At 38.0% G+C, this 271844-nt stretch overlaps 3 protein-coding genes across 13 annotated transcripts; all 3 read left to right on the top strand.

Moving 5' to 3' along the window:
• Nucleotides 1-95401: 95401 nt before the first annotated feature.
• LOC117394180 (eomesodermin-like) lies at nt 95402-101301 on the top strand. Its single transcript, XM_033992228.3, has 6 exons — nt 95402-96371; nt 97752-97906; nt 98328-98446; nt 99217-99375; nt 99456-99517; nt 99756-101301. The coding sequence occupies exons 1-6, from the start codon at nt 95680-95682 to the stop codon at nt 100498-100500; spliced, it is 1932 nt and encodes a 643-aa protein (XP_033848119.3). The 5' UTR covers nt 95402-95679; the 3' UTR covers nt 100501-101301.
• Nucleotides 101302-140435: 39134 nt separating this feature from the next.
• Nucleotides 140436-245571, top strand: LOC117394353 (sodium bicarbonate cotransporter 3-like). Of its 9 annotated transcripts, none has more exons than XM_059012889.1 (27): nt 140436-140575; nt 184809-184890; nt 194877-195020; nt 197480-197618; nt 198126-198286; nt 202468-202656; nt 207337-207669; nt 213459-213574; nt 220125-220282; nt 221693-221780; nt 222081-222227; nt 222512-222615; nt 223095-223269; nt 223642-223775; nt 225010-225255; nt 227421-227526; nt 228595-228762; nt 229114-229227; nt 229590-229751; nt 231952-232203; nt 232319-232387; nt 232842-233015; nt 234825-234956; nt 235657-235677; nt 236642-236742; nt 239979-240086; nt 240831-245571. In XM_059012889.1, exons 1-27 carry the CDS (start codon nt 140528-140530, stop codon nt 240910-240912), a joined length of 3753 nt encoding a protein of 1250 aa, XP_058868872.1. In that variant the 5' UTR covers nt 140436-140527; the 3' UTR covers nt 240913-245571. The 9 variants fall into 9 exon arrangements, with proteins under 9 accessions (XP_058868872.1, XP_058868870.1, XP_058868876.1 ...); XM_059012887.1 differs by having other exon boundaries at nt 235648-235677; XM_059012893.1 differs by lacking the exon at nt 239979-240086 and adding an exon at nt 238642-238693 and having other exon boundaries at nt 235648-235677.
• Nucleotides 245572-248283: 2712 nt separating this feature from the next.
• On the top strand, nt 248284-264846 carry LOC117394923 (homocysteine-responsive endoplasmic reticulum-resident ubiquitin-like domain member 2 protein). 3 transcript variants are annotated; one of them, XR_004543434.3, is made up of 10 exons: nt 248284-248455; nt 253562-254018; nt 257747-257824; nt 258088-258201; nt 259615-259772; nt 260813-260938; nt 261661-261984; nt 262501-262606; nt 263065-263343; nt 264301-264846. XR_004543434.3 is itself a non-coding variant. In XM_033993664.3 (9 exons), exons 2-9 carry the CDS (start codon nt 253872-253874, stop codon nt 263224-263226), a joined length of 1215 nt encoding a protein of 404 aa, XP_033849555.1. In that variant the 5' UTR covers nt 248284-248455; nt 253562-253871; the 3' UTR covers nt 263227-264846. The 3 variants fall into 3 exon arrangements, 2 of the variants coding, with proteins under 2 accessions (XP_033849555.1, XP_033849556.1); XM_033993664.3 differs by having other exon boundaries at nt 263065-264846; XM_033993665.3 differs by lacking the exon at nt 253562-254018 and having other exon boundaries at nt 248285-248455; nt 263065-264846.
• The last annotated feature ends 6998 nt before the right edge of the window (nt 264847-271844 follow it).

Genomic DNA, 271844 nt, shown 5'->3' with positions numbered 1-271844 from the left:
CTGTGTGCCTGCCTACTCTCACAAACAGCGGCACTGAAAAGTATTCACATAGCTCCTGCAAATATCTTCAAATCTGTAGGAAACGTATTAACCTATTTTTAATTGAATACAATTATAAAAATCTATGCAAACCAGTTTAATGCTTTAGTTCCACATAGGTATTTACAGTTGTATAAAAAAGTAAATAAAAAATAATAATAATATTTTGTGTCTATGCACTACATGAATACAGCCTTCTGTGCATTCTGCTTAACCAGAAGGCCTTGCAAATTGTAGTTTGTTTACATTCCCCAAATAGTACATTTACATACATATTCAGTAGCAACCCTTGAGTGTTAGAGCTCACATGTGTTCTTTCTCAATATGAGAAACTATAACCTCGGCATACTTAAGTCAGCAAATTATTATTTCTGAATATGGCTGTTAAACGACATAAGTAAAACATTCTTTGCTTATAGGGAAATCTTCAATAAATATACCAAATATACCACTTCTATCTCTTTGATGGTTTTGCTTTGTGGCCAGTGTCTCGTGGAAAGCTAATAGAGGATATACAGACTAGATAGACAAGACAAGATTCTGCTGTATGTCTTTTAAAAAATGGGAGGACATTATTATTAGGTCTTCCTGGACTACTAGCTAACAGGGGGAGTAGGAGGGATTAAATCACAGATATATATACTGTGAACTTGATCTGGCCTCTGTGTCTTCACTCAACTGTTGGATGTGACTCCAACCACTGAAATTCTCACTCTAGCCATTATCTCTGTGAATCCAGGAGAGCAAAATTATGATTGTGTGTTACTTGAAGAAGAAACCAGAATAGGACAATTACTACATCCCAGCATTACCAGCAATAGATCCAGAACAAATGGGGCATGGCGGTTATGATGTTCTCACTCCAGTACTCATAATGGTACCATGATACTGCAATGGATTACCAGTGCATTATGATTCATACCACTGTTCACATTTTATAATTTGGAAAGATACTGAAAAATACACAGCACCATTCTCACAGATGGTACAGAACCATGGCCACATGGACCACTTAAATCTAATTCAATATCTGCACTACAATAATTTCATCAACTACTGTATATATATACTTGTAGCAATGTTGGGTTTTACTGATCATAAGTTTTCTTCTATGTCGTTCTTCACCTTTACAAAAACAACACCTCTAATGAAGGCCAAGCATGAAACCAGTGGAGAATAAAACTTGAATCCCCTCTGGAGGCCGTCAAACAGGCCCTGTCAGGCTGAGTGGATATTATGTTTTGCTACAAAGGGATCTCTGGGAATATTGAGGTTGCCTTGGCCCCATCCCTGTTGGAAATTAAATTGTATTGAGCAAAATGCTGAAACCATATTGTATTGTCAAAGGAGATAACGCCACTTACTCCAGCCGAACATTTAGTGCCGACATGCTGGCCTGACAGAGAATTGCACTAAGGCATCACAGCTGAGTTACTATTTTAATCATGGTAAATACACCAGTTTGTAGATATTAGCCAGCAGCAGCCAAGGACAGAACAGCACTGAGATTTCCAAAGAAGTATGTTGTTAAAATGAACATTTTGTGTCACATTTTTATGAGGACATAGTGATTGGTAACACTTTGTAATAAGTGTCAATAATTCAAATACAATTATGTACAAACACAATTTCCTATTGAATTTAGATTGGATTCATGGGAAGTAAATATCTGTTTATGACACATTTTACTGTACACTCTAACACATATTTTAAAGTGTGAACCTAACATCCCTCATACAGAACTAACACACCGCAGATACAATTTTAAGCACCTGAAAGCCATTTCACAGAGATAACATTTAAAGTTAAGTACTACATTTTACTTATGTTTTTATTTAGCATTTTTTTATACATACATACATTTAATTGAATTCTTGATTGTATTTCTTAGAAATACTTCAGATTTATACATAAATGCATGCATACTTTTCATTCAATTCAAAATGTTAAGAATACATTTGACATTCATTTTCCAGCCAGATCACAAAATTATGTTTTAAATTAACCAAACAAAAACCAACAACACCTCTGGTGAATCCATGTTCTTATGCAGCCATGACTGTGTTAACCTGAATGAATGTAAACCCTCAATACCCAGGATTTCACTTGCCATCTTGTCATTATCTGTTGTAGGATTAACAATTGAAAGGCTTTCTGTAAATTGATGTTGAGATGCATTGAAAAGGGAGGCAGCATATTAATGTGAGATTTTTCTGTTTGTAATTGACTTTGCATATTGGTTATTCTTCTTTATTGGGTTTTTATACAACTAGAACATTGACTGTTAAGTTGTAACCTATTTCCTAAACCTGTTTACACAGCACCCTACCTTACCCCTGGATCCCTTGAAAATTGCTTGGACACTGGAGCCTAACTCTTACCTCCCTGAACTAGTCAACCCAGCTTGCACATAACAGTACTTGCATTTCATGTTTATATTGACTGCCATCTTCAGATGTCACATTCAGAGGCAGTCTTCATCTTCCCTGGTCCATCACTATGATCAGAACGAGAGGAGACCCATCAGTGGTCGTCTGGTTCCTAATTGCTGATTGATCCCAAAACTGTCAAATCAGATCTTAAAGGATCCCAGGGATTCAGCAACAATGTGCCTCTGTAACCAGTCTCTTCAGACTGCATGTTCAGCAATTGGTGAGATGCCTATTATTTCTTAAAGACCCAGTACTTCTGTATTTCAGCATGGTATACAAATCAGGAAAGCCGGTATCATGCATCTTTCAAATCTTGATTAATTTTCACTGCTACCCATTTACAGTATGGGCAACTAGCAGTGTATTAACTGCTTATTTATGGCTTAACAGCAGAAAATATAATGCGCAGTAGATCCCATCACACACCACAAAATCCATCTCCTAAAAACGTCCTCTAATAAAGGGGCCACATCTTATTACCATATTTGAGACTCCTTCTGAATGCTTATCTTTTACAGATCATGACCCCTTTGTGATTATTCTAGGAAGCTACACCCATATATTTCAACAGAAATGCGAAAGTTAGGGTCTGTGTTTTTTGTTTTTTTTTCAATCCAAAGGTGTTGAATTAGCCCTCCCAGTTTCACCTAAGGGGAATCCCAAAAGTCAAGTGCTTGTCATACCAAAAACCACAGATTCGCAGACTGCAGCGTAACACCTGCCACAAGCTGTGGTGGTTCCTTTTTTTCATATTGTCTGACAGTAGCAGTTGGAATTCACCAGAGAGGAGCAGACTCTGGGGTAGAATCCCTGTGGCCACAAAGATGAATTTAATAATGCAAGGCTGGTATGGGAGGAAAGGCGCTCCCTCCCTAGCACTTATCTAGACACTGGTCACCCAGCAGGTCCTATATTGCAGCAGCAAGCTGAGGGAGGCTGCCAGAGCCCCTCGCCTACAAGTTCAATATAAATGAACAGTGGGAACCCACGGACCTGGCAGAAAAGCTTAGCAAAGTTAAAGCCTCTTACGCCATGCTTCAGTGGCCATGCCAACTGTAGCAGCTCGCCTGTCTGCAGTGATGACACAGGGCTGTTGTCACAGTGTGTTAAAGGGACAGCATTCAAAGGGCTCATTTTAAAGGTATTTAGCACATATACTGTACCGTGCACACCTTTTCACTGTTTTTCTTTTTTCCTCAATTAATTTTGTCATTATTGAAAGTTGCATTGTTTTGTTTTCAGACAAATCTATTTTCTTGTTATTTTTTATAATCATCAAAGAGATCAAATACCTTTTCTAAGGGTGGATGTGATTTGACAACCAACCTTAAAAATATATATCTATTCATTTATCTGTAAATCACACTAAATTGAGTACATTTCATCTTTTCCAAAACGAGCAACCCCTTTAGTCTTTTATGCATTGTTTCTGGGCTGGTAAGGCTGCTCCTCATGTGCTCTTCATGTGCTTTACTGCCCAAAACCAACTTCCATGATAATTCACACCAGAATTTGTATAAATGAACTAACCTACAATTCAGTCCAATATTTCAAGATGTCTGTATAGCGACTCCAGTAAACAAATCTAAAGAAGTAATTAACACATTAACTACTGGCTAATTATAGGCTAACAATGAGGGACAAATATGCCCATTATGTGTAAACAATGTTGCAATGTTGGGATACCAAAAATGTTAAACAAAATTGATTGTGGCATAGGGCAAGTAGATTTTTTTAATGAAACATTATGTAACAGTTTTTAGGAAACTATGTACTTTTGGGGTAATGAAACCTATGACTAGTGAATTCTCTGAAATAAGTTTTAAAAACTTCTTTAAATCAATCTATACATATTTACAGGGATAAATAAAAATAATTTAAAAAATGATGCCTGTTAAATGCAAGTAGCCATGAAAGTGCTCTATTTAATAAAGTGCTAATCAGCAGTTTTTAGTAAAGCAATGACCAATTCATTAAATGGTGAACATTAATTAATGGGAGGATTGTTTAATTATTGCTAATTAATTTAATTATGTTGAGTCTAAACTAACTGTGTGTCTGTAGGACTATAATACTGGTAAGCAGACAAGGCGTGTACAACTACAGGCCCCAGTGATAATATATTCAGACCCAGATGTTTTTCTATTTGTAATTTACTGTGAAACAAATGAGGTAACTTTAGTTAGTCATTTGTGTATATTTAGCTTTGCTTAATCATTTTCTCAGTATTTTATTCCTATATTTATTTGCTTTTTTTGTAAATTACATCAAGATTGTTCAATCATTATAATATAATCCATATACTGCTAGTAAATCCCTCCAGACAAATGAATGTCTATGCCTTAGTTTTACATACAGTATAAGGCAGATGCATTCACATATGTTTTGCTGTTGGTTTTGTAGAAAATAATAGAATTGCAGCAAAATGAGAATAATACTTTTGTTTCCTCCTTTTCATCTAGTCTACCAAGTAACAGGATCTGCTTAGTTGTCCCAGTAATTTCTATTCTAAGAGCTGTGAAAGCAATATTATCGTAACAGATGGGTTCTTAGAACTGGTTATGGAGAACGGTAGGGGTTTTTTCCCTTAGGGCAACCAAATCAAAATAACCACTGGCTGGGAGGTTTAAAGATTACTCCCCATCTTAAACAGTTTATTCTTTTCTAGAAATCAACGTGATGCAAATTGCAGCCAGTTTACCAAATCACAGAGCATGCAAACTCACCTTTGTGTTTTGAGTTTTTTTAGATGCCCCTATCTAACAATGCATAGGAGGCCGGGCACAGACAGGAGAAGCCAGGCTCATTTGCAGTAGCAGTTTTATAACTATTAACCTCATCTCACCAGCAGGGGTCAGAATCCCTAAACACAGTGCATCACACAAACTGGCCTAAGTACCTTCCAAATCATAACTACTAATTCATTATTAAAACAACCTTTGCAGCCATCCAATTTTAAAATAGGTAATAACAAAGCAATTGTCTTACCTCAAAACAGCGAAACAGCATTCTTTTTATTATTTTTATGGTGAGGTTTTTGTTTTCTAGTCTTTATCTGTGTGCATTTTTCACTTTGACTCAGGACTTTCAATAGCAATACGCTACTACTACTTGGTTTTCTTTCCCATTCATTTCTTATGTTACAGGTAACAAGGACCCCTCCTGACCCTTCATAGCATCCTTTGGGCAAAATAGAACATGTCCATAATGCTCAAGTGAGTTCCTATTATCTGTAACACAGGAAGTGTGCTTGTAGCGTGATGGCAGGAAAAATAGGCTTCACCTCATTCAAGGTGAAAATAAAGTGTAGAAAACAATATAATCAACAGTAAAACAATAAAGGAGTCGTTAGACTGTTATTAAGCTGAGTGTAAAAACCGGGCCTAATCCTACAGCATGACAGAGCATAGGCTCTGCACATGGGTGCGTGTGTGGGTGAAAGTTTGGTGGCTGACGGACATCTTGCTGAAGGGACAGCCTGCAATCAAGATGGCCACCATTTGCACAGCCACTTAGTTCAATGTTTGATTGTTTAATTAATTGTGTGATTGGAAAAGTGTGCAATGTGGCCAGCCACAAAACCTTCACCCACACACACACATACACGCAGAGTCTCTGCTGTGCCACAGTGACATTGGCAAACATAACCAAGAACCTTGTACCTCCAAAGACTGCTGCAATATTGGCCCTGGAGAAAGTTGTACTTTTGTAAGGTGTTCAATGTCATGTGCAAGGATCGGGTCGTCAGGAATAAACTCTATTCTTGATTTTGATTTCATGTTCTTTGTTGGTAATGCTTTAGGTAACAGTTTACATGAAGTGACTCTAACTACATAGTAATTACAATGCAGTAACACATATATGGTTGTGTAGTTACAATGTGATAAAGTACAAACTGAAAAATGTGCACAGTTTTACAGTTTATAAACACTGGCTGTATATTTGCAATGTAATTACTATGTAATCACTCATATAATTATTTTATTAGAAGTGTGCCCAATTTGCAAAGCTTTAATTGTTTCAAGTTGATTTTGCTAAAATAAATTAAATCTTATATTTATTAAACTGGTTTAAACTGCTGTTAATTTCTTTAACAGCAACATTTTCAACAATATCAAAACAGACTAAAACGATACATTCTTAAAACTCTTTGCAAATAGGGCATAATATTAGTGTGTGCTAAAAAATAATTGCTATGTATTTACATGATTAATAATGAAATACACTGTTGCTGATTCTTGGACCTGACTTATACACATATTCCTTGCATGACAAGTCTGAGACAAATAATTTTATGATACATTTAATAGTTACTCATATTTTAAAATGTGTGCGTTTTCATGGTTAATTAATATTAGTATAAGGGTTACATATGAATTATTGTTTCCTTCATCTTCATTTAATAGTAAATCATATACTTGTTCTTGTCTTATTACATTTATTTTATTATAGTCAATAAACACCAGAAAACACTGTGAAAACAGTAGAAATGGTTACTCAATTTAATGTCACCAGATCTCCTAAAATGTACCTGCAGTTTAAAAGTCTACAAGAGACAGCTTTGTAGTGGGGTTAAAATGTATTTGGTACCATGGATGGAAACAGCTAACCCCTGAATACACATTTTAAACAGAGAAGGTCTCATTATTTCAAGACCAGTGTCGTTTTGGGGGGTATTGGAGAGGTTCAGAGAAAACTTTCTTTTGTGATTTGTTCAAGAATTTAAAATATCTGACAGCCAGGGGTTTATCACACTAAAAACTAAATTGGCCGTTGGTTTTGCCTATAAACGTTTGCTGTGGTATGCCCATCATCAATTCTACAAAACAGCCACACACAATTCCCTCAGCTATCACCAAAAGTACCTCAGGTATTAATTGACCCAAACAGTAGTCTTGTTTTATTTTATTATCCTTGTGTGATTAAAATGTAATTTACAGGGGAGACAGATCCAGGAAGGCAAAAGTCCAAGATATAATCATAAAAAGCACAGCCATCAAAACACATTGGCAAGCAGGTCATACAAGTTAAAACAAATTGCATGAACCCTCTACTTTCATATTATGTCAGTAAGCAAAGTAAGAGCTGGATCATGAGAATGTATCGATATCTTAACTAAGGTATCACAGCTAACGCATATATTACATATAATAAAGAATAATCCATAGTTAAAACAAAACAACAAAGGAGGAATACAGTTTTTAAGCATCCCTAGTTTTCAGTTTATAAATAATCTTCAACTGGGGCCCAAAACAGCCCAAAATGATCTTGGTTTTTAATTCTAAAAGTCTATCTTTCCAATAGGTAGAATTTCAGCTATTTCATACAGCTATTCTCTTTGTGAGGGAGTTTTATCTGTTGTTCAGGATTACCTTTTTAGCTGCAAACTATGCAATATCAAGGATAGTGATATGTTTGGTTTTGTAATTCCTCAAGTCTTTTTTTTTTTTTATACAGTCCCAGCAACTGTATTACTGGACTATTAACTACTATGTCTCTTTTGCCCTTTTTCTGAAAAGAACACACCTTGGTTGGTTCAGCTGCAGTGAAACTACTGTACCCACGTTCTCACCGAGGGCTGGTTGTCACGACAGCATACCCTCACAACGAGAGCCCAGTAATTGCAGGTTTTGTTTATTTTGGCCTGGGCACCAGGATTGTCAGGATGCATTTCCTCTAACCAAGTGAGGGCTGCCACTGTGCTGCAATCTGTGCTCATTTCTCAAACAGCTAAACCCTTTGACACTGTGGTTTTTAATTAAAATTACATTATGATTAATCAGCTGGAAGGGGGATGCTGCATGAGGCAGGTTTGATTACAACCTGTGATGGGCGATCTGACTGCCAACTTGCTAAAGATGTGCTGGCAGATGCCAGGCAAGCCAGCTTGTAGAGTTTTCAGGGGCGTCTCCATGGAGGCCGCTGTACTGTACAGAAACGGATAATAGCCAGTATAAAGCAGAGATAGGTAGGTTGCTCTGGAGAATTTGTATCAGGAACAGCTATTGATTGGGGGTTGTTCTGCTCAGTGCCTTGCTCTTGCTTCGGAGGTTGTAAGAAAATGTGTTGAATGTCTTCTGGCTGAGAGAATTTTTATCCCATTGCAATCAAACAAGGTGTTTGAGATAGATTCGACATTTACCTTCTGCGCCCAAGTGCGTGTGTATCTGAGGCACTGCGCCTTGTATTTTATTCATGTAGTCAGGCTGAAGGAGTGTCTGTTGTAGACCTGTGTATATAAAACTAAGGGATAGGAAGCATTGTTGAGTATATGTCTACAAAATCTTCCTTACCGTAAACATCTACTGTTGCTATTGGCAATAAGGTTCTATGTTTCTACAATCAATACAATGCAATACAATACAAATGTATTTTTATATAGTGCCAGTCACAACAAGGCATCCCAGAACGCTGTACACAGTTAAAACAAAACTAAATAGCTCATGTCTACAATACCCTCCAGTTACAACCCATTATTTAAAAGCACATTAAAAAAAGTATGTTTGCAATTTAGATTTAAAAGAATCCAGTGTTTCAGCCTGCCTAATGGTAATCGGAATAGAGTTCCACAACCGAGGAGCACAACAGCAAAAAGCTTTGTTTTAAGATGACTTTTTGGAACAATTAAGAGTTCTGCATTTTCTGATCTCAAAGAATGGCTAGGAATATAGATAGTTAGTACTTCTTGGAGATAGGATGTCCCTAATCCACGAAGAGCTTTATAAGCTATTACAGCAACTTTAAAGTAAATTCGGTAGCTCACTGGTAATGCCAAACAAAGTACTACCCGCATTTCAAAGTACATAAGCAGATTAATAGTTACAAATAAACAGGTCAAAGTTGTATACAGTGATATTGTTTGACTAAGACCTACTACAAAGTGACATGCAAGACACTAGCATTATCACTGGCACCCATTTTATTGGGTGGAAGAACATGGTTCTTGGTCTTGTATTGTAATTCAGGATATGCAGATATTTGAAATACATCTCTAGGTTTAGAAGTTACTTCTGATTTCTGGTACCTAATCACGTTCTGTGCTGTAGGTTCCCTTACTTTTACTCAAGTGATCTAGCCACAATTTGACAATGTGGCCTACAGCACAGGGTATGACTAGCAGTTAGATTGTAAAATCAATCAAAACATAAATTATATTAAATTGATTATATTAGATTATATTAAAAGGAAAGATATTCTATTAAAATATGGTTTTATTTCCTAATTAATCCCAGTATGCCACTTATGGTCCAAAAAAACATAATAATAATAGCCTTGTGGACTTACCCTTTTAAATACAGGTCACCTCGGATGCTGTTTTAGCCAGATAAACTCCACCTTGGAAGTGATTCCATCGCAAAGGTTCTGGAGAGTCCTGTTGAGAGTGTTGTATATGCATTAGCATTTGTATTGCGCTTTGGGCTGTGATCAAAATTTGGCCCAAAATGTCCTCACAATATATCTATACAATTTAAGTGATAACTACAGTGCACACTGAGTGTATGACTAGATCACAGACAGAGTTCAGGCTTTTATTCTAGTGAGGGAGATAATTATCTCCCAGCAAAACAGTGCATTCTTTAGTTATAGCTGTTATGTGGCACATGCAATTGGACTTTATTTTTTAAGGAAGTTTTAATAAAATAGTCATGTGCTGCTTCAGCTCTGAATCTGACTCGCAGAATCAGTCATTCAGCAGCAGGCTGCACATTGCTGTGAGGGGGAGCCTTTATGTCGTTGGTTTATCCAAACTTTGTTGTCTCCTGATATCTCGTGGAAACATGATTTGGAATCCCAATGAAAGTGAATGGGTTCCACATTTCACACAATACAACTTATAATGCAAACCCCCCCACACACACGCTTTTTGATAACCAGTACTATCACTTCTTATTATTTAGTAAAACAGCATGTTTATTCATTCCCATATATAGTTTAATCAGTTGCAGGTAAAACAGTGTTGTTGTTAAATATCTTGTTTATCCAGTATTTTAGATATCTCTATTTCTACATCACCCTTATTGCCATTACTTTGGTGTAACAACACATTTAGGTTGCAGCAGTCCTCAAATGGAATGATTATGGTTATTGATTTTGAGAACACCTTTCTGAATTAAGACACCTACAGACACCCACTCCCACCAGACCTTCCCCTACACAAAAATATTCACACAGGCCCCGATCAACACACAAAACCACACATCCTCATACTCATACATAAGTCAGCCCCAACCCACACTTTCCTTCACACCGAGTGCAACCCCCTCCACCAAATGACTTGAATAAATCCAGTCTGAGGCGCCCTTTTGATCCTTTATTGAAAACAAACAAACAACAACAGAACCACACATACACATAGCATATACAAACTCCTAACTGTACCCTTTATATCACATTAATATTAAAGAAAATCCAAATAGGCCACCAGTGACAGGATATCAGCAACATTTCCATTACAGGTAATATCCTGTCATGTGTGCATCACTGTGATTTACAGTTGTTGTTTCTGCTTAGATCATTATTTCCCAGGCTTACTAACTATTCCAGCAACAATATCAACTTTTCAACTATGGCACCCCTAAAAACTGAATTCTGAAGAAATGTGGTCTGAAAAGGGAACAATTTCTATAAATATTTGGAGATTTTCCATTTGCCACAGCTGCAGAGGGAGCATAATGTAAAGCAATTCAAAGTTTAAGGCAGATAAAAAAAATAAAAAAAAATAGACCTGCAGGTGAGGCAAACAATTAATAAGATAACTCAAGCAGAGATTGGATCAAAATGTAAATTTAAACACTTCCTCTTCTGTGCCTTGTTTTCAGTTTACCACCTTCTCACTTTCGTCCTTGCCAAGCAAGGGGGGTTGTCAGTAGAACTGCCTCCCTTCTTACATATGCCTCTAAAGGCTAGTCCGAACACCAAACAAACAACAAACGATGTATTTTGAAAATATCAAATGTCTACCTGTTAATAAAATGTTTCCTGATTGAAACTACAACAGTGCACATCCCTGGTGGTCATTTCTAAAAACAAACCAAAAATTAAAAACCCAGCTTACTACAGAAATCCAGCCTTAAAAGTCTTTACAGAAGGTTCAAAAAGGACAATAGTTAGTAAGCCTGGCAAGTAACAATTTAAGCAGAAGCAGCAATAGAGAATTATACAAAACACACTCACTTGGAAATCAAAATGGTAATGATATGAAGCTTTAAATCGATTAAGTTAGGGTTTCAAAATAAGATCCTGCTCATGGTAAAATGTTGTGATTAATATGAACTAGTATGGGATGTATCAGGCTCTATTTCTTCATACATGAACTCTTATTACCCTGCACATTTAGAGGTTCCATAGACGTCTTGACGGCTAAGTATGGTTTCACCTATTTCAATAGGCAACATTATAGGGTGCCATCCAGTACATTAGGCATTACTGGTTCATTTGAAACAAAACAGGTTTAAAATATGTATTGATTTCCGATTATGATAAACTTATACTTTAAGCAGTACTTACATTTTTATATTAAATTAGACAGATGATTTGTTGATACATCTTTGTCAGTGGCTTTTGTGACATTCATACAACTCCAGTGCTGTCTTTATATATCCTTGATATGATCATGTTTAGTGATCTATAATTAACATGCTTAAATCAAGGAACATTGAAAGTGAAATGCTACCCTTTCTATAGTGTGGCTTTTATGAGTATAATTTTAAAAGGTATTGTCCAAAAGTTATTTTTGTATCCCTTTTTATTCAGATTAAAGTGGTTTATGATATACTTGGGAATGTCTTAAATTATGAAGATATATATTAATATTATATTATATAATAATAGGGAATATAACAGGGGTCTCTATGCTTGTTTTTGAAAAAAAAATGTTCATCCTATGACCAACACATGAAAATTGTTCAATCTAACAAAAACAGTAGAAAAAAATGGGGATGCTCTTGCTAACTTGAGATGTATGTCATTTTATACGTGTAGGGTGATTTGTGAAAAATGTAGCCGCAGGATAAATAACAAAAAACGGGTATAAGATCTAAAAACTTTTAGAAATAGCTTGTGGTTCATTAGACCCCAGTGCTTTTCTGGAGATATACTTGCTTCTTGATATTTAAACTCAGGGTTAGTCAATGCTGGTTCAGTGTGTGTTGTAATAGTAAAGTCAGTGAAAGGGTTAAGAACATGACCTCTCAAACATGTTACTTAGCATGCCAATACTCCTCATGCAAGTGCAACAACATGTGTGCTGATTAAAGGGGACCAGAGAAAAGGTCAAGCTCTACATATGACTGGGATCTCAATCACTGTGGAAATAAGACTAGAAACGGTTACCCCCAAGCCCATCTACTTTGAGCCCTTCACAAGCTGGCAGCTATCCCCACCAAGGCATCTTCTCCTATCCTATTGGGTCTGAATCAGGCTGGAGTTGGGGCATGCCTAATTAGATGCATTTGAGATGAAGAGTTGATTGAAATACTTAATTTGGTGTCTGTTGTATCTGCCGTTCAAGTATGGTTGTCATGTTGACAGTGTAATAAGCTGTGCAGAGCAATGGGGAAAAGGAACAAGGGGTGCAGAAAGCATGGAAAATGTCTTTCTTACCAAATAAAAGGGGAAAAAATTACCACAAAATAATTAAATATGTCAGTGTTATAGTGTAACATAAATGTTATTTGTATATGGGCCAGCACAAGATAAGTTCACTGTTCTGCTGTTTTAAGTGGTGTTATCTTTCAAGATCTCTATGGTGGTATGCAGTGTTAAAATATGTTTTATAAAAGAGAATGGATATACAATAAAGGGAATGCAGGGAGGTTTGAAACCATGTTAACAAGAACAAGGAATCACTTCCCTGAATACATGCGCAGCTTGTCTTTGCAGATGGGTTATCACATTATATGCATGATTAACTGGCATATAATATTCACAATGTCTTTTTATACATTTAAGAAAAAAAAAAATCAGTGCTGGGAAGTCCCTATATTGGTTTATTTGTTACTTCACAAAGACAGTATATAAAATAAAAAACAAGGATTTTTGTAGTTTTTATAATTTTAGGAGGATGCATGAAAAACATGATCTGTCTGAGGCCTGGAAACAAGTAATTTGTTAGACCCAATACCTTGAAGATATGCTCTGTCTATACATTAAAAAAAAAAAAAAAATATATATATATATATATATATATATATATATCTGTACTGGGAAGTCCCTGTATTGGTTCTTTGTTACTTACACAGTATTTTCCATTTTGTGGCTATGAATTAACTTGCAAATGCGTATGGCAATCACGTTACCACGCTTTTCCTTTGTGTTGCACCATAGTTAACCATGTAATTGTGAATTGTTTTTACAATTCATTACTCATATGTGACCATGCTTTTACTAGGATTTCACCACTATGTACTGCCATAAACACTAAAAAGGGAGGAATAAGTCCCAGGTGTGTGTATATATATATATATATATTCTCTCACATAGAATAGACGGTTTTAAATATAATAGCTGTTAAATGTTATGCAGTTGCCACATAGTAACGTCTCTGGCTAAAATGCATTTTATTCCAATGAAGTTTCCTAGGGCCATATTGACAGCTCGTATTAAAGCTCAGCTGGAGGTACAGTACCTCCCTGTCAAAACACATAAACCTTCATCTGAAAAAGCACTTTTAATAAGATGTACAGTGAAGTCTAATTAATGCAAGGACTACCTAGCCTTTGGAATGATGATCAAATGTGACTCAACAGGGGAAATAAAAACATTAAAAAACAGCTTTAAAAAAACACAAAGGCAAATATGTTCTTCTCAAGTTTCTGATAATAATTTGGATAGGGTGTATGTTTTTTTTTTTGTCTTTTTTTTTTAACATAACTTTAAACATTTTTAATACATTTTGACAAGAGGTATTGTAAACAAGGGTACACGGAAACATATGTACTGGTCCATTGGTCCATATATATATATATATATGTTTAACCTGAATACCTTTAATTTCTGTGGCAGTGCTGGAGTTTCCCCTTACTTTTTAATATTAATAAGCCTGCTAAACCAGGAAACATATAATAGATCTCAAGTGAACAGGTATCTGTCTTTTTAATTCAATTAATGTAATTCTGGTCTAATGTGTGTAGCTTTCCTATAAAACATCTGCAGTTAAACTATTAGTTTAGTTAGTTAAAACAAGGAAACTATTGTTACATTATCCGCAATAAAAGTAGGCCTCAACTGTAAAATGTAAGGTACTATGCCATTTTGTCTTTCCATAATTACTTACGTGCTGTTTATTATGCCTGTTAAATTAAGTACTTTCACTATAGCCTACATGTACAATAGAATAGCGGTGGGCCCAAAACCACATTTTTATTTTCATAAATGTGTGCTTTTTGCACACAGGCCAGGTTCAGGTTATTCGGCCATGGAGAAAATACTCTTGACTAACTGAGCCTCCCCAATGCAATATCAAAAAGCAACAAGAATTCATATAAATAAAATTGAATTATTCAATTTTAGTAAACCGCAGCACTAAACATATATTTTCAAAGATCACTGAAAAAATTATTAAGATAATTGAATTACTGTAATTACTTCTGTAGCTGTATTATAGCACGGTTAAAATCAGTAGATAATAAAATTGTAATTGTAATTGTAACTAGCGTTTGGTGTCACAGTACTGTAGGTGTCTTGTTCTGCACAGGTTTACATGTAAAGATTTAGAAATTGCTTTAGGTACCTGAACAGCTAACAGGAAAAGATAAAATAAAAAATTAACAAAAAAAGAAAAATCCATAAAGCCAATAAGAGATGATTGCTCCAAAGTCTTTATACATGTGCTTCTGTGAAGTGACAGGTGATAAAAGAATGGATTACATATACGTGTTCAGCAACTTCACAGACAGTAAGTGTAAGTAAAAATTGAGAATCAATTTGGTCTATAATGCCGACGTATACTTTGGCATCAGCTCAAAGCTCTGTGTAGTCTGACCCCGGCGTGAACCCTTTGCCATGCTATCTATACGTATCATTTACTTTGAGCACTAATTGGTTTATGGACTAACGCACAGAGGCGTGAAACACCTCGTAATGCTCAATCACAGCAGGGTATGTCCACAAGAAGGCATATGCAGTGACAGAAAAGTCAGAAGACATGGCAGCATGGGTGAAGTAGTAATGCATGTCCCTCTGGGGCACAGAGTGATTGCGGGGATCACGGGAGAAGAGAGAGGGTTGCCACTCTCCAGCCAGTCACTGTCACTAGAATGTTCAGCACCTTGCAGAAAAATGAACAGCAAAACTGTTTTAACGTTTTAGAGAGAGAAAGCTAGAGAGAGAGAGAGAGCGAGAGAGAGAGAGAGAGAGAGAGAGAGAGGAAATAAAAGAATAGGAAAGAAAGGCACCAATTGGTCGTCTGTCAATCCAAGAGCTAAATATAAAAAAAAGGAAAAAATTAGGGGAATGAATACCTTTTTGGCGTGGTGACTTAAGTATCTGCCACTGTCTAAAAAAACATGTTTTTATTTGAAGTATGTTGAGATTTTTAATAAAACCTTTTTTCACCAGTGCTTTGTCTAACTGTCCGTCATCTTTCTTACAAGCCTGTGTGGTTTGAAAGGTCACATCTCATGATTTTTCAAAACCAGGAACCAAACAAACAAAACAATACAGGTGTGCAAGCAACAAAGCAGTCAGCTGTATAGGACAATATGGAAACATGATTACATAAATCCCATATTGGAGCTTGCCTTCACAGTACTTATTATTATTATTTATTGCGTAGCAGACACCCTTATCCAGGGCGACTTACAATTGTTACAAGATATCACATTATTTATACATACAATTACCCATTTATACAGTTGGGTTTTTATTGGAGCAATCTAGGTAAAGTACTTTGCTCAAGGGTACAGCAGCAGTGTTCCGCACCTGGGATTGAACCCACGATCCTCTGGTCAAGAGTCCAGAGCCCTAACCACTACTCCACACTGCTGCCTGAAAAGCAAGTCCTACTTTTCCTATAACTGATATCTTCCAAAAGTCCACTGCGTTCGTTCATGCGACCGCATGAAATGGTACCATTGAAGTATCTGAATCTGGATTATCTGAAGTGATTTACTCATTTTCTTCACAAACATCATTAAAAAATATATAATTGACCATAATATGTGTGTCTTTCGTATAGGAGACCTACAACATCATGGCAATGAGGTAATGCCAGGAATTTCTGGAATTATTTTGTTAGCTCTATGCACTTTAAATAAGATCGTTATGTGTGCCTTGGGGTGTCATTATGTTTTTCATGTTTTCTTCTCATTACAACCTTTCCTGAGAAGACGAACACTGACACTGAAGCCCATCTGCCCAACGGGCCAGCAAACCCTCTGCTGCACTGTAGGGAAGCTTATGTCAGTCTCTGCTCCCCCTGGGCGAGATGCTTTCCTATGGAAGGGCACCCCAACCAGCACTTGAAAAGGGTCCTGACACATCACATTCATGCAAAGAACATTGGCCTGATTTCAGAACGCGATGAGACCCTCCTGACTGCAGGACAAAAGCTCTGCCACCATAGACTGTGCTTGACATCAGGGGCTCAGGTCGTGACAGCCATAAGCCAGGCGTCTGGAATTGTGTTGGAGAAGCCTGTTTTTTGCGTACAAAACTTGTCAGTGATTTTGTAAACCTAATTAAACCCAGTTATGCATTTTATAATATTTGGGGGAAAAAAGAGCTGTAACAAAACAAGTACCAAAAGAAAAAAGAATAACTGCAGATTATTCAAGCGGTATACAACTATGGGCTGTTTCTAAAGCTAGCATGCAAACCCAATGTGCAAAAGAGGATACAAAGTCTGTCTTTCACCAAATATTAGGGTGGTCAATACTTGATTTTAAAGCAATACCCTGTAACTAGATTACATTTTCACTACTTTTATTATGTCAAATGTGTATTTGATTTTTCATGGCATTTTTTCATAGCATTTGTAAACACTAAAACTGCTGAATGTATCTTGCAGTCTTTTCCAAGCTGTACTTCCCACTGAAGGAATGCATGTGACACACATGAGTTGTTTCTAGGAGTTTGAGTTCATTTAAAAAAATATATACCCCAGAAAAAAGAACATTCTAAATGTTTACCATTTATTTTCTATAAAAGAACCCAAACTCACAAAAGCTAGATGCATCGGTTTGCATTTGAGTGCCAGTTATTGATTTACCTATGCTATGACTGATGTGTTTTCAATGCTGACTTAATTCCTTCATGCAACTTTGACAGGAAGCACAGCATTGAAGTATCTGCAAGAGTGTATAAATATTCTTTTTCAACACAGCTTCAAATAAATTAACCATAAAAAGTATAATTCACCTTTACCATAATGTGAGTGTTTTTCATATAGGAAAATATTAGACCAACAAAAATTACAGTAATATATATTTGGTTTGATTTCCATTACACGAGAGTAGATGTTAAAACTTCATGCTGATTTGAACTCGGCTCTCGCCAAGATAAGCACCAACTAAGACATAGCTTTACAGTAAACTAATGTGATCCATATGTGTCTCCATCCATTTACGTTTCCTTCCATATGATGATGTAGATATCCTTCTGTCTGGTGTTAATGGCTGAAGTCTAATGCTGGCTCCAGGGATCAGATTATTAGAATAGATTAACTAGAATTACTTTGTTAGCACGATGTACATTAAAAGCTTGATTTTTTTTATTTTAACATAACTTGTTAAATATTGGGGACATTGCTTACAGGATGCAACTTGTGGTCATATACAATGCTATATAGGCTAGATTTATGAAAATGAGTTTATGGTGCACAATTATGTATTTGCAGTGTGTCTATGTATTTTGTTGTGGGGGTTGTACTGTTGCTTAAACTTATTCTTTTACCTCTACCGCCTCCCCCAGTTTAGAACGTTCAGTTATGTTCCATCACCGCAGCAACTCACCATTACATCTCAGGAGAACTAAATCAATATTCAATATTGATTTTATATAGCGCCTTTCATAGTGGACCACCATCACAAAGCGCTTTACAAGATAGTGAGGAACAATGCATAATACAGTGAAATACAGGGCTTAGTACATTAAATACAACATTAAAAAACAATGCAAACACATTAAATACAGGCATAATACATTAAATAAAAGGCTAGGATGTGAAATCTAAACACTGTGGATGTGTGTGTCAAGCAGAATCATACAGATAAGATGGAGTAAAAAACCTGAAATAAAGTTCAGTCGATGTCCTCCAATCCCGCTGCCAAGCCAATCGGCTCTTTACACCCAGTGACTTGACTGCAGATGCCAGCACGGGCCATGGTAGCATGGTGAGGAGAAACTGGAGATTTGTCCCTGGAGATTTCCCTTCCTAACCCACGGAAGTGCCAGAGCCAATGCGACTCTCCCTCTGGACTCACCTGCGAATATCATCAACTTTGCGCAGCCAGGACACAAAATTGTATTTCCTGTCCCACATCACGCAGTCGTGCCTTTACCAGGTGAGCCACTCAAGGATCCAACTAGAGATGCAACATTTGAATATTTCAAAAAACATGTCAGGTATGACATATTTGTAGTAAGTTAACCAGTCTGGGGAAAAACAGACATTACTACAAAAATGCATTCTATATAAATCAAAATAGTTTTTTCCCCTACAAGACTACAGTGCATCGCAGCAACATGATCAACAGCATTAAGTACACATGGTGTTCTGTAACTCGCTGAATGAGAAGCCCCCTCCTCTCATAATGTTATTTAATTAATAATGTTGCCTGCCTTTGTGGAGCTTGCACTTCAAGTAGCACTTGAGTAGTTATTTTACTCTGAGAATGTACAAGTGAAGGACTCGGCTTTCTTGAATGGTTTCTTTAAGAACATTTTGCACTCTCCCTCATTTACTTAAATTATGGATAAAATACTAATAGATCTTTCTGGCTGGCTTTTTACTTCAAGCAATGTCCTCATTATAAGGGGTCTGAAAGCCTTGTCCATACCCACAGAGCCTCTCTTTTGTGGCATATAACAAGCCTAAAGGAACTTTTTGTAATTAACCTTATTCAAGTGCAGAAAAAGCAGAAAGACTGAAAAGTATATTAAAAACTCTTGAACAAAAGATAAGATGTTCTTTGCAAAAGAGACCTTGCCTGTTTGGAGCATGTAACCCCTATATGAGACTCATTAAAACTGCTAGGCTTTATTCTTTTCCACTACTTTTACAAATTGAACTTAACTTTTACTACCTAATGAGCCAACTTTAATGATATTTATAGAATCCCTTGGACCATTTCTTTTACTTTATTTTGTTATAATGAATATAAAAACACAAGCAGAAAACTGGCCACACAGTCTCGCATAGACTCTAGATGTGCAGTGGAGAATGGCAACCTGCACTTTCAATCAACCACTAGAAGTCACTTAGTACAAAGCATTCAGAGCTCCTGCATTCACGGTGATGGTGGTAAGAAAAGTCATTACCCTATTATAGGTATTACTATTCTAAACTAATGATTTGTGCTCTCACACAAGCTTGAAAACATAAAATATGAATTTGTCATCTTAGAAGTCTTGAAAATACCCCCCCCCCCCCCCCCCCCCCAAATAAAACTAAGTCGAGCTAAAATGATTAATTTACTCATCACACCTCCATATGTTTTAAAACCTTTTCATTTCTGCTTTAGAAAGTCAGGTACTATACTGACACAAATTTGGTGAATAGGAAAATTGTGCGGTTCAGAATCTGAAAGTAGGGTTCCACAACCCCGTTCTTAAAAGTATCTATCTATCTATCTATCTATCTATCTATCTATCTATCTATCTATCTATCTTAGTCTGTTAAGGACTTGATAATACCATGACTTGATAATCCTTTCAGGCATATTCAGTGTTGTTGTTTTTGCACTTGACCGTGGCTTTGTTTTGGCTATCAGTTCTGTTTTATCCAACATTTGTTTTACATGTAATAAAAACATTGACTGTAGTGATCACACTTTGAGGAAAGCTTCTAAAATGGGATATTTTTGTCTTCTTTCAGAGCCGACCTTAAATCTCCTTGGTGTTCTCACATGTAGTTCAGGTGCACTTGCTCTGCTTTATGGTGCCTATGGCACCTATGGTAACGGCCCAGATAGACAGTTGGGGTGTGCTGTTACTCGTTACTCATACTCGGAATTGCTTTTTCGGCAAGTATTCAATAAATCGATTTGTTAACGTGATAGTTTCAAAACAAGAAAAGCTGGCCTTGCCTCGATTTCCAATTGAGTACCAGTCAATGTCAATTAAGTTCTGCATTCAGTGTTTTAAAAGCCGAATGGAAGGTTATTTTCCTCTTCTCCGGGACACTGACATTTTGACTGCCGTACTCATGTATGAAGGCCATACACTGAGTAATTTGACTGCCTCCGCACGCCAGTACGGCAGTCTGAATAATGAACAGGGACCCTAGGAATCCATTTGCTGCGGAATAACACGGAAAAACACAGATTTTTTATGCTGGCGGAGAATTTTTATTTTTACACTTGGGGCAGAGCAAAAAACATGCACAGCTTTTTTTGTTTGTTTGATAACCAAATCAATACACTATCATATATAATCATAAACACAGGCAATTTTGCTTTAAATTTACGTAAACATACTTGTTCAATAAAACTGCTTCTGGTGTACAGAGGTCAAGGTTGAACGAGGCGCACTGTCACATTCACGTTGAAACATAGCTGCAGTTTACTTCAGTATCCAGTGTGTTATTACTGTACTGAAGAAGGTGCATAAAGATGCCGAAAATGATAAACAAAATCACCCAAGATCTGGTCAATGAGTTTGGCAATAGCCATCCAGATGACAAAGACTAACTCACAGATAAACTAATATTATTATTATTTATTTCTTAGCAGACGCCCTTATCCAGGGCGAGTTACAATTGTTATAAGATATCACATTATTTTTACATACAATTACCCATGTACACAGTTGGGTTTTTACTGGAGCAATCTTGGTAAAGTACCTTGCTCAAGGGTACAGCAGCAGTGTCCTCCACCTGGGATTGAACCCACAACGGGCAAGAGTCCAAAGCCCTAACCACTACTCCACACTGCTGCCCAGTGAATGCTAGAAGTATTTGTAATGTTTAAAGTAAAATGGTAAGTTTGTTTATGTTATTGATTGATGACACTGTACCAATAAATACTTCCTGTGTTGTTATTTAATAGTACTGCTTGTGTATCTTATTATGTGACACATGGAATAACGCAGATTTGTATTGTTTTTTTATTGCGTAAAACTGGGATCCCTGGTAATGAGTAACAGCACATCCCTAATAGGCTCATGATTTGCAACAGGAGATTTTAAATATTCAAAGGATAACCGTTTATCACGGTAAATAACAGGTAGACATTTTATTTTTAATACAAGCCTTTGTTGACTAAAAAGTTGAAGTGTGTCGTGAGACAGCAGAGAGGGGGTTAAAACCTATCTGCAGTTAAAACATGTGCGGAATGCACATTTGCATTGTTTTATTAGTTCAATTATCACCCGCACCTGGTTAATTGTAAATTAGAGCCAGGTGCAGGGTTTAAATGAAAGACAGCCAGTCTGTTCGGGGCTGCCATGAAGTAAGAAGCCCGATTGTTGGTGTAGTCAATCGTATTGAGGGAAAAAAAAAGTAACGGTGTGTTCTTTTTGTGTTTGTGTTAGACTGTGTGTGTTTTGTTTTTAGCCGGTAAACAGCTTAGCTGTCCGGCTTATTAGTTAGGTTCCTGTTTGTTTAGTTAGCGCTCGTACAGAGCTAGGTGTTTGTTTTGTATTTTGTTTATTTGGTGTTTATTAAAAATAGCGCAACCGTGCTGTAAAAATCCATTTCTGCATGCCGGGTCAATTTTTAAAGGGGCAACGAACCCGAGTGGGTGAGTTTCGTTTACAGTGTGTATGTGAACATGCATGTGTAGGGTAAGGTATATATTATTTAATTGTATTGTTTAATATAATTTAGGTGTGGTCCATTATGATGTGACATCTCATTAATAAGGATGTCCTGAGATGGCAGCCTTTCCTATTCTGTGATGGTAGAATGTATTGTTAAGTGACATATTACTAAAGTACATTATTATTAGGCTTCCAAGCTGGCTTGAGAACCCTATTGTTATTGTAAAGATTTTTTATTTTTTATTTTTTAAATTTTTTTATTAGTGTTTTTCCTCCCAAAATTTTAAACTGGTCCTGTTCGCACAAGGTGTAACCGATCAACATAAAACTTGGCAGGTATCATCCTGTGTAGATTCCAGTTCAGATGCAAAAACAATCGCACTCCTGTGTCAACCAAGATGGCAGCCTGATGCATTTTTTGGAAAGACCTTTTAAAATCTTCTTGGGAACCAGCGAACTGATGATCTGAAACTTCACGTATGTCATCAGCAACCAAACCCGCTTCAAGTTTGTAAAGCAGAAGTTGCTGCAATAAATTTTACTATCAAAATGGCTGCCACCAAATTCGCCAAAACGCGCCCAAACATCAAACTGCTTCTGTTTGCAAACATTTAACCAACTAACTCCTAACTTGGTAGGCATCATCCTGGGGACAATGGAGTTCAAATAGGGAAAAATTGTGTTCTTTCATAAAACAAGATGGCGGCCAGACCTATATTTGGTTTTTAAATTTAAAACCGCTTCAGTTGAACACAGTTTAGTTGATTTAACTCCAAAGTTGACAAGCATCATCCCTGTGTCAATACAATTGACTTTTTCAAAAATGGTGTTTGTGCGTAAAGCAAGATGGTCGCCTGGCACATTTCCTTAAAAACTTTTCAAAATATTCTTCTTGGGAAGCGGTGAACCGATTGATCTGAAACTTTGCATACGTCATCAGCAACCAAACCTGCTTCAAGTTTGCGAAGCAAATCTGCCAAAACACGCCCCTATCATCAAACTGCTTCTGTTTGCAAACCGTTTAAAAACTAACCCTTAACTTGGTAGGCATCATCCTGGGGACAATGGAATTAAAATATGGAAAAATTGTGTTCTTCTGTAAAACAGGATGGCCACCAGACCTACATTTTCTTCTTAAATTTAAAACTGCTTCAGTTGAAAAATGGTTTATGTGATTAACTGGTTGACAAGCATCGTCCCTGTGTCAATACAATTGACTTTTTAAAAAATGGTGTTTGTGCGTAAACCAATATTGCCACCTGACACATTTCTTTAAAAACCTTTCAAAATCTTCAGTTAAATGTAAAACTAGCTTATAACTCCTTACAAAGTACAGATAGATTAATGGTTACTATGGATCACATATATGAAACCATATGTGCTCTATCTAAAATGACCTTGCCTGTGACCTTTGACCTCTCCTTAAGTTAAAATGTAAAATTAGCTTATAGCTCCTTACAGAGTTTATATAGATTAATGGTTACTATAGAACACAGATAGGAACCCATATATGCTCTATCCAAAAAGCACCTTGCCTGTGACCTTTGACCTCTCCTTAAAGTTAAATGTAAAATTAGCTTATAACTCCTTACAGTGTGTAGATAGGGTCATGGTTACTATGGTGTTTAAAGTTATAAAGCATTGTGAGATAATGAACTAATGCAGTATTTTGAATTGAAACTGCTCCATAAAACTGATCTGTTGCTGACACTTGTGCTGAAATGCTACAGCTTGCCAAAATGTCCAACTGATACTGAGCTTGGAAGCCGTTAAACTGCCTGGCAATTTTAGTTTATTTATTTATTTATTTATTTATTTATTTATTAGCGGATATCCAGGGCAACTTACAATTGCTACAAAGTATCACATTACAGATACGAGCAGTTATAAAATACAATACAATCAGTTGTAAGTAAGAGCAAATTCAAATGAGAGAATTTTAAAAAATACAGTAAATAATTACGTTTGAGAGTGATTGTGACTAAGAGCAGTTAAACTTAAAAATATTTGGTTATAATAGTAAATTCCATTGAGAGCAAGTAAGTACAATAAATGTGTGTGTATATATATATATATATATATATATATATATATATATATTAGAATTAGGTGGGAATATTAACCGCTTGTGCCAGCTAGTTACAATGTTGGGCCAAGCTTAGCTGAGCAGTCCCTTCAATTTACCAATATATATTACCAGATCCCTTCTTGTCAATGTCCCCAGGACCATATATCGAAGTTTGGTAAACATTTCTGTGGACTCCCTATTTTACTGCAGTAAAACAAGGTGATAGAAAAGCAAAGATGTCGTTAAGCATTATAAAGGCATAGTGTTAGCATACTAAAGCACAGTCAAGCATGATAAATCTCTGATGAGTTTTGGTAGAAACCATGCTTAATCATGGCAAATCACAGTAAATGGCAGGTATAACCATGGAAATAAAAAACCATGATCAACTGCAAAATAACCGTGAAAAGGGTTTTTTCACAAAACAGGGGCTTTTTCATAATTGTTTTTTTTTATCAGGGGTCATGTTCTGCAACAATAGCATTCTGTAAATATAATGTTTTGTTTTTGAGCATGTCACACTAATCTGCAGAACAAGACAGCGACGTGAATCATGATTGTGTGGTCTTTGTGGTCTGTTGTTTTCAAATGGCAGCAAATTCTATACGTGCTGCCTATGAGCTGGCAGTTTTCCATCTGTGATTCTTCACACTCACCCCATAGTAGTCAAATGATGATATTAACTGCCAACAGTGTTTTGTGGGCCTGAGCAAAATAGCAGGTGCAAAGAACCAGAATACGCGAAACAGCTATGTATCATCAAAAAGAAGGCTATGCAGTAAAGTCAATTAGTTGGTATTCATAACAAAGACAGTATCCAGTTTCATCAAAATGTTGAAAGAGTGCTATTCATGCTATTAAAATCTGTTCCCTCACCTCTTAATAACCATAGCAGTATTATCACTGGTTTTCCTTTTTTCTGCTGTTGATCATTTGGTATATTTCTTGTATTATATAATATTTCAATCAATCAATAAATCATTCATGATAGATCGCCGGAAAGCGCTTTACAGATACAAACATTAATAATATTACAAAAAGTAACAATAAGCAGTAAAAATTAACAACAGAATAAAAACAAATTAATAAAACAGTAAAACATGCCAGGGAGCTTTCCTTACAGGGCTAGGCAGGTCATTCCATAATTTAGGGGCTTTATAGCTAAATGCTCTACCACCTGTGTTTTTTTTTCTGAATTTTGGGAATAGTAAGTAACCCGGCATCCTGTGATAAGGGTGAGCATCTAGGAACATATGGGGTTAAAAGATAATTTAAGTAAGATTGGGCAAGGCCATTTAAAGCCTTATAGGTTAAAAGCAGCACCTTAAATCTATGCTAAAACAGACAGGAAGCCAGTGAGAAGATGCTAGCACAGGGGTAATGTATTCTTGTCTCTTAGTCCCTGTTAAAACTCTAGCAGCAGCATGTGTACAAGTTGCAGATGAGAAATAACATGACTAAAAGTACGAGTATTTAGAAGATGCTGATATTCATGCCATAGATGAAAAGTTGCAGCTGCTTCCTGGTACATAACCCAGTCAAATAAACTCACTCCAATAGATTAGAATGGGAGTGAATTGAGTTTAGTGGTCTCAACATAGCCCCCTGTGGACATTAGACAACATCACAAAAACCACATGCAGTCAGGGACAACTGGCAGGGGTGTGAGAGGCCCAAGACTGACTTGCAGGGGGTGTTCAGTTCAGGATGGAGGTGCGGTCCCAGAGCTCTGAAAAGAAGCTCCCATGACATTGGCTGCCACAAAACCTGACTTTAGCCAATGCCACAGTTCCTTTACTTTCATGATCTCTAAAAAATAGATATTATCAGTTATTTTAGCTCAGCCAGTAAACTGGAAGAAAGTACAACGTACAGTATGAAAATAACCACTGACTTTTGGCAGAACTAGCCACACCAGACATCAAAGACTCAAAGAACAAAGAACATAGCCCACAATGTGGTCACTCAGCACATAGATGCACTAACTGCCCCCATTCAGTGCATTGGAAAATCAGATATTAAGCCTCAATGTGCTACCAATAACGAAAGTGGTTATTTACAAACCGCTAACTAAGATCATGCAACAGTCTCTTGAGACAGGGGTTGTATGGACAGACTGGAGAATTGCAAACGTAATATTGATCCACAAAAAGGGAGACAAAACCGAACCAGGTAACTACAGACCAATAAGCCTGACTTCTATTATATGTAAACTTATGAAAACTATAGTATAGATAATTATCTATATGGCAACAGAATCCTGGGAGACAGTCAGCATGGTTTTAGGAAAGAGAGATTGTGTCTAACTAACCTGCTTGATTATTTTGAGGATGCAACATCGACAATGGATAATTGCAAAGCATATGGCACAGTTTATTTAGATTTCCAGAAAGCTTTTGACAAAGTCCAGCATAAAAGATTAATCCTCAAACTGAACACAGTAGGGATTCAAGGAAATGCATGCACATGGATTAGGGAGTGGTTAACTTGTAGAAAACAGAAAGTACTGTTTAGCGATGAAACCTCAAAATGGAGTGAGGTAACCAGTGGAGTACCACAGGGATCAGTATTAGGTCCTCTGCTCTTCAAAGTGGAAAGAAGAGTGACCAGAATTATTCCTGGTTTAAAAGGCATGTCATATGCAGACAGGCTAAAAGAATTGAATCTTTTCGGTCTTGAACAAAGAAGACTATGCGCCGATCTGATTCAAGCATTCAAAATTCTAAAAGGTATTGACAATGTCGACGCAGGGGACTTTTTCAACCTGAAAAAAGAAACAAGAACCAAGGGTTGCAAATGGAGATTAGGTAAAGGGGCATTCAGAACAGAAAATAGGAGGCACGATTTTACACAGAGAATCGTGGGAGTTTGGAACCAACTTCCCAGTAATGTTGTTGAAGCTGATACACTGGGATCCTTCAAGAAGCTGCTTGATGAGATTCTGGGATCAGTAAGCTACTAACAACCAAACGAGCAAGATGGGCTGAATGGCCTCCTCTCGTTAGTAAACTTTCTTATGTTCTTATGTTCTTATAAGAAAATCCACACAAAACCCACACAAAACCCACACTAAAGTTTCTTGTTGCTTAGTTTTCTGATTGGAGTCGCTGGCTGAAACATCAGAATAAATCAGTTACATTTAAAAAAAAAAAAAATCATTTTAAAAACAGTTGTGTTACTAGAACCCATAATTAAGAAATGTAACATACCAGGTTTCATTATCCCAGCGGTGGACGATGCCGCATCATGGGTATTTGCAATAGCCTAAATAATAACACAGTACTAAAAGAAATCTTCTACTAACATGAAGCTGTTCTTCAGTTCAAACACCTCGTGCACAAAAGCAATTGTTTTTATCTACCTCTTAAAAAATGTAAAAGGATAAAAGTGCCAGTAACTTTTTATTTTTATTAATTAGGATTTGAGTGCAGATTTGTATATTTGTGTATGTTTCAGTATTTAAGTTACTGTTAGGTACTAAAATGTATTCGAGAAAGTAAAAAAAAAAAAATCATAATTAAAAATATCTTGTAGCCTACACTGAACTGTTTGTTCAGTGACTTGTACACAGTGTATTAATTATTTGTATATGTTTATTTAGCAGATGTCTTTAACCAAGGCAATTTACAGAGACTAGGGTGGGTAATCTATGCATCAGATGCAGAATCACTTAACAATGTCTCACCCGAAAGACAGAGCACAAGGAGGTTGAGTGACTTGCTCAGGGTCACACAGTGAGTCAGTGAGTGAGGATTTGAACCAGGGACCTCCTGGTTACAAGCCCCTTTTCTTTAACCACTGGACCACACAGCCTCCTATTCAAAGTCTCTGGCTTTGTTAGAAAAGAGAGCACAGTGTCTGTGTTGTTATAATGTGAAAATAGAGTTGCTGAAAGTAATATGTCTGCATCCAGTTGTTTGATTTCTACAACTTGTCATTCAAACCGAAGCCTAGCTGCTATTGTGGTTACTGTATTGTCACTGACAGCAAACACTATTCTCTATTTTTTTCAGTTTTATTTGCTATATTAAATTTAAATATATAGATTGAACATATTGGACATGTGAGGAAGCAGACTTAGTCTACATTGACAGACCACATTTAGGGTGTGTGTACTAGAACATAATTTTTTTTCATTAAGTAGAAAAAGCATAAAATACATACATTAATACTATATTTATGTATTTCCTGGCAGATTGATTTAGAACAGAGATTAAACATAGTTTGAACTATAACATTCAAGGTCCATTGCAAGAGATTATGGACCTCATATTGACCAATCAGGTTAAAGGAAATTTGTATTTGATTATCTATTGCAATCCAATACTTCTTTTTTTTTTTTTTTGAATAACAACAAGTCCTTCTACTTACTCAGCCAAATCTGATGGCACCAAAATAATGTACTGCCCCCAATTGCAGCGACCAGTAAAATAATAATAAACAGTGATCAGTTTCCCAATCCTGTGCTTTTAGCTCACAAACAGGTTTCCACAGGTACATTAGGTCTCAGAGAGAGAGAGAGAGAGAGAGAGAGAACATAAGAACATAAAAGAAAATGTATAGTGCAATGGAGAAGAGGCCATTCAGTCCATCAGTGCTTGTCCAGTTCATAATAGCTTGTTGATCTTAAAGGATCCCAATGGCCTTTGTTTCAAACTAAGCAAAGCTTCTTGTCTTTAGTTTTTGTCCTCACTGTCCAATTATCTTAATTAATATAATAATAATAATAATAATAATAATAATAATAATAATAATAATAATAATGATAATAATAATAATTTGTGATACAGATGTGATAATAATCTTGCAATAACACCTTGGATTATGAATATCGTCCAGAAGTGTGTGCAAAAAAAGGCTTTTGTGCTTTCTTGTTTGATTATTAAATAATTTATAAGATACTGGAGGTTGGCACATTCACTATGACCTCTGAATGCTAGTTGTTGTCACAGAGATTCTCAAATGGCTAAAAGAAATCAGTGTTATATTTTATTTATTTATTTATTTTTTTCAGCTGGTCTGCTTCTGAACTTCTGCACCCTGCCTTCTCTGTGACCCTTTCCCAGCAACCCTCTTACTCCAACGCAGCCTCACACCCCTGCCTGGTCACCTTCCATCTAACCAAAGTGAGAAAATAACATGGCATTGTATCTATTAACACATTTACTCAAGTGTTATTGAGAGGCCAGAGCCAAGGCCTTGCTTTTTAGCTCATCTGATTGCCACAGGCTTTTGCACAGGCCCTGGACACCTGGATGAGAACCAGGCCGAGTGCAATTAACCGATGCTGCTCAGAAAGGAAGCAGCAGCAGCAGGAGTATGAAGAGAGATGTCCAGGCTTGTCCAAATAAACCCTTCTCCTTGTTAGCTGCCTGTGATATTTTGCCGATCAATATCTATATCTACTGCGCAAATAAAAAAGATATAACAAAGAAAGTGAAAGCAGGTGTTGTTTTGCTGTCAGGATTTGATACCACTCCTTTTTTCATTGTCATTTTTATATAGACATATCTATTTGTATATCTGATGATACATAAAGGTATGCATATATCCAAGGTGATTTTGAATAGCTGTAGACAGAATGTGCCATAAAAAGATTTTTACTCCATAAGAATTCAATAGGAAATAACATGTGATACATACTATAATTACTTTTTTCTTCTGTGACTAGGTGTTGAGGTGTTAATTCCATATTTTTAACACCTTCCTTCTCTGCGTAGCCTAGCCACAGAATTGCAGCACTACAAAGATTTACCTTTTCAATTGTATTTTCATTGTTCTCCCTGAAAATCATTTAGCTTGGAACCAGCTGTTCAAGTTCCAGCCTTAAACAAGGCATTTACAGGAGTTCTAATCTATATAAACAATGAGAAATTCTGCACCAAAAAAGCTCAGTCACAAAAGATCAGTTAAGTTCCTCTGAACAACATCAGTGCTCTCATCTTGGCTCTGTTTGTTAACAGGCACTGAGACAGAGCAGAACACAAGCCTTGGGAGATGTGATAAAATATACAGCGAGAAAAGCTTCCAAAGTGATAGAAAACTTGTAGGAGGAGAGGCAGGAGGGGCGGGGGAGAGTCAAAATCAAGAAGTAATTTGGTAATTAAATGGGTGTAATGGAATTGCCTTTGGAGGACAATATAATGAGATGGCAACTTTTAAAATGGGCGAATTAGATAGTATGAGGGTATCACCGCTGGGCTTTGTGAACTATGGTAACTTGGAAAATATAAATCAATACAATGCACACAAAAGTAGTGTGTACAGCAAATGATTGTTGCACACAGTGGTAAGGTTATATAATGGTTTACTGAGCCATGCTTTTGGTGCTGAATCACTGGGATCCATTAAGACCCAACTTGACAGAGTTTTGGGATCAATCAGCAACCTGCATTGATGGGCAGAATTGCCTCCTCTGTAATGTTTTTTAATGTTCTTATTTTCACTCTGCCTTTCACCTGTATATACACTGTCATAAGCATCAGTCTACAAGTGTCATGATGCCTAGAGCACCAACATGTTTGGATGCACCCCACAGCCGGGACACAGGCTTCCACATCTTCATCAACTCTGAACCTTCAGCCACCAAGAAGCTTCTTCTGTGGACCAAATAGATGAAGATCAATAAAGGCAAGAACTTGTTATCCATGTCCTGGGAAATGAACATCATCAGATGGGCTGCATATGATGTGCAACAGTAGTGCTTAAAAGGACTATGAAGTCAGACAAACGTTTGAATGAGAAGGCTTTGCCACAAGATATTGACAAAGACAAAGGGGATTTTCTAATGTTACTAACATTTTATTGGCCAATCAGGTAAATTAACATGGGGGAGAACATTGTCCTGTAGCAAAAACACACACTGCAATGGCTGAAGCCTCTTACAGCTACTGGCTGCAACATAAGTGATGGAAGGTCCACTCTCAGAGGATTTCATTGTGTGGGCAGGTACATAACTAGTTGACAATGAGATATGTTTTTTTACTAAAAGAAATTGAATCAAAACTGAAGTAATGTAATCAGATAACTTCCTGTGAGTAAGGATTTGGGCTGCTGAAATGACAACGATAAGAAAAGTAATCCTGCTATGTAACAATGACATATACCAACAGATTCTCTACAGAAGGGAGCTTTGTGCCGCAGATGAAACCAAGCAGTTTAGCACCTTGACCAGTTTGGTGCATTAAGAATGGGAGACATGGTTTTGTGAGAAAATCTACTCCTGGAACTGCTCAGGGAGATTGATGTGGTTTGGAAAATATGTAATTTGGTTTTGACTGTTCAAAAAGTGATAGACAGCCAAAAACAGTTCTAACACTGAGACATAATATGCAATATGGAAAGTTAGAGCTGTCAGGACAAAACTGACATAACCCCTAACTATAGGCACTTTAATATACCTGCAAAGGGATTTCAGCAGGCTTTGTATAATTGAGGGTAATTCCCTTTCTCTCAGTTACAAAATGTATGTGCTGTACTCTCAGTGCATCCATGACTTCAAAAACACTCCTAAATTATATTTCAAGTAGACAAACATATTGGTGAGTGCTTTATTTCATTGTCACGGATGAAGGCACTACCTAAAACATGTGCCCTTCTGACATTGCTGTCAATTTGATTAACCCTATACCCCACCAGGATAACCATAGCTGGATTTTATTGGCACACAAGGGAATCCCCCTAGATTGCATCAACCCCCTATGCTTGGTTGCCCCTAAAAACATAAATGTAGGGGATTCAACAGTGCTGTAAAACGCTCTAATAAAATTGAGGGATAGTTGATCAAATTAACCTCTTAGTTTCTTACTTTTAAAAAATAGGCTAATGATATTTCATTGCACTTCAATCTCATGATCGCCACACCTGATAAAACTTGTTTACACACTGGAGAACCCCTTCTAAATGGGAACAAGTGTCTGAGGGACCCTTGAAAGGAAACATAAAAGGTAAGGATATAATGTCTGAGTGTCTGGGCGACCAGCACTGAAGTAATCTAGAGAAGTGTTATTTTCAAAAAGAAATTCTTGTTTGCATTAGGATGCGTGATACAAGGTAGCTGTAAAACCATGTGGCAGCTTCACTTTGCTTTTGTGGACAAACATGTTCGGTGAAAAGAAAATAATGTGTTTTGTGATTTTTATGAAAACATTCCTCGAGACGAATAGTGGGCCTATCAATTAATAATCCACAGATTTAACAGGGCTGCTGCAAAGGAGGAGTTTGGGGAAAGACTGAAAATATACAGTACACAAATAAAGCTATGGAGCTGTGCTATTCACATTGAAACACATTGGAATTCACATGCATCTTCATAACCGACACATCCCTCCTGATGGACTCTTCATTTAAGAGTTATTTGATCTTAACTCACTAACCAGTTAAAGCCACCTGTATCAGATACAAACCTGTTGCTCTGTTTGTAGCCAACTAATGGACACTGGAATGCCAGTAAGTAATTTGTAAAATCAGGCAAATTAAGCCCCCTCTCCTTCCCCCTTTCCCAGGATTGGACTGCCAATGTTTTATAGGTGTTTGAAGTGCTGCTGTAGGTTGTTTATTATCCTAAATAAACCATTTTGTAAGTCTAATGAAGGAAAGAGTCCTGGTGAGTGTGAGAGGGCTGTGCATGATATTAACTGATCCCAGTGTTTCAAGCTGAGATGCTTAATCCAAATGACATACACATACATTGGCAACTTGTGTGCAAAGACTAACACCATATCACCTGTGACTGTAATGAAAACCCACCTTATTCACAGTGTTTGACTGTGTTTGTCCTTAACACACACATTGCTGTTTTTTGGGTGTTTTGTTCTATTCTCTGTTGGTAATGAAATTGTCGTGGCAGTTCTGGATGTGTGTTGTGCATTTGGTGTATGAATATAGCATGTTTTTTTTTAAAGGCAGCAATTTGTTTTTCTGAGTGATCTACACTTGTCACCCTTGAACCCCCCCAACCCCCTCTCCCCAACTATTTACTAACCGCAGTGTCATTTCAATTGGAAATATGCGAGTGCTGAGGTCTTAATTAATGTATGCAATCTCACAGCTCTCAACAGGCTTTACATCTCTGTTAATGAAGGGATTAACAGCAGCATCAAAATGTATTTAACCTGCAGCACTAGCTCTGTTTCAATAAGTATTAAACAGCCTATTAAATGAAGTGGGGGCTCAATTAACCCAGACAAAGGCCACTGTGCAGAATGTGGCAGGGAGGCCTACATTTAGCATCTGCCCAAACAGCTTGCTATGAGCTGGAAATAAAGGGGGTGACATGTCCTACCCTGGGGCTATGATATAAGTGAAATGGTAATTCTGCTTCCTCTGGGCCAGCTGAATAGGTGACAGCATTGAAACCCACCACCATCTCACCATATGACAGTTTGTAAAATCAGAGTGCACCCAACGGTCACCAGAGAATCCTTGTGTAGTATCAGAGCATTGTCTTCAAAGCTGCTGCCTGATTCAATGGGAAATCAAGCTAAACGCTGTAGGAAATTTCACCGCTGGAAACAAAAATCTGCTCACGACCATGTGGAGCGAGGCCCAACACATTTTTCCTTTGTCCGCTTGCTAGTTTATCCTGCCTGGCTCCTTTCGGGTTAGGCTGAAGACGAATAACGCGTTGTGATCCTTTCAAGTTTTTGTTTAACTGTGCCATCAAAACAATGGGTATTCCCCTTTGCTGACTAAATTAATAAAATAGAAGAATGTGGAAGTCTTACCTTTGGGTTGTTGGCTCTTACACATATCAAATTCCCTTACAGACACCTTCGTTAGTCCAGTAACAAAAAATCAAAAATAGTTTAACTCCTTCAGCACTAAGTAATTAGGCGAGGCGTTCTCAAACATTGTGAAAACTGAGAAACAAAGGTAATATGTAAATAATTCCAGATGCCTGCAGAGCTTGCAAGACCGCAGTTCTGCACACACAACACACTGAGGTCAGGGATCATTGCAGTTTCCAAGCCAAGTAAACCTGATTTCCAAATACTTTTTACCATATTTTCTACACTTGTGTTTAACTAGATTGCCTCTGTTGCTGCTTGGCGCTGTAGCATTTCTCTACATAATAAAAGTTGATGGTCAAGAGCTACTCCACTAAAAAGGAGGTCCTGCTCCAGGAACTGTCTCCCTGTCCCTTCCTCTAGACTGGGGTGGGATTAAAATATCTTAAACTAACCCTTATGTTATACACTATGATCCTGGTTAACACACACGGTGATCCTGGTTCTGATGATCCCGGTGTACACACGGTGACCATGCGGTTGCCTGGTTTTTGGTTCACTCAGCCTGGTTCAAACACTCAGTCGTGTGAGTTCTCCACCGATCCACCTCCAGGCGTGTAAAGAACAAAAAAGAACCCAGGACCGGTTTTTCTGTTTTGATAATCAATTAGTCAATCAACACCTGGCCACATGCTGCACATGAATTTCAATTAGGCAGGAAATTATAACCTCCCAGCCCTACCATATTTAACACAAACTTTATTTCCCACAAACTTTAAAAATAAACACATTTTCTTTACAAATCCAACAAAAACACATTATTTACATGTGCAGCGTCACAGCCCTGCCACACTCCACTAGCCAGCAGAGAAAAGAAAGCAGTACCCCATCATAGTTTATTCTAATAAACTTAACACAGTGTGTATGCACTGTATACAACATTAACATAGCATATGGATTTCAAGACCACTTCACTTTAACATACTTTTCATAAAATATTTTCTAAACAAAGTTGTTAAGACAGGAGAAAGGCAGACAAAAATCAGGCACATCCTATCAACTTAATTTGCTAAACTTAAATAAATTATAATAAACAAAATAATTATATACTGTTCTGTACAAATGAAACTTATCAATTTAATGAAAAGGAAGCAATTCAGCCAAACTTTAATTCAGGAGCAAGGTAGATTACAATTCAAAGAAACAAACAGAAACAGTACTTTTAATTATATATATATATATATATATATATATATATTAATGTATTACCATTTAAATGAATCAATCTATAGGCATTTGCTACATCATTCTACCTCGCTTTGTTCCTTTCACTCTCGTCAGTTTTAGCATCTGAGGTCATCAATGTGGGAGAGCACACGACCGGTGATTGGCTACAACAGGCAAAATGGGAGGGGAGGCATTTCACCCTTGGCTATTTTTTAGATGGCTTTACTCAGCGTTCCATGCAAGCCAGCTGCCCCTATGTTAAAGCTATGTATTTATTGGTGTATTACGTATTACATATAAATAAATAAATACATAAATAAATACCATTTTCGAGTAGGCCGTGTCTCCTCTGATGAGCCACCACTGTGCTTTTTTGTTTTCAGAGACCATTTACATGTCTATGTAATGTGTATTTCCTGTTGTATTATTCATGGATTACAAGATATTTTTTTTTACTACAACAAGGAATAAAATGTTTACATGCGTATGTGTGGCTGCTTTTGAGGATGGTGTTTGTTTCGTGAAGTTTTGGGGAATGTACTAGTTGTCTGTATCGTGAGTTTTTAGAGGGTTAATGCTTTCATTTACTTGGTTTTCACGTATTGGTTTTCTAACAGCATCTATTCTGTGAGGCTTGGTATTAAATCTTTCACAATGGGTTTAAAACAGAGATCAGCCTCTGGCACATGCATTTTAGCTCTAAGCTAAAAGTCTGTACGTTGCAGTGGCAGAGTGCTGCATCTTTAACGAAACAAGAGGTGGCACAGACAGGCACTGTGCCTCCCCTTGAACAGTTGAGAAGACTCCTATGGAGGCGTGCCTCACAGTTTGAGAACCCCTGAACCAGGCACAATGTCTGCCCTACCTAATTAATTGTTCCGGTGTCTAATACAGAAATAAATCACACAAAAATTCCACAGGGGCTTACCCAAGACTGAGACTAGTGATGTTATATTTCCTAGACTGCACTAGTAGTATGCCTTTGGAGTGAAGTGGATGTTTCACAGTTTTTTGTGTTGCGAAAAATATCTCTTGAACACAAATACTGTATGGTCTTGATTGGTAATACATTAAAATGTCATAAGATTTTTAACCAAATATCATAGAAAACCCATCTGAATATACATTATGTTAATTTTCTATTTATAATTAGGGCTTCTGTTTTTTGGTTTTTATTAATAAATTTTTCGGCGCTTATTTTTAGGCATTTTCGATTTATACGTAAATCTATTTTTTTTTTTCCGGGCTTTCGCTTTTTATATAATGTATGAATCTTTCAATTCGAAGATGACCACCAACCAATACTTTTGGGATATGTCTGCCACAGGTCAGGTATTCACTGGGCATTTTATATCAAAGCTGCCGATAGGCTACTCTGTGAAGTGACATCCTTGGTCCTGCCCGCCGAAGTATTAAATAGTCACTCCGCAGAGATTTCTATCGGCAGCTTTGATATAAATGCTCAATGAATACCTGACCTGTGGCAGGCATATCCCAAAAGTATTGGTTAGTGGTCGTCTTCTCTTTCAGGGAACCAGGGTTACATCCGTAACCTATAATTTTCAGTAACTTTTGTTTTTTTTCTTTTATAATATGTATAGTAACTCGACAATACTTGCACACATTTTCAATTGTTCCTTTGCTGTCTACCACAACAAAAATCTTATGGTCACAGCATATTCTTCTGGGGTTTTTGTATGTTTAGGCATTTTTTAAAATTTTGCCACAATTTGCAATTCTGTTTTAAATTCCATGAGCGTGTAAATACTCCCTCTCGAACTGGAATATATCTTAAAGTTTCGCTAGCAAGAACAATCCTCCGTTTTCCAACAAAAATGTAGGAATTTCCTGCCACTCAGTAGCTGGGGTGGGTTTAAGTATTCAGAAAGAATCAATGCAGGGTACAGGAAGGAGGGACATTGCCCAACTGCACTGCACAAAGTTATTTTGCAGGGAAAGCGGTCAAGTCAGCGTGAATTGAGTAGCCATTTCCAGTGTTCTTCCGGTGTTTATTAGATATAACCGATTTCCTTTTTTTTGTATCGGGGATATTTTATAGGTTTTCATTGGTTAAAAACGAAAATCAGTAGCCCTATTTATAATGTACAGATAATGTCAGGGTCTAATACTGTTAATTCTAGATAAGTATAAATTGTTATAATTATCTTTTTAACCCTTTGTCCACAGGGTTCGACCTGACCACCTGAAACAATAGTTTCAGTATATTCCCCTGGTCCTAAGAAAGGCCTAGAAATCTCAGTTTGTAGATCCTGTACTTAATCCAAGTCGCCACACACTGTCCCAGTAGAAACGCCAATAAGGGAGAGTATTAGTTGAAGTTGACCAACCCAAGAACCTACTAATCTGTTTGTTCATCCCGGTGTAAGGCTTGTATTTGGCTCCCTTCAGGCTCGATCCCCCCCTCTCCAGCACCACGACGCAGGATCCTGCACTGGAAGCATGAACAGCACTTGATCCCCACACTCCCTTGTGTCCCTCGTCTTTCACTACGTACACCCCGATCTCTTCCCTCCCTACTCTAATTTGGTCTTCCGACCCGACCACTGGTACTTAACTTAAGTAGGGTAGGACCTCGCGTCTCGGGTGTGTACAGGGAGCTGGCAGTCCGTCCCTTGGTTGGTGCCTGTTCGCTTCTCCAGGGCGTCAGTCATGGAGGAGGGTGCCTTGAAGGGAAGCAGTACACCTTGTCATAAACCACAATTAATATTGATAAATAAGTGTTTTTACTTCTGAATCATTTGTCAAACGCCACACGGTCCTCGGCTTGATATTAATAGTCTTCATTTTAATCAAAAGAGCACCGCTTTAAAAGCGTACTTCAAGGATGAATGCCTAGCTTTGCTATCGGTCGGATGGTCGGTCGGTCGTCAAGATGGCCAACTTCCTGTGTCCTCCATTCGATTCTCCCTGGAACCACATGCCCCTCCCTGTGCTTTCAGTTCTTCTTTATAGGGGACTATCAATGGCTGCATTTAGAAATTGGGGAATTTCTAAACCAAATTAACCAAAATAACTTAACGCAATAATACAAAATAAGCAACAACGTGCCTCCTTTTGGGTAATAAACAAAAACATAATGTGGAACGTAAAACCGAAATACTAATATACTATTAACAAAAGCAAACAAAACAAAACATAATGTGCACAACGCCAACTAATTATGTCACTCATAACAATAACAACCACTTATTTTTAATAAATTCATATTAATTTGTGGCCATTGTTTTGATGTCTTACAACACTGTTTAGGTTTCTGTTTCCTGACATTTGTGTGTGTCTTCTACAAGCCATTGTGTATTGATGATTAAGACCTATTATTTCCATTTTGTACAGAGCCTCTTTGTGTGATAAGATGACTATCCAGAAATGGAAACCTTGTGTGTAAATTCCCAATGAAAAAATATCTGCTTTGCATGTGACACTTTCTTTCCTTCTGAATTTATGTAAATGTACCTTAGTGACAGACTTGGTTACTTTCGCTTATTTTGTCAATATAAAAACTGTTATCTTTTTTTTTCAGAGAGTTATGAGTAGGCTTGTTCCTTTTCAACATTTATTTTTCAGGGGCTTTATTGAAGCATCATAAAACCTGTTAATTGTGCAAAGGGTTACAGGGGCTTTGTTACTTAATGCGACCATTTTCAATGCATTTTATTTCTGACCAGCAGTTGACCATATGCTTCCGGGGCAGATATTTCCAAAGGCAGGAAAATCACAGCCACTGAAACAGGTGTCAATCATACCTGACACTTTCCTATTGTTGACTTTGGATTATCACAGCGTGTCATCAGATCAGCTGGTCAGAAATGACTCATTAACTGAAAGTGGTAAAACCTGTTTGGTAATTATCAGGTTTCATGGTGTTCCAATGAAGAAACCCAGTAAAATACTGTATGTACTCTGAAAAATGAATGATTTATTATAGTATTTTGTGAGCCTCTTATAAATGTTGATTCAGAATACACAAATATTTCAAATTCAACCCTTTGAATAAACTTGTAGCAGGAAGCAGCAGCAACTTTTGATCTCTGTGTGTTGTATGTCTGCATATTTTACAGTTCAAACATAAAATTCAAGCAAAGTACAAAAATAGAAGAAAAGGATGACCAGAGAGAACATTCTTTTAATAAAAGGCAAGTTAATTCTCTTGAATTTATACTGCTAACTACTATTTTCATACAGTTTTGAGTTATATGAGGTTGTGAGTCTGTTAAGATGGCAATAACTAAGCAAACCACTTGTAAATCTACCAGTTGAAAAGCGCCCAGGAAACAGCTAGCAACTAAAGCTGCCCGAAAGAGGCGATGTGAAGAAGCCTCATTGGTACAGGCCCAGGTACTGTGTGTCAGAAATCTACTGAGCTGCTGATCTGCAAGCTGCCTTTCCAGCGTCTTGTCAGGGAAATTGCCCAGGATTTCAAGACTGATCTGCGCTTCCAGAGCTCCGCTGTTATGGCGCTGCAGGGTTCGCACAAAGCTTACCTGGTCGGTCTCTTCGGGGATACCAACCTGGGTGCTATTCATGCCAAGAGGGTTACCATCATGCCCAAAGACATCCAGCTGGCCTGCCGCATCCGTGGAGAACGCGCTTAACCCGGTTAAAGAAACTACAGTATTATTCAATTTAAAAAGCTTTCAGGCCTTTATAATCAAGTCCTCCAACAAAAACATTTGAACTTATATTATGAGAAGGGGTTGGTACTTGTGCTGAGGGATGCCCTGTGTGAACTCTGTTTCGTAGTTCAATACAAAGGAATTTATGGAAAAAATGTCCTCTATAGCTATCCACTTGTACTAGCTTGTATTCACCTTCCTGTTGGGAATGCTATTTCATAATAGGTTGTCTAAGGATTACCTACACATTTTACACTGAAAGCAAATATCCTATACTGACACAAACTATGTGCCAGGTCTGCAGAGCAGGGGACCATTAAGAAAAGGTTTATGTCTGCCTGCTTGGGGAGAGCTTTTTCTTTTTGAATCATGTGGTACAAACAGGGCTCGAATTAAAAAAAAAATGTAGGTATCATCCCATGTAGATTACAGTTCAGCTGTTCTAGTTTTAAGAGCATGTTTAGTTTTACCGCCGTAAGATTTACCACAAGGGCATTGGATCAAGTATATCTCTCCCTTTGTGGAGCAAATACCTTTAATAGGAATCTGGTATAGATGTTGAGAGTATTTGTTGAGGAGAGGGAGGCAAATCAGTTTTAACCAGACGATCCCTAAAATTCTCTTCTCTTTTAAAAACAAGGGGGATCCAAGAACAGATGTGTCAAATTGCTGTCCGATTTTAAAATGTGCCAAAATTTATGTAAAATTCCTTTCATTTGTTCAGAACATTTGGTATATTTAGTGGAAAATATTACAGGATTGTGCTTAGTTTTAATTTCAGCTTGTTCTTGATTTCTGATAATTTGTTTGGGCAGCAACACTGAGACATTTCTCCCTGTTTCCGAAATCTTTCTTTCATATCTATAAGGTTGGATGAAAAATCAGAGTCTCGTTGACAAATACGTTTAATTCTACAGAACTGGCTGTAGGGTAAACTATTTTTCAATGGAAGGGGATTGATGTTAATCTGATGTTAATAAAGTATTATGGTCAGTGGGCTTTTTGTACAAGTTTGTATATAATGTATTGTTTTCCTTAACAATCCATAAATCTAAGAAATTAATTTGCTCAAGATTGTATTGTATAGTAAATCGTAAATGTTCACAGCAAAAATTCAGAAATATTAGGCAAAAAATGTTAATTTGTGGATCAAAAGTGGATTGTTTCTCTAAATAGCCTACATACAAATTAGCATAATTTGGTGCCGTGGACGCACCCTGGCAGGTCAGAAGAAAAAAGTCTGATTGAAAAACAAAATAATTATGAGAAAGTACCAATTCAGCCAAACTCAAAATACATGAATTAGAAGGTAAAGGATCATCTCATTTTTGGAGGAAGTGTTCAAGATCACACAGTCCACCATCATAAGGAATATTTGTATACAAACTTTCAACATCAAATGTCACAAGAATAATTGTTTCTGTAACGGGATTAATAAGGGCTTTATGAATCTTTGGAAGCATATAAAACACTGGAATTCGAGGAAATTTGATCACCAAAAAATCATATTCTTTCTTAGTTATCTCTTCTTGATCTATGTAAGATTCAAGAATAAAAGTAATATTTTCTTTGAACTGATTAGTCGGGTCAAATTCTAGCATTTTATAAAAATTGCTGTCAAAAAGTTGTCTTTGACTCTCTCATATTTAGTCAACCTTATTTTGAACAGCGTTCCCTCCACCCTTGTCTGCTGGTTTAATAATAATGGAGGGGTCAGATTCAAGATCTTTCAAAGCATTTTTCTCTTCTTGAGTCAAATTGTTAAAAAAAATTATATTTGTTTTTATTTTTACACAATTTGTCGACATCATTTTCAACAAGTCTACAAAAAGTTTCAATAGAAGCATTGCGATTATTTGGAGACATAAAAAAGCTTTTGCTTTTGAAAGGTGTCTGCATATGAGAGAGTTGATCAATGTCAGCAATCATGATCTCAGGAGTTGACGTAGAGGGAGCAGGTAATGTTGATGTCAAGTTATGATTACCAAAAAATTCACGTATTCGAATATTTATAAAGAACTTAAATAAATCAACCTTAGTCTCAACGTTATTTATATTTGTAGTGGGGACAAATGTTAAACCCTTGTCCAACATATTAAATTGTAAAGATGTTAAGTTCTTACTTGAAAGGTTGAAGACATTTAGTCCTTGGTATAAGCCTGTGTCATGGGTCTCATCATGAGCGTCTCTTTGTTGGTGTCTTATTTCTGGCTCCTTCGTGTGTGTCGTTTCCCCTGTGACGTCCTTGTGCATTTTGTGTTCTTCTTCTGTATAAAAAATGGTCACTTTGAAGGATGATGAACTGTCTGATGAAAGATAATCAGAGGAGCTAGAGATGTAATTTCGTTTTTCTTTGTTCATTCTCCGTTCAGACTGAATATGGGATCTCTTTTGATCAGAGTTCCCGCCAGAAGTAAATTTTATTACTCTTTTTGTCAAGGAGATCACAATTACATTTTTTATTTTGTTTTCTTTAAGTTCACGAGCAAGTTTGTTTTGTACATCTGGGTTGGCAGACAACAATTCCTTAAATTTAGATTCATTTATCTCTTTTTGAATAGAAAGGCGAGTAGTTTCCAAAGAAGTTTGAATATCGATACTGTACCTTTTCAATTGCTCTATGATCAAGGTCATTAGATCAATTGAGCATTTATTAAACATAATTCTTCTGTTCTTTGGCCAAGTTTCTCTTAACAAGGGAGAATCTGACCTTTACATGAAAAGCTTCATATGCAATGGAGGCTCATGTGGGGAAGGTCTGCGTCCTGTTGGGTTGTCCGTTGCTGCATGGTGTCCTTGTCTTAACCAGGATGTTGCATACTTTTGCAGATGTGCCAGATGTAGTGGATGCCCATTCATTGATATGAACACTAGATCCCTCGCTGTTTTCAGACTAAGGCAGGCTCTGCTTATTGTCATCTGTGCATTCATCAAGCTAAATCCCCTCTCACACTCAGCAGAAGATAATGGCAAAGTCTTTATCTCAGTGTCAAAGCGTTCATTGCTGTTGGTTGGCTGGATGGTAGTATCTTCAGTTCCTTGAAAGAAGAAACCGTTTCCTGTATGGGTAGTCTCACAGTTTTTGCCAGCTGGAGAACCTCTGCATCGCCATACATTATCCTGGCCTCCTCTTCTTCTGGCCACTGTGCTTGGTGCAAAGCTCTTGAGGAGATCAATAGGTCTTCAGGGAATCTTTTTTTTAATATTGGTACTAAGTGCTTGCAGGAATTGCTTCTGTAAAAAGGCAAAACTCTCATCATCAGAGGTTTTTTTTGACAGTGGAATAATACTGCTGTTGCTGCCACAGTTGCTTATGAAATGAGACAGAGCAAACCCTGGTGTTTCCTTCATGGCTTCCAGAACCATACATGTTTTCAGGTAACTCTACATCCCTTTTCTTTAGAAACGTTGACAACTGACTCACTTCCTCCAAGGCATCTTTCAACAATGAGGTTTGTGCAACAAACATCTTCTGTGCCATACCATGGCATTTTGCTCTGTCTCTTCCTGGCCTTGTCTTGTCCTCAGACACCCCGCACAAGTGTTTGAACAATGCTGGCAGTTCACTTAATAGTGCAGACACAGCCCTCCAAGAAGAAAACACCCATCAAATGTCAAATACTCGAGTGATTTTTTTTCAGATGAACACCAACCTCTTTTGCTGCAGTATCTAGCTCATACTGGTTTCTTGGAGATTGGGAGGTAAAATGCATATAGTGAATCAATGAAAATCTGAAAGTGGCTGACTGGGCATTCAGCAATATTTCTTCCAGTGGCACATTTTCAAATGGGATTCTGATATATATGAGTGAGGATTTTACACTTACTGTTGTGGACTCATCCACCATCACAGAAAATGGGTGATCACACTGACTAATGTAACTTACAAGCTCCTTGGTCATTTCCAGATTGATGTGTTGCAAAGTGTTGCACATGTATAGTCTGATGCAAGAATTTGACTTCAATTTTTTTTATATTTGCCTCTTCAAACCTTGCTTCAGCAGTATGGGATGCTTTTCTGATCACTTCTTTTTACCGTTGCTCAAATATTCCCATACATATTTGATGTGACTTTGAAGCAAGATCATGCTTATCAATCATTTTCAGTAGTTTCTTTTGTGTCATGGTAGTTGTTCCACCTATGAAAGCATCATCAAGTCTAAGGGTCTTTCTCTTGTGAATGTCCAGGGTATTTGACTAAGGAGCTGTGACAGAAATAGAATGATTCTTGGTGGTAAATCTCCCTCCCGACCTGTGAGTGCGCTAAGTAACGGGAACAGATCACCCTGGACTGTTTGGCCTGACAATTCATTCCCAGGGTTAAAAGGAAGTCGTCATCTAGAAAGAGGTTTAAGCTAGGGTATTTGTATATGTTCAAATATATTAGGCTCGTAGCAAACAAATAAATACATAAAATACAACCCACAGCTAATAACTAATCCCCACAACAATCATGTAGAAAAGTTTTTGTTTTCAGTTGATTGACATTTGCAGTAGCCAATGAAATCATAGTATATACAAACTTAGAAACGTGATTGGCAGTTATGTTAAGTCCCAGAAATGCAAGAAAGCAAGCTAAGCGATCCGGGGAGGTGTGGGGGGGTGGGGGGGGTTGGTTGAGAAACGTGGTATTGTGTGTGATTTTTTTAAAATAATAGATGCTCAGTAATTGGATTACGCTAAGCAGTGAATGGCAAAATAGCGCAAAATACATTTCAATGTAGTTCTCAAACTTAACGGACCGATAATAACAAAAAAATAACATGTTTGCACAGTGGACTGGCTCAGCGAGAATGGAAATACCCAAATGGCAATGAACAATGAGTAAGCAAGATTCGCAAGAACCAGACTTTTGCTGTCCGGTCAGTGGTTCTGACCGTACACGGTACAAATTCCCTTAAAACCAGATGTCCAGTCCAAAACGTGACAGTTGGCAACCCTACCTGTAGCTGTACTTTCGGATACTGTTGTTTCAATAGTTTCATTAGGCTTCTTTTTTATGTGAAATCCAAAATCAAACAGTGATGGCCGTTTACTTTTTGGAGCCTGTGTCAGGGTGGCTGTGCGGTGACGTCAGGTCAGAAGCAGGAAGGGAAAAACACTGACAGCAGGCAAGTACTGCAGGTCCAAAAGAAAGATACGGCGGTGCCGTTTATTTAAATACAAAAATAAAATAAAAGGTTTAAACAAAAACACTGTGCTCACAGGGCAAAATAAAACAGTTAAACAAAACAAAATCACGAACACAAAATACCAAACAATACAGGTCAGGCTGGGCAGTAGCCTTTACTGATTCTATACGTTTTTACTTTTAAGTTTCGTTTCTCTCTCGCTCCTCTCGCTCTCTCCGCTCTCGCTTCTAACACACCCACCCTGAGTGCAGAGAGCTGCAGGCTTTTATATCGTGGCCGAGGGGTTTAACTGGCTAGTAATTATTCTATTACCCCTCGGCCACAATCTGCACGAGTTTATTAATTATTCCTGGCAGAGGACGAGCACCAGTCTCGCCTCTGCCAGACCACGTTTTAAATAAAACAAAACATACTGCTCCCCTCCGCGGGGCCCCGGCCACAATACCCCCCGCCGCCACACAGGACCGGCAGCGAGCCCAGAGTTGGCCGCGACCCCAGGAGAAGCAGGACCCTCAGTGACCCCAGGCGAAGCAGGGCCCTCGGCAACCCCAGGTGAAGCAGGGCCCTCGGCGACCCCAGGCGAACCAGGACCCTCGGCAACCTCAGGCGAAGCAGGACCCTCGGCGACCCCAGGCGAAGCAGGACCCTCGGCGACCCCAGGCACAGCAGGACTCCCGGGAGGCGACGGCAGCAGCAGACCCTCGGGGAACTTGGGAGGGGAGCCCCCGGCCATGGAGGCGGCAGCGGGAGCTCCACCTCTCCCTCGTACCCTGTAACTGGTGGCTCCACAGGCGATGCAGAGCAAAAGACAGCCCCAGGCGATGTGGAGCAGCAGGCAGCCCCAGGCAATGCGGAGCAACAGGCGGCCCCAGGCGATGCGGAGCAACAGGCAGCCCCAGGCGATGCGGAGCAACAGGCAGCCCCAGTCAGACAAATCAGCAAAAGAGAGAAAAGAACCTCAACGGGCACAAGCCTGGAGTTAAATGGCCAAGAGCTTGTGAGAAAATTGCGTGGGACACAGTAAACACTGATCTCTGTTTTGCGTTGGAAAGAAGCTGGATAAATTTGGGGACATCATCTATGCATATGGAAGCAAGGGGTTTGGAGTTGAAAAAAGAAAGGAGAAAGTACAAACTATTCCTGGAAAGTCTAGACGGCAGCAGGAGATTGAACACTTAGTTAGAGAAAGGAGACAGCTGAGGAAGCAATGGAGAAGAGCAGAACAAAGTCAGAAGGAGGGACTCAATCTGTTACAAAGGGTCATAAAAGATAAGCTTGCAACATTGCGCAGAGCTGACCGCCTACGGAAACACTACAAAAAGAAGGAGCGTGCGAGAACTAACTTTTATAAAGACCCATTCAAATTTGTAAAAAAGTTATTCACCAGTGAGAAAAATGGCACACTAAAAGTATCTAAGTTTGAGCTGAAGAGATATTTGGAGGAAACACATACAGATTCAAAAAGGCAGGCGCCTATGTCAATTCCTTCAGACATCCCACCTATCAATCCACCAGAATACCAAATGGAGGACTGTGCACCTAAGTGGAAAGAAGTAGAGCAAGCTGTGAAAAAAGCAAGGGCGTCATCATCTCCAGGGCTTAATGGAGTTCCATACAGAGTGTACAAGAGTGCTTCAGGAGTTCTACGAATCCTGTGGAAATTGATGAAAGTGGCATGGAATAAACAGGTTGTACCAAGAGCATGGTGCCAAGCAGGTGGAGTCTTTATAACAAAAGAAAAAGTTTCTACAAGAGTCAGTCAGTTTTGCCCTGTTACCCTATTAAATGTATAGAAAGCAAGATTTTCTTCAGTATTATTGCTCAGAGATTGTCAACTTACCTATTAAAGAACTGCTTCATTGACACTTCAGTACAAAAAGCAGGCATTCTAGGTTTCCTAGGATGCTTAGAACACATCAGTGTGATCTGGCTACAAATTAAATCGGCTAAAAGGAGAGGAAGGAGCTCCATGTGACATTCCTGGATTTGGCTAATGTATATGGTTCAGTGCCACATTAACTTCTTTGGGCAGCATTTGAGTTTTTCAGTGTACCGATGACAATAACAAATTTAATGAAAGCCTACTTTGGAGATTTGCAATTTAGTTTTTCAACTTCAGAATTCAGCACTACATGGCAATGCCTAGAAGTTGGAATAATGGCAGGATGCAACATTTCTCCACTGGCGCTTTTACCATGGCAATGGAAGTAATCATTAAGGCATCAAAATGGGTAGTGGGAGGAGAGCGCTTGGCTTTTGGAATGCAACTACCACCAATTCGAGCATACATGGATGACATGACAACCATCACTACAACAGTAGCCTGCACTAATCGGTTATTGGGCAGATTAACCAATAACACTGAATGGGCACGAATGCAATTCAAGCCAACTAAATCAAGGAGCATCTCTATAATTAAAGGTAAAGTAGTAGATAAAGGTTCTACATTAATGGAGAGGCAATACCAACAGTGTCTGAGAAGCCAGTGAAAAGTCTTGGGAGATGGTACGACGGGGATCTAAAGGACACAGTTTGTGTGGGAGAAGTTAGACAACAAGCAGTGTAAGAGCTGAAGATCATAGACAGCAGCGCTTTACCGGGCAAACTATAACTCTGGTGCTTTCAGTTTGGTCTACTGCCGAGGCTGCTGTGGCCACTGACTGTGTACGAGGTTTTTTTGACAACAGTAGAGAAGCTGGAAGCTTTAATCAGTTCATACGTCAGGAAATGGTTGGGAGTTCCACGCTGCCTCAGCAGAGTGGGACTTTATGGTAAAGGAATACTGCAGCTATCAGTCTCCGCTCTAACCAAGGAGTTTAAGTGCACCAAGGTCCGACTGGAAATTACATTAGTAGAGTCACGCAACAAATGCGTAAGGGAGGCAGCACCTGTGTTGAAAACTGGAGAAATGGTCGGTAAAGAAAGCCGTGGAAGATGCAAAGGCTGCCCTTCGAATTGGTGATATCATCTTCTTTCATGTAATGGAAATCGTACATGTACATATTAAACTTTCAAATTAAAACCTTTTATTATGAAAAATCTGTTTTATCCCACATTATTTGCACCTCGATTTCTTTTAACATTTGATATATTTAAAGGTTCTAGTTAAAGGTTCTGCCCCAATTGCTTTTGGAGGAATTTCCAGTTTAGTGATCCCTCAAAAACATACTCACAAAGTGAGCTTGTCATCTTTGTAGTGGCAGTGGCAGGCATCTCAGGTTCATTCTCCAGGTCACTGCCGATTCCTCCTTCTCCCGTGGGTGTTGTCATTAGGGCATGTTCATATGCACAAGGTGTAAAAACAACTGGCCGGGGCTCTAAATGTTGAAAGTGAACCATGGCAGGTCCTGGAGTGTCCAAAATCATTTTTCAAAGGTGAACCTTATCCCCTGTACAGTACTGCACAGTACATGGCAATACACACTGAGACTCCTGAAAGCTAAACAAACAATAAAAATTCATTATCATGAATCCTATGACAGTCAAATCCTAGGCCAGTCTGTTGCTGGCGTAATTGGTTGTAACTGGTCAAATTTCTCATCAAGTTGGATTTTTTTTTTAATAAATACATATTATGTTTTCAGTTAATGTATGGTTTATTTTCTTTAAAATTATAATAATAAAAAACAACTATATATGAAGTGCCTTAAAACATCAACTGACTCTCGTATGTGTGTGTAGCCTGTGTCAGGCATGAAGACAAGAATTTCAACTTTGTAAGCAAAGCTGCTAAGATGTTGCCCTAATAATCTAATCATCTTTAAATGAATTAACAGAAGCCATGCAGCATATAGTTTACTTGCACTTACCATATCAGAAAAGAGTGATAACCTTAGACATCCTCTTGGTGAACATGTTTACTTTCTATGCTGGGCACCTGACAATTGTTTCCTTTACTTTCTGGCTCAATCTTGTCAAATGAACCTGCAGATAATCTTTGTGAAATCAGCCTTTGTTTGTTTAAACCACAAATTAAATACCTGGATTTACATGATATGGAATTTAAGCAACACATTCTGCTATATAAAGATCCTGCAATTGAGCTATGCCAGGTGCTATCACATGGCTTGCAACAGAGAAGTACTCAAAGAAGTTGTGCTTTAAATGTTATCTACATTACTTTAGAATTTCTTGTCACCAATCCAGATGTGTTAAAACAAACCAATAGTTTTCACAATGTAAGGCTTTCTCTTTTTATAATAATAATAAAAAAATAAAAAAAAACAGCCATCACATGAATGAGGGGTGCAAATCTTTTTGAAAACCCGCCCTAATGAAGGCCGTCACAACGTCTCACACGACACAAACCTTCTCTCCTGTGTATGTGGATGAGTGTGGGTGGGTCATGTGAGTAGTCCAGAACCAATGAGAAACTATCATCATCTATGGTTCCTAAGGAATAAAAAAAAAAAGTTTTAAATAATAATAAACATGTCTACCGGCGCCAGAATTTAATGGTGCTGACGCAATATGAGGTACCCTGGCGTTAGAATCTTTTTTGCACCCCCCCATATGAATGTATCTCATTAATAGCAGCGAAACACAATGCAATTATTAGCAAGCAGGCCCAATGAGGTGATGAAGGTGAGACTGATTTGATTATCAATGGCATAGAGTGTCCAGGTCTCTGTCCTTCAATACGGTAGCTATGTTCTATTGGCCTTCAAGAGTGATGCAAACAGAACTGGAAACCAAATAACACAAGTGACACGTAGGTAAGAGAAGTTATTCATAGCACCTTCATTTGTTTCTGTGGTATGCTGTGGTATGATTGAAAACGTTTGGAGCGTAAGGCATATTTGAAACATTAGGAACAACCAGGTATGTGGCATGATTTACCAAACGGGTCTGTAATCTCTGCATTGTTGCCTTATTTAAACACTTTGAAGTTAGAATAAAAGTTGACATGTCAGAAAATAATACTGTACCATAAGGGTGGAGACAAACACCTATTTTTAAAGGATATGAGTTAAACAGTTTGATATTTTTGATGATTATGTTAACAGATTGTTTTCTTAAAAACACATTTAAAAAATCACCTATATTCCTTTCTTACAATTTAACTGTAGTATTTTTTAGCTTTTACATAATTTGTTATAACAATTGTATTTAACACAAAATAGCCAAAGGCATTGGGGCTTATATCATATAAATAAATGTATTCTTTATTTATGTGTATGCATAAATAATTAATACATTTATTTATATGATGTGTATAATTTTTTTTTAGAAAGTCACATTGCAATTGTGACCCTGGGAAGCCTTGGCATGAAGATCATTATATATGAGTACATTTATGGAGGTGGTACGATGGGGAATTGAAGGATGCAGCCTGAGTGGGAGCGGTGAGACAGCAGGCAGTGCAAGGGCTGAAGAGATTGACAGTAGTGCACTACTGGGCACGTTTAAAGTCTGGTGCTTTCAGTTTGGTCTTCTACCAAGGTTGCTGTGGCCGCTTACTGTGTATGAAGTTTCCTTGTCAATAGTAGAGAGACTGGAGGCCTTGATTAGCTCATACATTAGAAAATGGCTGGGAGTTCCACAATGCCTCAGCAGGATAGCACTCTGGTAAGGTGAAACTGCAGCTGCCAGTCTCAGCTCTAAATGAGACTTGAGTGCATCAAGGTTCAGCTGCAAGTGACACTGATGGAATCACATGATGAGTGTGTGAGGGAGGTAGCACCTGTAGTGAAAACTGGGAGAAAGTGGGCAGCAAAGGACACGGTGGTAGATGCAAAGGCTGGCCTTTGTATGAGTGATATCATGAGGTAAATACAACAGGGAAGAGGAGGCCTTGGTCTCATTTCGGCTCCCCCGAGAGGCACAAAGCAGCTCCCGCTACAAGGAGGAAGTTGGTAGTTACTGGAAGAGAGGATGAGGTGTGTCAAGGTGGTGTCCCAGGCTAAGTAGGGAGAATGGATGAGATGGGAGAATGTGAAACTGCATAATATTGGCTGGCGAAACCTGTCAACAATGGAACAGAATAGGATCAGCTTCCTAATCAGGTCCACATATGATGTTCTTCCATCACTGCAGAAAATGGCTCTGAGCCTGGGTCGCTTCACTTGGTGTCGTGACCAGGTGCTGCGATGCTTGGCATTAGCACTGTATAAACAATGTAATAGAATCAATAGCTTGCCACAAATATCAGCGACCAATAGAAAAAGGTTATTAGAACTAAGATTCGCCTGGGACAATTGGAGGCTGCTAGAGACTGAAGAATGCAGGCAGATGTTAGACAGTGCCTTTTTTCCCACCAGAAATTGTTACAACTACCCTTCGACCTGACATTGTCCTGTGGTCAGGCTCAGCACGCCTTGTTCTCCTGGTGGAGCTAACAGTGTCATGGGAGGATTCCATGGATGAGCAATACGAGAAGAATGTCTGGATTTATCCAGGAGAGGTGGGTTGTCTGGGATTTGTTGTGCACTCCATGACCTGGCGTCTCAGAGATACTGGATTCAGTGGACAGGAGTTGCAGTGTATAGTGAAGGCTCTATCTGAGGAGACAGAGAGAAGTAGTAACTGGGTCTGGTTGAGGAAGAAAGAGGCTGATTGGAGACCTCAAAAGAGAGGTGATGGAGGAAGTTAGCATTAATGAAAAGGAATGGATGGCTAAGTTAAGGTAAGTAAACGGGGTATATGAAAAGTATTATTATTATTTATTTCTTAGCAGACACCCTTATCCAGGGCAACTTACAATTGTTACAAGTTATCACATTATTTTTTACATACAATTACATTATTTTTTTACAAATAATTACCCATTTATACAGTTGAGTTTATACTGGAGCAATCTAGGTAAAGTACCTTGCTCAAGGGTACAGCAGCAATGTCCCCCACCTGGGATTGAACCCACAACCCTCCAGTCAAGAGTCCAGAGCAGAGCCCTAACCACTACTCAACACTGCTGCCCCTACACTGCCAACTATACTGCCAATACACTGTTAATATCTTTAAATTATACCCTTTGTAGTAGCATACTGTACTACATTGAGTACAACAGTACAACCGCAGCCAGCGCTCCAAATTCAGAATCAGTTAAATCAGTTATACACCCTTGTTTTTTTTTTAATGTATCCCATTATGATTTGGTTTGGCAAACAAGATAGATGAGGTTCAATTGTCACTTTTTTGTTTGTTTTATGTAAATAACTCTACGAGCCCCCTGCTCACAGCCCTGTGCCACCCGCAGCCAAGCCCTGCAGATGAACCATAGGAAATGCACAGTGACCTTAGCGAGAGAAGAGACAACACACTTCACTCATTGCACTCTGCAAAACAACCAGACCAGATCCCAGTGACATTCATCACAGCTGCTGGAGGCACCCTCTAATTCATCTGGTATTTAGCCAGTGAAATTCCCCCTCCAGCGCTATATCATGTTTGTTGGTGTTAGATGAACCCAACTTGTATTCTTTTCACCAAAGAGCAAGATTTCTTTACTTGGAAACAAAGCAAAAAAAAGGGAGGAAAGAGGAATGGGAAAAAGGAGGAAGGAGGAGTGAAGAAGGAGATGTCTTTTAGTTTTAAATGTTTTAGGCATGGCAGCAGTAGAAGGTTAATATTAAGAAGCATATGTGGTTTTAGCAATAGATTTGATGTCATCAATCTACTGCACGAAATGATGTACAGTATCATGGCTTGTATTAGTTGCTATAACCATTGTCTTCCTTAGCAATACAATAGCATATTATAGCAATAACATATTCGGTATATGAACTGTATATTACACTACGGTTCACTATGGTATATTACACTATGGCTAAATCAAGACATATTGGGGTCTATTTAATTTATCTAAAATATAATTAATGTACTATTTAACAGCACATGTCTTTTTAGTTTTTATAATTTTCATCATTTAAATGATGGTGTATTTTGATCCGCATCAGTTTATTTATATTGAACAGAGGACCCCCTTATGTTTGGAGAGCTGAAAGGGTAAAACATGCCCCACACTGCCCTAAAAACAGACAGGGGGGCGGGGGACAGGGGATGGGGGACGGGGGACGGGGGACGGACACTGGTGGTATTGGTCCTGAAAATCTTTTAACATATGAGGAATGTCCTGTAACCTGCTGCTGTCTGTATCAGTCTTTACATATTCTTTTTTTCAATAATGTAGTCAATTGTTGTGCTAACATCCAATTTAAAAGGTTAATTCATTCTACGGTAAAGACTTCTTTAAGTAGAAAATTGCTGAAAATAACTGATCTTGGTAATTACTTGAGGGTGGCTCACAGGTAACAATATATCAGTATTTAATTATATTTATGCAGATGAGATATAGATGTTTTATCAGCTGGTTAGCAAGTGCAGAGATCTGTGATTTTTTTTTTTTTCTCCAAAATTTTACCAGTAACTTCAGCATTATTTTGATCTTCGCTAGAAGTCTGCAGATGGATCTGCTCATTAGCTTGGAAAGCTGGTGTCATGTGAATGAATTATGCTAGCAAAGTCTAATTAGCAGATGCAAATAAGGGTTGTGAAAACTTTAAGGGAAGAAATAAGGAGAGCTACATGGAACAAGGGTAGTGTGATAGCTCACCAAGCGGCCCCATGCTGGGCACCAAATGTGATAGCTTGCTGCTGCTGCCCTATACTGAAATCTTCCAGGACGGAACCATAAACACAGACCCAGGGGGCAGGGAGCGAGGGGAGACTTGAAGTCATGACCTCTTGGTTTCAAGGCCGCATTGCTACTACAACTACCAAATAGTCAACAATGACTTCACATTTCTTTCTTTCTTCCATGGAGGGTTTCTGTTCTTCTACAATGCCAGCAGTGATGCTACCCAATTTGGCTCTATTCTGGCACAGATGTGAAGGGCCCACCAATCATGACCACCTACTGTACTGATCCTTTCCATTGTGACATCATCACAACACACTGAGGAAAACTGGCAGAATCAGACTCATTGCCTTATGGTCTCCATGCAGGAACTGGGTGAATGATATAGCACTGTGCGGGGTTCTGAGTGTTTCTTCCAATGTCTCTGCAGGGGTCTTGAATATCTCTGCAACAGAAATGTTATGGGTTCCTTAGGTGTGCTTAAAGAAACACAGGGACAGGTCCTTCCACAGCTGTTTTGGGTAATTCATTGGGTTTCAGTTTCAATTGTATTTTTTTTTTGGAGGTTGGCACAGCACATTAAAAGGCAGCATAAGAATGTTAGATGACAAAGGCACTACCACATCACCTCAGGTTTGTATTCAAGTCTTGTGAAGGTCACAATTTAAATTTGGTGTTATGTTTCTGCTCACTTTGGTACTAGAAGGGTAATCCACAAGCCCAAACTCCTAAACATTTCTGAATAAAAGGCATGAGCTCTTGCTCAGGTCGTGACTGAGAGTGGGTCTACATTGTGTTATCTGCTGTGGAAGTCCCAACGGTGCTGAACTAGACCAAGATCTGCAACCTGGCACCTGGGGTCTAAAAGCTTTATGCTCAATGAGATGGACTGTATAGTGGATTCCACATTCAGAGGATGAAACTGGTAAAACACAAACTGATCTTAGTCTTCATGTAACATGAAAGTGAAGCTTTTTAATTATTGAGTACCTTAATGATCTAACACAATCCATATTTGATCACATAAAACATTTTATCTTTCCATATAACCATCACCTGAGGCATTGTCTTTTTTATTGTCAGTGCTGTTGAGGGGGTAGTGCGGTTAAAGCAGGGTAAAAGTCAGAGTTACAATTTGCAAGTGTGTGTGGATAAGTGGGGTTGTGTAAAAACCATACTCAGACCCTGGAGATCTGCCTTCGATAGGAACAAATGAAAAAAAAACTTTAAAGTGTGAAGATGTTTCACAATCAGGATGTGCTGACGAATAGTGATGCTGAAAGTGTGAGGTTCTCATATTGATAGAAATACCTGGACATCCTGTGCCAGCCCTTGTTCTTGACAGGTGTGTGTGTGTGTGAATCGATGGGTCAGAAGTACCATCTTAAACAGAATGCATGAGCATGTCTTTACCTGCTTGGGGATGTGTGAAAAAATATGAATGAGTAAAAGAAAGCATTTCAAATATTATTAACCATATTTACACCCTCTTAACACCCCGCATGTATATAGTAAAAGGGTGACTTGAACCCTGTGATGTGAGTTTCCAAGAACCAATATGAAGTTTAAGTTATGTTTAAGTATATAACAACATAATAACATTTACGAACAAGAAAGAGGAGGCCATTTGGCCTTAAATGATCCTGGTGATTCATGTGGCACCCAGCCTATAGGGCTATTGATTTGAGTAATCCACCCCTCAATTATACCAGGAGTAAGGGGAGCTCCGAGTTACCAGATCTCCTATATTGTAATCCCTGCTTCAGTCCCTTCCAATTAAATGAAAGAATAAAGCAACAGAAACTGTACATATAGTTTAAACCTCACCCCACATAGGCAAGGTAATATTTATTTAAAATACAAAAATTGTCAAACAATAAAATAAATATTTGCTTTGTAGTACATGTATCTTCTTTGCTAACTAACAGTTGTTATATGCTACAGTAGGTCCAGCCTAATAGAAAGAGTAAGTTTGGTAAAGCACAGGGCAGCCCCTCTCAGATTGCACTGCGTCTGTAGGGAAAAGTGCTCAAAAAAGAAAGAAAACAAAGAAAATACAAAATAAATATTTCAAAATAAATAAACAGAAAATACAACCAAATCATAAAACAATACAAGTGCCAACAAATCTTAATTGTGCTCAAAACCCAAATTGTGAAATAACTGTAACCACCCAAGCAGCAGGAGGCAGTGTGATCTGAGGGAAGCTGAATACAGACTTCCTAAGCTTTGGTTTAGAGTTTCTTTACAAACACAATACTGTAGCGTCAGATAGTTGAAGCTTTTGTTTTTACCGCAAAGGGTTGCACTCAGATTTATTAGCATACAATGTATTAAACACTAGTAGGGAGTAGTATAGTCAAGTCAGGTGTTCTCCTTTTTTTTAGTGGCAAACATAAGAAAATACACAAGATGCAGTGTTTGAACACATGAATCAAAGCCAACAGTAAACACTAAAGCACAGGGGCCAAAAATCAACAAAAGCAAAATTACACAGAAACAAACAATAACCAAATTAAAGTAGAAACAAAACAGTGGCCAACATGTCTCTTATAAAAAAGAGAAACAAACATTATCGTGACCACAAACAAAAGAAACATAATTCAGACAGTTTACTTAAAAAAACAAAACTGCTATGCTCATTTAATTATACATTAAAAAAACAAGTCAACTGCCTAAAATAATTTAAAACAAAAGAAAACCAACCATACATTACCTTGGGTGAACCAAAATGACCAGCCTCCTTTCCCGACTGTCCACCCTACTAAATACCGATAAAACAAAGAAAGGATAAAGCATTTAGAAACAGGGGAGACCAGCACACAAATAAACAAAGCTGGAGAGAAAGAGAGAGATAGATCTTTATCTTACCATTCACAGTAGCAGCAGGGAGACCAAAAAGAGTAAACCGAAGCAACCACAGCAGTCTTAATTCACTAAATGAAACTGCCGTGGGTTATATAGCGATGCGCAAATTGTTAGGAGTGCCGCAACAATAATTAGATTATTGATAACAATTAATAAAATGGCCTCACCTGCTACATTCAGCATCAACAATATGACTAGGTAACCCAGTCCTAGTCTCTGAGCAGACGCTGAGGTACAGACAATGATGTCCTATGATAATTGATGGCTTTCCTAATCATTTTTGTAAAATAGTTACATAAAACAAAATCTTTAAAAGACTGAGAAGAATAAATGGTAACAATGTACATGAAGTGTCCACTGAACTCCACTGTAATGACAATGTAATAACAATGTAATTATGTACGTGTTTGTTTTTTAAAATGCAACAACATGCTTAATTACAAGATGAAAAATGGTTGTTTTCCATAATACACCATATTTACACGTGTGACTTTGCATGACTCTAATTACTATGTAATCACATGTGCAATTACAGTGTAATTACAGTACAGTTAGAGACACTTTGGATAAAGTATTACAGAATAAAATTGTATTTTTTATAAAACAAGCAAGAAAAAACTACAAAATGTGGCATCTACGTGTAACTAAGTTATTTCCTCCGTTATATTACATTGTGCCCAAATTGCAGCAGTTACTGGGTCAAAGGGTCTATAAGAAGCTGCTTAGTGAGATACTGTCCGGACTCGTCTCTTGGAAAAGCTGTTTGGTGAAAACAATCCCTGATTGCCCTATCTTATCCACTACCAGTTGGCCAAAAGTTTTAAAAAATGGGAGAAAGTTGTTTTTCTTTAACATTATTAATGTACTCTACATATTTATGTCCTTTACATAAATATTAACTCAGCTCAGTTAGAGACAAAAACTGACATGGTGGGCAGTTCTGCACCCAAAGTGATATTTGCATGAATTCGTCTGTTGGATCATACCAGCATATAAGTATTCATTTGGTAAAAAGGGGCCTCTTCCTACAGATGCCTATGACGATGATGGGGAATCCCATGTGTTATCTGACAAGAGAGTGTGCTATAGAATGGGGTTCCTGCCAACCAAGTCTGTGTGGGAGGTGTTATACAGGGGAACTCAAACTTTCGATTTCTCTCTGGGTGGGATCAATCAAGAACTACAGCGCCTCTTTAATTTCCATCTTCTGTTGTCACTATTAAATCAAACCTGCAGACATTTCTTTTTTCACACTGCGGACTCACCATGCAGCCACCCAAGAGCTACAGCGCCGGAGGACAACGCAGCTCTCGGGCAGCTTACAGGCAAGCCCGCAGGCGCCCAGCCAGACTACAGGGGTCACTGGTGCGCGGTGAGCCGAAGACACCCTGGCCGACCTAACCCTCCCTCCCCCCTGTGCGACGCTCGGCCAATTGTACACCGCCCCCTAGGAGCTCCCGTCCACGGTCGGCTGTGGACTAGCCTGGACTTGAACTTGCAACGTCCAGACTACAGAGCACATCCTGCAGTCCACGTGGAGCACCTTTACTGGATGCGCCACTCGGGAGCCCCTTTCTGCAGACATTTCTGATTGAATGTTGGCATACAGAATATCAAGTGGCTGTATTTATTTATTTATTTTATATAGTGTCTCATAATGCCTTACCAGTTACAGGTCTCTGGTTTGAAGTATCACTGGAAACAGTTGAGAAGTTACCGACTTTGAGAGATCCAAAATCAAAATGAAGTGGAGATTATTGTTTTGTTTCCTGTTGTAATAACTATGTGAACAATGGAGAGACAGGTTTTAAAACATACCCTGGTGTAATCTCAAAATGCAAGATAATGCCCAATTCATGGCATTACAATATTTCCTGAGCATCCCCCCTCTCTAGTTATTTCACAACAGCAATATCAAGATCAACTTTTTAATAATCATTTAACCTCTTAAAATACTTTTTTCACTGTAGTTTTTAGTCCGCTCATAGTACTTGCCTTGACCATTTATTTACAGCAGAACCCAGAGATATGCGGGCAATTTAGGTTGCTGAGAAATGTAGACGGAATATAGAATACCCAGCATGCTTATTTATATTACATAGTGCCTCCCTACTCGATTAATATTGCCCAGTTGCCATGGAGTTGAAAGCAGGGAACATACTTTCATTGTAAACTGTGTCTTCTCATCGCCCCAGAGTGTCCATACTGTAACTATAGCTGGGGTGGAAGTATCTATTCTGCAGACGTGCCAGTCGGAATGCAGCAGCCAGCGATAATTTAGCTGAAGTGAAGTACCTTGTGATACTGTGGTCCATAAACACGTGAGACATTCCTTAATGGCAGTTTTAGAAGAAGATCTTTCAAAGTAATGTATTTAACAAGCACTGACCAAGGGAAATGCCATATAGTATATCTTTTATAGCGTGGGGCTCACATTTCACCCAACTTCACAGCTACACGCAGCTGAAGAAAACCAGAGGTCAAACAAATATCTTTGTGGTAGCCAAATCAAAGATGGTAATGATTTGACTACCATTTGATATATTTATGTTTATGTTTAAACTTTACTAAATTTAAATTTGAACTAAATTTAATGTTTAAAGGCCAACTAAAAGGACCAAGAAGACAAAATGGAGTTCACAGCCAGTATCCCAGCCCTTGACTCCTGACAGCTAGGCCACACTACCATCTGGAGATTCCTTTGTTACCTGTTACAGGATCTCGCTATCTTTTTTTCCCCTAGTTGTCACTGAAGGGGATCCTTCTGGGAAATAAGAAGTAAGAGGATCTGTGGGACTGGGAAGGACACCAAATAGTTTTTCTGTACATTTTAGCCATACATAGAATTTCTTCCCTTCCCTTTATTTATTCTACTTATTTGTGTAATACTCGTGCCCCTGCTATGTTATTATTATTTTTTATTTCTTAGCAGACGTCCTTATCCAGGGCGACTTACAGTCGTAAGCAAAAATACATTTCAAGAATCACAGTACAAGTATTAATACAATTAAGAGCAAGATAAAATATAATCACTTCGGTTCTAGCAAGTACAAGTATATGACAAAATATGATTCAATAACCGAGCAGATAACAGTGTCAGTGATAGTTACATCAGGATATAATTAAATATAAAATACTACAGATTAAATGACACTTGACAGATTACAGTACTCTAAAGTACAGGGTTAAATGCAGTAAAATAGGGAGCAGATAAGAGCAAGTAAAGTGCATTTAAGGAAGAGTGATGTGTCCAGATGGAAAAGAGGAGTTTCTACAGGTGTTGTCTGAAGAGGTGAGTCTTGAGGAGGTGCCGGAAGATGGTCAGGGACTGGGCAGTCCTGACATCTGTAGGAAGGTCATTCCACCACTGCGGAGCAAGGGTGGAGAAGGAGCGGGCTCAGGAGGCAGGGGAGCATAGAGGAGGTAGAGCCAGTCTTCTAGTGCAGGAGGAGCGAAGAGGTCGAGTGGGGGTGTAGGGAGAGATCAGGGTCTGGAGGTAGCTGGGTGCAGTCTGGTCAAGGCATCTGTAGACGAGTACAAAAGTCTTGAACTGGATGCGAGAGGTGATCGGGAGCCAGTGGAGTGAGTGGAGCAGTGGAGTTGCGTGGGAGAAGCAAGGTAGAGAGAACACCAGGCGAGCAGCGGAGTTCTGGTTGAGCTGGAGCGGACGGTTGGTGGACGCAGGGAGGCCAGCCAGGAGGGAGTTGCAGTAGTCTAGACGGGAGATTACCAGGGCCTGGACCAGGAGGTGGGTGGTATAGTTGGTGAGGAAGGGTCGGATTCTTCGTATGTTGCTCAGGAAGAATCGGCAAGTGCGTGCCAGGGTGGAGATGTGCTGGGAAAAAGAGAGGCAGGGGTCCAGGGTGACTCCGAGGTTCTTAGCTGAGGAGGAGGGAGAGAGTGTGGTAGATTCCAGAGGAATGGAGATAGAGAGATCAGAGGAGGGGGAGGAGGAGGGAAAGAAAAGCAGGTCAGATTTAGAGAGGTTGAGTTTGAGGTGATGCGAGTGCATCCAGGAGGAGATAGCAGACAGACAGGTAGAGATACGGGAGGGATATGTGTTTTAAATTCCTTTATTAGTCCACCAACAGGAACATGTTTCAGCTATCACCTTGTAAAAAAAAAACAGCCTGAAATATGATGAGCACCATCTTGAAATGTGATCCAGATACCAGTGTTTATTGTTTCTACTAAAAACAAATTACTAAATTAGGCTATATTTATTTTCCCTGGGAGTTTCCAGTTTCTCAGTACAAACAGTTTATCACCAGGTCTTGGTCCAAGTTTAGCCCTGCTGTTGAATGGTAATCAGATAAAGGGGCACAGATAGACCTTTCTGGAAGCCCCTTAACAAGACAAGTAATTTAGGGTGGGAGAATGTGAATCGCGTGGATGCTCTTTCACTCGATTAAACAGAGGACCTGACTTACTATCTTAGTACTGAAGCCAACAGAATTCTTTCAGAACGAAGGAAGAACTGCCAGCATAGATGGATCCAGAGCAACTAGACTGTTATTAGGAGCTTGGGAGCTTGTTTGTGTAGGTGCTGTGTAGCCTGTATTGTTCTGTAGCACTAGCATTTCAGGGATATGCACAGACAGGATTGTTACTTTAGGAATATATGTGAGCTTGGGTACCAGAGTTTAAGTTGCTAGGAGACAGTAGAGGTGAGTGAATAGTGTATTGATGAGATTGTCTGGATACAGGCCAAAGCAAAGTAAAATCAGATACTGTAATTATACTGTAATGTCTGCTATTGAAAAGTGTATCCAACTCAGCTGTACCGTGTTCACCCAGAGAAAATAAACAGAATGCTGCTTGCAATAATTCATTGTACATACGTTTTCCAGCTAACAAGAACATTTTCAATAGGGTTATCATCACACTTTGTTTAAGGGAATGTAAAGAAATTTGTATTGTGGGACACAGTAGTTTTTAAAAACCTAAAATAATTAGTATGCTATAAAAGGAATATTGCATCCTTTTGTAATGTTTGTTCTCAATTCAGAAGAAAGGTATGCTATTTACTAAATTAAATGATTAATTCAAAATAACTATTTTAGTACTGGCAATACTGCATACAGTATACGACAGATGATCGTCTGTAATACCACATATCTAAAACATGATATTTCGTTCCTAGATTTGCTTTACATAACAATTCGTGGGAACCCAACAACTAAAAGAAAAGAGTCTTTTTGTTCTCATCTGCATGCTAATTTCAAGAGTACACCTGAGCAAGAGTACACACTGAAACCAAGACATCACCTGGATCGAAAGTCGAATTTGGCTGAGGTGTGATAGAGACCACATGACACTCAACGCCCTTGAGAAGGGATGTTTAGTGGATTGTCAGTGTTTTCAGAAATTCAATCAATTTTTACTTGGGAGGCAATGCCGTGCCGTTACAATAGGCTCTGCTGAGGGTAGAATTTAAATGTCAAATGTAAATGGCTTTATTACTGCAAGACAGCAGCCTTTCTCACAAGATGCTACAAGTACCACAATCATAATTGAGTGCATTGGAGGCTAATAAGGCTAAATTCTTGTTTTTTTGTTTTTTGTTTTTTTGGATAGCCGGTGTCCTTTCTTCTGACCCCTCTACTTTTATGTTTAAAACCGTTAAAAAAGAAAAATCTTGGGGCTCCCGAGTGGCGCATCCAGTAAAAGCACTCGCTAGAGTGCAGGATGCGCTCTATAGCCTGGATGTCATGAGTTCAAATCCAGGCTATTCCACAGCCGACCGTGGACAGGAGCTCCCAGGGGGCGGCACTCAATTGGCCGAGCGTCGCCTGGGGGGAGGGAGGGAGGGCTAGGTCGGCCAGGGTGTCCTCGGCTCACCGTGCACCAGCGACACCTGTAGTCTGGCCGGGCGCCTGCGGGCCTGCCTGTAAGCTGCCCAGAGCTGCGTTGTCCTCCGACGCTGTAGCTCTGAGGCGGCAGCACGGTGAGTCTGCAGAGTGTAAAGAAGCGGGCGGCTGACGGCACACGCTTCGGAGGACAGCGTGTGTTCATCTTCGCCCCTCCCGAGTCAGCGCAGGGGTGGTAGCGGTGAGCTGAGCCTAAAAATAATTGGGCATTTCAAATTGGGGAGAAAATAATAACAAATAATTGGCAACGACTAAATTTATAAAAAAAAAAAAAAAAAAAATCTTGAGGCCATTAATCTGCACTGTACCTGATAACACTGACTGTAGAAATAAAATTATAAAATAAACACCATATCCGTATCTGCTTTTTTAAGTCCCTATAGTAATAAACCCTAGAACTTGTTCCTATTTCCACTTTGTTGATTATTCAGGGAAATTATTCTGTGTAAGATCAGTTTGGCATGCTATCCTTTATTAACCTTTTATCCAAAAGTTAAAAAATAGGTTGTTTTAAAGCAGAAACTACCTTGTCCAGGGAATGATAAACTGGTATAGTTTGTTCTATGAAATGCAAACAAATAAATACACAATAAGAATGAAATACACAAACAAGAGTAACACACCCTGTAGGTGCATGCATGTGTTTCCCAGCACATCTACAACAACGATAACTACACTGTCTACATGCAGTACAGACGGGAGAGGATAACAAGCAATTATAGTACTCTTCTGCATTCTTAAATGGTTTATTCTGGGTGCCGGCGCTGATTGCAAGGTGTTAAAATCATAAATTCACACTTCTGAATCACTGATTTAACCACGTTGTGGAAGCAGCATAACATGTCCTTGGTAAATTTGTTTGTGATCCCTGCCCAAAGAGGGATAACAGCCCACCTTGTACAGGGCTGAATAGTGCATGTAGGATATGTACTGGGGTGTTCTCAGCCAGTGCATTATTATATTTAATACAATTGTAATAAAGTGTTTTTTTAAAAGTGTCTTGTTTTGCCATACCTCTCAACCACATTAACAAGTGTTCTTCCTCAGGCTCACACAGCAGCATAGGGAAACCCAGCTGAGAAGCTTAATACATTGAGGTCAGCTGGTTTGTAACTGTTTTATTTTCCAAGTTTTATTTTGGCCAATTTGGTCATGATTTCATTTTATTTGTTATATTTTATAGGAGATTGGGAAATCACAGATGGTAAAGGTAGTGTAATCCATTGTAAAATGTATTCTATTTCCTACAGGAATTTGATACGCATCCTCCGAGATCTCACAGCAACCTATGTGATCCTTTGTATGACCATATCTGTGACATGCAGCTCATTCCTACGGTCCTTATCTAAGTCATATTCTAGGTTGTTAAACTATTCTGAAATATTTGCTATGACATACTTAAATTTGGTTATAGTAAATGACTACTATACATTGTATTGAATACGGATATATACTATTTCTGCTGTATTATACATATACAGCTAAGAACTGCAGTATTTCACAGTATACAATTCACAGCTTTTTACAGCAAATACTACTGTAAATTGTAGCATTCACTGTAGAATACTGCAGAAAATGGATGTGACAGAAAAGTACAAACATAGGGACATAATTGGAAACTGTAAAACTGCTGTGTAGACCTTTATAATGGTAAACCTTTAAAAGGGATATAAAAGGAATACAAATATACCAGAAACAGAATATCACAGTTCATACAACTACAGGCAGGAGACAGCGTTATGCAGTACATAGTCAAGTAAAAAAGTATGGATAAAAAAAAAAAACTGGACTTTTAAAACCTTAGTGACTGTGTGGTAACCTGCCGTTTATGAACCCAGATAGTTTAGCTTGTTAGGATTATAGTCAGGGCTGGGAAACAAAATAATCCATGACACAACTCTCCAAGACAAAAGGCTGACATTCTAAGCTTTTTACAACCTTTCAAGTTACCAAACGAGAAATAAACAACCTAATTTACCCAAACATCCTTAAAGTAAATACCTACTGTGTTCATTTCTAGTTTTGCAACTTTTACCAGGTATTTGTCACCTTTTGAAAAATTGAATGATTTACTATTGGGATTCACGGGTCGTTCGCCGGGACTATAGGGTAGAACAGAGAAGGCAGAACGAACTGTTAGTGAGACAGTAGCAGCTGGAGAGAGACAGATTTAGAGAAGTGGGCTGCCAGCCCTGACTTTTGAACAGGCTGCGGCCTGGATAGAAAAGAGATCTCCAACTGGGGAGCCATCCTACGCGGAAGAGAGGGCTCGGTCTTGAAGGCCCAGAGGATGTGAAAAAACATAAGAAAGCTCTGACGCGGCAGAGTCATCTCGCGGGGTGAGAGAATAGATCTTGGTGCTGCTGAGACCTGAAAGAAAGTGATAGTATAGGGTTCCCTGACCGATATAGTGCTGCCCTCGAATGAGGTGAGGCGCCTCCGAAGCTGGGAGCAAAGGGGCGTCCCGCAGGGAACCTGTAAAGAAAATGAGTAGATGGGTTAGTTGGGACTCGAGCACTGAGAGATTAAAACGGGCCATGTCTCGAAATGTTAAATATAGGAGGGATGGATGGGCATAACTTTGAATGCGTCTGTGATGTCGGCTTTAGCCAGCCAGGAACCACGACCTGCTATTTGAATGAATTTTATGGCACCTGATATCTTGACATAATGTAGGGAGAATTGATTGTGTGGAATGAGAGAATTTATACTGCTTGTACCGATTCCTCGAGGAGCTGAAAGGTCGATGAGGCGACGTTTCTTCCTGAATATTTGCAAGCTGCAATGCCTAGAGGTTGGGAAGGGGGGGGGGGGGGGGGGGGGGGGGGGGCTATGAATGAACTGACAATAAAGCCTTTTTTGATTTCGGCTTGAATGAGAGATTTTGGCTCGATTAGGGTGGAACGCAGATTTTTGCATAGTGTAGCGTGCACGGGAGAAGGCAGCAGTAGGGTGGTAGATGATGTAATCACACACAAAGACATAAGCCCGATATACGCTCCTTGCAAGGGAGACGGCTCTTTTGTACAGCGGTATCGGCGCTATGCTTTAGTGCGAGAGGTCCCGGGTTCACGCCAGCCCTCCGCCTGTGTGTGATGCGCCTGCCTGCGGGAACAAAGATTGCTACAATATGTAAGATGATGATGGGATTTTGGAAAGTCCAGTGAAGAATAGACTGGATGAGGTTAAATCATTGAAGATACTCTGATGGATATGGAGAGTTGGGTCTCCGGATTGAATTTGAGAAGGCTCTGAGAAGTCAGGAGCGGTGTGCGAAACGGGTAGGGTATGTCCGCGGCTCTGCGGATATGGCTTCACAGTAAGAGTTGAAAAGAGCCAGGCAATCACTGCCGGTGGGAATGTTGATGCCTTTATCAAACAGGGCTTTTAGAAGTTTGGAGATGGGCCAATCTTTGTAGTGCAGTTGAAGTGGGGATTGAGTATGAGACCGGCGCTTTGAACGGCGTATCATAGTTGCCGGGTTGGCTGGTGAATATGTTGCTGAAGCCAGCGAAAAAAGGAAACTGTTGGCCAAGAACTAATTTCACTGCAGGAATGATCGAAAATTAGTTGTTTGAAATCATCCGAATCAGATGAGGAAGCAAGGTGATAATGTTTTGACATATCTGGAGCGAATACAATAGGTGAGTTGTTATTCTGTTTAAAGCAAAACGCTAAGCTGATGCACGTTTGAATAGGTAAGCCACTATTCATTCACAGTCTGAATGTTTTAAAACGAAAAACACTAGACAGGGAAGGTATGTGTGATTAGGGTTTAAATAGGAAATTAAGAGCCCTGGCTCATGCCCCTGAATCTCGCATAAAAGGTTAACACTTTGAAAATCTGCTCTAAAGTTTTTTTTTTTTTTTTTCAATTTACTGCAAACACATGAGTTCCTGTATTGAAGTCTGAAGGCAAAGTGACATTATGTGGAAGGGCTATAAATTACAGCGTTATATGATTAGGAAGAAGCAACTTGTTTACATGGGAAAGTTAGTTAGCTATTGCTCTGTGTAGTTTCTTGGTAGTTTATTTTTAAATGTATTATTAACCCTTTGAGGTCTATTTATTCAGCGCCTGTCAGGTGCATCAGGTCTAATTTATTTTCACACAAGCTGTTTATTTTACATGTGCTGTTTTAAAGTAATTTTATTCATAGTAAAACAGATTTAAAAGGCACTGCATATCAACAGGACACTCAGTACTGCATCTCCAGCCCCGCCCTACTCCTTGTTCGCTGTATTTATCACATATCTCTTCATAGTAGTGCATACTGATAAATCATCTCCTGATCACTCGATTTATCACCAAACTCCTCAATAACGCTATCCAAGTCATTATTTTATTACTATAACATCTCAAAAAGCTTGGCAAATGTCAGTGATTTTCTTTGAGCAATGGATGCAGTTATGTCTGTGGTGAAGGGACTATGTGTATTGCTCAGATCGGCTTCTCTTGGCCATTGAAAGCTTTTCACTGCTTTTTGTGGAGAAAAAACAACTAGGGACCTGTGATTGATGCCTTTTTGAAGATGTCGGACTGGAAAGAAAAAATTTTAACCTCAAAGTGGTTAACAGATGTTGTTAATGTGTTGTTAATGGTTAGTTAGTATATAATACTCTATTGATAAACTAATGAAAAGGGTTGAATACATATTATATATGATTGAAATGGGGTTTAAATTCCATTTTAAATATGTTACTGTTTTATATTATTATACCTTTTTTATTAGTTTAGATATGGGTTACTACTGTTACTATATTTATATTAACTAACTAAAAACACAATGTGTAACATTAGGGAATGTGTTAATAAGCTAGTTGTTAACAGTCAATGAAAGTGTCTCTTAAAATAAAGAGACACGTTGGCATTATTCTCACACTTTTTTATTATAAAACTGAACATGGCATTATATTGAAATTAGTGCCAAGGCACAGGTAGTGTTCAGAGAGGGAAAAAACAACTGTGATGGTAAAATAAAATAAAAATAGCAACTACCCCAGTTCAGGGTCTTGGTTTACCTAAAACTAAATGAATGTCCAATTATTAGTTCTCTCAAAGCTATTTCACACAATATGGATTCTGTCACCTTCTGAGGTGTGAAATTATAAAGTGTTACGTATTAATTTAGAGGTATGTTACTGTGGTAAAACACTGTTGTGATGGTCAATGTCTCCATGGCAAACTATATACAGGGGGAATAATATGCGTACAAAGGTACACTTATATAACATGCCATTTTCCAAATGAATAACTAACAGGGCTGGAATAATTCACTCCATTCAAATGACCCAAATATTCAGATATCCAATTATATTCTCTCATATATATATATATATATATATATATATATATATATATATATATATATAGTTGCAGAAAATGAGAAAAAAACACAAAGAAAGTGATTTCTATAATTGCAATTGTTCTGTTGAAGGATATATATTAAAGTAGAGATTCAGCTTTATAACAAAACAACAAATTATTACATAACATGCATAAAATGAAAAATAGCATGCAAAAACGAATTGCATACTTTGACAAAAGTATTTGGGCAATCAATATATTTGGTATGAAACCTGTTCGCTAATTATTGACAATTATAATGACTGAAAACCAACACCTGATGATAATTATAGAATAAATACATAATCATAATCGTCAAGTGCTGAGAAATACATTTTGTAACTAAGTAAGTAAGATTTACAGAGAAAAACAGATTCATCTCAGTTGTATAAGTATTTAACCCCTTTGCTACTGCAGCCCTAAATCAGCTCAGGTGCAAATGATTTGTTTGAAAGGTCACAAAATTAGTGAAATGGTTTCAGCCTGTGTGTACTCAAAGTGGTTTAACTTGTAGATAATTTCACCATCCTACTGTGCAAAACTACATATTCAACAAAATGTGACATTATTGGTAGGGGGTGAATACTTCTGCAATCCACTGTAGATTATATATATATATATATATATATATATATATATATATATATATATATATATATATACAAAATGAGGCGTTCAGGAATCAGTTGCTGCCTGTGTGAGACAGACGGGGAAGGTTACCAGTGTTGCCAAGTCTCACGAGAAAAAAAAAACACAGCACTGCCTTTCAGAACAAGCCCAGAACATGCCCAAAACAAGCGCAACCCATGTTAGAGTATGGGTGTTTATGCAAATTCGAACCAGCGACTAAAAAAACAAGCAAGATTTACCTCAGCCGCCAGTTTCAATTGGACAGCAGCGATCTGAGGAGGCTCGTGCTGTCAGAGATTCTGTCCTTTCTTTTAAGTTGTGTTCGATTTACTGTTGTGTTAAATATTAATGATGAAAACAAATAAAACACAATCAATACATTCATTTGCAACTGTATTTGGTCAGTTCTGAGAGCGCTGTTTTGGGCGATCGAAATGGCTCACATCCAGTTCACCAACTATATTTATTAACGTGGACGGCAGACACGTATGGAGCGACATTTGTGCCAAAACTATCCACCCGTTAGTTTGTCAATTTGTTTGTCAATTCGTGAATTTGTCAATTTGTATGTCAATTTGTTTGTCAATTCGTGAATTGGTAAATTTGTCCAGCAATTCGTCCAAAAATGTGTCAATTCATACAGAAATTCATAAATGAATTTGTTAATTCATCTAATAATTCATTAATTAATTTGTCAATTCATTAATATGAAAGGCTGTGCGGACCTGCAAATTTCCAATCAACCAGACTAACTTCCCAACAAACAGACAAACTTCCAAATGTCAATCTCGCACTGTGCCGAAAACACTGCAACCTTTCTAGCCAATGGGAGCACACACTAATATTTTAAAAAGGAAAATTCAGCCACACTCAAAACTGCTTCAGCCAATAATATTTAGAATGGCGTTTCAAAAGATATTCTATTTAACAAGATGCTCGACTTCGCTAATTTTCAATGGAGACTTCCGTCTCACTGTACGCAAAGCATTGTGGTATATAGAGAGTTAGGCAAAAAAATTCTATGGAGAGTTAATGCAGGCGTAAGAAATGTTGCTGGTTTTAACCATGTTAAAAAAAAATTGCTGGTAGTTTGTTTACTGTACTATATTGCTGTGTCTTGATAATATTTTATGTTGTTATGTATTTCTAAAGTAACCGGTGTTACCGGACTGTTAAATGATTTAATCAATACTCTTCTTTAGAGCGATGTTTCTGCACATGCGCCAACGAACGGGACTGTGCTCAGAAAATAGCATTTTTCATAATAACTACGTATTGTCATAATTTGCTAATGTTGCCGTTTTCTTCAAAAGGCCTTGGACAAATGTGAAATCTACTTCAAAAGTTTTATGCATTTTTTTAACATGGCGAAAACCAGCAACATTTCGTCTGCGTTGACTCGCCATAGAATTATTTTGCCTAACTCTCTATATACCACAATGCTTTGCGCGCAGTGAGACGGAAGTCTCCATTGAAAATCAGCGGAGTCGAGTATCTTGTTAAATAGAATATCTTTTGAAACGCCCTTCTAAATATTATTAGCTGAAGCAGTTTTGAGTGAGGCTGGATTTTCGTTGATTAAAATATTAGTGTGTGCTCCGATTGGCTAGAAAGGTTGCAGTGTTTTCGGCACAGTGCGAGATTGACAGTTGGAAGTTTGTCTACTTGTTGGCAAGTTTGTCTGGTTGATTGGAAATGTGCATATCCGTACAGCCTTTCGTATTTGTTTGTTTATTTAGCAGACGCCTTTATCCAAGGCGACTTACAGAGACTAGGGTGTGTGAACTATGCATCAGCTGAAGAGTCATTTACAATTATGTCTCACCCGAAAGACGGAGCACAAGGAGGTTAAGTGACTTGCTCAAGGTCACACAATGAGTCAGTGGGTGAGGGGGGATTTGAACCGGGGACCGCCTGGTTACAAGCCCGTTTCTTTAACCACTGGACCACACAGCCTCCTATCTATTAATGAATTGACAAATTAATTAATGAATTATTAGATTAATTAACAAATACGTTCATGAAATACTGTATGAATTGACAAATTTATGGACGAATTGCTGGACAAATTGACCAATTCACGAATTGACAAACAAATTAACAAATTGACAAACTAACGGCTGGATAGTTTTGGCACAAATGGCACTCCATAGACACACGTTGTTTCTGGACATAGCTGGGATCAAAAAAAGGACGGGAATTAATTCAGTTAGACATTTAAGCAGCTTAATACTATCACAAGGGCATAAAAACACAGTTTCTTTTTTTCTACTGTTTTGGAGAGGATGTATTGCTTTGTTCAAATTGTTCAAAGCACTACCTAACTTAAGAGAATGTTTATAAACACTTTAACAAAGCATATTTAAAAAAAAACATTACTTAAATCAGTCCTTGAAGTTTTGTGAATTGGGCAGTATTTAATAATTATTTACCACTGGTATTGCCTGTTCTCACTGTTACCTTCTGTAACTGTAGGTGGCTTACCTAATTATTTATATTACATTCCTATTTTGTTTAAATACCAGAAAAGCAATGAGGGCCCAATTCCACAAAGTATTAACTTGTGAGATATATAAGATATTTAAAGATATATATTTTTTAATAAACTGTTTTAAAGGAATAAATACAGTTTGATATTCATAAACTCTTAAATAATGTTTGTTACCAATTAAAAAGTAACCAACATTATTTTCAAAGCATTTGTATCCATCATTGTCACAAGGCTGGCTGAGTGGTGACACGTCAGACCCGGAAGAAACACACAGACAGACGGTGGTGATGAGTAATGCTGAGTGCAATGGTGGCACTCAGCGTTTATTAAACGAAATAAAAGGTTTAAACAGACAGAACACAAAACAGGACACGGCACTTACGCCAAAATAAATATATAAACAAAAAACGGACTAAACAGTAAACAGACAAACGAACAAACACGGTGAGCAGATACTTTAACTATTATTACTATTATTATTCTTATTCTTCTCTTTACCTCAGTCTCCAATCCCGTTCTCCACTCACCGAACACCCAACCTCGAGTGAATGAAACGTGCATCTATTTATACTGTTGTGCTGGGATTCAATTACTAATTAATTATTCACTTGAATCCCGGCACGTGAATTAATTAAGTGTACTCCCGTGACCACACATTACATTTTAACCAGCACGTGAAGTGATTTGTGCCATCCTCGTGCCTAAATACAAATCTACATTTTAAAATCACTCGTGTTACACAGACCCATTTATATCCCGTGTACCAATGACTATACACCAACATTTACACACGCAACATACAACATATAACACAAACTACGCACAAGGGCGTGGCCACATTGCCACTATCATACATAATTATTAACCAAAAATATACTATTTAATCATTCATACATAGTTGTGGTATAATTATGTACATTAGATCTTTCACAGTGGGTAAGAACATCCAAATGAGTCAGGATTAAAACACATTAGGAGTGTGATTTGCCAGTACTCCACTGTGGCAGGGTGACTGGGCGGTGACGTCAGACAGAAGCAGGAACTTAAAAATACTGACACCAAACTGCAGTTTCCAAATAATAAAGATGCGGTGTGCCGTTTTTATTAACAAAAACAAATAAAATATTCAAACAAAAACACTGTGCTCACAGAGCAAAAATAAAACAGTAAATAAAACAAATCACAAACACAAAGTAATAAATAAACTATACAGGTCAGGCTGGGCAGTCGCTGTCACTGTTCCTGTATGTTAGTTTCGTTTTCTTTCTCCTCGCTCTCTCCGCTCCTCTCTAACACCCACCCCGAGTGCAGCGAGCTGCATGCTTTTATGCAGGTGACCATCTCCCGATTAGCAACAAATTAAATCACCTAATTAATTCGGGAGATGGCCACCTTCTGCACGAGTTTATTAATTATTCCTGGCAGAGGACGAGCACCAATCTCGCCTCTGCCAGAACACGTTTTAAAATAAACAAAACCGCCCGACTACGCCGTCATCTATAAATAAACAAAACAATAACAAAACATACAGCGCTTCGCCGACAAATATAAAACCCAATAACACGGCGGTACGCCGTCACAAATACAATAAATAAATCATAACAAACAAATACAAAATAACACAGGGGCGGAGGGGGAAACCCCGTTCTATAAATAAACAAAATACAGTTATACAGCAGGGCTCTCCACCGCCCTGCTACATCCATTAAAATGATTTTCATTTCTCTTTCCTTTAGAGGTGAGTCTGCTTAACTTGATGCCAAAAAGGTTCCTAAAATGAGTGAGACTTTACAAATCTGAAAATGGAAAGAGCAAGAATAAATAATAACTATTTTAGAGAAAATCATGATCTACTTAACAATGTGCATAACCTAAAGGTTAAACTAACAAAATCACACGTCAGAATTAGGACAACAGTCAAACTATAAAACAGCAATATCACTTTAAGGGAAACTTTAAAACATTTCTCCTCACTGTTTGTAATATTTTTCAACTTGTATTTGCACTGAACACTGATGTACTTTATCCTGTTGATCATATATCTATCAATAAATATATAAATATACACCCCTCAAAAAATGAGAAGTCTTGGGTCTGACTCATGTGCTTGTTCATTGCGATTTTTCAACACTCCGTCTTGCAGAATGTGACAAGTTCCCTGCTACTTTCAATTCTTAAAATTGTTTCATCCTTTGACACTGTGGCCTTGTTGTGCATTGTGTGAAGCATCTTAATTATAATGGTAATCGCTAGAGAAGCACAGTTAAGGATCCTATGGCCTACTGGATAAACTCTTTCAACCCGCAGTCCCCACAAAGACCAGGGCTCAACAGTTAACACTTCATCTGCCTTCCACCTATTAGTGTATTGAGAGTTAATTAAGCTCTGAGATGGGATGCCTGCTGCATTAAGCCACTCATGTCTTTCTACCACGGAAGGAAAATATCCAGGAGAGAGGGGTCAAAAATTAAAGCAATGCCCAAGGGCCTGGTTTTTTAGATGTTTGAAGTTTTTCTGTAAGGACACAACCATAGTGTAGTGTAACTAATAATGAATGTAAAGAACAGCTTTTTGTTCATCAAAATCACAGCAAATTCTAGGGCTACCATTTTCTTAAAGGGAGTGTCAGTTACTCCTGATTTGCTAGCAGCTCCTGACTCCCACTTTTTCTTCAGTGGTCAGCACTAATGGAATTCTGGCAGCGTCCAGCTGTGGGAAGTCAGTTTTCACTGGGGATTGCTAAGGGAGCGTTGCATTGGCTCTGGCGCTCCTGTGGGTTAGGAGGCAAAACCGGCAGGGACTGTTTCTCCTCATAGCACTACAGTGGACCCTGCTGGCCAAGTGCCTATTGAGTTCAGGTGAACACTTGCAGGGCTGGCCTTTGTCCTCCAGAGGCCGGTAGCTCGCTGACATCCACTCTCGAGTTTCTGGGTGTAAAAGAGGAAGCTGCTTTGGTCAAGGGATTGGAGGATGCCCACTGAACCTTCGGTTCTACTGAGCTGTGGGGAGAATTTCTGTTGTTAGGGGAAAAAAAGAATTGGACATTCCAAATTGGGGAGAAAACTGGGGGTAAAATAATTGGACACACAAAAACATTCCAGCTGAGTCAAAATGCACATACTAACTAATGTTTACTAGCACTTAAAGTATTAAAAAAACATATACAAGGTGACACAGTTAAATGAGCTACTTTAATTATAATAATACATTTCCTGTTGTTTTGCACTAAACATTTTCCTCATAAAAAAATCAAAAGTTATAATTCAGTGTGTATCCAAAACCAAACGGTAGCCTCTTTTTAAAAGCTTCTACCATGTGTAAAATACAAATGCTCTCATTTGTAACATAACCTGAAAATACAGTACAGCATTTTTTTTTCAATGTATATTAAATAATGTGCTTTATGTACACCTGTGTTTGTGAAAGTCATTGTTAACACAACACAAAGCAATGAATTATGGGTCACAATCCCCATCAGCTGTGATTGGCTACTGCATAAAAAGGAGAAAACTGAAAGGTTAAACATTTCTCCACATTGTTGTATAAAAAACAAGGATGTGTGTCATGAATTACGTTGGTTTTCACAGCCTTTGGGTATTTCTATGTACAGGATATAAAAAAATAAAAACCCTACCAAACAGTCAAGCCTTTTGTTCGTTATATTGAGGTGTTTGTTATAGCGAAAGGACAATCAAAATGAACAATAAACTGTTGGAGTAAGTGAATGAGATGAGATTGTGAATAAAAGTAGAATTACATGGACCTGTTCATCTGTTCAAAACCTTTGCTTTATCCTATTCGTTAAAGAATTAAAACACAGTGCAAAAAGCAGAAATCCCGAATTTAAGATGAACTTTTATTCCAAACCAATTTGACATGAATTGTTACAATGTGCACCAAACATGCAAGAATCCCAAACTGAGATTTTATTCCAAATCAACCCGACATGAAAAGTTTGACATGAAAAGTTCATCAGATCCTCAAATTGTTTTTTTTTTTTGTTTGTTTGTTTTGTTTAATCAATTTTGCTTTGCCGCATGGTTGCTGAACAAGCCAAAAAACAGAGTGTATGCCTATGTAGATTCCAGCTTTGTTGCAACATAAAATTATTTTAGTTTCGGATGCATAGTTCCACAGCGCGTATTATTTATTAAGACAAAAGAGTTGACTTCACTGCGGAGGTGTCTGTGCGGTCAGACCGGGATGTTGACAGTGTGTGTTTATATTATCTTTTTCATTTTTTTAAAAATTTTATTTGGGGTCGAGGGGCCAGGTTCGTTTATAGCCGAATGTTCGTTATAATGAAGGCCGTTATAGCGAGGGTGTACTTATATGATTGCGATTGACAAAACATACTGTGGATCATAAAATGGTTAACCAAATGCACAGAGATCTGAGGAAATTAAAAGTTTGGTAACTTTGTATACTGCATACCTCGTTATAAATTCAGTTGTGTGCTAATCCAATGCATCATTTGAAAGGACAAACTTTTCACAGCATCACTAAAGTTTAGGAATCAATCACGTCTTTCCAATACAGCTTTTAGGACGTCTCCAAAGTGACACTGTACAGGCAGAATGATCCTACTGGCTTCATACATTTTATTGCTGCTCTGAAAAATTCAGACAAACAAAAGCCGTTTCCTTAAATAACATAAATTCCATACCTGTGTACAATAAAGTATTCCAGATGATGTATTTTTTAGGAGAATATTAATTTCAAAAGACACTACAAAGCTGGTGGTTACATGCATATTCAAATGTAAAACACTTTAGAATAAATTGCAGTGCACCCCCTTTATAAGGCTGCCCTTTATACTGCGGAACAGGTTATAAGGCGGTACGGTCATGGAACCCATTTGCCCCATAATGCCATTACACTAACACTAGTATTCTTGTTGGCTCCCGACTACAGCATTATAAAGGGGGAGCACTGTACTTCCACTCATTATAAAGTATGATATATATTTGTATTTTTTTTCTCCATTTAAATCTATATGGTAACACTTTAGTTTAGGGATCCAATATAAGTGATTATAAACAATGTATAAATATGTTATTAATGATTATTTATACGTCTGTCTCACCAATTGTATGGGGTTGCTTTGTTTTTGCAATACAGTTATTATACACTTTTGCCATTGTTTTGTTTTTGCTATTGTTTATAACCACTTATAACAGATCCCTAAACTAAAGTGTTACCATCTATATTTTTCAGAGCAGCCCTAAAGTTAATGAAGGCATGTTCCATATCACAGTTGACACCGCTATATATATATCCCCTTGCCTGTATAATTTGAAACGCGGTCACCCCATCTGTGTTGTCATCAAAATACCCCGAAAGTTATGCCGACCAATGACACTAATGCAGATGGAAAAGGGTGGCGCACCACTCTTTCTTCATTGGTCAGTGCTAACGGAATTCTGGAGCAATCAAGCTGAAATCTAAAGCACTTTGCCCTTACGTTTGCGTTTACCTGTGCATGTTAATATTGCTGAACAAATTAGCTGAGGCCAAAAACACTGCTTTAACCATGTGATATGCACATATAGGCCCCCTATGGTTAAAGTTAATGTTTTTATTTTTTTTGTTTTTTTTTGTCTTCCATATGGCTTATTCTCTGCCAAACGACTGCCAGCACTGTACATAGCCCAACTATGAGAATTCTGAATTTGATTTTAACTTAAATCTTTTTCATTTAATCTTGGAATCTTATTTTGTCCTAGAACAAATGGAAAGTTCTGATTTAGCCTAAAAACATTTGCGATTACTCCATATCTCTTTCCACCCAGTAAAAGTACTGTATATTAATGAGGTTCTTGGAATCTCCTCCTTTCATGTTTGTTAGTTAATTGCAGTTATTTAATTGCTGCTTTTTTGATAAAGGGCAGCTGGTGTCCAATTTGTAAAGTTAATTTGTGAATGTATTTACATTCACAGACATATTTAAAACAGGATAGGATTAGAACCGATCTAAACAGGAGCAGTTAACATGCAGTGACACATGCAGGTAACGTGAGTAATACCTCTGGTTTCACTTACATCCATAAAATTGATTAAAAGGCACTGTTTGCTTGTTTTATTGCATTGAGTTCTCACAGCAGTACAAGTTTACACACATGAAGCTTGTTGTCAGACAATTATTTCACCTGTGATTTACCCTGTAAAGATATAAAAACAACCAAATTAAACTAGAAGAGCTTAACAAAATGATAATGCTTATACTAGATCTATTAATTGCCAGTACATGTTTTGGATGAACCATATACATTTGTAACTGTGCCGTGTATTTCCCCTATCATTATGAAGTTGCATATACATTTTTATGTAGATACAGCTTTATAAGATAAAAAGCTTACAAGCTTTTATAATCAAATAAACATCAATACATCTAAACAATATATATTAACTCCATATCATCATTAGCACAAGAAAAATGCACCTAATTAAGTTAACAGACCAGAAAAAAACATCTCAGGCTTTTTATTTAGGGGCTTTTAAGTAGTGTTTTGTTGTTTCATTTTATAATTGAATTTGGAGTAAGTAGCTTTGGATTCTAGCCGTATGTGTCTTACGCATGCAGAAAACAGGGCATCATTTTCTCATACAAATGTACAGTTTATAAGGGAAGCAACTGCTAAGAAATAAAGAAATAAATAATAAAAGGTCAAGTTAGGCCCACTTGTATCTTGTTAAATATTGCCAATCTATACCACCAGCTTGGCCATTTCTCTACACATTAATTATTTTGGTCAGATTTGATTTACATGAAAACTAGTCTTGGTTTCATAAACCAGGTTTTAAATATTTCATACCCTCAGATTTAATCAATTACTTACAAATGATGTGAAATCATGGCTTATACATGCTATTTAAAAAAAAAAAAAAAATTGTACTCATATAGAATGCTACACTCTGGTCCTTTTACCAAATTGTACTCCTGTGTCTTAGATTACCTTGGTCAAAAACTCCAAGAAGTAGGGACTTCTCTTGCGCTCACATGATTGTTGTACTGCACTGAGGCGGCTGGTGAGAAATGTAAAACAACAACATGACAACAACATGACTGCACTTAAATAAAAAGGGAACCAATCTACTCTGAGAAAGAAAAAGGTTCAGAAGCATTTAAATTAGAAAGGAGAAATCACAAAAAAAGAGAAGGGAGACTACATCAAAACAAGGGCAACAACTCAGGTAAGACAGACATTAAATGTATTTATCTAAATGCTAGAAGTCTCAGAAACAAAATGTTAGAACTTGAAGCTACTGCACTAACAAGTAACTACGAAGTGATAGGTGTTACAGAAACTTGATTATCCGAGAGTGATGGAGACAAATATAATATTAGTTGGTATACACTGTATAGGAAAGACGGGCAGGACAGAAGAGGCGGAGGGGTAGCACTATACATCAAAAATAGTCTTGAAGCCCATGTGTTAAATCTGGAAGAAGAAAAAAACGCAGAATCAATATGGGTCAGAATAATGGACAAAAAATCAAAGGGCATAATAATAGGGGCATGCTATAGACCGCCAAATTCAGGCACCGAGCAAAATCTGTTATACAATGACATTAGAAATGTGTGCAGCAAAGAAGAAGCCATATTAATGGGGGATTTCAACTTCCTCTTATGCAAAGGTCAAACTATAAAAATAAGTCTTCAAGGTATATTTTTAAGGAGTTAACTTGAGTCCCTAATGTGTTTTGAAATTGAGTTCCAGAGTTTAGGCTTGTAGTTTAAAAAAACCCTGAGCCCCTTGGGTGGAATGCTCAACCAATAAACCAAGATCTGCAACAACAAGCCAAATGATCCAGGCTTGTGGTGATTGATCTAAACGGTGATGACAATACACTATCATGAGGCTATCATGCACTGTTAGAGATGTTGGGCTGAAGAACCTTGGCACAAAAGGTTCCCTATTTGAATGATCCAAATGGCTACAGGGTTCTAATCTGCTGTTAGTCACTTGAATAGACCCCCTCCTGGTCTTCAATTGTTTTAAACTTTGTTTAATCTGCTCTAACCTGTCATGCTGTATATTGCCTATACATTTGATGTCTGCTGCTAATGATTCTGTGAACGACATACTTGTATTGGTGAAGTTGGATTCAATGAGGGACAGTTCTAATGTCTGCGAAAAATCCCCAAATTGCTAAAAAAAAAAAAAAAAAAAAAAGGAAAAAACACCATATGCTGTGTGTAAGACATAATACCTCCACATTCTGTAATTAAGGCCCTATTCATGGGACTGTTCTCAATCGTTGTTGAGTCTTTTGGGTCCTTTAACAACAGTCTTCTAACAAAGCTGCTTGAATATCACACTACAAATGTGAATAAAAACAATAAAAGCTTGATTTAAGGATTTCAATCAATAAATAGCATCTGAATTATGTTACATTTAATTTATTATGTAAACTGCATTAAATGTATGTATAACATTCCTGTAGAGATGTTTACATTAATTAACCAGTTCGCTCTCACAATAGTAATTAATAGGAATAATGCAATTATGTTTATAATTAGTTCATTATCTGTAATGTTCTGTTCCCGGGTATAATTGCTGGTAATGATTAGGTTAAAGGAGTGTTAACAAATGGTTTAAAATCCATTTCCTTACCTCTTATTAGGACTAGCAAGATTATTATTAACTGGAGATTTTCAAGTCTACACTTCATTTTTCCTGGTACCATATCACTTCCTGTGGTGAATATCTTTCTGTGGTCTGGCCAAAGGGCCTCATTCTGGTAGACCTTGTGAGTGAGACACAGGATGTAAACAAGTACCAGGAAGAGCAGGGTCAGCTTATCAAAGCTTTAGAGTTGATCTTGAGTAGGATAGGGTAATAAACTGAAACAATAGAAAATGACATGGTAACATCTCTCAACAATCATTAGTTATTGCCTCAAAGCACTACGCACCAATTCTAGTTGTTTCAGGGAGAACACTGCATCAATAAAAATCACTAGAATAAAGATTATTATCTCTTCAGACTTCAGAATGGAGTATAACACCATATTCTACAATAAGCCTCTATTCTGATATATTAAGAATAAAACATAGACGGCGCCACAGATATATAAAACATGAATAATTTCAATTTAATCCATATACATAGGTGGGCTTACATGTGGAAATTCGGCTGTGCTTATTTACTTCTATATTCTGGCATTTACATAGCGAGCAAGTGAACCATCTGCAAAGGAAATATTACTGAGCATCTGATCTGACTGCAAGATGTACTCCAAGTAACCAGTCAATGCATGATATGAGGTTAGCTCTCTGAATGCAGTATATCACATTCTCATCTATTAAACCCTGCCTCTGGCTCAGTGATCATTTGTCATTCCAGTGTCTTCCAAAACCTGCTTTTTTATTTTGTATGTATGTATGTATGTATGTATGTATGTATGTATGTATGTATGTATGTATGTATATGTATGTATGTATGTACTGTATTTGTGTTTTAGAAAATATATATTTTTAAACCACCTTGTATACAGTATCATGATCATATTTCTACAACTTGCCTATGTTTTCTGCTTATGATTGCTATCAAATTAATATAAAAATGAATACTATTGGTGTCTGCTAAGAAATAAATAATAATAATAATAATAATAATAATAATAATAATAATAATAATAATAATAATAATAATAATAACAACATGGCAGCAGTGTGGAGTAGTACTTTGGGCTCTGGACTCTTGACTGGAAGGTTGTAGGTTCAATCCCAGGTGGGGGACACTGCTGCTGTACCCTTGAGCATGGTACTTCACCTAGATTGCTCCAATAAAAACCCAAGTGTATAAATGGGTAATTGTATGTAAAAATAATGTGATATCCTGTAACAATTGTAAGTTGCCCTGGATAAGGGCATCTGCTAAGAAACAAATAATAATAACTTGCTGGTGCCACATTCATAGTTTGGCTTTAGATAGCGGGTCTTTTCTTTTTATATTTTTCTGATAAAATGTTACATCTCTTTTTGGCATTTGTTTCTAATGTAACAACTTTTTGGTTTAAAATTCACAGTATTATCTACAGATTTTAACGTTCAAAGCCCTGACTGCCCATCCAGTAAAACATTCACTTATCTTAAAGAAAAAGTTCCATCTTCATAAAGTTTTACGAAGCATTGCTATACTATAGGAGATGATCTACATGCTTGATTAGCAGCGTTAGAGAGTGCTTTTAAATCAGGTTTGTTTTCAATCAACAGCTATTTTGTAAATGACATAATACAGAACACATGCCTGACGTCAGGCACTCCAGAACAATGTGGTGCTTTAATGAAACTTTTTCATGGGCCAGATTTCCGGCCTATATTATAATTACTGATTTTGTTATGGAGATATATATTGACCCCTTAAAAGCAACCATATTAAAAAATATATATATATATATATATATATATATATATATATATATATATATATATATATATATATATTATAGCCTTTAGATCTTTTTTTAACAATCCCTCTGTCATTCTAAGTTGCATGGAGTAGCAGGAGCACACATTTGCACCAGTGATGTTAGCATCTGTTTTTTATGAGGAAGTCGATTATTTATTAATCAATTTATTTATTATAAATGATCATAGAAATAGGTCTATTATTATTATTATTATTATTATTATTATTATTATTTAAATGAAATTCAGTTACTTCTTTTTTTCAATGATTTACCCAGTCTGAATAAATATTGGTGCCATTGTATCGCACAATGGGCTCTGTTCACATTAAGGTAAGGACTGTTTTAAGGACAGATTTTTTTTTTAAATCCAATTCCATTTTGATTAATTATATCAAGTCTGACATTCAAGAAACCTTTTTCAGCAGGTTTAGAGAGGGTTTATTTGTTAGATTCTTATTTTTCAAAGCACTAATTAATCCAAGGTCATGCTTGTGAACATTCTTGAAAACACAGTCCTTAAAAAAACATTGCTTTCAACAGTTGCAATTGTGTGAATAGAGGCCATTGCCACTGTAGAAGGGTAGCGTTGCCAACATGGCTGGCTAGCGGTAGGAATAGAGAATATGGAGGCAGACTTTTATTAAACAAAAAATTTAAACAAACAAACAAATCCAAATCAAAACCCACACCCAACCTGCTGCTCCCAATCCCTTCCCAAACTAACAAAAACCCCTGACCCAGCATCTGCCTCATTTTTTATACAGGTGGCCATCCCCAAATTGGCAATCAATTAACCAATTTGGAAATGGCCATATTCCACACTTATCCTATTATCAGAGAGGTGACGCTAGCCCCAGCCCTGCCATATTGAATCCAAACTTAAATCTGAACAAGCTTTATTTAAACAGAAACAAAAATGCACTATTTACACATGCAGGGCCTCAGCTCTTTGTGTCACACAGAGCTCCAGATAAGGTTTTGAGTCTGGGAGTAACTTACCCTCTTATTTGAACACTGAGAGAGTAAAATGTATTTTCAGGGTGTAAAATGCAACATTACCTTAAAGTCATGAGTAATCTCAATAAATACTGTACAATCTTTAATAGTAATGGGGTAGGCATTAAAAAAGAGCCTTCCATTTTAACTGCAATGTTATTTTGAACTACTGTACAACCACGTGTGTGTTCTACAAGGTTCTTTATCTGCTGTGCATTTTTTTTCACACTGACTGCAAATTAATTACGTTAAATTAATATAAAGCCATACAGCTAAATAGGCTGTGTGGTCCAGTGGTTAAAGAAAAGGGCTTGTAACCAGGAGGTCCCCAGTTCAAATCCCACCTCAGCCACTGACTCATTGTGTGATCCTGAGCAAGTCACTTAACCTCCTTGTGCTCTGTCTTTCAGGTGAGACGTAGTTGTAAGTGACACTGCAGCTGATGCATAGTTCACACACCCTAGCCTTTGTAAGTCACCTTGGATAAAGGTGTCTGCTAAATAAATAAAATAAGAAAATGCATTAATAAGTTATAAAACAGTCTATTTAATATTATAGGCACTTTTTTAGTGGTTGCAACTGATGATGGTTCCAGTTGGATTTGTAGCTGGACTGGGGTATTTATGCTTCAAGCGGTGTAGCTTCAAATTTTTCTTATTCTTACTGTGATTGGCTGCAGGGCTAGCCAGAGACTGGATAAATGTTTCTTAGGTTGGTTTTTCTTGTGCATAGTTTCCTAGTACCTGATGACATTGTATTCTGGGAGATGTAGTTGTTAGTGGAAGTTTTAGGGGAGACAGGAGGGGAGGCAGACAAGCTGTGCAGCAAAATTGCTATGGGTAAATATTGTGGTAATGTATGTTTTGGTGGTGGTTGGCAGGGATGGGGTTAATTCCTGTCCCTGCCAAAAACATATGAGACTGTGGCTGCTCCTAATTGAACAATTGGTGCTAATTGGGAGCAACCACATCCTATAAATGGAGAGCACAGGGCTCCATTAGAGGAGAGGAGTTTTGTGAGTGAACCTGTGTTGTAGTTGCATAGTGTAGTTTCCTCGCTTCTCAGTCTCGCTGCTATCCTGTCACAGTTATTTTAAGTATTAAATTTAGTGAGTATTTGTGATTTTTTTTTTTTCAATGCGTAAAAACGGCAGATACACAGCTTATCTGGACCCCTGTTGTCCGTGTAACTATACTTTCGTGTTTCACACACTAGGCCAAGTTTGAAACTCAGACATAAACGTCCATTTGTCCTGAATATGATTGATGTGGTATAAATGCAAAGGAACAGAAGGATTGTTTATACAGTGCATTGTTTAACAAGAAGCGGGCCTATAGGGTTTGGAAGAAATAGTTAGAAATGGACTTGCCCAATGAAGTAAGTGTGTGGTAATGATAAAAGCTGCTGTTTTTTTTTCAGGATATCCAGCTGAGTTTCTATGTAAAACACAAGCACAGGTTTACAGCAATTAAATTAACTTGTGAATTTACACTTGACTTCAGAATTTTAGATTAAGGGACTGACATGTTTTTGTTTTAAAATAGCATTATAGTCTATAGAATAAGCTTTAAAGACTGCCACCAGATAGTTGTAGCTCATTTTATTATCAAACTATGTAGGTGACTCATCATTTGATGGTTGAACTACAGGAAATGTAGTCAAGGAGGGAAACATATTGTCTAGTGCCTTGACACAAACATCTTAAAAGGTGCTATTTGCAAATTGTACTTTATAGTACCAGCTAAAATCATTTCCCTTTTTAGGTGTTTGTTTGTCTGTTTATTTGCTTACATCTACATATGTAACTTTCTGTGCAATGAAACACAGTTTGAAGTGCATAAGCAAGCAATAGTATGTAAGGGGTCAGCTACAGTGTTGGATACATTTAGATCTATCTGAAAGAACCATCTCTGGAATTTGAAACAGTAAACAATTGAAGTTTCAGCATGCATGTATTTGCAATATTTATAGATCATTTATACAACACTGTAGCAATATGAGTGCTTTTTTTTTACCTCTTGAGGCAGGGTGGCAGGGTGAAAGCACGGGTGTGTAGGGAATATTGGGTGGCAGGGAGGGGGTTAAATTCCTCCCTGCAAAAACATGTAGGAATGTGTGTATAAAAAGGGTGATCACGGGTGTTAGTGGAAGGATTGTGATAGTGATGGTGATGGTACTGTGTGTGTTTGTTTTGTGATTTGTAAATAAATGTGCAAGAGTGCTTAAAGTGCCTGTCTCTGAGTCTCCTTGCCGACGCGACCCATTCACACCTCTCTATATACAATGATATTATATGTTACTATGAAAATAGAATGCTTTCGTAAAGAAATCTATTCTTGTAAACTACATGTTCACACACAGGTAATAAATTAATTCCTCCATCAGACATTACCCTGTACTGGCTTCAGTTTAAAGCAATAAATATTCAACAGTTGTATACAGTATAGCGTGCTGCAGTATTTGTACCAGCACCAGTATTACCGAATACTAATAGAATATATTATGACACAATGATATATGTCTCTCATACGTTTTGGGCTGGTAATGCACTGGTACATGCTCCACTTATCCAATTTGACATATATTATTGTTTGATAATATATTTAGACAAATATATTATTGTAGTAATGTTCTATAATATGATAAGAAAAATACTGCAACATGCTATTGTGTGTAAAACACCATTAGCAATCAGTTTAACAAACCCATAGCTGATCCATGACCACTGGACTACTGAAATATGTTCCACCCCCCCGGCGAGCCTGTCTACACACGAATGACTGCACATTAACCTCTGCATTCACCACTTTGATGACAGAGGCATTTGTATTATATATTGCTTCCAGGTTTTCTCCACCGTACCTAGCAGAGAAAACAAAATGCCTTGCAAGAGTTGTTTGTGGAAAATGCTGTCTCTGGAAAGGGCTCATGGGGTGTGGATGGGCTGATGAAAGCGGCAATGGTTATGTGCTGCAGTTGGTTTATTTCCCAGCATCCCGCTCGCCAGGGGGGCTCGGGTCTAGGGCTCCACTAATGAGACAGTGTTATTAATCTTTGCAGTAGGGCTGATGAATTCACTCGCTAGCAAAGGCTGCTCCTGCCTGCTTTGGCCCATAAAACCTGGAATGTTTCCCTTTCATGTGCTCTGTTGCTTATCGGCTCTGACAACAATATGGTAAGACTTCCCTTCCCCTGTCGGACTGCCCCTGGCTTTGGGCCACTGAAGGTCATCCTAAACACACTGAGATTTTTATAGGTGGTCAAGAGACATGCTGACAGGTCAGAATCAGAGCTCCTTTACTGGAGGATATTAACTTCAGCCCTTTTCTTGCCATGAATTTCTGCACAGAAGCTTTATAAATCAATGTTATCCTATTTATGGCCTAAGAAATTGTTGACTGGCTAAACTGAGCACAAAATGATTCTCTCTCAATCAGCAGTGGTTTCTATTAGTACTGTATTATTACTATTTTTAAAAGAACCTCTGCTGGGTTGTGTGAAGTCATCTGTGAAATAGAGCTATACCATATAATGGTCAGTTGCACAATAAAAAACAGTTGGGATTACTCGTCTTCATTTCCAGGCCCTGTGACAAAGATCGTTTTAGTTTTAAACACATCTCACCTGTGTCATTCCCACCTTGAAAACAGTATGTATGTGAAATGTGCTGTTGATTTTTAATACAAGTTTGTTTTGTGTGTTAGCAGCATTGTGCAGAACATTGATTATCTTTGGTTTTATATCCAAGATTATTCATGAAAAATGGAGAAAGATCATTCAAGAAAACAGTTGTGGTGGCAAGTCATACCTTGATTCCACAACTAAGTTAAAGTACAGACCATGTTTTCCACAATAAACACTGAATAGCATTCCCATTAACACAGGGAAAATATGATGAGACTTTTTAACCCTCATAAGGACACATCGGAAAACTGACTTTCCTGGTAACCTGGGGTCCAGCTGGACCCCAGCAATAAAACAACATATAACTAACAACTGGAGTAAATGAATGAATGAAAATGTGTATATGAACACTTTATTTTGCTTTTCCTTTACTTCTAGCCATCGTTTGTTATAATGCGTTGTTTATGCTATGCAAAATGGATAAGATGCACAATGCTCACAGCTGTCTCCTAGCAAGTGAAGAAACCACTGTATTATGGACGCTGTGGAACACCCAGACAAGCCCCAGTCCTCCTCTTTCATTAGGTGTATTGACTGTGTTCCTAGCTCTTTCCATTTTTGAGTTACAGGAACTTGAACACACATACTGATCTGCTGCTCGTCACAGCACTGGAGCACTGAATGAGGGGATGGTAGAAAGTACGCACATGGGCATGCCTGACATCAGTGGAAAGTGCAAAGTATGTCCTTTTAAATGACGTTGAAACCAGAACGCTATCTGTTGAAGCGACCGAGTAATAAGCAACAAATGAAACTTAAGAGCTGACTCACGTCACATGACTCAAGCCTTAGTTTCGGTTTGCTGTAGTTTCGCTCAGGAACGTGTGTTCAGGACATACAATACATCATTGGAAAGCTCAAAATCTGTACTTTCAAACAACCAGGTAGCTAGCTATTAGGGTGCCTGAGATATTCACACGAGAAGGTTGGACCTGCCGATACACTATGCCTGGGGTCCATATGGACCCCAAACCTAAAACAATTTGGGAAATTCAACCAGGCTACCTGGACTAGAATTATCCTTTGCATAGTGTAACAGGATAGGTGCCTGACAATTACCTAAAAGGAAACAAAAATCAAGTCACTAGATACACATAATAACTGATACTAAAACACTGTTAATGAAAAGGGTTAATGAAAAGGATAACAGCTGTTCATTGAAAATATACCACCCTGCCTTTCTCAAACCATTTTAGCCTGGGGCAGCAAACGGTATGTTCCCCATTTCACAACTCCATGTGTGACCCTGAAAGGTATCATGTGCTTGAGACTTGGCCTTCACCCCACAGATATGATAGTCCCAATATACACGGAAACAGGCTGACGTCCCAATATACACGGAAACAGGCTGACGTCCCAATATACACGGAAACAGGCTGACGTCTCAATATACACGGAAACAGGCTGAAGTCCCAATATACATGGAAACAGGCTCAAGTGCCTGGGTTTAAGAGCCTGCTGCTCAGGGTGCAATGAAATGTTATTGTCACATCTCGTCTGACTGTAGCTGTCTGATGTGACAAGTCATGAACTGCCAGTCTGTGCAGGTCTAAAGCTTTGGTTTTGTCTTGCTTGCCAACACCTCCAAATGAATTATTTTCAATAGGAAGGATTTTTTTTTCTCTGAAATGTCACAGACCCCAGCTTTGTGCTTTAAAGGATTTGATAATACAGCTTCTTCTGAATGCTGGTGTAATATGGCTTTCAATTGACTTTAATCTAAGAATGCTTGTTGTAAGTAGTTCGTTGAAAAAAATGTTTGTTTTGTTTTTTCCAGTTCACCGATGTTTGTGTTTATGTTTTATATACTTTGGAATTGTGTATTTTAATGTTTGTATGGTGTTCAATGATTAAAATGAAGGGTCAGGGTTGTCAACAGATGGAGGTGGGGTATTTGTTCCCAGTCCTGTTCCCTCAACCATCTTCAAATATATACTTAAGGGTTGTTTTCACATAAGGAAAATATGTTTTCCAGATCGTTAATGCATGATCTAAAGATAGAAAGCAAATTTCTGCATAGTACTATCTAAAGTAATCTAGATTCACACGATTCAATATAATCAAGCTGATCACTGAACTTAAGTAAGGTGGTCCTGGTCAGTACTTGGATAGGTGACTTCCAAGGAAAACCACAAGCTGCAGGAAGTGGTGATGATGTCTCAGTAGCTTGGGTTCCAGCCAGAGCATTCTGTATATTAGTGAGCGGATCTCAACAGAGCAACGTTTGGCATCCAGGCTAATGGCACTGTAACATGCATTCAGGTTGATTGAGTCCTCTAAGCTACCGACCCCTGGAAGACAAAGGCCATTTTACAGGTGTATGCTTGAGCTCACCAAGAGCCTGGGCAGTATGGGCCCACTGTAGCGAGCTGAAGAGAACTAGTTCAAGATGAACTTGCGTCCCTAAACTGTGGAAGCACTAGAGCCAATGCAATACTCCCTGTATAAACCCCAGAGAAGACTGGCAAATTCTCACAGCCAAGACACAAACCTCTACTATGCTGACTGTATGACACCCTCCACCTCACATGGTCTTGCCTTTACCAGGGGAGCCACTCTTGGCCCCCAGTAGCATTCTCTTTTTACTACAACTCAACCAACACCCCAACAGTGTTAGAGGAGCTCTGTGATATTATTGAAACATCAAACCAAGGTCTGCTCTGTAAGTATTATAGATCCTGACTGATTTTCAATACAGGTAAGAAGTCTGACTTGACTAAATGCATGTCCTGCCTCAAGTTCTAATGATATTATATTTGTGTTGTATTATCTTTGTACTTTAGCATAACTGAGAACTGCCCATTTCCAGGAACTGCTTTGTTTAATTTAAAAGATCATATCATGGAACTATATAATTAGATTTGCTGGATATTTTGGAAGGGGAACATTTTGACACTGAACCCCAGCATCAACTGTCCTGTCGGTTTTCTGTGTGGCTTCTGGCTCACATTCAATTTCAGAAATTCTTTACAGAAATAGAACATATGCTTGTTACTGTTGTAAGTGGCTTGTTAGCTGAGGATGTACTAGCTGAATGTTATAATAGTCCTCTGAGAATGAAGTAAAGCAGTCAGTAAAGAGTGCCTCCCTCGTGGGTTCAGCTTACGAGTTTAAAAGCAAAGTATTGATTGTGAGTTACCCAGCTTCAACTCAGATTTAATCTCATTATATTTCTTTATTCCCTGGTAGGTTTCTTAGTCCATTTGTACGACAAATCACTGCCGAAGCTGTGTGCAGTGTCCTTGCAGCAGTTCCTTGGCTCAAAATGGACAATTACTCAGACAAAATGACATTGTATGAGAGTCCCAGGCCAGTAAAACCATAAATGACATCTAGCACTGTGCTCCAAAAGTGCCCAAACTACCCAGCATTCATTTTACAACATAGGGCAATCTGATCCCAGACTGTTTTATCTCCATATAGCTTTTAACAGATTTGTGTTTCGATTTCCCCAACCCCCCCTCACCCCACTTTTTAAAGTACTCTGAGAATCATTAAAGTGTCCCACATACAGGATAGTAAAGGTGCTTATCCTGATTTTCAAGTAAGCTGGAATGGTGTTGCTATTATCCTACTATTAAGGTCTGTGCTGAAATCCATTATAGTCATGCATTAATTAGTTATGATGGTTTTTCTCTACTTGAAAGTGTTTTTTTGTTTTATTGTATATCAGTAAGTTTGACTGGGAGATAAAAAATAGTACAAATAAGTAAAGCTGAACCATCTACAATAAGCAAACAATTTGAATATGGCAGTGGTGCAGCTGAGAGGTGTCCTCTTACACAATTCTGTAAAATTACAGAAAAATGCCACTCTGTTTTCTGTAATTGTACAGTGTATGTGTAGAAGTTTGAATGAATAGTGCCAAAAAATAAAGACATGCAGAACATAAAGTGCCACTATATTTTGTGATTGAATCTACCCATGTACAATATGTGCAGATAAGAAGCTGGTCCACCCATCAAATAGAAAATGTTCTATTATATTAAATAAAACAGCATGTACAGTACATATGCGTTCAGCAGCCCTACACTTGCAAAATGTCAACATCTTGCACAGGACAAGCCAATATACATCTACTCCTAAAGAAGACCCTGATAAGCTGCCAAAAACCTCATTACCAGAAATAGGATACAAAATCTCCAACACACCACAAGGATAACAAAGAGAGAAAGGGTACTACTTTCCCCAAAAAGCATCAAAATTGCTGTTTAAAATGGTCAATAATATCTATGTGTCAAGTATTACTGCCTAATTGAATGGTTGTAGTTATTATTATTTATTTCTTAGCACACACCCTTATCCAGGGCGACTTACAATTGTTACAATATATCACGTTATTTTTACATACAATTACATTATTTTATTTACACATTAGTTTTACATACAATTACCCATTTATACAGTTGGGTTTTTACTGAAGTAGTCTAGGTAAAGTACCTTGCTCAAGGGTACAGCAGCAGTGTCCCCCACCTGGGATTGAACCCACAACCCTCCAGTCAAGAGTCCAGAGCCCTAACCATTACTCCACACTGCTGCCTGTATTTCATACCACAAAAAATACCTTAACCTGGTATGCTTGTGCTAATTCCAGAAAGACCTGTAGAAAATTGATCTTAATTTTTTTTATTCAGATTACGCTTCAAAAGCAGTGAACACACGCACACAACACGGGTGTAAAATTATTGTCACAACATATGATTTTATATATAAAAATGGTAGGTGGCAAGCTTAAGGAAACGTTTATCAACTGCATTTTGTCCAAAAACTAATCTTATGCATCAAAACTAATCTTATGCATCAATCTTATGTAAGCCTTTCTATATCCACTGCCCAAAGAGAGAATCTTGCAAATGACCTGACCAGATCTCTCTTGAAAAATAGATTGTAATCTCAGTGGGGCTTTCCTGGTTAAATAGAGGTTAAATAAATGGATGCACAGAATTTGCAATCATCATTACTACTTTTAACTTTTTTGAACATGACCAATGCGTCTTCTACACACCAGAGAGCGCTGTTAATAAGCGTCCCTTGTAGCTTTCAGATGCGGTACTGCCCTTGATTATGCGTGTTTAGTGATTCTTTCACATAAGACGGAAAACAGATTTCGATGGCCACCAAATTAGTTTATCTGGCCACAGTATCCCTCTGAGGGCTCAAGAGAAACATTGCTTGGGGATAGACAGATACGGCTCTTGTTTTCTATTTTAGCACTATCCATTACATGAATTAAATCCACCCTTCAGATTTCTCCAGAATATTTAATACATTTACCGTTTTGTTTTTTTTTGTTTGTTTTTTAGAATTGTTTGTGCATTGTTTAATTGTAATAAAGGATCACCTATATGAAGTTTAGGCTTTTGCATTGGTAAGTATATTCATCCTTTTTCAATAAAAGTGCAAATGCACATAAGTTAGTAGTAATTATTTTGTAATACATTTGTATAGTCCTTTGTATTATTATTATTATTATTATTATTATTATTATTATTATTATTAATAATAATAATAATAATAATAATAATAATAATAATAATAATAATAATAATAATAATAATAATAGAATATAATTATTTAAATATATATATTCATACATAGATCAACTAGAGAATTTGGTCAATATGTTGTATTATTAAGTAAGATTATGAATATTACATAACCTTTTTTTTAAAACGCAGACTGCGAAATCGACACATTATCAACCTGTTTTGGGCAATATCTTTATCCAATTCTTCTTAGCTGCACCGTACCTATGTGTCTTCTGTTTGCGATATCAGCGGCAGCGTGAGTAGTAGATGTTTTAATGATGGTGTGTCTCCTCGCCGAGCTGTCACTCCTAGCCTCATCACCGACTCCTTCAGACAGAAAAATAATTGGCCGTTTCCTTCTGCTTGAAGACTGGCGATCCACTGGGATTTGCACCCGCCTCTTTTTTTAATATAAATCTGGGGCGATTATCCAGTCACACAGTACCACTGTGATTCGGATGCGATATTTACATTGTCAGATCACCCGTCCTACTGTAGTTTCCTCTCGTTTGACGTGTGTATAGCCTAGATCTTAAAACCTATAATACAATCACAAACTGCAACCGACTAAATGATCTTCATAAATTTTAGTTTGGATTATTTTATGCTATGTATTGACAAGACGTGAAAAAAATAATTATATTAATTATAAAAACAGAAAGAAAGAAAGGAGAAAGAAAGAAAGAAAGAAAGAAAGAAAGAAAGAAAGAAAGAAAGAAAGAAAGAAATGACATATTACATGTATATGTAACCAAAATGTAATGTTTTGTTTTACTATAATATGGTACATTATACTATAGCCTGCGTTGTTTCAAGTTATTTAAAATTTAAATTAAATAGTACAGCAAGCCCCTGTGAAACCTGTTTTAAATTAATTCAGTAGTGATATTTACTTCAGCAGAGTTTAACACTGAAATGAATATCCATCCCTCTTATGCCGCTCACTTTTCGTGAAACAGGCTATGTGTTTATAAAAGCAAGCAGATACTGTTCACAGTAAACTCAAGATTAAGCACTTGAAAGGTGAGATCGTGACACCTTTTTCTCGGTTAAGAAAACCCCGCGGCAGCTAAATTTCCAATGTCTTCACGCCTGCATCTTAAAACCTACTCAGTCCGTGTATTTGTTATAAACAAATCATTACAGTTAATCATCTGATTTACAAGAAAAGAAACACTATGAATATGAATAACAAAAACTAATAATAATCTGTTTTCTTTGGTATTCGAATCTTTAGTGTTCAGTGGGTTTAAAAAAAAAAAAAAAAAAACACTATGATCAGCATTTCAACCTTCGTTTCCAAGTCCCGCTGATAGCCTCTGTGCTCCTCAAAATCTTTACTGTATTTACTGATGTCGAGTGATTGATGTGTTCAGTATAGGCTACTGTCTGTATTTCTATTTAATATCGCTATTTAAAATATATCTGGAATTTTTTTTAAGGGGGGGGGGGGGGGGGGGGTTGACAAATGTAGCTGTCTTTAAATATGTTTTATGCCGACTATTTTTTATTAAAAAGTTAAACGAGCCGATTAAGTCACACTTTTTTCTACTCCAGCGAATAACGGGCGGAATGAATGTGGCGGAATAAAAAAAAATTGCTCTGCATTTTAAGTAGTGCTCTTGCAATGCAAACACATAACAAATCATTATTAATTTTATTTGATTTTAGCAAAGGTTTGGTCTTTGTTTTATGAAAGTTAGTGTTGTAGCTACAACCTCCAAGCAGCGAGGGTAAAGCGATCATCACTGTGGTTTTAGGAATGTATAGGTAGAAAAATAAAATCTTATTTTCTCATTATCATTTTTCCATGATTAAATTAAGAAACTGAGATGGTTTAATGACACTAATTACAACATTAAAGTCAGGCAGAGCGCTCAGAAGTAAAACCCGAAAACCAGAACCCATAAATATCAGTTCTGGTGTATTTAGAAGCATTTGACTTTTGCACTTGAAGTAAGTGTGATATTTCAAGGTTTATTTCAGACAGTGTGTGATTGACACTGATAGTTGAGCTGGGGGTTGTGTCGAGTTCATCGGGCTGCGGTTTGCAAGGAGCCTTACAGCTGGCCAATCACATTAATGTAAATCAAAAGCATATTCATGAGTATAAGTCAGAACACAGCCAAACAGCCAATCAAATCGAGTAGTTAGCCGAAAAAGCTCGAGCTTCAACCCTCTGAACTACGCATTGATTATTTATGATGTGCTTACAATTCACGCAGCTAAACTCTCTCCATCTTGTCAACCCGCTTAAGCTGAAACTTTATGTATGCACTCTTGTCTTCTTGGTATTTGGATAATGACATCACTGTTAAAATTCAAGTTTGATAGATTAGGATTTAAAACTAAAACAGGGTCTACAACAAATACTCTGGCATGGCTACATTTCTTATTTTCTTTTAGTTTGAATTTGAATGTTGCAAAGAAAAAGCTGCTACAGATTTGCACTGCACAAAACCACACAGGTCCTGCAAATTTAGAACCTCAGGTACTCAAAATTCTGTAATAGTATCTTATTTAAATAAACAACAACAACACACACACACACACACACACACACACACACACACACACACACACACACACACACACACACACACACACATATATATATATATATATATATATATATATATATATATATATATATTAAACAATTGATTCTTGTATATATTCATTATTATTATTGTGTTTGTTTTATTGTTTACGTGTGTGTGGTTTATTAAGCTTTAGAGATTATAATTAGTAGCCTATTTATTTATTAACTGCACAGTATATGATTGTTCTTATGCCGAATCTACAATGTAGAACTATTATGGGTATATATATATATATATATATATATATATATATATATATATATATATATATATATATATATATATACGAGATCTGTGAATTAAAATATGTGTAGGCCTGTATAATATTAACTAACTGTTTTATTTTTATTTGTTTTTTTTAAAGATAATTTTTAGCAAAAATGAAATACATAAATAAATAGTATTTTGTTGTGATCTTATAAATTTGAGTTTCAGAGTTCATTAGCAGGCCGCCAAATAAAGATCCACAGCGGAGTTTGTCTGTTGGAAAGCATTTGTCTCGGCTAAAGACTCTGTAACTGACTGCTAATGAGAAATCAGTTAGTTGTTAATGTGCTGTAGATTGGCTGAGGAGATTGTAACAGGTCATAAAAAAAAAAAAATGTCTGGTGTGAATACACAGAACTGCAAAGCGGAGGCAACGGGCTATTATTTTGCCTTTAAAAACACACACACACACACACAGATATATATATATATATATATATATATATATATATATATATATATATATATATATATATATATATATATATATATATAAAGCAATTATAATGTTAAACTGGAAGATGTAGATATATCCTTTGGCATTAATTTATTAGGCTACATTAAATTGTTTACTTTGAAACATTTATCCTTAATTTGGAGAGAGAGAGAGAGAGAGAGAGAGAGAGAGAGAGAGAGAGAGAGAGAGAGAGAGAGAGAGGATAAAGTTTACTTTAACCAGAACCTCAGCCGTGAATTTTAAACGACGTTAAAGTACAGGGTTGTTTTTTAAGAGCTAGCGCTAAAAGTTGAAGAAGGTGCAAAAGGTTCAATTTGTGTAACATTATAGAATATAATGCGCGCGTTTCCCTGAGTATCTCTGATCTTCCTAAAGGGTCTCGGGTGACTTGTGTTAATTACTAGATGTCTAATTAAATTAATGTCAGACGAGTCGGCCAATGGGACAGGGGGAGGCTGAGGACTCAAGGCTATGTATATCCAAACGCCCCTCCCCTTAAAGCCTGCAGCAAATGGAAGCGCGAAGAAGGCGATCATATATAAGTGGCTTGAACCGGCTATGTTACTTGCAGATTATAAACCTGATTTGTGAAAAACTGGAGGTGTGTTGCGAGGGCTAAAGTAGTGTAGTAGGGAGACGAGCAGACAAGTCTTTTGCATTGCTATATATTTGTATTGGTACTTTCTTTTAACTGTATTGTACAAATGCATTTTAAACTGGATACCTTTATTTTTTTACCGTGCTGATTTCTTATTTATTTCAAAAGGATGCAGTTAGGAGAGTCGGTTTTGCCCAGCACAGCACTCGGTATACCCAAGACTTTTTATAATCTGTCTCCGTCTGAAAGTAACAATAATATTCCCGGATCCTCGCAGCTAGAGTTCCAGGACGTAGGTAGGACTGAATCTGACCAAGGGAACGGGCCAAAGAAGTTTATGAACGGCGGCAGCATGCTGAGCGAAGAGGCAAGCGAACATTTCCCTAGGACCAAAGCAGCTCAAGACGGGTGCAAAAGTTCTCCCGTGGTGGGCGAGGAAGACCTATCCAGCAGCGGTCGTTACAATTTAGATGGACTGGTTTCAGAAAGGTATTTTCTTTCGTCTCAGCAGACCACAGACGTTGGTAACCCGTGCTCCCTCTTCCCCTACACTGGGCAGCCCGTATACGCTAGTTCTAACAGTAGATACCCCGCCTCTCTACACTATGGATCTATGTTGCCCCCGACCGGGTTTACCTCTGCTGTCTGTGCCGGGAGGAGTCAGTTTAGTCCGGGTTATCAGTTTGCACAAGGGCCGGGGTCTCGATATCCATCATATCCAGGATCGGGCTCTGCTATCGGCTCCATTTCGATCGCTGGGACAGGGACCGGGGTGCGGGCTCAAGTCTACCTCTGTAACCGGCCCCTGTGGCTAAAGTTTCACAGGCATCAGACTGAAATGATTATCACCAAACAGGGCAGGTAAGAAACGAACCATGTCACTGTTATAATGTAATATAATTACAAATGGTCTAATATTACATGCGCTCCATAAACAGCGCACTAAGTTCAGCAGTCGCATTATAGCTTCATTAAGTAGATTTAGTTAAGGACTGTGTAGTGTTATATCTATATATATATATATATATATATATATATATATATATATATATATATATATATATATATATATATATATATATATATATCTCACACTAATGATATTTGTAGGTTGAATGAAGTATGTAGAAGGCACTATCATCATCTCTACGGTATTATAGGCCATATTGGAATCAACGTAATTAAACAAACTATGATCTGGAACAATTATTGACAGACAATACGCATATAGGCCTACTATTAAAAATATACATGGTTTGCATCGTTAAATTTGAGGTGCTTAAATGAAGGGGCGACCCATACAAAACATTTCTAGGATTTGTTTAGGTTTTGTTAATCTGAGTTATTTCCTTGTATTAACACAGGGTGTAATGTTGTTTTTCTCACCTGAAGAGTGGAGAATTTTATTTAATTCCGGTATTACACAAACTAAATAAAATCTCTGGCGCATGCAACTACCTATACCAATTTGAACACTGTTCAATTTAACACGATAAATTGGTTTTGGACAGTAATTACTTATTAAATTAACAATACGGTTTCATGTAAACAATTTAGATATTGGGTACATCCGTCTAAAAAGTACGAAACACTTTCGTTAAATACTATTTTGGAGATGCTTGTTTTAAGATGGGTAAATAAAGTAAATGTGTGAAGTCGCTACAAAGTTTTTAATTTAACATCTCTACGGTATGAAAATATGCTGCTTAAGGAGCAGACTTTTTTTTATGATCGTTCCTGTACAGCGTAAAACATGCATTTGGAGATTAATTCTGTAGCAGTACACTAGAAGTGTGAATAATATTGTCTACTTGTCTTGCGCATTGTTAACGTTAATGAAGAGTTACTATTTTTGCTACCATGACAAACATTAATTGATCATTAATTCGTGAGATGATTGACTCGTTGATCCAAACTCAAGATGCCCGTGTGGGATAATTAATGTGACAAGTTCTGAAAGTCTAGAAATAAAACTATGAAATCTGTTAATGTCCACAGGTGTTCATAATTAACTCGTTTGTATGAAATTTGATTTCTTTTTCAGGGTGGTTTTTAAATTAACGAACACTACTTTTGAAGAACGAATTTAAAGCAAAATCTCAAAGCCGTCTAAAACTGTTAGTCTCTGGTCATCATGACTGCCTTGTAATTGTAAATACAACACGGAATAAATGTGCCTTTCCTCTTTGCTCAATGTATAGTATGTTCACATATAATATATATAATTTTTTTTTTTTTTAGACGTATGTTCCCTTTCCTAAGTTTCAACATCACCGGTCTGAACCTCACAGCTCATTATAACGTGTTTGTTGAAGTTGTCCTCGCTGATCCAAATCATTGGCGGTTCCAAGGAGGGAAATGGGTGACCTGCGGGAAAGCGGACAATAATATGCAAGGTAGGTATTGTTTAAACTGTTTCGCGCACACTGGAACGAATTGTTTCAAGTACAACGTTCACAAAACATCTTAAATGAGAACACGATATAATTTGCACGGATTGTAGCGTGTCATGCTTTTATCACGTTAAGGTGCATTCTAGTCTAATCTCTTTTTGGCAAACTGAACTTGCTTTGACTTTCCGTCTTGCACCTTTTAACGTCTAGTTTGCTCGCAGTCAGTAACCGCAGTTCAACACCGGGTGTTGTGCAAAATGTGCACATGCACAAAATTAAATAAAAATAACATACTACAGAACGGGTTTTGTCTAGCCACACTTCTCTGCACAATGTCTGGATTTTATTTTCTTTAAAGCGATTCAATCGGCTGCGATTGTATTGAAGTGTTTGTTTCTTCATCTCTGCTTTGCGAATTTTCCAGGTAACAAAATGTACGTGCACCCAGAGTCCCCCAACACTGGAGCACACTGGATGAGACAGGAGATCTCGTTTGGTAAACTGAAGCTAACGAATAACAAAGGCGCCAACAACAGTACTCAGGTAAGTTGTAAATACCATGGACAGCTCCTCACGCACTTTTAGACTAGTCTTTACGTGTCAGCAGATCAATGCAGTTGATTGTTGACGATACCATAATGGGGGGGGGATTGTTAGTTTGTGTAAACCAATAGTGAAAAGCTTACTTATGGAGTGTAGCCAAGTTTTTAAAACCCTGGAAAGGGTTATTTTGGTTTGTGATCCCATTGTTATGACACATGTAATGTGGTTTTCTTGCAGCAAAAGGCTTTTCTACATTGTTTTAGAATTAAATTTGACCTTGTGCAATGCATTTTTTACTTCTACACTGCAATAATTAGTTATTTAAATTCATAAGATTATTAAATCCTACTAGTGTAGGCTATTTATGGAAATTGTTTTTTTTCTTGCATTTAAACTATTTTGAGAAACTAATGTGCTATATATTAGTTTGAGTGGTGGTAATGAACAATTTAGGAAATATTTCTGTGTAATTTGCTTAATCATGAAGAAAGTATTTTGCCAGTTTAATTAGGGTGGATTTAATGAGGTTCCTTTAGCAGCACAATGTAATGGCCAATTGACTAATCTCCATCCTGTTGGGTGGAAAATCTGATGTTTATTTTGATACCTCTTTTACCCATCAACTCCACCTCCTCCCAAAACAAATCTGCTCATGCCTTCATGATGTCACTGGCAAGCAAATAAACTGACATGTATCTGGTTTAGGGTCATGCTTGGTATTTTCTCCTCCCAAATGTGAGTGGGTTATTTTTATATATATTTCTTTGTAGATGATAGTCCTACAGTCTCTACACAAATATCAGCCACGCCTTCATATTGTTGAGGTTACTGAAGATGGTGTTGAAGATATGAGCAGCGAGTCCAAGACGCAGATGTTTACCTTTCCAGAAAACCAATTCATAGCGGTGACTGCTTACCAGAATACAGATGTAAGTCTTAAATAATCTGAAAAAGCACACATTTCTGTTACTTGACCAATCAAGTTAGACTTTCTCTTTCCCTCTTGCAGATCACACAGCTGAAAATTGATCACAACCCCTTTGCAAAAGGTTTCAGGGACAATTATGATTCGTAAGTATTGTAATTTTATTCATGCCCTCTGTGCTATTATGTAACCTACAGTATAGCGTATCTATTCCAGTCAGTAGTAGTTGGTTGTCTTGTCAGTGCTGGAATGCAGCTTCAGTGATTCTTTCGATTTTACTCTAACTTTTAATGAAATCCTCCCCCAACTGTCATTGGTATATATGAGTAAGTCTGTAGGGTTATTTAATACAGGTACAATTTTTTTTTTTTTTTTCTCCCCCAGAATGTACACTGCTCCTGAAAGTGACAGACTTACCCCCTCCCCAACCGATTCCCCTCGATCTCACCAGATTGTACCTGGTGCTCGCTATGCAGTCCAGCCTTTCTTCCAGGACCAACTTGTGAACAACCTGCCACCGAGCAGGTTCTACAATGGTGAGCGAACAGTGCCCCAGACAAATGGCATCCAGTCCCCACATACAGAAGATCTTGGCACCCCTTCAACACAGAGGTGGTTTGTTACTCCGGTTCAACAGACTGGCTCCAATAAACTGGACCTTCCCTCTTACGAGAGTGATTACTCCCCCAGCACCCTGCTGCCCTACAGTATCAAATCCTTGCCCATCCAGAGTTCCCATACTCTCGGCTATTACCCAGACTCTACCTTTGCTTCAATGGCAGCAGGGTGGGGCACAAGAGGCACTTACCAGCGGAAAATTACCACTGGGCTGCCCTGGTCCCCAAGACCCAGCCCTCCTGGCTTTCCAGAAGATCACCTGTCCAGCAAAGACAAGCCCAGGGAAGAGACCAACTCCACTTCCTGGATAGACACCTCTCCTTCCATTAAGGCCCTGGATTCTTCAGATTTTGGGGTTTACTCTGCTGTCTGTAAAAGGAGACGCATCTCCCCCAGCTGCTCAAGCACTGAGAACTCCCCTACCATTAAATGTGAGGACATTAGTTCTGATGAATATGGGAAAGAGAGTTCAAAATCCATGGGTTACTATGCTTTCTACACAAGCCCTTAACTGTTAGTTTACTCCTTCCCCCCCCCCCCAATGCTTAAATGGTTGGAGAACTTTCTCCTATGGTTCCAGGCTTTTCCATTAGTGTGCCAAAATGAATACTATTTGCCTTCCATCTTGATGTATGCTATTGTGTGTAATTTTTATATTTTACTGAAGGTGCCAAAGCTATCTGATTGCTTCAAGCAACAGTTGTACTTGCATATGTCTGCCCTTTTTAATGTGACAAACAGCAGTATTTTTTTTCTTTTAACCTGCATGCCACTTTGTTTTTCCTTTTATTTACAACTGTGGTTTATTTATTGAAGGGTATCTTGACTGTACAGTTTGTGCGTTATATGCATTATAGAATACGTGAGGTATCTTGTAAAAAGTGTCTACATAGCGGTATCTATTGGCGACTGCTAATAATAATAATAAAAAAAAACCCCACAAACTCTGCTTCTTAATGAAGTGCGTTATCTGACCGAAAGTATAACCTGTTTTGAAGTTTGTATTTATTAAAAAAACAAAAAAAACCTGCCAATTAAGACGAGAAAAAAGTGCCCGGTTCTTCTGAAGCCCGAGTCATGTGTTTCTTACATTTCTTTTTTTTTTTTTCGTTTTATTAAATTGAGCACCGTTTAGACTGGCTTCTTTATATCCAGAATACAATTTACGAGTATTCTTTAGACCACCTTTTTCCATTGGTGTAAAATCTGATGTCTGGTTTAGCATTCGTCTTAAGCGTGTTAGTGGATTACACAACCACGCAAGGATTCTGTTATCAAAGCGCTATTTGAAAGTTAACCTTTCATTTAATCACTAAATGGTTAACACGTATAAACGTACAAGTCGTACTGCTAACATGCACGCACGGTTTAAGGATGATTTAGATAGAACCAAGAATCTGTATTTAAAAAACAGTAACTCTTCCAAGAAATATTAAAAGTGTTTATAACGATTGACAAAGGCACCACTCTGTTGCTCGCAATTATAAAAGCATCAATGGCAAATTTGACCGTAGCCTTATTCATCTGGCTCTCACTGAGGTAACATGTATTCGCTAAACGTTTTCAATGCAATCTTTTGATTGGATCTTTAAGCTGCATTTGTATTTCTCAACTGTTACTGAAAACCAAAAAGGTTTGCTTTGAGCTCAAAATAAATACCTACTCGACAATGAGTTAAATACATTTCGACCATTTACTTTTAAGGAGACTTTAAAAAAAAAAAAAAAAAAAACTAACTGAAATGTGTGTTTTTGTTTTGTTTTTCCGGATAAAGCGAGTGCGACCCTTTTGCGTTCTATACTTCTACGCATTTTAACAAATTGATGTCGGGCAAACTTGCTAGATCTACAAGGAGCATATATCGGGCTCATGTCTTCCTGTGTGAATACGTCACCTACCAGCCCTGCTGCTGCCTTCCCCCGAGCACGCTACAATACTTTAGAAATCACAATATTAAAACTAATGTAAGTAAATAGCCACTGTATACTAAACATCTTCTAAGATGTTGGCTTTAGGAGATACTGCAGCAACAGGACGGTAAATCGGCATTTCGTCAATGCGAATAAAGTATAAAAATATAATACTGGCAAGAATTATGTAGTTACTGTTTGAAGTTGGTCGGCTCACGCACTTGGAAAGAGCAAACGTAATGATGCTGGGGACCACCCTCCAGTATCCACTTCAGCGGAGATTCACCTGAAATATTATTTATTCGAAGTTTCATAAATGCAATCAAATAATTATAAATATTTTAGAAAACAACTAACACTTAAGAGAGCATAAGAGTCCATTGGTATATTTTTTCATTTTATTTTGTTTAAGATTTCACGGTCCTTTTTTTTTTTTTTTTTTTTTTTTTTAAATCCAGAAAGCAATACTACATTTTTTTTTTACCTAATAAGAAATGTATCATGAGAAAATACAACATTCATGGAACTACAGAATGCAATGTCAAGGGACAGATGACACTTGCATTTTAGAGCCCAAGCCCAGACACCGTTATTTGCACCGTAGCCGTAATGGTCAAAGCTTCAGTTACGGCCAAAAGTTTTGCATCATCTAGAATTTTAGGATTGAAACACATACATACATACAAACATAATTTAAACATTTTATGTAACATGTAATCGAAGAAACTACAAAATGATATCGCAAAAGTCTACCGAAAGCCTATAGTAGTACAGTATTCCATGTTAGATTTTGAAATGTCACATTTTCATTTTTGTCATTTTTGTTAAGTATATGGAAAACTACAAAGCAGTATTAATGCAATATGTTAACGTAACATTATTCAGTTGGCTTTATGAGACTTTATGAAGCAAAATTAGTTAATTCTATAGTATGATGCAAAACAGCCAAAGCTGTAGTACCCATCAGAGGAAATAACCTCTGGAGTGACGAAGGTGTGGTTTCTAACTAAGGGACGTCCTGTCACATGACACACAAAGATCCGTCATCTGATGGGCACTAACTCAACCCAGCTGTAATCGCTTCTGGTGACGTAATAGGGAAAGTCTGAATTCTCACTTCTCAAGAGTGGTTGGTTACTGAGCCATGCACCTGCCTCACTGGTTCTGTGGACGTCTGAGGGAAATTATTGCGTTAAGTAGCCCAGGTGTATGTTGGTCAGAGAAGCTGGTTTGCTACTTCAGTAGACCTGGTGCAAGAAAACAAATATAACCATATAATACATACCCTTTACTGTATAGTTATGAAGTCAATTGTTTGTTGTCTACTCTCCTAAAGCGAGATAAAGTGATTATTTGTTCCAATTCCCAAATCATCGCTGGTCACCTGCAGTTGCTTTTGATTTCGGAAGTGTGACAATAGTTTTGTATAGTTCCTATAAGAGAGTAGGGCTGGATGAAGATTTAAATGGTGCTACCATTATAAAGTACAGCTATTGCAGTATCATAAACATAGATTTTATTCAGGCCATGGTTGAAACAAACAGCTGGGCTGGAAGAGACATCTTTACCCACCTTAAACACTGGGGTCAACAAGGACTGGCTTTTGCCACTTTCCTAATAAAACTGCCCACATACATGAGGCACTGTAAGGCAAAATTCAGGCCTCGACACTCATTCATTGTAATGTTCAAGCAATCGTGTTTATTTTAGTAACACATACATCTCAAGCAACACACATCTTATGCAACAGATTCTAAACCCATTTTGTACTTTACATTGTAATGTTGATCCTGGTAACACCTTTTTGTGAAAAAGGTACAGTCTAAAACAAGTAAAAAAAAAAACATTGACATGTTTGTAAACTGTTTAGTAAGATTTATCTTTAATTCTTACTGCAAATGGTATTTTTTATCGGCCTTACAAAAGCAAAGCTAACTGAGAAGGGACAATGGGTTAAAATTACCTTTAACATCAGATTGAACTGCTGTAAACAAATCTCAGATAGTGTAATATCTAACTTTGTTTTGTTTACTTGCTGACAGGCATACTCTCTTCAGTTTGTAGTTAACAACCTGCATCATCATAAATCTCACACAATAGTTTAGCTTTAAGGAAAAACTGAAATACTAATGAAAATAACCTAGCCGTGTTGTCAACCCACGTCTTTGTGTTGATAACAGTTTACTCATCATATCCTCAAAAGGTGTTTCTGTCACAGACTTCAAAGGTATAATATAGTTGAGGAGGTCATTTTTAGTCATTACAACAACTTTCCAAACCACGTTGATTGTATTTATCTTTTCTTAAAATTCACTCTTTTCCAAGAAATCAGAAGACTTTACCACTCAGAAATATATTCACAGAATCTTTTGCACCCTGAAATAATAATCAGAAAAAATGCCATAATCAGAAGAAATTCAAATACAAGCTAGGCTATGGGTAGGCCTGTTGTTCCACTTGCTGTTATAGCTATTAACTGTATTTCTTATTTATTGGGACACCCTCGTTGCTTCTTTTGGGGTTAAGAAATGAATATATATATATATATATATATATATATATATATATATATATATATATATATATATATATATATATATATATATCATTAAAATAAATATTAAGCAAGGTTAAAAAGAAAACCTAGATAGTTGCAGAAACTAATGATTAGCTTTTCATGCTAATATCTATAATTAAATTAAAATCCTGTTACTGTTTTAAGAGAGTTTTGTAACCTGTCTTTAGTTTGTGATTCTAGTAAAAAAAAACAAAAAAAACATGCTATTGTTGACGTTATAAAGGAATTAATAAAGCATTCATTTTGAACACCACAATGCTTTGCCTTCCAGTGTTTTGAAGAGTTTGTTGGACTACCGCTAATAAAAGGTTATAGGGTAATCAACACATCCATCCATCTATCTATCTATCTATCTATCTATCTATCTATCTATCTATCTATCTATCTATCTATCTATCTATCTATCTATCTATCTATGATGGTTTGAAAAATATTCCCAAATGAAGTGATGATCTGATGCAGAAATGTACAGGACAAGGAGTATTATCATAGTTCCAGTGTCAGTTGGTTGGTAATTATTTTGCTAGCAATAAAATGGCAACCCCCCGCCCACATTTAATGGCATTTTTAATTTTTTTTTACATTCACGCTCACAGGATTACTCATTCGCTCACGTTTTTTTTTCGTCTCACTGTATCACACTGTGCTAATCCAAAATGTCCAAGGCGTCCATTAATTAATAGTAAAATATATATATTATTTCAGATTGTGTGTGCGAATCGTCCAACAGCTGCCGAGCTCCAGTTAGCCTAAAAAATATAGAGGAAAAAAACTAACATGCAACCACACTGTTTACTAATATAGATATAACCTCAGCATATGCATGCAATACTTAATAAAAAACAAAAAAACAAACATAAAAACTAGGCTACTGTATACTAAATGCTATGCCTATGTACATCATAAATGTATACTTATCCCAAGAAAACTTTTCAGCTTTGAGGAAGAAAGTGCAGCCAGATCGACACAATACATGTGCAGTATTTAATGCAAAACAAAATACACATTTTTTTTATTTACCGCATACTTTTACACGCTCATATTTGTGTCGGTGAAAGTCTTGGGGTTTTGTATTCAAATAAATTCTAACGTGTTTATTGCACAAGTTTGGTTTTACAGTGCGAGACCGATCTCAATTACAACAGCAGCACCATCTGGCGAATGTACGACATCAGGGTTTCAGAACCACTCTGTGAGAGCACCGGGATCGCTCGCTTTTCAACTGCAGCCAGACATTAAGTCATTAAGTCATGTAGACAAACGTTTGGGATAGTGTACTCTTATTTTGCTTGCTACAGACTTTATTGTGAGACCGTTCCTGATATCTGATCTTCATTCTTCATCTGAACAACGCTACAGAAAGATAAAGGCAATATTCTACAGTGCTCCTATACTGGGTGTTGATGTGCTTTACAAAAGCCTTAGAAATGCGCACATGTGGGGCAGCTGTCTGTTGCAGTAGCCCAGGAAAGTAATTGAGGTTATAGATAAAAAAAAAAAAAGCAATGATTCTGTTTTAGTTTTTATTGTTTAGGAAAAATAACTGCTTCATTTTACTAATACAACCACAACTAATAATAATAGTAATAATAATAATAATAATAATAATAATAATAATAATAATAATAATAATAATAATAATAATAGATTTTCTTGACTCTTTTTACCTGGGAACCGTTTTTCAAAGCACTCAGCAGGTTGCCAGCTAGCAAAACTATTTTATTTTTTGTCTCACATACTTCAAGACAGTTACAGTTTAGTAGAAAAAAAAATGCAGATGCTTCGCTTCCAGTAGTTACATTTATCTTTGCATCTTTAATTGTAGCACACTAGCCCAGTAAATGGATTTCAACTACAAATAATCCAACAATCTGTTGTAGAATAACCTTGCTGCAATATCAACTTGATAGATGAACATGGTACTTTTAACAATGTGCTTTCCGACCACCCACACTATTCAATGTTGGAAAAGAGAGGTTGCTGGGTTCTTGGACACTAGTATAAAGTTTCTATAAAAAAAAAATAAGTATAATGTCTTACGGTTCCAAATTCGATGGTTCCTATTTGGAACCCTTTAAGATAATCGTATTTCTAGAGTTTCGAACTAATTATTTAGAACTGTATGTAGAATCCACAGATGTTCAATACAATATAATTGTTTTGAAAACTAAAAAAAAAAAAAAGTTCCACAGCAGGCCCTTATGGAACCACGTGATATTAATGAAGGAAAGCAGTGTATACAAGCCCAGTTTCTCATTCGCGCATCCCAGTAAACAGTTTGAAATAAATCTCCATTTACTACCCAACTTTGCTGCCATTGTCAATGACCATTCATGGACGTTGAAACCCGCAGCGCGTTATTTGAAATTGGGTTCCAAGGTACAAAAACCACATTAGTGCACAGCGATCGGGGCGATGGTTTCTGTTTAATAGAAGACAGCAACATATGTTCATGTAAATTACGCTCACTTAAATCGGATCTTATGTCAGTTCATGATATAGGCTGCATCTTTACTTAATTTGAAAGTGGTGAATGCGTAATTATGCATAGTGGTATAGCAATTCTTTTGCATTTTAAGAAGTTTTAAGGATATTATATGAGACCCGTGTGATTTAGTCAGTTATTTTTAGTAAGCAGTCACGCTCCTTAACAGCATACATGTGTCTGACTAGCTCCAATTAACGCCTACTAATTAGGTAGCGTTCCTACCCTTGGGTGTCAGACGCTGAATTTTTACATAAATGTATCTAATTAATCCTCACAGGATATTTGACAAACAATCTTGTATCCTGAGTTAGAGATCAATGGGTACCGAGGCCCCTGTCTGTTTACAGCTCTTATCTTGGAGTTCATTTTCTAAGCTTCTGTAAACAAAATGTTATTTACATATGCGTAAATAAAGTGTTATCCATGTCACTCTGTAGTCATGTGTAGCTTATGAGACTTAATTTGAATCAAGAAAAACACTTTGTAGTCATTATTACTACTATGACTACTACGACTACGACTAATAATAATAATAAAATAATAATAATAATAATAATAATAATAAATAATAATAATGCAATACACATGAACATTTTACATTGTAATCCTTGGTTTTTTTTTGTTAACAAATGCTCAACATTTCCAAGTGTTTCACACAACAGGATATCTGGACAAAGATATCCTCTCCTCCAAGAGTGTCCTGAGAAACGTGACAAGTGAAAATGCCAATAGTACACAATTTCTAACCATTCATGCAAAGAATTACTAGAATCAATAGCAAGAACACAATGGTAATGAAATCAACCCGTGCCTTCGTATGAGAGTGACATCCTGACATGGATCACCAATCAAACAGGGGTTTTAAAGGGAGAACTTTTAAGATTTGACTTTAGCAACATGTCAGTTCAACTTCCTTTCACCTTTCAACCAGCATTACACCTTGTAGAGTGAAAATAATACATGTATATTTATACAAAAAAAGAAAAGAAAAAAGAAACATGCTCATGAAACTGATTTTATACAAAACACATTTTTGTATTTACCATATACTTTTACATCCTCATATTTGTTTTGTTGGAAGCTTTTGTGTTTTGTGGTATATATGCTATTATGAAAGAATGGAAAACAGCAGGGTGGCAGAATGCAGCTCACAACAGAGAAGTATGAGAAGTCAAAAACCTTGGACAAATAATCAAAACGCATCAATTTGTGTCGATTTAAAAAAACAAACAAAGAAAAATTTCCATGACACTGTGAGCCAGGCTGGCATGACACTCACACCTTTTACTTATCTTGTCCACACAGCATTTTTTTATTCATTACATGATTACATTTGTAATTAACTTGAAGTTCCAATCAGAAGGTGATACAAACCAAAGTGTATGATCTCAGGAGGCCTAACTTTGAAGGGATGAGGTAGGAACTGCAAATGAAATTTAATAGAGAAAAGTGTAAAGTATTGCATGCAGGCAATAAAAATGTGCATTGTAAATATAATATGGGAGATACTGAAATTGAAGAAGGGAACTATGAAAAAGACCTAGGAGTTTATGTTGACTCAGAAATGTCTTCATCTAGACAATGTGGGGAAGCTATAAAAAAGGCCAACAAGATGCTCGGATATATTGTGAGAAGTGTTGAATTTAAATCAAGGGAAGTAATGTTAAAACTTTATAATGCATTAGTAAGACCTCACCTAGAATATTGTGTTCAGTTCTGGTCACCTCGTTACAAAAAGGATATTGCTGCTCTAGAAAGAGTGCAAAGAAGAGCAACCAGAATTATCCCGGGTTTAAAAGGCATGTCGTATGCAGACAGGCTAAAATAATTGACCCATAGCCACTTCCTATCTGCGGCATTGGGATGCATGTAACTGTTGTTGTTTTTCCAGCCGGCCTTGCGAAGGTAGCTGTTGAGCACCCACGGACAAGGCCTCCGGCCAAATTTATCTTTCACTCGGGCCCTGAACGCCCACCACAGTCATTGGGCCCTGAGCGCCCATCACAGTTCATTAAATTATCTGTAATTGCAATCATTCATTCATTGCGGATTCTCCGAGCTGAAAAGGTAGATATATCTAGGTCACTGGCCATAGCTGTGGAAACAGGGGAGGTTCCAGTAGACTGGAAGCTTGCAAAGTTGACACATTTTAAAATCTGTGGATAAGACAGGTCCAGATCATTACAGCCCTATTAGTTTAACTTTCATAACATCAAAAAGGATGGAAGCAATTTTAAGGGAGTAAGCTTGAAGAGTATCTGAATAGCAATAGGATAATAGGAGATGCTGTAACCTTCATGATCTTTCCATCCATGCTTGGTTGTAGGTTCAAAGATTTAGCATGACCATGTGGACAATGTTGTTATTTTTACCTGGGAAAAGCAAAACAAAACAAACAAACAAAAAAAACATATTGGCTGTAAAGACAAGGTCACTCATGCAAATAGAGCATCAATGCATTAGGGCTCAGGCACACTGTCCACCCTGCAGAAACAAATTTGAAATGCAAGAAAAAAAGAACAGTCCACTGTGGCAGAGCTGAGGCCTGCCCCTGTAAATAATGTATATTTGGTGGTTGTTTATATTATATAGTTTGGTGGTTTAAAAATAAAAGAATGTGTATTTTTTGAAGCAACACCTCCCGTTTAGTGGGATTAGAGCTTGGCCCGAGCTTGACCACCTTTTGTTTACTAGCTTAGTTTTTGTACAGTGTTTTGTTTTGTATTTTTGTAATTATGCACACGTGTGTGGATGTTGTCCCGCACTAGGGATACCATTGCTGGTACCCTAGTGGTGGCTACCAACCACTGCAACTGACACTTGTGCGGCGTTTCAATCACAAACTCTCTGTGTCTCTCTAATATCTGAGCGGATACCCACACCATGACAGTACCCCGTTACACTTGGTGTTAGTAGTGTGATCTGCTGACTCCTGCTGAGGCAAGGCAAGACCACCCACCAGAGAGAACTGCAGTGGGAAAAAATAAATAAATAAATAAATAAATAAATAAATAAATAAATAAATAAATGGAACACAGGCGGAGGAAATTGCTCCATGGTGCGGAGTTTGTGAATAGTTTGTGCCCCTATGACATGTGCCGATCCGCAATTCATGGAGGCCTTTGCCAGATTCGAGGTGGAGTCCCCCAGAAGGTCCAACACCAGCCACCTACCAGACAGCACGAGACGGACCCCCTCTGCCTTCCATGCTCCGTGGGATGGTGGGGAGTTTGGGAACACGGTGGAGATGCCTACAAGAATGCCGGAGAGCTGCCGTTCCTGGAAGCAAGCAAAGCTATCGTCTTCAGAGAAGGGAAGAGGAGCCTTCTCCAGTGCCAAGTAAGGAGGAGCTGCCTGCCCAAAGGCCAGAGAAGGAGTTACCTGCCCAAGAGCCAGAAAGAGAGGAGCTGCTGTCCTACGTGCTGAAGGGGGAGGAGCCACCATCCCGATAACCAGATGGACAGGAGCTGCCATCTGAACGAGCGCCTCTGCCGGAGTGCCATCGCTGTTGTTGCCAGCGCTACTGCCAGTGCCCTGTGCCAACATTGTGACCACCCCAGCAGAAGGAGGAGGTGAGGAGATCCTGCGGAGGCTGGGTCCTGCTGAGGCAAGGCAAGACCACCCACCAGAGAGAACTGCAGTGAGAAAAAACACCCACCCATTAATTCTTCATTGGTAATAAATTGAATATATATGAGGTAACATTCTTTGTATATATTTGAGTAGGGGACAGTTTTCTATTGAGAGATAGCAATATATTTAGCAAGGATGGGGTATGAGTGACGTGAAACATCTAACAATCTTTCAGACCCAAATATAAGATAGTGTATTTATTTCTGAGAGACAGTGGCTTTCTTTATTACAGCATGCTTTTTTTCCTTCAGCAGCCCCTCTTGCAAAGTGGTTTTAACAGTTTCATAAACTGTTTAACTAATTGCTACATTTGGTTGACGTTGTTCATAATTTTAGTTATCACCCATATCGCCCTGCAATGGTACGTAATGTCAGTGATAATTTCAGACCCACTATTGGCAAACTGTCAGTCCCAAAAGCAGGCTGGCATTTTTGCCTGGGCATTTTAAACAGAAATACGTGGTTCCTATCAGTGGAACCCTTGTGTTTAGGCTAGATATAGAAAATAGCTTATATATAATGGTTTAAAAAAGAAACCAAATGAAGAACCTTAAGGGTTTTCATAAATATGAAGAATCCCATTTGCATTCGATGAAGGGGTTTTCTGTTCAGAATTTGTGAATTCAGAATTTGTGATAAATGTACAACCCCCCCCCCCCTCCCCCAAGGTGTTAGTGGTTAGGTTGACTATAATTGGATTTAATTAACATGCAATGGTGTCTGTTAACTGCTAATGACTGACATCCTCTTTGGAAATGACTCACTGCTAGTAACCTACTCCAGAATTAACTGAAGGGAAAAAAGAAGAATCTAATTCAAGTCAACAAACGTTTTGGCTAGTGCTTTCATCTATGTAACTGTCACAAAGACGGCCGGAGTGGGTGGCATCAGACCAGAAGCAGGAAATAAACAGACAGAGAGGTGTGGTTTGGTGAAGCTGAGCGAATGCTTTCGCTCACCATTTAATAAACAGAACAGAAAATAAAAGGTTGGAAACAACAAAAACACAGGACACGGCACTTGAGGCCAAAATAAATAGACGAACAAAACGGACTAGACAGACAAACAAACACGGTGAGCAGATACTTTCACTTTTACAATTCACAATTACCTCCGTCTCCAATCCCGTTCTCCACTCACCGAACACCCAACTCTGAGTGAATGAAAATGTGTCTATATATACTGTTGTGCTGGGATTCAATTACTAATTAATTATTCACTTGAATCCCAGCACGTGAATTAATTCTGTGCAACCCCGTGCTTACATATTACATTTAACCAGCACGTGAAGTGATTTGTGCCCTCGTGCCTAAATACAAATCTACATTTTTAAATACACATGAAACACATACCCGTTTATATCCTGTGTACCAATGACTATACACCAACATTAACACACGCACGCAACATACAACACATAATATGCACACAGGGGCGGGGCACATTGCCACAGTAACATATGAAGGTAGGTTGAACAGCATTAAATAAGCATGATAAACTACTTCAGGACTTGTGCTGCCTGGTTTATATGAGAAGTAGTTCTTTCAGACATCAGATGAATTGAATACCCTCCATTTAGCAATTACTGTAGTCAAAACACAGACTTGTTGTTAAGCAGGACACTCTATCTGTTGCAATACAAAACAAGTGCTGTTGTGAATGATTTACACCTTGGTGGTATAATACAGAATATGATTCACTTGATTAAATGATGTATTTAAAAATGAGTAATAAGGACCGCATTCTGTTTCATGTGTTTGTTTTTAAATGATGAGATCAGGTAGTCACTAACGCCTGGGTTATTATAGCTGTGTTGATTCAGTGTGTTAAAAGAGGATGAGTACACGTTAATGATGACAGAATACAAGCTTTGAACCCTTGCAGAATATATGCATGAGTGCTGAAAGAGCACAAAATACTACTACCACAAGCACAAACGCAGACGTGACCCGCTTGTTGTTCACACATTTTCAAAGCCATTTACTAAACACAAAACACAACTTGCTCCATTGTTCTTTTTTTTACTGCCCATTACCTTTTTTTATGACGATTGCAATTATTTTCAGTTATTCTTATTGCAATTACTATTTGTGTGTGTTTTTATTATCTTATTTTAAAAGCCACTGTAGTAAGCCAACAGTAATATATATCATATATCTATTTTTGTAATTCATTTATAATGGGCCCCACATTTTAAGGAAGTAATTACATTTTTCTTTATCTGTCTGGTAGAGCCTTGTGACAGAGACAGAATGATTCTTGGTTATACATCTCGCTCCCGACCTGTGAGGGCACTGTGTAAAGGGAACAGAATCCCCTGGACTGGATGGCCAAACAATTAATTCCCAGGGTTAGACGGAAGTCGGCCATCTAGAAAGGGGGCGGAGCTATGCTACACTAAATCATCGACCCGGAAGGGAAACGATGTGGCAGCCGTGGACTAGAAGAGCGGTTGCACTCCTTAACCAAGGAGTCATGATTGACGGTAAAAAAGGGGAGGTAGTGAAGTGATCTTTTCCTTTGTACGGTTAAAAGCTGAAACGATGGAGAACCCGTGTTGTTATTGTGAGTGTTTTGTTTATTTTTGTCGTGTCTAAAGAACCACTTTGTTTGTTGTTATTAGACGGCTAAACACGATCCGGAGCTGTCGCCGAAGGCCAGCACTAAACCTGAACAACACTGTACATTGTTCATGAATAATTGTATTTACACCACGAGCACTTTATCACTCACTGTGGACTTGTGTTTGTGTTTTGTGTTACGTGTGGATGTATAAGATCGGGACTATTATTACGGGACCAACCCGTGGATTAAAACAGAGTAATACACACTGCTGTATTGCTCGTTATCATTATTATTTACTGTCTCGTTGTCATCAGACCATTGGAATACAAATAAAATATCATTGCACCTGGATTATCGTTGTCTATCTGTTTATTGATCACCGCTGCACTCCTGCACATGCACACTGTTAACCACTTTGCCTCTACAGCTGTAATAAATATCACATTAGGTGTTTCCATTCTGTGAACATTTGATATTCTCTCCTTTCCAGTATTTAAAGATTCACTTTGTTTTAGTATCAAAGAACAATAGCTTAAGACAATTTTAACATCATTTCTATTAAATGGTATCCCACAAGATGTTGCACCCAAAATGCAGAAGCTAGGCATCACTGTGTGCCTTACTTTGTAAATATCAGAAATGTATTTATGAATTAGTTGTCATATTGTATTAATTTTAACACAGCCCCAAAATGCATGTATAATTGTCTCAGTTTGTAACTTACATTTTTCACACTCAGAGGATGTAGTTGGTATAGATTTATTCATCCATTATCTGTAACCTATAGCGGGTTGTGGTGAGCCAGAGCCTAACCCGGCAGACACAGGGCGCAAGGCAGGACTACACCCTGGACGGGACACCAATCCATCGCAGGGCAACTAAGGGACTATTTAGAGAGGCCAATCCACCTAGCCAGCATGTCTTTGGACTGTGGGAGGAAACCCACGCAAACATGGGGAGAACATGTAAACTCCACACAGACAGACCCCTGAGGCCCGAATCGAACCCAGGACCCTGGAGCTGTGAGGCAGCGGCGCTAACCACTGTGCCACTGTGCCGCCCCTAGGTATTAATTTAGAAACACACTATTAATTATTTTATATTGAATTAGCCTTCGTCCTCCATTTTGGGTATAATGTGTCCAAGCCCTTGCACATGAAGCATCAGATATAATACTGTAACACCTAGCTCTTGCTGCCAGCTTTCTATATATCTAGAACATTCTAGATTGCAATTTTCAGCATTTTTGATTGTATTTTACACTACAGTTTGTTGTACTTTGAAGATACTTCCTGGGGCGATATTACAGTTGAATCCATCTCACAGAAAGTGGTAAGATGCCATTTGGTGTACAGTGGTATACATGAAAAAAAAAAAAAAACTAATTAAGGTACAGTTCCAAAACAACAGGGATATTCAGATATGTGTATATTAAGAATGATCAAGTCCCAATATCCTGTATTGAAATAATGCCCCTCTAAAGTCATACAAAACAGGTATCCAATGGTAATATGAAAATATCTAATATTACAGTGTATGCAGGAAAAAGGGGTCCATTTAACACAAGAAAAAGGGGGCTTAATGTATGTGCCATTAACAAAGGAGAAGTAGTACTCAAGTAGTAAACACACATAAAAGCTAGCTGAATTGCAAGACCATAAAAAGACACACTTCACACACACACTTCAGCCCTTATATGAACAGTACCACAGGAGCTATATCTACTGAAGTGTAATTAATGGGACAGCAAACATCCCATTATAAAGGGTGCACTTAGCGCTGAACTTATTAGTCACAATAGTACCCAAGAGATTACGTGTTGCTCCTCGTGTTGCTGCTTGTGGTGCTGATGCTGTTGTCTCTGTCCATTCAGCGGACTCAGGTTCAGCACATTTTGAAAGCCCCATTCCACCCCCCTCGAGACAAGGGATGGCTGGTCCAGAAGACTCAACAGCACTATAGTTTGCTATTTGGTGTGTCAGCATTCCAGGGGGGAAACCTGCCAAGGAACAAACCACATGGACAAATCTCCGATCAATCATTGCATTGGCACTTTGGAAGCCAATTTCCAATTTAAAATGAGTCTTGAGACACATTATTAACCCCAGGGATCTTCCCAGGATCTTAGTTATTCCACCAGTAAATGTCTGCTAGGCTTAGAATCTTTATAACCTTTAGAGTTTCAAGCAATGCTACCCCGTGCAATATGTTTCCATACCTGTGTTTTATTTTAATCGATGAGATGTCCCATAAGTCAGGCATCATATGCATAATTGTTAATCATAGTGATCTATTTCTTTGAAGTGGGAAATGTCTTTAAGCTAAGATGAACAAATTCAGATAATTTAGTTGTGTGGTGCAGATAGTCATGTGTGGCCACCAGATTTAATAGAGAACATCCTAAACAGCATAACATATGATATTGCTTATGATGCCTGAACTATGGGGCAACCAGTATTATATCATAACACCAATAGCACACTTATACTTTGTAGTAAATAATTACATCTGTATAAACTACAGGAGTTTACAGCCTTTATTATTTAGTTTACAACTTTAAGATAATAAATCTGTACTTACCTTCTGCAGTTAACAAACAATCACATTCACTGATTTCATCTCAGAAAAGCTTCACAACATTTATTAGGAAACTGGAGAAACCATAGAAATTCATCAGATCTTTTGCAACCAATTCTAATAAATAAAGTACACCCAACTGTACATAATGAGACATTTTAGCTTCGCTCTCATAGTTGTAGTGTCACCAGAATGCTTTATATTACCAGTCTTTATTATCCTGTTAGATAATCAATGATATTGTCTTTCATAGACACCATTAACTTTGGCTCAACAGATTGTCGCAGTGGTCAGTTTTATCTACCAGGTATTCCTTCTGTGTTGTTACTACCTCACAGACGACTCTCACAGACTCAGATGCAGAGACCCCAAATGTTATTGTTCAAACTACGATTAATCTATGTTCCAAATCAATCTGCTGGAAAATACATAAATACAGTATTCATTTATCTATTGTACCTTTTTTCTGGGTGATAAAATAAAATCTCAGTTTAAATACAGTTATTGAAAGTAATCAGTTAGCATCCACTTGTTTGATTTCTACAACTCATTCAAACCGAAGACTAACTGCTGCCAGTATTGCTGTTGTGGTTACTGTATTGCTGCGGACAGCGAACATTGTTGTCAATTTGTTTTAACCTGTATTTTCTATACTACATTTAAATAGATCTATTGAACACATAGGGCAGCCAGGAAGCAGACTTTAGCCTATGTTGAAAGACAACATTTAGAGGGTGGTTCAGGCCTTTAATGACACAAGTTGGGCCTTGCCAGACAGTAAAGCTTATGAGGGTTTGTGGCAAAGTGGGTAAGTGTGTGCAGGTGAAGGCAATGCAGCAGTGCAGAAGAAACAGACAGACAAGGATATCCAGGTGCAATGGTATTTAATGATTTTGTTTTCCAAAGCCTGATGGCAAAACAAAGAGTAAACAATAATGATTAAAAGTAATACAGCGGCGTGTATTACTTTACTTATAATCCCCGGCTTTGACTCACAACACAAAACACATACATAAGTCGTTTAGTGAGTGAATTAGTGCTTGTGGTGCAAATACATTTTTTCGTGAAACAAGGAAAGTGATGTTGTCTGGTTTGGTGCTGGCCTTTGGCAGCAGCTCCAGATTGTGTTAGCTGTCTAAACAACAAACAAACAGTTTTTAAGCAAGACAGTACAAACAAACAAAACACTCATGTTTTCACCGTTCTCCTTTTAGGGTTTCTCTAGTCTAACCATTTACAAAAGGAACAGATCCCTTTACTACATCCCCTTTTTATACCGTCACCGTCAATGAGCCCATACACTCCTCCAATCTGCGGATGCCACGCCGTTTCCCGTCCAGGTCACTGAGTTTGTGTACCATAGCTCTGCCCCCTTTCTATAGGGCCGACTTCCTCCTAACCCTGGGAATAAACTGTCGTGCCATTTAGTCCAGGGTACTCTGTTCCCTTTACACAGCACCCTTGCAGGTTGGGAGGGAGATCTAACACCAAGAATCATTCGAGCTCTGTCACAGGCTTCTATTGCTATTACAAAATGACTGCATTAAAAAAAATAACATTTTAAGTTTTTCTGTTTGATTTTATGCAGCACTAGTTTTTGTTGCTAATGAATACATTAACGTTTTCTTCAATATTCCACGAGTAATGCGGCTTGCTCAGAATTCCAAATGCGGTCTGTAGCCTTCAGGCTTCAGGCTTCATTATACCAGCAGTGGACGGTGTTGCATTGTGGGTATTTGCAATAGACTGAATAATAACTCAGTACTGGTGCACAGCGTAAAGGAATATCCGCTAGAAAGTGTCCTGAGGGCATCAGATGATTCTAGGGCACTTGCCAAGCACTCCCACCTTTCACTTCCAGAGCTCGGCAACTCTACAAAATCAACCCACCCTGACCCTAAACCAAAGCCAAACCCTAACCCTAACCCTAACCCAACCCTAACCCTAACCTTAAGCAACCCCAGCCCTAAAAAGTAACCCTAAACAAATACCTAACCCTAAACCTAACAATTAAAAATCATCTGATGCCATCAGGACACTTTCTAGTGGATATTCCTTTGTGCTTCTACTGGTGCTAAAATAAACCATGTACAGTACATATATGGAGCTGTTCTTCAGTGCAGGTACCTCGCACACAAAAGCGAACATGGTTTGTTTTTATCTACCTTGTAAACAATGCAAAACATGTAAAAGAATACAAGTTTTAGTAATTAAAAATAAAGTAGCCTACATGTGTTAATGCTGATCATGATGTTTGTTCAGTAACTTATTCACAATGTGTTCAGAAAGTTTATTCAAAGCCTCCTGGCTTTGTTAGAGAAGAAAGCACAGTGCCTGTGTTGTTATTATGATATGCTGAAATAAATGTGCTGAAAGTAATCAGTCTGCATACAGTTGTTTAATTTCTACAAATTGTCATTCAAACTCGAGACTAGTTGCTATTCCTGTACTGGTTACTGTATTGCCGCATACTACAAACAGTATTCTCAATTTTATTTTAAAACTTTATTTGCTACACTAAATAGGTAGATTGAACACTGAGGAAGCAGACGTAGTCTACACTGACAGACAACATTCAGAGGGCATGTACTGGAACAGAGATTTTATTCTATCAAGCAAAGGTAAAATACATAAATGAATACTGTATTTACGTATATTCTGGTGGATTGATTTGGAACCCAGATTTGAACGATAACATTCAAGGTCCTTTACCAGAGATTAAGGACCTCATATTGACCAATGAGGTTGAAAGAAATCTCCAATCCATTTTATAATAGCAATAGAACCCAAAGAAGTGGGCTTTTCTGTCTGGTAAATCCCTTCTTATTATGTTAAACACCGAGTCGAAGGAGGGCCATATCAGACAGTAAAGCCCTCTTCTTCGGGTTCTGTTAAGTAGATTTAGAACTTCATCTTCAACTGTCACCGATGTTCCATAACAAATCTTCATATGCAAGTATTGTTTCCTAGCAGCAACATTTTTTTCCAAGCGAACATATTGCTGAATTATTTGGGATCCTTTAAGACCTGACTTGACAAGTTTTGGGATCAATCAGCTACCAGGAATCGGACAAACATAGATGGGCTGAATGTTTGAAGTTTCTAAGGACACGAACCAGACCGAGTCTGTTTGAAATGGACCCAGTGTGAATGCAGCCATAGATTCTAAAGTATAGCCTAGAAAAATACAATACAAGTAAACAGTATTTCGAAGGCTAACACCTTCATCTGACTGCAATGTGGTAACCAAGGGTTCAAATGTATTTTTATAACCAACATATTAACATTACGAACCCATGCTCCTCCTTTTGGTATGTTACTGGTGACCAGTAATATTGTTGCTATTGCTAATAAGAACATTTATTTTAATGTTTGGTCACACCTTAAAATACATTTTTTCTTTGAGTGTGGGATCTGTTTTCTTATCACCAGATTGGTGATGCTTGGTGTTCCTTGTTACAAGTACATGATTTGAGACCTACTTTTGGATCAATCCTGTTTTTGGTTCAATGTCTATTTCTCCTACAAATAATATAAAAAAATATAATATATTTTTCTCACATTAATAAAGAAACACAAGTAAAATAGAATTACATCAAATCTCCCATGACATATAAAGATGCATTCTAGCTTGACTCAAGTCAGGACTATGACTCAAGATGAAAAATAAAACAAAAAATACAAAAATAAAACATACAATATCAGAAACACGCAGGGGAAGCATAAGTATGTCTACTTTTCTGGTTGTACGTTTTGACAGTTTGGAAGATGGGAAATTGAGCACTGAAATGAAATGAAGGCACATTTAAAAGTACGGTTTTACAGATATAAACACATCTAGGATACAGATAACACCTTGGGTGTGAAAGATGACAAGCTTGTCACTTGCTAACCAGAGGATCCCAATCTCTGTGCAGTAGCAGGATGTGGGAAATGATTTGCATCAGTTTGGCAGTTTTTTTCCAGGATGCTATTCTTGGCAGGCTCAGTTTTACATACATTATATAAAGCATTCATATTTCACTGTTCCTAATACTGTATACCTGTGTGAAATAGGTTAGGGTAAATTGTGCTTGTCGTTAACACAGACAATTACAATGTAATGTATGCACTTTTTTCTGACACTGCTTTATGATATTCAGTACACATTTATTAGCCTGGGATAGATTAAGGTAGTGCTAGTCATTTTATAGTGTTTGCATTTTTTTTAACCAGTTTTTACCTAATGTTGGTCTCACTCAACCATTAAGAAATACTGGTTAACTATATGCTAAGCATATCCAGTAATTTACATTTGGTAGATACATTTTAATATTTATATTAATAACTCATATTGAACATAACCCTATAACCAATCAGGATGATTGCCAACATCATATATAGTAAGGAAAAGGAAAAAAAAGATTAAAGCTACTCACATTTAAATAAAAATTGTGTTGTAATAGAACATAAAGCTGCATTCTGTACCATGGCACAACTGGGAGGTGTAACATTTGCTTACCGCTACAGCCAAACGTTCACTTATATTAAGTTATTATCTGTAGTTCTTTTACAAAGGATGCGTGAGTGTTGAATGAGAAACCAAACCTGTTATTTTACATACTTTAAGAGACAAAAGTACACTGGAGACTCTCACACACTGTTAGAGATGTTGCTTTTCCTAGTCCACTTCTTTTTATCATTTAAATGCTTGCATTTAGATCTGTGACCATTTAGATTAATTGAATAGACCCCTGTATCCTTTTGAAAGACTGATCATAATATTCTAGTAAACTGCAGGCACTTCTTTGTTGAAGATGTTACCACCAACCTTTAGAATCCTGCAGGGAAGAGCTGTGGAGGTGGGACATCTAGTGGTAAAGGAGTGTAATTCCTCATTATAGTTTTAAACACACACCAAGGTAAGGCATCCACAGAGAACCCTTTGTTGAGTCCAAAAGGACACTAGCAAAGTGTTTATCGAGTGAGATATTACTTAGTACTCAACAGTGAGGATGAACGCATAAGATACAGTAGATGCAATCCATTAGTTTAACATTCCCTGGTTTTTGAACCTGGGGATGATTTTATCAACCTACAGTATATTCTGCTGGGATAAGCCACAGCTGGATTTTTAGAGCATTTTACAGTACTTTACATACAACTGTTAAAAGGGTGGCACATATTATCCTGTATTGCTAGGTTCCACCATTTACAGAATTATCCCGGGTTTAAAAGGCATGTCGTATTCAGACAGGCTAACTATTCAGTCTTGAACAAAGACTATGCGGTGATCTGATTCAAGCATTCAAAATTCTAAAAGGTATTGACAATGTCAACCCAGGGGACTTTTCCGACCTGAAAAAAGAAACAAGGACCAGGGGTCACAAATGGAGATTAGATAAAGGGGCATTCAGAACAGAAAATAGGAGGCACTTTTTTACACAGAGAATTGTGAGGGTCTGGATCCTTCAAGAAGCTGCTTGATGAGATTCTGGGATCAATAAGCTACTAACAACCAAACGAGCAAAATGGGCCGAATGGCCTCCTCTCATTTGTAAACTTTCTTATGTTCTTATGTTCTTATAATAACCTCCCTTGAAGCAGTCTACACGTTTGACTATATAACCAAGCAATCCATGGATGGATGAACCCATTTTTATTTCCCACACAATAAATGTTGTGCCTTGCAGAAAGGTTGGAAACAAAATTCTTTCAGAAAAGTAGGTGGTATGCTGTAATGCAGTAGGGACACTGCTTTGGGAGTTAGTGAGAATTTTCCCATTTCTCCGAAACCATACCGGAGAGCACATAACAAGACAGATCCTTTGAGGCTAAATTAGGTTTTAAGGAGTCTCTGTTGTGCAGTGCCAAATAATGAAAGTAAACAATGGTTATTGAGACATATATCCATTTGTCACCTCAGTAATAACATGCTAGTGATGCAATCTGTATTGGAGATGAATGTCTGAAAAAAAATATGTGAAGTTCTGTATTTTTAAAGCTGTTGTGAGACCTTGGCAAGACAAATTATCAAGAGAAGAACAAACATATTTTGTAATGAGAATGCAATTAATTCACCTGTCAGAAGAGATTTCAAGACTGTAATATCCTGTGTATTGCAGTCCTAATTGTGTTTGTGAAAGAGGATGCTGAATAGAGAACAGCAACCAAATTAATATAATTAAAGTTTTCTCTAAACTAGATGAATAATAAACATATTTCTTGGGAATAAAATGAAATTCATAAAGCCTTTTTCCCAGAAGAAGAAGAAGAAGTAGAAGAAGAAGAAGAAGAAGAAGAAGAAGAAGAAGAAGAAGAAGAAGAAGGAACACCCAACAACTGCAAAGTTTAAGTGGTTGAGTAAGCAATAATACTAAATTATTTGTTGGGCCATATTATATATATATATATATATATATATATATATATATATATATATATATATATACACACACACACATATGAAAGGAGGTATAACAAAAAAGGAAAAAAAGAAAAAAGGTTTAGACGATAAAAAAAGGCAATTTCAGGGCATTTCGACAAAAGCCATTCTTCAGTTGTGTAAAAAGAAAAGTAAACACAGTACAGTAAACTTTTTATTTTTCAAGAATTCTGTGGACTATAGTAGTCTAGGGCCATGATCTTTCCTGTCCAGTTCTTACGGATTAGATCACATTCTTGAGATGCTGTTCATTAGGAAGTTCTGCGATGAAATCTAGTTTTGATCTGATTCTGTTATCAGGGGGAAAATGCAGAATTTTTTTTTTTTTTTTTTTAGTTCATCCCACCCAAATAGTTTACTGAGCCCACTTTCACGTGGCTCATTATCTTATTCCACTGATATCTTCTTCAGATTGCAACTGTCTGCAAACTACCATCGACATATCAAAATGATGAGGAGGGTGTTTGACTCACTCAAACCATAAATCTTGGGGGGAGGCTGCACACAGCTTAAAAAGCGTCTTTGCCACTGCTCAAGGCGACTGCATCGGCATGCTACACAGACAGGCACTTTGTTTACATTGAGGAGGAGAACATCCGCTCTGCAGGATAACTACTATGGAACCCTTCAACTGCAAGATGGTGCCTATGAAGGACTGTCATAAAGACCCGGAGTCGCTGGTTGGCCAGGACTTCAGGAGCAACAGCAGTAGGTTAGTTTAGGGGATGTTGATCCCAACCAGTATAGAGAGGGTTTCGTAGTGTAGTAGGTTCCTGGAGCGGGACGTCTCTTTTAATGAGGCTAGCACTTGCCTTGTGTGGCAAACCTTTATTTTTAGCTTTGTTTTCTTTTCTTTATTAAATCTGACACGAGGGCTACCATTGCTGGTACCCTAGTGGCAGCACTTGTGTTGTTATTACATCTGCCCACCTGTGCGGCGTGTCAACACCCAATGCTCTGTGTCTGATTCATTATTATTCAGTGATGACCCACTTCCCCCTGTTACACCCCCGATTAAATATGTTCTCGTAATGCAGTACAGCCCATATATTGTTCCATATATATGTTACGGTAAAAGTTTGAATATTGGCAAATTTCAAGATTTATTGGTAAATGTTGACATTTACCAAGTAAAGCAGTAAATGTCAGAAATAAACATGATAATGGTTTACTTTGGACATTTACAGGTAAATTTTAAGAATAGCCAAGTGCCTTTACCAATAAGTGTTCGGTAAATGTCTGAAAAGCAATGTATTTCTTCATAATTCCAGACATTTACCACCTTACTTGGTAAATGTTAACAGTTCTGACTTTTACTGTAATATATATATATATATATATATATATATATATATATATATATATATATATATTTAAACAGACGTGCTCAAATTTGTTGGTTCCCCTCCACAAAAAACGAAGAATGCACAATTTTCTCTGAAATAACTTGAAACTGACAAAAGTAATTGGCATCCACCACTGTTTATTCCATATTTAATAGAAATCAGACTTTGCTTTTGATTTTTTATTCAACATAATATTGTAAATAAGAAAACAAATGAAAATGGCATGGACAAAAATGATGGGACCGCTAACCTAATATTTTGTTGCACAACCTTTAGAGGCAATCACTGCAATCAAACACTTTCTGTAGCTCTCAATGAGACTTCTGCACCTGTTAACAGGTAGTTTGGCCCACTCTTCCTGAGCAAACTGCTCCAGCTGTCTCAGGTTTGATGGGTGCCTTCTCCAGACTGCAAGTTTCAGCTCTTTCCATAGATGTTCGATAGGATTCAGATCAGGACTCATAGAAGGCCACTTCAGAATAGTCCAATGTTTTGTTCTTATCCATTCTTGGGTGCTTTTAGCTGTGTGTTTTGGGTCATTATCCTGTTGGAGGACCCATGACCTGCGACTGAGACAGAGCTTTCTGACACTGGGCAGTATGTTTCGCTCCAGAATGCCTTCATAGTCTTGAGATTTCATTGTGCCCTGCACAGATTCAAGGCACCCTCCATGTTTCACTGTAGGTATGGTGTTCTTTTCTTTGAAAGCTTCATTTTTTCGTCTGTGAACATAGAGCTGATGTGACTTTCCAAAAAGCTCCAGTTTTGACTCATCTGTCCAAAGGACATTCTCCCAGAAGGATTGTGGCTTGTCAATATGCATTTTAGCAAATTCCAGTCTGGCTTTTTTATGTTTTTCTTTCAAAAGTGGAGTCCTCCTGGGTCTTCTTCCATGGAGCCCACTTTTGCTCAAAAAGCGACGGATGGTGCGATCAGAAACTGATGTACCTTCACCTTGGAGTTCAGCTTGTATCTCTTTGGCAGTTATCCTTGGTTCTTTTTCTACCATTCGCACTATCCTCCTGTTCAATCTGGGGTCGATTTTCCTCTTGCGGCCGCACCCAGGGAGGTTGGCTACAGTTCCATGGACCTTAAACTTCTTAATAATATTTGCAACTGTTGTCACAGGAACATCAAGCTGCTTGGAGATGGTCTTGTAGCCTTTACCTTTACCATGCTTGTCTATTATTTTCTTTCTGATCTCCTCAGACAACTCTCTCCTTTGCTTTCTCTGGTCCATGTTCAGTGTGGTGCACACAATGATACCAAACAGCACAGTGACTACTTTTCTCCATTTAAATAGGCTGAATGACTGATTACAAGATTGGAGACATGTGTGATACTAATTAAAGAAACAAATTAGTTTGAAATATCACTATAATCCAGTTATTTATTATCTTTTCTAAGGGGTACCAACAAATGTGTCCAGGCCATTTTAGAATATCTTTGTAGAATAAGCAATAATTCATCTCTTTTCACAGCTTCTTTGCTTTATTCTATGACATACCAAAGGCATGCAAGTATACATGATAAAATAGCTTTTAATTTCATCACTTTTCAGGAGGAATGAAGCATTATTTCAATGAGCTGTAAGGGTACCAACAAATTTGAGCACGTCTGTATATATATATATATATATATATATATATATATTAGTGTTAATATGAGGCAAATGAGGTCCACGTGGGTGTTTTTGAGAATACCTGAATCTCCTTGTTCAATTAGTTTTACTTGCCTCCTTGCAACACATTTCTGCTGACTGTCCTTTGGAGATCTTCGGTCAGTTTGCAGTTCACGAGATATGGACAAAAGCTACTATACATGTGGTATAAGTAACTGTACAATACTGTACCTCATTGTGAGAAGGAGCTTTTTAAAATGGACAAAACCAGATTCAATATGGCTATATTATTTATTAATGTAAAGCTATTCAAAACTAGACTTTTATGGCATTGGCTACTGATGATGACTCTAATTTTAAATGGGCTAGGTTTAAGACCATTAACGTCTATTTAATTGGCCAAGTCGTTTATTATTTTGTGTGTTATATACTTCCCTTCCATCCAAAAGTATCATGTTGTCAAACTGTCATTTAAAGTTAAAAAATTCACGTATACATTTTAATCAAAACACTGAAGGCAAACAACTGCAATGGTAAGCATGTTTACAGCTTCAGCTTAGGCTATTGTAATGTGCACCTCAGTCAACAGCTTGTAACTCATAACCTCAGAGTTCACACAGATTTGCATAATACTGTCTCTGAGGGAGCAAAACAGTAATGAAAACACCAGCATACAGCAAATTGCAAAGCTCAATATTAGGCCTTAATAACTAAGGGCAATAATATTCCTTATCATTTCCTCATATTCAGGATTTCAATTATTCTAATTGAAGGATTATGTTGAGGAAGAATAAAAGAAGTACAGCGAAAAAAAAATGTGATTACAGTATTTGAAAGAAACTCAGACTAAATGAAAAAAGTGTCTTTATTTGAATAAAGTCTCTAAGCCATGTAATAGTACCTGTCACAGTAGATCCTGCTTCTTACGCTGAAAATTCCCTTCAGCACTGAAGCAATTTAGGTCTCCTGAATCCTTTGAGGGCTGTCTCCGGCACTTACTGGGAAGGTGATACTCTTCCTTTTGCTTGTCTTAAAATTTCACCGCAGCCTGCTCATACACAGTATACTTGCCATCTTGGATTATAACAGAGGATAATCCATACATTGAGATTGGAACAACTGCAATCTGCAAGGCAAAAATGAACCTCAGAAGGTGGTGAATGGTTTCTTGTTCAACACTCATCCATCCTCTTTGTAAGAATATCATATGAGAAAGAACAGGACACCATGCTTTATTAAAGCTATGTTAGCTTGACAAAATGTAATATCATGCCAACCCCTGGCCTGTATTTTTCTCTATGAGCAACTTGCAGGCAAATTGCCCACTCCATGGCAAATGTAGGAAGTGCCCAAAGTGGAAAATTCGACCCTTTTTCATTTGAAGAAAAACTTCTAAAATTCTATATAAAGAATAATTAACTTCGAAAGTACGTCATTGTTTTGTGTGGTGTTTCCAATTATTCCAAGTGGTTCTTATTGCAATTACTCAAATATTGTGTTTCACTTGATTTTAGATATACCTTCAGAAGAGTTCAGAAGCAGCTCTTTGTCGCTGTTGGAGTTGCCAGATTCTCTTTTTCATCATAGACATGTGTAACAGAAGCTGGATCAGCAAAATGTCTGTTATGGTTAAGAGCCGGAGCCACCTGGTGAATCAAGTTTCCTTTTGTATTGCTGTCATTACACAGTACCCACTTACAATACCTGTTCACTAAATGGCGCTGGCTCCTACAACTACAAAACACTACAAAACAATGATTGGAAACCATAAAAAGAAAATATAGTGTGAAGTTACTTACTCTCCAATTAAAAGCAATTCTGAAAACCTGTAACAAGTGTGTAGATTGTGGAATATTATGTGACCTAGGTATTAAGCATGTTTAATAGACAGGATAACCTGTCTACTAGGAAGAGCTCATAAAGTGACCACAATAAAAAGAAATTCCCAAGAATCACTATTCTACGTATTATTATTTATTTCTTAGCAGACACCCTTATCCAGGGTGACTTACAATTGTTACAAGATATCACATTATACAATCTAGGTAAAGTACCTTGCTCAAGGGTACAGCAGCAGTGTCCTCCACATGGGATTGAACCCACAACCCTCTGGTCAAGAGTCCAGAGCCCTAACCACTACTCCACACTGCTGCCCATTCAAAAAGCATATCACTATAACCTACCTGTCTAGAAGACTGACATACAGACAGAAAAACATGCTACCTCCATGTACACCAGATTCTGGTATTTGTCAACCTGTGCTAAAGAATGTCCTCTTCAAGCTTCATCACAGTTGGACAAGTGGTCCTTGAGATGTCTTTTTAAATGTAAGTGTGGCATTAAGACATTTGGACAGACTCCATTGACAGAGATTTTGATAAATTATAACTCTAGATGTACTCTAAAATGACATGCAAAAAGACAGTCTGAAGGGTTAATGGGTGGTTGGTCACCGTTGTAGCTCTTCCTATCATAAGGTTGTGCAGCTCTGTCTTAGACCACAATATTTAGGGGCTGTGTTCCAATGGCTTAGTTGATGAAACTCATGGTTGATAATACCTCCAGGGACAAAGTGCCACCAACCACATACTTTAAGTGAGGTCACTAGCAAACTCTTCAAAGGTGATTTTATTGTTTCGGCACAGCAGGCTGCTTTGCAATATAGCCCAGAGCTGGTCTACCATATTTTAGGGGCATATTCCAACTGGCACAATAGCATTGCCTTATGACCTACTGAACTTGGGAATGCAGGATGTCTGTTATGCTGAGGTCAGTAGAAAGAAAATATATTATAAAGAAGAGCAAAGTGAAGCCTTTATTTTATTGAAGTGCTTGTAATTAGAAAATGTATATCTATTGACAGTTTGGTTCTAGGGAGGGCACAACAGTAATTGTCATTACAGGAGAGGCATCTGTTCCTTATTTCATGATAATATTGGACTCAGCCTATTTGTCGCCTCCCTGGCAAGGCTGGTGATGCTGGCTCCAGGGATCAACCAAAGTGTGGCCTCCCTAATACCTGAGCATGGCAACCACCAGGAATGGGCTGGGTGGGGCACTTCCCAGGGGTCATCAGATGAACACCCACGACACCTCAGAAAGGCTCAACAGTAATGCTGGCGTCACAGCACCACCCTCTTCCATCCCCTACCCAATCCAGCTCTGCTTACTTACCTTACCTTAGCCATCCATTCCTTTTCATTGGTTAACTTCATCCGTCACCTCACTTTTGAGGTACCCAATTGGCCTCTTTCATCCTCAACAAGAGCCAATTTCTACTTTTCTCTGCCTTCTTGGATACAGCCTTCACTATAAGCTGTATTTCCTGTCCACTGAATCTGTGATCTAGGACACCGCCTTGACACACCTCATCCTCTCTTCCTGCTTTTGCACTTCAGTATCTACCAACTTCCTCCTTTCAGCTGGAGCTGCTTTGAGTCTCTCGGGGGAGCCGAACTGAGACCAAGGCCCTCTCTTCCCTGTTGTACTCATCCCATGATATCACCGATACGAAGGACAGCCTTTTCATCTTCTACCACATCCTTTGCTGCTCAATTTCTCAATACAGGTGCTGCCTCCCTCACACACTCATCACGTGATTCCATCAGTGTCATTTCCAGCCGAATCTTTGTGCACTTGAATTCCTTAGTTAGAGCTGAGACTGGCAGCTGCAGTTTCACCTTACCAGAGTGCTACCCTGCTTAGGCATTGTGGCACTCCCAGCCATTTCCTAATGTATGAACTAATCAAGACTTCGAGTCTCTCTTCTGTTGACAGGAAAACCTCCTACACAATAAGTGGCCAAACAAGACCAAACTAAAAGCATTTCAAGCTTGCCCGTTAGAGCACTACTTGTTGATCCTCTTCATCCATGGCACTGCCTGCCTTTAAATCCCCATCATACCAATTCTCAAGACTCTTTATGGGCTTTTCTGACACTGTTGGAATGGACTCGCCATCAATATAGAACATCTTATTCACTACTTTGCCTTTGACGATGGAGATGCTTATCGACTAAAAAAGGTTGAATAGAATATTAAACCTTTTTTTTTTACGAGCCATTGTATATTCACGATATACACCTACAGCAACCAACGTTACCCTTTACAGTGACTATATTCCACTCGCAGATAATCAAAAGCTGAATAGTGTGTGCGTGTGACAACAGTGCTGTCACAAGGAGTTTGGAGCTTTAGTTGATATGGTTGTAATGTGGTATTTTATCCAGCAGGTGGGAGTATTAATTGTAAGAACCTCAACAACAGATACTACCAGTTGTCAATGCGTGCCTGTGTAGATGGTGATGGCACTTACTAATATAAAGACGGTTTGGCTGATCTAGTCTACGTAACATATGTACGGCACGAATATAAAACAGAAGAGCAGCTCCTAGTCACCTAATAGTCAAAGCACCTAAACAAAGATTTTAAAATCTTCGCTTTTTTAAGACAATAAGAACTATTTAGAAATATTGCAAACATCATTAAAAACAGTCTCCTCGCTTGTAATGATGTTTGCAATATTTCTAAATTATATTTCTGAATTAACCTATTAAAACGTAATTTGAATGATCAGAAGCAATGAAATCTGAAGCATCAAAAAGGGAATTTGACTTATACTAACAAAAGCTACCGTACCTCCACATAGCCACTAGAGAGCACCACAGAGCTAGTAAAAAAATCTAATGAGATTAAATGCTTACAAAAATGTATTTAAAACAAAAAGGCATGCATCATATTTGTAGGCTATTATTATTATTATTATTATTATTTCAAGGACTGGTATAAAAATTATTTGACATAACAAGGAGTTTTCACACTACAGTATTGAATGAAAATGTGATATGTAAAGGTGTCAATTCCTTATCTGTGGAGGAATGCTCCAAATAACATACAGAGAGAAATTAATGTTTGTATTTCAGCTACATTTTAACTGCCGGTACACACACACACACACACACACACACACACACACACACACACACACACACACACACACACACACACACACACACACACATATATATATATTATGCAGATCCCTGGATGTTCCCTGAATGATCCCTGGATGTTGTTCTAGAGTTCTTTGTGACTTCCTTGACGATTTTACACCTTGCTCTTGGAGAGATTTTGGCAGGATGGCCACTCCTGGGAAGATCCACTACTGTCCCAAACTTTCTCCATTTGGACAATATGGCTCTGACTGTGGTTCGGTGGAGCCCCAGAGCCTTAGAAATGGCTTTGTAACCCTTTCCAGACTGATAGGCATCAACAACTTTTTTCCAGAGGTCTTCAGGAATTTCTTTTGTTCATGGCATGATGTGCCTCTAGACCAGGGGTGGGCAATCCTGGTCCTGGAGGGCCGGTGTCCCTCCTGGCTTTTGTTCCAACTGTGCTCCAAATTACTTAATTAGACCAATAATTGGTAATAATCAGTACAATTAAGTAATTTAGAGCACAGTTGGAACAAAAGCCAGGAGGGACACCGGCCCTCCAGGACCAGGATTGCCCACCCCTGCTCTAGACCCTGTGTGCTGGCAACTTCACTCTTCACTCTGATGGTAAGGGCCAAAGTTAGTCAGATTTATATTGGGCAGGGCTGGCCCAAATCAGGCCTGGTTGTTAACCAAAGTACTCAAACAGCTGACCCTAATTATCCCTTTAATTGGGTTGAGTTAACCAGGGGGGGCAATAACCTTTTCACACCTGAAGATTGCATGTTTGATTACCTTGCACACCAAACAAATGAAAGAAGCACCAAACTTTGGTGTCATTTTTTCTCTCAGATGCTCTCTATGTACTACTACAACCCACAAATAAATCTGACCAAATACAATGTGAAAAATGTGCAAAAATGCAGAAAATCAGACAGGGGGCAAATACTTTTTCACGGCACTCTATGTATGTATGTGTGTGTGTGTGTGTGTGTGTGTGTGTGTGTGTATATATATATATATATATATATATATATATATATATATATGAATATATGAATATATATATATATATATATATATACACTATTGTGCAAAAATCTTAGACATGTTGCATTTTTTTCCTCTGCATCAACAATTTATTCAAAGCCTCCACTGGTGTTTTCTACTATTATAACGACTTGTATTAAGAAGGAATAACATTGAGTGAAACAGCTCACATCACTTGATTTGCAAGGTCTGGTATCTGAAGCACAATTAACAAGTACAGAGAAACAAAATCTGTAATTGACAAACCCAGGACTGGAAGACCCAAAAAGCTGTCTAACAAGGATGAACAGTATTTGAAGATAATATTCTTAAGGAATAGCAAGAAAACAAGCATTGAATTGACAACAGAACTGGCAGAAGGCACAGGTGTCGTTGTCCATCCATCAACAGTCCAAAGCACCTTTGGCCACTGTTCCATAGTCCAGTTTCTGTGTTCTTGTGCATATTTTAGCCTTTTAGTCTTGTTCCCCTTTCTTAACAGAGGTATTCTTACTGCAACACATCCTTTAAGTCCTGATTTCAAGAGTGACCTTTGTACTATTTTGATACTGTACTATTTCACTCAATGTTTTTCCTTCTTTATGCAACTCAAGGTTGTTATAATAGTAGAAAACACTAGCGGAGGCTTTGAGTAAATTGTTGATTCTCATAATGCATCACAATAGAAAAATGCAACATGTCTAAGACTTTTGCTCAGCCAACTTCCCAATATCTCAGTATGTTTAACATACCTTTGTCAAGGAAAAGTGTGCTTGAAAACAAACAGTGGAGGTAAATACAGGCTTTTGACGCCATGGTAACCAACAGTCACTTATTCCTATAGAAAATGTATTAATGTTTTGTGATGTCATTTACTACATTGTTAATGACGGAACCAAATATTATTCCTTTCTATTTAAATCTTCAGGCACCATGGGCTGAGTCTATGTATCAATTTATTTTCCTTTATTCTTTTATATTGCACATTATCTAATTTTATTTTATTTGTCATTGAAAAAAAGATGTCCATTGAAACATGTATCTGTTAGAATGAAAGTTTCTTAAGTTTTATTCTAAATTTATATTTGAATGTTTATGACTGACATCTTCAGTTCATCTTCAGCAGGTTCAAATAAATATATTTTAGTTTTTTTAAGTTTACAACCATTCAGAGTGGTTCTTATTGCAATTACAGTACTCAGATACTATGTGTTCTTTATCTTTTCTTTAACTGAGTTCAAGAGTGGTTCTTCAGTTCTAATTGCCTGCCATAGACATATATGACAGAGCACAGTGTCTTTAATTAGTAAGAGTCAACACCATCTCGTGCACAGTTGTGTATTGCCAGGCAGGTCAAAAGGTAACGTAATCCAAAGTAACAGGTCACACGCTTGCTCTTAGTTCTATAAAAACACTTTGGCTCATCTAACTTATTCAGGAAACAAAAACTCAGAATGGTTACAAACTTTATAAAAGTATATGGGGACAGTTAAAGCTACAGATAGCAACTTAACATATTATTCTAAATGGCTCTTTTGTATGACGTTTTTTCCTCCATTTGCCTGCGGCAGTTTTTTTTAGTGTCTGAAAGATGTCTGGTAGGTCTGCCTTTAAAAAATATATAAATTTTAATAAATATTAAGTATACTGTCAAAAAAAAAACATAATGACAGCCCTTTTTCTTTTTTAAATTGCTCCCAATATCAATATTACAAAAAATAAAAATAGCAGCCACTTTATTTAACAATGTGTTTTGATTTCTTCAGTACACTGTACACAGTAAAATAGGTCAAGCAAAACAGATGGAACTTTAAAAATACAAGGTGGGATAGTTCATTTGACACTGTAAGGAATGACAAGGTATGTTATATTAACTTAATTGCACAGCTGGCAATTGAACCCAAGAACAGGTGCTTTGATATTATTTATAAAACTTAACTATTGTGCGTTTAAACCTGTGTAGTTACATACATTATTGCTTGTGAACAAGTAATTTATTGTTTTATGAGTTGTTGTTGCTGTTGTTAATTTCACTTTTATCCAGCAAGTATATAACCTGGCCACGACTCAGACCGTTTTCTTGCTAAATAACTTAGTATTCCTGAATAGACAATAGCTTTTCAAAGCAACATGTTTAATGAACTGTCTTAGTTGTGCAGTGGCACCCCCAGAATATAGAAATGTTCTAATAAAGACAAGCAGATGGAAAATGTATTTATTGCCCTATTAACCCCTATCAAAGCCCTTGTTCACTACGTATCCTGGTAGGACTGAACAGACAACAAATGTCACAGCACCACAAACCAGCACAGGTTTACCTCTTTTCCATTGTACAACCGAGCTGTACATGAGCCGTCCCAGAGCTGCGCTGACTCAGTCGATCTCAGCTTAGTAGGAGCCTGGTTGTTTTTCCATTGCAGAGGCTGAACCGTGCAACTGACGACACACCCAATGAACGTGTAGATGATGTGGTACTAAGAGGCGCTGTATTTGAGTTGAGAATAGCGGATCCAGAGGTTATGTTTCTGTTTTTCTTCGCTTTCATTCTTCATATATTACTGAATGCAACTGAAATGCAACGATGGCCTGATTGCGCAAAGCGGAGAAGAATGCTTCTTTGAGAGAGCAGTAAATTAGATCTGACAAGCAAGATACTCGGCCTGAGATGTAATGACGAAAATCATTACCCCGCTGCTGACCCTACTCGGTCCCAAGCCAGATTCAGATGTGCTGGGAGACTAGAGTTTCACGGTTTGGCTTTTGACAAACAGCCAGTGGAAAACCGCTTGGGGCCCTGACAAATGCTTGGATGTGCCAGTGGAAAAGGAGTTTTCTTTGGCCAGAGTTTGCTGTATCAGTTGTTGATATGCTGGTCTAGAAAAGCCTCCCTTTGACCTGAGCTGGCTTAGAGTCGATTGGATTCTTACTATTTGAGCCACCCGTTTACATTTCTGAAGTACTCAAAGCCGGCTCTGAACCTGTATGCATGCACATAGCCCCTGAACGTGCCCCTGCATGAACCAAATCATGAAAAGACGCAAGGAAGGACGGCTGTGTTTATACTACAAAAACGCTGTTCTAAGAGCTAGGCCAACACAAAGCCGGCTTAAAAGTCGCTACTGTAAACAAGGACCCCCCCCCCCCCCATGGGAAAGTAGAAGTAGGTAGTTGATGAGTTTAGAGCGGCACCTTACAGAAAAGTTCTTTTGAATACCAATTTAGTCCATTGGAATACCATTGTACATGTATTGCATCCATAACTACTGTATTTACACTGTGTGTAGCTTGACTTGTACTGGTTTGGTATCATGATGTTACTTCAACAGATTACCAGTGTTTATTAGTTACAGCAACTTGGTATTGGCTTGAAATATTAGTGTTATCCTAACTATTCTTCCAGTTGATTAGTTTTAATTTGAATCATGTTCTGTTTCAGTCACCTTATCCTGATGACTTTTTAAAACTCAGAAATTTAAATGAGCCCCTGAATCATGTCTAACTTCAAAGTACATCGGGAACATTAATTTTACCTCGTGCAACACTTTAGTGGATTTAAAAAATACACAGAACAAAATCAGGGGCAGAGAGTTGCAGGGGGTGAGTTAGACAGGATTTTGACAACTACATATTTTATATTGAGGTGTTACAGGGTGATGTGTTACATATGTGGGTGTGGCAGGATAGCCGCAGAGGGAAGACTCAGTGACATAAAATGAAGTAAAACCAAAATATTTTAACTGACAAAACACAAATGAAAAGGCACAAGGGCAAAACAAAGGCTTACAGACAACATATACTCTGTCTCTTTCTTCAAACAAAACACTCCAAATCGCCCTCCCCCTAACAAAAGCTTTCAGCTGTCTTTTATAGTCTGTGGCTGGAGCCCAATTAACTAATAATTAACAATTAAACACTTAAGGCTCCAGCCACATTCTCACATGTATTTTACAGGGAGGAATTTAACCCCCTCCCTGCCAATCCAAAACAAACAAGAATTCTAAGAAAAACAACAGTAAAAATAACAATAATAAACACAAATTATAGGGGCGAGCTGGCACCCCATCACAGTGGGTCATCACTGATATTGATGAGGCAGACGCAGAGCATTGGGTATTGACACGGTGCACAGGTTCGCAGATCTAATTAACACAAGTGCCGACACTAGGGTACCAGCAATGGTAGCCTTAGTGTCACATTTAATAAACAAAACAAAACAAAACAAATCTACAAATACAAGTTTGCCACTCACATGCCATGTGCTAGTCTCACTAAATGAAACGTCCCGCTCCCGGAACTTACTACACTATGAAAACCCTCTCTATATGTCACAGGTGTGACAAGTATAGTTAAATTAACACTTTTGGTTTATTTGATTATTCACTATTTATGTTGTTTACAATATGGGATTTGCACATGTGATTTGTTTGTTTTATTATTATTTTTTTGACATTATTGTGTGTGTTTTTGTTATGTGAATTACTCAACTAACTTGTCATTCCCGATCTGCACACCTAATGAACTAATAGACCCTTTAAATTCACAAGCTCATTGCCCTAATGATTCGCACCTGTGGTGAAGTGCGTGCAAGATTGATTTCTCTATAAAACAAAGGCATGCCCGGAGTAGAAGTGGAGCCACGGCCGCTGAGACAGCGGCAGCAGCCGGTGAAGAAGAAGGGAAAGACGATGACGACAAAGAATAATAATAATAATAATAATAATAATAATAATAAGAAGAAGAAGAAGAAGAAGAAGAAGAAGAAGAAGAAGAAGAAGAAGAAGAAGAAGAAGAAGAAGAAGCGGCAGCAGCAGTAGACGAAATTCCCATTACAGCAACGACAATCGATTTTACTGTGGGGCGACCGACATCAGTGCTACGGACCTGACGGAGCGGCGAGCGCATAGGACAGCAGAGCAGTTGCAGTGCCATTGGAGACAGACGGTGGACGGATAGAAGACAGTGGTGGCCCGGATCCTGCAGCAAGGCTATATGAAGCTGTCCGAGGGAGTTGTATATACTACTCCCTCGCAAAAGTTAATTGTTCCCTTTTTAATGATCGTTGTTGAAAATAGATAGTAGCTTTTAAACGGTTGCTTGTGTTTTTAACTCTGAGACCGCAACGCTGCATTCTATTGTTGCTTATTTTTATGGTTACATGTGATGCACCAATCCCTGCCCCCCTTCTGAGACGGAAGTGTCCGAGGTGGATTACTGGGAAGACGAATACTGACAACAGAGACTGGGCTGGGACTCTTTCATATGTTTTAATAGATTTTAGTTAGTTGCTATTGTTATTTTAGGGTTTTGATTGTATTGTTTGTTTTATTGATTTATGGTCTTTGTAACTATTTTAATTAGTTTTTTGAATAAAATAGTTTCAATTATATCGGTCTCTGTGCTTGTACTCCGGTGCTGCTCCCCCAAATAAAAAGAACCTGAGCCTCAAGGCTAATTAATTCTGGAGGCAAAATTCCTCCAGTGGCATAGCGGCTACAAAGTTAAGATTAACCGTCACATATACACTGCTTGGGATCAACCTCCCCTAAACTAATCTACTTCTGGGCTTTGACAGTCCCGGCATCCTCACTGCGACTCCTGCCTCGGTGGGGCAATTCCTTCCCGAGCACTGTCTTGAAGTTCTGTAGTAGTTCTCTCCATGGAGCAGACGCTCTCCTCCTCGATGTAAACAAGCGCAAGGTGAGCCTAACTGCTCAATTGGTTGCCTAGCAACGCGTCTCAGCTGCACACACTTGCGCAGGAACCAGCAACAGGGCTCTCCCTGCCACATGAGGCCACAGAGTTTTAGAAGTTCATTAGTTAATTAATCAGAGGGAGTGGGTCAAATTCTCTTGTATAGTCAGAATCCAAGTTAAACCCATGTATATATCACTCTGCTGCTGATGGAAACGAATGGGAATTATTCCAGGATGCTTTCAACTGAATCACAGTGGCAGAGTGACAGATAAGCTCCAGAATGTTTTGTTTTTTTAAGACAAGTGAAAGACGGATGCCCTTTGGATAGGCAGCCACAAATCATCAGTTACTTTGGTAGCTGCTGGTTAATTCAGATTATCATGTATTACAGAACATATGCTATGGATAACCAAGTCATGTGTGGAGGGTGTTTCTCATTGTTTCCAATTCCTGTACAGACATGCCTTAACAGATAGGCCTACTTTATATGATTTACATTTCCCAAGTATTTGATTTCTAACCAGTTAATATGCTAATTTGTGTGTTTTATTATTGATTCTGGTTTGGTCAGTATTTGCCATGCTTGATAACTAAAAAACAAATCCTTTTCAATAACTGGGGCTGCTTCTGAAAAGACTCTTAAAGAAGATTTTTCAGGAAAGCTTATTAGCGTTGCACTGTTATGAACTGAATCCTGTGCAACCCTAATATGCTTCCCCCCAGACAGGTCAGAAAATGAGTTTAGAGTTGAATATTTTTTGTGCTGCAATAGTTAGTAAGCAACAATAATGAGCTATGCAGAAACAGCAATAGAGCATGATATAGAACACAGTACAGGATAATAAACAGGTACATTGCGAAACAGAAAATGCTATGAAGTATCCCTTTACTGCTTTAATAACCGTTCACAGTCTTTGTGAATACCATGATTGTTGACATAGTCAGTGTGAAGTCACATAACCACTGGGCTTACACCAGCCTTTCATCCACACACTGAGCCTGCCTTAATGCAGTGGGAAAAACAATTACCTTGTGGACGAAGGTAAATCCAGGCAAGTGTTTATAATAAGATTATGGTTATTGAATCATTAAGCTTTTAAGTACCTTACAGGGTTATGAGAAAACTGCAAGGCTTAACAAACAAACATTTCTGAAATTGTTCCTAATAAAGAGGTACTTTGTGAACACCTGTCCTGCACGGCTCCCTGTGTATTAACTGTGGTGGGGCTGAGTTTAGGATACCAATATTGTTTAAACTGATTTAATCCTTTCACCTGCTCATTAGGTACCCACTATCATGCTTTCTTAAATGATGAAGGGCTTACACATGGTCAAGCTTGTTTTGCGGAACATTACGGAAACATATTTTAAAAGCGTTCCATCCATTCTGTGTTTTACCTTTTTCAGCAAATAGGAGTTCATTAAAGACTGGAGTAAACGCTATGAAAATATGGCCCTACAAGTCTTATGGGCTGACTTTATTTCTTAATAGACCCTAATGTCCATGCCCGGTAAAATGCTCTAATAAAAGCAGCACCAGTATAAGGTAATTCCTTCAGCAACTAGGAATCAGAATATAAAGCTAGACAATGCTGATAGTATGAAAAACAAACAATGAGTGAGAAAGACTAACGACTGCCTCAGCAACAAATCAAGACAAAAATAGTGTAACAGGACAAATATTATCTACACATGCCCAGTTGTCCAATCTTACTAAAAGATCTTCAGAGTCAATTCAATAGTGCTACAAGGGGAATCTTACAGAAGGCCTATGGTAGCTTCAATGAGATATTGGTATATCAATTTGATATATCAGTGGTATCCTAATGGTATGAACCACTTCTCACTGGTAATACATTGCAGAGCCATGGCACCGTTAGGCACTGTATAGTAGGTGCTAATATTGTTCCCAAACATAGTCTCATGGTCCTGCACCCAGTGCAATCCGCCTCTCATTGTATTATGATACATACTGTTCGTACAGGAACTGGAAATTAGGTTATACATTTATGACAGAGTTGACGTCGAGGTAGCAAGTGTTACATTTGAAATAACCCCATGTAAACAAACGTTCCCCCCAGCCTGAGTATTGCTTTGTCAGTTGTCGGGGTTGTTTGGAAGATAACACTTCTGTATGTCCTGTGGCCCACCCTGAAATAATTTAAAGGCCAGTATGCGAACCACTGATGTTGGGAACCACTTGTCCGATTGTGATGAAACTTGCTAAGGATGCTCTTCAGACCAAGTGATTGAGAGTATCAGAATCTGTCTATATTAGCATTGGGTCTTCCAGTGCCTTTTTATACTTGCTTGTGACCTTTTACATAAAACACCTACAGTTCTGACATTTTCATACAACCTTTTTAATCATAAGAGAAGTGGTGCCTTGAATGATTTGTTGTTAGATACGGTGGTGCTGTTGGAGGGTTTTATATGCTGTTGCTAAGTGAACCCATTTCAAAAGAAAAAAGAAAAACTACATACCTTGCAAGGATTATTTAACTCGAGCCAAATCCTCTTTGTATACTACGGAGTAAACTATTTCGTTTTTTTTCATTTTTTTTTATAATGACCCCAGGCCTGTTAATTTAGCATGTGAAATATTGAACTAATCTCCAGGATTAACTTAATATTTCTTATTGTTTTGTTGCATGTTTATTAATGAGCTGTGTCAATCAGTCTCCAGTCATCCCTGCTGAAATTCACAGTTACCGCTGGCACCAGATCTGATAATCTGCACACATTTATTGGATTTTGACTGGTTTGCAAGCTGGTCTTTAAAGTAAGTAGAGGTTTGTACAGGTTGCAACAAGATTCCTTTTCAACAATTTAGGAGTGTAGGCAATAATACATTGGCTGTGGAATTGTAAATATTTTTTCAGTTTATTAAACTAGCATGACCAGCTGCTAACCAGTGAAGGCCATTTCATTCATTTTAAAAAAGGATAAGGGACACTTTTTTGTCCAAGTATTTTTTGTAATAAATGTTCCTCCCACCCCTATAGAAAGTTACTGTGGCCAGCCATGGTAATAGCATAGTACATGTTTAGTAATTTATAGTGAAAGCAGGGCAAACAGCATGTGGTAAACTGTAATAAATGCATAATAAGGGTATGGGAAATACATTGTAAACGGTGTTATTAATTTGTTTTGATAAATAATTACTTGTGTATATTATAATAAAGTTCTGCATTGTATGGTACCTGCTCTAACAAGTGGAGTAAGCAGTACCAGTGATATATATTTTTAGAATGGGAGACTTGTGTCAGTACTTTTCCCAAAGGCGCTGGTTGAATTACATTTATAATTCACAGATGCATGGGATTGAAATAATAATTCAAGTTGCAATATATATATATATATATATATATATATATATATATATATATATATATAAACAAATTGTGTGATTTCAAAATGATTGATAATAATAATAAATAATAATAAAAAAAACATGCCGAAGAAGACTTACCGTTCAGTGTGGTCAGTCAGTCAGTCAGTACTGTATGGGTTCGTCTCTTTGTCACAGACTACGTGAGTGTTCACGCCCATTGCTCTTCCCCAAACCTGATTGGCTTTGCAGCCCAGACATGTGCCGTCTGAGTGGCGGAGAACAGTGTCGTTCATTGAGAGGCGGTTTCTTCTTTGTGTCAATTTGTGTAAAGTGCGAGTCAGTGTGTCACTTCAAGTAAAAGGAGTAAAAACACAGTTTGTTATTGAGTATACGGGGAAACTGAGAAATGGAGGAAGAAGCTAGAAGCGAGCAGATGAGACCTCTGCTAACAACGGTAACTATTAATTGACATACATGTTTTATATTGCTACTTGTTTGGGGGTATTATTATTATTATTATTATTATTATTATTATTATTATTATTATGATTATATCTGTTTTCGGTTACAAATTTGAGTTGATTGGAGTGTACGATTTTTGATAGCGAAAGAAAAATTAGACTCCGTTCATGTTGTGAGTCTAAAGCAAATTTACACCTTCTGACTATGTGACCATGTGCGTTAGTCTGGACGCTAAACTAGTTGTTCAGTCATACTAATGCAATACAGTTGTGAAATAACGCTGCAAATGCTACTACAACAACAAAGAGTTGCTAGTATGGCAGCGCCGACCACGCTTTCAGAGTTCCTCTTTTAGATCTTCACGTGTTTTTTTTTTGTAATTATTTTAATGATATGTAATTTCTGTAATTCTTCGTGTCTGCTATTTATTGATGGTACTTGGAGATCACAGATGAGAGTTACACTGTCGACATAACATAATAATTTGTTGTAAAGCCCAGTACACACCATTCAATAGATCGTGTCAATATCATTTGAATATCAATCCATGTGAACTGGTGCGTTCAGAACAGCGTAGTTGTGGAGTCCGACAGATGAGTGTGGAAGGAATCAACAGGGTGTCCATTAAGTGAGTATATTGAATACGGCTTTTCAGTGGCCCAGGCAAGAATTATTTCCTACATTTGCTTTCTGTTAAAATGGGGCCTTTGCATACGGTATACAGTATTATATTCATTTCCAGAAATATGATAGTTTGGTGGCATTCCTGCGTCAGGACAGATCAGGGGCTAGACGAAGTTCAATATTCGTCATTATCTGCTTGTTACGGTATTAGACCCCAAGTGCTTTCTTTCGTGGGTTAGCTGTTGGATTTTCATGAAGACGTTATTTAACCCATTTTCTAAATTGCATGACAATCGTCACATGTAAGACAAACAGTTACACTTCAGCAGAACCAATGGGCTTGGTTTTAATACCATTTTGTTCTGAGAGGACAGTAAATTAACAACCCACATTCAAAAGGGTTACATGGGTAGCTGCTTATGTAGATGGGCTTCAGTGAGTTACAGGAAAATAATTCCATCTAGGGTTTATAATAATTTATAAAGTGTTATAGAAACCCGAGATGGAATTGTTTTCCTGTAACTCACTGAAGAGGCCCATCTATTATTATTATTATTATTATTATTATTATTATTTTTATCATACATGGATACCCTCGTGACGCTGCTTACGGTCAGTAGTTTTTTATAAACTCCCTCAAATTCTGTCATCAAGCTTAACGTCCTTTCTCTCTTCACACAACAAAGCAAAGTGACTGACAAACCCGCATCTGGACCTCCTGTACAGAGAATGTGTGACGTAACAGAAAATTAATTACAAAATATACTACAAAACAAAGATGCTGCAAACACTAAGATCGTCATAACAACTTTACTTTTGAGTGTGTTCTGACAATGCGACGTTCAAAACTCAACGGACTCCCGAGAATTCTATGCCGCAGTGAGAAAGTCAGACAGACAGTTCTGTGCCAAAACAAAGTTAATAACTGCGCTATGGACATCAAAAACACGACTTTCCTGACTGATTCATAAACAAATATGGACTGCAGACCTCAGCTCATATATATATATATATATATATATATATATATATATATATATATATATATATATATATATATATATATATAGGTGTGTGTGTGTGTGTGTGTGTATGTAAATGTTAAATTGTCATGAAATGGTCTAGTCTACAAGGAGGGCCCATTTATTTTACTACTTGGATGAACACTAAAATGTTGTGTTAAATTTCAAACACATTTATTTAAATGTTTAATTATATAAATACATGTATACTGTAGCTAATGAATATCATATTACAGTAAGTGCTCAAAACCTGTATCCCATCAAATAATTTAAACAAACTTTTCCTGTGTTCGGTTTATTGCAGGTGTCATTTTGGTATTGGTTGTCCCATCACTTGTCCCAACATGACATGTGCTTTTTGCTTCTAGATTAAAACAGTACAGCATACTGTCTGTAGTACTATTTTACAACTGTATTTTTGTCACACTGACTTTTAAATTGTGTTCTTTATGTGTGCCATTTGTTTTAATTTGTTGGTGGTACTCAGAGGTCACTGATCAAGAACAAGAACATTAAGCACTTTACTATTTTAAGAATGGAGAGACCTGGGTATTCTTGGACCACTGTTTACTTTAGATAACAACTTGTGATAATTGTTGTGATACTACAGGTTTTGACAGAAATTATGCCACTGGCCACTGGAACAAAACAAAGCTGACTTTAATCCAAGAGCAGATTTTGCAGGAAATCACTTTGTACAAATGGCAAATAGTGGTATTCTGTTTAACAGTCTTAAAAAAACTACAACATACTGCAGCTGATTCTAAAATGAGACCAAATATCTTACATTTTTTGAATGGGGTGCGAATGCGCATTGCCAAAAAATCAAGCAGGCAGAGGATGTGGTGTCAAAAGTAACCATCAGTGGCAGTCAAACGTTACGATGGATCAGTGTTTTCATTGCTGGTGGAAACGTGGCATAATTCCAATTAAATGAGCCGGAGACCCCTCTCACCCGATTGATGAGAACGATCCAGCCTGTGGGCTGTGACTGTGCTGGGTTTTTCTCTGCAGCTTTTCAAGTGCTACTGTGTGTTACTGCAAACATAGAGATTACATCTTCCGTCCTTCCATAGGGGTACATGTATTTACTGCACAGGGGTTGCAACTTTTCTCTGTTGCTCTAAAAACAAAACAAAAAGACTGGTGTGAAACTTGACCGGTGAAATCGCTTGGCAGTAAGATTTTAGTCGTCTTGTACGATGCTAGCCAAGTATTACAAATCTGTGATAGTATACAGTAACTGCTCAATACATGGCTACCGTTTGTATTGAGGATACTGTTATTCCATGTGATGAAATGAAAATGAAAAATGCCACATTTTCACAGAGATTCTAACTTTTTTTTTTTTTTTTTTAGCCTATACTGTATGCAGCGACGCATAATATACGCCTCACACAAATGTTAACAATAGCACACATAAGGAAGTGATGTAAGCTGCATGCCACAGGAAGGGAGGGGGGTTTAAGTGAAGAGGTGGAAAAAGTCCTCCCAATAAAAGTGGTGTCCTCCCTGTTTTTTAGGATTAGCCTACCAGAGGATCATGTGGTGCTCTGCTAGTCATTCCTTGTACTGTAGCTCACTGGTGTAATTTGACTTGGCATACACTTTTGTTAAGGTGCAACCTTATCAAGTTACTATAGTAACAATAACACAGGGGTGGGGGGGGGGGGGACTTCTGGGTAAACTGGGCCTTCAGCTCCAGTAAGAACCTTTTTATCTGTTCTGTGCAGGAGATTTCAAAGTCCATAATTAGGTAAAACATATAAGACAATTGTTGGTCAAGTACGCAAAGTAGAAGCTACAAACCTGCTTGAAGTTATGCATTGATATCTAGAACATTTATTAAGAAGCAACAAATCTTAAAATCCAAAATTTAATTTGGGGATACAAAAAATACTGGAACTGTGCTCAGACACTATTGCACTTACAACATTCAGCTGTCAGGTGGTGTAGCATGGTGATTGAGAGTTCTCCAAATCTGAGACTATCTGGAGCCGTCCGTTTGTCTTTATACCATAGTGCACTGTGACTTATACTTGCATTTTTACATACTTTATCAAGAGACCGACTCTGTGATAAAATGTATTTTTTTTTTTTTTTAGAGTACTTGCCTTTGTTTCTCATGTTTGCATGTGGTATGGTACTAACATGCTGCTTGATTTCTGTATTTCCTGAAATCACTTAACCACTTTACTGGAAGGCAGGTGTAGTTCATACCTTTCATTTTATGTCACATACAATCTGTTGTGTGTCATTTCCTTCAATTCAACCACCTCGCTGCTAGGAGATAAACTAGACAAGACAGTGGTTTGGGGGGGCGGGGGGACACGGTATCGTAACAGGAAATGTTGTCAATAAACTGCGAGGAAAATAGAGAAGTTACATATTGGGTAGGGCTTTTATGTATACAGTTGTCAAATTGTTGAATGGTTTTTGTTTACATCTGTGTGAACTATGGAATGCCTGGGACATTCTGACCACACTACAGTGTTTAGATTGCAAGCCCCCAATCGTCGCAGATTCAGAACTTTTGTTGTATCAGTGGGCTGCTGTGCTGTACTAAACATTAATGAGGCCAACGTGTAAGCCTGTGACTGAATGCTGATCAGTGCATGCTGTGCAGGGACCTAAATTATTTTTGATTTTTAAGGCGAAGTCAGGACAATGTATTTGAGCTTGCTAACTGAATTTGGATTTTTACAAGGGACAATGTTCCTTGTGCAAACATGCAAATGCTCCCAAGTGAACACACTGGCTATCTACTGTAGGATCAGCAAATACAAGCTTCCTGAAGGTTGCAGTAGCTGTCTGCTCCAAAGTTTTATGTAATTTAGTATTAAGAATCTGAGAAGTTAATGTGGTGATCGGCTGTTGTCTTGCAACAATAGACAAATGCCACAAGTGGTGGGATTTATTGCTTGTCGATTTAGGGTCGGCAGAACATTATAGCCGGGAGCACTTTTACCGGAAAAATAAACTTGCCTTTTACCTTTAAACATATAATACGACAAAGAATTTGAATAATGTGTTGTCTTTCGTTGACTATATCTGGTTGCGCTTTTTTATGTTCTACATTTTCTTTTTCATTACTGTTTTTTATTATGGTAAATTACTAGATTTTTGTAGTCACTAGTGACTAATACTTTCTAAAAACATTAGTCACTCTAGATATTCAGTAGGGTTGGAACAGTAATCGATTATCGTGATATTATCGATAATGTTTTTGCATCGATAATTATTTTTCAACGCAATACAATTATCGATAATGATTTTAGCGTCTGTTACCCACTATAATATGCTTGTGTGTAACAGTAACTCTGCATTGAAGCAGTAAGACAGGACTTAACTGTGCGTGAGGCGTAACACGTGATCTGTGCTCACTGCGTAGTGGGAAGCTGTAACATGTGACGTAAGATTCACTAAGTAAAGGCAAACGTTTGAGCTAATGGCGATGGCAACTGCAGAAACTACCAAACCTTCCGAAAAGATTTTAGAAAAAAGAAACAGCATCAGTCCTGTGTGGCAGTTTTTTGGAGTGACAGAAAGTGATCCGCAAGGTAATAAGCCCGTCTGTAGGCAGTGTGGGAAAGCTGATATTTTTGAGTCGCAATTTATAATTTTTTTTTTTTTTTTAACACTTTTTTTAATAAGTAGCCTATATTTCAAAAGTTGAAAAGCTACCAAACAAACATTTGGTTATATTATTTGTGCTTTTTAGTAACCAACCATTGTTTCATAACTTTTATTAAAGATGCTGGTCTTTTTGAAAATTGTCTAGTTTTATTTCTTCTAAACTTGTAGAGGCAGTTGTCATATTGCTTAAGTATATATAGCTTTAAATTTGATAAATTCCAAGACATTTTACATATGTTATTTTTTCAGCCGATAATCATGATTATCGTGATAATTTACAGCCGATAATTGATAACTGAAAATGTCATTATCGTCCAACCCTAATATTCAGTAGTCACTACTGGAGCACAGCTCAAGTCTTCAAGGGTGTTATGAATCCTGTTTTTATTTTATACCTTAAATCACTGTATTGACCAAAACAGTTATTTAATTAAACCATTTTAATAATGATCTACAGTTTAAATAAATTGGTAAGTTACAGCTGTAAAGTTTTAGAACATTAAAACTCAAGAACCAGATTTATTTGCCCTGAAAAGCTACATAGACACAGAATGCATTATGAATTACTTATACCATGTATATCTTTTTACAATAAAAAGTAAAAAAAAGTGTTAGAATATTATATACAACCCATGGAAACAGAGCTTTGCAATAAGGCTGAAACTTTGCTGCTTGTTTTCTTTTTCTGTTATCTGACGCTTGTGAACTTTGTTTGTTCTTTTTTGTCTGGTGTTCCGAATCCAAGTCTTCATTTTCTACAACTCGTTGTTCTGTTTGTTCTACTTCACTCTTGCTGTGTCCGCGCTGAAAAAACGAGTGGATTTTCTTCTGCGACATTTTACAGTATTGGCTAACAGTTTTGTTTTTTAATTCGCGCGCACAAGTTTACAGCAATCATGTATTTATATTGATGATAAAGTTATAGAAAAGAAGGCAAAGAAAAGTTCACTATACACGCATCTCTACAGCTGACCTCAATACGAAAACATATTACTGGCATTTTTAAATTATTGGTGACTAAAACGTACAGTACTGATGCTAATTAAAAAATAATAATAAAATGCTTACCTAGTATCAGTGTAATGGATGTCCCTGCTTGTTACCACGCAAATCACTGATGATGGCAGGGAAATTGGAGAGAGCTTCAGTCGCAAGACATTTTTGGCGTTTTTAATCTTTGATGGTATTTCGTCTTGATCGCCCTATGCTAGTAATGTACTAGTATTGAGCAAACAATCCACATTATTTCACTGGATTGAAAGCTAAAAACTCTTACTACTCTCACACCAGACGTAACGGCATGTCAAACTAGACCACATGACAATACTGCGGTTTCTGACTGGCCAAACATTCTGTAGTTTGAAATGTAGTACTTAAGTTACAATAAACTTTAAATCGGGTCATTGAAAAAAACAAATAAATATCGACTTGCAGGCATGAACGCACACAGGAAATAAAATGAGTTAAAGACTAGGCTTTTAGTTTTTTAAAATGTCTTTTTTGTATCCCAGACAGACTGCAGTAACTGCCCAACTGGGCTTATTTAAAATGTACATATTTAATATGTAAATTAGTCATGTGTTCACTGAACGCTCTGTCACAGCACATCAAGGTGTTAGCGATTTAAACTTTGATTACATGACAAAAGTTTGCAATAGATTGGGAAGTGGTACTAAATAAAATGCGTTGTCTGCAATTTCAGAATTTTTCTCGAGTACCCCCAGGGGTACGTGTACCCCAGTATGAAAACTGCTAGAAGAAACCACATTACCAACAGATACAGTTTAATAGTAGTAGTATTTAAATGCCGTTGTCCTGACTGGTAAATTCTTCCAGCTTCCCCTTTTATTTTGACAATTTCCATATAAAAAATTGCATTTTTATCTTGACATTTTTCATTCTTAGCCACCAAGTAAATATTTTGGACAGTTTTCAAAACAATTGTTACTTTATTTTTACAACACACGTTGGTGTTGATAATAGGATAAACGCGTATATCTGCTTCAGCTTAAACGATGGCCCGTGTTACACAGAACACTACAAATAAAATGTCAAATATACACTATGTATTTCGTTGGTTTTGTGGATTTGCTATGTTTTTAACTTATTTTAATACTGCACATAATTATATAGTTTAGAAAATGCTACTTACCAAAACCATGCTGCACGTGAACTGTATTAATAATAATTTCCTTTATTCCGATTCCAGTGGTGTTTTCTCAATGCAAGATGTATTGTATGCATATATACAGTGCCGTATAAAACCACATACACTGTATATATATATAATATTATCATGCTCGTTATAGGCCTATTGGCGAAATGGTCAAGAGACAGTTGGTGCTTAACACATACAGAATAATTTTGGCCCTGAATTTTAGCATTTTTGGTCATAGAAAAGACACATTTCACATATTTTATAACGTTACCGTAGGCTACTTTTTTTTAGTTGATGTATTTTCGTTTCACAAATCTTCTGCACACAGTATTTTTAAGCACAACTATAATAACCTATATTTCAACAGTCACTGCTGAAGCTTATTACTTATTCTTCCAGAAGTAATGGTCAGGTGTAACAGGGATACAAGGTTATATTTGCGCTGGGCCATGTTGTTAACAAGCCTGATGTTGTTGTCCAGGCTTTACTGTGAAACTGACTGTAACCAGGGAGGGTGTGAGTGCATTCTACTGGACTGGAGAATAATGGCACGGGAGTTTAATTATGAAAACGCAAGTGTAAACAAACAAGTAAAAAAGATTAGCCTGTCATCAGACATGTCATGGTAATACAAAATGCATTCATTTACTGCGTATTGGTATTGATTGCGTCTGGTCAGGGAAGAGGGACACACAAGCATGTAAAGAGAATTTCAGCGGGACATTTTTTTATTTCAGCGGGGCATTGGCGCAATGGCACAGCCTAGCGCGAACACTGCGGATGTAAAGGTTTGAGCAGAACTCTCTGTAGTCGTGAAAGCGCAGCAGCAGAAGCCGTCAGGTTGCAAAGAATAATGTGAGGCTGAAAGCTACACCAGCACCTAGTACAGCCTCATAAAGCGGTCTGGGTTACCATGGTAACTGACACGCAACATGAAACTGAGGCGCTGAATGGCTGACTGCATTTACGTCGTCTACCACGGGATGAGAACGTTGCAGAGTCAATGAATCGATGAGGCCGAGGCGCTGATCTGATCAGCAGCAGTGACTCTTATGGTTTAGCGATTCCTTCTTTTGAAGAACGAGACGTTGTGTGTGACTTTAACAAAAGGGATTTTTTTATAGTACAAACAGAAACGATTGTCACTAGTGACGATTCCACATTTTTTTTTGTCGTCACTTTGAAAAAACATTTGGAAATTACGAGAGTGACGAGCAACAGCGAAACCCCTGACTGGGGAAAGATAACGTAGGGTTATTGGAGTTCACAAAAAAAAAAAAACGGAAACCTTTTCACTTCCTTTTTAGCTTAATTATTGAGCGTATTGCCTAATTTTTAAATCGTTTTCTTTAAGTTTACAGGGCATTTTATTAATGCACGTCTATTTTAGTTTTTCGCAGTTATACATTTTTTGGATGCAACTGTTCATTTTAACCATTTTTTTTACACAACAGTACTCGCAAACGTTTGGTCACCATCATAACTGTTGCATGAAACCGGAGTGTAATAATCCATCACCTCTGGACTTAAGCATTTGTATATCAGCTGACAAGTTCAGCTGATATCCCAGCTTGCCATTCTTCATAAAGGCGTACAGCCCCTATACATGAACCCCCAATATCTCTCACAAGCACCTGGGTACATATTTTTACGATATCATGATAGGAATACTTTTTTTTTGGTGCATATGTATAGCTATTATGTACTATATATCACCTTACAGTACAATAATACGACAACAAATGGACTGAATGATAATACCCGAATATAATCTTAATATGTTTTTAATAAAGTAGCTGGCGCAGATCTAGTATTAGGCGGTGGATTGCGCCGATTGCTGGCTTATTTTGAAAACCCTGCATGCATTGTAACTATTTGTGCTTTGAAAATAATCGGTTATTTTTTTTAGCAGTCCTTTTTAACGTTTTAGCCTCTCGAAGTGCTTAACACAGAAAACCCGCCCCTTCAACTCTGATTGGTTAAGTGTTGCGTCAAGACGTAACACAGCTGTCATGCAGTTCCAAGATTATTTTGTTCACCCAGCAACGCGCAAGTGATCTAGTCTGCTAGAAGTGCAGTCAGTTATTGTTAAAGGCACAGTAGCATCTGCAAGACGGGCGGATCAGGTTTTTTCAGCCAGGCGGCGACAGCTCTGGCTGAAAAGGCCTGGGGAGAACCCTGCTTCTGTAAAATTAAATCTCACTATTGAATGCTCTTTGCTTCATCTCTTTAGTTGTATTGTACTAGCCTGAATGCATCAGCTTAAAAGTGATCTACTATCCTTTATCTTTATGTGGTAATACCTTGCAAGTGGGTCGCTGTGCTTTCATGGAATCAATTTGGTGCAACACAAGTTTACACCTCTCTTTGAGATCATATCTTGGACTGGGGTTGAGCCTTTTTGAAGTGGCACCACAGCACTGTAAACGTGAACGTACCAGGCTTTCCTTTAAATGTGAAGAGCATCCTGTAACACAGGAAACCTCCCACATAGCTGCAGTCTGCTTACCACACCGCATACCATAGGGACTCATCGCCCGCAGAGTTACAGCAAGCTGTAAACTTCTCTTGTCTAGCAGGAACCAAAGTTAGTCATTTGATTAATAAACAAGCAGCTGCTTCTTCCAAGCAGCTGGTACCCAGCTTGTCCTTAAAACACTCGCTTTAATGACTTTCCAGGTTGTACACCCTGGCTGGTGATCAAGCCCGAAGCATTATAAAGCAGATCTACAAGAAATGCGTGGGTTTCTTTCATCAAGGGAATGGCATCTCTAGTAAACACTCAAACATGGGAAATGTTGTACAACACAGCTGTGTTGATACTATCTCAAAGTACTGTATGCAGCTCTTATGCTACTTCAACCTAAAAGCTGGCACCATACTAGGTCAGTTGGCAAAATCAAGGAAGACTTAACTTGCAAACTATAACTGAGAGTTATATCTCAAATGGTCTCTGGGTTTGGTGGTTTTGGATTTTCATAAACATACTATTTACTGAAAACTCTTCAGAACTGAGACTGTGGAAGCTCAGATATTGAAATTCTCCTTAAATTTACTTCTGTCTTGAATTAGGCCTGCAGTACATGTGATTTGTACAGTAGATAGGAAAGTCAGTTGACTCAGCTAATAGTCCCCTGACACCCCCCTCAAACACACGCAATGCTCTCCCTTCTACTGTGTGTAGAACGCCCCCTTGAAGTGTAATGTAGTGAAGATTAAAAGCGAGGAAGCGTATCATTGTTGCAGCCTGAGTGTCAGCAAATCATCTGTTAAGGCAAGTTTCACAGACAATACACTAGTAAGCCTGTATGGTGGTGTCTGTCTATTCAGCAGTGAACTCGACACGATTGTGCGTAGCCCCTTTCGACAGCCAGAGGTACTGTGATAGCATGATTTTGTGTGTGTGTGTGTGTCTGTTCTTAATGGAAGGTAAATTTGATTTAGTTTGTTTGTTACGTAAATACTTTAAACGTAATGAAGAATATCAACAATTGTTTAGCAAATTGATTACATTTTTTTATGCAAGTGAATGCCTTATCTAATTAGTTTGTTTATTTCAAGTTGGAGGCTTTTAGGAACTGTGTCAATAACTGATCAACCCCTCTCCGCTTTAATTTATAGGTACAGCACCTAGTCAGAGTGAGAGGGGATTAATTTCCATAACCACAGTGCCAGAAGTGTGCTGTCCTGGATTCACAATAGCATGCACAATAACAGTTGTGGCTGACCATACATATTGCATTAACATTTTTCAGTATAATTTTACAATGTTGGGATTTCTAAAGAAATATGTATTGTTCAAATGTGTTTTTTTTTTTTTTTTTTTAATTGTCTTGTGCCATAGAGGCGTTAAAGCTCAAGGAGACTAATTTGGGTATGATGTCACGTGCTAGGTATTAAACATCCAGGCACCTACTGTGTGCATGACAGGCTGTGATGAAGGCCAAGGAGAGACCTGACACAATTGGTGGCCAACAGCATTGAAAACACTTTTGTTGTCTGTTGAAAAAACTTACCATTTTAGAATATTTTGGACTGTGTTTTGATACATTTTTGCCTTATGTTTTTAAACAAAAAGGAGTTAGAGTAAGTAGCGGGGTTCTGAAAAATATAGCGTTGCACGTCCCCACGTGTTGCTACAACTGTTTAAATAACGTACCTGTCATTTTGTTTTCATTATTAACATCCTGACAACTCTGTTAAAAAGCAGTTTCAAAATTGCCACTCTAGTGCACTGGTAGTGTAAGGATTATTGCCCACATTGTCAAACAGCTAACACAGCAATAACGATCCATGATGTGGTATGGAACAGAAAAGCCAGAGCACTTGTTATGTTTTTTTTTTTTTTTAAATCGCTCTTCCTGCAGTGATTTAGAGGACAGATCTCAAACCCCAGTGCACTAGAGCAGCCGTTTTGAAAAGAGCTTTGAAACTGAGTTCTAAGCAAGTTGTCCGGGTGTTAACAAGGCAAAGAAAAATTACAGGTACGTTATTTAAACAGTTGTAGCAACAGGTAGGGATGTATAATGCTATATTATTCAAAACCCTGCTAAGTTTCATGTGTAATTCTTAAACACAACCTACATTTATAAAATGCTTTCACTGTCTTGTTTTTGTGTATGTCCTTAAAAAATAAAGGAAGGGATCGGGAAGGCAAAAATATTGTTGACTGTGTACTGTAAACTAAATTATGCAGAAATGTAGTCATCTGCAGTGAGCTGCCATCAACAAAACCAAAACTGTACCATCAAAACTAAACAAAGCAAACAACATGACTAGTAACGGGAATAATGAAAACTGTGTACATTTTATTTATTTATTTATTTATTTATTGTTATTTCTATTGTACACACTGCCGATTTGGAAATGAATGGGTCTAATTACAAGGTCTGGGTATCAGTAGTGTCGATATACGATATGTGTCGCGATATGAGGGTCATGATACGATATGTATCACAATACAGTAAATGACGCATGAAACATAAAAAATCACACAACTGTCTCATCTGCTTGTGCAAGTGTTTGCAATAACACTGGTAAAGCATTTTTGGTCAAATAAGCTTCACTGCCTGTTTTGCTTTTGTTTCCCGTTTATTCTTTAAAATACATTTCTTTAAAACAAAACTACAAATCAGGGCACCAGACAAAGTTTGTTGCCTTAGGAGCCAATGGCTCCAAGCCAAAAAAATGTGTTGGGTGCCACTTCAGGAGCAAGTTAGTTACTACTAGTGGTGCAATCGGCACCCTAATATCATATTCTATTTATCGTATAGGCATTTATCAATGATCGATGCATTGACATTCCCAAACCCCCCCCCCCCCCCCACCAAATAAATTTATTTTTTATTTTTTAACAGAAGATCCAATAACTAAAAACAATGTTGTGCATAATAGTTCAACAAAAATACACAATTTATATTAAAATTAGAACACTTCCGATTATAAAAAAAGAAATGCAAAGGACTTGAGTTTAACAACTGGAAAGAGTATGTGTGTGTCCGCATCAGATGGCCCTTTTAACATTGTAATAATAATAAAAAAATACTATATTTTAACAGAAGTAATTTCATTCTGAACTATGGTTGTTCATTACTGTTAACAATTTATGTCCAAAAGCAAAGCATTTGAATTCATCTCGCAAATCCTGACCAATTTAACTATTGTACTAGGTTCATCATACAACATGCTTTGAAACAAAAGGTAAATAGGTAGATTTAATAGATTTAAAAAAAAAAAAAAAAAACTCTTTTCTTAATTTTTAAATCAAGAAAATGTGATTTACAATAGGTCTACTTCTGATTTGGCTAGTCCAAAGCGAATGAAGAGGCCTAAAGTGTGTATCTTAGCAACGCGCTAATCTACCGCACGAGCACTAAAAGAAGCACACCCTCACACACTCAAGGTTTTAATGCAAACCGGCAACAGGAGACTTCAAACTGGGTTCTAATTTGATGCATCGATTCACCAATATGTAATTGAAGCTCTGGAAATTTAAGGACAGATGATCAGTAATCGATGCATCGATTAATTGTTGCACCCCTAGTTGCTACCATATTCAACTGCTTAAAATACAACAACTTGTTAAGACACTAAAGTGATACTAAAACAGTAACTTAATGTCTGTACTCACTTGTTTGTTGCCACATTCTGCTGAGTGGTTAATCAATGCAGCTAATGACTGCAATTAACTCGGCATGTTTATATTTAAAATATTTTGCAAGTGTTGTGTCTGGAATTGGTGACGGTACCTCTAATTTTGTACAGTTGGAACATGGGAAATGGCATGCTGCAGCTCCCATCTGTGTTTGCTCCAGGACTTACAGACTGAGGGTCAATGTGGCCCCCTCTTGAAATTTTCTTTTATTTATTTATTTTTTTAAAAAAAAATTTAGTCATTGCCAATTAGTTTTTATTATTTTCTCCCCAATTTGAAATGCCCAATTATTTTTAGGCTCAGCTCACCGCTACCACCCCTGCGCTGACTCGGGAGGGGTGAAGATGAACACACGCTGTCCTCCGAAGCGTGTGCCGTCAGCCACCCGCTTCTTTACATTGTGCAGACTCACCGTGCAGCCAGAGCTACAGCGTCGGAGGACAACGCAGCTCTGGGCAGCTTACAGGCAAGTCCGCAGGCGCCCGGCCAGACTACAGGGGTCGCTGGTGCGCGGTGAGCCGAGGACACCCTGGCCGACCTAACCCTCCCTCCCCCCCGACGACGCTCGGCCAATGGAGCGCCGCCCCCTGGGAGCTCCCGTCCACGGTCTGCTGTGGAATAGCCTGGACTCGAACCGGCGACGTCCAGGCTATAGAGCGCATCCTGCACTCTAGCGAGTGCTTTTACTGGATGCGCCACTTGGGAGCCCCCTCCCTCTTGAAATTTTAGGGGGGCATTTTCTTCAGTGAGGGGGTCAATATGTTTGATTCAGAACCAACCACCATTTCTTATTTTTGTTTATGCCAACAGAGTTTACTGACCTTTTGTTCTGAAGAACAAAAAATAAAACTGTAAAGCTGTAGATACAACCAAGGTGTCTCTACAATACTCACTGTCGCTGTTGGGGAAAATATTGGGAAATGTGTCACAGTGACGCTGGTGTATCGCTGAGTAGAGGACATTCATTGTACCAAATCACATTACAGGGGTTTTCAATCTTTTTAAGCTGCATACCCCTTTCCAAAAAATGTAGTCCACCACGTACCCCCATCGGAGATAGTCATAATAAAATAAAAACAGAAAAAAAGGTCTGTACAATAACACGATAGAACAAAACGTACAAGCCTTGGAGTGTGTGATGGATACAGCATTATAACAGAAAAAAGGTATATTATATTTACTTTTGGATAAGAATAGTCCCTCAAACAGGTTTCTAGTTGTTGGAAATATCAACATTATTTTATTTTAAATATTAATTTATTAAAATCAACAAAGCCTCTGTGCTAGCCTCAATCACTCAGAAATGACACTGGACTATTCTGTGATGTCAAATGGCAAACATGTATTTTTATTGATAATAAAATTACAAAATAAAAGGCAAAGAAAAGTTCACTATCCACCTGCGCTGACTCGGGAGGGCGAAGATGAACACAAGCTGTCCTCCGAAGCGTGTGCCGTCAAGCCGACCGCTTTTTTTCACACTGCAGACTCACCATGCAGCCACCCAAGAGCTACAGCGTCGGAGGACAACGCAGCTCTCGGGCAGCTTACAGGCAAGCCCGCAGGCGCCCGGCCAGACTACAGGGGTCGCTGGTGCGTGGTGAGCCGAGAACACCCTGACCGACCTAACCCTCCCTCCCCCCGGGCGACGCTCGGCCAATTGTGCGCCGCCCCTTGGAAGCTCCTGTCCTCGATCGGCAAAGGAATAGCCTGGATTCGAACTCGCGACTTGCAGGCTATAGAGCACATCCTGCACTCACGTGGAGCGCCTTTACTGGATGCGCCACTCGGGAGCCCCCGCAGTCGCAAGACATTTTTGGCGTTTTTAATCTCTAACAGTATTTCGTCTTGATCGCCCTTTGCTAGTAATGACAGTATTGAGCCAACAATCCATATTTTTTCACTGGATTGAAAGCTAAAAACTCTTACTCTCACACCAGACGTAACATATGGCAATACTAGACTGCATGACAATACTTTGGTTTCTGATTGGCCATACATTCTGTATTTTGTAATGAACCAATATTACTTAAGTTACAATAAACTTTTTAATTGGGTCATTGAAAAAAATAAATATCGATTTGCAGGCACGAACGCACACAGGAAATAAAATGAGTTAAAGACTAGACTTTTATCTTTTAAAATATGTAAAAAAAAAAAAAAAAAAAATGTATCCCAAAGACAGACTGCAGTAACCGCCCAACATTTAAACAATAGGGTTTATTTTAAATGTACATATATAATGTGAAAATTAGTCGTGTGCACTGAACGTTCTGTCACAACACATCAGTCTGGTGTTAGAGATTAAACGTTGATTACATGACAAAAGTTTGCAATAGATTGGCAAGTGGTACTAAATAAAATGCGTTGTTGGCCATTTCAGAATTTTTTATATAATTTTATCATGCTCGTTATAGGCCTACTGGCGAAATGGCCAAGAGACAGTTGGTGCTTTTACACATACAGAATTATTTTGGCCCTGAATTTTAGCATTTTTGGTCATAGAAAAGACACATTTCACATAACAAATAATAATAATATTTTATAACGTTACCGTAGGCTACTTTTTAAAAAGATTAGCCTGTCGTCAGACATGTCATGTTAATACAAAATGCATTAATTTACTGCGCATTGGTATTGCGTCTGGTCTGGGAAGGGGGACACACGGGCGCGTTAAGAGAATTTCAGCAGGACATTTATTATTTCAAGGGGGCATTGGCGCGGTCTAGTGCGAACACTGGGTCTCATGCTTAGTGAAGTCCTGATCTGACAGCATGTACACAGACAGCTCATATGATTGCATGTTACCGTTGATTTTTCAGTAAAAACAAGTTTAAATTGCAGTGAGTTGGTTCTGCTATTTACGATATTAAATACTAAATGTTTACAAACACTTGTTTGGTTATCGTCACGACTGTTTCATGAAACTAGGGTTATCATATTATGCTGGGGTTGATACAGCACCTATCTGCGTTTACAAGCATTTGTATTCAATTAAGTTGTTGTTGTTGCCGTTCTTCTCACACTTCAGTTTATTAAAACATGTGATATGCATTTTTTTCCCATACCGACGTCCTAGCACATTCATATTGACGCATGCTTTTATAGGGAGAGGCATAATTTTTTGGAGCATTTGCAAACATTTTATTGCCAGTCTGGAGCCCTGCAAATTCAGTCTTTACACGTTTTACACACAGCGTAACTTTTATCAAGAACATGAGGCGAGTCCACAGTGGATTTTAAACCGTCCAGAGCAGGTTGAATTTTGGTGTCGCCCTGATGAGATTATCAACATTAATAACCTGCCTCCGCTCAGCTTCCGGTGGACAAAAACACCCTGAACACAGTGAATGGTAGGTGAGGATGCTAGAGTACATGCTAATAAATACTATTCTCTAATTCTCAACATAGACACAAATGAATACATGCTCATGTTTCTGTTAGCAGACAACATTTTTATAAAAAGGTGTATCGGTAATCATTTCATAAAAAGAAATACCACTGCTCACCGTGTGAATCGATGTGCACACCTCTACTAGTTTATAGTACCAATTGCTTTCAGCTCTGTCCAGTTGCAGGTGGAAACTTGCCATAACTACTGCACAGGACTCTGAGAAAGACGCTGGAGCTGGACTGTGGCCGTACAGTACGGAATCTGAGAATCCCATTGACCTGCCAATCTCTTCAGGAAACCAGGAGTAATATCCTTGAATCTGATAACAGATTTGTTCTTATAACACAGTACCAGCTGTATCAGTTTCTAAATAGTGCGAAGGCTGCAACATTCCCTTTTTTTTTTTGTAAATGTGTAAACTAAACCGTTTAAAACAGTGGGCAGGCCTTTTTTCAAGAACAAAAACAAAAAATAATACGTGGTGGACTACATTTTTTGGAAAGGGGTATGCAGCTTAAAAAGATTGAAATATGGGGAACGACTACCTGTAAGTTATTCTGAGCAGATAGTACTGTAATGACTACTGCAGAAAGTAGGGTCTGGTTGTTGCACTTTTTCTCCAACATTCTCGGGGAGATATTAAAGTGCCTTTTTATTAAATTAGAATAAATCAAAATATTTAGGCTTTTATTTACATTGTCATTAATTATTATTGAAAACATTATATATTTGAAATGGTATAGTTAAGCTTGTGTTGAAAAGAAAAACTACTAAAAAAAGCCTAATTTTTTTTTATTTATTTTTTTAAATTTACAATGTTCCTAGTTTGTTTCTATCACATTGTGCCAATTTGTACCCTTTTTTCTGAAAGCACTTTGATTAAAACCATTTATTACCATTGTATTTTCATGCATTTCTAGCTTCATCATTGCTGTCAATGTATCAAACACTTGTGGTTATAAAACAAACTAACAAATTTACAGGTTTTTAAAACCGAAAAATCCGAAATCAGGAAAAAATAAATCCGGAAATTCAAAATAATAAAACTGATTTCATAGGGCCCTATATACACTTATGGAAATTTATTATGTGCTTACTGTATGATTGGGCATACAGTACAGTGTTGCCTTATTATTGGGGCGCCTGATTAACCCAGTTTCTCCCCCACCCCCGAATGCTTTTTCTGCATTCGGGTTAAACCCCAAAACTCCCCGAATAGGCACATACTGTATATGAATAAATACATGCACAATTGTCTGATTCAAATGCAACAGAGCAGAACTGGCGTCGATGACGGTAAGCTGATTTACCTATTAGAAAAATGTGGCTTCATAGTGTAATTGTATATTAGATTTTTCAAAATTACAGCAATACAGCTTTAAGGTTTTTGCTTTTTTTGCACACTTTTCTTAGTTATTTGTTTTATGAGTGTGTGTTTAAGCCAAGAGCATTTAGATGTAACAGTCGATCGATTCTCTTTGTAAAACAGCATGGAGTAAAGTTGTTTAGTTTTCCTGTATGTTCTGTGTGCAATTATACTTGCAACTCTACTACAAAATAAAACTTGATTGGAACAGAGAAATGCCTCCATATACAGTGTGTGTGTGTGTGTGTGTGTGTGTGTGTGTGTGTGTGTGTGAGACTTTTCACTTTGTGCTTAAGCATTTGTTTATTTCTTTCTAAATAAAACCAGATTTCTACCCAAATATTTTATTTATTTATTCTTTCTTGATTTATATATAAAACCTGATTTCACCCGCTTTTGTTCATTAAATAATTCTACCTGATTTTTAAAAAAGCATTCACCCGAATTTGGAAAAGAATTTCACCCGAAAATCAGACGCCCTACTTATTATTATTAACAATAAGTCTTGCAGTCCAGTTTTCAGCTGCTTTTGCCTGTGAAAATTGGTCCCAAAATGCTGTTCTTAATTTTTTTTTTTTTTTTTATACTGAATTCTTCCCAGCTGGAATGGAAGGCATGCGTTCATGTTCCCAGTGTTCTGTGTGTGCTGGTTATTGGCTCAGAATATTAAATATTTTTGGAGGCTCTTGGTTGGCTGCTGAAAAAGAAGCAGGGTGCAGGAGTACATCTGATTTAAGGCAGAGCATTCGACAGCAGAGACACACAGACTCATTCTTGCAAGCACACGTACACACATACGCAGGCAGAGACAGACGAAGTGTGTGCCAGTGAGACCTTCAGGAGACGTGTTGTGTATATTGGAAACATAAACGCACATCAAGTCTGGCTGCTTTGAAGCTATTACCATTATGGAGAGAAGCTGTGAAGGAGGCAATCTGTTATCCGTATGTAAAATTCCTGCATTGCTCTATCTATCGATTATGTATATTTCCTTTTTTAGTTATTTCATTGAACATTTATTTTGTTTGGTCTGTTCCTTTTCTTTTTTGGGGAAGAGGGGTGGGAGGAGGGTTGGAGATAAGAGATTAATGATGTCTGTAATGTCACTTAAACAAAAAAAATAAAACAATGTTGCATAGCTTTTAGTCTGTCCCCAGGGTTTGGGGAGGAGGCTTGCTTTAATGTTGGCACAGTAGTTTTGAATAGTGAAAGATTCTCGGATGGAATTAAGCATGTCTCTCGGTCTCTCTGCTGACGTGCCGTACTAAAACTATGCAATTAAATAGAGCTGTCCTAAGCTGTAGGTTCGGGGCACTCTTAATCTGTGATGATCCTCTTCATCTTGATTAATACGGCAGGCGGCACACTGAATAGGATCTTTATAGGAAGTTGCATGTTGTTAAAAGACTACCTTTTTTTAAATGAAAGCTGCATGGTATAGGTCTGTAAGGCGTGTTGTGTGTGTGTGTGTGTTTTTTTTTTTTTTTTTTTTTGGTTGGCTGTTCAATGGTTGTATTTTTCAGGATACACACACAGTTTGGAACAAGATAATAAGGTGCAATCAGTACAAATATGAGCACTTTATAAAGTGTCCCAGAATTAATTAATCACATATTGATTGCACTGTAGAAGAAATGCAGTCTGTAAAGTTTGTCCAAAAGTAATTGCAGCATTTCCAGATATTATTTTGGTTTATTTATATTGAAGCACCTTACTAAAGAGCAAAGTAGAACTTGCAGTGAGCCATGGTACACAGAAGACATCTGCACAGTGCTTGTACCAAAATAATAGAAATTATAATGTATTTTTAAGCGTTAAGCACTTTACTATAAAAGTCCACAAAAGACAGGAATGGGACAAACAGATTAAATTGCAATGCCTCTTTCTTGGGTATCTGATACTATAGCTCTGCCAATATATCAAGGTCACTGTGTGCGTGTGTAAAACGCATGTGCGTATTTGTTTCATCTTAAACCACATATTCAGGGATTGAAAGTATTACAGTGTGATCATTATTATTATTTGTTTATTTAGCAGACACCTTTATCCAAGGCGACTTACAGAGACTAGGGTGTGTGAACTATGCATCAGCTGCAGAGTCACTTACAACTACGTCTCACCTGAAAGATGGAGCACAAGGAGGTTAAGTGACTTGCTCAGGGTCACACAATGAGTCAGTGGCTGAGGTGGGATTTGAACCGGGGACCTCCTAGTTACAAGCCCTTTTCTTTAACCACTGGACCACACTGTCTCCTAATCTGAGGCAATGCGGCTGTTTAATACATACGACTACAGTAAGTGAGAGCTTGGAATCTAGTTTACTATGATTGTATTTTTGCCTACACTAGAGTTACTGTAATTGTTTGCTTTGGATACTTATGTTTTACAGAGTAGAAAACACTATCTGTCCTATGGCTGTGGATTAAGATGAGACTACAGGGGTGTGGTGCATTGGTGTCACAATTTAGTTGGTATTGCTAATAATGGAGGTTTATGCTGTATTAAGAAAAAAACACACACCCTCAGATTCCCAGGCACAGATGATTTGTATCGCCAGTACTCTGCTTAATATGCACAATCCCAACCATTTCCCATTTCAACCAGTGACCCTGAAGTGCAGCATTGTTGTAGTAATTCAAAATGTAACCGTCCATCCAACAGTTAATACAGGAGTAAAACACATGTTCTGTTAAACTCTACGGCACATTACAGCACACGCCTACAAAGCTGCTTCCTGGCATTACTGCAGATATCTGTGTTTTCAGGAAATGATTTAACAAAGAGAAGTTCTGATGTGTTATATATGACCATGTCCACCCTCCACGTTGTCTTAATATGGGACCCCTGGGCGTGTGCTTGTTTTTTTTATATTTTAAGCAATGTTAAGTGTTCCCCCTATACAGGGTACATATTGTTGTTCACACATAATTTATGCAACACCTACATGAACAGTTTATTTTAATAACTTCCTGGTTTTAAAGTAAATGTGGTTTGCAGAATATAACATACTAGTAGGAGGAGGGTCTGTACTTTAGTGTATGATCTATATAGCATCAATTTGGGGGTGAACTAAATGACTGTCTGGTCCAGGGTCCATAATTTCCTTACAGGTATTCTAGGCTCGGTTTGTTTTTAGATTCTGGGATGTCCATAAGTTATTTTTTCTACTTGTTTCCAGTTATGCAAGTTGCGTGTGTGAAGTATACCAAATCAGGCATCATTGTGTGCCTTCTATTGCACGTCATTAAAATGTTCGTTTTGTACCTCTCATTAGGGCAATAGATAATAGACTGTCACAAAGGATTCTATTGTGGTAACTTGAGATCTTACAGACGTGCTGTACATGTAGTGCAGTAGCCACATTCTTAGCATGCCTAAGCAAATAAGCAAATTTATAGGACTTTCCACTAGCAGGTTTTGACTGGGAATCAGTAGTCAGTGCACCACTGTTGTTGTTCACAGGACTCAGCGTGTGAAGAATATGGCCTTCAATGTTTTGCTTCTAGCTGAATAAGATAACAGCCACCTAAAATCTTACCTCACGCATAAGGGTTTTCATGTTAGAACATTTGTGACAGGGCAGAGGGGATGTGTTGTTGGCAGGGAAGGAGTTAATTTATCCCTGCCAACTCCACATGAGAATGTGGCTGGAAGTGAATAATGGAGTAATTGATGATTAATTAGGCTTCAGCCACAGCTGTATAGAAGCCAGAGATCCTTTGTTTGGGAGAGAGAGTTTGGGTGAGTAACTGCTGTGCAGTGCTGTGCTGGGTATTGGTCAGTGAGGCTAAAGCCCAGCCCAAGAAGTGTTTTGTTTAAACCTTTTTTTTTATTGCAAATAACAAAAGATAAAACAAAACAGAAACAAAAACCTAATTCACACAGGAGCACCAACTAAACTTTTCAGGAACCTAAACTAACAAACTGGACGGCTAAGCTGTTTACCAGTTTCAAAACACACAGTAAGATTAAGCACAAACAAAACAACAAAGGTTCACACAGTACCTTTAAAACCACACAGGTTTTTTTTTTTTTTTTTTTTTTTTTTTTAGCCGCGACAGCCTAGTTTCACACAGACTGGAGACTGTCCTGCACAAACATTTTTGCTGGTTTAAATAATTGCAGGCAGGTGATAATGATTACAGCCTGGAGCCAGGTGAACCCCATCCTGGCTCCCTCCTGTGGCATTCTGGGGGTTGTAATCTTGCCGCTCCCTCCTTGGACTACAATTTTTCTCCTTTCTCCCCCTATTCTGCCACAGTGGCCCTTTATGCACTGATCGTTTCTGTCTAATCTCACACTCTACATCAGGGCTTCTCAAACTCTGTCCTGGGGACCCCCTGTGGCTGCTGGTTTTCATTCCAACTGAGCTCTCAGTTACTTAACTAGACCCTTAATTGAACTAATAATTTGCTTAATTAGACCTTTTTACTTGTCTTCAGCTCTTAAACAGTTACAGTTCAAATTACTTATCAAATGTTACAGCTAACTTGAAATATGCAACTGTTTAAGAGCTGAAAACAAGTAAAAAGGTATAACTAAGCAAATTATCAGTTCAATTAAGATTCTAGTTAAGTAATTGAAAGCTCGTAGCCACAGGGGGTCCCCAGGACCGAGTTTGAGAAGCCCTGCTCTACATAACTGACGTATCTACATCACACACAGATTTTATTTCTGACCATTCAAAGAGATCATCTGCAAGGTCATTGCTCAAGCTGGTTGCATACTATACTATTGTATTAAAAATAGTTCACGGATAGCAGCCAGCCGAGATGAAACAGTAATACTGAGCAAAGCCTCAGTCCCAGGAAACCCTGTTCTGGAGGATTGAAACCCAGCGTGTGTTTGAGTTTTATTTTATTTGTTTTCTTCCATGGTCCTTAGAGTGTATTTATGATGATTTCTTTTAAACATACAGTTGTCCTACGTTATACCTCCCCCTTTACAACGCCACCCTCGCATACTGCCAGCTGTTCTCTCTGAACAAATGTCACCAATATAAAAACAATGCAATTTTTACCTGTTATATCGCCACCCCACCGTCCGCCATCCGCCAGCTTCCCAAGCCAAGCAAACTTAAATATAAGCATTGTAGTTTCCCTTATTGTAGCGCCAGCGAAATAATAATGGCCAATTAAAACAGTTATGCAGTTAACCTTTGACTCGCTTTCCTAATTCGTTGTTAACAATGTTCATACCAATGTCATCAACACTCGCTCGCAAAGCAAAACAGAAAGTACAAAATGGTGAGTCGACCCTACATTTAACACCAGAGCAAAAGAAAAAAATCTGCATGTATGCATCTGAAAATAAAAAAGCAAGACATGGCAAATGTTTTCTCGCCTAAGTGAGGCATACTGTTAATCGAAGGACAATTGGAGAAATTGTAATGGATAAAAACAAATGGCATACCATGATGGAATGGGTCGATTTTGTTTAACCTGAAAAAGGCTTGACACAGTCTAAAATAAGTGACTTTTAAAAACCACAGTAAAAAAAATTGCTTTGAAATAAATAGATGGCATCATTCAATGGGGGATAGTATTCAGCAGGCTTACAGTCATGCCACAAATGTTCAAATGACCAGTACAGTAAAAAAAAAAAAAAAAAAAAAAAATCGTACACTTTGTTTTTATGGAATTGTTGTTTGAGTGATTTGACACTAAATGAGTGTTTTATTTTTTATTTATTTATTTTTTTAAGTATAAACTGTTCCTCAAAAGTAACCATGTATGTTTCATACAGATAGGAAAAGATGATCAAACATCACTAGTAGACCTACTGTTCTGTTAAGAACTAGTACTGTAGTATTAAAGATTAATGTTTTATTAAAATGGCCGGGAGATACTGTAATTGTATAACTAACAAAATAAAACGTTTGAATTTATTGCAAACATAGATAGGGTGTGTGTGTGTGTGTGTGTGTTTTTTTATTTATTTTTTATGACCCTCACTATAACACCACCCTCGCTTATTGCCTGTTTTTGCCCATGGCACTCACCAGACGGTATAAAGAGGGTTGACTGTATATGCCTTTTGTTTTCTAATACAACCTTAAAGATTATTTCAAGAGCCCTGTCATGCAGTATAAACTACAAAGAAAAAGGAATCTAGTTAAACACAGTGGACTACTGTATTTCAACAAGTACATCAGGAAGTTTAAGAACAAACTATTTTTGTGGCTAACTTAATTCAGTACCCTCAGCCTTTCCAGTTGGAAGCTTTGCCTACTGTAATTTTATAAAGATTCAGTTATTTTTAGTTTTACGAAATACTGACTAAGTTTCCTTGCCTGAAGCCAGTCTAAACTTGAACAGCAACCTCTTTTAACCTTTTGTTATTCTTAAATGAGCAACCTACTGTACTGGAGGGACCCACTTAAAGCAAACCGAGCATCAATGATCAGTGTGCAGAGAAGCCTTTTTAAACTTGACTTTCTTTTATTTGCTGTGAATGGGAAGGGATTAAAAACCGGGGACAGCACAGTGCGAGCAGCAATCTGCTACTACTGTATTTACCAGGAACCCCTGTCGGCTGTGCAATCTGGCATCTAGAGGGGGACCATTTTTTGTAACGCACAATAGACCTACATTTTAATTAATATTAGTAATCCAAAGAAATGTACTTGCATATCAAGCCACTTGACACAAATTCCCTATTTATTGAAGAGAATTGATCTGCATTTGCTAAATCATAAAATGTACCTCTTCTAGTTTCTACCTGTGTGTGTGTGTGTGTGTGTGTGTGTGTGTGTATTATATATATATATATATATATATATATATATATATATATATATATATATATATATATATATATAATATATATATATATAATGTATGTGTGTGTGTGTGTGTATATATATATATATATATATATATATATGTGTATGTGCGTGTGTATACATACAGGGTTCTCCCCAGGAATTCTGTACAGCCAGACAGCAGAACATTATAGCCGGGAGCACTTTTAACGGAAAAATAAACTTGCCTTACATCAAATATATAATACGACAAAGAATTTGAATAATGTGTTGTCTTTCGTTGACTATCTGGTTGCGCTTTTTTATGTTCGGCCTTTTTTTAACACGTTTTTTTATTATGGTAAATTACCGTTCTTATTTAGGCACTCTGCGATTTGACTGGGAAAAGATAACGTAGGTTTATTGGAGTTAAATTAGCTTATTGCTTCATTTAAATTTCTTTATTTTACGTTTTATGGGCATTTTGTCTATTTTAGTTTTTTGCTGTTCTACATTTTTTTTTAATGCAACTGTTCATTTTAACAGTACTCGCACACGTTTGGTCACCATCATAACTGTTGCATGAAACTGGAGTGTAATAATCCAGCACATCTGCACTGAAGCATTTGTATATCAGCTAACAAGTGTTGATAGCTGATATCCAGTACAGCCGCTATACACAAAGTAGCCGGCGCAAATATAGTATTAGGTGGTGGATTGCGCCGATCGCCGACTTATTTTGAAAACCCTCCATTCATTGTCACTATTTTTGCTTTGAAAATAATTGGCTATCATTTTAGCAGTCTTTTTAACATTTTAGCCTCTTGAAGTGCTTAACACACAAAACCCGCCCTTCAACTCCCTGACTGGTTAAATGTTGTGTCAGAAGTAACACAGCTGTCATGTGGTTCCAAGATTATTTTTTTTTCACCCAGCAACGCGCAAGTGATCTCGTCTGCTAGAAGCACAATCAGTCCTTATTATTAAAGGCACAGTAGCATCTGCAAGATGTGCAGATTGGGTTCTTTTTCAGCCGGGCGGCGACAGCCACTTTGCCGGGCGCCCCGCCCGGCTGAAAAGGCCTGGGGAGAACCCTGATTTTTATATATATATATATATATATATATATATATATATATATATATATATATATATATATATATATATGTGTTAATGTTTACATAAATTAAAATTAGAGCAAATGCTTTTTTTTAAATTTATTTTGCTTGAGGAGTAAAATTCAATGCAGCGGTCCTGGTTCCAGAATCAAGCCAGTTGCACACGTTTTGTCCCGAGGTTGTTTAAGTCCAGCAGTCCGTCGCGTGTCCGACTGCGGTGGGACCAGAGTAAGGGCAGATATGGAAAAAGGCAGATAAATGAATCCTGTTTTAAATGCCATTATACACAGCTGTAACAATTACTGTATTCACACAGTTATTGTTTTGAGATTCAGCTTTTGTTAGGGAGCTCCCCTAAATCTCTTGTTCAGAAAGATGCAGGGTATTAATGCTTGTGACGGGGTAGCCATCTGCCGTGTGGGTGCGTGCATTCACTGCTGAGTGACAGGCAGGAGCTGGAGACGGAGGTTGAAGTTGATACACACTGAACAGCTCACATGACACTTCCAGCAATGGTAGCGCAGTGAGCATGTATGACACAGTGTACGAAAACTTTGGAGGGATCTGTAATCTCTGAACTACTCTTCTATGTTCAATAATAAACTAATGTTGCTGAAGAGGTTGATCATGGCTAAGGCCCTGTGAAAATCGCAGAAATTCTTTAATATTCATGGCAGTGTCACAGGTAAAGTGTTGTATTTCTCAGAATGTGCACAGAACTATTTTATAAATTATGTGTACAGATTATTATTATTTTTTTAAATGTCAAATATAGAGACAAATGCACTGACATCATCAAAATCAACGTCAATGTTATTCAAGCACTTTACAATAGCTTGTGAAACGGTGTTGTAATTAACAGCCTGTAGGTAAAGTGTATCTGCAAGGACAGCTTCAGTTCTAGTACTTCAGATGCATGTTCACAATTTATGTCTTGCAAAACAAATACAATTTGTAACCCATACTGATCTTGGGCATCAGTCAACTTGTCAGTGACCACTGATAAACAACCTGACTGTTTTACCAATTCCATAATCTCCTCCTGCTTGTGGTACTCTGCAACTTTAGGTAGGTATTCATGTCTCAGCTGGGCTGATGAAGAAATCACTCCACTATTTGCTACACTCTGAAAATGTACATAACTTTTGGTTGTCCAATTTTTCAAGAGGGATATTTGCACAAAAAAATGCCTCTGTCAAAATTTTATGTGTTTCGTGCTTTATAGACAGTCACTTTATGTATTCCTTCCAAGTACTGTAATTTGGCAGTAAGTTTATAGAAACTTGGTCAGTTCAATAATTTAATAACATTTGAAAAAAATATATATCTTTACACTTTTGAAAAATGACAGCTTTGGAATGAGCATACATATTGTCCAATATTTGACAGCATTCTACATTTGACAATTTCAAATACAGTAGGCTACAATACTGTACATACACTTAGTTACAGTAGCTCACTGCATATTTTACATCAACAAAGATCACGCAAAATAATACTGATTACAAAGAAATATTTCTGTATACTCCATCCAATAATACAGTATACTGTAGTGTAATCCAAAGGCTGTCTTGTTATGCTATTCATGGGAACCAAAGTACTTTGCAAGCTGTAACAACTACCAGTAATGTATATTGCTTGATCTATAACGTTATACAATGTTAAGTAAGTAACTGTGGGTCAATGTACTATGTTAACTAGTGGTAGGTGATATAATAAACATATAAACAAGTATTATCCCTAGTGTGAGGATATAGTGTAGAGTGGAGCAGAGGCATGCCTACATTATTTAATTGTGATGAAACTTGAATGCCATTGTTTAGCTTAATTTATTGTATCAAAATCTGGAGATATGCAATACTGTAATGTATGGAGATGCGTTTCCGTCTGTCTTTTACATATTGTGTGATGTACTTTATTATACTCAAATCAGTAGCTCTAAATTTGTATTTACTGTACAGATGTGACTGGGTAAGGTTATTGACCAAAAATCGCTAAATCCTGTGGGGGTTGTATACACAATGACATCATCTAATTAAGCAGCAGCATATTCCTTTATGAGGTTTTAATATTCGGTCCATCATCCTCTGGAACTTGGCTGGTGCACTGTGTAACCTGAATGGTAAGACCGTACATTGAAACAAGCTCTCCGGGGAAGAAAAAGTTTTTTTCTAGAGCCCGTATCGTGAGGGGAACTTGCCAATACCCTTTAGTTAGGTCCAGGGTCAATGGACAGTCACCAACCTGTCTATCAGCTCATTTATCCTGGGCATTGGGTACACATCAAATTTTAAGAAGTTATTCAATTTCCGCTAATCGTCATGAAACCTGATTGTTCTATCTGGTTTTGGCACCAGGACAATGGGGCTAGCCTACTTGTTATACGATTCCTCTATCATGCTATCATGCCCTCTATCATGCTATCATGCCCATTTTCTTGACCTCTCGGCTGATATCTTCCCTTCTAGCCTCGGCAAATGCACCTTTTCACTTGGTTCAGTCACAATGTCATGCACAATCAAATTAGTTTTCCCCGGTGTGATAGAGAACACATCCCTATGTCTAACCACAAGTTTTCTTACCTCCTGTCTCTGCGACTCCGATAGGCTGTTGGCTATAATTACCTGGGGTTCTCTTATTTTTTTGGCAGGGTTACTCGTTATTTCTAGGGCCACTAATGACTCCCTGTCCTTTCATGCCTTCAGTAAACTGACGTGATAGATTTGTTCTGGCTTCCTCCTCCCTGGTTGTCTAACCTTTTAATTAACTTCCTCAACCCTTTCCATTACCTTGTAGAGGCCCTGCCAGGTGGCACAAAATGTACTTGCTATTGTGGGCACTAGCACCAACACTATCCCCTGGTTGAAAAATCCTGACCATAGCAGACCGATTTATATGAGTGCCGTTGCTCCTCCTGAGCTTGCCTTATGTGTTCTCGAAAGATGGGCATGACAGCCGTAATCCGGTCCCCAATTTGACTTATATGCTCGATCACACTACGGTAAGGATTAGACTCCCATGTCTCCTTGGCAATGTCTAACAAACCTCTGGGATGCCTTTCATATATTCATTCGAACAAAGAAAACCCCGTAGAAGCCTGCGGCACCTCCCTGATGGCGAACATTAAGTAGGGTAATAGATAGTCCCAGTTCCTACCATCTCGTATTGCTTTGCTCGGTTTATTTGCTATGATTTATTAAAACGTTCTACTAATCCGTGTGTTTGTGGATGGTAGGCAGATGTAGTCGAATGTTTAACCCTTTGCGGTCCTATGTTGGACCTGGTCTGACATTGCAATTTTCCCTTTCCGGTCCAATGCCGGACCCTGTCAAACATCATCAAAAAGACGTAAAAAACAGGTCTCTAGCCGAGAAAACCATTCAATGGCCGAGTGAGACCGATAGGAGCCGAGAGAAGCCAAAAAAAAAGGGGGCGTATCTGAGGAATAAAGATAGTCCCGGCACCACAGAGATAATACGGACATAAACAAACAAGATAGCTGCTTCTGCATCCAGAGCTCAAAGAATATCGCAGACATTTTCAGAGCTTTTTTTAGATGTTACAGTAATAAAATAATGACTTGGATCGCATTATTGAGGAGTTTGATAAAAGAATAAATAATAATAAAAATAATAACTCTCCGGTCACCAAGTAGCGTTCCCATTAGCGCAGGTCTGCATTAGTGGATGAGGTCGAAAATCTGGGACCGGGCTGGTCTTTCGGGCTGAAAACTCTACCTGTGGAAACATTGTGCAGGTACGGCAGTGGTCACTCCCAGCCAGTGGTTATAGTCCCTGGCATGGTCGGCTTCCAAGTCCAACCCTCTCTTTTAGCAGTCCATTCAAATGCCGTGAGGTATGCTTAGACGTCCTCCTCCCTTGTCATTTTCTGTAATGATTTGCCTGTATCGGTCACTTGTCTCCCAACCCTGACAGGCCAACACCTGGGGCCGTTAGCTTTTGGGACAGGTCCTGTAGGTCTGCTCTCTTGCTGTGCTGCAAGGGCTTGTTGATGTGTCTGCAGGAACTGGGCAGTTTGACCCTGCTGAAGATGGTTGGTCTCCTGCTGTACAACAGTGGCCTGTACCAGTGCTTTCAACAAATCTTTAATTATTTTTTTTAAATTTTTTTTTAAATATACAGAGAGGACGGTGTGCAGCTGCCTGCATTCTCCACCATATGTGGCAAAGTAGGGGTTGCTTTGCCACGTTCTGGACCGTTCACAGTCTTTCTGGTATAAAAGAAGTACTTCCATAACAAATAGGGTGTAAAACAGGGCGGTGCCTGTATTTAAACAAAACAAAAGCCTAACTTCACAAAGGAGTGCTTATTAAACTTTCCTTCTGGTTACCTTGCTAACAAGATCAGGCAGCTAATCTGTTTGCTGATCCAAAACCAATCTTTCCTTTCACATGCAATACTTTTTATTGTATTTTAAATGTGTTTGTGAGGAGAGCTTATATACAGCTGGCAATCTTAGAAATGATCAATTTGCAACCAGTTAACTCAATCAGCACAGGTGTTGCCAATCTCAGTCTGTATGCTGGTAAATGTGGTCTTGAGCCCCTGGCTTCAGACTCATGATTACATTTTCCTCTGCCCTCAGTCAGAAAGGAAAAGTACTGCGCTGGGTTTTTGGGCTGACATCTATTATTCTTTCTGCCACTCTACTACAATTCATAATGTCTCACACAAGTATAGGCTTTGTTTGGGTAATTACTTTTGGCAATTACCCAAACAGAATTACGACATTATGTTATTTAATGTTAATTCCCTCCTCCCCTGACTTTATTTTAGTTGTTCTATTACTATAAACTGCATGTCCACAGTAGGGACTGGGATCATTTTGTGAAGCTGCCTCCTTCTGCCATGAACCTTCAGACTGGTATTTCTGATCACTACTTTGCCGTGTTGCAATTAGACACAGCTGCTTCGTGATATTTCAGCTCCTGATATAGCCTGCCCTTGAGCTTTTTAAAAGTGTCATTCTTCAGTGACTTAGTGCAGTTCATTTCAAACAGAGACATTGTTGGATAATAGGACCTCTGCTGTGATAATGGGTTCAAGGCAGACTTTTTCAGAGAAAATGGGAAGACGTATTACAGTATGGTTCTGTTCAATGTTTATTTATGGCTTGCATTTGTTGTATTGCAGTATAAATGCTTTTAAGGAATTGATTTAAAGTGTCAGTTGGTTTTTAACTTTTCGACCTTCCTTTTTTGTCATGTCATGTACTGTACTCTGCAGCAACAGTCATTTGAAAACCTACTGTTGCAGATACTTTACAAAAAATATATTAGAAACATGACATGCTGGATAGTTTAAAGTTTGTTAATGCTTTACAGTACTTGCTAGACAGGACAGTATGTAGACAACATTTATTTTAAAAGTGGAAAATGTTAGGATGATTTCTTTTTATATACAATATGAAAATATAGTACTTGGTGACAGCATGCGGTACTTGTTGAATAAATTATTATTATTATTATTATTATTATTATTATTATTATTATTATGAAGGCTATACAATAGCAATGCTAAATATTAGCAAAGTAATAATAAAGACATTACTATTTTGCAATGTCTGTAAGCAGTGTGTACTCTTGATTCACACTGACTGTCGGTGAAAACTAATTTAAGGCAGAACACACATTTCAGAGCTGTCGGCTACATTTGTGTTTCTCATTTGTTTGTCATCATAGAACTCTTTCGAGGCACAGTAAATGCCTGAGCTTGGCATTAGCCAAAAATGTTCGGTTCTGATTTTTCGTTTGTTGCTATCGCTCGGTTCGGAATTGTTTGTCAATGTCGATTTGGGAAAATCATAACCGTTGTATCCATAATTCATTAAGGGTGTGCTAAGTTCATAGATTCACACCGTGAACCATGATATTTTTCTTGACGATACAATTATTGACACAGTGACCCCTGTATCGATTACTGTGGTCTGTGTGGTGTGTTATATATATATATATATATAGTTCAGTTTTTGAAGGAACTCGGCAGGTAGGTTGGCCAAATCCCTGACTTTGTGCAAGTGTACCTAGAAGAATTGATGCTGTTTTGAAGGCAAAGGGTGGTCACACCAAATATGGATTTGATTTAGATTTTTCTTCTGTTCACTCACTTTGCATTTTGTTAATTGATAAATATAAACTATTAACATGTCTATTTTTGAAAGCATTCTTACTTTACAGCATTTTTTCACACCTGCCTAAAACTTTTGCACAGTACTGTGTGTGTGTGTGTGTGTGTGTGTGTGTGTGTGTGTGTGTGTGTGTGTGTGTATATATACAGCTCTGGAAAAAAATAAGAGACCACTGCAAAATTATCAGTTTCTCTTGTTTTACTATTTATAGGTATGTGTTTGGGTAAAATGAACATTTTTGTTTTATTCTATAAACTACTGACAACATTTCTCCCAAATTCCAAATAAAAATATTGTCATTTAGAGCATTTATTTGCAGAAAATGACAACTGGTCAAAATAACAAAAAAGATGCAGTGTTGTCAGACCTCGAATAATGCAAAGAAAATAAGTTCATATTCATTTTTAAACAACACAATACTAATGTTTTAACTTAGGAAGAGTTCAGAAATCAATATTTGGTGGAATAACCCTGATTTTCAAGCACAGCTTTCATGCGTCTTGGCATGCTCTCCACCAGTCTTTCACATTGATGTTGGGTGACTTTATGCCACTCCTGGCGCAAAAATTCAAGCAGCTCGGCTTTGTTTGATGGCTTGTGACCATCCATCTTCCTCTTGATCACATTCCAGAGGTTTTCAATGGGGTTCAGGTCTGGAGATTGGGCTGGCCATGACAGGGTCTTGATCTGGTGGTCCTCCATCCACACCTTGATTGACCTGGCTGTGTGGCATGGAGCATTGTCCTGCTGGAAAAACCAATCCTCAGAGTTGGGGAACATTGTCAGAGCAGAAGGAAGCAAGTTTTCTTCCAGGACAACCTTGTACTTGGCTTGATTCATGCGTCCTTCACAAAGACAAATCTGCCAGATTCCAGCCTTGCTGAAGCACCCCCAGATGAGTCCAATTTTCAGCTTTGCCCAACACCTGGTCGTCTAATGGTTAGACGGAGACCTGGAGAGGCCTACAAGCCACAGTGTCTCGCACCCACTGTGAAATGTGGTGGAGGATCGGTGATGATCTGGGGGTGCTTCAGCAAGGCTGGAATCGGGCAGCTTTGGCTCTAATTTTTTCCAGAGCTATATATATATATATATATATATATATATATATATATATATATATATATATATATAATTTTTTATATATACAGTATATATAAGTAAAATTGCTAATAAACATGAACATGAATTAATTTGTGTCTACACTGATTAGAGAATATTAATTTATTAGCATGTACTCTAACAGCCTCACCTACCAATCACTGTTTTAAGGGTGTTTTTGTCCAACGGAAGCTGAACGGAGGCGGGTTATTAATGTTGATAATCTCATCAGGGTGATGGCGAAATTCAACCTGCTCTGGTCGGTTTAAAATCAAGTGTGGACTCGCCTCATGATCTACAAGAGTCATGCTGTGTGTAAATGTGTAAGGCTCGAATTTGCAGGGCCCCAGACTGGGACTAAAATGGTTGCAAATGCGGCAACAAAAAATGTAAACAGTTGTTTCTTTGGGGTTAGGCACATTGGTGCCTGTAACACAAAAATGCTGCCAGCCCTCTCCCTTTAAAAGCATGTGTCAATATTTTATGAATGCGCTTTATCACATGTTTTAATAAACTGAAGTGCGAGAACGGAAACAAATATACTAATAAGAATTTCATCGAATACAAATGCTTATAAGCGCAGAAATAATAATTATTATTATTGTTATTATTATTTGCAGGGCTCCAGCCTGCTAATGTGGCAAAATATTTTGGGGTTAGATGAATTGGTGCCTGTAACTCAAATGCTGCCTCTCCCTTTTAAAAGCATGTGTCAGTATTTATGAATCTGCTATGACATCAGACTGTAAGGGGGGTGAAATGAATTTAATAAACTGAAGTGTAAGAAGGACGGTAGCAAATACACTAATAATAACAACAAATGCTTGTAAGCGAAGATAGGAGCTGTATTAGCAGAATACGGTAATCCCAGTTTCATGAAATAGTCGTGACGATGACCAAACAAGTGTTGTGTAAACATTTAGTATTTAATATCGTAAACAGCAGAACCAACTCACTGCAATTTAAACTTGTTTTTACTGAAAAATAAACGGTAACATGTAATCATAAGAGCTGTCTGTGTACATGCTGTCAGATCAGGACTTCACTAAGCATGGGAGCTGCAACATGCTATTTCCCATGTTACAGCTGTATAAAATTAGAGGTGCCGTCACCAATTCGACACAACACTTACAAAATATTTAAAATATCAACATGCTGAGTTAATTGCAGTCATTAGCTGCATAGATTAACCACTCGGCAGAATGTGGCAACAAAGAAGTGAGTAGGGCAGCAGTGTGGAGTAGTGGTTAGGGCTCTGGACTCTTGACCGGAGGGTTGTGGGTTCAATCCCCAGTGGGGGACACTGCTGTTGTACCCTTGAGCAAGGTACTTTACCTAGATTGCTCCAGTAAAAACCCAACTGTGTAAATGGGTAATTGTATGTAAAATAATGTGATATCTGTATAATGTGAAATAATGTATAATGTGATATCTTGTAACAATTGTAAGTCGCCCTGGATAAGGGCGTCTGCTAAGAAATAAATAATAATAATAATAATACAGGCATTAAGTTACTGTTTTAGTATCATTTTAGTGTCTTAAGTTGTGTCTTAACAAGTAGTGTCTCAACAATTTAAGCAATTGAATTTGGCGACCAATTTTTTTTGGCCTGGAGCCATTGGCTCCTAAGGCAAAAACTTTGTCTGGAGCCCTGATTTGTAGTTTTGTTTTAAATAAATGTATTTTAAAGAATAAACAGGAAACAAAAGCAAAACAGGCAATTAAGATTATTTGACGAAAAGTGCTTTTTTTTTTTTTTTAGGATTCAAAGAAGGAAGCTTGTCTATCTGCAGCTAGAATTACCTTACAGTAGATGACATGGAAAGCACAATGTACAGTATGGTTTCTGTTAAAACAGAACCCAATGTAGTAAGCAGGGTTCAACATTAACCATGGGGCCGGTAGAGATCGCAGTTTGGCCGGTAGTTATGAAGCACCACAGGCCCAACTAGGCCGGTAATTTTTTAACTGTATAATATATGTAGTATAGTGCACATGGCTTCTGTTTCATGAACGCAGGAAAGTGGGTCAGTGTGCCAAAAAGTTGAAAAAAAAAACTAATTTACAGACCCATTTTTAAAAACATGGATTGGAAGAAAGACTTAATCTGGCTTCATGACAGTGAAACAAATGTCAGTTACCCACCCTTGCAGATAAAGCAGCAGCTTTTTTGTTGGGAATTCAACATTTAGTTGCCCTTGTATCCAGTCTCACAGTAATAGTTCGCAAGATAGCAGGTGTTTGTCTGCTGCTGTGACTGCAGCGAAAAAAGATGCACCGATGAATACCCAGATACGTGCATGGAAGCTGGACAAACTTTTTGATTTGGGATACAGTGTGTTCAGGTCAGAAATGCCATTCACAATATTTACAGGACTCGTTCGTATCAGCAGTAAGTGGTGCTGATTTGGGAGAGGCTCCAAGCGACAACGATCTGAGAACAATTTCTTTTTATTATGATTATTGTTTGAATAGTGTTTATTAGGATTAGTATAAATCTGTTAACCTTGTAGCATTGCTGTTACCATATGGTAACAGCTCGGTTGCGGGTTTGCTTGTAAAGAAACGAGTATCGTTTGTACACATACAATTTAAAATCTTCAATACAGTATTTTCTGACAAACACGCCAATGTGTGTGTGTGTGTGTGTGTGTGTGTTAAAGGGTTTGCTTAGCCATTTTTTTTATTTGAGATGTGGGCTCTCTTTGGTTACCGTACACATTACTAAACATAAGGAAATGAAAAACCATCATAAAAGAATATGCATGCAAGCTAGTGTGTGTTTTTTTTTTTTTTTTTTCCCTTTTGGTTTTTTTCATGTCTGTTTGTGTTCACAATGCAGTTTGCAAATGAACTCAGTTGTTTATATGGTGTGAACCGGATGTTGATAATATCCTGCAAGGCATATTGAAAGATGGCAGCTATTGATGTATTGCTGGTTTTTAATATAGCATGTTTTAGATTCTTACATATTTCTGTGGAAGAAAGCACTGGGGAACACTTAGCTGATTTAATTAATACATTTCTTGAATGTCTACAGTAAGAGAATCCAGTTTATGCAATTCTGCATGGTTCTCCTGTCGTTATTAAACAAAGTAATTTGAGAAAATATTGAACATGTTATTATTTTGTGAGTTTTGTTGAGTTCGGCAATATTTTGGTGTCTCACCAAAATCTCTACCAGAGCTTCAGTTTCTCACACTGTCCATGTAGTTTAGGATAACCAGTTTACCACAGTGAAAACCAGGGAGTTTTTTTTTTTTTAAATTTTACTGACGCCGTAGCAACTCCTGAAGCCAAAAATAACAGTATATAAAAACACAATAATATTTTACACAACCTAATACATTACTCTGCTATTAACTTGCCGAGCAGGGTGATGCAGTTTTGTACTTTATTATTGGGCCAGTTAAAATTGTATCCAGGCTAGTAAAGTGTGAAAAATGAATAGCAGCACAGACTAAACCAGGGTTTTTATGGTATAGAATTTCTGTTGTAGAGCTTGATGCTTGCCAATGCAATTTCAGGATCATTGTCATCTGAATTGCATTACGGTAAATCGATAATCCAGCTCTTGGTACCTGTCCTTTTAAGTGTTTATTGTAGTTTTTTTCCTAATCTTTTGAAAATGCAGTACAATTGCTTCAATGTGCTAATGGAGAAACATTTCTTTTATACATGTTCAGCTACTGTATGTTGTGGCCATGGAAATAAAGTGCAAATTGTACCTGCTTCACAACATGATGTGTAGAGTAGGCTATTTACTGTATGCAGATATGTAATGCCAATTTAAAAAAAAAAAAAAAAACTAGTCCTGTAGGAGGTAGCTGGTGTGCGAGTGTGTTCTGGGAAAGTTTCTGGAAGAATACATCCACATCTGATTAATGTGATGGCAAGGTGGGTGACAAGGGCATGTAATCTTATCTAGCTACACGCCACTTCCACGTGATCAATCTCTGAGTGCCGGTCTCGAAGCTGTTGGATTGGCATACTGCCCTGGTTTCTGTCTTGTGTCATTCATGCTAATTGAACACAGACCGTGACATTGAAGCTGTGATAAAAAAAATAAATATATATATATATATATATATATATATATATATATATATATATATATATATATAACTCGCTCTACAACTAATCCGCATACAATATTTTTATTGTCAAGGTGCTCTAGGGTTAAGCTGTGCTCCTTTTTGTTTCGCATCCTAATAAAAAAGGTTTTAAGATACAGTTAAGAACTTGCTGCTGTACAGTATATACAGTGCCATGTAAAAGTATTTGCCCCCTGTCTGATTTTCTGCATTTTTGCATATTTTTGACACTGAATGTTATCAGATCTTCAACCAAAACCTAATATTAGATAAAAGGGACCCTGAGTGAACAAATAGGCCTAACACAAAAATGTGATACATATTTCATTTATTTATTAAAGAAAATTATGCAACACCCAATGCCCCTGTGTGAAAAAGTAATCGCCCCCTCAGACTCAATAACTGGTTACGCCACCTTTAGCAGCAATAACTGCAACCAAACGCTTCCTGTAGTTATTGATTAGTCTCTCACAGCGCCGTGGAGGAATTTTGGCCCAGTCCTCCATGCAGAACTGCTTCAACTCCGTGGGTTTTCGAGCATGAACTGCTCGTTTAGGTCGAGACTTTGACTAGGCCAATCCAAAACTTTAAATTTCTTGTTCTTCAACTATTCTGATGTAGACTTGCTTGTGTGTTTCGGATCATTGTCTTGCTGCATGACCCAGCTGTGCTTCAGTTTTAGCTCACGGACGGATGGCCTGACATTCTCCTGTAGAATTCTCTCATACAGAGCAGAATTCATGGTTCCTTCAATGATGGCAAGGCGTCCAGGTCCTGATGCAGCAAAGCATCCCCAAACCATGACACTACCACCACCATGCTTGACCGTTGGTATGAGGTTCTTACTGTGGAATGCAGTGTTTGGTTTTCGCCAGACATAACGGGGCCCATGTCGGCCAAAAAGTTCCACTTTTGACTCATCTGTCCATAGAACATTGTTCCAGAACTCTTGACGATCATCCAGGTGCTTTTTGGCAAACTTGAGACGAGCATTCGTGTTCTTGTTAGTGAGCATTGGTTTCTGCCTTGCTACTCTGCCATGAATCCCATTTTTGCCCAGTGTCTTTCTGATGGTGGAGTCATGAACACTGACCTTAGCCGAGGCGAGAGAGGCCTGCAGATCCCTGGATGTTGTTCTAGGGTTCTTTGTGACTTCCTGGACGATTTTACACCTTGCTCTTGGAGAGATTTTGGCAGGATGGCCACTCTTGGGAAGATTCACTACTGACCCAAACTTTCTCCATTTGGACAATATGGCTGTGACTGTGGTTTGGTGGAGCCCCAGAGCCTTAGAAATGGCTTTGTAACCCTTTCCAGACTGATAGGCATCAACAACTTTTTTCCGGAGGTCTTCAGGAATTTCTTTTGTTCGTGGCATGATGTGCCTCTAGAACCTGTGTGCTGACAACTTCACTCTGATGGTAAGGGCCAAAGTTAGTCAGATTTATATTGGGCAGGGCTGGCCCAAATCAGGCCTGGTTGTTAACCTAAGTACTCAAACAGCTGACCCTAATTATCCCTTTAATTGGGTTGAGTTAACTAGGGGGGGGGATAACTTTTTCACACCTGAAGATTGCGTGTTTGATTACCTTGCACACCAAACAAATGAAAGAAGCACCAAACTTTGGTGTCATTTTTTCTCTCATACTCCCTCTATATACTACTACAACCCACAAAAAAATCTGACCAAATACAATGAAAAATGTGCAGAAATGCAGAAAATCAGACTGGGTAAATACTTTCACAGCACTGTTATATTTTACCTGGCATTACAAAATATATACAGTAGCTGTATTCATAGTACACTACAGTAAGGGCAAACTTTACATACTGTATTTATTTATAGTACACTACAGATATGGTGGGAATCCAAGGCATTTGAAGTGACCTTTTTAAGTGCTGTAAAGCAAATAAACCTTTGTGTGTACTGCAGGGATGGAAATAAGACTCCTATTGCATAGCTGCTTGATAGATTCCTGGTTTTACTATGGCTAGTAACTTATCTAATACACTGTGGCTAATCAAGCTTGTATTAAAACCTGAATTGGATGAAATGGATGATTCGACAGTCATTGAAAGGGTAGCCTATAGCGTACAGTACTGCAGCACTGTAATACAACACCAGAGTGATGTAGGGCACTAAAATAGTGCTGCAAAGGTTCAAACGGGATAATTAAACAGGGTGCAGTGAGTTTTTAAGCAGCAAATGCTGAGTGATTTTATATCCCCGCTGTCTGAAGATATGCATCCTGAGCAGCAGTAATTATTATTATTATTTATTTCTTAGCAGACGCCCTTATCCAGGGCGACTTACAGTCGTAAACAACATCACACTACAAGTATTAATACAATCAAGAGCAAGATAAAATACAATGACTTTGGATCTAGCAAGTACAAGTATATGACAAAATACGATTCAATAATGGAGCAGATAAGTGTCAGTGATAGTTACATCAAGATATAATTAAATACAAAATACTACAGATTAAATGACACTTGACAGATTACATTACTCTAAAGTACAGGATTAAATGCAGTAAAATAGGGAGCAGATAAGAGCAAGTAAAGCGCATTTAAGTAAGAGTGATAAGTGTCCAGAGGGAAAAGAGGAGTTCTACAGGTGCTGTCTGAAGAAGTGAGTCTTGAGGAGGCAGGCCAGGAGGGAGTTGCAGTCTAGGCGGGAGAGTACCAGGGCCTGGACCAGGAGCTGGGTGGCGTAGTTGGTGAGGAAGGATCGGATTCTTCGTATGTTGCTCAGGATGAATCGGCAAGTGCGTGCCAGAGTGGAAATGTGCTGGGAATAAGAGAGGCAGGGGTCCAGGGTGACTCCGAGGTTCTTAGCTGAGGAGGAGGGAGAGAGTGTGGTAGATTCCAGAGGAACGGAGATGGAGAGATCAGAGGAGGGGGAGGAGGAGGAGGGAAAGAAGAGGAGGTCAGATTTGAGAGGTAGAGTTTGAGGTGGTGCGAGTGCAGGATATAGCAGACAGACAGGTAGAGATACGGGAGGGGATGGTGGAGTTAGAGGTGGGGAAGGAAAGGAAAATCTGAGCATCATCAGCATAGAAATGGTATGAGAAACCATAGGATGTGATGAGGGGGCCCAGGGAGCGGGTGTAGAGAGAGAACAGGAGAGGACCCAAGACTGACCCTTGGGGGACTCCTGTTGAGAGAGGGCGAGGTGTGGAGGTTGCTCCGTGCCAGGTTACGTGGTAAGTGCGGTTGTAGTAATAGTACAGTAGTACTGTAGTTAGTCAGTTATACATACAGTAGCAGTACTGCAGTTACTGTTGTAGTAGGCGTAACCGATGACCAGTTCAGATGGGTTTGTTTTTGTGCTGCAAGATGTGCATGTGCAAATCTATTGTGTTAATTGGGTTTCCAATTAAGTTGTAAGTACCAGTAGTTTGATTTGAGCACATGATGTGTATTAATTTTAAAGTTGAGAAGAAAATGTTTAATGATATATTTAAGTACTACAGTACTGTAAAACTTTCTTTTGGATTTATTTAGTTTCGTCTAAGCCTCTGAAAAACACACACCAGTCTCAGCTGGTACAACATGTAGGGTTTAGTATGTTGATAGTTTTCTCATCCACATGTACTTTTGACCCTTCAGAGCTATTTTGGAAAGATACTATGTGCTTTTCCCAGGAGTAGTACAGGCAGCTTGTTTTAATGTCTTGCATACTTGCATATCAGTAAGTTACTCCTATTTTCCTAGTCTTTTTTTAAAAAACATAAAAAAATAAAAATAAAAAAAAATAAAAATGTAATTGGTTCTCAGAGTGGTAACCCAAAACACAATTGCTGGGAATTGGATTTAGACAGAGAAATGTATAGCAATATGGTGTGCAAAAGGCAAAATTAGAAATGTTGTGTGTCTCATCTCCCCCCCCCCCCCATCTGAATAATAATTTAAATGACTACCTGTAGGGGGAAAAAAAAGTAGCCTACATTAGGAATTACAAAATAAAGCCATGAGAGCATTATACTAATGCTTTGGTAATCAAGATTTATTTATCAACCCAAAATATTTCTCACAGGGATTGCAACCCTGGCCACAGGCACTCGTACAGCACCTGTGTCGGTACAGGAATGTATGTTGTACTTTAGGCAACGACTTTTTTTTTTAATTGTTGTACCAACATGTGCTGTGTGACTGTTTGTTTTTTGCAGAAGGTGTGCAGCACTTTCTTACTACACTTGGTACAGTACACCAGCTGAGTAAAGAGTAAATTCAAAGCATTATGTTTTGATTTGCCACTGTGGTCGGCACCACACAATCAGCCACTTCGATAAGAACTCAAATGAAAAGCTTTTTACAACAGTGATGACAGTCGGGGAAGTGCGATCCTTTACCAGTAATGAAAGGTCTCCCAGCAGGGAACAGACACATTGCCACCAAGAGACCTTTTTAATGGAGTTCTTGGGACCTTGATCATTAATCTCCTAATTAAAAACATGCTGGTAAGTGACTGATTCATTCAGAAGCAACCCCCTTCTGTTTTGGATCTTTTTTGTTTTTTCTCTGTCTTCTGAATTGGTGTATTTGACTGTGTAGTGACAGGTTAGGCACTGTAATTATTTAGTGAGACCCCCAGCTGTGGCATTGGGGTGGTCCTGCCCCCTAGAATAAAGGACTGGCAGCTGCTAGAGGGTTTAACAGCAGAGCAGGGGGGGTTGAGATGGGAGGAGGAGAAACTGACTTTAAAAAAAAAAAAAAAAAACTAAAAAAAAACACTGCACAACATTTGTGGTACTGTACTTGTGACGGTTTACTTAAAACCGTGGCTTCTTACTGTAACCCTTAATGCGTGGTGTATTTTCTAGGTAGGTGGTACTAAATCGACGGGGACAGGGAGTGGGGGTTGGGTTGTGTTGGGGTGGGGTGGAGAGCAACCTATTAAAATGAAAGGGAGGTTGCCGTGATGAGGGCTGAACAAAAAACTGCTACAGTTCAGTACAGTATTGATACCGAACATACTGCATATTTATAATACCCACAGCAGGAGGATGGCACCTGTATTTATGTGTGTGTTGCAGATAAATACATTGAACAAAACACTTAGAATTTTGATTACATGGATATTAATACTTGTATAGTACTACTATGCTAGTATTGTACTCAACTCATCCATCTGATTTTGTTTGTACTGTATGCAGCTAAAGCACAACAAACATGACACATTGCACCAAAGTAACATTCTGTTCTATTCCTGGTTTACATTTTGTTTTGTATTTCTTGTTTTTTTTTTCTTCTCTACATTCGTCTCCCATCCATGCAAGTAATACAGTACACAGTATGATGTGTCAATTCTGGTCTGTGTTTACGCTTCGCCTCTGTCTGTACTTTCATGATCTATATTCAATGAAGTGAGTAAAGCATTGTAAATATTGGGCTAGAATAGGATTCAGGAATTGTTACAGGTACAGTAATGATTCAGAACCTTAAAACAGACCGCAGGAATGTGGAAGAGAAGAATGATCGGCAGACTCTCTGTACTTTTCAAATGGCCAAGAAGAACTCTTTCAGTTAAGAGAGGAGCTTGTTTTAACCCATTCAGTTATACCACAAACACTGTACCAGTTTATTAGAATTATACAGGGTCTAAAAAATATACTTGACTCCTTATGGTCCTTGAAATGAACATGTTTGATTTTTAATTTATCATTTTGGTCTTCCCTATTTAACTTCTCTAGGTTCTTAATTTAAATCCCGATTTCAGTCCACAGCACACAGCAGTTTATTCTTAGCCCCCCATTTTAAAAGGGGGGAAATGGAAAAAGCCCAGCACTTGTCACCTTTTAAAATACATTTAGAAGACTTTAAATATCACTATGCTACCCAGACTAATGGGAAAGTTCCTTAGCTTGTCTGAGCCTGGTCTTAGAAGGGATTAGTGGGCACTTATCCAGCGACCGTACAGTACAGTATGTGGGTCAGTTGAAACTAAAAACGGGGATATAAGTTTGTCACTTGGCTTGCATCTTGGAATAAGACAGAACAATTGTGGTAATACCATCACAAAGCATACAGTACATGCATGTGCTGGAAATACTACTCCTAACTGAAGTTCATCCTGTATATTATTATTATTATTATTATTATTATTATTATTATTGTTATTATTATTATATTTTTCTAGTTATGGTGGTTACAGTTTAATCATAATGTTAATTTAGTTACATACTGTATTTTTGCTTCACTTAAATGTTAAATGTCACTTTTGTTTTATTGCACACAAAGTGGTGTTCATCAATCACTATAAAACACTTCACTCATTTAGAAAAAGGCTATAAAGGTTTAAACTGTAAATGAAAATCCAGAGTAGCATAGATTAAAAAAAAAAAAAAAAAAAAAAAAAAATTCATAAAAATTAACCAAAAATGTAAATGTCAGATTTGAAATAAGTAATATATAAAGGTGAATTATTAATACTAAATCTAGTTTTTCATTGAATCCGTGCATAATAGTTTAAACGGTAAATGACCATTTAAAATGTGTAATGTAAAGGTTAAAATGTGTAATGTAAATGTAGATTCACAGTGTAGAAATACCAAAAACTGAACTAGTTTGTATTTAATATTTGTACATCCTGCTGTACTGTTAAGTGTATTCTGCCTCTTCAGTTTGATAGCATGTTGTTTTGTGTTTTTTTTTCCTGTACAGGGTCACGATGAAGAGGCGGTGGTGGATCTTGGTAAAACCAGCTCTACGATCAGCACAAACTTTGAAAAAGAAGAACTAGAAAGTAAGTCTCACGTCTCTGACGCTGTCTGGATAGTGCCTTTTGAATTGTCGAGGGTTTCTGGCTCTTGGCGGAACTCCATGCTTCAGTACCCTGTGATTGTGCAGAGAACAGTTTTTGAAAACAGAACCGTTTTAAGACATCCTGTTGAGATTTAAAGTTTTTTAGACTCTGTCATGTGAATCTTATGGTTTCTTAATTCAGTAACATTCATGGTAAAAATGATACCTTGTGAACACCCAAATGATAAATATTGTACGATAATAAACATATCCTACTGGATTTTAAAACAGAAACGTGTTGCTAGTGTAAGGGCAATAGATTGCTTTAAGATTATGTACATTTCAGAAGCATTTATACTGCTAAAGCTTTCTTTTACCAACTCTTGCCATGGTATTACAGTAATGTACTTTAGTACAGTACAGTTGGCCTGTATAATTTAGGGATGGGATTTTCTGTATATTTAATAATCTAGTAAAGGTAATTTACTAAAAAATACACTATTATACTTTACATTAATGTGCCACTGGCTAAAAATAATGTTTACATAATACAAGAATCCTGGTACTATTTGACAACGCTTCAATAAGTTAGCCCTTTTTATTAACAACTTATGTATAATTTCCAAACAGCAATTAAAGACAACATAGTAACGTACATTGTATAACAAATCAATAAATGATGTCTTCATTGAGCAACTATAAAATATAAATACATGTTTACATGAAGTAACAGATCCTATTACATATGGTACGTACCTCCCTTTCCTGGTATACGTTCTGCTACATGAAGCCTTATAAATAATGTAGTACAGAGCAGACGTTAAGACATTGTATGTCATTAACTAGTTAGTTTAAAATTATTTAACCCTGTCCTTCAACAGTGCTGACATTTTTAGCGATCATTTCAACCGTTGGATTCATAATTAGCTTCTCTATGGAGTCCAAGCTGTAATTGTGATTTACCGGTGCTTCTGCAGCTTGTGCAAGTCATACTGTCTCGCAGTGAACGGAGCCCGAGGCTTGCTGATATTTGAACAGATTGATGGGCACAGATAGAGATACGGGAGGAGATGGTGGAGTCAGAGGTGGGGAAGGAGAGGAAAATCTGAGCATCATCAGCATAGAAATGGTATGAGAAACCATAGGATGCGATGAGGGGGCCCAGGGAGCGGGTGTAGAGAGAGAACAGGAGAGGACCCAAGACTGACCCTTGGGGGACTCCTGTTAAGAGAGGGTGAGGTGTGGAGGTTGCTCCACGCCAGGTTACCTGGTAAGTGCGGTTGGAGAGGTAGGAGGAGAACCAGGCCAGAGCAATGCCAGAGATCCCCAGGTCAGCAAGAGATGATAGTAGAATAGAGTGATCAACAGTGTCAAAGGCAGCAGAGAGGTCGAGGAGAATTAGGACAGAGGAGAGAGAGAGGCAGCTCGGGCAGACTTAAGTGAGTTGGTGACAGACAGGAGGGCGGTTTCAGTGGAGTGAGCAGAGCGGAAGCCAGATTGGAGAGGGTCGAGCAGAGAGTGGTTGGACAGGAAAGCAGAGAGCTGGCGGTGTACAGTCCGCTCGAGGGTTTTGGAGAGGAAGGGTAGGAGGGAGACAGGACGGTAGCTCTGGAGGGAGGTGGGGTCGAGGGTAGGTTTTTTGAGGAGGGGAGTGATAGAGGCTTTTTTGAAGGCAGAGGGAAAGAGACCAGAAAGGAGAGAGGTGTTGAGAAGGGAGGAGATGAAGGGAAGTAGAGCAGGAGCTGCAGCTTGAAAGAGGTGAGTGGGGAGGGGGTCCAGGGCACACGTGGTGGGTTTGTGACCCTGGAGCAGGGAGGAGAGGTCAGAGTCTGAGAGGGGCGAGAAGGTGGAGAAGGAGGGTGAGTTAGTAGGGGATGCAGTGGGTGTAGGGGTTGGAGCAGGAGGGGGTGCGGGGGAGGGAGAGGTGTTAAAGAGTTTGCGGATATCTGAGATTTTAGAAGAGAAGAGCAAAGTCATCAGGGGAGATGGAGGGGGGGGAGGGTTTAGGAGGGAGAAGGTAGAGAATAGTTTACGTGGGTTGTTAGTGGAGGCTTGGATTACAGATTGGAAATAAGTACATTTAGCAGAGGAGAGAGTAGAGGAGAAGGAGGAGAGGAGAGTGCGGTAAAGGTCTAGGGCAGCAGGGAGTTTGGTTCTCTTCCATTTCTTTTCAGCAGATCGCAGTGTGATTCTTGCTGAGCGGAGCACAGAGGAGAGCCAGGGTTGGGGTGGGGAGGGGCGAGCAGGTTTGGAGGAGATGGGACAGAGGGAGTCGGTGAGGGAGGAGAAGAGGGTGGAGGTAGCAGAGTCTACGGAGAGTTGTGAAAAGGAGTCGATAGGAGGGAGGTGAGAGAGCAGTGGAGGCAAGGAATACTTAAAGTAATACTCCCCTCTCCCCTTCCCCTTTGTATAACAAGACCACAGAATATACCGCTTTTGCCACTGCTAGACCCATGTTTTGCATAAACCTTAGAACCTTTACTACCATACCCAACACAGACAGAATCCTGTTAACTGACCCACAATATACAAATCATGCTGCATCTGTCTGATTGCTAAGGGAAAGCTTCAAAACTGTGTCATATTTTGAGAAGTATGAAAGCTGAATAATTAATTGTAGAGATCTTGTAAAATTCACCATAAGGGAGTATGTTATATCCTCTGAATTTGCAAGTCAGTATTTAATATTTGAATCTGTTTATTATCCCATTATGTGTTCTTCTAAATAATCATTTTTTACTGTTTCAGCATGTTTGATAAAGCCACATTTACCTTTGAGACCCAAAGCAGTCCAGAGCAAGGGATTTGTGTTATGAGGTCTGTATAACAGCCATATGTGGAGGGATAGGGGAGACATTACTGGTGAGCACCCCTAATAGTCATATCATGGGATGATAAACAGAAAATCATCATATGCAAATTCAGAGGGTGTATAAAATATTGCTTTCCACTCAACTTGTTAAATCTCAAACCTCAACTCCAGCACGTCCCACTAAATCTGCAATCCTCCATTTAATAATACGGACTGGCCCCTTTTCCAGACCACTGTATGCAAAGGCAGACTGTTGCTAATTTGCATTAAACTATGTGTGCTGGTATTGTTACTAGCAACTGAACAGACATTATTGGACAGCTTGCTTTGCTCTAGCCTTTGGGGTGTGTTTTGTTTTTGTGTGTAAGTGGCAGCTCTGGGTATTGTTTTGGCTGTCTCGGCTGAACTAATCTTCTGCTGGCACAGCCCTGTTTGACCTCCAGATTGGGTGTTTCTGTACACCACACTGTGCAGATTACAGTTCAGACCAAGATGGCAGCCTGATGCATTTTTTGAAAAAACCATTCAAAATCATCTTGGGAACCGGTGAACTGATGATCTGAAACTTTGCGTATGTCATCAGCAACCAAACCCGCTTCAAGTTTGCACAGCAGAAGTTGCTGCGATAAATTTTACTATTAAAATGGCTTGGAAGCCGTAAAACTGCCTCGCAGTTCTAGTTGTTGTTGTTGTTGTTGTTATTGCAAAAGCGGACCTTTGGTGTCTACAAAAGCCATGCAAATAATTTTTTGATTCACAAGAGTCTTAATAGTATTGTGTAGAAATGGAACAGTTCCTGTGGAAACTTAAGAACTGGGACCAACTGTTTTTTATATAGGCCTATATATATATATATATATATATATATATATATATATATATATATATATACAGTGCCTTGCGAAAGTATTCGGCCCCCTTGAACTTTGCGACCTTTTGCCACATTTCAGGCTTCAAACATAAAGATATGAAACTGTAATTTTTTGTGAAGAATCAACAACAAGTGGGACACAATCATGAAGTGGAACGAAATTTATTGGATATTTCAAACTTTTTTAACAAATAAAAAACTGAAAAATTGGGCGTGCAAAATTATTCAGCCCCCTTAAGTTAATACTTTGCAGCGCCACCTTTTGCTGCGATTACAGCTGTAAGTCGCTTGGGGTATGTCTCTATCAGTTTTGCACATCGAGAGACTGAAATTTTTGCCCATTCCTCCTTGCAAAACAGCTCGAGCTCAGTGAGGTTGGATGGAGAGCATTTGTGAACAGCAGTTTTCAGTTCTTTCCACAGATTCTCGATTGGATTCAGGTCTGGACTTTGACTTGGCCATTCTAACACCTGGATATGTTTATTTGTGAACCATTCCATTGTAGCTTTTGCTTTATGTTTTGGATCATTGTCTGTTGGAAGACAAATCTCCGTCCCAGTCTCAGGTCTTTTGCAGACTCCGTCAGGTTTTCTTCCAGAATGGTCCTGTATTTGGCTCCATCCATCTTCCCATCAATTTTAACCATCTTCCCTGTCCCTGCTGAAGAAAAGCAGGCCCAAACCATGATGCTGCCACCACCATGTTTGACAGTGGGGATGGTGTGTTCAGGGTGATGAGCTGTGTTGCTTTTACGCCAAACATAACGTTTTGCATTGTTGCCAAAAAGTTCGATTTTGGTTTCATCTGACCAGAGCACCTTCTTCCACATGTTTGGTGTGTCTCCCAGGTGGCTTGTGGCAAACTGTAAACAACACTTTTTATGGATATCTTTAAGAAATGGCTTTCTTCTTGCCACTCTTCCATAAAGGCCAGATTTGTGCAGTATACGACTGATTGTTGTCCTATGGACAGAGTCTCCCACCTCAGCTGTAGATCTCTGCAGTTCATCCAGAGTGATCATGGGCCTCTTGGCTGCATCTCTGATCAGTCTTCTCCTTGTATGAGCTGAAAGTTTAGAGGGACGGCCAGGTCTTGGTAGATTTGCAGTGGTCTGATACTCCTTCCATTTCAATATTATTGCTTGCACAGTGCTCCTTGGGATGTTTAAAGCTTGGGAAATCTTTTTGTATCCAAATCCGGCTTTAAACTTCTCCACAACAGTATCTCGGACCTGCCTGGTGTGTTCCTTGTTCTTCATGATGCTCTCTGCGCTTTAAACGGACCTCTGAGACTATCACAGTGCAGGTGCATTTATACGGAGACTTGATTACACACAGGTGGATTCTATTTATCATCATTAGTCATTTAGGTCAACATTGGATCATTCAGAGATCCTCACTGAACTTCTGGAGAGAGTTTGCTGCACTGAAAGTAAAGGGGCTGAATAATTTTGCACGCCCAATTTTTCAGTTTTTTATTTGTTAAAAAAGTTTGAAATATCCAATAAATTTCGTTCCACTTCATGATTGTGTCCCACTTGTTGTTGATTCTTCACAAAAAATTACAGTTTCATATCTTTATGTTTGAAGCCTGAAATGTGGCAAAAGGTCGCAAAGTTCAAGGGGGCCGAATACTTTCGCAAGGCACTGTATATATATAATATATACAGGTATGTGTGTGTGTGTGTGTGTGTGTGTGTGTGTGTGTATATATATATATATATATATATATATATATATATATATATATATATATATATATATATATATATATATATATATATATATATTTTTAAGAATGTTGCATCAATTGTAGAATTTTGTAACCAGTGATAAATAAAATGGGAGGTACAGTACTGTAGTGCTGTTCAAGCAAACTGTGTCATACATTTTATTAATTCAACCACACTGAAATAAACTAGAGTTCTGATTGTTTTATAACTGCCACAAAATATTGCTATATTGACCACTGATAATGTACATTTATTTTGTATGAATTAATTTAAAAATATGTACTGTTTTGCTGAATGTAAAGCAAGACACATACTGTATAGTTAAATGTCATTTAGAACTACAAAAAAAAGTTTTTTTTCCAAACAATGCAAACCTGTCTTGTTCTGAAAACCGATCTCCTCTATTCCTCGTTTGAAAATACTGTATCCCAATTAAACAGTGGTGTCCCTATTAAACAACCTAAATAGCATTTGGAAGAACTGTCTCCCAGAGTTATTTCTTTTAAGCAGAAATCCTGATTCATCAGTGTCCCAATTTAAGTGGCGCCAACCAGTATCAAAACTCCAGAGTGTACTTGAGTTTCAATAATGAATGGTGCAGAGCATTGTTTAATTCAGTGATAGTGACTGTTGATGGACACTCTACCATGAGATAGTTGATTGCATTGGGAGTTATGCATGCCGAGCACAAACGAAAGGCAAGGTCAACTACCACATGGTAGAACCTTCATCAAAAAAGTACTATTGCTTTTAGAAAACGATTTTTCTCATTTATTTTCTTTAAAAGAACACTTTAAAACCTAGATTTACCTTGAACTTGTAAAGATGTGTTGTTCATAAAGGATCACATACACAATGAAAGAAAAAAACAAATAATTTAATTTATAAATATTAGGGGTGTGACGATTCGATTCACAATGAATTTTTCTTGATGATATGATTATAGATACAGTGACTGTTGTATTGATACACTTTTTTTTTTTAATAACAGTTTATTTAAATAAAATATGATCTGCTAACATAAACATGAACATGCACTAATTCGTGACTACACTGATGATTAGAGAATATAATGTATTCTAGCAACCTCATCTACCAATCACTGTTTTTTTAGAAAAAAAAAATTGTTTAAAAAATAATCTTCATTTTGAGAACTGTTGTGTGTTTTTTTATTTATTTATTTATTTATTTTTGGCAGATTCAGAACTTATAAAAAACTTGTTTCCAAGAACTGTGCACGTTTTAATTTTGTATTTTTATTTATATATATATATATATATATATATATATATATATATATATATATATATATATATATATATATAATATATGTTTTTTTGCAAGCTCATGCGGCAAAACATTTTGGGGTTACGTACTTGCACGGTTTGATTCATAGTTGATTCTGTGATGTAGCAGCGGGCATTTATTGCCTGAGCTGATTTGGCTGATAGCACTGAATCATTTTGTAATTGTTATTATAACCTTCACAGTTCAACTCTGGTTAGAGCGGTCATTGGATGACCACAAAAGTCTATCATTTAGGAACTTTTTTTAGGATTGAGACTTGATTTAAAAAAATAAATAAATACAAATAAAAACCTATATGAACACGATTTAGATATTTTATTTAACATCATTTAATCCAAAGAAACTATAGAAATATATCTTAAAAATCTACCGGAAACCATAGTCGTAGTACAGTATTTCCTGTTAGATTTAGAAATGTCACAGACTGACTGTGCTATAAATTGCATTGCAGATGCTTTCCTGCAGTGAATCTGTGCATAGTGACTGTGCATGTGTACAGTATGTGGGAGTACTAACTTGTTTCTTTTTTTTTTTTTTAATTTTTGGTCTGCTATTGTGCAGCAGCACACTAAAGAACCTTTTGAAGAACTGGTGAACACCCATGTTTTGGCAGAAAGCATCTCTTCCTATGATTGTCTTATAATATATTAAACATTTATTCTTGGTAGATTAACTCAAGGCCCTGACCTTGTTTTATTATATCCTCCACTGAGAATGGATTAAATTGCCACTTTTAACGGGGGTCTTGCTACCCGTGGAATAAGTGATTGATTGATTTCTCTGGATGCATACCTGTGAACTTTCGAAAATACAAAATCAGGAGGGGAGGGGGTGTAATCTGTGATTTTTTTTTTTTACTGTTTCCCCTGTAGAGCAGCAGGCAGGCGGGCGGGGGTTGTGTGTGTGTGTGTGTGTGCATGTGCAGGTGCATGGCTAAGTATGTGAACTTGCCTCGTGCACTGAATGCATGCCTGCAACAGGGCTCCTCTGGGTCCTAAATCCTTACAGACATGGATTGCAGTAACCACCCATCGGCCATGACTTTTGCAGACATTAAAGGTTTGCTGACATAAGGGGGTCCAGATGATTTTGTACTGAACCTCTCATGTTTTATAGAGTCACTCAGGATGTTTCCAATTGCTAAATCCTTCTTTTAAAAGCATGAGATTTACTGGAGAAAAGCTTACACGCAAAGCAGTAAACATCTCTATAGATGGAGTGTAAGTAAGCCAGTCTCGCTCAACAACTTCACTGTTGTGCAGACGACATTAAAAACGTTTCTTGGGGAAACAGTCTTCTCTTCTCTGCAATTACCTGCTCAGAAGTCAGGAAATGTTCTACATCCACGTTTCTACACGCAGCCGAACCTTTAGCAACTCAAAACTGCCTGACTTCTCTCCACAGTGCAGGATATGTATAAACTTGGTCAGTGCTAGATACATTTGACCTTTTCTTCTTGAACAGCTTCGAATGAAGCAATAGGCTGCTATATTTCTACCGCCTTTTCTTCTGCATGCATTTTTTTTTTTTAACATTACCAGCTCCAGACAACCCATGTTGTTCCCCGTAAAAGTTTTTCAGCCATTTCACAGCTGTCTTCTAGGGGCTTTTAAAAACACACCAACTTTTGAATTTTTACTACAAAAGCTACTTCTTAAAGATTTTTTCTTTATTTTGTTTGCGTTTAGCACCCCCACGTGGTACACGAATCCATGATTTACAAATTAGCATATCGGGAGCCGTTCGAATACCTCTTTAACAAGAGCGTGCACTGCATGTTCAAGCACACAGTGGCACGTACATTCATTTGGATATTTACGATGCGGTTCAAGCTTATTGCCGTTCCTCCCCCACCCCCCCCAAAAAAAGTCCAGTTTTCAAAATAAGCCAGCGACGGGTGCGATCCACCCTTTTCGCCGGCTACTTTTATTAAAAAATATTAAGATTAGTTTTGGGTATTCTCATTCAGTCCATTTTTTGTCAGTATCGTACTGTAAGGCGATATATAGTACATAATAGCTATACATATGCACCAAAAAAAAAAAGTATTCCTTTGTTGCGACATCATGAAAATATGTACCCAGGTACATGTCCAAGATATTGGGGGTTCATGTATAGAGGCTGTATGCCTTTAAGAAGAAAGGCATGATGGGATATCGGCAGAAACCTTGTTAGCTGATGTACACATGCTTCAGTGCAGAGAGGTGCATATTAACACCAGCAGAATACGATAACCTCAGTTTCATGCAACAGTTGTGATGGTGACCAAATGTGGGTGAGTACTGTTGTATTAAAAAAAATGCTTAAAATGAACAGTTGTATTCAAGAAATTGAACAAGAACTGTGAAAAACTAAAATAAAAATACACTTAATGTTTGTGTGTTGCACATGTGCATTTAACAAAATGCCCTGAAAAATGAAGGGCTGTAATGCAGCAAAAAGCTCAATACAGTAATTACACAAAAAAAGGAAGTGAAAAGGCTACTGTACCAAGCTGAACCATTTTTTTTGTCAACTTCAATAAACCTGTGTTCTCTTTCGCCAGTCAAATTGTAGAGTGCCTAAATAAAGTTGAATCCCAGAAACTGATTTTTTTCGTCTGTTGCATCTTCTATAGCAGCCGCAACTTTGTCTACCGTCAGGAGTTTAGGATGATTTAATCACGCATTCCCTACTTAGATTATGATCTGATAATATATTTTCAGCCAAAGAAGCAAGCACGGTAATTCAGCTGATACCACAATAATAAAACAGTAATGTAGCGTGAGTTTTGCACTAAAGCAGGGTAAGATGTTGAAGGGAAAACCAAAGTTGCATAAAAGCAGAATGCATAAAAGCAGAATGCATAAAAGCAGAATGCACTTTCTAATTACTTGACTGTAATTAGAAAGTGTACTGCTGTGAAAAAAACAAAATATTTAGAGAATAAAAAATGTAACGTACTGCCATTCACTAAATTTAGCTTTACCATTTTAATCAGTTTTTTCAAAATGGGACACACACACACACATTCTCCCCCATCGGCCCTACAAGCCATGATGAGATCAGTGCCCCCTACTACCTTGTAAATGCCACATACCTTAAAACTAGTTGAAAACCCTGCCCATAGTCATCTGGGGGCCCTGGGTCCCGTAGGCCGTCTGTTAATATGGCCCTGGATAAATGGAGCCGTGCAAATAGTTTGATTTGTCTTGTGCATTACGGCTAGATCCGGTGGTAAAGTCGGTGCTAACCAAGATGTGTCCTTCCTTTCTTCCCTTGCAGGCCACAGGGCGGTGTACATCGGGGTCCATGTGCCCCTGGGCAAGCAGAGCCGACGGAGACACAGGCACAGGGGCCACCGGCACCACAAGAAGAGGAGAGACCGGGATTCTGACCGGGAGGACGGCAGGGATTCGCCCACGTATGGTGAGCATCCACCACCGCCGCTTCACTGCTAAATCCGTCTTTTTATAGGTGCATTTTTATTAACTTCCGTTTAAGGGATTGGGTTAAACTAAAGACAACAAGGGTAGTAATCATTTAAAAAGATTGATTAACCCCCTCATGTCCCAATCCTGCCAGAAGTACTGTTTTTTTAAATCCTGCTGAAAGCAGACTTTCTCGTTTCTTTTTAACTAAGACAGGGAAGGGGAATAGTCTTTGAAACCTGCCAGCACCCCCTTTTTGGGGAGAAGGGTATTATTATTATTATTATTATTATTATTATTGTTGTTGTTTATTATTATTGTGACTGTTAGTAGGCGACAGTCCTTTTGTCATTATTTCTATGAGACTAGAACTCTCACATTTAGTATCACAATCATTTAGATTCCACTTTTCAAAGTTCTACTGCAATTCTGTTTCAAAATACAAACTGTTTTTTCTCATCCACTTTATCATAACTACTTTTTGAAAGGTTGTATTTAAAAAAAGGTCACAAGGTGATTGTGCTTTTTGTTGACTAACATGGCAGAAGTACATTTAAAAAACGAGATCTATAAAGGCAAAGTCTTTCTGCCTTACCATGTTACTGGTAGATGCTGTATGTTGGTTGTAACAGGGCTGATGCAAGGGACGCAACTGCACCTGGGCCCAGCCTTTTTTTTTTTTCTGAGCCCACTTTAATGACTAGACATAAAAAAATATATAGGCGACGTCTACTCTACTGGGATTAGAAAAATAAACTAAACTGTAGCAAGGTAGTATTGGCGGACTCTCAATCAAAATACAAATTCACAAATCCGAGGTAACGGATTGTATCCATCTCTGGAGGCGGGATGCAGATTGCTCTGCTTGGGAGTAGGGTGACCACCTTTTCAAAATCCAAAAATGGGACACCTGCCATTTCTTATGCTGGGGTATATTTACGTGTTATTTTTTTTTTTTTTACTGTTTCCCCCGAAGAGGGAGGGGGGGGTGGGGTGTTAATGATTAATTGTAGTGATTGTGAGATTAACATTATTAGAAATGGAGCCAGCAAAAAATATTTGTGAGCTACTTTTTCCTTTTAAGTATATGTATTTCAGATTTGCAGCTTTTATTGTTGCAGACTTTTTGGCTGTCACTGTAGTTGCTGTTGTGTCTCGATGGCAGCGCGCTGTGTTTGTTTATTCATTTTTAGAAAGGGAAACTAAGGAAAGAACAGAAATGCAGCACTCTGACTGCAACTATTAATTATTTCTTAGCAGAAGCCCTCATCCAGGGCGACTTACAGTCGTAAACAAACAAATGTTGATGCAGAGTCGTTATCGGCATGAGATGAGATGTCGGTGTGGTTCAGTTGTGCGTACCATGTGAAAGATTTCTGGGGGCGCGCCTGGATACTTTATTTTTTTTATTGTTTTAACTGACGAATGTAAGGCATTGAAAAATAATGCGGCAGGGGCGGTGCTATGTAAGATTGCACTGTGTCTACGAATTCGGGACAAATGCCGTTTTGAGATGCAGACGTGTTTTCATAGAAATGTTTTCATACTAACATTTGTACTTCCTGTATTAGGTTTCTCTGTTGATAATGTAGTATGGACTTGGCTGTCCCTGTGCTTTTGGCAAGGTCTGCTGTTTCATAGTGGTAATTATGAGTGTGCAGTATGTTGGGGAAATCTGAGTGGCTAGTTCTAAATGTTAAGTAAAATACCAAGGCACCTGTTGTGGTTTGCTTGCAGTGTTGTTGCAGCGTGGGTTTTGTATACAGTCTCTGCAAAAGTGGAAAGATCTAACCACAGTGTATAGTGGCCAGTCCCTTTTCTATCATTTACATACAGCATAAGTAACCAGCTTGTTCTGAAATGTAATGTAATACTAATATTTTCCTCTTGTTTGTTGCTTTTTTTTTTTCTTCTTTTTTTTCTACAAAAAACATTGTTACATAAGAAGCTCTTTTTCTGTATTTATTTAACAATTAGTTTCAGGTGCATCTTTTCCAGCAACAAATACAGAAATGTTTTAAAACCTCTGTGGGACATTAAAGGTTTAAGTAACTATAAAGCACAGATGTATTCCACCACTGTTCAGATAATGAATATAGGACAGGATCTAATCACTGCTGCTCTTTAACACTATTTTAATCCAGTTTGGGGATTGATTACTGTATATTTTAGGGTTTGAAGGTTGGTAGTGGGTGGCGTGGTAGCTTATAGCAACTGGTACAAAGACGTGCCAAAAAAAAAAAAAAAAATTCTATATTCACGGTAATTATAACAATGAAACGCCTGCTACAGTATTGTACCACTAATTGACCATTGACCTGCTTACGATATCTCTGGGGTGGGAGGTATGTACAAAGATTTAAAAATAATGCCTTTATGTTTTCATTCAGAACCAGTAAAATAGAAACATTCCTGAAATTAGTAAAATTGAGCCTTGTTTTTATTTTCTCTCTCCAGACACCCCATCTCAGCGTGTGCAGTTTATCCTAGGCACTGAGGACGACGATGAAGAGCACATTCCTCACGACCTCTTCACAGAGATGGACGAGCTGTCCTTCAGGGAGGGACACGAATACGAGTGGAAGGAGACTGCAAGGTAAGGGCAAGGGTGATGCCAGAAGTGTGCTTAGATCTTGCTTTTAGGCCCACAGTTTAAAGGCCACCACAGATAAGGCCACTTTTATTTGTATTTAATAGTCATAATGACAGCTCGACGAGCTAGGTGCCCTGACTTAAGAAAAGAGTAGAGATGCCATTTCCAGTTTATGAGCAAAGAGGTGGGAGCAGTGTCACCAACAGGGGGTGACGGGGACCAGGAATTTTGTCCTGGGCCAGGGCATTCTGGTGGGGTTTACAGCTGAGCCATTGCAGTTAATTACCCCTCACATTTCAAGCATGTGCGATTGTTGTGCACAAGCTTTTACTTAAAAGGAATAACAGCGATGACATTAAAATTATCTCAAAAATACACCTCTTTGATTTTCTGCACCACAAAATTATCTGAATTCTTTCTTTCTTCCTTGCTTGAAAAAAAATGGAGACCACCAATATTTGCTTGACGTATGGGGGCGACCCTGTATATTACTTGTTTGTTTTTGTTTAGATGGCTGAAATTTGAAGAAGATGTGGAAGATGGCGGTGAGAGGTGGAGCAAGCCCTATGTAGCCACCCTCCCTCTGCACAGCCTCTTCGAGTTGAGGAGCTGCATATTAAAAGGAACCGTCATGCTGGACATGAGAGCCAACTCTATAGATGAGATTGCAGGTTAGAGGGTTGCAGCAAGTCGCACTCTTGGCCATGAGAAAATGTTTATGATGATTTTGAAGAAACAAAGTTACACTTTGTAACTGTTCATTATTTTACGTACATCAAATGTTATCTATAAAATCCTACCCTGATGAGGATAATGATAATAAAATGTGTGTGTGTGTGTAAGTGGTGCAATCGGCACCCTAATTTCGTGTTCGATTATCGTATAGACATTTATCAACGATGATGGATGCATTGACGTTTTTCTTTTTTTCAAAATAAACAACATTTAGTTTTTTTAACAGAAGATCCAATAACTAAAAACACTGTTGTGCGTAATAGTTCAACAATTTATATTAAAATTAGAACACTTCTGATTTATAAAATATGAAATACAAAGGACTTGAGTTTAACAACTGAAAAGTAAATGCGTGCGTCCGCATCAGATGCCCCTTTAACATTGTAATAAAAAAGTAATTTTAGTCTGAACTATGGTTGTTCATTACTGTTAACATTTTATGTCCAAAAGCAAAGCATTTGAATTAATCAAACAAATCCTGACTAATTTAACTGTCGTACTAAATTCAGCTTCTTTTTATATAATATTGTCATATAATCAAACACAACATGCTTTGAAACAAAAGGTAAATCGGTAGATTTAATACATTTAAAACAAAACAAAACGTGAATGTAGAGGCCTGAAGTGTGTATCCTAGCAACACGCTAATCTACCGTATGAGCACTAAAAGAAGCGCACTCAGACTCAAGGTTTTAATGCAAACCGGCAACAGGAGACTTCAAACTGGGTTCTAATTTGATGCATCGATTCACCAATATATAATCAAAGCTCAGGAAATTTAAGGACAAATGATCAATAAATTGATGCATCAATTTAATTGTTGCACCCCTAGTGTGTGTGTGTGTGTGTGTGTGTGTGTGTGTGTGTGTGTGTGTAGCGTTTTAAAGCGTCCCGGCCACGCTGGTTTGCGTCCTAACAGTTAACCCAGACACACGAACTGTGTTTTGGCGCTTTTGCACACTTATTAACAAATACAAATATATAAAACAAAACACAGGAACAAAACAAAAGCCAAACTCCGGATTGGAACACTGTGGTACGGATGGCTTTGTGGCGACATCAGACCAGGAAGAGACAAGGACGCAGTACTGTGAGTGAAGCGCTTCTGTACTGATTTTATTTCAAAAGAAATATTTAAACAAAACACTTGTGAAAATAAACGGCACATTTGACCAAAATAGACACAATACAAACACTGAACACAAAACGAACAGTGGACAAACCCCAAACAAGTATCGTGCTGGAAACAATTGTTTATATTCTCCTTCTCTCTCATTCTCCACTGCAAACACACCAACCCTTGTGAGTGATCCGTGCCTCTTATATACAGCTGTGCCAGGACTCGAATGCTAATCATTCAATCTGGCCCTTGCACAGTCTGCACGTGAACCAATTGTGCATTACATGTGCCCAATACAAATATACCTTTTAACTCACCCGTGCAAAATAACCCAAACTATACAAGGTAAACCAAATACACCCAGGGGCTGGGGGGGTAAGCGGTTTACCGGTCAACAAAAACGCTTGTTACACACAAGTTTACACACAATATGCATTTCACACACAGTATACAAGTTTACACACAATATGCATTTCACACACAATACCTTTTAAATACACAGGTTCAACCTCTCCATTCTCTTCACAGTCCTTAGCCTTCATGCAGCGAACCTCCACACAACCCTTGACCTGCTTTTATACACCTGCCTGCCTAACTACAGGCAGGTGTCCTTCATTCTATTAGAGCCGGGTGTTTCCCATCCTGGCTCAGCAAAACCCCAAGGCATTTATATATATATATTTATATATATATATATATATATATATATATATATATATATATATATATATATATATATATACAGTACTGTGCAAAAGTTTTGGGCAGGTGTGAAAAAATGCTGTAAAGTAAGAATGCTTGCAAAAATAGACATGTTAATAGTTTATATTTATCAGTTAACAAAATGCAAAGTGAGTGAACAGAAGAAAAATCTAAATCAAATCCATATTTGGGGTGACCACCCTTTGCCTTCAAAACAGCATCAATTCTTCTAGGTACACTTGCACAAAGTCAGGGATTTTGTAGGCATATAGTCAGGTGTATGATTAAACAATTATACCAAACAGGTGATAATGATCATCAATTCAATATGTAGGTTGAAACACAATCATTAACTGAAACAGAAACAGCTGTGTAGGAGGAATAAAACTGGGTGAGGAACAGCCAAACTCAGCTAACAAGGTGAGGTTGCTGAAGACGGTTTACTGTCAAAAGTCAAGAATGAGCACAGGAACAAGACAAAAGGTAGTTATACTGCATCAGCAAGGTCTCTCCCAGGCAGAAATTTCAAGGCAGACAGGGGTTTCCAGATGTGCTGTCCAAGCTCTTTTGATGAAGCACAAAGAAACAGGCAAATTTGAGGACCGTAGACGCAGTGGTCGGCCAAGGAAACTTACTGCAGCAGATGAAAGACACATCATGCTTACTTCCCTTCTCAATCGGAAGATGTCCAGCAGTACCATCAGCTCAGAATTGGCAGAAAACAGTGGGACCCTGGTACACCCATCTACTGTCCGGAGAAGTCTGGTCAGAAGTGGCCTTCATGGAAGACTTGCGGCCAAAAAGCCATACCTCCAACGTGGAAACAAGGCCATGCGACTCAACTATGCACAAAAACACAGGAACTGGGGTGCAGAAAAATGGCAGCAGGTGCTCTGGACTGATGAGTCAAAATTTGAAATAGCGGTACACGAATGAGTGTCTGCAGGCAACAGTGAAGCATGGTGGAGGTTCCTTGCAAGTTTGGGGCTGCATTTCTGCAAATGGAGTTGGCTACTTCTCCATCATGCAATACCATCAGGGAGGCATCTGATTGGCCCCAAATGTATTCTGCAGCATGACAACGACCCAAAACATACAGCAAAAGTCATTAAGAACTATCTTCAGCGTAAAGAAGAACAAGGAGTCCTGGAAGTGATGGTATGGCCCCCACAGAGCCCTGATCTCAACATCATCGAGTCTGTCTGGGATTACATGAAGAGAGAGAAGCAACTGAGACTGCCTAAATCCACAGAAGAACTGTGGTTAGTTCTCCAAGATGTCTGGGCCAACCTACCTGCCGAGTTCCTTCAAAAACTGTGTGCAAGTGTACGTAGAAGAATTGATGCTGTTTTGAAGGCAAAGGGTGGTCACCCCAAATATGGATTTGATTTAGATTTTTCTTCTGTTCACTCACTTTGCATTTTGTTAACTGATAAATATAAACTATTAATGTCTATTTTTGAAAGCATTCTTACTTTACAGCATTTTTTTACACCTGCCTAAAACTTTGAGAGAGAGAGAGATAACAATTACAAAAAATAATGCTTGGGGTTTGCATTCCAGGTGTTCTTTTGAGGATTAAGGACTACGGACCTTGTTCCCAGATCCCATTACCACTGAAGTACTATAACTGTCTGTGACTGTCTGTGTTTCTTTAATTTTTTTTATAGAACTGCTATATTTGTACTGCTGTGACCTGTAGGGATATGCCATCAGAAGTGTCCACAATTGAACTTAGTTGGTTAATGGTGGTGTTTAAAATAATCACATTCATAGTCCTATTCATACAACACTTTTAATCATCTGGGAATGTTACCCAGTTACCCCTCATTATAAAGGTAGACCACTGCTTTAAAAACTTATTTTAATTTAAATTAACCTGCAGTTTTATCTGCATTTTGTATTTTTCAAAGGCGTGTATGTGGCTGATCCCTTTCAAAAAGGATTTCCTGTAAATGATAACTGCACTAAAGTGATTCTAAGTATGTTGGCATCAGAAAACATGTGTTGACATGATCTGGTCTCCTTCCAGCCAATACTTTAGGTGCAGCAAAAAAACCAGCACCAGAGGACACATTTGGAAATAAGGTGGAGACATACTTAAGACAGAGGCTTGGGGAGGGTACTTAGCCATGGGTTACCTAACCACGTTGTTGAAGATAAATCATTGGAATTTCTAATGACCCATTTTAACAAAGGTTTTCAGATTATCCAACTACTAGAAACTGGATGAGCACAGAATGGCCTCCTGTCGCTCATTGATTTTCTTGCATGTTCTTCTGTTCATACTGACAGATATGGTTATAGACAACATGGTCGTGTCTGAGCAGCTGGATGAGTCTGTGCGAGAGAAGGTGCGGGGGGCCTTGCTGAAGCGGCACCACCACCAGAACGAGAAGAAGCTGAGCAACCGCATCCCCCTGGTTCGCTCCTTCGCTGACATAGGCAAGAAACAATCTGATCCTCACTTGCTTGAGAGAAATGGTGAGATTTGTTTTGCTTTGGCTGATTGTCTCTAATATTACTAAATGGTACGCTGTGCAAATACACTAAAGGCTGGTTTCAGAGAACCAGATTAGCGCTAGTCCTGGACTACCATACCTACGGTAACATTAGGTAGCCCAAGATAAATGTGGTAATCCGGTCATAAGGATATTTAGAGTTTGATGCTTCTTTTTTTCTTTGACAGTCACAAGCTAGCCCAGATAACCTGGGTAATACCTATTTCATTTAGGGCTTAAGCCTCGTGGTCATAAATCAGAGTTCTCCACAGTGCTGAGATTTCTTGTGACATCTTGCCTGTGTACAGGAGGCTTGATTGTGTTTCAACACATTTACAAATGGGGAAAGGTCTAAAGAAATGGCAAAATATATATATAGCTTTTCTTGAATGCTTGTACATGCTGCACTATATGTGGGCATGATATACCACCCCACTTTGCTGATGCCTGATGTTAATCTGCGGACCATAACTAGCCCTGTTACTGAATAGGACACACTGCCAGTTTCCAAGCGTGAGGATTGCTGCTGCCAGGCACACACCAGATGCCATCATAAAGTGCTAATTGCACCTCGGGAAACATTCGCCTGAGCCTCAAAACTCCAAAAAAGAAGCGATGAAGGGATTGGCGTTGGAGTGGCTCTTTACTATAGGAAGGCACTGGACATCTTCTTAGCCGAATTTGTGTCTCTGGTGGCTGCATACGCTTTTTCATCAGTGTGACTCTCAAGGTGCTTTCACACAGAGGAGTTATGACGGTTCAGAACCGCCACTGTAGCGGCTTATAGGTCTGTGTGAATTGCTTATGCCGCCACAGAACCGTCATATTTTATGCCGTCTGTGAACCACCCCGCGAGGTAGTTCAGAGACGGCACTGAACCGTCATAACTGCCTGTGTAAAAGGCTATACCGCCACTGAAGCGCTATAGTGGGTGTGGTTTCCAAGTCAACATGCCACGTCACTATAGCGTAGGTAGGTAAGGGGCGTGCATACAGTGTTTAATTTGTGAACCTCTGGGCATGCAGAGTCATAGCGCCGGTACCTCTAGTTAAAAATCTCATAAAATGCTTTTTTTTTTTAAAAACTCAACACAGTTGTATTAAGTCTGCAAGTTCTTGCGTGCTCGCTAAAGAGACACAGTCCACTGCCACGTTTGTAGCTGTTTAAATTAGTTTACGATTTCAGCTTGAGTGCTTTTAAAGGCGACACTGGCTGCAACTCTATTGACGTCTTTTATACACAAATAAGCTTACTTGATTTGAAAAACATCACGAATGATACAAGCAACTTCTACACTACTTGGTTTGATTAAATTAGTAGTACACAACAAAATATGAAAGCTGAACATTAATTTCAACAAAGAACAACGGCAACTTTTTAATGAAAAAAAAAAATATTGTAGCCTACTTCAATAGGAACATTAGCCTACTATATTATATTAAACCAAAACAATAAAAAAAATAACAATCCGGTTCTCTTGCCTTTTTCAATGAATATAATTTAATTAATAGAGAATAAAAACATACTAAGTTAACAACTACCTAGCCTAAGTTTAATTAAACGTTTTTGTAATCTACCAGCGGCTTCTGTTGTATACACATCGCTGATAATTATGCAAACCATGGGTCAAACCAATGTTCGTGTTGGGGTGCGTTCCCCCCCCCCCCCTCAATGTCGTCCTTCTGGGGTGCCTCTGAATGCCTTTTAAAAATTTTTTAAACCATTTTAAATGCAAAACCACAACAAAACATGTATACAGGCTTTTTTATATTTAATTACACTATGTAACACAATTTTTGTTCCTGGGTAGTAAGTGTTATTTCCTAATTGCTTATGCCTCAAAAGTATAGAAAATGGCTATTATTCCCCACAAACTTTGCTTTTGTGACCAGGACAGTGATATTTTGAAATTTACCTATTTCCAATGAGAAAACGGACGAATTTGTGTCTTTTCGTTCACATAAAGTCAGAAAAAAACAACATATGAATCCAAATTAACATGTATTTATACTAAAGTAATACAAAAATGACTACAAAAGATTTAGAAGTGAGTAGTTTTTCGAGATTTACGATTATACTGTAAATCACTTTCACGAATCAGCCCCCAAATGTAGTCTCCCATCATGTTCTCGTTATACTGTCCTTGGTAGCGGCATTCAAAGTCCAGTATATCTTGGTGGAAGCGCTCGCCTTGCTCCTCCGAGTACGCTCCCATGTTCTCCTTGAATTTATCAAGATGAGCATCAAGGATATGGACTTTGAGGGACATCCTACAGCCCATTGTGCCGTAGTTCTTCACCAGAGTCTCAACCAGCTCCACATAGTTTTCGGCCTTGTGATTGCCCAGGAAGCCCCGAACCACTGCGACAAAGCTGTTCCAAGCCGCTTTCTCCTTACTAGTGAGCTTCTTGGGGAATTCATTGCACTCCAGGATCTTCTTTATCTGTGGTCCGACGAAGACACCGGCTTTGACCTTTGCCTCAGACAGCTTAGGGAAGAAGTCCTGAAGGTACTTGAAGGCTGCCGACTCCTTATCTAGAGCTCTGACAAATTGTTTCATAAGGCCCAATTTGATGTGCAGTGGTGGCATTCTCACCTTCCGGGGGTCCACCAGTGGCTCCCACTTGACGTTGTTCCTCCCCACAGAGAACTCGGTCCGCTGTGGCCAGTCCCGCCTGTGGTAGTGCGCCTTGGTGTCCCTGCTGTCCCAAAGGCAAAGATAGCAGGGAAACTTGGTAAAACCGCCTTGGAGACCCATCAGGAATGCCACCTTTGCAGCCTCTTGATGCCATCTCAGAAAAATGCAGATATGTATCCACTTAGGCAGCTGGAACTAAACTGAACTGGTGGGCTTAAGGCCCCTGTATTTATAGTACTATTTATATTACTGGAAAGTTCTAGAAAGTTCTAGAAGTTACTCCAAGTTTACTCAGCACTGAATCTATCTGGAATGTTCTGGAAAATAGGTAAATTTCAAAATATCACTGTCCTGGTCACAAAAGTTTGTGGGGAATAATAGCCATTTTCTATACTTTTGAGGCATAAGCAATTAGGAAATAACACTTACTACCCTGGAACCAAAAAAAAAATATATATTTGTTACACGGTGTTATTTGTCCTGCGGTTACCTTTAATTAATTTCTCTGCACGCACTACAACTTTGTATATGATGTAGAATACGTGAATGTAAACATCTAACACTAGTACGTACAATACTCTTTGAAATAAACATGTTATGATTTTGAATATGCACTTCTTAGGGTCGGTATTATTGCCATTGCTTGCTCCCTGGCACCTCTTTCTTTACAAATGAAGCGCTCCGTGCATGTGTTAGGTCTTGTCAGTGTTTCAGATTGCACGATAACAGTCTCTTGTTGCCACGAGAATAATCTGTCGATTGACAGGTCTGAAAGTTGTACTCGCGCGATCTCTTTGGCTGTGTGAAAGGGTTATGACAGTATTACACCGGCATAGATTGCGCAATTTCATGCTTTGTGAAAGGGTATTTTACACGCTCGTTAAAACGTTGCAGAGACGGCACAGTAGCTGCATTTCTGTGTGAAAATGGTATCGGAGTATAAAACTTGGAATAGCCCTAATTTTTATTTATATTTTTTTTGACTAGTGTAGATAAGCGTAGAAAATTATTCTGTATTCTGTACGAGAGTCTGGGTTAGTATGCATTAAGAATGACATGGATTATGGTGTGTTTTACAGCATTTATTTTCTCTTAACCTGAATAGTTTGGGTTTCACTATTGTGCAGGTTGCGGGAATGTAGAAATCTGCAGCAACATCTTGCACGGTGGCGCATTATCCACCTTTTTTAAACACAATTTTATCAGGAAGAATAATGCATGTTTTTTCACTGCTTCATGGAAACGGCTCTGATGTGTGCTATGGCAGATCGAAATCAGTAGCCCCAAAGCCGCATTAAAATACAGTTCAGAGGCACGAATCTGGATGCAAATTAATCATTTCCCAGTATCCTTTACACACAGGGGCAATTTGTTCAATCCACATTTTTCTTCCTTGTGGAGGGGGGGGGGGGGGGCTTCATAATAAGTCTCACAGACAGGAAATTCATGTTAAGTGCATTCATATTATAAGAAGTAATTTACAATAAGGGAATGCCAGACATGGCCAAAACTATGTATAAAATGTGTAGTAAATGTGTTTAATCCAAGTGTCTGATCCCTCTCTCTCTATCAAGAAGGAAGTGTCTGACATTAACCCCCACTAAACACAGTGAAGTTTCTGTTTCTGTACTCTGTAGTTCACCCAGTCACATTACATAACAGTTAAACAGACACGCTTTGCTTTGTTTGTGTTTTGGATTATCTAATTGGTCTCCTCGGACACGCTTCCCTTTCCACCCACCTCTAACGACTGTGGAATCCCCCACCCCCTTATCTGCATGGTGAAGTGTGGAGCTTTCCCCTGGGTCACCTTGCAAGCTTACTGAAATTATGCAGCCATTTTTCTCAACTTTTTTTCTTGCATGTTCTGTTTTTTAATTTTAATAGTGTGTGTTGTATTCTTTTTCTCTTTTAATCCTAGATTTCCAATTTATTTTTTGTTGTCCTTGTTTTTTTCTTCTTTTTTCTTCTCTCTCTCTCTCTCTCTCTCTCTCTCTCTCTCTCTCTCTCTCTTACCCATGGCAGGGGAAGGCCTGTCAGCTTCCCGTCTTTCCCTCATTCGGACGGGTCTCTCGTCATCCAACCCGTCTCAAAGAAGAGAATCCCACATTTCCCTCCTCTTGAATTACCTCCTGCCGGGCTCCAAAGCCGGGACCCCTGCAGGTTCAAGGTCTACCACCCCCCAGACCTCCCCTAAAAACACACCACCCTCCACCCCGGCCCTGGAGAGCTTCCAGGATCCCGAGGTGACCTGTGTGTACGACATTCCCATAGTGGTGGTGTACCCACCTGAGGAGGACCTGCTGCCAGCGGAGGGGCAGGGACAGGAGGACCATCATCTTGAGCAACCCCAACCAGGCAAATATCTGGCCCAAATGCCTTGTTTTACATAACCTGCAAGGTGTGAGTGGTGATGATGATGGCATGACAAACACAAGCACCGCTGACATGTGGGTCACAGAGATCTGTGTGGCTTCCGTGATTTCCCAGAAGCCTGCTTGATCGTTCTGCTCTTCGAATTAAGTGCTGCTCTTTGTTGTGTGATTTGTTTCAGTTTCTTCACAACCGGCTATTAACAAAGTTTAAAGAAGGGCATGTTTTTGCAGTTTTACTTTGTTCCTTTTAAGGGCTTCTTTCAGTTTGTTTTTAAACCAGAGCATTATATAGCATAATTCTAATGACCTCAGAAAAGTTTTCGTCTTAATGGATATTGTGGCTATAGGGCCTGTCACAGAAACAACACTTGGGTGAGCATTGGTACTGTGTTGTTTCTGAATATGTCTCCTTAGCCTAGTACAAAGTAAATCTTCTAACCAATCTATACAAATAAGAACCTGCCGCAGTTTCAGTAAAAAATTACAGCAATCAATTCATCAGTTTACATTTGTGATTTGCGCATACATACATCCTTTTAAGTTACATCTTCAGTAATGCAAATCCAGTTGCGTTTACCTTTTGGTGTGGGTCCTCTTTAGGGTGATTTTAGTTGTCTGAATTTGACGAAACTATACATGAGCAGTTATGAAATTGTGATTTACATGCTGGTAACATAAGTCTCTGGTATTTTACAACAGTAATTTTAAATGTACAATAATCCTTCGCTGCTTAATCATTGTGGAATTCCCTCACTAAGGATATGCGTGACTCAAGACTCCCATTTATAAATTTATGGGGGCTCCCGATTGGCGCATCCGGTAAAGGCGCTCCGCATGGAGTGCAGGATGCGATCAATAGCCTGGACGTCGCCGGTTCGAGTCCAGGCTATTCCACAGCCGACCGTGGATGGGAGCTCCAAAGGGAAGGCGCACAATTGGCCAAGTGTCGCCCCGGGGGGGAAGGTGTAGGTCGGCCAGGGTGTCCTCGGTTCACTGCGCACCAGCGACCCCTGTAGTCTGGCCTGGCGCCTGCGGGCTTGCCTGTAAGCTGCTCGAGAGCTGCGTTGCCCTCCAACTCTGTAGCTCTTGGGTGGCAGCATGGTGAGTCTGCAGTGTGAAAAAAAGTGGTTGGCTGACGACACACGCTTCGGCGGACAGAGTGTGTTCATCTTCGCCCTCCCGAGTCAGCGCAGGGGTGGTAGCGGTGAGCTGAGAAAAAAAAAAAAATAAAAAAAAAAAAATTGGCCATTCCAAATTGGGAGAAAATAATAAAGATTATTGGCAACGACTAAATTAAAAAAAAATGTACATACAAGCTATACTTTCTTTTTCTGTTTGCTCGGGGTTATCAGTCTTGACTTGCTTGTGTAAAGCACCTTGATTAGTTATTAGATTAGCTGCAAACATTTGTTTTAATGCAATGTAACGCATTGATGGTGATTTATTTATTTAGTTAGTTTTGCTCTGTGTATGCGGGTATGTATACAGTATGTCTAAGTGCATCTGTATGCACCAGCACAGGTTAGAAATGAATTCAGAGTACTGCTATTTCTTGCTTTTCTGTGCACTTGTGTTTTGTAGCAAACCATCATGCCTAGACAAGCCTGCCTCTGCTGTGTTCTCACCAGTTTTGGATGAAATGCACTTAAAAGAGCCCATTACCTACGGTTTACACAGTTGGTGGGGGTAATATTAACAATATGTAATTTTTATAAAGTAAACTATGACAATATGAGGGACCCCAATATGGAAATGCATTTGGTAGTGCTTGACCAGCGCTTTATGATTGACATGTACAGAACAATATAGTATAAACCTGTCAGACTGTCCAAATTCCCCGAGTTCCTACATTTCTCTGTAAACATGTTCTAGAGAAGAATCGCATTCAGTCCTTGTTCTCTCTTAGGCAATTTGCCCAGTCACAATTGAGATAGTGTGCAGTCTTTATTGTAATTTGGTCTAATTTATTTTCAATTGGTTTAGTTGAGGAGAAAATCAAACTAATTTCATTTGTAACCCACACTGGATTTGAACCCAGGAACCTCAGGGTGAATATTGGCAGTCATTGTTTGTTCAAATGTCACCTGTGACCATCCTGCTCTGTATGTAATTTAGCACTCCCACTGCATAGCAATTGGAAGCATTGCAGGAATTCTTTGCCCCATAGTTTTAGGCAACAAAAGGTATGTGGTGTGTCAAATTAATTCATAATGAAAACCTGAATGGCTCAAACTGCTATGCAATGGGAGTCTTAAATGATCACCTGCTTGACAATGAAGTACAGTGCAGTTTAATTCAGTGTGGGAAAATCATAACTATCGCATCCCTACACGAAAATAATATTTGTATTTGTATTGCTTATGATAAGTACTGCGTTCTAAATTATGCAAGTTTATAAGCACATCTGCAGAAATAATTATACAGGAACATAAATAACAAACCTGCTGTAGCTACTTTTTGTTTTAGGTGTATTTAGGTGTAATCGTGTTAATACATTTGCTGTTTAGAATTTTATTTTATTTTTTTGTCAGGCCATAATTTTACCCTAATATTTTTTCAATACACTCCTGGAGTTGTATCATGTTTACTCAACTTTAGAAATCAGGTTACAACATACCACCAGTTCCCTTTCAAGTATGAAATGTAACCATTACCTAATGGGCGTTTTACCTCCTAAAGACCCTGAAACCTGAATATAATATACCAAAGCTGCTCAGTCGAGCCTGTGACGCAGTCATGCCCACCCCGAGGGTATAAAGGACTGCGCTCACAAATCTCAGCGCCATTTTTCTGACCTGACAGGAGGAGCCTGGTATCAGATAAGTACTTGTTGCTTATGACTGTATAATTTTCACTAATTATTGTGTTTTACATCATTTGTGATATTTTATTTACGCTGTAATAGTTTTTTTTTTTCTAAAATAATTATGTGTATATTGTTCACTACAGCCTGTTTGTTACATCCCGCAGTGGCCTTGTGCCCCGTGTGAAGCCAACGGATTGAGTCGCTCCTTCCCAGGGACCAAGCAACAACTCGGCTGACTTGTGCACTCCTCACAGGCTGCTTAGCTGCGGCTGGAGTTAAATAAAAATTCTCGTTTTCAGTTACGAGACATTTATTTTCTGAACTCTAATTGTGTTATTACTGCTTTCTGTGTTGAAATATAATTATTTTGTATTTTCTGTGTTGTTTTACAGAAATGCATGCACAGCTGTCAGCAGCGCTGCGCTAGACAGAGATGCGCTTTGGACTGAGATTGCTTACAGTCTCATTCCGCAGTATCTTGCTGCTGTTTTGGTGACTGCTTTGTGTCACCATTGTGAGGGCTGTTCGTATCTCTAACAAGCAGTCTCGTGTAGGTATTGACTGTGTGGTTTTGCCAATAGCTTGCACAGGTGGGCATCCCTGTACAGTGCTACCCGCGGTAACCGGTGGACCCATACCGTACCAGTGCAGAGGTCACCACTCCATTCCCGACCCGTTACCGTACCGAACTGGGACCAAGGTTACCTGTACTGGTACCACAAGGTACCGACCTGGTGCTAAAGTCACCAAACCAGTACCGTCCCGATTCCAACCCACTACAGACCGGTGCTTACATCCCCGGTCTTGTTCGGGTCTTGACCAGCCCCATTGCTGTCTTTAAGCAGACTGAGGCAGCGCCTGTACATTGATTACTGTACATTGCATTGCTACTTGCATAATGCCTGGGTTTTATCCCTGCAAGACATGCAAGGCCAGTCTGCCTGTTGAGGACAAGCACAGCAGATGCTCTTCCTGCCTGGGGCCAGAGCACACCAAGGAGGCACTGACTAACTGCATTTTCTGTCAGTTTTGTGCATCTTTCTTCAAGCGCATGCTGGAGAAATGTCTCTCCTGCATCTCTACAGAGCGCTCTGCGTTCCTTACACCTGCACAGTGCTCTTTCCCCATTACCCTCTTGTAGGGAAGTGGCTGCGCCCCCACCCCATGGCTCTGTGCCAAGGGTCTTCTTCATCCTCCTCTGCCACTCCTCCTCCTCCTCCCCTGAGAGTCACTGTTCCAAGTGATCGGCGGATTCGGAGCAGATGGAGAAACTCTGGGCTGCAGTTTCCTAGGAACCTAGTAAACGTATGGGGAGTAGCCCACACCGCATCCCCGAGGTGGTGAGCCTCATTTGGGAGAGCAGACATAGATCTCTTTGCCTCCCAGGAGTCATGGATAACCATAAAAGGAGACAGGGACCCGCTGGCAATAGATGCCTTGGCACACCAGTGGCCGAGGCAACTGTTATATGCCTTCCCACCACTCGCCATGCTCCCACTGTGTCAGGGGAAAATCAGGCAGGACTGGGCCAAGGTGCTCTTAGTGGCCCCTCATTGGCCCAGGAGGCTGTGGTTATCAGACTGAGCAGGTCGCTGTGCTTGGGCAGTCAGGCACGGGGGACCTTATGGCATCCTGACCCATCAAGCCTGCAGCTCTGTGTCTTCCCCTGAACGGCTGCATTTGAGTCATTTGGGTCTGTCCAATAGGGTTATTGACACCCTGCCAAATGCCAGAGCAGCATGCATGCGTTCCCAGTACAAGTACAAGTAGGGTGTCTTTCAAACGTGGTGCCTGCCTCAGGGGTTCAACCCTACAAACTGTCCCATGGCAGTTATACTGCAATTTTTGTAGGACCTGTTTGATGAGGGGAAATCCCCCTCTACATTTGAAGGTCTATCTGTCGGCTATTTCAGCTTGCCATATCAAAATTGACTCGCTTCCTGGAGTGGCAATTTTTTAAAGGAACCTCGGCCGCCTATGAAGGATATTGTTCCTCGCTGGAGGCTTAACGTGGTGCTTGATGCACTCATGAAGCCTCCATTTGAGCCCTTGCATTCAGCTGAGCTGAAATTCGTTTCGCTCAAAGTGGCTTTCTTGCTTGCAATCACCTCCGCAGAGCAGGTGAGTGAGATGCAGGTGTTTTCAATGCGAAAGCCTGCTTAATTTTTGCAGAAGCCAGGACAAAGGTTACGCTCCGTACCAATCTTGTTTTTTGCCGAAGATTATCTCTGCATTTCATGTCAACCAGTGTGTGGAATTGGAGGCTTTCCACCCACCTCCTTTCCAGTCCGACAAGGAGCGACACTTCCATATGCTCTGCCCAGTGCGGGCCCTGGCGTACTACGTTGACAGGACGAACATTTTTTGGTCTGCTATGGGGCGAAGTCTGTGTCCATGATTGCAGCAGGCTTGAAGGAAAAATGACGCTGAGATCTGTGCGTGCAGTTCCTTTATACCCACAGGGGCGGGCATGACTTAGGAGGTAAACACCCATAAGATAATGGTTACTTTTCTATTTCAGAGAACAAGGGTTATGATAATTGATTTTCCTTTAAAAAAAGTCAGAACCACAAATGTGATGCGGCAGAGAAATCTCACTGCAACCACAGGGATATTCAGAATAAAAAGAGTTGATAAGTAATGTACATATTGGATTATTCGAGGCTGACACTGTTTTAACTGTTCGTATGTATTAATTAATCTGCTGGGCATGGTTAGATGTGCTTGTTTCTTGTGACCCCAGGCCTGTGCTACACAGTAACTTCAGCCTGGCTGTCTGTTTCGGTGCCCATTCTTATCCGGGGGAGATGACTGCTGTTCTAAGACTTGACAAATATTTAATTTTCCTGCAGCAGTCCAGTATTGTGACAGAAGAGCTTCATCATGGTACCCTTCTTTATTAAAACCTCCTGTCTCTATTCACTTTGAGTTAAACATCTGTATTATTTCATTCCCCCTCACAATAGGACACTTGGCGTCCCCACAGTCTGTTCCAGGAAACCTGGAAATCTCCAAAGGAAGTGAAAGCAAAGGTAGCATGGCAGGAGGCAGCAGGGAGAACAGCACTGTTGACTTCAGCAAGGTATCTCTCATTATTGATGATGATGATGATGATGATGATGATGATGATGATGATGTAGTTGTAATTTCATGCTCGAGTTTTATTTTGTCACCAATAACAATTATTTTTTTTAGAATGCATATTTGAACATTTTAACAGAAACAATTTCATGAAGTAATATCTGCAAAATGTCTTTAATAACACCTTATTCTATTTGTCTGTGCTCCTGCTGGGTTGTTGGTCTAGATTCATCTTTACTGTTTTAAACTGTAATGGTTTCTTTCACAAAACCTGATTTACTACTAATCTTGGACGAACTAATATTAGTTTAGATAAAGTAGTCCAAGACTAGTGCAAACTGTGGTCTGTGAAACCAGCTGTAAATGTTGTAAATGAGTAAGCTCACAAGGTTAAAAATGCCTTCTATTATACAGCTATGGCTTTTAAGTTTTGCATCACAAATTTTGCTTTATAGAGTCGAATGAAACCTGCTGAATAATGTTACGTTAACATATTGAATTACATACCGCTTTGTAGTTTTCCATATCCATATAAAATTGAAAAATGTGACAATTCGAAATCTAACTTGAAATACTGTACTGCTATTATTGCTTCTGGTAGACTTTGAAATATTTTGTAGTTTTTTTTGATTAGATGTTAAATAAAATATCTAAATTATGTTCATATAGTTTAAAAAAACTTTTGGCCAGAGCTGTTCTCTTTTCTCACTCTATTTCTCACAGTATTTGTGAAGATTGTATCTAATTAAAACTTTCATTTTAAACAGTGTTTTACAGGAATTTGCAACAATTAACATATTGCACATAATTGGATTTACCAGTAGTCGAGCGTGTGTATTCACTGCATCTATGGGTAATAATTATTTATACATTTTAGATATTTAATTCAGGCAATTTCATAACAATATCAAAAGTCTTTTACAATGCATTGTTTGATTTTATAGGTGATTTAAAAACAAAACAAAAACAAATCACATCAGTGGATGCATTATTAGCAATGTAGAGCAGTGTCGTATCCAAGCCTGTAAGATACAGTACAGTACCCTCTATTACACATGCTGCTACCAACTGAACAGTACTGATGGAACCTGATCAATGCACATTTAATTATGTGTCTAAAACAGTAAAATCAGCTCTTAGCAGGACAGAGTACATTGAGATGATGCGTTTGGGAATTCAGTTTCACTTTTTACATGCTGTTACGTCACATAACTGCCTAGTTTAACCATGTTAAATAAAAGAAAAACATAAAGCAAGAGATTGATATAATTACTGTACCATTACAAAGCTAAAACAAGATTTATTTGCCAAACTCTAAAGCCAGTTTGTCTCTGTGTGCATGCTTATTTGTTATTTCTGTCTTGTGTTAAAACGCACAGTGCGAAACAACCTATGATTGCTTTGGCATAGATGTGAGAAAGCATGGTAAGAACTGTTTTTGGAATGCTGTTTTGTAAATTGCCAAATACTGTATTACAGTGCTTTGTTTTGCAATCATTTTCTTTGTACAGTATACGTGCAGTACTGTACTTTGGCGTTTTTAGACACACTGATGTTCCTGACATTTGGTTTAGAAACTCTCAATTCTTTCTCCATTGTCATGAGAATATGACGTAGCACACTGAAGATACTAAAAAGTAAAAGTAAAGCAGCCCTTAGCAAATAAATAAATAAATAGTGAAGCCCTTTACAAAGAATAGAATTGTATTTTTTTCATCCTTTACACTTTTGTTATTTTCATGTTTTGTGAACAGATAGCTGATTGCTTTAGCCTAGACTTTTTAGTCCTTTAGTAGCAAACTACGATGCCATTAATGTTACACTAGCCTTAAATAGGATCTATCATGGGTACCTACCAATAACAAAATTCAAGGTAATGTTTGTACCCCAAAATGTATTATATTAGCATAACTGCGAATACATGCCAGTGGTCTTCTATATTATTGATGGGGGCTATCGACATCAGCACCAGGCTTGAGCGACTGTGTGTAGAGTGAAGTGAAATCCCTTAATTCACAAGATCGAAAAAATGAATATCAGCTTGCTGTAAGGCGTTCCAGAAAGTTACAAAAATGTCCGGGTGGATTAGCATCTACTGAGGAATTTGTTGAACTTGTATGGGCTACCGGTATACTGGATCCTCAATAACCAAAAACATAATGGCATTCTACTGGCCAGAGCTTACAGTTCTTCAACACTACCTAAAAACTTCTTGTAAACCCAGTTGAAGAAAGCTGCATGATATCAGTACTTGTGCAGGGCCAAATGAGAATACTGGCAGAAATATTTTTAATTAGGACATTTTGAATTTCTCTCCGTAAAAGAAAACTACATGTAAATGCAAATTGCCGGAAAAATACTAGCAGAATAGCGAGACAAAAAGTTGAGTATTATTTTTGCATGTAAACCAAGCCATTGCTATATATAATGCTCTGCCATTAAAAAAAGCAACTACAATGTAGTGCAACAATTCCCTTCTGAGATGCAGTATTTTCACATATCTGGTGGACCCCTGGAACCAATTAAATCATGACAGGTTCTACCGTATTTGTTAATGAGAATGTGCTTCACAATTACTACAGAGTTGAAATCTGACAAAAAATGCTTACAAGGAATAGGGCTTAACTATTACTTTAAATTGGAAAAGACAGCACTATTAGACCAGTCTAATGCAAAGGGAACGTTGCCTTCAGATAGAACCAGCAGTTGCCCTTTTACAGGGCTCCCCCAGGGGGTGACAGGTTCCCTGCAAAAGTCTGCCAGCTGAGACTGCCTCCTGCCTCCTTGTGTTTCCACAGCGAATGCTAACCTTCTGTAACACATTTCTGGAACTGTTGATCAGTTTATAGGTGGCTGTCTGTTGCAGGCACATGTACAGCATTGCAATGGTAAACCCAGCACTATATATGCAGGTCTGTTTTTCGCTGAGGGACTTAACCCCTATACTTCTGAATTCATCAATTTCTAATCATCCAGAATGGCATAAGGAACTGACAGTTTCTGATGATGCACATAGTTCCCTTTTAAAACTGCAGCAACTACGCGGAAGGGGTATCTGATTGAATAGTTAGAGGTTAAGCGATTGTAATACTTAATACACAAAAATAATAAAACAAGGTTGCTGTTTAACCGATTCCCTGTAATTTGTAGGTAGTCTTCCTGGTATAATAAGAATACTACTTGCCAGTAATTAAAAAAAAAAAAAACTAATTTAAGATATCCTTGCAGAGCCATTTTAAGCCTCAAAACTTGGAACAGGGCCTAAAAATAAGCACCAATGCCTGATGGTCACGCACCCCTCCCTTTCTCAACTCCGTTCCTTCACCCCCAGCAGCAGGTGTCTCTCATAAGCACTGTACTGTATTAATGCTCAAGATCAAATAGACAGTTATGACTTTTTTATAATTTACAACACATGTTGACACATCACAGACATACTGGTTTTTACTTTGGTTTCCCTCCCTTGCCTCCTGTTGGACTGGAGTCCAAATCCTTTGTGTAGTTGTGGCACATGTGGTGTGGGACCTAAGAAGCCTGGAGTAAGTTTTCTGGTGGTTGCTGAAATGTATCTGGTGTCACTCTCTGTTACTAGGTAATCTTTGTCGTTCATGTAACTTCTTTAATTACAATCCTGTGCAGTGACATTTGAGTGAGTAGAGGCGTTTACTCATGGAATGAATCATACAGATCTCCCTCACTTCAGTTACCTTTTTAAAATGCTTTCTCACCCTTTTTGGTGATTTTTGTATTTTTTTATTTTTGGGAAATGTGTATTTTTTGGAATACAATAGTAGGGGCACTATGAAATTGTTTATTTAAAATTAGTGCTGGGATAAACACAGGATTTTCATCTTCAGATATTCGCTCATAATTTAAATATTCATTCAGATATTTGTTTGTTTTCAAAAAATAATAAAAAGACATATTGCTCAGAACGCAGCCAGAGACAGGGCAGGGGGGCGTGGCCCCTGTGTGTGCGCGCCTTTATTTTACAGCAAGACGTTAAAGTAGAAAAATATCCCAGGAGTAAAGAATACATTGCATAGGCCTTTTTACCCCAGGGATTTAACTGCAAACAAAGGATGCCAAATAGCCGTTCAAGTTAAATGTTGTTTTGTTTATTCTCAAAAGAAATAGTACATAAAGATGACACTGGATTGTTTTTTTTTTTTCATTCCTTGCCGTTGCCGTTTCTTCACAGTAAACAGTGGCCATAGACACGTTTTCATAAAGTAATAACATGAGGTTTACTTATGCCTTTTTGAACAAGCAAACGAAAACTGAAATTGAACTTTAAACACTTCAAATAAAACAAACATGGAAATGGCGTTGTAAAATGACGGGGCAAAAACTCACTGTTTTGGTTCTAGTGTATTACATTCCACATAACAGGAAGTCACAAAAAAAATATATATATACACACACATATACACACAATCTATTGTGAAAGATCTCTCACTTGGGTTCTTTTTCAGCATGATTGATTGACTGACTCACACAAAGGAATTTTAATTTTCACAGCACGTTTGCGCCTTTTTGAAATACCAAACAAAAAATAAATAAACAAAACAAAAACCTAACTCCCCACAGAGTACTAACTAAACTTTTTCTTTTAGTATTAACTAACATCGGATGGCTAAGCCGTTTACCGATAACAAAAACTGTACAAGCACAGACAAAAACAGGTTTACACACTAACTTTCTTTTTAAACCACACAGGTCTCGTCACACCAACATCCTCTTTCCTTCTCACAGATTGCCTTGAATAAACTTTTTTCCCTGTTTTTATACCTGCCTGCTAATTACAGACAGGTGATATAAATTAAATTAAACACAATTAGAAACAGTAATTGATTACACCTGTGGCTGTGCAAACACAGCCACATGCACACTTACCTTTCAGGGACAGAAATTAACCCTATCCCTGCCAACCCCCAACACATTTTCCCCAGGCAGGGATTTGCCCTGCCACACTATATAAGTCACTACACAACATTTCCAGACTGTTGAAGCGAGGCATTTCAGAATGACGTGCTTGCCTTTTTTCTGTCCCATGAGATTCTGACTCACTCCAAAGCAGCACCACGCATTTTTGTCCCAGATGGCCTTCCATAGAGATCACTATGCGTGTATAAAACTTTTAAATAGAAACTGAAACTGTCGTGCAACTTATGATGAGGCGGTAAATAAGTGCAACGTATTTTTGTCATTTCTAGCGAATGCGAACATCTGTTTTTTATATCCAAATACATGTCAAAAAATGTTCGGATATTTGTCCCAGCACTATTTAAAATCACATATTTCTAGAGCTTGGTGTTATTTCTCAACAGTGGAGTCAACAGATCCATCTTGTGTCCACAATCATCAGGTTCTAAAACATGGTGTTTCATTCCGTGATCTCCCTTTGTTTGGTTTTTGGTGTCTGCCAGTATGGTTTTACAGTGTTTGTCAATGAAGAGTTTGACGATTTACACTTTAACTGTATAAATATAGTAATGTAAATGTGTGAGTTTTCTATTTTGTTTAAGATTTTTAAAAATAAGCACTTTAATATTGTGAGTGAAAACATGTATGTGTTCCTTGACAATTTTAGTTGTTCTTGAAGTTTTTGTTTCGATTTCCTGCCTTGTGATTTGATCTACTGTTATTTGACAGAATTTTTTTACATTCCCTTTTACATTCCCTGCAGTTTTTTTTTTTTCTGAGACAGACGGGAATGGATCTTCTAGTACTTTCCTCAGTAGGAGGTTATTGTTCAAGAAGTAAAATGCAGTTTTACAAGGAGATCACAATTTCTTTTTACAGGAAGCTGATATTTGTAATAATGGTTAGTGTTACAGAACCCCTTGCAGTGTTTACAAGAAACACATTACATTTTTTTTAATGTATTATTCAGACATCATAGGTAAATAAAACTAGGGAATTACTTTTTTTAAGCTTTTACTCAGGAATGTTTACCAGGAGAAAAAATCATTTTTCTTTCTTCTAAACATTGCAGTGTATCTAGCTCATGCTCCTTCCTGCAACAATGCTGCTACTGTAATTGAAATGAGAGGCATATTGTGGAATCAGAAAACCAGCATTGTTGCAGGGATGTGATCTAGATACACTTTGATTTCCTCTTGGTGAGTACATGTTAAGAAATATATTGCAGTTGATTTATGACCCATGATGTGTAATTAAAAATGTCAAGAGTCGGCAATATGTTTAAAAATATAATGCTGTGATACAACAGCACGGGACACAGCAAAAGTAACCTAATGGTTTGTAAATTGTTCAGTGTTATGTAATTCTTTGTGGAACATTGTTGGAGGAGGGGGAGGGCTATGGGGAGGGGGTGACTCCTGCTTCTGGTTCCTCTTGACAAAACTCCCCTTGTTGTAGTCCCTAAACAATTTTGACCCATGTACATTTCGTAAATGTTAACAAATAACCCCCCTTCCTAAAAGCAGTTTCTTGCCCCAGAGGTGTTGAATGAATCAGCTGCTGTCTGTTCCTCAATTTAGTATTTTTAGTAGGTGGGTGATTTTTTGCTTGCTGTTCTGTGCCAGGTTGATATGAACTTCATGAAGAAAATACCCCCCGGAGCTGAAGCCTCAAATGTTCTGGTGGGAGAGGTGGACTTTCTGGAGAGGCCCATTATTGCCTTCATCCGACTCTCACCTGCTGTCCTCCTGAACGGCCTCACGGAAGTGCCTGTCCCTACCAGGTGAGCAGTGTTGCAGAGCACCAAGTGGAGGAACTATGAAAGTGACATCGTTTTAATACTGGATATTATATTTTACCACATAAAAAATGTAATTACTAGTTGTTTCACGGTGTATATTAACATTTGTATCCATGGATATATATCCCCAGCAATGGCGATATAGTGGGTGTCACACTGTTTTACATATAATACAGGTGAGGTACTGGGCAAGCCTTTGCTCCAGTGTGCATTTAATTAAAATACTGTTTTTCCAGAATTTGTAATAAACATTTGAAGGTGTTTTTTTTTTGGTTCTAGATATTTATATTATTATACAAATAACTTTAACTTGGGCAAAAGCTAAATAGTATGTTTTGCACCAGCTTTCCACAAATAACAGTAGGCCAACAGATTTAGCAGATTCTGACATGTTTACTTTAATTTTAGAGTTACTCAACACTCCTCTGTATCCTGCATGAAAGTGTATTCAACTTTAACTCTTATGTATTGATTGGGGTGTCTTTTTTTCTATACTTACAAGATATATAAAATTGACAGGATGTGGTAGAATTACTGCAGAACAGCGTGATGAACAGGGGCTTGTTTGCCAATAACAGAAGTACTTAGAGTTCACATCAGCTTCCAGTCTCTCTTGATGTGCGTTTCCCAAAACCCCACATTGAAAGTGCAACTTGTCCATGAATAGCTTCTTCAGGCTTTGTTGGGGAAACACATTTGAAACTAATTTATGGAGTACTAGCCTATATATTGATTATAGTTTTCTTGTAAGTCAAACGCAAAAAGTATATTGACCTGAAATGAGGTAGAAATAATAATTAATGAAGTAGAAATAAACAAGGATATATTATTTTGTAAACTATCAAAAATTGGCAAGAAATTGCAATGAAAGTAAAAGCTTCAAACACTGGCCTTCCATGAGGCAAAGAGGTTTGCAAGAAATGGCAGGATTTCGCTTATGTGATAGTTTATTGGACATGGGCCCTTGTGCAATTTTTCTTCTGCAACTACATTGCTAAGAAAGAGCAGAGGGGCCATTTTATTTACCAGATGTTCTTTATGTACGAGTTCATGGGGTACTAACAGTTTTGTTGCATTGCATAACCTCCTCGTTTTTAAAGTTACGATAAACTGTTAATAAAGTATTGGCTGGATACACAGACCCCGATTTTAGCACTAATCTTGGCAAGACATTGATTCCACTTACTTCAAGAACATGGTTTGTGCTAACCGGGGTCTGAAATAAGGAGTAAATATTGCTTAAAGACACAAAGAGGTTATAGATTAAGCAGGCTGCGTTCTGTTTTACTTTCATGTGTACCTTCAGTTTCTTCCACATCTCAATAGTATTATTTATCCAGGTTACTTTAGTAAAATGTGTTTGTGTTTTTTTGTTTTTTTTTTTCTGTGTAGGTTTTTGTTTTTGTTATTGGGTCCATCTGGCAAAGGGTCGCAGTACCATGAAATTGGTAGATCAATTGCTACACTCATGACAGATGAGGTGAGTTACGTTAAAGTCATATTATCTTGGGTATCATGACCTATGTTGCTATGTAACGTATCTGCATGTGTTGCTCAAATGCTTTGGAATAATGTAGGTGTTTTTTTTTTTTGGTCACTGTTCTACAGATTTCTGAAAGACTATTTTCAGCATAACATAATGAGCTGTATTACAATGTTTGGTATTTTAGTGGCAGTAGCTAAAGCTTTTATTTATTTATTTATTTATTTATTTAATTAATTAATTAATTAATTAATTAATTAATTAATTAATTAATTAATTTGTTGGTTGTTTCTGCAGATTTTCCATGATGTTGCTTACAAAGCAAAAGACAGAAACGACCTTTTATCTGGAATCGATGAGTTTTTAGACCAGGTAACAGTTCTGCCGCCAGGAGAGTGGGATCCTACGATACGAATTGAACCGCCAAAAAGTGTTCCTTCACAAGTAAGTCTTTGTGATCGTGTTATGATCAAACTGTATATATTAGAAAACTCAACAATTGTGGTAGCACATTGAATAGCCATTGAATGAATAGCCATGTAATTACATTATAAATTGTATCTACCATGTAATTTTATGGAAATTACCTTGTGAACTACATATTACATGGTAACACAATGTCATGTGCCAGTTTCTATGTAAGAGCATTGTAATCTTGTTTACTTTGAGATTCAGTCATTGCTGCCATCAGAAATCAATCCTGGACACTTATTCCCTCTTTTTTTCAGCAAAAAAGAAAAATACCTGCTCTTCCAAATGGCTCCACCCCGGCCAGTGAATCGATAAAGGAAGCGGAGCACCATGCTGGACCAGAGCTCCAGAGGACAGGAAGGTGCGCTGCGCAATAGTGCACACCGGAGCCGTCTCCCCCCAGGGTGTGCCTGTGCCCCCAATTCTAATAAACCAATCACAAATTCACTCAAACTTTTTAAAATTAGATAATAATTAAATATATACACAATCATTTTAATATACACTAGTAACTACATATTATAATTGCATACACGTTAATTGTTCTGTCATAGGTGTCATGCTATTATATAATTGATGGGAAATTACTTTATATAGGGTTCATATTTACTTGTTACCTTGTTATATTAACTTGTTTATTTAAAATTTCAATGAAGCAGTTTTTTTTATATAGTTTTGTAAGTACATACCATTTTTCCATTCTAAATGAAGGCACCTCTTTTTATTAATTTTGGTATTATTATTTTATTATTGATGTATTAAATAGAATACAAATGATTTATAATGGAAATACGTTTGATCTACAGAGGTGGTGACTGCATGTTTGTTTGGCTTGATTAGGCTGTTTGGTGGCTTGGTGCTTGATATAAAGCGGAAAAAACCCTTTTTCTTGAGTGACATCAAGGACGCGTTGAACCTGCAGTGCCTGGCCTCCATCCTCTTCCTCTACTGTGCCTGTATGTCTCCTGTTATCACTTTCGGGGGACTGCTGGGAGAAGCTACAAAAGGCAATATAGTAAGTACTGATGCAATACACTGAAGTGCTCCTGTGCAGCCTTCTTAAAACAAAAAATAAATCTCATCCATAAATCTGATGTTCTGATCCAGGTTTAAATGGGGTCCTCAAAATGCAGAAGAAATCTGCATTGTTTTCCTGTGTGTGTCTGTGTATAATATATATATACACACACACACACACACACACACAAAACAGGCAACTGTGTTTTTTAGAAAGCTGCAGATTGAACCAATCATTGTGTTTTTTAATGAACTGGAACCCCCTTTTGGATAGAGAAATCTGAAAATGCAATGAAATTATAGCAAGTAATGGTTAAAAAGTGTTTGATCTGTGACCTTTTATTGGAGTTCTTTTTCCCCCTGAATGCAGAGTGCAATAGAATCCCTCTTTGGAGCCTCGTTGACAGGGATTTCCTATTCGTTATTCTCTGGACAGCCCCTAACGATATTGGGAAGCACGGGACCAGTTCTGGTGTTCGAGAAAATTTTATTTAAATTTTGTGTGTAAGTGTCTTTAAAAAAACTACTGCAGACATTCTGTATAAACTCTTGTGCAACTTCTATGCCTTGGTTATTCAAAGGTGTCATGTCCTGTAATAGTGTACAGTTATAATCCTATGACATTCTTACTGCAGTCGTCTAGAGTTTTGCCTTCCTGGAACTCTTCTTTATATAGACGCAAAATAGGTTAACAATGTTATGAAATATTTTGTTTCAAGTTCAGTGTCACAAGCTCCCTCTGCTGTCTAAAGTAAGCTACTACCAAAAACAATTGGAGGTTACCTGAGTCCTCCTATACGATTCCTGTTTTGCTCTAGGAAGTAATGAGCGTTTTATTATAATATTTCGGACCAAACACTTTAATGCAAAAGCTATTATAATAATGTGATTGCTGCATTTCACAAGAAACACTCTCAAAAGTCATGTTTGTGGCCCTTTAAGAGAATAGCAGATTTCCACCCTCAACTTCCCTGAAGGAATTTTTTTTTATTTTTTTTATTAATTATTATTATTATTATTGTTGAGGGTGTGACCGTCTAGAGCAATTTAAACACTGGTCATGTAGGATTTGCTTTTCAAGTAACTCCCTGCAATTATCAAAGAAGGTTTTAAAGTCGAATTGAAATGTGTAATAAACAGTTAACACCCAGCTTCAGTCACACATTTCAGAGCTGCCAGATTGCACCTGGGGAAGATGAGTGAATTCAATTGAACTGCATTGTAAATGCTTAGTTTATAATGTTTGTTGCCCACTAGAGTATTTATAATGAAAGCTCCCTGCGTTTTCCTTTTTATTGTATGTAATGCCATCTAGTGACTGCTTTGAAGATAAACAATTAAACAATGACGATGAAGCAGTAAGAAAGGAATCAATTTACTATACTGTTTACAGAACTGTGTTAAAAAGATGCTGGATTAATGTAGACTTTTCAATTGCATAGGAATTCAAATTGTATGTATATTATTCCACAAGATTTGACCACATGATTAATTTCCTAATTGACACCAGGCTTCATTTTTCTTTTTGTGTAAAGAACTTGAAAAATGCACCCTTATAGCTGAAGTTTAGTTTACTATTGATTTAAGATTTTTTTAAAGATTGTAATGATAAATTGTTCACACAGAGCAAAAGCTTTGTAAATCAAGCTATGCATTGTAATGTGAGACACCGTTTTTTTTTTTGCTTCACTGATGAATGTTATACTAATTCTGTTGTTCTGTTTGTTTTGTCCCACAGGGATTATGAACTCTCATATCTCTCTCTGCGCACCAGCATTGGTCTATGGACAGCATTCCTCTGCATTGTGCTGGTCGCCACAGATGCCAGTAGCCTAGTCTGCTACATCACCAGATTTACCGAAGAAGCCTTTGCTGCTCTTATTTGTATTATATTTATTTACGAAGCACTAGAGAAACTCTTTAACTTGGGAGAGCTGTATCCGGTCAACATGCATAATGACTTGGATAATCTTACATTTTACACGTAAGTAAAACAACATATTTAATGGTGTTGTCTGTACAGTGCTACTCCGTTATAATGCAGTTGTCGGGGTCCATAATTAGGAGACCGCGTTGTTTGTGTTTCGCCTTGTAACAAATGTTGGCATTTTTGTTCCCGAAACGATTACAATGCCCAAAAGCCAAATTAATATTGTAGTATACGGTTGAAAATGACGGAAGGAGACACACACAATTCACAGGTACCCAAATCCGCGGTTTATTGGGACGATTATTCCCGGCCCTTGTTAGCCTGGGCCACACCAAAAACAACAAACAGTTTTGCACTCTCACACCAGAGCATTCACACAGCAGCGCATTCACACAGCAGTCTTGCACTGTCACAGCAGCACATTCACACAGTAGTCTTGCACTCTCACAGCAGCACATTCACACAGCAGTCTTGCACTGTCACACCAGAGCATTCACACAGCAGTCTTGCACTGTCACAGCAGCACATTCACACAGCAGTCTTGCACTGTCACAGCAGCACATTCACACAGCAGTCTTGCACTGTCACAGCAGCACATTCACACAGCAGTCTTGCACTGTCACAGCAGCACATTCACACAGCAGTCTTGCACTGTCACAGCAGCACATTCACACAGCAGTCTTGCACTGTCACAGCAGCACATTCACACAGCAGTCTTGCACTGTCACAGCAGCGCATTCACACAGCAGCTTGTCTCACTCTGTAGCGCAGCACATTTTTTTCTAGAGCAGCCCTTTTTGGAGTCAGTGGGGGAGTTTCCATGTGTGTTCTAATTTTACTCTTACTCTTGACATTGTGTTTGAACCAAATGAAAAATGGCCCTATGCATTTCATTAAATTGAAGGTGAAAGGAGGCGGTTGATTTGCAAATTAGTCATTAGTTTTCGTGCTGTTTTCTCAGACAGCTCGAGAAAATGTGGTTTCCATGCACATAGAACAGGCACAAAAGAGAATCTCCCTTGGAAATCCGTGGTTGTCAGGTGACATCTTGTTTGAGTGAAACTGTTTTAAAGCACTGATGTATTAAAGCTATGATTTGTAAATGCCTTGTGCCTGGTTGTTTTAATAATGTGTTTTACTGCTCTTGTCCAAATTGTTTTTCAAATGTCCCATGGTGGGGTGGCATATCATTAGTAATGAATAATATTTTATCAAATGACTTATTAATTAAAGAAAATAATTAACCCAGAGGTATATAATGAAACTATCCAACCCAGCTATTGCAGATCACCATGGCTGAAAACCAGCGGTTTGAAAACCAACGATTTTAAGGACATAGAACAAGCACATTTAATATTTTCACGTGAAATGCAGTTTTCCATGTGAAAATGGGCATGGATTTCCCATGTTTTATGTCATGCTCACGAGTAAATGAGATTTACACTATATCTCTGTGGCTGTTATTTTCGGCCACAAACCTGATCCTCTCGAGATGTTCTCCCAAACGTGCACGAGCATCGCCACTTCACATGCAAATAACCACACTCCCCCATTCTTGTCAAGAAAACCTCTTAGTTTTTCTTCATCTTTTAGCCATCCACACAATATAGATTCTGCAACATTTGTCTTTTGAAACTTCTGCTTGAGTTTCACATTTTCTGACTCTGTCCACCGCATCAAGTTTTAACAGAGAAAGATTTTAGTTTTGCTGTTTGCCATGCTTCGTACTGTGTATCTGGAACATTCACCCAACGTTTGCGAGTCAAATTGCATTATGGGGGAAATGGGAGCCACGCCCTTACTGTGTTATAACTAATTCCACAGTCTAACAGGTCGCGTTATAACAGGGTAGCACTGTATATCAAGATCTAGGGCATGTATCGTTAACCTGCTTTCTGAATATCCATTGATATTACAAAATGAGAAACTACCTACTTGAGAGTGCGTAAGAGATCTTCACTTGTAGTAATTGTAGTGAAAAAAGAAAATGACTCTCGAATTACCCTCGATAATCCGAGTTCTAGGCTCTGATAGTTGAAGGCTATATCTTGGGAACCGCCTGTTTTAGAATTACAGAAACAATGCTGGGGCATTTGCTAAAAGCTGGTACTAGTAACTATTAGGAGTAATATTAATCTCAGTATGTGGAGAAGTGTGATGAGTCTGTTTGTGCAAGTGTGGTGAAAGCTTTTTATTTATTATAATTTTTTTTCAAACAGATGTCAGTGTTCCAAACCTGCAAATCTAAGCGCTGTAACGCTACAACATTTGCAAAATACAAGCATGACACCGGAATCAATTCTTTGGGAAGATCTTGATGTTACAGTAAGTGTTTGGTTACCTGTTGCTGTTTGTGTGTCAGTCCTGCTTGAATATTCTGATGTAGTGCGTATTTATTTCCAAGTACCAAGAAGTTAGTTACCCCTTCCATCACTCTACAGTGACATTGACTCATCTTTCATCCCCAGAGGTCTGTTATCAGCTGCGGAGGATATCAGTGCTATGTATATGAGGATCTTTTTAAAAGGTTATATTTCAGAACCTGATTGTCCAAGTTTGTTTTAAAGAGGTTTATAATTGTGTTATGATATGAAGGTTCTTTAAATATGGTTATACCTACAGTGCCTTGCATAAGTATTCACCCCCCTTGGACTTTTCCACATTTTGTAGTGTTACAACCTGGAATTAAAATGGATTTAATTGGGATTTTTACCATTTGATTTACACAACATACTTAACACTTTGAAGGTGCAAAATATTTTTTATTGTGACACAAAAGTTAATTAAACAAAAAAAAAGACATTTGTTGGTTGCATAAGTATTCACCCCCCTGAGTCAATACTTGGTAGAAGCACCTTTGGCAGCAATTACAGCTGCGAGTCTTTTTGGTTAAGTCTATACCAGCTTTGCACATCTGGATCCTGCAATTTTTGCCCATTCTTCTTGGCAAAATTGCTCAAGCTCTGTCAAGTTGGATGGGGACCGTTGGTGAACAGCAATTTTCAAGTCTTGCCACAGATTCTTTGACTGGACCACTCCAGTGTAGCTTTGACTGTGTGTTTAGGGTCATTATCCTGCTGGAAGGTGAACCTCCACCCCAGTCCCAGGTCTCTTGCAGACTGAAACAGGTTTTCCTCTAGAATTTCCCTGTATCCTGACCAGTTTCCCAGTCCCTGCCAATGAAAAGCATCCCCATAACATAAAAAAAAATCCTAATTAAATCCATTTTAATTCCAAGTTGTAACACTACAAAATGCAGAAAAGTCCAAGGGGGGTGAATACTTATGCAAGGCACTGTATGGGTTCCAATGTATCAGTACGCACGGATAGTGCTGTTACATTGACACCGAAGAGACCAGCTCGTTTTTTTTTTTTTTTTTTTCTTCAATACAGATGTGCAAGGCGCTCCATGGGGAGTTTGTCGGACTGGCCTGCAAGGACCAACACCACGGTCCATATATTCCTGATGTCCTCTTCTGGTCGGTCATCTTGTTCTTCACTACCCTCTTCCTTTCCTCATTCCTCAAACAGTTCAAAACGATGCGGTATTTCCCAACCAAGGTAACGTGAATATCAAGGTCGATTTTTATGACCCCAGGTGTATTAACAATGTGGTAAATAATTTGAATCGATTTATAAACCTGTTACACTTTTGATAGACTATCAATAACTTTGTAATGTGTGCATAAGAATATTTAATATGGAGAAATAATGCTTATTTATTGGGAAAGTGTTGAGGCCTATGGATGTATTTTATGAGACTGATAGATTTGTTCATTCAGTTACATTAATTCTCCAGGTGAAAAAAAATGTAATAATAATAATAATAATAATAATAATAATAAAAAGTAGCGTACTGTTAGATTTGCAATGAAATTCCAAATGTTTGTTTAACAAGATCCTTTTCTGTAGGTGAGGTCGACCATCAGTGACTTTGCTGTGTTTCTTACCATATTGATTATGGTGTTGGTGGACTACCTGATTGGAATTCCTTCTCCAAAGCTTAATGTTCCTGATAGGTTTGAGGTAGGCAATGTTAACCAAAAGATACAGTTCCTGATACAGCAAAACTGCAACTCTTCCAACCCATTATACATGTCGGGAATGTTTTATTTATGTATGTTTTTGTTTTGTTTACTGTCTGCATACCTTTACAATCTTATTGAAAGTCTTTGTTAAGGCTCTTTTCAGTTTGTGAGCTGCTCTTCAATTCTAATTGCCCACCATAGACACGTATTACACAGGCTAGGTGAGCCAAAGAGGCAGCAATATCGAGTGAATACCCCCTGGTTTGGATAATAGAGGTTTCACTGTATGCATGAATTTAATTTTAGTAGAGTCTGGATTGTGAAGACCTGTATTTATTGACTTTATTTTCTATGATGTAGCCCACATCAAAGAACCGAGGCTGGCTGATTGATCCTCTAGGCCCGAACCCCTGGTGGACATTGCTAGCTGCTGCCATCCCTGCTCTGCTCTGCACTATCCTCATCTTCATGGATCAACAGATCACTGGTGTTATTATTAACAGAAAGGAGCACAAGCTAAAGGTAAGGGCTAGTATGAACCCCACATGGGCATTGCCAGTGTTGAAGCAAATTGGTACACTGCTTTGATTCCCAGTGAGTTTGGGAGTTGTTGGGTTTTGTTTTTTTTTTAACACTAGAATCGCCGGGTTTATGCTACTACCTACAACCGCCAACAGTAGTCATTTTGACGGGTACATTTTAAACAGCTTCGATATGAAAATGAAACACAAACTATCAGATACAACTCAAAAGTTTTATTTTTGAACAACATATCTAACATTTGCATAGCAGAAGCATCGTATTTAAATGAAAAAATAAATATAAAAGGCTTTAGCGCATATAATGCATGACGTAAAAAAAATGAAAAACTGTAATTAAATAAACATTTCAAAAGAAGATATTGTGTAAACAGGTGTAAACTGCTACATATACCTACAAAATTGTAAAAATGAAGTAATTATTTACAAAAATAACATAAGGCTTTATTTTTAAAATTAGCGCATATAGTGCATGACGTAAAAAAAATGAAAAACTAATAAAATAAACATTTCAAAAGAAGATATTGTGTAAACAGGTGTAAATTGCTATATATATTGTGAAAACAAAGTCATTATTTACAAAAATAACATAAGGCTTTTTTTCACATTACCCTACTGCATAGCACGACTTCAAAAAAATGAAAAACTAATAAAATAAACATTTCATACACAATTGTAAAATCGAAATAATTATTTATTTAAAAAATAACATAAAAAAGAAAATAACTCGGTTCCCATTGTGTAACGTGAATGTGCATTCAGGGAAACATACTTCAAAGTAGCCCCCATATTCGCACAATCCTCACAGATGTAACGCTTATCAACTTGTCTTGTGCATTTACCACATACTGCTCTTTCACACGGCCCAGATATCAGAAGTTTTATTTTTACTGCATTTAGTTACCTGGCATTGTTTTCTGTTGCGTGTGTCACTTGATGCGCACTGTATCCAGGTTGAGCTGCGTTTCCCTGACGCTTTGCAGTTTTCTGATCGAAATGTTTCTGCCAAAGCTGCGTGGCTAGCATCATAAGAGATCTCTCCTACTGATATTTTTCCCGGTGCATTCATGCGCAGATGGTGGAAACGCTCTTCTTTGTTTACTATTGCAACCAGGCTGTTTTTTTTTTTTTTTTCTTCAACTTGACAACACATTGTCACCCAGTCTTTGACCAGCGGGGTGAGTTTCATCTTTGCACAGGTAGGGGTAGGGTCCGCTGCCAGCCAAAACTTGATCCCAAATTTGACAATAGTAATATTATAATACAGCAGACTATATATGCTCGCGTAGACAGCCAGACGGCAGTTCTGCAAGTAATTGATAGGATTACAATAGATATTTGGATAACACGTATCTAGACGTCACGAGCAATTGTCTATTCAAATACATACTGCTGTAAACTCAGTGGAGGTACAGATAACAAACTGGCTTGTATACATATAAAAATTTGCGTGTTGTAGGTTATATTATTAATAAAAGCATGTATTGTAACAAGCCGTCAAAATGACTACTTTTGGCGGTTCTAGGTAGAAATGCTCATAACTTTATTTTTGCGATTCTGACTTTCAAACGCCGTCAGTATATTTAATACATGTATTTAGGAAAAGTGAAGAACAGACTACCGAGGATTTTTAATACACACAGAGTAATTTAAATTTTAAAAGTGAAAACTGTCAAAATGACTACCATGGCAGTTCTAGTGTTAATAAATTAAAGCTTGGCACATTATGTTGAGTAAATCGCTGTTAATAAAATAAAATTCAGGGCCCTCAGTCTCATGTTTGGTAGGGTTAGGTAAATCCCCTTTTTTTGTTTTTTGATAAAATAGCATTCTTAACCCCTTAACATGCAAAATTTGTATGCTGATCTCAGAAAATGTGATGTTCAATTAAGCGTTCATCGCAGTATTTCAGCTCACATATCTACCACACAGCAAGCACCTTACCATATAATGTAGACATGGATGGATGGATGGACTTATATAGTATAATATTTTATCTGTTGAAAGTCATCTCAACAAATGTTGTCATTTTTATGTAAATTATATATTATTTAGCATCTAAGCTGTATGTGTATATGTTATATATAAAACGTATGCTGTTAAATATTTAACAGAAAGCTAGAGGTTGTATATTTAAAGAGATTTGCAACATACATGTTAGAACTGTTTTGTGTTCTCTACAGAAAGGCTGTGGGTACCATCTGGACCTGCTGTTGGTTGCTGTGATGCTGGGGATCTGCTCCATCATGGGGCTGCCCTGGTTTGTGGCGGCCACTGTCCTCTCCATCAGTCACGTCAACAGTCTGAAGGTGGAATCGGAATGCTCTGCGCCGGGGGAGCAGCCCAAGTTCCTTGGAATCCGAGAGCAGAGAATTACAGGCCTCGTGATATTTGTCCTCATGGGACTGTCTGTTTTTATGACTTCTGTTTTGAAGGTAACCACATTTCTTCACAGATCACACATTGCATACTAAAGGATTATAGTTACCCATCTTTGCAGCCTTGTGTTTTGCACAACACTTACCAAACTTTTTTTTTTTTTTTCATCAGTTTATTCCTATGCCAGTATTGTACGGCGTGTTTCTCTACATGGGCGCTTCTTCACTGAAGGGCATCCAGGTACGGCTCATTATTTCACCCGCAGTTTTAATACTATATTGGCAAACACATGCATGTCTTTAGTTAAGAGTATTTACTCTAGTCCTAGAAGTACAGGGACCTTCCCTAGGATTATGTTTTAGTTAAGTTACCTAATTACCAAAACCTGCAACATCTGCAATAAATATATCTGATGTTGTTTTTTTGGGCATTTATTAAATGTTTTGGATACTTTCTAGAATTTATCATAGGTGTTGTAACTACTTTTTAAAAGCCACTATAAAGATGGCTGCACCATGATTTAAAACCAGAGCTCTTTGAAAGAGGCTTGTTAAAGTATTTGTATGGCTGTAGTTGAGAACCACTGGAATACATCAGATCGTCAAACCACTGGGTCACAGTTTGTCTTGTAAAAAGATTTTAATTGTCTTGAGGACTGCATAGTTAATAGACATAAGGCTTCTTATTTTTCCAGTTTTTTGATCGCATAAAGCTGTTTGGCATGCCAGCAAAGCACCAGCCTGACCTGATTTACTTGAGATACGTTCCACTGTGGAAGGTGCACGTCTTCACAATCATTCAGCTCACCTGCCTTGTCCTGCTGTGGGTCATCAAAGCCTCTTCTGCTGCTGTTGTCTTTCCTATGATGGTAATTATAAGCCATGTCCCCACTGGAACGTATTAGCAGCAACTACACTTACAATTTCGCTGAGAGACTAGATCTCACACTCAATGTCAATGACATTCTAAACGTTTAAACAGGTTCTGTGTTAACAGATTAAGTACGTTAATATCTGGTTTTCAACTTTTTTTTTCATATATTTAAGTGTTCGGTGGCTACTTTTAATCAAGTTGAGAGTGTAATTTCTCTTCCATTCTTTGTATGACAGTCCCGACTCGCAAAGAGTGTGTGAGAAATACAACTAGATTAAAGGTAGCCACCGAGCACATAAACATACATTAGACTACTTCTAATGAGATTTATTTTATTAATATATTTTTTTTTTTCGTGATAATATAATTAAAACCTTTTAAGTCAAGTAGACAAATGTTTTGTCATACCCTTTTTTAATGCTGAATAAAACTGGGCTTGCACTTATGCTGCTTCTTGTGTGTATGTGTGTGTAATATATATATATATATATATATATATAATTTCAATGGAAAGATGCCATGCATTCTAAATACGGTTGAGCTAGAGGGATATAATCCCTAATATATGCCCTTAGAATCTTTGTAACCGCATCACAAAAACAAATCATACACGTTCACTCCATCAGCTATTAACAAAATGTCGTTTAAAGGAAATTTCAACCTTTTTAATAAGATGTCAATTGAGGAAGTAGTACAGAGAGAAGTCATGCACTCTGTCGGCAAACGTTCATTCGCCATCTTCATCAAGCTCTTCTGAAGGTCACGCTGCTTCTGCTGTCCAATTACAAGGCAACTTTCCTAGAAGCATTTTTATTAACTGCTCGATATCGGGAAATATTCAAATCAATTACCAAGGAAAAGACATTTTTTATTACTATTATTATTATTATTATTATTATTATTATTATTATTATTACAATTGCACAATCTTTTTTTCCGAACTTTGTCCTCAGTTTTCACGAAAGCATTTAATAACTACGCACTAATAATAGTAGTAAAAATACTACTACTACTACTACTAATAATAATAATAATAATAATAATAATACATTTTTTCACAATCTTTTATTCTCTGTTTATTCAATAAAAGTATACAGTTTTAAAAAACGCTTTTTTTGTACATTTATTTTATATAGAAGATCGTTGTTATGGAGGACTATATTTATAGAACGCTCATTTTAGAGTGTTTACAGTATGTGGAAGGATATGAAAAAAAGAAATGAAAACATAAATAAACTCAGTTAAAATCAATATAGATATAAAATTATAGATAATTGTACTGTAACATTGAAGTATATAAGCAGTAAGACCCGACACAGAGGGCATTACCAGGCATTATACGACCGTTTGGTTGTAATAGCGTCGTGCACCATTACCCAAACGGTCGTATAATGCCTGGTAATGCCCTCTGTGTCGGGTCTTATTGATTATCTATCTATCTATCTATCTATCTATCTATTTCATTCTTGTATGTACCTTATGGTCTCCACGTACCCTTTGTTGAAATGTTAATCAAGGTGATAAGAATTATATAAATGATATATAAAATGGCTATGTACTGTAAGTTTGAAACAGTTTTTAGTTCTAATGCAGCCACCTTGTGGGCAACAAATGTAATAGCACTATTAAAAAATAAATCGAGCTGAGGGGAATGAGATACCGGACATGTAATGAATGACATTCCAGATGTCTGACTTAAACTGTCCATATAACGCATCATAATGTTAAATTCATGCTATTAATAGTAAGTCGTACCTTGTGGTGAAGAAGTTGCATTTTAACCATACCACACTCTTGGTTTCAGGTCCTTGCTCTGGTGTTTATCCGGAAACTCCTGGATTTCTTCTTTACCAACCGGGAGTTGAGCTGGCTGGATGACCTCATGCCAGAAAGCAAGAAGAAGAAGGAGGATGACAAGAAGAAAAAAGAGAAGGAGGTAAACCATCCAGTAAATGAAACTGTTTAGAATGATTCCATGTAAAATCTTTCGACTCAAAGCCTCCAACTCTGGGGGAACTGAAGCCAGTCCACAGAAATGCCATTGATTGGTCAGTTCAGCTTTATCACATAGCAATGCAATTCTTGTGTCTTTATTGTTTTTCTTACATGCTGTGCTAACACATCTTAATTGCGTTACTCTTACACTGCGAACTTCTCTGAAAAGTAAAGAGCATGTAAATCACATTTATTTGTTTTTCAAACTGTGACCTTGACTGTTTTTCTGAACATTACAGACTTAAAAACATATTGTTATTAATGCTTCTCGCGCCTTAAAATGGCATTGGGTGATTTTTGAGGTCACTTGAATGATACTTTTGTTTTGTATCACATAAAACATATAGTAGCTGAATGTAAGGTTTGCATGGTAGTAGAAATCCATAGGAGGCATTGTCTCAACCATACTTTTATCAGACATTTGACCATCCATCCTAGTAACTGTTTTTTTAGCAGAATGCCTTTGAGATATTTAATTTGCGTTTACAGATTTATGTATAGTCTTAGTTATGCAACTTCAAAATCACCCCATGTCCTGTTAACTTCCTGGCTTGCTACCTGCCCTTCTCTTGTTTGCTCAGTGTTACTGACCTCAGTGTGCAACTCTCTTTGGTACATTTTGTTTGCATTAGAAAATGAAGAATGGACTTAGAGTACCAGGGGTACGTAGCTGAATTATTTCAACATATTGTCTAGATGTACTGTGTAAAATGCAGGGTGGCTATAAAGCTACTCTGCCTTTCTGTGCTGCTACTATAAAACAAAACATACAAACACAAAATAATCTCACAGCACAGCAGTGAAACCTGGCAGGTATAGGCACCAGACAAGGGGCAAGGTTCTAATAATACTTTTTCAATGAAAACAGTTGCTGTAATAATGTTCTGAGGTAATCCAATTAGTAACTCAAGCAGACCAACCTTTTAGTGATATCTAATTTTCTTTTCATGGAATAGCCTTTCATTATATCATTTAATGATAAATACCAGTATGTATATTGTTTATTAAAACAGCCGCAGACTCTAGTTTGACATTGTGTTCCTTTTCCTTTTTGAATTTAAAATTATTTTTAAGGTTTCTACTTGTAGGATTTACAGGTTTTATCAACAACCTTCAATTTAATACTATTTAAATGTCAGCGTTTTTTGATCTGATACCTTTGGTTAAAATGATGTATTAAATTTCAGATGAGCTGTAAATAGATCACCCACTACACCTCACTCGTTAAACTTGAATATCTAAACCAAAATTATGTTTAGAAGGCCATTTAGTGAGCAATTAGTTAAGTGTTTCTAAACACAATCATTGAGTTGTTATTATTATTATTATTATTATTATTATTATTATTATTATTATTATTATTTATTATTATTATTGTTAAACATTTTGGGTGGGGACAGCTTTATTGGTATTTCTCAACTGGATTTCAAACCCCATAAAAAGCAGAAGAATCTTGAACTAAACAATGAAAGTATGTTTTAAGTGTAGTATAGTAAAATGTATTAAAAACATTAGTTAATGCACATTTTATTAACTTTGTCATTTTATTGATCAATCATTTTACTGAAACATAAAGAAAGCTCTACTTTTTATAGAGCTTAATTTTAGTATTGTATTTGTTTGCAGGAAGCTGAACGAATGCTTGCTGTCGATGACGGTGAAACAGTGCAGATCCCTTTTGAGGGAGGAAACCTTTTAAAGATTCCTGTTAAAAGCCTCAAGTGCAGGTAATCCATTGCTTGTGTATTCTGTAGATCAGTGTTTCCCAAACTTTATGATTGGCAACCCAAATGAACACTGGAATAATGAACCCACGACCCAAAATTATTCACTATTTCTGTATTTTAACTAAAATACTTTTTAACCAATCAAAAAGCGACGTTTACTTTATTTGTAACTACACTATATAAGCATTCAGGCTTTGATAGTTTTACGGGTTGCTAAAATGTTTGCTTTTATCAAATTAATTGTCAAATTAAATAAAAAAAAGGTATTAAACTAACATATTGTACACTGTAAGACCTTTACAACCCTTATTTGTAACACTTTTCAAACACTGCGTTTATAATTCTAAATGTGTTTAGGATTTAAACACTTTGTGGTGTTTATTTTGTAATTTCTTGGACGGTTTATGATTTGTAACACTTTTTAAACATTTGTATGCGTTTATAACAGGGCTGGTGATTAAAATCAAAACATTAAACTTAGCAAAAACGACACAGATTAAACACATAACGTTTAACAATTATTTAGAGTTCCAAATGACTAAACGCCAGTGTTACACCTAATTACGTATAAACACTGCTGTTTAGGAATGGAACGTTTCTGTTTTACTATACACACATGCCATTTAGATATTAAACGCGTCACACGTTCGTTGGTTTTACAGTGTAATGACGAGGCGGCGGGGGGGGGGGGGGCACTTCTATGAACATTCTCTCACATGACATGCAGCCCAGGTTTTTGGGTTAAGGGTCCCCATCGCGTGGACAATGGGACCAGCCGATCGCAGACATGAATTTGTAGGAGAGCCCCCATGGGGATTAATGGACTATGTGGGAGCATTGTGATAATGGGTGGTGGGACAGGAATGCATGCCTGTGATTGGGGAAACGCGCACAACAGAGCGATATGTAAGCCTGGCAGAGGGAGGGGCTGGGTGAAGAGTGTTTTGGAGCTGTAAAGATACAAATAAGTTTCAACATCACAAAATCATTAATTAAAAATGAACAAGGCAGCTTGTCATGTCGTGGCAAGAAATTGACAGTTTTACTCCTTTTGTCTTATTTAGTTGAAAGAAAGACTCATGGTAAACAATAGTTTGTTCACAGTGCTGCCTTACATTTTATGAACTCCTTGCCGCGTCCATTTACTGTCTTTCTTCAAAATCTCCAGTTCTAGTGTTATTCAGCTTTTCTTAACAATTGAACGTCTCTCTTCTTGGAATCTTGCTGTAAAACTTATTTTCCTCAGGTTGCATATAATATCAGATTCAACTAAAGCCATACTGAAAAAATGTAATCGCACAAATTTTAACCTCCAAATCCAGTAGGTGCCTCACCTACATAGCAACGTAATAAGACGTTTAAGAACGTCTTGCTGTTTAGCTAATTGATCAGCTTTGTTCTGGAAAAACTTGTGTCATTTCCCAACGCAATCTGGATGCCTTGTCTCAAGATGCCAAGATGACCTGTTGGAACTTATTGAATAAATGTTAACGTTAAGCAAGTTTCCTGTGTAGTCAGTGCACCAGATAAGCTGCGTACTGGATGTTTTACACATTGAAAAAATATGAATTATGCTTGATATTTAAATAACATTTTAAGAATATGCATAGCAATTTTGCTGCACAGCTTGAGTTCATATGTTATCAAGCTTCTTGTACTTTATTGGAATCACGCAGTTTAAAATGCATTGTTAGTGAAATGAGTCCCGGTTGTAAAATCACCTACTCAAACAAATTTCTAACTCTCTTTTTCAGCGTAGAGATTTCCTCTTGGGTCAATGACTGAACATGTGTTTTTCTCTTTTTTTTTTTTTTTTTTCAAATGTGACATCACAAATAGCACCTGTAGCATGTCCTCATTATTCTTTGTAGTTGTAACCCAATTATTTATCTTAAACAGATCTGACAGCATAGCTTCAGACACCTGTTCCCAGGATGAGGAAGCTAAAGCGGTTTGTTTCTGTGGTGAACTTTTGATGATTTGGCCTGCTTTTGTATGAAGTTTGTTACATGGAACGTGCATGGCTCTGAAATTGTTACAGTAACAAGCTGCCATTAGAAGTGGTTCTCTGTTCTTAAAACAGTATATGATCAAGACCCTAGTACCACGGGTAAAACATTCAAACACATCATATTCTTTACACATCGCGCCAGTGAGGCACAATTGCATATACAGGTATTTAAACAAAAGAGGCGCGCAGATACAGAAACCTACAGTAATAACCGTCCTTTACTTCATTCATAAAAAACGGGACATATGTGCTTATTTTCCACATTGACCATTTTTCATATTTAACCCTTTGCAGTCCATTTATTAATTGAGCGTCAGGCACGTCAGGTCTAATTTTTTTTCACACACGCAGTTAATTTCAGACGTGCTGTTTAAAAGTTTTTTTTTTCACAGTCAAACGGGTTTAAATGGCCCTGCATATCAACAAAGCACTCACTAGGCATCTCCAGCCCTGCCCCACCCTTTCGTTCGCTATCGCTTTCACCTATGTAAGAAATAAATAATAATAAAAGTAATAGTCGTACATACCAATCAATCATCTCCTGATCACTCGTGTTATCACCAAACTCCTCAATAATGCGATCCAAGTCATTATTTTATTACTATAACATCTGAAAAAATCTTTGCTAATGTCCGTGATACTCTCTGTGCGCTGACGCACTCAGCCAGCTTGTTTACTATGACCGCCCCGTTATCTGATACCACGGCCATGTATGGCTATTTATGAGATGCGCCTTTATTTTATTTTTATTTATTTTATTTTTTTTCCCCCCGACTTGTCTTGGCTCCTGTCGCTCCCACTCGGCAATTGAATGCTTTTCTCGGCTTTTTCCGGAGAACAAACGACTAGAAACCTGTTTTTTGCATTGCTATAATGTCAGACCCAGTCCGACAAAGGATCTGAGAGGAATAATTGCAATGTCAGACCCAGTCCGACAATGGACCGCAAAGGGTTAAAGCGGTAAATTGTTTGCACGCGTACACACATATACAGTACTATACAGCTTGCACGGTTATATTGTACAATACAAAATGTATCCGTAAGATGCAAGAAGTTAGACAACTTAGGCATGGGTATGTGCAAAACAAATGACAAACCTTTTTTTTTTTTTTTTGCATTTTTTATGGCAGTAATTAAGTGGATGTTGCTTTCGTGTGTTCAATATAGTAATGAAAACTAATGAAAATGCATCTGCTAAGCTGTGGGGTTTGTGTTTGTTCTTTAGCTCTGATCCTTCTGTTGTAAACATATCTGATGAAATGGCCAAAACTGCTGTGTGGAAGGCTGTTGCCATGCCTGCTGACAATGCCAAAGCAATGAAACCTAGCTCAAGGTAGTTATGATTTGTTTACATACTGATTTTGTAGCAATTAATTCTTATTTTTATCTGGGCTGTCAAAGATTCTCTTGAGTTTTAAAAACATGAAAAACACTTGTTTTTTATAGTCTGATATTTAACCATTAACATATTCAGAGGTTGGACATATACAAAGAAAAACACCTGCAATAGCACTTTGAATTGAATGTAGGGCTGTAAGCTCGCTGATTCCATTAGACAGTCACCTGGAGTAGGTGAAAAGTCTGTTCTCCAGAAGGTCTATGCATGGAGTCTGTTCCTTGTGAAACGTCAGTAATCTGTGCAGTCCTGGATGAAGAAGCTTCTGCTACTTCAGCTCCTGTCTGCTCTGTCAAATTCATTGTAATTGAAACTTTGGCTTGCAACAGGGTGATGCAGCTTATATATTTTACAGAATACATGAAAGGGATCAATTTACATAACAAATTAATTCATCAGATGTGCTATGCTACATTTTGCAGATGTTGAACCTTTTTTTTATATTCCTGTGTGTGTGTGCGTGTGTGTGTGTGTGTGATACGATAGATATTAACAATTTTAAACCCCAGTTAAGCTGCTACTAAAATTGTCCTAGATAATTACCTTAAACAACCATCAGTAGTGTTAAGTATTTTACCTGTGGAGGCCTTCTCTCTTCCTTCAGTTTGCCCTTTTTTAAGACGAAGAAAGACGTTAATCTACATGCATGTGTGTTTTTTTTTGTTTTTTTTTTACTGACAGCCCTGAGAAGACGGCATGTATTAAAATCAACATTGAAGATGCACAGGGAGGGAAGGAAGCTGATTCCGAAACATCCCTTTAGGACTCTGAAGCATGAAACATTTGTTTGAAAGCCGCGACTTGAACAGCATCTTGGCCTCAATTCCATGTACAAAGGACCTGATATAGAGAATTCAAGCCAATGGCTTTTTTTTAATTTTATTTATTATTTTGAAAGCCACCCTCCAACCTGATGTTACAAATTAACTTCAACCTAGGTAATCAATTAGCTAATCCTGCATAAGAAAGCAAAACAAAACTGAACAATAGATCTATTGTTACAGTTAAATTCGTACAATTTAAATATGTATTATAGATAGATAGATAAATCGAGAGAGGTCAGAATCAAAGTGGAGTTTTCTTTTAAAGCGGGTGCATCATCTGGTCATTTAACCCTTCAAAATTCATTTTTAGGGGGTAAATGTATTCTTTCAGTGCATTACACTGAACTATGATAGTTTTCAACAATATAGCAATATCTCAAAGATTTGCCCACTGTAATTACAAACGCCTCATTTAGAAAAGGATGCGTTTTGTTTTGCCTTATTTAAAACAAAAAAAAAAGAGAGAATACATGTTGCCATTTTTTTTTTTTATGCTGCTGTGTTGTGAAACCAACATTTTTTGCAATAGGTTTTGGGGTTACATTGCCTGGTAAGGTGCAACATGAAGACTATATGTACAGTGCCTTGCATAAGTATTCACCCCCCTTGGACTTTTCCACATTTTGTAGTGTTACAACCTGGAATTAAAATGGATTTAATTGGGATTTTTACCATTTGATTTACACAACATACTTAACACTTTGAAGGTGCAAAATATTTTTTATTGTGACACAAAAGTTAATTAAACAAAAAAAAAAGACATTTGTTGGTTGCATAAGTATTCACCCCCCTACTTGGTAGAAGCATCTTTGGCAGCAATTACAGCTGTGAGTCTTTTTGGGTAAGTCTCTACCAGCTTTGCACATCTGGATCCTGCAATTTTTGCCCATTCTTCTTGGCAAAATTGCTCAAGCTCTGTCAAGTTGGATGGGGACCGTTGGTGAACAGCAATTTTCGAGTCTTGCCACAGATTCTTTGACTGGGCCATTCTAAGACATTCAGGCTCTTGTTTTTAAACCACTCCAGTGTAGCTTTGACTGTGTGTTTAGGGTCATTATCCTGCTGGAAGGTGAACCTCTGCCCCAGTCCCAGGTCTCTTGCAGACTGAAACAGGTTTTCCTCTAGAATTTCCCTGTATTTGGCTCCATCCATCTTGCCCTCAATCCTGACCAGTTTCCCAGTCCCTGCCAATGAAAAGCATCCCCATAACATGATGCTGTCACCACCATGCTTCACCGTGGGGATGGTGTTCTCAGGGTGATGAGCAGTGTTGGCTTTGCGCCACACATAGCGTTTTGCGCTAAGGCCAAAAAGTTCAGTTTTGGTCTCATCAGACCAGAGAACCTTTTTCCACATGTTTGCTGTGTCTCCCACATGCCTTTTGGCAAAATCCAAACGGGAATTCCAGGTTGTAACACTACAAAATGTGGAAAAGTCCAAGGGGGGTGAATACTTATGCAAGGCACTGTATTTGCTGGAAGGTCAGTCTTCTAAAAACTGTCAGTAAGTGTATGGTGTGTGAGCTTTTGTACATAATGGAAAGGAGGTTCTGATTATCATCACCACAATGTTTTGTTTTTCAAGGCAGATTAGAAGATATTTTCTTGTGCTAAATATATAAAATACAGCTTTACATTTATTAGTGCAACTACATTACAGGTCATTTTCTAATGCCAAAGTCTTTTTTGCAGTAAACAAAAACAAACCATAAAATTTAAATAGTTTCTACATTTTCTTCTACATTTACACCCAGCAATAGGTTTTTAAGTGTTTTTGTTTAGTTTGTGTTATCTTTGTGCGTGTTCTATCTTTTCATGAATATGTATTTTTTGTTTAAATCAACTGACTTCTGATAAATACCTATAGCTTTTTTTATTGTAATTTTAGAATAACCTCCCTTCATAATATTACAATACATAAGAAATAAGTGTGAGTATCCAATACAGTAGACTCCCATCTATCATCATGTAAGTTTCTGCCAACTCCACACCTGTTTGCCCTCTACCATAATCATTGTAATTGAAACTGCTTTTCATATAGAACCACACAAAAATGCATTCTGAGATATTAGTAAACTTGTTTTTTTTAGGAGTGCACACTTAGTTTTTGCACGACAGTTTGACAAAGTTGTTTAGAGCAGTTTTGACCTGTAATGTACTGTAGTTAAAGGGTACATAAGGACCTTTTTATTTTATTGTGTTCCATGTTCCCATGTGTTGCTACAACTGTTTACGTAAGGTGTGTGTATTGTTTTAATTTTTTTTATATATTTTGACCACTTTAAGTGTTGACCACTTTAAGTGTTAATCCTTCTTTTCTCTCTCTAACCATCTCTATCAACACATCAATCAATTTCGTGATGCACTGTCACCTGATTTGTTGACCAATCTATCCTGCCTCTATAAAACACTCCCGTTTCTGGCAATCTCTCTCTTTTTGAGCTTTGTTTGTTCCCATCATCCTCCCGTTCATCTCCTAAACTTTCCTATTTTCTTATTTCCTATACAGAGCCCTGCACCGAGTCTCCGCTGGGGGGACGGGAGACATTATGTACACTATTCTTCTAGGTTTCCATCGATGCTGGACCTTTACTCTCTCAAACTTTGTAATTATACTAACTATTAATTATAATGATCTGTTTCCTTAGAGCCCCCTCTTAGTGCCGTTGCTGTGTAATCATAATGGCCTCTCTATCTTATTTTCTTCCTTCAAGGTCTTGATCACAAGTACGTTCGGCCCCGTTGAGTCGGGGCCATTCTCCTCCCCCCTGTGGGTTTGCATCCGCATCCAAGCCGTCGCTGCGGCTCTCCTGTGAGTAGGCAACTTTGTTTTCCAGGTCTCGGGGGTCATCCGACCAGTCTTCAGTCACCAAGATTCCTGATCACGAGACGAAGACTTGCTTTCCTATCCACTTTTCCCCCTTCAAGTAAATAGCGCTCATCAAGCCTGCTATAAATAACTCTCTACATGTTTCACTGATTCTCCGTGAAACTTTTACATTGCATTCCCTGCCTCAAGATGGCTTCCCATGTACCCGCATGGACCTCTCAGAACTACATTTCCCATCATCCTCCTGCTCACTGGTAAAGCCATCTGTTACATAAATGAACATGAGGATGATGGGAAATGTAGTTCTGAGAGGTCCATGCAGGTACATAGTGAGCCATCTTGAGGCAGGGAATGCAATTTAAAAGTTTGAAAATGTGGTCAAAATGTAAAAAAATAAAAATAAATAAAACAATACACACACCTTACATAAACAGTTGTAGCAACACATGGGAACATGTAACACAATAAAATAAAAAGGTCCTTATGTACCCTTTAAATGGAAGCTGGTATTAGACCTTTACCATACTGTTCTCTACCTTTTTAGTTTATACTTTTCTTTTTAATTAGGTTACAATAGCCATACTTTATAAAGTGTAATTATTTTGAGTGGAGTAGTTTTACAGTGCTAAAATTTACAAAACTTTTACATTTAAATGTGATTTATTTTATATTATATTTTTTATGTTTTTTTTTGTTGTTTATATTATGCATCTTATTTATTTTAAATAGTTGATGATTTTATGTTTATGCCATATGTTATTCTGAGAAATTAAAAAAAAAAAACTGCATCATTTATTCATTTCGTTTTATCATATTTCTAGTACTTTTATCCCTGCACTTTTTAGATATGTTTACCATGACTTCATTGAGATAGATATGTGACTTTGTTTTATTATATGAATAGCATCATCTCAGGAAACTTCCATTCTGCACAGTAGAATGACACAGTTTACCCAGAATTAATACTTGCATGGTCAAGTGATGTTTTTTTTCACATTTATATTCAGTTTGTACTTAAACCATTGATATTTATTACATTAAATACTCTTTTGTATTGATTTTACCAAATGCTAATTTCAAGGATGTCGCCAAAAAGTATGCATGAATACTGAGAGAAAGTGATGTTCACCAGTACAATATCCTCCGTTTTTTCCAACCTGTAGGCTTTTTTCAGACCCTTGGACCTGCTATGGGTGGATATAATAGAATTATGCATTGTCAAATTGTGTATACAATAATAATACTAAATAAATATATATGGGCTACTGACTGTGAAATATTTTGTGACACCAACCCAATGACTAGTTCTGGTCGTATTTGTTTTATTCAGTCCATACTGTTAGTTAAAAAATAGAAATATTTAGCCATTCTTAATAAATACTTGGTTAAACATAATTTTAAATACTGTGAAAAAGTGTTTTAATTTTTTTTTGTTTGTTTTTTTTGGAGCAGTATTTAAAGAATGATGGCTATTACAAAAAAAAGCAGTGTCTGCACAGTGCACATGTCTTCCCTCAGTTAGCACCTCCAATCACAGAACAAATAGTTCATTTTGTTTTTTTAAGTGCTGATTTTGTAAGAGTAGTAGCGGTTTTGCTTCTTTTTGTATTGATGTGAAGAGATGTAACATTCATTCAGTTGTTTAGAAAGTGTTCTAGCTGTAGTCTACTGCCTTTTGATATTTGTTTGATAAATAACTAGAAAATCCTTATTTTTTGTAATGTAATTGAAATCTGTTAATGAAAGCAATAAAATGTATTATATTATGACTGCCGTTGTTGTTTATGTAGTTTTCAAACACATCTGTGCATTGTTAAGAAAAGTTTCAAAAGACCAATTTTGAAACTTAGATTTGGGAGGAAGGACTGCCCCTTGCACACAACACCAAATTTTAACCATTTTGATTAATAAGCATCACTCTGTCATGTCGTCCTCCATCGCCCCCCCCCCCACAATCTCTGTCCTTGGTCTAATCTATTATGAGGATATTATGAGTGGTCTGAGGCAAATGTGTTGTCTTTCAAATAACGTTAATTGTATTTCATTCTGTGTTGAATGGCTTTTTACCATCTGACCCCATGTGAAATTACCATTTTTAGTCACAAGTTGTTTCCATAACAGTTTAGAGCACAGGACACAATAGGTCTGTCCAAATTGTAACTGAACCCTTCAATAAGAGTCAATGTACTGCATTTCTGTATTAAACTGTTTATTTGCAAGACGCAAAGGCACAAAACATCCCATTGTGTTCAGGGTCGGGTTGACTCTCCTGATGCACCCAATTGTTTTTTTGTTTTTTTAATTAAGCTTTATCACGCAACACTCTTAAAATCAGGCATCAGGGAGATTTTTTTTTTTTAAACTCCCAACACATAATTTTGTTAACTGGAGAGTTGAACAAAAGTTCATATGCATTTTTGCACAGTGAAAAACACAAATTTTTAAACACAACAAATATGTTTTGTTCATTTCATTTTAGTTTTGATAAGGTAATAATAATGCATTTACTTATAAAACAAATGTTGTCTTTGTATTTCTCTTTTGTACCTTGTGTGACACAACTTAGCATGTGTTGATTAAAGTTATTTCTCATATAAAACACTCATGATAATGACTTCAGAGATAATTGCTGCAGAAGCAAAAATGAGGTTGCTCTGGGTTGTCAGAGCTTATTACTGCCAAAATGTTCTCCTTGGCTCCACTCCCCAGAGGTTAAGCCCCACCTAGGAATTATTTCTGGAGCCGCCCCTGGCCTTTATACTGGCATTTACTTTGGCTTTCAAGACACCAAGTGTACCGTCATATAAGAATGATTGAAATTACCCTCATTTGAGAGAGTTTTCTCCATTTTTAATGAGTTGTTCTTCCCTTTAAAAAAAAAAAAAGTGAGCGCCTACAACATGGAAAGCGCCATGATTGGAACCAGGTAGCAATAATCTCTAAGGTTCAAAAACAGTTCTCTTTACATGACCTTTGAACTCTGATAATGTCACGTGATCATACTACCCAACACTGACATATTAAATAAAAAACACAGATCTTGTTCAATGTACTGATACCACTTTGTGTTACTCCAATGTGTAAAACTCCAGCTGTTGTTAAAATATTAATTTCAAGTAAGTTACATGAAAAACGTCCTGTATTTATTTTGATCAGATGATAGCCCAAGATGGCTGTAGCAGGTTTAACACCTAAACCGCTGCGGTTATACTCATACCTAAAACTGGCGCCGGCAGTCATTATGACGGTTACATTTTAAACAACATCAATATTGAAATGAAAGTCAAACTATCGGATACAACTCAAAAGTTTTATTCAAGCATGACATATCAAACATCTGCACAACCGAAGTGCAGTTTTTAACACTAGAACCACGTTTATGACTTTTCCTTTATACATGTATTAAATACCCTGATGGCATTTGAAAGGTAGGATTACAAAAATAACGAAGTTATAATCCGGCCCACCTAGAACCGCCAAAGCAGGTGACATTGGTTTTATGTTGGGAAATATTTTTAAGAAAAATAAAAAACTGCCTCACCCTGTCTGATGCGCCTGCCTGCGTTAACCGAGATCGCTACAATACATTAAGAACAATTGTTAGAGTATTCAAAACTTTTCAGTCTTGAATTGCAACCCTAACTGTAATTAAGCTGATAATTTAAAAAAGAGACATCAATTTACATATTTTTAAATGAAGCAGTTGCTTTAATTAATAAGACATAAATATACACATATTTTCAATAATAGACATTGTATTATTAATAATAGACACTTAATAATGCGTAAACAATACATATAAGGAGAAAGGATATGAGACTTCAAGTTCAACCTATGACAAGCTTCTTAAAGGAATACATATTTTCAAATGAAGCAGTTGCTATTAATTAATAGATACAGACAATAAATAGACAATGTAGTTTTAATAATGGACACTGTATTTTTAATAATAAGGCATACTTGCACCTTTAGTATCCATGTTAATTTTCATTTTATGTATTGCTCTATTTTCTTCCAAACAGTTTATATTTATCACAATTCAAATCATCAGACATTATGTCAATTCATACAGATAAACATTAAAAACAGATTTATACAATAGATGCCGCTTACTAGCAACTCTGATAAAGACAACTTTTGGTTATTAAGATTTTTACAGGAATCAATCCTATCCTATGGTTTTTCGCTTATTGACAACTTTCAGATAATGACAACTTTTTTTATGGCTACCAACAGCATCTACTGTATCAAACCACGCCCCAGTCTTGACTGGTCATGAATATGCATGACAGTGGCAATTTCTGACAGCACTTCGGCGATAAAGAGCTTTTGTCAGGCCAGGTGAAAACATGTCTCTAAATAAATCTAGGTGAATTGTGTTTAAAAATGCAATCGTTTTAAAAAAAGAGGAGGCTTGGAATAGGAAATGAGGCCGACTTTACATTATATAGATAGGGGAAAAGTCGCTACCATAACTCTTTGGATTCCCATGATGCACCGCTTAGTCACGGACGGAAGTTCCGGCGGAGTTGACCATCTTGTGCATAGAGAAGATCTTTGACAACACTGACAAGATCTGCAGGCAGATAAGCTGGCTGGCAGGGCCTTTAAAGAAACTCCGGGGATGTTGGGCTGGGGAGATTAAAATTAAAGGTAATTAAGTACCCGCTATTACTTAAAGGTTACCGTTGTTTGATGGTCTGTATCGTGTCTGTCGGTTTGAACTCAAAATGTCATTGTGGGCGGTGGCGGTGGGGGGTTATGTTTTGGGGTCGGCCAGCCCTAGTACAGCTCCGCTTTATGCAGCTAGCAGCTAAGTACCCGTATATTACATTAGACATTATTTGTAACTTTGTATGTTTTTTTTATATATATATATATATATATATATATATATATATATATATATATATATATATATATAAATAAATAATACTACAAAATACTACAGTGCGTTTTATTTGTATTAAAATGTTTGCCGTGGTGAATGTAAATTGCCAATGTTTTACCGTAATTACCATAAAAATGTGGTACCTGGGTTGACTGAAAACCAGTTCTGCACATGCCATGCTGTCATGCCAAGCTAATTTGGTGATCAACATTAACAGCTGTTTATCTGTTTATTTGTCTACCATAGCCAAGAGCACAATCACACTGGTTTGTTATTTATCATTGTTGCCCATTAAGCACAGACACGTTGCACAGCTCCTGTCAGTTTAACAGAGAAAATATTGTTACCGTTATGTCACTGCATTTTTAAGCCTATATATATATATATATATATATATATATATATATATATATATATATATATATATATATATATATCTCTATATCTATATATATATATATCTCTATATCTGGAATACAATAGGCTTGTATTATTTATTTTTTTTCTAGACCACTACAGTAGTAGCTGGTGTTATACAACCAAGATAATAACCCGTTTGTTGTTTGTGTTCTTGATCTCACCGTTTGTGCCATTTTCCATTCTCCTTCAACAAAAGGTGAGGTTGGTGTAATCTGTGGAATACAATAGGCTTGTATTCAATACAGAATGTATCCATTTGCTCGATACCCTTGTAATTAGTGCTGGGCCAAATATCCGAATATTCGAACAAATGTGTTTTGACTTGTATTCGGATACAAAAATCAGATGCTCGTATTCGCTAGAAATGACAAAAATACCTTGCACTTATTTACCACCTCACCAGAAGTTGCGCAAAAGTTTAAAAAGACTGGCAAATGAAAAATAAGTCTGTGATATGTGAGATTAATTTATATATAAAAAAACAAAAAAAAAAACACACAGGATCAACACAGCAGCTCTTGAGCCTCTATTTAGAAGTTTTAGACAGCAAAAAGTAAACAAACCAGATTTTTGACCCAGATGGCTCTATGGAAAGCCATCTGGGTCAAAAATGCATCTTGCTGCTTTAGAGCGAGACAGAATCTCATGAGACAGAAAAAAGGCAAGCATGTCATTCTGAAATGCCTCGCGTAAAGAGTACCCAACTTCCTGGAAATGTTGTAAAGTGATTTTTATACAGATTGTATATATTATATATTTTTTGTTGAGACTTTGTTATGTGGAATGTAATAAATGACAACCAAAACGGTCAGTTTTTTTCCCCTTTGTTTTACAACGCCATTTCCACGTTTGTTTAAAGTTAAATTTTAGTTTTTGTTAGCTTGTTCAGCTACAAAAAGGCACAAGTAAACCTCATGTTATTTATGAAAATGTGGCTTTGGCCACTGTTTACTGTGAAGAAATGGAATAAATACATAAAATGAGGTGTCAACTTTATGTACTATTTATTTCGGGAACCAACAAAACAACGTTTAACTTGAACTGCTATATGGCATCCTTTGTTTTGTAGTTAATTCCACTGGGGTAAAGTAGCCTAAGTCCTACACAACGTATTCTTTACACAACATATTCTTTACTCCTGGGATATTTTTCTACTTTAATGTGTTACATATTGTAACGTCTTGCTGTAAAATAAAGGCGCACACACGGGCCACGCCCCCCTGACTCAGCTGCTATGCTGTCCCTGCCTGCGTTCAGAGCAATATAATGGCTTTTGTTACTTTTTAATAGGGGTATATTTTCTTGGCCGATACAGATAGCCGATACCAATAATAAATAGACAGTGCAGGTAAACTACTAGTACAAGACATGGGGCCTATATTTAAACTGTTTTATAATTACAAATGTTAAACAATTAACAGATATTGTTTACTTCTTGTATTTATGACAAACTAATACAGAGAATAACATAGTATTATATTGTGTGCTTGTCAGCAATGTATACATTTGTTTTACAACAGTCACACAAAAATAACACTTTGCATTTGTACTAGTAAACACACTTCTTTTATAGCCACATTGCTTTTTATAACTGATCTATACTGTACAGTAGAAAAAAAAATTAGCCTACGCAATGTCAACTACATTGACAACTACACTTATTTTAAGCATATACTGCTTAAATGCAGCCCAACTTAAATTGTTCACTTAATCAAAAACAAAGAGAGGTCATGAAAATATCCAGTTACAAAATTCAGTCAAGCTTGAATTTGTTACTAAACAAGACGGCACCATAATCAAGTCCAGCTTCAAAATGCCGAATAATAGGCAACCAATCCAGATTAAGATAAACAAACAGAGCAAGATAAACACAAATTACAAAAGGTTCCCACTTAACGTTTAGAGAGCCCACAACTCCTTGGAAGTTAGGGAGATTGTTGTTGTTGCTGCTGTAGTCTTGGTTTTAAAAAAGTGCTTTTCAGCGAAACTGTTTACGTTCAAGTATTTGATCAAGTGAGCTATGGAGGAGGACCTGAGGTGATGCCAAGCTGCCAAAGAGAGAGACGGAGCAGAGACCTCGCACAGGCAGTTTTGTAACTAACTGCACATTGAACAATGATTTGTCTGGTTAATACTATTTTCTTACGAATACTGTTAGTGAATGTTAGTCTGGTAACTGTATAGGCTACATGTACACTAAACTATGAATAATACTAATGATGATGATAATAATAATAACAACTTAAACTATCAATGTTATTTAGGATTCAACCTATTTTTTTATGCATCAGAATAATATTCTACTCAGCAGTTCATCGTTGGATTTAATGTAGCATCAAGTCTGTTCTGCACACAACTTACTATCCTATTGCCTTCAGATATTTAAAAAAAAAATCAAAAACGCTGCTATTTTGAGACGTATTTACTGCATTTTGGTCGCACGTTACACATCGCTGGGAAAATGAGTGTCTCTGTGTTTGTGTCATTAGTAAGCGCGTCTGACCAACCATTAAATTCTGTGCTGGAAGAAATTCAAGCATGAATATCGGTGTACATTGTCTGCTAAAATAACACTGCCAATAGCCGATTGTGGTTTTTTCCCTTATACCGATGCCATGCCGATACGCTACCGATTATCGGTGCACCACTACTTTTTAAAAATGAACGACTATCCAAACAAATTTAAATTATGAGTGAATATCCGAACATGAAAGTCACGTGTTCGTCTCAGCACTACTTGTAATACCCTATATAAAAAGCTGTGTTCTTTTATTTTCAGATGTCAAATGTGCATGTGTTGAGTTGTTTCACATGTGCAACACTGAGTTACTGTGCTGTAAAGAAAGGATAAATAATTATGGCCCACCCTATGTCCAACATTACACAAACTGCAACTGTAGGGGTTTATCCAGGGTAAAAATGCTTAATGGAAGAAGGCACATTCTTGTAATAGATGTATTATTATATATAACATGAGCCAGATTGCTGTTCCTCACAGGGGATACTGGAAAATCATAAATATTTACGACCAAAATATTTGTCAATCACACCCATAAACCCTATTTTGCTCCAGAAATGTTGGTGACCTGTTGCAATATATGAAGTATGTTTGTTAATTTGATATTCATACCAAAAATGTTTGCAGTGTTTTTTTTTTTCATATGCGAAAAACGCATTATTTTTATGGCTTTATAGTATATGGTACATAAAAAAAATCATAACCTGGCTTCTGATATTTATATGTTTTAGTGCTGGGATGAACACGGAATTTTCATGTTCGGATATTCGCTCATAATTTAAATATTAGTTCAGATAATCGTTTTTTTAAAGTAATAAAATCTATTATATTGCTCAGAATGCATGCAGAGACAGCATGGCAGCGTGGCCCCTGTGTGTGTGCCTTTATTTTACAGCAAGACCTTACACTATGTAACACGTTAAAATAGAAAAATATCCCAGAACTAAAGAGTATGTTGTGTAGGCCTTACTTTACCCCAGTGAATTAACTACAAAACAAAGGATGCCAAATAGCAGTTCAATTTAAATGTTTTTTTTATTCACAAAATAGTACATAAAGTTGACAACACTTTTTTTTTTTCATTCCTTGCCTTTGCTTTTTCTTTACAGTAAACCGTGGCCATCGACACGTTTTCATAAAATAATAACATGAGGTTTACTTGTGCCTATTTGTAGCTGAACAAGAAAACAAAAACTGAAATTTAACTTCAAATAAAACAAACGTGGAAATGGCATTGTAAAATGAAGGGGGGGAAAAAACTCACTGTTTTGGTTCTCGTTTTTTACATTCCACATTACAAAAGTCGCAACAAAATATGTATAATATATACAGTCTATCTAAAAATCACTACACAACATTCAGTAACTTGGGTACTGTTTAAATGAGGCATTTCAGAATGATGTGCTTGCCTTTTTTCTCTCACATGAGATTCTTGCTCGCTCTAAATCAGCACAACACATTTTTGTCCCAGGTGGCTTTCCATAGAGATCACTATGCGTGCACGCACATAATCTGGTTTGTTTTCTTTTTGCTGTCTATATTAATCTCACATATCACACAGATCTCTTTTTCATTTGCCATTTTTTTAAACTGTCGTGGTGTGACGGTAAATAAGTGCAAGATATTTTTGTCATTTGTAGCGAAAATTAACATCTGATTTTTGTATCCGAATACATGGCAAAAAATATTCATTTGAATATTCAGTTATTTGTCCCAGCACTAATATATATGCACACCCTTTTTTTTATGCCACAGGTGTCCCATTTTCATATCTCCTTTAAAAGTTAAAAAAAGGGAATTATTGATATGTGGTGTTTTTATTTGTTAAAAATCAGGGTTCACATGCAAAGTATAGCTGTGTATCATGTCAGTCACTGAGTGGTAAAGGTACGTTTAAATTACGGAATTTGCCTCATTCTGTATCTTGCAGAAATTTTCCAGTGGCACTTGCTACACCCACACAGTTTGTGTTTGCCAGAGCCTGGAAGAAAACCTCTGAAAAAAAACATTGATAAACATTCCTCACACAAGATTTGTAAAAAGAACTGTCTTCTGCAACATCTCAGCATTCACAGTGCGACAGGATTGTTGGGCAAGGCGTTCCAGCGCATAAACTGCTTCAGGGAGTCCAGATCCATCTTGCAACTAAAACTGGAAAGTGTGTGGGAACAGGTCCAAATTGTGTTTTGGTGAGCCTTATCCACCTTTGCATGAAAAGACTGTCGTCATTATTATGAAACATGGACCAAAGTGCAGTTGACAGTCCAGTGACCTTAGTCATCAAGGCTCCAAACCAAAAATACGATGATCAGACTATAAAGTGTTTTTTGAACTGGACAGTCGAAAAATTGAAAACACACCTTTCAGATGTGTATCCAAGCAAGCCGGTAAGTAGCTGCTCTAAATACAATGCTGAATATTGAATTGTGTCATGGCATTCACTGTAGTACACAGTATCCATCAACTGTAGCTTTTTTTTTTTTTTTTAAAGGGAGAAGGTGAAATCATCACACAAGAACATAAGAACAATGCTGTATCTCTTTGCCATTTAATTAGAAAAATATAAACAATTTCTTTCATGCAGGTTTTTTTGTTTTAATTGATTTAAATTTACTTTAGACATCAGCCAATGGCATTCTTGTTGGTCCATATTGCCAGCAAGCAGGGTTACTCCCAAACAAGCAGAATGTCCAAATCTTTGGAGCACAGACTTCAAACCTCCCAGAACCAAATAAATATCAATTATAATTAACAAAAGACAAAAGTTATCAGCTAGTCTTAATATTTCTATTTCACTTCAAATCTGATTAGAGATTCGATTAGCTGTGTAAAAAATAGCTACTGTAGGAGGGGGTTTGTGGCAGTAGCTGATGCTAACGCTGACATGAGAATGTGTTCCTTTTGGGTTTTCTTTAGGCACACATTTTGTCCATGTGCTAGGATTAACCAAAAATGTGTTTCTGAATCGTAGCTTATCAAATCTTAAAAAGTGACCTCTATAGCCATGGGTCAGACAACATCCAAATCTGAAAAGCAAAATGAAATTATTTGTCTTGACTTAATATAATACTGCAGTGCTTTAAAATACATCTCATGCCTCAGATTTAGCTTTTGTGTGTTGGGGACCTATTGGTTGTTTATTCATAGTAAATGTTCCATTCACATTGTATGTTTGCAGCTAGACCACTGGAATGAGTTTCAGATGCAACACGGGAAGTGATTAGGTGGAAGCAGCAGCATATTTCATCTATAGCGTTATATTTGAAATATCTCCAGATTCTACTAATTGAAGTTATAAAACAAAATATCATAAGAAAAAAGGGGGAGTAGTGATCATATTGCTAGTGCTAATAATAGGTAAGGAAGTGCCTTTTTAAACCCTTAATTCACACTTCTTTAAGAACTTTATTGAGGATCATTGGGCCTTTCCCTATTAGAAATGGCATCTATATTTAAATCTATACATTAAATCTATACAATACTTAACATGCAGTTTTTTATCTTGGTGGTAACTTAATGATTACAGCTATGGACAAAGGTTTTGCATCATCTAGAATTTTAGGATGGAGACAATTAATTAAAAAACAAACAAACAAACAAAAAAACTATATATACATAATTAAGATATTTTATTTAACATCATGCAATAAAGAAAACTACAAAAAATAATCACAAAGTCTACTGGAAGCCATAATAGTAGTACAGTTTTTCATGTTTGATTTCAAAATGTCACATTTTTCAGTTTTTTATTAAGTATATGGAAAACTACAAAGCGGTATGTAATTCAATATGATAACGGAATATTATTTAGCAGGTTTCATTCTACTTTATGAAGCAAAATTTGTTCTTTCTATAGGGTGATGCAAAACTTTTGGCAATAAAACACGTAGGAGTCATTTAAATACAACCACGCGCCATTTCCTCAGTACATGTGATGGAAGAACATCCTATGTGGACCTGATTTGGAAGCTGATGCTCCTCTGTTCCATTGTTCCCAGGTCTCGCCAGCCAATCTTTCACTGTTCCACATTCACTCATCTCCTCCATTCTCCCTGCTTAGCCTGGGACACTACCTTGACACCTCATCCTCTCTTCCTGCTTTTGCACTAAAGTAACTACCAACTTCCTCCTTTCAGCTGGTGCTGCTTTGTGTCTCTCGGGGGAGCCGAACTGAGACCAAGGCCCCTTCTTCCCTGTTGTACTCGTCCCATGATATCACTGATACGAAGGACAGCCTTTGCATCTTCTACCACATCCTTTGCTGCCGACTTTCTTAGTTCTCACTACTGGTGCTACCTCCCTTACACACTCGTCTCGGGATTCCATCAGTGTCATTTCCAGCTGAATGTTAATGCACTTGAATTCCTCAGAGCTGAGACCGGCAGCTGCAGTTAATCTATATTATATTATTTAAATCCCACCGTACCACCTCGCAAGGCTCTTTACTGGCTTGTCTGACACTTGGAATGTCCTCACCATCAATGTAGAACACCTTATCCACTACTTTGCCTTTGATTGAGATGGTCTTCGACGTGGTGATGGTGAGCTTGAATTGCTATGTGCCCATCTGATGTTATCTGCTAGTTTGCCGAATAACTGATTTGTGCGAGGTACAGGTGTAGTCATGGTAGTCATGTTGTCCATGTATGCTCTAATACCTCTGTGCCACTGTACAACCGTGCCGCGCCGGGGCCGTACTGAGCCCTGTTAAGGAGAGCCTCGATTGTTTTTCCACTGCAGAGCTGAGCCCTGCTACTGACATCACACACAGCGAAAGACAGTTGTTATTAATTAACTCAGCTTGCCAAAAGATGCACAAACAAATGGTGTTCAAAAATTAATAGACCAACGGTACAGGTGTATCTTGTATCGCTATATTTTGTAAATATATTTAGGAATTTCTTTGTAATCCCCAAATTTTACTGACTATATCGCAATGAGAGCCGTTTGGTTCTCACTCAGCTCGACAGATAGCCAGTGGAGAACCACCGTTACCCATATTGTACAGAGCCCTCACGGGTCGGCGGTCCAAGTGGAGATGCCCTAATAATGACTTCCATTGCCATGGGGAAGGCTAGTGGAGATATGGAGCAACCTACTATGATTCCGACTTCGGAAAACTGCAAAGTCATGGTAAACTCTGGAGTTGAAAAACAGAATTGCAAATCCCCAAGTAGGCTTTCAAAAATCCTGTTGTAGTACTGGGTACGCTGAAGAACTCAAATGCAGCCCAAAGAAGTAATCCTGCTATGAATCAGTGAGGGACAATATTTTATTAAAGAGCAAAAATACAGTATATGGGTCATGCTTGTAGATATCATTAACATCTATCCTAAACATGTCTTTGTGTGATTTTCTGTAGTCTCCCCACGCAAGTTATTATGGTCTAAACTTTGTACAAATAGCAAAAATTCAAATTTCAAGGGGGTTTAATGAGCAGTGGTGGGACTTGAAACCAAAAGTTTTTCACAGAATTTGGAAGACTGGTTCCTAAGGTTCTTACAGCAATACTTACATTTTAGGACCCACATCCCCTACAGGGTAAAGGGTTAGGCTGAAGTTCGAATAAAACCTGTCAGTTACCCCTTGTCTTGCAATTTGCCAGAAGTGAGTAGGGTGCTCCTAGTATTTCTTTCTGAAAAGCCCTATTCATTATTAGTAGAGCGAGGTGCTACACATGATGGTAGCATCTAAATTGCACCCAGGGTGATTTTCTGGTCAAGGCCCCTTTCTCACTTTAGGTTGACCTTTGCAAGGTCAAAGGGGAAATTAAAAAAAAAAAAAATGGCTGTCATTTCTGAACTTGGCGTGTCTGAAAACCCCCAGGTGAATTTTTGTAAGAAAATCTGAGACGGACAGGCAACGGCACTGGTTGATTTGGCATGGAATGACCCATATATATGTAGCACTGATTCTTAAGATTTGAGACAAATTGTGTCCGCCAACTTTCTGTATTGGTAATGGCTACAAAAATGAATGTATAATATCAATACAAATTAAAAGGTTAATCCAAACCATTAACAACTGTGTTTCTGTATGCATTCCCGTAAAGGTAAGAAGTGTGCCTATAAAATATAATGTTGATGTTGGTCATTTATTTGTTTGTTTATCTTAGGCGTCAAAGGATCAAAGACTAGTCTATTCTGGCAGACTTCTTCTGGACCATCTTCAGTTGAGAGATGTCTTCAGAAAGGTAAGGCATTATTGTATTATTTGGAGAGACTCGCCTCCGTCTCGTTGGATGTCTGACTGAACTGCAGGTGTACCTTTAGTGCTGAAGTTGCCTTGGTCTTGATCATCACATTATTAATTGCCTGTATCATCTAATAAATTGGATTTTTCTTTGGATGGAGAAGGTGCACCAAAACATTTATTTTAACTAACTTTTTAGTTTCAGATTTTAAAAAATGCTCTGTAGTGATATTCTTTGCATACTTTTATTTTAATTTAATATAGCATGATGAGTATCACATGGTTCACTTAGTGTGTGCATCGCGGACCCCGCCTGGATCACCAGAGCATAGTGGCAGTAACATGAAAACGACGGCACCAGCATCTCTCGGCCCCACAGTAAGTAATCTCTTGCTGCTTACAATTGCTGAGTTTTAGAAGCTTTAATAGTTGCACTCCTAGTAAAGGCTCTGTTTTAAATAGGTTTGTTAAATGAACAGTAATACTAACAAAACTAAATTTAGATAAACAAATGTTTCGACAGAATCGTATTGTTTTTAGTGATATTTTATTAAATGAATATGTTTTCCATGATTGATGAACACCTTTGTGCATTCTGATCCTTCATATGTTAAAGGAACCAGAAGAGGGCACCGATAACACTAAACAAAGACTGGCATTCCTTTGTTTTGTTTATCGTTAAAGCTTTATTCAAACCTGTCTTGTTCAATGCGTTTTTGGATGTGCAACTCGAGATTATTTATAAATAAACTGTATTTATTTATTTATTTTTACATTATATTGTATTCAAAGAACAAAACAAAACCAATAATAAAAATAACAAAAAAACACAGCTTACGTATGTTACAAAATCTATCAAATGTACAGATTCTAGTACATTGTTACTTTACTGTTCAGGGATTGTGCCACAAATGGGGAAATCCCTTATTTATTTATTTATTTATTTTTTAAATATCACCTTATGTTGACAAATGATTTATGTAAAAGTATACTGGTAAATTACTGGCCATCTAGAGCATTCTGTTTATTATGGATGTTTGCTTTTTACTGCCATCAGTAACTCCATCCACAGTAATTTCTGAATATTTTCATTTCAAATGGTGAAGCATTGAACATGTGTTTGTGGTACGGCATAATTATTTACTTACCACAGTCTTCTCGTCCGGTTCCTCAAAATACTTCCAAACGTGGCTTCGTCTCGTTCCTTTGTTTAGAGATGCCATTTTATTAAAAATATATAACAAATATCAGAAAAAAAACGCTTGTCATTAACTTTCTTACCCCCGTGGACTGGATACCATACCACACCCACTACAGCATGAACACAGAGTGCACCAGTGAAGCGCCAGATCGACCGAGAATAAAACGTGCCCCAGTGTCAATCTTTCTGTTGCACCAATTAGAAAAACTACTTGGAGGTAATTGCAAAATGCATGCATGTACAGTATGTATGTATTACCTGTTTATTATGATGCAGGGTTGGCAGATTTTTGTGGAAGTTTTATCTTTTTTTTTTTTTTTAATCTTAAAGCGGTGTACAATTCCTTCCTACTTGTTTTACATGCATAGTCTTGCACAGTCTTTTTAAAGTATGCATTGATATTCTTTACTATTCCTGCTCTTCAGAAGCCAGGGAAGGTGGTAGTGCCTATGGGATTAAACATCTCCCCAGCCATGCTCGCCAATCACCCTTTAAATAGGTTGACCATATTTTAGGTATCGTCAGGCTGTCGTAGGAGTCTGACCCCATTAGAAATTAAAGATGCCATGTGATTTTTTTTTCAAATGCAGAACTTGGAATCTGAAGCTTCTACCCCCGCTTCATCTCGAAGCCAAGAAACGTTGCCAGTCTCTGCAAGTACAAGTACAGAGGGACTGAGGCATCGGAACAGTCAGCAGCAGCAAACCAGCCCTGAGCTGAGCTATGCGTCTCCAGACTTTATGCAAGGGTACGTCATTTAAGGTTTCAAGTCGTTCTGGGACTTCAGTTTCTTGCTATGCAAAATGGAGAAGGGCTTAATTGAAGTAAAGTTTAAGGTGTTAAATAGAAGTTTAATTAAGGTGGCAGTAATCTGTTTGGCACTGTGTGTTTCTTACATAACCTCATTAGACTTCTTGAGTGTCATTCTGTTCTGGAATAAAATGCTAGCATGGAATAGAAGTTGATGGTAACAAGAATACCAAACATATAATTGTGAGTATTATAAAGTTTGTTTATAATTAGGGCTTCTGATTTTTGGTTTTAACTGATAAAACAACCCCGATACAAAAAAAAGGAAATTGGTTATATCCAATAAACACCGGAAAAACACTGGAAATGGTTACTCAATTCACATTGACTTCACCCCTTTCCCTGTGAAAAAAATAACCTGCAAAAAAAAAGTGTGCTGTGTAGTTGGGCAATGTTCCTCCTTCCTGACTTGTATCTCGCATTGATTCATTCTGAATACTTAAACCCACCCCAGTGACTGAGTGACAGAAAATTCCTACATTTTTATTGGAGTATTGTAATACGCTTGCGAGATTTCAAACAAGCTTACAAGAAATGGATGATTGTTCTTGCTCGTGAGATTTAAACCTTTATTACAGTTCGAGAGAGAGTATTTACACGCGGTTGGAATTTAAAACAGAATTGCAAGTTGTGGCGAAATGTAAAAAAAATGCCTAAACATACAAAAACCCCAGAAGAATATGCCTGTGACCATAAGGATTTAATTGTGTAAGACAACAAAGGAAATAAGTTACAATTGAAAAAGTATGCAAGTACATATTGTGACAGAAAAAAACAAAAGTAACCGGAAACAGTAATTTCATACAGTATATAAAAAGCGAAAGCCCTGAAAAATAAAAACGATGTACATGTATAACTCGAAAATAGCAACAAAAAAAAATCACCGCAGAATAACATTTTATAAAAACCGAAAATCAGAATCCCTATTTGTTTATCATGTATGCCTGTTTGAATTTATTCCATTTCTTTTTCCATCAGACATCTGGGTAACCCAGTTCCCATGCAGCATGGCATTCCTGCTGGGCTTCCCATGTACCCTTTATACAGTCCAATACAGATGTTGTGGTGGCAGCAAATGTATGCACGGCATTACTACATGCAGTTGTAAGTGGTTTTAAGAGACGTTTTGCATTTTTCTACTTGTTGGGTTTATCTATTTCTTTCTATTTCTTTATACCATAGCAATATATTATTATTATTATTATTATTATTATTATTTATTTCTTAGCAGACGCCCTTATCCAGGGCGACTTACAATTGTTACAAGATATCACATTATACATTATTTCACATATCACATTATTTTACATACAATTACCCATTTATACAGTTGGGTTTTTACTGGAGCAATCTAGGTAAAGTACCTTGCTCAAGGGTACAACAGCAGTGTCCCCCACTAGGGATTGAACCCACAACCCTCCGGTCAAGAGTCCAGAGCCCTAACCACTACTCCACACTGCTGCCCTAAAATAACTAGTTTTTTATACAAGCAAGTTCAATTTCAAGAACATCAACTTTTATACAGGAATGCAGTGTTGAAAGTGATAATATACTTCATCCACAATTTGTAATACAGAAATCAACACTGCACTTTTTTTTAAAATTATTTTAAAAGTTACCTTTCAGCTAATCTTCAGTATTAGAAATTGATTTTCTTTTAATATTTTGTCTTTCAACAACAAAGCCTCCTGAATCTACTGCACTATTTTGTATAGATTCAGTGACGCTATGAATTAGAGAGAGTTGAATAGTTTTAAAAGAAACCAGTGATCAATTTGAAAGGTTAATGATCTAAGAAAAAAATGTTAATGTTATTTATCTTCCAGCCGAGCAGCAGCAGCAGCATCGTCCCAGGGATCAGATTCTGTCCTCCCGTCTATCCCTACTTCCTCCCAGTCCACCGATCCTCCACCTCAGAACGAGCCCCCGGTCGTGCCCAATGCAGCTGTGCCGGAGAACAGGCCTGTGAACCAGAACATCCAGATGAACGCTCAGGGCGGCCCAGTGATCAACGATGACGGTCTGAACCAGGACTGGTTAGACTGGATGTACACCTTCTCCCGAGCCGCCATTCTGCTGAGCGTCGTGTACTTCTACTCCTCATTCAGCCGCTTTGTCATGGTGATGGGGGCCATGCTGCTAGTTTACTTGTAAGTAAAAACATATAGATATACTTTAATATAGACCAGAATCTTGTTTCGTCCAGTGTATGACACGCATAGTATTATTAGTCCGCTGTATTTACTGAACCAATAACAGCACTGCAGACAGACGACTAGAACCTTCCATTACAATCCATCTGTTATAAAGCAATGGATCCGGAAACCCAAGACTGAGTGATATACACTGCACTCATTGGCCCATTGTACACATTGGGTGTTCACATTGCTGCTGTGTGTGTCCTGTACCTGACCTGTGGATAAACAGTCCAAGCGTTAGTCCTTGGGTACAGTAGTAAATGGGTTAGTAATTGATTTGAGATCACACTGACAGCATTTACAGTGCTGCTCAGCTTTGTATTTTAATAAATTAAGTAACTACAGTAGGGTCTACTAAAACAACAATGCAGTGTTATGTACAATAATGCAAACTTGTTGTGTATTGGTGTTGAGCCCTATTCACAAATGATAACTGAATACACCCTGTACTACTTTTTAAATCAACAGGCACCAGACTGGCTGGTTTCCATTTCGACCAGATGTGCAGAATCAGCCAGGAGAAGTCAACCAGGAGGAACAGGAGGCCGATTACAATCAGGATATGCAGGAAATGGTAAGAAAAATATCAAGTTTTCTGCACTACGTTTACTTTTCTTTTCTACACAGCTGAAGAAGGGCTTTTGTCTGAAACGTCTTGAAATAAATGAGGTTTTAATCATTTAAACCTTTTGCGTACATTTTTATTCTATTATTCAAGTGAATAATTGCCTATCATGTCGAAGCCCCACACCCCCTTTAACCCAGTCATTTCAGACAGATTTATAACAATGATGTTATGAACCCCAGGGTCATTAATATTTAGTACACTAAAGCACATGAGGCAACGTTTTCTGGCACCTTTTCAAGTAACTAGCTAGTGTATATTTTTTCAGCATTTTTTATTGGAGAAACATGGTTAAAATTGCTTCAAAATGTTGCAGGGTAAAATAATTTTGAAGATACCATACTGTACTGTTGACAACAACAAGAGAGTAAAATTGCTAAAACTTGTGCATCTCTTGTTCATTGCAGGAGCGGCTCATGGACGATGGACTAGATGAAGACAGTGGGGACGACACAGTGGAAGGCCCCGATATGACTCCGCACCCTGGATGTCTGGCCTCGGCATGGTCCTTCATCACTACATTTTTCACCTCTCTCATCCCTGAAGGGCCACCCCATCCTGCCAATTAGATGCAGCAAGGCCTGAAAGCCGCTTCACAGTTTACAAGTTGCATTATGCTGCACTCATGCTTCTGACAAACTGACATTAAGCGTGTTCATGGATTCAGAAAAGCAAGGCACTTCTGCGTAGGTTTTTATCTCCCTGTCTGTAAAACTTCTCTTTCGATCATGACATATAAAATGTTTGTATGAGGGAAAAAAAAAGTTTGCTATCTTCTATTTTTGACTTTTGAAATGGCAGTTGTTACCTGTGTTTTTGCTTTCAGTATTAAAGGGAGAAAAAAGGTGACGGCTGTATATGTGAACAGCTGTATATATCACACTACATCTCTCTAAAATTCGATTATGTTCCAAGTAACCTGTTTGTATGTACATCCAACAATAATAAAAATATAATAAAAAATACTTTGCAATAGATTGATGAAGCATGCATGTTGTGAATATTTCGAGCTTCAGTTTAATAACACTGGTTCAACACTGCCAAGTGAACTTTTGGGTCTTCAAATGCTTTCCAGCTTATAAATCGTACAAAGTTAACTGACCTAGAATATTTGGGAATTTTGTATTTATTTTTCAAAATGACTAGCAGAAAGCACAGTGTGATAATCAACATTTTAAATGATCTATAATCACATTTTGTTGTAGTATCCCATATACTGTAGTATACAAGGCAAACGATACAATAAAACAATGCTTTGGGACGCTAAGTCTGTCTTCACACTCAACTGAAGTGTTTATTTATTAACATCTCCACTGCTTCCAATCTAACTTATAACACAGCAGTTAATATGTTGTGGAAGCAGTAAAATGCAAGAGAAACTGTTGTCAGCAGATGGCAGTATCTCTGCTTTGAACACACTGGAAGATAACAGCTAATGCAGGGGAAGGCATATGGTAACTCTTGAGTGTACACGGTTGGAGCAAAGACTACACTGTGGAACGACCTGGGGTGCCTAATATATTTCCTTAACCATTGCTGTTAGGTATCACCTGACATTGGTACAGTTTATAAAAAATAATTCTATTATAATAATAATAGATAAAGCTACTGAATGGTAATAATGTATTTTATTCTTTCTGCAGGACTGGTAACGGGTGGTCAGATAGGTGAGCCATTTTATGCAGCAATGGTCCTGAAAGCTGTGCACAAGACAGCAGCAGCATTAACCCTTTACTGCCCTGGATATGTACTCACGCCTGTTTTCTCAATGTCATATATATATATATTGTAACACAGCAGGGAGGGGGTTAATCCTCCCTGCATGAAGAAAAAAACATGTGAGAATGCACATTTGTTTGATTGTTTGTTAATTGGTTTATTGTTAATGATCCCCTGCACCTGGTAGTTATTGTTAAATTAGGACCAGGTGCAGGGTATATAAGGGGTGCAGTCAGTCTGCTCACGGCTGCTGTCTAGAAGGAGGCAGGAAGGTGTGCTCTGCTTCCAAGCAGTTGTCAAGGGTGGCAATACTGTGTGTGTTGTGTTGTGGGGAAACGGCTTAGCCGTCCCACTTTATAGTCAGGGTGTTCCTGAGTCTTAGTTAGTGCTCCGAAGGAGCTAGGTGTTTGTTTTTGTTTTTGTATTTCGGTTTGTATTATTAAAAGTGCGCGGAAGCGCTGAACCCCCAATTTCTGTGTCTGGGTCAATTTTTAAAGGGGCAACGAACCTAAGTGGGGGCAAGTCATCACAATATATATATATATATATACAGTGCCTTGCGAAAGTATCCCCCCTTGAACTTTGCGACCTTTTGCCACATTTCAGGCTTCAAACATAAAGATATGAAACTGTAATTTTTTGTGAAGAATCAACAACAAGTGGGACACAATCATGAAGTGGAACGAAATTTATTGGATATTTCAAACTTTTTTAACAAATAAAAAACTGAAAAATTGGGCGTGCAAAATTATTCAGCCCCCTTAAGTTAATACTTTGTAGCGCCACCTTTTGCTGCGATTACAGCTGTAAGTCGCTTGGGGTATGTCTCTATCAGTTTTGCACATCGAGAGACTGAAATTTTTGCCCATTCCTCCTTGCAAAACAGCTCGAGCTCAGTGAGGTTGGATGGAGAGCATTTGTGAACAGCAGTTTTCAGTTCTTTCCACAGATTCTCGATTGGATTCAGGTCTGGACTTTGACTTGGCCATTCTAACACCTGGATATGTTTATTTGTGAACCATTCCATTGTAGATTTTGCTTTATGTTTTGGATCATTGTCTTGTTGGAAGACAAATCTCCGTCCCAGTCTCAGGTCTTTTGCAGACTCCATCAGGTTTTCTTCCAGAATGGTCCTGTATTTGGCTCCATCCATCTTCCCATCAATTTTAACCATCTTCCCTGTCCCTGGTGAAGAAAAGCAGGCCCAAACCATGATGCTGCCACCACCATGTTTGACAGTGGGGATGGTGTGTTCAGGGTGATGAGCTGTGTTGCTTCTACATAACGTTTTGCATTGTTGCCAAAAAGTTCGATTTTGGTTTCATCTGACCAGAGCACCTTCTTCCACATGTTTGGGGTGTCTCCCAGGTGGCTTGTGGCAAACTGTAAACGACACTTTTTATGGATATCTTTAAGAAATGGCTTTCTTCTTGCCGGCCTCGACCTCTGAGAGGAAGGTTCTCTGTGAGCCAGAGGGGACCCCTGGCCAAATTCTGTCTTATCAAGCTCTCTATCATTCCAGGTTCCTCTTGGGGGCAGCATACATGCTCCCCAGCCTTGGAGACCGATCGGTTTAGTCTCACCTCCGAGACGGCAGCATCTTAGGAGGCTGTGCGGTCCAGTGGTTAAAGAAAGGGGCTTGTAATCGGGAGGACCTTGATTCAAATCCTGCCTCACTCATTGTGTGACCCTGAGCAAGTCACTTAACCTCCTTGTGCTCCTTCTTTTGGATGACATGTTATTGTAAGTGACTCTGCAGCTGATGCATAGTTCACACACCCTAGTCTGTAAGTCACCTTGGATAAAGATGTCTGCTAAATAAACAAATAATAATAATAATCTGTGTAAGCCAGGGGGAAACCCAGTATTCTTTACTATCAACTTGCTTTCATCGCTACCAGTGTTCCTCTCTGGCCTCTCTGCATGTTCTTTTCCTTCTCTCTTTCAGAATTCCTTTCGTCCCGCGTGGCTCTGTCTCAGAGGTCTGGCTGCGCTGATCTCCCGAACCGTATGCGTTCCTTGTTAGTCGGGACGACTTCTAGTCTTCTGAAATGTATCCTCTATCCTTCTCTTCATTTTCCCTTTGGGTGAAGTAACACTTCCGTCCCTGCATTGGAGGCCGATCAGTTCAGTCTCACCTTGAGGGCGGCTCTCCTCGAGCCAAGAACAGATGTCATCTTTCTAAAGCACAAGCACATAATTCCTATTTCAAGTCCCAGGGTTTACTCCTCGCAGCCCTTGCTCCTGTTCCATGAATCTACTGCTGTGTGTGTTCTCAATCTCCGTTTGTGCCGTCTGATACATCTGCATTTTACTGTCATTTTATTTTACATAATAAGAACTGTGTTTGAAAATGTCGAACAGAAATCTGCCAATGGCCAAAAACTGTTCAAAAGTCAGAAATAATGGGATATTAACACACAAACATGGCTGTGCTTGACTTGACACTTACTTAAAATGTATTTATTTGTTTATTTATTTTTAATAAAGGTTTTAAAACTAACAAGTTATTTAGAATGGTATTTTAAAGACCTAAAAACATGGCTAAAATTAATAGCTGCTTGTTTTTATTCAAAGTTTCATTTTCCTTTTCCCAAAAAAAACAATTGCATGCCTTGTGTAAAGACATTGATAAATCTGGCTCAGTGTTTAGACCTGATGAATTCTGGGCCTCATTGCACTGTAAATAGGGGTGCATCAATTAATCATAATACCTCTTTTACATCATGTTGAAAGCAATACATAGATGATACCTGTAGTCCAGTGGTGGCGGAAGGGAAGAGCCCGGTGCAGGACTTTATTGTTGTCCCCGACCTTTATGTAATACTTTTATAAACATAAAACATGCTAAGTCAAGTGTTTAATATGTAACAATATTTTATTCTCAGAATATTAGCATGTATGAAACAGTAGACGACTGCATGTAATAAGAAGCTTTTCTACTCATCTACTTGAATTGCATTTTGCGTGCATCTTTACTTCCTATACTGCACTCTTTTTAATCACAAGCTAACAAGTTGAATCACCAGTCCCTCCAGGATTCCACAGAAATTCTCTCGCACAGAAAATCTTTTTTTTTTTTTTTTTTTTTTCAGTCAGAAATACAAGCATGTTAAATTGTCTTTTGTTTATTTTGGTACCTGGCAGCACCCGTTAACAGCTTCCGCCTAAACTACAGAATTAATTGTGCACGCAGAATATAACTGCTGAACAGTACCCCAAAACCTTCCATAAAGACAGTAGGAAACTGTTTTGCAGTATTGAGACACCGCTATGCTAAAGTACAAGTGGTCAAGGAATTCGAAAAAGAGACGCCAACGAAACATAATACAGTGCCTCATGCCATGCAAAGACAGTTACAAGAGAACAAAAAAAAAAAGTTAGGAAGATAATTTTAATTCAACAATTTTTAAAAAACATAATTAAGAGAACAGCAGTACTTGATGAAACAATTCTTGCTCTTATTGTATTACTTGTATTGTAACGCTTGAAATGTTTTTGCTTACGATTGTAAGTCGCCCTGGATAAGGGCGTCTGCTAAGAAAAAAAAAATAATAATAATAATAATAATAATAATAAAAACTTAATTACTGGCACTGGTAGCTACAATGATATAAACTTTTTTTTTTCCAAACTTACAAACCCCTCTAGGGCCCTCTGAGTGCGTGGGCCCCTGTGCAGTTGCCCCAACTATTCCTCCGCCACTGCTGCAGTCTCCAAAAGGTTATTGCGTTTTGGTTAAATGTGATTCATAGTTCTTATGAATACTGGCTCATTTAGGATTTCCTTTTAAAGATGGCTTTATTACAGATCATTAAAAGTAGCCTGCCAATCAGAACCACTCAGAATGATTGAAACATCATTTTATATATATATATATATATATATATATATATATATATATATATATATATATATATATATATATATATGTATGTATGTATAAATGGCATCAGAAGCTCCTTGCTCTTTAACCTTGTACATACAATGTAATATGTATGCCTTTTATTGTTTATAATATTCATACCATCTAAATAACTACTTACAATATTTAGAATAGATTCACAGCAATAGATGTACTTATTTTTTAATCTCAACCAAACAAAGAAACTGCAACATGTGCAGGTTTCTTTCTTACCTAAAATAGAGACATAAGTGGCCACACCATGCCATAAGGACCCCATTAATGGAGCACCACAGCTCGCCATCTCCCATTGCAGTGAAATTTCAATGAGAGTGGCCATCAAAATATACAAACAGAAAATAAAACTGGAGTCCATAATGACACTCTATTAAGAATTACACATTTCTATTAGCTTCAGCAGATCTCACTACATGTGATATTTGTGCCTCTTTCACTAAGCGTACACTTGAAAATAGAGTGGTACATCATTCTAGGGACTGTTCCCTCATGTCTGCTCAGCGTTCTGCATAACCGCACTCTGTCAATGAGGCTGGTCCCTCCTCCCGTGGTTCTCTACCATGCTCCTCCGCTCCTTCCTCATCTCCTGTGGACGCAATGCTGCAGCAGTCTCAGTGCGCACGGGAGTCCACCAAGGAACTGGTGCGTCTTCTTCCTAAGCACCCACCTCCACCACACAAGCCTGCAACACAGCGTCACCCTAAGCCTCAGTTTCAGAATTAACCGGTGCAACAGGTGGCTTCCACATCAGGTGGACCCGAACGGAGACAGCCCACTACCGCTTTTCACGGGGGCAAGAGTGCTTTCAAGTGCCCTGTGCAAAGACAACAGGCACAGGCTGCGCAGCAGCTGAAACAACAGCCCTAGGATATTGCTGCCACATGTCCAGGGCTAATTCTCCAGAAGCCGCTTGGACTACTGGAACCAGTGCACCACAGACTCCTGGGTGTTCAATAGTGTGCAAACTGGTTACTCACTTCAGTTCCAATATGGCCCCCCTCCATTTTGGAGAGTGTAGATAACAACTGTCATGGACCCACAAGCCTTCACTCAGGTGGCGCAGGAGGTAGCAGTCATGCTGCAAAAGCGGACCGTTTGCATAGTAGACCCACCCAACAAGAACGGGGGGTTCTATTCCAGGTATTTTCTGGTGCAAAAACGGGATGGCGGCCTCAGACCAATCCTCGATCTCAGACAGGTAAAGTTTTATCTGAGTCGGAGACGGTTCAAGATGTTGACTTTGCAATGGCTGTTGCAGTTCATCAGGCCAGGCGATTTGTTCACCATGATGGACCTAAAGGACGCCTATTTCCACATCCCCATATAACCAGTGCACAGGAAATACCTGCTCACTGCACTGACAAAACCTCCATTTGAGCCCATGCATTCAGGTGAGCTCAAATTTTTGTCTTTCAAGGCAGTTTTCTTGCTATCACCTATGAGTGAAATGCAGGCACTCTCAAAAGCTTGTCTAATTTTTTCAGAGGCTAGAACGAGGGTCACTCTTCGTACTAACCCAGTTTTTTTGCCGAAGACCATTTCGGCTTTCCACATTAACCAGTCAGTGGAATTGGAGGCTTTCCATCCCCCTCCTTTCCAATCTGACAGGGAGCGCCAGCTCCATACGCTTTGCCCAGCGCGGGCATTAGCGTATTATGTTGACAGGACTAAAAGCTGGAGGCAGTCAGAACAATTTTTTGTTTGTTATGGGGCTAAGTCCCAGGGACAGGGTCTGTCTAAACAGTGTCTGTCTAAATGGCTGACAGGCCATTCCAACAGGGGTCAGGTGACTTAATGGGCTTCGTTCCAAGGTGCATCTATCCAGGACACGTATGTTTGCCAGGTTCTATCGGCTGAATGTCGTGGACCCACAGAATCCTGGATTTGGCACTAGAGTACTGAGGGCGGCTTCCCAGTCCACCCTCGCGACATAACATTAGAGGTGAGTTCATCTTAAATGTTTTTCAGCTTGTTGGAATACTGTTCAGCTCAAACCAAGCTTGCTAGCTTTATAGCTTAGTGTTGTATGCCATGTCCTTGTGACAGCTTGGGTACTCACCCATTTGTAAAGGTTAATATTCCCTACTTGAAAGGGAACATTAGGTTATTATCATAACCCTGGTTCTCTGAAATAGGAATATTAACCATTAACTTCGTGGTCGCGGCGTTCATGGTCGCAGTTCTCGAAGGAAAATGACGATGTTACCAGGGCACGTAGCTGTCTCATGCTGCGGGGGCAGAGCAGCAGCTATATCACCTTGCTCTAACGAGAGTCTTTGGCATAAAAGTTTTCAGTTTCGGGTGTCTTAAAGGGGAAACACCCATTTGTAATGGTTAATATTCCTATTTTAGGGAACCAGGGTTATGGTAATAAACTAATATTTTCAAGAACTTACTTGAGAAACAGCCCCAGAATGATTAAAGAAAATAGGATAAAACAAACACCTTTTAAAATGTCATTAAGGCAGCATGCTCATTAACGGGTCTTCCTGTAGTCTTCAAAGTCAAGAACAAAATGTGCCTTTTGGTCTTAGCAAAGTACATCTTTGAGGGTAATCCTGTTCTTTACAACCAGTTCATGTACGGCACAGCTTTCAAATACATATATTTGCTTGCTTAAAATCACGGCTATGTCTCTCAACACAAACAATCTCAAATAGGACAGTGCTTGTTGTGTATTCGTACTGCAGAGTTGTCTAATCACATGAAAAGTTTAGATTATTATTTATTTTATTTTTTTCACTCTGATGAGTGATAAGGAAGAAGCCGGAAATGCAGGAGACACAATGTACTTTGGAGTCCCAAGAAAACCTCTAATCAAATGAAGATAGATTTTGTTTAGTACATTGTACAGGAACAATTAATTATTCATGGCAGCAACATTATTAGGTTTGCATTTTGTTAAAGGGCCTCTAAGTAACTGGGAAAATTAGGTTACAAGGGTGGAGAAGGTTGGGAGACCTTATCAGAAGTCAGATTTTTATTGACATTTGAGAGAATAAAACATTTTGGAAATCATAATACACTTCATAGGACCTTTTCTTATCAAAAGGTTGCATTGAAATGTCTGTTCTAACTCAAACATTACACCGTTTCAGATTTAGGTATTTTAATATTCAATATCAAAGGCAAATCCTTGAGATGAAATGGCTGATATACTAGCATTCAACTGATGCACTGAATTCACACATGAAGAAAATCCAGTTTTGTCTTATTGTGATCATCTATTTAACACATTACATATATCAATTGCTAATAACATATCTGACACAAAACATGCCTCAATGGCTAGCAACTAGAACTGAAGAGCAGCACGTTGACTTACAAAAATAAAAATAACTCAATTTCTTAATAGCCTAGGCAGCATTCTCAAAAAATGTGATGCAGAGGCAAATCATGTAACAAGCTGGCAACAGGTGTTTTTAGGGTAATTTGACCCCGCTGATTATGAAAATCTCTGTTGCCAAGCCGGATTTTTGGCCTGAAGCTCAGAATTCAAGATGGCCACCAAGATGGCTGCCAAATAAATAAACTTTGATTTCTCTG

Source organism: Acipenser ruthenus, chromosome 3 (genome assembly GCF_902713425.1).
Source record: "Acipenser ruthenus chromosome 3, fAciRut3.2 maternal haplotype, whole genome shotgun sequence".
NCBI classification, from domain to species: Eukaryota; Metazoa; Chordata; class Actinopteri; order Acipenseriformes; family Acipenseridae; genus Acipenser; species Acipenser ruthenus.
This window is presented reverse-complemented; position numbering and strand designations above follow the sequence as displayed.

Coding starts and splice junctions, on each gene's coding strand:
- LOC117394180 (XM_033992228.3), top strand. CDS start 95,680: ATGCAGTTAGGAGAGTCGGTTTTGCCCAGCACAGCACTCGGTATACCC. Junction 96,372..97,751: donor ATTATCACCAAACAGGGCAG/GTAAGAAACGAA, acceptor TTTTTTTTTTAG/ACGTATGTTCCCTTTCCTAA. Junction 97,907..98,327: donor AGCGGACAATAATATGCAAG/GTAGGTATTGTT, acceptor CGAATTTTCCAG/GTAACAAAATGTACGTGCAC.
- LOC117394353 (XM_059012887.1), top strand. CDS start 140,528: ATGGAGGAAGAAGCTAGAAGCGAGCAGATGAGACCTCTGCTAACAACG. Junction 213,575..220,124: donor GCACTGTTGACTTCAGCAAG/GTATCTCTCATT, acceptor GTTCTGTGCCAG/GTTGATATGAACTTCATGAA. Junction 223,776..225,009: donor ATTTTATTTAAATTTTGTGT/GTAAGTGTCTTT, acceptor TTTGTCCCACAG/GGATTATGAACTCTCATATC.
- LOC117394923 (XM_033993664.3), top strand. CDS start 253,872: ATGGACCAAAGTGCAGTTGACAGTCCAGTGACCTTAGTCATCAAGGCT. Junction 257,825..258,087: donor TGAGAGATGTCTTCAGAAAG/GTAAGGCATTAT, acceptor AATTTAATATAG/CATGATGAGTATCACATGGT. Junction 259,773..260,812: donor TCTCCAGACTTTATGCAAGG/GTACGTCATTTA, acceptor TTTTTCCATCAG/ACATCTGGGTAACCCAGTTC.